The sequence below is a fragment of the Talpa occidentalis genome, unplaced genomic scaffold (assembly GCF_014898055.3).
Source record: "Talpa occidentalis isolate TD23 unplaced genomic scaffold, MPIMG_talOcc4v2.1 talOcc4.16, whole genome shotgun sequence".
NCBI lineage: Eukaryota > Metazoa > Chordata > Mammalia > Eulipotyphla > Talpidae > Talpa > Talpa occidentalis.
Window position 1 is genome coordinate 31,949,261 of NW_023601653.1, and position 288,358 is coordinate 32,237,618.

The 288,358-nt window shown below is 34.5% G+C and overlaps 1 protein-coding gene and 1 long non-coding RNA gene across 3 annotated transcripts; both read left to right on the top strand.

The window, feature by feature from the left end:
• The first annotated feature begins 25,186 nt into the window (after nt 1–25,186).
• LOC129146029 (uncharacterized) lies at nt 25,187–120,723 on the top strand. Of its 2 annotated transcripts, none has more exons than XR_008552338.1 (4): nt 25,187–25,238; nt 25,956–26,064; nt 106,712–106,820; nt 119,938–120,723. It is a non-coding gene; the product is annotated as an uncharacterized LOC129146029 (long non-coding RNA). The 2 variants fall into 2 exon arrangements; XR_008552337.1 differs by lacking the exons at nt 106,712–106,820; nt 119,938–120,723 and adding exons at nt 78,534–78,597; nt 79,578–79,704.
• A 46,894-nt stretch (nt 120,724–167,617) lies between these two features.
• Nucleotides 167,618–174,006, top strand: LOC129146044 (uncharacterized). Its single transcript, XM_054696842.1, has 3 exons — nt 167,618–167,768; nt 171,212–171,274; nt 173,257–174,006. Exons 1-3 carry the CDS (start codon nt 167,667–167,669, stop codon nt 174,004–174,006), a joined length of 915 nt encoding a protein of 304 aa, XP_054552817.1. The 5' UTR covers nt 167,618–167,666.
• Nucleotides 174,007–288,358: the final 114,352 nt, after the last annotated feature.

The window sequence follows — 288,358 nt, forward strand, 5'->3', positions numbered from 1 at the left end:
ACAATTTAGAATGGCTGGAGCCTAGCATATGAATTAGGCTGCAATGAATGGTGATACCTGAACTTTATCAGGCAATTTTTTATACACTATAAGGAGCTATGATTTTTCCTATGGTATAAAAAATACAATGAAGAATCCATGAGAAGGGAAGTGATAGAGTCAGATAGTTGTCCTACATAGATAATTGAAATGGAATAAATTTATTAAACACAAGGAATGTTTACTTCAGGAATCTAAGGCAGAGACTGCATGTCTCATTAGAATAAAAGAGGTCAAAGTATAGCACACATGCAAAAAAAAAGTGATTTGGTAAAGTTATCTAGTGGATGCAAAATAGAAAAAATGGAAAGGATACCTTGCTGTTGTAAAACTTAAATGACAAAAGTGATTGAAGTAGGCCTCACTGAATGATGAGAAAGGAGCCCATTTCTGACAGGTTTCATGTGCAATACAAAACATATAAGTGGTTATTAAATGATGTCACTGACTGTGATAGAAGGCAGGAAAAGGACACTTTTGTGGGAACAATTTTGCTGTTAGCAAGAGTAAATTAACAATTGTGAACTCATATTTTGAGCTTTTGATTACAATTTTTATGTAACAATAGTGTGGAGAATAGCTATGCACCAAAATTTAGGAAAAAATTAGAATTGGATATTCCAATTTTTTGAATTACAAGAACAAAAATCTAGTAAAAATCATTAGATTACCCACAGAAAATAAATACAAAGAGAAAATAATGGCACAAATGGAAACTCTAGAAATTTCCAGAGTTAACAGTCATTGGTGTACTACTGAAAAATGTGTAACAACAGATTTTCTAAAAATATTATTTGTTGACAAGCGTATGTTTGCTATAAATTTTACTGATATAAATTATTTGTCAAAAGTTTACAACATTAATAAATTATGCAATACTAATTATTGAGAATTATTTATAGTAAATCAATTTCCAGAGTATAATTTCTTTAATTTTTGCTCAACTGTTGTACTGTAGGTAAACCAGATAACTGATGAATAAGTGCAATTTCTACATGAATACTGGTATGTTCAAAAGATCAGAATTAAGACATAAAGCCAATGATCACTGAAGGAGTAATAATCTGTAAAAGTGTATTGTGTATACACAAAAAGAGTTTACAAACCAGAGCACTCAAACCAAAATGTACAATCAAACTCAAGGCTAGTGAGAAGGTAATGGTTGTTCTTCAGTTGGTTGGTTGTAATGCTAGAATTTTCTTAAATAATAGGACATTGATTTTTGGTTACCTTGTATCAATTTGACAAACAATTTAAGTTTTGCTTATTATTTCTAGAGGCATAGGCAAGAAATGACCCAGGTCAAGTTAGTCTTGCAAAATAAGCAAAATTAAGTTGGTTTTGTCCACTCAGGTAATTTTCAGGGCTGGTATTTATTTATTTTTGGTTTTTAAAAGTTGATATTCTCCTTAATTTAATAAGTTGAAAATGAAGCAGTGAAGATTTATCTTTAAACTTCACTCATCAATAATGTGAGACTTTGCTGAACAAGAAAACAGTTTTGAACATAGTGAGAATATTTTTTCTTTCTTCTTTTTTTTTTTTTTGCTATTTACAATGTAATGGCTATATAACTTTAAAGTTTAAGATGTATTATTGACATTTTTCCCAATATGTAAGTCTACACAATCAAAAAAGGCAAATAATCAAGACTAATTTGTAGTGTTTGCTGATTTCCATGGTGCAAATACTCTCATCACAGCAATTTCAAGCTCCCAACATATTGTCACCAAGTTTGGAGTTGTGAAGAGATGTGCAATAGCACATTTCAAACACAGAGATAAAATAAATGTAAATAATTCAAAAAGCAGAATGTGGTAACATAGTTAGGAAGCAATGAGTTGTATTTACTTCATTTGTTTTTATTGCTGGAATGGTCAGCCTACTATAAAGACTAAGCAGAGTCCACATAAAAACACCTTCACTTCTGACACTAATTGCAAGTTTGGCAGGCTCCCAAGATTGGTCTCAGGTTCAATAACTCACTAGATGGAATCACACAACTCATTGAAAGCTGTTATTCTCACAGTTATAGTTTATTACCGAGAAAGATAGCGATCGAATCAGCCAAGGACAGCAGTGCACTGGGTAGCGTCCCAAAGTGTGCCATACGAGGGGCTACCAGTTATCCTCTCCTCAGAGTGAGGACTGCCTTATTCTCTCAGTACTTACGTCAATCAGGGAAGATCTTCTGAGCCTTAGGGTTTTCAGATGAGGGCTCTATTTTATAGGAGTTGTTGACACCAGAAGGAACTGGTTGCAGTTTTCAGCCCCCAGGAGGTCAAGCTGGGTGACCCAAAGTCCCCACTCTAAATAACTTTATTTACTTATTTTTATTTTTTAAAGATTTTATTTATTTATACAAGAACTGGGGTACAGGTCAGAGGCATGGGACAGTGAGAGAATTCACCAGAGGTAGAGCGGGGAGAAGAAGAGGCAGATGGACCGAAGACACTGGTAAGGGGAGCAGCAGGCGAGGGTAGGAGAGGTCTGCCACGCCATGTGGGTTTCTCCCTGGCCGGGCTGGGAATCGAACAGCGCTGTTCTCAACCCGCTGCGCCACAGGGGAGGCCCTTTAAATCACTTTATTGATGTGACCCAGAGCTCACAAATTAAATCATATTGTTGGTGTGAATTAGAGCCCCCACCCTAAAACAGTTTTCCCAGGTAAAGATACCTCTATCAGGCATGACATTACAGATGCCAGTCAAAGACCAGACATCTTTTTGGACAAGATGAAACATTTTTAAAATCCTTTACTACACAAATAAAATTTAATTATAAGTATATAATTTAATGTTTGATAATAACTATGTTTAACATCTACCTTGAAAAATTCCTGAAAATTTTTACAGTCAGCTTGTGAGCTGGTATAAATTGTTTTCAACACAACAAATGGTCCAATGGTCAAAATGTAAACAGAAGAGAAATCCATGAAAGAAACAGATAATATGAAGTAATACAATTGGAGAACATATGCAGAAAAAACAAATTACGAGATTACATGTTTACTGAGAACAAAATGTTCAATGGTTAAGTTCAGTAAAATAAGCTCTAAAAACTCTTCTGTCTTGACAAATAGCAACTTTGCTTCCCAAAGTACAAAAACACCAGGAAGAGTGTTATGGCATGGCAATGGTAGGAATAATCACTTAAGGGTTTTGCTTTTTTTGGTCTAGTTTCTAGAAAACTTTAGCAATTTGAGCATCATCTATATGGGAAGATGTTCTTAGTTACATGTAAGGAGAGTTAATGAAAAACTGACTCATCAAATAAATATATTGTAACCTTGATTTTATAGAACTATCACAATGTACCTTATAAAGGTCATAAATAACCAACTACAGATAGTAACATTTAACTCATATGCTAGGATATATTAAGTGATACACTATTTAATATGTTCTCCAAGGTGAGAAAATATGCTATCAGGTGCTTATTTTTCTAGTATTCTTTTCTTTCAAAAGTAAATCCTTGTTATGGGAATAAACCTAATTTCATGATGGTGACCTACAGAAATAGAAACTATAGAAATGATGGTACTAATAGAAAGAAACAGAGTATCAGAAAGGAAAAAGAGAAAGGGATAGCAAATTCAAACTTTCCTGAACTTTCTGATAAAAGGTGATTAGAGTCTTCATTTGCATAATATTATTATTTTATTATAGCTAACGATATATGTGTTCGTACATAAGACTGCATTTTCCTCCACTGATTTTTGTAAAGTACTAATTAAATCACCCATCATATTTTCATGCTTTGGCCTTTTTGCACTTTCTATTTTTGACCAAAATAAGTTGTTAAATCCTGTGGCAATGAAACAGTATCATTTGTGTTATTTAGTTACACAAGTATGAACCATACAGTCACAAAGGATAAGGTTAAGAAAAGACTGAATTTGGGCCTCCCGTGGTGGAGCAGCGGTTGAGCGCTGGGTTGCGAAGCTGCCCACAGCCTCTGCAGCGCTGGTTTGATCCCCGGCCACCAGCAAGGGTCCCACCAAAAAAAAAAAAAAAAAAGACTGAATTGGTGAATGACAATTTGAAGTATTTGATACTTCACTCTACAATGAATATATTAAGATTTGCACGGTATCATTCAATATAATAATGCACATGAAAGCATTTTGACATTATTTTGATAGCTACATGGCAGGTATGTGGGTACATTAACATAGAACTCTATCAGGATTTTATATTATGTAATAGATCATTATGGCTTCTTGGTAATTTTTCCTTCTTTGCTGACAACTGAGGCACAGTTTTTGCCTACATAATTATAAAAAAATCTCTACATCTGTAGATACAAACTTAGCTAAAACCACATGTGACAGGTTTGGTAAAAACCCCTATCACAAAGCATAGTATAGGGCCTTGCAATTTGAATATGTTTAGAGGTTTTCTTTGTAGCAACTTTGCAGATTATCTCTATAGTGAATTGATATATACGGTGATAGTATTCACAGATAAAAAGGTGACAGTTGTATACCTTATTTATAGCCCCAGCACTGTTTGACATCTATTTAAGAATATAATTGCCAATCAAATTTGATATACTAAGATGATAAAGTATTTTATAATTAGGATTTGTGGCAAACAATGTATATGTGCTCTTATGCAAAACTGCATCATAAAATGTGGTATGATGAACCTTTAAAGCCGCAGTCCCCGCTTGGCCTTTATTACTAATATGACCTGATCCATTAAGTTGACTCTCAGGGTTACTGTTTCCTCATCTTTAAAACAGAAATAATATCTATTTTAAGCAGTTTGATACATTTAATAAGAAGCTGTGCATAAAATGCTTAACACAGCCGCTGACTTAGTTCTCAATAGATATTAATTATCTCCTGGTCCATCATTCTGATAGTTGAGTTATATGCACATATTATAGACAAAATGATTAATAGCTGATACTGCTAGCATCTTAAAGTGTTAGTTACAAGAACATCTTATATTCTATAAATGCCAGGGGATAACAACAGCCTCTTTAAGGCAAATGCACTCAAATAACTTGTGACAGCAATCTACTACTAGGAAATAAATTATAATAGTAGTAATTTCCCTATGAAATTGGAAACCTTTTCATAAAAGAACAGTTCTTTTATCTTTAACTTCATAAATCATAGTATATAATGTGCTCTCAACTTGAAAATAAAATGGTCTTTGGAAGATGTTGAAATTTATAATGTTATTTGCAGTACTAGAGAGAATGCCACTTTAAAGAAAACTGACTGCACTTTTTTTTTTTTTGCAATGGGAATAACTTTTGTCTACATAAAAGAGGATTATGAGAATTATATTATGGAATCCTTTATGGTATTTGCTTCTCTAGGATCTGTCTGACCTCAACTGATGTGTGATTATATCAATAGTGTTTTACTATCTGTGCTTTTCATGTTTCTAAATAAATGAATAACTCCCATGCTGCTTTAACTGCTATTCCGTCAAATAACTAAATTCCAAAGGTATCGCTGGTTCCAGAAATTTTGATGTCCTGGTAATAAAATGTGCCATTACATTTCAACAGAGCAAAAAGTTCTTCACTCTGGGTGGGACTGACAGTTTCTTATAATAACGCTCATGAAGAGGGATTTTTAAAAGGTGATTTGGAGAAATACATGCCACTTTGGTATTTTTTGGATTTCATTTTTTTATTTTCTATTTCTTGGATAACTTGAAAGTATTGCTATTTGTCTGAAAATGTATTCATGGTGTCTTTTTATTTGTTAATAATATCCTTCATGGGGCCTCCCCAGTGGCGCAGCGGTTGAGCGCTGGGTTGCGAAGCTGCCCGCAGCCTCTGCAGTGCCAGTTCGATCCCCGGCTGCTCCCCGGCCACCCGAGGAGGGTCCCACATGGCGTGCAGACCTCTCCTGCCGCCCGCTGCTCCCCTCAGCAGTGTTCTTCGGTCCTTCTGCCTGTTCTGCTCCCCACTCTAGCTCTGGTGAATTCTCTCACCCTCCCACACTTCTGACTGTATCCAGTGCATGTATAAACAAACAAACAAACAAACAAACAAATAAATAAAGTATGCCTCTATAAAAAAAAAAATAAAAAAAAAATAAAAAAAATAATATCCTTCATATTTTAGATTATTCTATATGCTTTTGTGCCCTCATCACTTTTGTGTTTGTAGAATTGCCTTGGAGATAGTATAACCCAATCTTCTATCTTCATAAGTGATTAAAGAAGGAGTGACATAGAATCAGAGGATTGATTAGTGTTTGGGATATGTTGGGCTCCCAGTTCAAATTTTCAAATATTGAGTTGAATATTCAAACAATAAATTTAACTCATTTCACTTCAAAGAATAAAACATATCTATCCTTACTAAACATAACCTGCAAAAAAGGTTGTTACTCATGTACAGGCAATACTGTAGAATCTATTTTTTTCTTAATCTAAATCCATGGCATTTAGTCAACTGTTCCAACCATCTTCCTTTGTATATTTTTCCCCTCAAAATACACTTCTGCTGGACAATTGGGAAACACTTAGTCATTTCAAATTCAGTTTAGTTCAGTTTCCCTGGGGGAGGGAAATAATTTCTGAATATATAAATAAAGGTTGTAACTGCTATGGCAATATATCACTCAGACCTCCTACAAGAGAAACTGTAACCATAGATTGAATTGCAGTCAGCTGCTGCCCCAAAATGTACTCTAGTGCATTTTCACTGAGACAATACTTCTCTAGGCTTCTCCCAGTCAGTACTGAGCATGGGCAGGGTACTGGTGTTGGCCATTCTTGACCAATACAGGAGCTCTCTAATGGTCATCTTTTACTTAGTGACTCTCATTGAGACATTTTTAAATAAAGTCTACTACAGGCTAAGGCTATTCCTAGTTTTACTCCCCTCTGAATTTTTACACATCTCTGACCTAAATTACAATCTAAAGACACTCCCTGCTTACTCCTGCTCCCACCCTTTAATCTTCACAGATGTCTCCCTCTAAACATTTGTTTATGTTAGCATTTCTTTTTCAGAGGAACCAAACAGAGACTGGCAATTTGGAGATTGGGATTTGGAGAGGGGATTTGGAGAATGGCAAAATGATCCTCAGTGAAACATGGCAACCAAATAGTTTTAGTACAAGGTGGTACTTAACCCAATAGCAGAGGATTTCACTAGTGGTAAAGATAGTAAAATGTCTGGTGGAGGGGAAAGCCTTGCTTATAATTCAGCATTTGAAGACTATGTGGGTGAACAATGCCTCCAAGGAGTTGGAAGATTATTTTTAAATTACATAGCTATTCTAAAGAGAGAATGAAAAACTAAGAATTGTTAAAAAAACAAGCAAGCAGTTTAAGTGTAAGTGTCAGAGCATCTCTGGGAGCTTAAAAAGTAGCACTTAACTCCTGAGAAAAAGCTTGGAACAATCACAGGATTTAATAATGGCACAAAATTCCAGAAATATTTAATTGCTCAGCCAAGGCAATTCAGTTTTTATAAAGTTAGGGCCCTAATTGGAAAAACCAGGACACTAAAAAATAAAGTGGATATTCCTCAGGGTGCATGCCTGCCAATTCCCTTGATCCTTCAGAGTTGGTGGAGGTAGACCACCTCTCCCTAATAAGAGGTATCACTTTACTATTCAGGAATATACTGCTGACAGCTCATGCCCTGCACCCTAAGGCAAAAGGTGTTCCTTTAGGAGTTACCTTTATCCTATCTTCTAGTACAATAGCTATTGTAAATTTCAGCTTAAACCAGATGGCAGACATGCTCATAAGGAGACAAAAGAAATTGCACATCAAGGTATGTACAAGAATTATTTAGCCTATAACATCAGGAGTCACAGGAATATTCTTGGAATTGGATTTTGAAGTTGTTTGATTAAAACATAAGATTTGATAAGCATGGATTTGTTCAATTATGGGTGCTTTCTTAAGACACAAGACTTAATGAGACTTAACCCTCCAGATGGCCACTGTTGAAAAGGGGAAGAGGCACTGACCATTTAAACAAAATGACTCAGAGTGTTGACTTTAGCCATTCTTTATAATATACCACTCTGAGCTCTTGAATGGACTGATCACTAATCACTGACATAATGACTATGCGTAGAATTAATGTAATGGGTTCCTACCAACCTGTCAATCAAGGCAGAACTGACTGATGATACAATCTTCTAGCAGCAGAAGTCAATGCTGAGCCTCAAATGGGTACTTTACAAGAGGTGAAATACCAATTCCTTAGTCACAATTCTGTTCCATCCGAGAATACCAGTGGTTTGTCCTTACAAGAACAGTTATTTATTCTGAGCATGAGTTTGACATTTTTGCCTATACAGCCTCAGTCAGCAACACAGACTAGGACTTGATGGAATAATTCATTCACAGACATAGAATCTCATTGTCTAGTATAGGATCAGGGCACTCACTTTGCAGTGGAAGTAGTATGGAGGTGTCATCTGTGACCCAGATAATGAGGTCCACTGATCTTGTCAGAAACCACACCATCCAGAAGCAATCAATCTTGAATCCTGGCATGGTTTACCTAGGACATACCTGAAACATCACCTTGGAAGCAATGCTCTGTTATAATGAGATACTGTCCTTAGGAGGAAGTACATGTACTAACCAAAGAGCTCTAAATATGCTTGGTATTCCTAATCAGAAGAATGTGTGGGCTCTGGAATCAAAGGATGTACTATGGCCTGAATCCATGTCCTTTTAAAATTCATTTGTTGAGGGACTCCCTGGTGGCGCAAGGGGTTAAGCACCGAACTATGAAGTGATCTGCGGCCTCTGCAGCACAAGTTCGATCCCCGACTAGCCAGGGAGCAACCCACATGGTGAAACAGATCTCTCCTGTCTTGCCTGCTGCTCCCCTCAGCAGTGTGTTTCATTCAGTCTGCCTGTTCTGTCCCCATTTTGTCTCCGGCGAACCCTCTCACCCCCCCCCATCTCTGCCCTGTACCCCAGCTCTTGTATACATAAATAAATATTTCAAAAATAAAATTCATATGTTGAAATCCTTATGCCTAATGTGTTGCTATTAGATGGTGAGACCTCTGGAAGGTAGTTAAGTCATAAAGGTGTAACCCTCATAATATCTTATGAGGTTAAGATTAATACCTTATAAAAGATGCTACAGAGAGATTCCTAGCCCCTTTCACCAGGTGAGGATAAAATGAGAAGTCTGCATCCTGGATGAGGGCCTTTATTTGACTGTTATCTGAAACTTTCAGCCTCCTAAACCATGAGCAATAAATTTCTGATAGGTATGAAGTATGCAGCCTGTGGTATTTTGCTATAGCCACCTGAATAGACTAAGACAGGATGGAAGGAAGAGAAGTTCTACTAATTATTACTCTCTGGAGGATATGATGTTCCCCAGCCTCAAAACTCCAAGTTCTGATGGTGGAAGTCCCAAATCCCAAAGAGGCCACAAAGAAAGACAGATGACTTCCTAAAGGGTCATCGAGTTTTAAGTTGGGACAGCTGTCAGACCCCTTTGGCTTTCTTCTGTTTAGGTAAATGGAGTCACCATGTTGGCAGGGATAACTCATCCCTATAAATAGGAGGAAGTGGGACTGTTTCCATAATGTGGAAAAGGAACAATGCATATGAAAACCAGGTGATCTACTTTGGCACCTGAAGTTACTCCCTTAATTAACAATGAATGCACATTCGTGCAATCTGTATTGAGAAATTTGTGATTTCCAAAGTTTCATATCTCTTATCAATGAAGGACTGTGTCAACATGAAACATCCATGAGGACAAATTGCTGTGTTGGCAGAGGGTGTGGGGATTTAGAATGATTAGTGGGTACAGAAAAATATGAGTGCAAGCTTCATTCCAAGTCCAACTGCAGTGACAGAGCTTGTACTTTATCTCACTAGCCTTCCTGTCTACCTCTTCTCTCAGGGTGAGAGGCCAGCAGAAACTCTGGAAGAATGGCCTTCCAACTCTGAAAGGAAAGGTAGGTTCCTAGAGTGGTGCCACTCAGATCTCTTTCTTTCTTTTTAAAGATTTATTTATTTATTTATACAAGCACTGGGTACAGTCAGAAGCGCGAGAGGGTGAGAGAATTCACCAGAGCCAGAGCGGGGAACAGAAGAGGCAGAGTGATGAAATACACTGCTGAGGGGAGCAGCGGGCGGCAGGAGAGGTCTGCGTGCCATGCAGGACCCTCCTCCAGTGGCCTGGGAGCAGCCGGGGATCGAACTGGCGCTGCAAAGGCTGCGGGCAGCTTCGCAACCCAGCGCCCAACCGCTGCGCCACCGGGGAGGCCCTCGGATCTCTTTCAATAGGATCTCCTGCTATGGCTTAGGTTGCCCAGCTCCCATTCTTTGACTCCTCACTGTATTTCTCCTGAAGCCACACTTTCTCAGGACTGAAACCATCCCCTGATGAAGCGTGGTCCTGTATTAATGCCAGCCCCTTTCCAATGTAGTTCTTATTAGTCATTAATTTACAAACATAAATAATAAAAACATTTTTAAAAAGAGATCTTTGGAAGCAGGCATATTTAGTAATACAGTATAGAAATCATGGAAGCATCAGATGCTATTGAACTACAGCTGCTCTTTACCTGGAGAGAGAAGTTCTCAGCTTCGGGTCTCTTGATATTTTCATCAACTCAGTTTAAGATCAATGTCTCTTCTTTGTGGAACATAATTTATGACCAGCCTCTTTGTTTCCATAATTTTCCTCCTCTACTACAATTTTCAACCATGTAATTAGAAGATGATTTTCTAAATCTGATTGTTATTCCTCCTTTTAAATGTGTTCAATGTCATCTTCCCTCTGACTTGATAGTAAAAAGTCCAAATTACTTTGTACAGAATTCAAGGGGTTTGAAAATGTTCAACGTTCATTTTCATCTTGACCACATAAGTCATATTTCTTTACTTGATGTGTTGGGCTTTCTTTTTCTCCCCATGTTCTCATTATTTTTTTCACCTTATTTAATCTCTCCCATCTATCTGAACTATTGTTCTTTATCTCTGTTGACTGCCATATCACCTTCCTTCAAAAACAATTAGAATGTAACTTCTTAGTCAAGTCTGTCTACAATTAATGCCACCAAATATAAACTGCACTCAAGTAACACAAGTACTGATTAACACACTCTGTACCCCCAGGAGGTAGTTACATCCTTGGGCAAATGACTGTATTTGAATCTCTTTTCCTACCTCAATACCTGACATAGAATAAGCAATCAATAAATATTATTAAATTTTATTGAATGGAGGAGGTTTTTTTTATAAATTGCTTGTGTTTTTCCACATTTGAAGATAGGATTAATAAATACATAGCTTGTTTTGTGAAACAGAAGCTGAAAATTGGGTTAAGGAATTGTTAGACTCACCAGGAAGGCCAGATCTTTCTGTGGAGAAAGGCAAACATATGATTGAGGCCTTCAGAACTGGATCTGGTAGAGGACAAAAAAGAACAGTCACATTAGATTCTGGAAAGTTTTAAAACAATTACGTATTTTTTTTTTTTTAAGATTTTTTATTTTATTTATTTATTTGTTTGTTTGTTTGTACAAGCACTGGGTACAGTCAGAAGCGCGGGAGGGTGAGAGAATTCACCAGAGCCAGAGCGGGGAGCAGAGCAGGCAGAAGGACCGAGGTACACTGCTGAGGGGAGCAGCGGGCGGCAGGAGAGGTCTGCGCGCCATGTGGGACCCTCCTCTGGTGGCCGGGGAGCAGCCGGGGATCGAACCGGCGCCGCAGAGGCCGCGGGCAGCTTGGCAACCCAGCGCTCAACCGCTGCGCCACCGGGGAGGCCCACAATTACGTATTTTTATGTGTACAAAAACAGTTGACCCAAACATGCAAAAGTGCCCACGGATATTTTACAAAAGAATGGGAATTATAGAAACACAAACACTATGATTTTCATAAGCTCATAAAAGGTGGCAATTTGAGATGTTGGAGTCAGTAAATACATTGGTGGGGGGGGGGTCCAGAAACAATGATTTTTAGACTTGAGTGAGCGATAAGTAAAATAAATGTCTTGGTATAAGCAAACAAAAACTGCTCTATCTTAAAATCAGACAGGATCCATTCAGAAAAAGAACTGTTTTAATTGCATCTGTTCTTCTTTCTCAGGGCTTCATGTGCCCTTCCTTCTATTTGGATTTTCTTAGGGGAGTCATGACAAGATCTGATGGCTCACCTAGAAAACTAAGAAAACATTCCATATATTTGAAATAAGAGGTTTCTTCCTCCTTACTGAATGCAAGCATTTAAAAAATTTAAAAGCTTATCTTTAGCAGGTTGAGGAATCTCCACACAGCTTTCCATAGTGGTTGGACCAGTTTGCAGTCCCACCAGCAGTGCAGGCAAGTTCCTTTTTCTCCACATCCTCGCCAACATTTGTTGTTGCTAGTTTTTTTTTTTTTTTTTTTTTATTATGTGCCATTCTCACTGGTGTAAGATGGTATCTCATTGTAGTTTTGATTTATATTTCTCTGATTACAGGTGATGCTGAACATTTTTTCATATGCCTGTTGGTCATTTGCATTTCCTCTTTGGAGAAGTTTCTTTTTTTCCTCTTCTGCCCATTTTTTTGACTGGGTTATTTACTTTTTTTGTTGTTGAGTCTCATCAGCTCTTTGTTGATTTTTGTGATCAGTCCTTTATCATTAGTGTTGTGTGCAAAAATTTTCTCCCAATTGGTGGGGTGTCTCTTTGTTTTGGTTACTGTCTCTTTTACTGTACAAAAGTTCTTTAATTTGATGTAGGAGCTTCCATATGATCCAGCAATTCAACTCCTAAGTATTTACCCAAAGGACACAGAAACATTAATTCAAAAGGACACCTGCACCCCTATGTTTATTGTAGCACTATTTACAATTGCTAAGCTATGGAAACAACCCAAATACCCAAAAATAGATAACTGGATCAAGAAGATGTGGTACATAGATACAATGGAATATTACTCAGCAATCAAAAAAGATAAACACATGCAGTTTGCAGCAACATGGATGGAGCTGGAAGGGATCATGCTCAGCAAAATAAGTGAGAAAGAAAAAGAAAAATACCGGATGGTGTCACTCATAGCAGGAATTTAGAAAACCTAAATAAGGGAACAGGAAAAAGACTAATTATAATAAAGAAAAAAATCAAAATCAACAGGCAACTATAAATCAGAGACACACTACAGGGAGAGAAGGAGGGAGTAGGATCAAAACAAGGGAGGGTGGGAATTGTATGGGCACTATAACCAAGATGAAAATGCATACATTGTGCAAAAATGAAAAATGATGTAAAAATATATAAAATTAAAAAATAATAGTAAAAGTATAAAAAATTAAAAGCTTAGCATGATTTTAGTCTTTGTAAAATTAATACTTGTTTTAATAGAAGAATAAAAAGTAAATGATCATAGAGTAAATTCATACAGTTTTAGAGGAGAGAGTACCCTTAGAAAAGACAAGTCTAACCCTCTCATTTTGCAGATGCTATAATTTTGTTAGCTAGGCAGATGTTTTTCCCACACAGTTAGTGTCAGAGATGGGTCTCGAACTCATGGCTTCTGTTCCTTCTTAAATATATAGTCATCAAACATTAGTAGTGGATTAGAGGTTGGCCAACTATGGCTCATAGACCAAGTCTGGCTTGCTGACTGTTTTGCTAAAATTTATTAGAACACAGCTACTTCATTTGTTTACATATCACCTATAAGAATATCAACACACCATTAGAATAAAGCAGAATAAAGTAGTTGCAACAGAAACAATATGGCCCTAAACCTAAAATATTCACTAATCTGGCTCTTTTTTTTTTTTTTTTTTAAGATTTATTTATTTATACAACACTCGGTACAGTCAGAAGTGCAGGAGGGTGAGAGAATTCACCCAAGCCAGAGCAGGGAGCAGAACAGGCAGAAGGACCGAAGTACACTGCTGAGGGGAGCAGTGGGCAGCAGGAGAGATCTGCGTGCCATGTGGGACCCTCACCCAGCGGCCTAGGATTGAACCGGCGCCGCAGAGGCTGGGGGCAGCTTCACAGCCCAGCGCTCAACTGCTGCGCCACCGGGGATGCCCAATCTGGCTCTTTATAGAAAAAGTTTTCCAGCTTCTGATCTGAGCCATCAGTCCTCTTGTGATAAACTTACAAACTTTCCTCAATCCTCTCTCACTTTATTTTCCTTGCTACTGCCTACATAGGCTTACAACCTCCTATAGAACATGTATGCACATGGGAAGTGATGTCAATACATTTTATCATACATGCTAATGCTTAAAACTGGGAAGCTAGGCAGATTCTACAACCTCTGATACCTATCTGAGCTACTCCCTGGAATCAGATAAAAGAAAACTTCCTAGTCAGAAAAGCAACATGTAAAAGAGGCCCAGGTGACTTTGAAGATCAGTCAGTTCCAGGAATCACTAAAAAGAGTTTAGTGAGCATAGAGTATCAGCAAAAGATTCCAGGTTTTAGAGCTTTCAAATATTCTACAACTTAATAAATATGTCAAATAAATTGCTTTTTATAATCCATCATATGCCAAAATAAAGCTCTATTTGAATTTGTTTGGAAGTAAGTTCTTTTCTAGACTCTATCTCCAACATTCATGAAATCTGGATTGGGTGCCAGAAACTCTGCATTAAGTTTCTTCTTTCTTCTTCACACACTGGAGACAAGCACATCTTGATTGCTTCATCCTTTCTGAAAGCATATCTTTTACTTTACTAAATATTAAATTAAAAATGTTTTCTAATTCATCCTCATGTGTCTCAAATACGATTAGCAGGTGCTTCTGATCCCTTTGTTTGGGTTCCTCAGCCAAGTTCATAAAGAGGTCTTTGTAAGGTCATTGTCCCCAGGTTTAATCTTTCCACTTAGTCTTAATTCAGCACAATTACTATAACATTTTAAATTAGATTAATGTGTTGACTTTAGTTCTAGTCACATTTGAATAATTTATAGGTCCATATATAACTTGTAATGAAGAAATTAAGGATAAAATAAGGCAGATGAGAAATAAAATAATACAAGGATTAATCTTCAAGTGTCTGAAATACAACTGCACATTTGCTTTAAAAAACAACTTTGTTACATTATCAATGGGAAATATATCTTATGTCTGATTAATAATATACAATGAAAAGATTATTGTACAAAACACAACAAAGCAAAAACAGACAATTATAAATCAGAGACATCCTGCAGGGGAGAAGGAGGGAGAGGGATCAGAGGGAGGGAGGGAGGAGCACAAGGGACTGAGGTGATGGTGCACGGGTGCATTGGGGAAGGAAACTCTACGGGGACTACACCTGAGGGAGTGGGGGGAAGCAAATATTGTTTAAAAATGAACAATGATGTAAAAAACAATGAGAGATTTAAAAAAAAGAACTCTAAATTCATAAAAATACTTTTATAGAATTTAGTATTCAATCCCCTGCTTTTTATTTATACAATGAAATGCTTTCATATTGACTTGATTTAACTCACATGTCCTTGCATGGAATTTAAGTTTTGTGGTTATTTATAACTGGTGATGTAGTGAACCTCCAGTTCCATAAGGTGGCATCAACCACCAGAGTGAGCAGGGACAACCCTGGTCATATTTCAGGTGACCTGGGACCTTCAGCTTTCATTATTCCTAAAGTTGTTTTAGGCAATGGAGAAATTCAAAGACATTCTAAGAAGTTTTTTCAGATCTAATATGTATTGACTTACAAAAAGAAAATCTCAAATGAATTCAAATTTGTGTTCTTCTAAAGAGCCTAAAGTTTTAGTGTGCAGCGGAAACTTACTGAATTCCAGTCTTCCCTGGCCTGGAGAATTGGACTTAAAAGCTTTACAGGGAGCTCTCTGCTTTCGGAATTTCTGACATTGCAACTTTTGGGTAAAGCAAACATAATTAAATGTACAGTGTAGACAGTAAATAGTCTTATTTTTCTTGTGCTACCAGGAATGGATGGAAATAGAGAAATAGCTAATATTTGATTTTTCAGTCTCTTCACACATTGAATTAAATTTTATTTTAAAATAAAAATATTAGAATAAAATGTTGGCTCTCATTGGATTGTTTTTAAAGGAATATAAAAAACTCAAATATGCATAATTAAAATAATCAGGTAAAAATGAGACTGAGCTGCATAATTCTTGTGTGACAAAGGGATAGATTAATTTATCGATAATTAAAATAGAAAAATGCGCTCTATTCCATATTCACATTATTAAATTAGTTAATAGTATCATTTATTAATGAATATTAACTAGCTTATGTAAGTAGAAAAACAAAAGTGATTTTATTCCATGTGTCATTAAAATATCATGTACTATGTCTTTTCAATATAACTGCATTTATATTCTGTTATTACTTCAAAGGATCATGTTAGAGAACATTGTTACAGTTAAATAAGAAACCTGTTTAGTTCTCAACTCCTACTACCAGTTATCTCTGAAGAGGTTCTTGTAATATGAGAAATAATGACCCAATATTGCACTAAAGGCAAGCCTTAAGCAGTTTTCTTAACTCTGCTTTTTACTGGCTTGGTGACATAATATAAGTCATTTAATCTCCCTACATGTAGATTGGGAATTTACTCCCCATTCTTACTTTACAGCAATGTTAGGAGGATTAATTGGATAATGAATCTAAAGGCTCTAGGCTCAGTAAAGAAAGACACACATGCAATGTGTTATTTGCCAGTGAGAGACGACAATGAGAAAGCACTTTCTCTACTAATCAAAATTATTCCTACCGAGAGAGTGAATGTTAGCAAGTAAATTAAGACTATTTTTGATAGAGTTTCCAGTCTCACATATCCTAGGGCAGCAAGCAAGGAGAGCAAACATGGCTTTCTGACAATTTAAATATATTTCCTCCATTAAGAAAATGGAGCCACTTCAAAGACATAATGGAAAAGATTTCATAAAGTCATTAAAGCACAAACTTTAAGATAGTTGGACCAGACTAAATGAAAGATACATGTTCAATAAATAAAATAGCAATTCAAATGAAGGCTTCTTCTTTCATTATTTTCCTCATTTTGTTAGAACAAAGACCACATCATGGTGAATGATTTTAATGGAAAAAAAAGGTAATGAAAAGCTTTATCTATAAGGTAGCAAGTACAGAACATTATTTCCAGAATTCATGATAAATATGAATACCTACAAGTGTCCATAGACTGTAAGCCTCAAGGAGTTGTTGAAATGAAAGTTGGGAAGATGATTACCTGAGTCTGTCTCCTTAGGAATTTTTGCTTTCAAATTAAATTTTTTGCAGTATAAGATATGCATTGTATTTTATTTGTTTTCTATTTGATAGATAAACAATGGCAATATCCATCTGAGTTTAAACCTCAGCAGGCATTATTTTCCTGACCAACAGGAAATGAAAGTAACTGTGACTTTGATCCAGATGTGGAAGCTCCCTTTGTAACAGATCTCCCTAAACTGAGGTTAATGAGTTGGGGTGAACGTAACTAGTGTTCAGGTGTAAAAACAGGTTCAGGCATGATTTCTGAATTTGTTTTGTAAAACCAGTAACTCACATCCTGTCAATGTTGTTAGTCCATGCACATGGTTAATATATTAAAAAGCAGAGTACTTAAGACCCAACACTGCCTAACTTTACCCTCAAGTGGATCAACTGGTTCGAGAATATGAAGCATAACAATCATTTGTCAACCTTCTGCCATCAGGAAGCCTGATGTCATATGGTCACAACCCTTGCTCCTTTTTCACTCTTTGTTAGTGAATTGTAGCAATTATCTTGGTCTTTTTATTATAAGTCCCAACTGAATGATTTCATTTCTTCTGAAGAAACTCACAGCTTTTTCTCAAGCAATACATAATTTGGTTATAGGACATATGAGATATATTCCCAAAGGCAGAGGACCCTTGTTCATCAACAACAGAAGAAATAAGAACATGCATATTTCAAATTCTCTAAGAAGTTACATTATTTATCAACTAATAATTTCTATTTTACTAATAACTTAAATCATTTAATAAACTAATCATATATCTTATATTTCATTATAATTGCATACTTTTAGTAGTTGATAGCAAATTGTATGTTTTCTTAAATTACATGAAAATTCATGTTAAATTGATGTTTTTTTAGTAGCTAAATCTAATGTTAATGTTTTCAGGAAGTAACTACTGAAACATAGATAATTTTTAGATTATTTCATTATATCCATTATATTTTATAGGGTCAAGGGCTAGTATTTTTCCCCAAATAGTCAAACTATTTGTTGAAATAATGGGGAAAACCCCCACAGACTTATTGTAAATGTTGACTTTAAGTAAGAAGTGATTTTTGAAATCATATTGACTTTATCACAAAATTAACTATTATTCATGTGTCAATTACTGACCTTTTGTTCTTTTTAAACAAGCTTGGCAACTTGTGTTTTTGACTGAATTTTGTTACTTTGAAAAATGTACCACAAGGTGGCAGCCAAGAAAAGTTTTTAAAATTTCATCTGAGACAATACCTACCAGGTGAGCAAGCCAAGTCAGGTTCATTTGGAGAATTGCCACATATTTGACATGTCAGTAGCCAAACCAGTACATAAAAGTTGATGTACACTTCAATTAAAAGTCATAATTATCCAGATAGGGAAGGCAGCAAGCTATGAGAATGAATGCTCTGAAATTGAGCCAGACATTTAGATGGACATTCTGGCTCTAGCAATATAAGCCTTAACATCACTTAACTCTTTGAGTCAGACATTTTAATTTCCTCATTCCAACCAACTAGTGATTTTATGTATAGTAATGAAGAATAGCTGTCGGAAGCATTTCAGTTCCAGCTACTTCTAGGAATCTATGGGAATAAGCAGAGCTGAGAGATGCTTTCAGTTTAAAGCAATTCAATTCAATTTATTTCATGTAAACTCCACTCAGTGATCAACCAGATAAAAGGTATTGTGCTGGACACACCAGGGTATACACAGTTAAACAAAATACAAATACAAATCATTAACTTCAAGGAAACAAAGAGACAAACACATGGACACAGGGGAAGAAATTTTCAGGAATTTCTTCACTAACAAAACCAAAGATGTGCACACCTGGCAAATGCATAGAAATAAACAATTTTTTTAGAGTAGCTAAAAGTTGTCTTTATCATTCGTATATTTTACATGAAGACTGAAGTAGTATCTAATTAGCTGGTCATAGTGTTAAGAAGTCCATAAAATTGACATACTGTATGTATATCATTTTTATTATAGGTCTCCCATTTACTGAAAACATGGCAGCATATTTTCTTTCCTTTTTTTTTTTTTAAAGATTTATTTATTTGTTTATACAAGCACTGGGTACAGTCAGAAGCGCGGGAGGGTGAGAGAATTCACCAGAGCCAGAGAGGGGAGCAGAGCAGGCAGAAGGACCGAAGTACACTGCTGAGGGGAGCAGCGGGCGGCAGAAGGGGCCTCCTCCGGTGGCCGGGGAGCAGCTGGGGATTGAACCGGCGCTGCAGAGGCTGCGGGCAGCTTTGCAACCCAGCGCTCAACCGCTGCACCACAGGGGAGGCCCTACAGCATATTTTCTTATTTTCACAGAATTAAGTTCTTTCAGAGCAAAGCTGACAGTATTGGTATTACTTTATAAAAAGAAAATCAATTACCATAACAATTTATTAGTCCTAGCAAAATGGCTGCTTATGCAATAAATATTACAATAAATATTAGTTCCTTTGCTGATTAAGATATATTTCAATATTTGTTATGTCTCTACCACATGATAGCATTTAATTGTCTGTTTTCTCTATTATACTAATGAGAAATCTGGGATGGAAAGAATATATCTGATTTTCCTGTTGCCATGTCATTAACAAGGGATTGGGGTAAGATTCCAAGCTAAGAGCATTTGACTTCAGTGTCTACAGTCCTGGCAGTCACATGAAGATGGTTCTTACATGGTTTGGTCAAACTATTTCACAGGGCTATTGTAATTCTTCTTTTCAATCGTCTGAACTAAACTATACTTAAGCTAAGTCAAGTCCTTTTCATTTAAAGAGAACTCACATAAATAAGATTTGCACCTCACAATTTTTGCTTAGAAAGTAAATTAATTTCTGAGTTGTATTCCATTATGTATATATACCACATCTTCTTGATCTGACTATAGAGCTGAGGCATAGAGCAGGGGAGGCAGTAAAAGAGGGGTCAAAACAAAGAAGGCAATTTCACAATGGACTATGGTGACCCATCACTGGGACTATGGGGGTGGAAGAACTATGTGAGGGGAAAAATCAAATACTGTGCAAAAATTACCAATGATGTAAGAAAACAAAATAATTTTTTTAAAAAGAAAATAAATTGATGTAGAACTGAACTTTAAATTCTGATTCTGAAAAATACGTGTCCAATGGTTTATCTGAAAACAAAGAACATATTTTCTCTTCACTTTCTGGGATACTGTGGTAGTTTGAAGGGTCCTACAAATAGCAAACACCTGCTGGATGTTGTTTTGCATATTTGTGGACTCAATAGGGATTTAACAACGGGGATCAATGACTCGGTAACTAATAAACAGCTTTCCGAGTCATGACTCTAATTTTATAGGCAATTTCTGCTACTAATTTAATGTCTCAGCGCAATTTCTCAAGAAATGATTTTAAAATCTACATTTGAAATTCTAATTTGTAAATTAAATGACAGGCTAGAAACAACAAATGTCAAATTTTTATATCAGATTAGCAACTAAGTATTTCTCTGAATTATTACTTCTATTGTGCATTTTAAAAAGCTGTAGTAGAGGTAGTTTAACATTTACTCAATGTCTGTTATATTTTATAAATGCTTTTTTATGCATAATCACCTTATGCTCTTATCATCTATTTCTCTCCTTGCTCATTTAACATTTATCAAAATGGAGCCCCAGTTAGTATTATATTGAATCACTTTTATATTAATGTAGTCTTTCTTAGTTGAGATCCAGTGAGCTTTAGTATTTCTGAGCCAGGGGAAATTTTGTTACCCAGGAGACATTTGACAATGTGTGGAGACATTTTTGTTGTAAGGTGCGGGCGGGCACTGCTCCTGGCATCTAGTCATAGAGACTGGGCATACTGCTAAACATCCTACAATGCCCTACACAGAATTTTTCATAGCAAAGAAATCTATAGTGCTGACATTGAGCGCGCCTAATTTTTTTTTTTTGCTCCTGATATTTTTAACTCTTCTATTCAAAGTTGGATAGTCACATGTATTTGCATTTTTTCCTGCTAAGAGTTTATGAGTTTCATCATATTCACAGAAGTTCCCTGCTATCAAAAACTATAGTAAAAATAAGTTACACATGATTGTACTACTTACTTCACAATGATTTAATTCAGTTTTTTAATTGGCATTATTGAATATCTTCACTTGGCAGTTTGTTTTTTTTTTTTTTTGCATTAAAGAGTTAATAAGAATTTTTTTTTAAAGACATTCATCTATGCATATAAGAGCTGGGGTACAGGCCAGAGACGCTGGGGGGCGGTGGTGAGGGGGTGTGAGAGGATTAACCAGAGACAGAGTGGGGAACAGAACAGGCAGACCGACTGAAATTCACTGCTGAGGGGAGCAGCGGGCGAGATAGGTGAGGTCTGCTCGCCATGTAGGTTTCTCTGGCCGGCCTGGGATCCAATTCATGCTGCAGAGGCTGCGGAATGCTCCATAGTGCGGTGCTTAACCCCTTGCACCATCAGGGAGGCCCAAAGAGTTAATAAGAATTTACGAAAAGTATTTCAAAGAAAAAAATGTCTCCATGATAGAGCAAGATAGTAACAAGAGAAACTGCTCTAGTTAAGAGCAGCCCCAGCTGAGCCGCGTCAGCCTGGCCTAGGCCACAGCTGCCTGCAGGGTTGACACAGACCCTGCGCCGCCATGTTTGTTTTTAGGAGAAAAAACAAAAAACAAAAAACAAAAAATACTTACGACAGTTTCGGAGACATGCAGGTGATGTTTGAACATGGCTAGCGCCATTCAGATACTGCAGAGCTTTCCTGCCTGGCTCCTGCAGATGGTGCTTCTGAATATAGAGCAGCTGCCCCAAGTCAGCAGCTGCTGCTCCTCCGCCCACTCTTGTGCCACTGGCTCCAGGCTCCCATGCCCGAGAACCATTTCGGTTCTGGCTGCTGGACACTGGGGACACTGAGGTAGGACAGAGGCCATTTGTGGCCTTAGGAACTCTCTCCTTATCCCAGTCAGCCTTTGTAAATAAATCCCGTGTTGCCCCCTGAGCTTGTGCTAGGTCATGCAATTGTGAACGTCTGGTGAGCACATGCGAACAGGGACCTGGCCTTGAAACGACCCCCACCGCCCCTCCCCCCCCAGCTCTGCACACTTTCAGAAGAGGGGACACTTGAGAACGCTATCTTTCGGCTCAGTTTTTCTGTAAAATGAAAACTACTTAAAAACAAAGCCAATTAATTTATTTTCTTTTTTAAAAAAAAAGATTTATTTATTTATGCATACAAGAAGTGGTGTACAGACCAGAATTGCGGGGTGGGGGTGGGGGTAAGGGTGGTGGTGAGCGGATTCACCAGAGACAAAGTGGGGAGCAGAACAGGAAGATTGACTGAAATACACTGCTGTGGGGAGCAGCGGGCAAGTCAGGAGAGGCCTGCTGCATCATATGGATTGTTCCCTGGCTGGCTGGGGATCGAGCTGGTGCTGCAGAGGCTGCAAATTACTTCACTGTGCGGTACTTAACCCCACGCACCACGAGGGAGGCCCGCCAATTAATTTTTTCTAAATGGAGTGTGTTGTGTGCAGCACTAGTAATGAGATTAGCAAGGACAAACAGGAGGTGATTGATACCTTAGCACTTGAACAGGCACAATATGAAGGGCAGGTATTTCCAGGCAGAGAATAAAAGCTCGGAGACATGTTCCACAATATGAATAATTCATTTAAAAGTGAATATTTTCTGCAGACTTTTCACTGGTATAATTAATAGATACTTTAAGTCAGGGACTTCCTGGCACTCAGATTCCCTGCCTTCCTTTCCAATTTCTGCAGCTAGATTGATCTCATATTCTTTTTCTATGCACATTTGTGGTTCATATACTGCCTTACAGCCATATATCTTCACTTCTTTGATAACTATCACCTCATTTTTTCAATTTTTGTTATTCTAGCAAGTTATTCCTTCTTATATTTTCCACTTCCCACCTCCATTTGTAATGTTGGTTTGGGATAATCTAATTCCAGAGATGGATGAAGGAGAATTTCAAAGGACTTGAAATCCAGTTATACTCTCTTCTCATTTTAAAAAATTAAGAAAATTGTCTTGGAATCCTTCTTGGACAAACTTCTTACTATACCACCTAAGACAGGCCCAGGGCAAGAAATTTAAATCTGCAAGAAATGTAAATGTAGCTTCTGAGGAATACCCTGTGGACCTGCATGTCTTCTTTTTACTGTGGCTGGTGTATTTAGTTTTGCCCTCTTCCATTCCTGGAGTACAAATATTTGTGATTTTGGGTTTGGTGCTTTCAGATGAAAAGTTTTATATGACAATGTTTGTTCTAGTCAATTCAGTCTTTTTTTTGTTTTTTGCCTCCCAGGGAAGCCTAGTCTTACTTCTATTTCAATCTCACTCCATAGAATTTTAAACCTGGAGTTTGGGGGGGAAAAGTCCCAGACAGTGGTACAAGCCATCCTTGCTTTACATTGCCTCCTTTAGGCATTGTTGGGAAAGGAAAATTGAAAGGAAAAACTCCTCACAATCCAGAAAACCTCTCCAAAAAGGAAGGAAAGGAAAAAACAAATATTACTGAACAAGCCTCAAAGCAGAATGCAATGCATATCACAGGCAATCTACTACAGAGATCACCCAGAAAGAAATCTCACCTCTTACTACATAGCCAAACAAATATAACTCATCACATACATATCCTCAAAATTAATTAGTCCTCAAGTAGGAGGACATGACATCACCATTTGTCATACATAGTTCATCCTAATCACTTTCAATTGAGATAGTCCCTGTGTTTGTTAGTTGTCTCTATTAGAAATAATCCTCACATCTTCATGATCAGAAGTAGGTTTGCAATTTGCATTGGGAACCAGCTGAAATAAGTCCCTATTGTCCCCAGGAAAGTGGATGATAAGTGTGCTAGTGTCCTTGATTGACTACTTTTCCAATCATTGGTTTTCAGGCCCTTGGGAAATGTTTTGACTTGTAAGACAGTCAAGGGGCCTATTTACTCTATAAACAAACACACGCGCGCACACACACACACACACACACTTATTTTTTCCACCCAAAGGTCTACACACTTGTAGATTATGGATGAATAAATTGGTGGTTACCGAAGAGGAAGAAGGCGTGGAAATAGGTAAATCCGATAAAGGGGATCAAATAGTGTAGTAGTGAAAGCAAAACAGGTTTTGGAGGTGACTACAATGTAAGATACACGAAGTCAAACCATGTGCTGTATATCTGAAACCTACATAATACTTTAAACCAGTATAACTTTAATTAAAGATAAAAGAACAGGGCTTCCCTGGTGGTGCAAGGGGTTAAGCACCGCACTATGAAGCAATCCACAGCCTCTGCTGCACGAGTTCCATCCCCTGCCAGGGAGCAGCCCACATGGCGCAGCAGACCTCTCCGATCTTACCCCACTGCTCCCCTCAGCAGTGTATTTCAGTCATTCTGCCTGTTCTGTTTCCCACTCTGTATCTGGTGAATCCTCTCACACCCTACCCACCCCGTGTCTCTGGCCTGTATCATGGCTCTTGTATGCATAAATAAATAAATCTTTAAGAAAATAAAAAATAAAAGAACAGGTACTGAGAATATACTACATTGTTTGTTCCTTTGAATATGCCCTTGGTTTCTTCAACCACAATATCTTTACAACTTTGGGTGGAATTTTAAACTCTGTCTGTCTTGTTTCCTCCTCTTTATAATAGGGACTATCATCATACTTACCTCATGAAATTGTGAAGAATAAACTATAGAGTCACGATGAACCCTGTAGATTGTCTTTCCTGAAAGGATATTTTTTTCATGGAACAGTCCCCAGTGGTAAGTGGTGACAGATAGGAAAGCTAGATAGTGACAGGCCACTCTGAATATCCTGGTAGGGGGTGGGGCAGGGAGGAAGTTGACAGTGGGAGGCAATTGTATTTAAAAAATTGCTGTTAGCATTTGGAGGGTTCCAAGAATAAATTCACAAGAAGGCTGATCAAAGGAGAAAGAGTGTGAGAGTGTGTCTGAAGCTTGGTAGGCACATAAATGTTTGCTCTCTGTTAGCTGAAGCAGGTAAGGAATGGCTGCTCTAATTTCAGTTCTCTGAATGTGCTGAGGATTTTTCAAAGAAGAAATGAGACCCACTGAGATGTAAGAAATGAGCCTTTTACTGCAGGGAATAATTTGTGGAAAACTACTATAGGCTTTTAGCCTAACAGCAGAAAGAACTTACATTGAAAGCTGTCATAGAGAACTACTCTCCTATCAGAATGGGAATTTAGGTATAAAACAAGGAAGAAAGGATCCATATGTAGAACTTTTTAATATATCCAGTGTCAATTAAATTGAAAAAATCACATTTGCCCACAGAAAACAAGGATGATGCTGGCTAGGTTGATAAAAAATATAAAAGATATTTGTGGAATTTTCATGTTTACTTTTTTTCTATGAGAGAAGAAACTTGATTAGGTACAGTATTTGGTTATTAGAAAAGAATACTGTTCCTAATTGGTCATGTTGAAAAGTAGTCTTGAGTCTTTAGAAACTATCTACTTACTTAAAAGTATGTGCTTTCTTTAATTTTTTTTTTTAATAAGCTCTACTTATTTTAAATTTAAAATTTAAGGGAAGAAAATGTTTTAATCACTAAGACAGTTTTGAAATTTTAGTTTTAAAATAATGATGTTCTCAAATAGATATAAAGAAGTCATAAAAAGTGATTAAAATTAAAAGATTGATTTTTATCTGATTATCTCTATTTTCTATGAAATGTTTGTTGTTGTGCCCAAGGTCAGCAGACTCGCGAGCATAGCCTCCAAGAACCCAAAGACATTTATAATTTTCCAAGGACAACTGGATAGTTCTTGAAAATACTGGTGGATATCTGACATGTTGAAAGGTATCAGGTCTATATTTGCTTTTCTTAGTCATTTAAAGGATGTTCTCATATAATGGATTTTTCGGTGTGACTTTGTGACCTGGCTCTCAGATCCTAGATAATACTCTGAAGGAAACATGAGCTTGAAGAAAACATTAAGCTTTAACTGCTTAGAATCTGTTAGGCCCAAATGCAATTATTTTAATTGTTTTTATTTTTTAACTTTAATTAATCTATTTCAAAAATTAAGTTTAGAAGTAGAATTGCTAATTAAATGGAAATTCTATCAGAAATTTGCTTGGGACATTCTTCATCTCTATAATTGGCTTTATCTAGGCTTCTTTATCATCTTATATAAACAAAAACTTTGTTTAGTATGAAGTTAACATGATTGAGGGCAAGCTTTTTGTACTAGAGACCTACAGGAAAAGAAAAACACTTTTTGCTTCAGGAAAAGGACCATAGCCGGAAATAGTCACAGTTAAATCCAGATTTGAAAAAGGAATTTTAAATGAGGCATGTTTAGAAGATGCGATGATAAATGGAAATGAGAAGAGGATAAATAGCAGGATTGCAATAGCAAAGTGGAGCATTTTGGCTTGGAAAGAGAAGTGCTGGAAAAAGATTTCCAGTATCCTAAAGCTATTATCTCTGCTTTCTATTTTTTCTTTTTAATTGATCTGTACAAAATATATGGGATCTTCAAGATATGGGGCTGGCTGCTTTGTACTTGTGTTCCATGGCATGGCATTCCTTCAGAGAAGAAAGATGATTGGTTTCTAGGTTAATTGTATTTTCCCTTAGGTTTTCAGTGTTTTTTTATTTGTTTGGAAAATGCTGTCAGTGGGATCACCAATCCTGAATATTATGCAGTCATTTTTTTTAATTATTTGTGCCAGGGTTAAAAGAGAAAAACAAGAGAATGTAAAATTATGATTCTGTCCCAGTGCTTTTGAAATACCATGTACTTTTAGGTAATTATGTACCATTTTAGTCTTCTCTGAAGTCTGCACTAGGCAGGTGAGAAACAGCCAGGCTGGAAATTTTCTTTTTTTCTATAGAGAGTGTTGGAAATATTTTCACATATGAAGCTGAAGTACTTAATCTCTTTCAATAACAGTCACCTAATTAATAGTGGCTCACTGAAAGAATGAATGAAGAATCAGAATGTATTATGGATTGTGAAGAATTAAGAGTTCCAAGAATATTAGGAAGATTTTAGGCATAGTTTTTTTCCCTCCTTTGGCATAGTTTTTGATTTTTTGTTGGCATAGATTTTGAAGTTTATATGATGTCAGAAAAGAGAGACAAATATGTATAGAGAAGAAAACATGTAAGTGCAGATGGACTTTCTCTAAGACATACATTATTGTGAAATCTGAGATAATTGTCTTGAAGTCATAACATTTATATTTGTTAAAGGAGAAAGACTGAGGAATTAAAAGTGGATGAATCAAACAAAAGAACATAATGGTCTTTTTTCAACATCTTGGAAAAATTGACTCTAATTTTTACCTAAGAGCAAAATGCTAAGTAATAATTTTTTTGTTACCAATTTTTAAAACTAATTTTAATTGCATTGCTTAGTTCTAACTTTTATGTGTGATATAAGATACTGGATAATGATGTTATTAAATTATGAATTTAACCAAAACAATCCTCTAATTAAATGGTTTAGGATTTTGACTTTCTTTTGTGTGTTTTCTATAATGCTACTCAGATGCTCTCTAATTTATCTAAAGTAATTTATCTAAAAAGTAACTCAGGTAACTTGATAAAAAATAGGATTATATGACTCCAAGACCAGTGCTCTTCCTACTCCACAAAGATCTCCTGAAGTTCAGCAAGGGAGGAATACAGCCCCAAATTATACTTCTGTCAATGAGAGTGTGGCAGGCAGGGAGTGATGAAAGTGATGTGGTTGACTGTCTCATGTAGGGTTAGTAGAGAGAACCCTGTTTTGATGAAGTGATAATGTAAGGAGGATGAAGCCAGGTAAGCAAACCTTCCTGGAATGTAAAGCAGGTAAAGAGGGGGGCATTCTTTATGGAGAATAAACACAAATGTCTGAGGTGAAGAAAGTTTTTGTGTTGTGCTCAAGTACTTGCAAGGAAATCAGTATGATTGGAGCTCAGTTATCACGTATCTGCCTGTTCATAATAAATCAAGTAGCGGTAGTAATTAGGGGAAGGTTGGAGCTAGGAAAATATTGCAAGGTCTATCAATATCATCAATATGTAATCATTGATATGTTGATGTTCAGACACACATAATCAAAGCCGTGAACAAGGATGAGTAGGTCACTAAATGGAGTAAGATATTTGACAAGTCCAAAGACTGAATTCTGGAGCACTTCAAACTTTAAAAGAAGTTAGATATACATACATACATATATATATATATATATATATATTATATACACATACACACATTTATGAGCTCATTAGTGATAGAATTTAATTTGAATGTAATAGTGGAAAAACAAATTGGGTTAGAATGGATTTAGAAGGAAAATGAGGCAGTGTCTATATAAGAAAAGGTGAATTTTTTAAAAAAGATTAATTTATTTATGCATACAGGAGTTGGGGTGCAGGCCAGAGATGTGGGGGATGAGAGGATTCACCAGAGACAGAGTGGGGAGCAGAACAGGCAGATGTACTGAAATACACTGGTGAGGGGAGCAGAGGGAGAGACAGGAGAGGTCTGCAGCACCATGTGGGTCAGCTCCCTGGTCCAGGATCCTTGCGACGCTGCAGATAGCATCATAGTGCTGTGTCTTAACCCCTTGTGCTACCAGGGAGACCCAAAGGTGAGTCTTTTTAGGTGCATAATAGAAAAAGAGAAGAAGGGAAAAGGTAATAGTTGGAGGGGATGTGCTTCCAAAGAAAATTTGTTTGCTATGATATAATATATTGTAGCATGTCCGTACAATAATTTGTAAAAATTATTCTCTTAATGTCTTCCATTAAGAGAAAATTTGTAATGAAATAAAAGTTCAGAGAGAGAAGGAATAGTCTGAGTGAAGTTCTTAGGCAGGAGAAAAGGATGCTATTCAATGTGTATAGGTCTTTTAGTTTGGTTTCTCCTAAAAGCAGAAAATGGGACAAAAACCTGGCTTACATAGTTTATTTAAAAGATGCTTCCTGTAAGCAGAAGTCAGTACGAAGAATAGAATGGGAGAAAGGAAAAGTCAGTAAAGGTTGCATTATTAAAGATATGCTCTCCAGAATGATCTCAGAAATCATTACCAATCCATCCAGAATTTTCTGTTCACTGACTTTATGCCATTGATTCTCACATCATACTCTTTGAGGTTGATCACCAGGGGCATTCATGCTGCTGCTGCTGGTGATGATAATTTTATGCACAAAATTGGACACAGCTTAGAGGCTCATAATTGATAAGTTAATTCAACTACTAATAAATGAATTTTCCTTCAAAAGTACTAAATACTTACCATGAAAATAGCACCTCCCTTTAATCCCTGGGAACACTATGCCACACAGATACAAGAGACATTTTGTTGGAATGGAGGTACCCTGAGGGGATCTATATATTTGTCCATTAAAAGAAACTTTTACTTCTGTGCACCTCTGTTGAAAATGACTTGGAAATAGCCTTGCTTTTCTCTGAATATACTTTACCAGGAAAATAAAACATAGATTTCTACATGTAATATGATTCATTTTAAATTGTTAGTATAAGAAGTGTATTTATGGCCTTGTGTGGGGACTCTTTAATAATACCTATTATCTTTGGTAGATGCACATGGATACTGACTCATTCTGAATTAGTTAGCACCATTAGTCATAGAAATTCACAATATGTCTGTGGATTTGCTTTCATCCTCACTTTTTACTGAAGTACAAGAGGTTAAGTGAGTTGCCAATGAACATCAAACATGTTGGTAAAGAAGCCAAGAATAGATCCTCAAGATCCTGACTCTGAGTTATTTATGTCACTGTATTTATCGACTTTACCTTCTGCTTAGTCATTTGTTGGGCACATTTACGATAAATAGAATGAAAAGCGACAGTCCAATGCTTTAAATAGAGGCTGTAGTTTACACTCCTGGCAGGATGGAAACAGAATAAGTATGTGAGGCATATGTGGTGGATTTTTGACTGAAGTCTCATAATAAACAATTGGACCATTTTTACTTAATTTCTTATGCTCTCAGTTTCCACTTCTGTAAACCTGATACAGTAGTTTCTGATTCCTTTTCAGTACCTCATTCTATTTTTTGAGGAAATGAAATTAAGAATTTTGGTCATTTTCAGTTCATCTATATGGTGAGTGACTTTACCACATGGGCTTCCTTAGTTATAAATGTTTTTTTTTAAAAAAAGATTTTATTTACTTATGTGTAGAAGAACTGGGGTGTAGGCCAGAGGTCGGGGGTGGGGTTGTGAGAGCATTCACCAGAGACAAGAGTGGAGAGCAGAACAGGTGGATCTACTGAATACACTGCCATGGGGAGCAGTGGGTGCAACAGAAGAGGTCTGCTGCACCATCTAATTTAGCTCTCTGGCCTGGGATCGAGCTCCATCTATCTTGGTGGTAATGATGAGACTTAACCCCTAGGCCACTAGGGAGGCCCCTATTTATGAGTCTTTTGTTATGAATCCTTTAAGTACAGATTCTTAGTGATTCTACTATAACAAAGCTTTAGTGGGAAGTCCATGGTGAACCATGTTTCTCTTTGCCAGTCTGACTTCCTTAACATAGAATCAAAATAGTAAACATAGAATCAAAATAGTAGCTTTCCATTACTTCTGAAAAAATGTATGTTTGCTAGTTGATATATACCTATGGAAATGGCACATGCTCTCTGAGAATTAAATCTCATGCTGGATCTTGTCTCATTTGTTCCTAAATTTGAGAATTTTGTCACATGAATGATCTTTTTCTATAGTTATTTCCTTGTGGTTTGTCTTGTTTTAGTATAAGAGAAATGTAGACCTCATAAATTGAGTCTTCTAGTTTATGAAAAAAATGCATAGAATTAGAAGTATATTTTAGTTGAACATGCCAGTAACTCCATTGAGACCTGGAATTTAATTTTTTGCAAAGGTTTTTATATAAAAATATAATTTCTTTAGTATTTTACTACTATTCATTCTTTCTATATTTTTCCTAAGGTAGTATTTGTAGTTTGTGTCCTTAAGGAATGCATATATATTTTTTGAAAATTGCCTTTTATTTTATTTTGATAATTTTTTTGAGATAACACTGCCTTGTAACATCATATAAGTTTCATATGTGTATATTGTAAATCAGGATGTGTATATATTACATTAAATTCACCACTAAAGGTCCAATATCTTTTATCACACAACTCACCCCTTTCAGCTGATCTGCCCACCTCCCTTTACCTCTTTCCTTCTGTTCACCACTAATTTTTTTTTCCTAGTCTAACAGTTTATTTCTGTTTTCTTTAATTCATTCCTTTTGTTTCTTTATGTACCACAGATGAATGACATAATAGGTATTTGTTTTTCTTGGTTTCTTGGTGTGACTTATTTCACTAAGCATAATACCCTCTGAGTCCATTTGTGTTATTGCAAATGACAGGATTTCATCTTTTTTTTTTTAATAGTCGAATAGTATTGCATTGTTTTTATGTATATATACATATATATATATATATATATAAAATCTTCTCTATTCACTTTTATGTTGATGGGTTGTTTCCAGCTTGGAAAAATGTTGATTTTTTTATTGAGGTAACATTAGTTTACAACACTATATATGATTCAGAGTTGTAAATTTTCTCCTCTTCAGATGTATGTTGTCATTGAATTCATTGTCATGGAGTTGTTTATAGTATACCCTTTTATGGACTATAGTATCTGTACTATCCTTTGCAAACTTATGAGATATACACACACACACATATATATATATATATACACACACACATACACATTGAAATATTGGTAATTTGGGGCCTTTCCGGTGGTACAGCTGGTAGAACGCCACACTGTGAAGCTGTCCACAGCCTCTGCAGTGCTGGTTTGATTCCTGACCCACCAGGGAGATGCCCACATGGCAGAGACAGACCTCTCCTGGCTCACCCACTGCTCCCCTCAGCAGTGCTTTCAGTCTGTCTGCCTGTTCTGTTCCCCACTCTGTTTCCCACTCTGCCTGTTCTGTCTCTGGTGAATCCTCTCACCCTCCCATGCCTCTGGCCCCCACCCTAGCTCTTGTGTAAATAAATAAATCTAAAAAAAAAGAAATATTGGTAATTTTTCTTTCATTTTAGATATTTTTATTCTGTCAAATTTTGGTTACTGATTTTTTTTTTCCTAAAGACACTTTTTAAAATGTAATTGGCATTCATTATTGAATTTTTGCTGTCAGGTGCATTCAGTTAATTTGCTGTCAGGTGCATTCAGTTAATTTTCACTTCAGAGATTTTAATTTTCATGTCTAAAAAGTCCATTTAAATCTTTTATACCTTCCATTTTTATCCTTAGTATGCTCATATTTTCTTTAAATACTTTCCTATAATGATAGATATTTTTATGTCTTTATCTATAAATTCCATTATCTCTCTGCTTTCTAGGTTTGTTTTTGTTGACAACTATTGACCTCATCACATTTTCTTCTTTCTATAGCTTTCATTCTTTCAAATTGTATGCTGAACATTATTGATTCTGTTTGTGGACTTTTTTTTCTTTTTGAAGAAGTTTGGACTTTGGTTCCCTAGGTAGTAAATTTATTAATGACTATTTGTTACTTTTAAAACATGTTTTAGTATGTATTTGCTATATCTTGGATAGCCTTTATTATATAAACAGTCTAGTCCCATTAGTAAGGTGTGATTTCTGTGGTCTTTACTGAATGTCCATAGTAGTCAATAAGGGCTCCCATCTCTGGTTGATTGGAATTTGAGTACTTCCTTATGTTGCCTCTTTTCTAGCTCATAGCTCTCCAGTTGCCCAGGCTTGTGGATTTCACTTTGTTCCTGTACATTTTGGTAGTCGTGATGATTGATTTTATATGTCAGTGTGGTTAGGTTATCATACCCAGCTATTTAATCAAACACTATAATTTGTTACTATAAAGCTATTTTGTAGATAATCATTAACTTCTACAACCTGTTGACTTTAGATAAAAGAGATTAATCTTGGTTATATGGCTGGGTTGCTTCCAGTCTGTTGGAGAACTTAAGAACACAATGTAAGATTTTCTAAAGAAGAAGAAATTCTGTTCTGGACCGTCCATCAACTCCTGTTTGAGTTTTTAGCCTGTGAACCTGCCCCACTTACCCACTTCCAGAATCAAATGAACTAATTCCTTAAATCCTCCAAATAACTATCTACTGTCTGTCTATCCATCTATCTATCTACCTACTTATCTACCTACCTTCCTACCTACCTATCTATCATCTATTTATCTATCCAATCTATTGTCATCTTTTTATCTATCATGTATTTCCTAATGGTTCCTTTCTGAAGACCCACTACCTTATACAATATCAGTAGACTCAAGGGGGCTGTGACATGGGAATTTCTGAAATGATTTTATATAAAGCTGTCACTTATCTGGTATTCTCGCAACTTGTAGCTGCCCAGCATCTAAGAAGTCCAATCACTGGCTTCTCAATTAAACAAGATAGAATGCTTTGCTTAGACTCTTCCTGCTCCTTGGTTTATCCAGGAAGAATTGTAGAGCACTTACTCTGTTCACTTTATTTTCTTTTTCTTTCGGTGATCACAGTCCTGCACTGCCAATTGTCTACTGACTGACTGGCAATATATTGTGTCCATTTTTTCTGGTTGTTTAAGATACAAGGTTAAATCTTATCCTTATTCCATGGGACCACAAGCTTGACTATTAATTCTCAATATTAGTGAGATAAGAACTCAATCAATTTGGAGCATCCCTTTAAAAATTGTATTGGAAAAGTTTACATTTCATAAGGAAATAGGCCTTCATTGTTCTTTTAGTAAACTAGAAACAGACAAATTTCGTATATATGCACTCTGATTATGTTTGCATTGCAATTTATTTTCACACTGAAATAGCCTTCCATTTTGACATCAGATAGTATAAAATCAATCATTCTCTGTTCACATACTATCTTAATAGGGAGTCTGAGTAAATCATGAGTCTACTGAAAGGTTACAATTGGTTATTTGTTTAATATTTTTCATTTGCTGAGAACCATGATCTTTGGGCTTTCTTGACAAGTGTAAATAATAGATCTCTCCTCTTTGTACTGTGGCTAGGACTGGTCAGCTGCCTCTTTTATGGATTTTTTTTTTATTGCTTTGGGGCATCAATTTGCCATAAGATAAAAAAAAATAATCCCTCTCTGAGCCTTATATTATAATGTTCATTCATTCCTCTTCTTACAACGTTTCTGGACTAATGAGTTTATTCAGAACTTTTCCTTCTGTGTTCACATACTGCTTCTCCTTTTCCTCTTTTATTGATTCATTTCAGGTCTGGTATAACGGGAAAGTTACTCCTTTCACAGCATAAAATTTTTGTATTATTTTTTCCATTTCAGTAAGTATATGACGGATATAAGACTTAGTTTCCTTTCTTATGTAATAATGATTGAGTTGCATATAATGGACAAATAGAAAATGCTTTATATAAAATGGCCTAATGGAAGCACTTTTCCTTGTTTAAAAAACACAGTATCTTCCATTTTTATGTCTATTTGATGCTATTTCTCAACTCTCAATTTAGCTTTCCCTGGTGGGAGTCATCATTACTTGTTCTTGGCAAGCAGAAAGATTGCAACAAAGTCATTTAGTTTCTCCCATTTTCTTTATCCCATATTTTTTTAAGTCACCCCTGTAATGAGATGCTTGTAAAGCTATTCTGTTTCCATCTCCCATGCCATATTTTTTTCTCTTTCTGAAGTATTATCCTATGTACCTTGTACATTTTGAATCTCAGGTTAAAATGTATTTGTGTATGTGTTAGTTATATGTATTCTCTCTGTCATGACAAAAGGAGCAATTTTTTTTTACCAATATTTGTGAATCTTGAAGAATGTAGTTATTTTATGATCCTCTTTGTGTGATATTAATTATGTTAATGTGTTGATAATTATATTGATATTTTTACAACGTACATTAATCTGTGAGATTTATGTCAACATTGCCTAATACATTCTTAACTTTTAGTTATGTGGCTGTCTTATCAGAAAACATAAATTAGCTGAGGACACTCAAAAAATGTATACTTTGTTTTGTTTTCTCTGCACCAAGGACAATAAAAGATGCAACTCAGTCATTGCAATCCATAAGTTCATTTAAAACAATTTTTAATAGTATGTTGGAAATAGTTTGTTGTGATTTTAGCATATTATAATATTAAGTAATAAATATATTGTTAGAATTGTGCATTCTTAATTTTTAAGACATACCATTTCACTTGGTTGGCATTCCTTTTTACATGAAATCTGGAACTGTTTCTCTCTGAAACTGTTAACATTAAATTACATAATTGCCTTAGATAAATACCTCACTATCCCAGGTGAGTGCATTTTGATTAGTCATTCTCTGACTACAGAAGTGACCAACAGCATTTTCCATTTTTCATTATCTGAGCTAAATTTTTGTGGTCAAGTAAAAAAATGTAAATTCACAATGATCAACATTATCATTTTTTTTAAGGAAAGAATACCTATTTTAGCTAATTTAAAATAAAATGATCTTTAAAGTTAAATAAGCATTTAAACATTATGGTCTCTTTCTTTGATACATTGAATTGGTAGGCTGAATTTTCTTCAAAATTGTCAGCTCTAAAATTTTTAAGAATCTAATATTCTATTTCATGTATCTAATTAGGTAGAAGTTGCACATAATTTTGGATAGATAAGAAAGGATTCAATTATGTGGGATGGGGGGGTCACTGAAAGAGGGGGATATTGGAGCTCAGTGGTATAAGTTAACAATACATGCACAGCTCTTCCATATTATTATTACTTTTTTCACATTTTTTTATTTTATATAATTCTTACATCATTTTTCATTTTTTGCACAATGTGTGCATTTTCATTTTGGTTATATTCCCCATACAATTCCATATTATTATTATACAAACTACATTAGTATTATATGAACTACCCATGATTATACTTCATCTCAACTCCAAGTTTGTCCAGTTTATTCCACATTAAAGACATTGTTCAAAACACTGGTATTTGGGAAATTTGATTCTGATAGATCTATCCTCCATTTCAACAACTTTTCCTGTTGTCATAGAAGCTTACCCAATATTTTGATACCGGTTTACTCTGAAATCATAACAAATATTGTGATCTCTCAACATCATTTCCAATGTTTTCCTTTCCTTCTCAGTGATTACAACAGCAACTGTTCTCTTTATAGCATGTTTCCTACCATATTGTCTCATCAGAACTTTTCTCTTCCAATCTGTAAGCCTCAATTCCTTAATGAAACACATAGCCTGGAAGAGTACAATGTTAGCTTTCTTCTTGCCTCCTCTGAGATTACTGAGCATTAATGGATAAGCATCATAATATTAAAACTAATCATTTACATTGTTCAGCATCAGTGACTCTTTGACCACCTGTGCAATCTATTATTTAGAACACATATTTTGGCTTCATGAAACTTCTTATTTATATTATCACACTCTGTCCTTAGTAAAATCTCAGACTTTATCTTCGGAGTAAAAAGAGGAGCTGTAATAAAGAATAATCTCAAATTTTCATTACCATTCTCTAAACCAGTATAAACGGTTACTCCTTCTCTATGTTTTCATTTCTGTCCCAATACTGGTACAGTCACTCTTCCTTGTAAAATCAATTTAAAAATTGTCCCTTAGGTTATTTCATTTCTCTTCCCTTTATGTCCAGCATCTTCAACTTGTCAGCTATTATAATCCTGACCATATGTATTTATGCATATTGAAAATACTCCAATATGAACAAATGTCTTTATTTGAAGGTACCTCCAACTTCAGCTTTAAGTCTATTTCCTACCTCTTATGGTGTAACACTTTAAAGAAGTTTCTAAAATTTCCATTTCATCATTTCTCATTTGTACAGCTATAAGTCATCTGAACCCACTTTGGTCAATGACAGAGTTCCATGTGACTCAAATCAGTGGTTACTTCTCAGTTATCTTGATAACCTTTCACTTTGCTTCAGAATAAATGACTGTCTCCTTAAAATACTGTATCTCTTCATATTTGACCCGTCTTCCTCCAAGTCTTTTTCCTACCTTTTCAATCCCTTTCAGGGGTTTACACCATCTTTGGATATTATAGTTACTTATGTCTTCTACCTCAATTCTATTTTTAATTTACTTTTCCCTCATATACTCCATTGCTTCCTAAAGGCTGCAGATTTTTTTTTTTAAGTTTCAGATAGTTTGTCCATCATATATCTATCTGCCTACAATTTAAACTAACAAAATGGCATGTTTATAAACTGGACCTACTATCCATGTCTCTCAAGCTCCCAGATGAATGAACTTCAGAAATAGAAATTTTATTTTCTCTCTAACCCTTCAATCACTACTTGACATAGAAGGAGTTTTCTGATTTTGAAACAAAACAAAGCAGAGCATCCTAGTTCAGTTCTTTTTCTCTTGTGGTTAGCCTATTATTTCAGTATATTATCTTTTATTTAGTCTCATGATATACTGCATTGCTCCAAGCAAAATGATAGAAGCTGATTGTCTTTTTTTTTTTTTTTCTCATGCTCTTCATCAACACATACCCAACTAACTCTCTACTCACTCAGACTCCACCATCATCTTCTGTTTCTGCCTTCCTAGCTCTCTTTTTCTGGGTACTGAAATGGTATTCCAACTGGCATTTCCTTATCACTTCTTGCATCACATACACTTCCAGTTAATCTCTTAAAGTGTATAGGTATTTATCTTACTGTGTCATTTTAAACATATTTTAAACATTTTTTTTCTGACTAAAATTGGTATATGATTGGTTTCCTATACTTACCTCTCATACCTGCTAACTTTTTCTTTGAGTTAGTAGCAATTCTTATCTGAATTCTTTGATGTGTTATGTGTTTATACCAGTCAGATTTAAAAAGAAAAAAATTGTGAGGTAACATTGGTTTGCGGCATTGTCTTCATCCTGCTTCTTCTCTTGAATGATATATTCTCCATTTGTTTCTGTTACCTTAGATAATATTGATTATTCTTTCAGATTTCACTTCCTATATTAACAGTCAATTTATGGTCAAGGAATTTCTTTATTGGTCACCAGAACAGATGACATAAACCTGTGGTATGCTCCAATGAATTCTGTATTTTTCATAACACCATAATGGAAATTCAAACTCTAAATTACTTATTTGTAATGAATTGTTAAATGCATATAAATGTCTTATTAAACCATCAACTCATAAGGGCAGGGTCATATTTGTTCAGTACCACTTCAGATTCTAACTAGTTGAGATACTTGCCTAAAAATAAATTGCCAAAAAGAAGTAGGGATTTCACCGGAAGCTATGGCTTGAGGAAGGTGAGGAAGAGGAATATGGAAATAGAGACAGTTATTTTGCTTTTGGTAAATATAAGTAAGAGAGCAATTATAATTACCAATCAGCTTGAAATAGCATAACATTTAAATTTCTGATTTTTATTTATTTTTTAAAGATTTATTTATTTAAGAATGGGGTGCAGGCCAGATTCGCGGGAGGGTGAGAGGATTCACCAAAGATACAGTGGGGAACAGAACAGGCAGACTGACGAAATACACCGCTGAGGGGAGCAGCAGGCATGACAGGAGAGGTCTGCCACACCATGTGGGACCCTCACCGGCCGGCGGGAATCGAACTGGTGCTGCAGAGGCTGTGGACAGCTTCATAGCGCGGCGCTCAACCGTCTGCATCACCAGGGAAGGCCCATAAATTTCTGACTTTTTAAGTATTTAAATTTTGTAAAATCATGTTACTTTTTTCCCCAAACTACTGAAATCATGGAATTGAATATAATAACATACTATTCTATTACGTAGTAAAATTACAATATGAAGTACTATCTTTGATTCAATAGAATAACTATTAAGTAAATTACATAAAAACTAATATTTGTAGGTGGCCTGAAAAATACTTGAGTCTAAGAAGGAGAACATGCAAATGGAGCTTTTGTATTTATTTTTGAAGTATTTTTTTTTTTTTTTAATAGAGGCATGTTTTATTTATTTATTTGTTTGTTTGTTTGTTTTGTTTATACATGCACTGGGTACAGTCAGAAGTGCGGGAGGGTGAGAGGATTCACCAGAGCCAGAGCGGGGAGCAGAGCAGGCAGAAGGACCGAAGTACACTGCTGAGGGGAGCAGCGGGCGGCAGGAGAGTCTGCGCGCCATGTGGGACCCTCCTCCGGTGACCGGGGAGCAGCCGGGGATTGAACCGGCGCTACAGAGGCTGCGGGCAGCTTCGCAACCCAGCGCTCAACCGCTGCGCCACCGGGGAGGCCCTATTTTTGAAGTATTTATAAAATCAGAGCAAATATCAATTTCTGCCTTAGTTTGTACTGACTGTATAAAAACATTGATATTTCTCACTGTTGTGAAAGGCAAAAGTAAAATTGCCTTTTCTATTACTTTGTTAATTCACTCAGGCAGAACATCTCAAAATAAAATGGATCAAAGTGGACTATTTTGACCATCTTTCCTACCCCATTTTATATTTATTTGTTTTTCCTTGTATGTTCCTGATGCTTTCTTGTCTTATGAATAATCATTACTCCTCCTCACCCCCATTTCCTCCTCCTGCTCTTGCTACTGCGGCTGCTGCTATTGCTGCTAATGTTACTAATAATACACATAATTATCCAACACTTACATTTCAGTGTGTTTTTATAGAAACCTTAGGAGGTGCTATTATTGGGGTACCTCCATTGTACATATGAGAGAAGTGAAACACAGAGGAGATTATGTGATTGAAGTGAGATCTCACAGCCAGTAGAGGTGGCACTGCCTTACAAACTCAGGAATCTGACTGATAGGTCATGAGCTTTAGACCACTTCATAGTTCTCAATTCACTATCGCCCGGACAGCACCATCATCAATCTGAGTCCTACTTTCAGGGTCAGTCCTGATGGAGGTACAGAAAGGCTATGCTCTGTGCAATAGAAAGAGCACTTTACTTGAAATCCAAAAGACCTAAGTGTGAAATACAAAGCCATCCTGTCGTCTGTCTTCTCAAGATCAGTGGGCTTCTCTGAATCAGTCTCCACCTCTGACAAGAGGGAATTGTAATAGCAAGTTGTCTAGACCACAGTTTGATCTTAAAGAAGGAATTACAGAATTAATATAAAAAATTTTGTAAGCCACTATACTAATTTAAGCAATAGTAAGTATCCCATTTGCACCCGCTAAGAGTTGAGTAAGAACTGTTGCTAAATACCTGCTTTGAAATGTAACTTACACACTTGTTACTATTACCCTCAAATTCAGTTGTACCACCTGTAAAGAGGAAATAAAATTATTAATTTTAAAATTAAGGTACAGTAGATTTTTGCAGGTGGCATATGTATGGTGTGAGGCATATGTTACTTCTTCAACAAATATGAGTTTCTCAAAGCCTTCCCTTACTGTGCTATATAGGATTCAGCACCTAAGACATGACTTTTGCTTCCTTTTTGTATTTAGTTTTTCCAACTCCTTTTATCCATCAGGGCTTGGGTCCTGAATTCTTTCTGTCAAATTAGTTTTCTCTTTTCCATTTTGGCATGTCAAACAGGATTGATCTTTTTACATGATTCTTACTGTTCTATTGTTCTGATTACATAGCCTTGCTTCATCAGTTCTCCTTTGGATTATCATTCAATGCTGAATCTCTGTCCACTTACTAAGGACTCTGCATTGCTCTTTGGTGTGTGTGAGTATGTATGCCAATTTTAAATAAATGTCTATTTTTTAGAACATCATTTTTACCTTACTTCTAACTTGTCTATAGTAGTGAGAGTACAGTGATATTGTTAACCTCCCCTAACATAATTTAAATACTTAGGGTGCCTTGAAATATCATTTTACAAAACTGTTACTGCCTTGACTTATCTACTTATTTAAGTCTTTCAAATATGATGAGATATGGGATGCTTTCTTTCAGTTTATTCCTCATTCTGCTGGCACTCTGGAAGAGGCAAACATCAAAGGAGAGGAGCCATTTCCTTGCTCCCATTGCTCTTTGCATGCCCTTTTCATTCTGATATAGATTTTTAATATTGGTGTTGCAGAGTTTTTCCAGCTCTTTTCACTGTTGAAAACATTTTTTTTTTCTTTTTCAGGAATGCAACTTATCATCTAATTCAATTAAAGATTTTGTTGAACTTTCAAAGAAATTCCTATTGTCATCTTAGTTGACCAGACTTAAAGTTTCTCATATTCCTTTGAGGACTTTATTATGCAGGCACATGGTTTTTAGGCAAAGTTGATTTGTCACTCAGGATCTGCCTTTATGTCCCTCCAATTTTGGGGACAGCAGTTTGCTCTGTGACCTGAATTTTCTGATGGAACTAAAAAGTAGTTGATTTTCATCATGTTCAACTTGAATCTTGCTGTGAGTATAAGAGTAGTAACTTTCAAGGTCCATTTGTGTCATCAGTACAGTTTGTTCTTTTCTATTGGTCAGCAGCATTTCATGGCATGGATATATCACGATTTCTCTAAGCATTCACCTGTTGCAGGACTTCTGGGCTGACTCTAATTTGGGGCCATTACAGGTCTGACTTCTGTTAACATTCTTGTATTGGTTTTGCATGAATGTTAAGTTTTCATTTCTCTGGATAAATGCCATGTAGTATAATTATTGAGTCTTATGATACAATAGTTACATGTTTAATATTAAAAACAACAATGATAACAAAAAAACTAAATAACTATTTTCAATCATAGTTATACCATTCTATGAATTACCATGGGCAATGCAATTGATCTAGTTTCTTCATGGCCTCACCAAAACTTGGTATTTTCACTATTTTTTCAGCCATTTCGGTGGCAATTAGTGACACTGCCATGTGGTTTGGACTTGCCATTCCCTAATAGCTAATGATATTAACAATGTTTTATATGTAACTTGCTACATGTATATCCCCTTCAATAAAATTGTTTAGCCCCTGACCTTAACACATTAAGTAATTGTGTCATTTGCTCTTTACTGTTGACTTTAGGAGTGCTTTATTTTTTTTTTTTTAATAAATTTTATTGTTATATTCCCCATACAATTGCAATCCCCCCATTCTGACCCCATCCCTCCCCTCCACCCCCGCCCCCTAAAAGTGTCTCTGGTTCATAGTTTTTTGTTGATTTTGATTTTCACTTTCTTATAGTTATTCATTTTCCTGGTCCCTTATTTAAGTTTTCTAGATTCCTGCTATGAGTGAGACCATCCGGTATTTTTCTTTTTCTTTTTGGCTTATTTCGCTGAGCATGATCCCTTCCAGCGCCATCCATGTTGCTGCAAATTGCATGTGTTTATCTTTTTTGAATGCTGAGTAATATTCCATGGTATATATGTACCACATCTTCTTGATCCAGTCATCTATTTTTGGGCATTTGGGTTGTTTCCAAAGCTTAGCTATTGTAAACAGTGCTGCTATAAACATAGGGGTGCAGGTGTTCTTTGGAATTGATGTTTCTGTGTCCTTTGGGTAAATACCTAGGAGTGGAATTGCTGGATCATATGGAAGCTCTATGTTTAGTAGGTCCAGAAATCTCCATACAGCTTTCCACAGTGGTTGGACCAGTTTGCACTCCCACCAACAGTGCAGAAGAGTTCCTTTTTCTCCACACCCTCGCCAACATTTGTTGTTGCTAGTTTTTTTAATATGTGCCATTCTCACTGGTGTAAGATGGTATCTCATGGTAGTTTTGATTTGCATTTCCCTGATGACAAGTGATGTTGAACATTTTTTCATATGCCTGTTGGCCATTTGCATTTCCTCTTCAGAGAAGTTTCTTTTAAGCTCTTCTGCCCATTTTTGACTGGATTATTTTCTTTGTTGTTGTTGAGTCTCATCAGCTCTTTGCAGATTTTTGTGATCAGTCCTTTATCATTAGTGTTGGGTGCAAAAATGTTCTCCCAGTTGGTGGGGTTTCTCTTTGTTTTTGTTATTGTCTCTTTTGCTGTGCAAAAGCTCTTTAATTTGATGTAGTCCCAGCTGTTTATCTTTGCCTTCACTATCACTGCTTTGGGTGATGTGTCTGTAAAGATGTCTTTGATGTGCAAATCACGTAGTGTTTCGCCTATATTTCCTTCTATATATTTTATGGTTTCAGGTCTTATGTCTAGTTCTTTAATCCATTTTGAGTTGATTTTTGTGTATGGTGTGAGGTGGTGGTCAAGCTTCATTCTTTTGCATGTAGCGACCCAGTTTTCCCAGCACCATTTATTGAACAAACTTTCTTTGCTCCAATGCATATTCTTTGCTCCTTTGTCAAAGATTAGTTGACCATAAATCTGTGGGTTTATTTCTGGATTTTCTATTCGATTCCATTGGTCTGTATGTCTGTTCTTGTTCCAATACCATGCAGTTTTGATGATTATGGCTTTGTAGTATAGTTTGAAGTCTGGGAGTCTGATGCCTCCATTCCCTTCTTTTTTTTCAGGAGAGCTTTGGCTATTCGGGGTTTTGGTGATTCCATATGAATTTCATCAATAATTGTTCTATTTCTTTGAAGAATGACATTGAAATTTTGATTGGAATAGCATTGAATCTGTATATTGCTTTTGGTAGGATGGCCATTTTAATAATGTTTATTCTTCCAATCCATGAGCAGGGGATGTCTCTCCATTTCTTTGTGTCTTCTTCTATTTCTTTTAACAGTGTTTTATAGTTTTCTTTGTATAGGTCCTTTACCTCTTTTGTTAGATTTATTCCCAAATATTTGATTTTTTTGTTTCAATAACAAAAGGGATGGTCTTTTTGATTTCTTCTTCTTCAGATTTATTGTTTGTGTATAGGAAGGCTACTGACTTTTGCGTGTTGATTTTGTATCCTGCCACTTTACTGAACTGATTGATGAGTTGAATTAGCTTTTCTGTGGAGATTTTGGGGTTCTCTATGTATAATATCATATCGTCTGCAAATAGTGATAGTTTGACTTCTTCTTTTCCTATTTGGATTCCTTGGATGTCTTTCTCTTGTCTTATTGCCCTGGCTAGGACTTCCAGTATTATATTGAAAAGCAATGGTGAGAGTGGACATCCTTGTCTTGTTCCAGATCTTAATGGAATTGCTTTCAGCTTTTCACCATTGAGAATGATACTGGCTGTTGGCTTGTCATAGATGGCCTTTATGATGTTGAGGTATGTTCCTTGTATCCCCAGAATTTCAAGGGCTTTTATCATGAATGGGTGTTGCACTTTGTCGAAAGCTTTCTCAGCATCTATTGATATTATCATATGGTTTTTATATTTCTTTTTGTTGATGTGTTGGATAACGTTGATTGATTTTCGGATGTTAAACCATCCTTGTGCCCCTGGAATGAATCCAACTTGGTCGTGGTGAATTATCTTATGGATACATTGTTGGATTCTGATAGCTAAAATTTTATTGAGGATTTTTGCATCAGTGTTCATTAGGGAGATTGGCCTGTAGTTTTCCTTTTTTGTGTTGTCCTTGTTCGGTTTTGGTATTAGTGTAATGTTGGCTTCATAAAACGTGTTTGGTATTGTCCCTTCCTTCTCAATTTTTTGGAAGAGTTTGTGAAGGATAGGCACTAATTTGTCTCTGAATGTTTGGTAGAATTCATTTGTAAATCCATCAGGTCCTGGGCTTTTGTTTTTGGGGAGGTTTTTGATTACCATTTCAATTTCGCTAATTGTAATTGGTCTGTTTAGGTGTTCTATTTCTTCTTTATCTAGCTTTGGGTGATTGTAGAGTTGTAGGAATTTGTCCATCTCCTCTAGATTGTTAAACTTGTTTCCATATAACTGTTCATAGTAGTTACTGATTATTCTTTTGATTTCTGCTGTGTCCGTTGTGATTTCTCCTCTTTCATTGATGATCCTGTTTATTTGTGCTTTCTCCCTTTTTTCCTTTGTGAGCCTGGCTAGGGGTTTGTCTATTTTATTGATTTTTTCAAAAAACCAGCTCTTGGTTTCATTGATCTTTTGGATTGTTTTTTTAGTTTCAATTTCATTTATTTCTGCTTTGGTTTTTATTATTTCTTTTCTTCTACTGGTTTTGGGGTTTTTTGTTGTTCTTTTTCTAGATCTTTGAGCTTCGAGATGAGGTTGTTTCTTTGCGTTCTTTCTTGTTTCTTGATGTGAGCTTCTATTGCTATATATTTTCCTCTTATTACTGCTTTTGCTGCATCCCATACATTTAGGATATTAGTGTCCTCCTTGTCGTTCAATTCAAAAAATTTTTTAATTTCTTCTTTGATCTCCTCATTAGTCCAATGGTCTTCCAGTAGTGTGGTTTTTAATCTCCATGAGGTAGGAAAGTTCCTTGCCTTCTTTTTATGGTTTATTTCTAGTTTGATGCCTTCATGGTCAGAAAAGATGGTTGATATGATTTCAATCTTGGTGTATCTGTTGATGTTTGTCTTGTGCCCCAGTATGTGATCGATCCTGGAGAATGATCCGTGTGCGCTTGAGAAAAATGTGTACTCCGTTTTTTTGGGGTTTAGTGTTCTATAGATGTCTGTTAAGCCTAATTGCTCTAGGTCCTTATTTAGAGCTTTGGTTTCTTTACTTATTTTTTGTCTTGTTGATCTATCCATTGTTGATAGTGGTGTGTTGAAGTCTCCCACTACGTATGTGTTTTCTCTGATGTCTGTTTTCAGAGAGGACAACAGTTGTCTGATATATTTTGGTGCTCCTTCGTTTGGTGAGTATATGTTAATGAGTGTTATTTCTTCTTGAAGTATTGTCCCCTTGATCATAATGTAGTGACCATTGGGGTCTCTTTTTATCTTTTTGAGTTTGAAATCTGTTTTATCTGATATAAGTATAGCTGTTCCTGCTTTCTTTTTTGGTCCATTTGCTTGTAGGATTGTTTTCCATCCTTTAACTTTGAGCCTATTTTTATCTTTTGTAGCTAAATGTGTTTCCTGGAGACAGCAAAAGGTTGGGTTTTGTTTCTTAATCCAGGCTGCAACTCTGTGTCTTTTTATTGAAGAGTTTAGTCCATTTACATTTAGAGTTAATATTGATATGTTAACATCTGTATTTGCCATTGTGTTTGTCTTTCCTTTGATTTTATTTATTTATTCTTTTAATAACTTTTTTTTTTTTTTTTGGCCTTCTTTCATTGTTATTCGTCCCTCTGAGGTTCTGGCTTTAGGACTCCTTGTAGTATTTTTGGAGTGGGGGTTTAGTTGCAATGAAATTCCGGAGTTTCTGTTTGTCTGGGAAGGTCCATATTCTTTCTTCAAAGAGGAAGGAGAGCTTTGCGGGATAGAGTATTCTTGGTTGGCATCTGTTTTCTTGGAGTCTGTTGACTATGTCCCTCCACTCTCTCCTTGCCCGTAGTGTTTCTTCGGAGAAGTCTGATGTCAGCCTGATTGGCTTTCCTTTGAATGTTATCTGTTTCTTCCCTCTTGCCAGCTTCATTATTTTTTCCTTGTCCTGGATTCTTGGGAGCTTTACTATTATGTGTCTTGCTGTATTTTTCCTTTCGTCGTGGAAGTTTGGTGTTCTTCTTGCTTCTTGTATATCAATTTTCAGCTCCTTCTTCACATTTGGGAAGTTCTCTTCAATTATCTCTTTGAATATTTTCTCTGTTCCTACATCTCTCTCCTCTCCTTCTGGTATTCCTATAACTCTTATATTTCCTTTCCTCATGGAGTCAGATAGTTCCCGAAGTCTTTCTTCGTTCTTTTTCCTTCGTACTTCTCTTTCCTTTTCTGTTTTGGTTCTTTTTATTTCTGTGTCTTCAAGATTACTTATTCGTTCTTCCATTTCATCTATTCTGCTTTCATTGCTTTTCCTAGAATTCTTTAGTTCTTCCATTAATTCTTTGATCTCCTGCATTTCTTTTACTTCCCTCTTTAGGGACTCAATTTCTTTCTTCTGACCATTGTTTTCCCTCTCTAGGGACTCAATTGCATTCTTCTGATTGTTGATTATTTTTCCCTTATCATTGTTTTCCTTTATGACTTCTGTCAGTTTTTTAATCACGGCAATTTTAAATTCTCTTTCTGGAAGGCTCAGAAATTCTTCCAAGTTATTGTCTTTGCAATCTGGGGGCTGGCTTTCTTTTTGTGGTGTGCTTTTTCTCTGGAGAGTTGCTAGGTTGCGTGTGGTTCTTCTCCTCCCTACTGTCTGTTTTCTAATTTGCCGTATGCGTTGGGACACTGTGTTGTTGGGACTGGCCGGCATCTTGGGTGGGCTTCTCTGTTCCCCTCTGGTTCTTCCAGGAGTCATCTGTCAGTTTCAAGCAGCCGGGTGGCCGGGGCTGTGTGCTGGTACTGGTCTCCTCCTGGGGGGCGGGGCTCTCTTTAATGGCGCCTGGAGCTCACCTCCGCGGTGGATCCTGCAGGGTTCGCCTCAGCTCCCGTTCACGGGGTGTGGTGGCTGCAATAGTTCCTTTCCACTCACAGTCCCGCTTGCTGTGTCCGTTTTTCTTGTTGGCCGTTTTGGTTTGTTGTTTCCCTCCTCTCTGCCAGTCGGAGAGTGCCGACTTTGTGGGCGGGGGAGGGGAGCAGGGTTCTGCGCTTCCCTCCCTTCTCGTCCTCTTTTATGGCAACTTTCTTCTTCGGGCAGTTTGCTGGAGTCGTCCGTTTATCTTCCGTGTCCCAGTTCTCACTGGGACCTGCCGCTTTTCCTCCCTATTCACTTTTTTTAATGGGAGATCTTACTCGCAGCGTCTCCTAGCCGCCATGTTGCGCCGCCATGTTCATCCTCTTGACAGAATTTTTGCAAAACCTTTTTAATTTTTAGAAAATTCAGCTTATCAATTTTCTTCTCATGAGAAGTGCTTTTCATATCAGGCCTAGAACTCTTTGCCTAGTTCTAGATGCCAGACGTTTTCTATTTTCTCTGAGACTCTGTCTGATCCACTGATACATGTATCCATCCCTCTACCATATTGCACTGTCTTAATTATTTTAACTGTTCAGTAAACCTGAGTGTGTCACAGAGTGTTTCCTTTCATTTTATTTTTCTTTGCCAGGTTTTCTACCATCAATTTAAAGTTACAAAAATAATATAGAAAAGCATACTTGCAAAATAGCTCAAATGATAGCAGATTCATTTCTCTCTTGGGAATATTTCATGATAACTTTTGGAGAAAAATCTCTCTTTTCAATCACAGTGGAGGGTGTATGTTGTTGCATCCTTCCTAAAGGGTTTAAGACTAATGCTTCAAGCTACACATAGTGACTCAAAGGCTTAATGCTTTCATCTCTTAACTGAGAAGGCTTGAAGAAAAATTTGGCCCTGGGTAGACTTCTTCCTGTATTGTTCTGGAAGATATTGACAAAATCAGGTTGTTCCACCACAGCAACTCAAGATGGCTAGAGGCCTAATCTTTTGTTTAGAGTGACTGTGGAGAAGCTTGGAGCAATTTTGATAAAGCAGCCTTTTGTGCAGTTATTCCCAGTTAGTTAGAGAGAGGATTAGCCTTATCCCCATATGTTTAATTTCCCTGATGTCAGAAAGACTCATGTTAGCTGATGTTGTCCACACAAATTTGGAGATAAAGTGATTAAACAGAAATGTCCATGAGCTATTACTTCCAGGACTGTATCAAATTATTCTAAACAGGAAATTCCTGCTGCTAGGAAATAAGACATCTATCTTCAGCTGATTTCAAGCTGGAAATGTATCTACTGCCTAAGGGGGATTAAAATGACCCTCTACTGATCCATATTCAGAAATCTTTGGCAGGAAGATTGCTTCATCAAGGCATGCTGCATCCTAGGGGAGGCAGTGTTTTGTTTAGTGATGTTAGAAGAAAGAAATACCTTCTTTCAGTAATTGGGGAGACAGTAATTTGGGGAGATTTTATGGAAAAATAATGGTTTCAATTAAAGTCTAAATATATTCCCTTTGCTGTATCATTTGGCTTGACAAGCAGATATAAAAACACAGGGACCTATGTGTTAAAACAGCAATTTACGTACAGGTGACATCAAGAAGCTTAAATCTTAGTTATTTCTGCTAAGTAATTTGTAAGCACATGGAGGCTTGTTTAAGTATTGGTTTGAACCACGTCATCTAAAGTGGATTAGTGAAAAAGGTACCACTAGAATAGAATGTCATTGACAGCACTTGCCATCCAGAATCCTCCCCTCTCATACGCACACACTTTTCTTGAGGGAGGTATTTATCCCCTCTTTCAAATCCCTGGGGATCTGTTAGAGACTGTTGATCAAAATGGTCTTTCTCCTTAACCACAAGGTAACTGTGTGATCCAATTAAGCCAACCTTAGACTCTCAGCTCTTAGTTGTGGCATTTTATTATGGACTAACATCCCAAGCGGGGTTGATCCAATGGATTTTCTAGGATTTCTAAATAGGAATGATAGTTAAGTACTTAAAATTTGTAGCTGCTTGAAGTTAGTATGCTAGACAATTAGGTACAGTAAGTCTTAAAAGAAATGGTAGACATAGGCAAAAATCTTTGCATCTGTTTCTTCCAGAGATCAGTGATATCCTACCTTTTCTGCATTTGGATAGTTGGATTAAGATTTTAAAGTTTGTTTGTGGCTTTTCTTATTTATTTATTTATATGAAGTAGTTTTAGAGCTGCAACAAAACTAAGCAGGAAATACAGAGGTTTTCCATATACCCCTTGTTATACATACATTCATAGACTTACCCATGTCAGTATCATTCACCAGAGTGGTACATTTGTTAGAATAATGAACGTACATCAACTCATCATAATTACCCCAAGTCCAGTTTATTTTAGGATTCACTCTTGGTGTTGCATGGCTTGGGAACTAATCTAGCCTTTAGGGCTTGGTGCAAACTATAAATACATATACTTACCAAAATAGAATATGTTTTCTCTACTCTAAAAATCCTCTGTGCTCTGCCTCTTCTTCCCTACCTCGACAACTCACCATCCACTGCAATCATTGATCTTATTGTCTGCACAGTTTTGCCATTTTCTATACTGTGTCAACATAATGTGTGCCAACAGGTACATTAACAGATGCTCATCATCACTTGTCATCAGGTACCATCACAGACCTGTGAGAATGACCCATATTAAAATGTCCAGGAACAATAAGTATTGGAAAGGGTATGGAGAGAAAGAAACCTTTACACACTGTTGGCAGGAATACAAACTGGTACAGCCCTTATGGTAAACAGATCTATTTTAAAATAGATCTACCATAGGACCAAGCAATTACACTAATAGGTATCTACCCAAATAATGCAAAAACTTGAATTTGAAGAGAAATATGCACTCCTATGTTCATTGCAGCACTATTTTTTAAAAGATTTATTTTATTTATGCATACAAGAGCTGGGGTGTAAGCCAGAGGTATGGGCGGTGAGAGGATTCATCAGAGACAGCATGGGGAGCAGAACAGGTGGATTGACTGAAATGCACTGCTGAGGGAAGCAACAGGAGAGACAGGAGGTCTGCTGTGATGTATGGGTTAGCTCCCTGGCTTGGCAGGGATCGAACTCATGCTGCATTGGCTGTGGATAGCTTCATAGTGCTGAGACTTAACCCCTTGAACCACCAGGGAGGCCCATTGTATCACTATTTACAATATTTGAGTTATGGAAGCAACCTAAGTGCCAAAGGACAGACAAGTGGATCAAGAAGATGTGGTATACACTACACACACACACATACACACACAAGCACACACACACTGTAATATTATTCAGCTATAAAAATGATAAACTCTTGGGGCCTACCTGGTGGTGCAGGGGTTGGGACGCAACCTATGAGGCAATTCACAGCCACTGCATCATGAATTCGATTCCCGGCCAGCCAGGGAGCAACCCACATGGCGCAGCAAACCTCTCCTCACTCGTCTGCTGCTCCCCTCAGCAGTGTACTTTGGTCAATCTGCCTGTTCTGTTCCCCACTGTGTCTCTTGTGAATCCTACCCCATCTCTTGTATGCATAAATAAATAAATCTTTAAAAAAAAAAGATGAACTCTTACCATTTGCAGCACCATGGATGGAACTGGAGGGGATACTGCACAATGAAATGAATCAGTTTGAGAAAGAAAAATATCACATGGTTTCACTAATATGTGGAATATAAAGAAGCAACAGGAAAACCAGTCTGATAATAAAAACTAGAAATATATCTATAGAACTAAGATACCAAAGGCGGGGGTGGGGTTGGGTGCTGGGTAGAGAAGTTGGAGATCAAAATGTGAAGGAGGACCAAAGGACTATGATGGAAGACTATGGCTGTCTTGGTGGTGGGTGTAGTGTGGTGACATGTATGAGGTGGTGTGATCCTATATCTCTGGATCACATATATTATTGTAAACCAGTTTTACCTCACTAAGATTGAAAAAAGCAAGATATCTTGCACACAAGTGTCCTAGCAATGAATTCTTTTTATTGTTTGTATGAAAATATCTTTACTCATTCTTCACTTTGTAATAAATATTTTGGTGGATATTTTAATTCTGGGTTGATTATTTTACCTGCCAGTGCTTTAAATACTTTACTGTCTTCTTATTTTCTCACAAGAAATTCCCTATACTTTTTTCAATTGTTCCTTTATAGGTAGTGGGTTTGTTTTACTTCTTTCAAGAGTTTGTCTTTATCTATGCTTACACATGATATACCTAGATATGTTTTGTTTTGTTTTATATTGTTTGGGTATTGCCCTACTTGCTGATATCTCTGCTTCCTGAATCTGTTTAATATCTACTAATAAGAAAGTACTCAAATGGATTATGGATGGTTGGTTGTTAGGTGTAGGACAGTGGTAACACCTGATAGGAGTATCCAAATATCACCTTCATTATAAATAAATAAATTAATTAATGAAATTTTTAAAGTGCTCAATTGTTATAACTTCATATATTTCCTCTGCTATGCTCTTCTTTTATCTTCTTCAAGTATTACAATTGTGTTAATTTACACTTAAAATTTAAAATTGCTCCACAGTTCTTGATTTTTCTGTTCTTATTTTTTTCCTTCCTCTTTGCCTAGTGTATAGCTTTGGGAAGTTTCTATCGATCTTTATTCAAGCTCAGTGATTCTTTTCTCACAGTGGTCAATCTATTAATAAGTCCATTCTTTATTTTAGTTAAAATGTTTTCCATTTCTAGCATTTCCGTTTGATATTTAGAGTTTCAATAATTGCATTTACATTGCCTATCTGTATCTAACATCTTATCTATTTTTCCATTAGAGCCCTTAATATATTGATCATACTTGTTTTAAATTCCCTGCATGAAAACTCCTGTATCTGTGATCTGTGCCATTATCTGATCTGGTTCTGATATTTGCTTTTTGTCTTCAGGTTTTTTTAAAAAAAAATTGGTTTTCATTTGCTCTATCATTTTTGTTTTACGATGTAATACAATTGAGGAAAATAAGTATTAATATGTGAGATTTTATGTTAATATGGCTAAGAGTTGGTCTATGTTTAATGTTTTCAAAAGCTATGCTAGAGGCTTTAAATTAATTTGGTGTCCTTGTTTTGTATTCGCCTGGATTTTGTGTTTTGTTAAGTACTCCTCCTCTTAGACATTGTGAATATTCTTAAGTCTTTCAGATATAATCCACTATTATTATAATGGAGCCCTGTTGGTGTGGTGGAAAGGTACTGGAAAGGGAAATATTCTATAATCTTTTGATTAAATCTCTGTATTTTTTTGTGAGCTTGTGCCTCTAGGTCATAAATGTTTCTCTTGCTGTATAGCTTTTTATCTCCCTCAGATGAGATAGGAAAGTTAGCGGATTCTGGAGTCTGAGTAAATCATTTCCCCCAGCTGGGATTAGGGTATACTAATTTTTTTTTCTACTTTGGAAAATAAGCAATACCTATAGAGGAAGTTCTGAGAATATCTGACAATAATTATCCTGCCTCTCTCCTGTCAGAATCATAAGGGGATCTTTCAAGGATATTCATCTTGAAAATATGGGGGCTTGTAAAATGTAAGGCTCTTCCGAAGACTGTGCCCCCTTAACTCCTCAGATTTCCTTATTGCCATTCTAGTTTACACTCAGCTTCTGGCAAATTTGTCAAAATCACTAAGTATTTCTTCACATTCGTGGTTCTGTGGCTCCTGATCCAAGCAAGCTGTTTTGGACTGTGATCTGGTGTTTATCTATTTCTGTACATTTCAGGTGGCAATATGCCCAGTAATCTCACTTATCTGATGGAGTCAATAAAGGCCAATTAATTTTCTTTTTGTTCTGTTTTTTGCTTTGTTTTGTTTTAGGGATGAGAGCCACAACTTCAAAGCTCTTCTTTACATATTGCAACTGAAACCAGATGTCAATGGCTGGGAATTTTGACTTCTAGAATATTACCTTGACTCCATTTAAGGATTTGAGGCTTATAATATTCTCCTTTTTTTTTTTGTTTTCTTTTTTTAAACATGTTATATATATATATATATATATATATATATATATAAAGTTATTGTCTGATAGTGTTGAGATCCAAATCATCTATTTTTTTCTCTTGTTTTATAGTCATTATTTGTGCTAAAGCATACCAAGTGATTTATATAATGGTGGGCATTATATATGAAAAGTCAGAGAACTACTCATGATGTTTTCTTTCTCAAAGGAGGTTAAACATTTTTCTGGAAGAAAAAGAGATTAGAGGTTGATTTTCTTGAATCTATGGAGAATTACTCTTCTTTTCTTCTTTCAAGAACATGTTCAACTTTTGCTTGTCTTCTAGGTTGTGTTCTTTGAGGTCCTAACTATAAGATAGGGTCATTTTCTATTATCTTCCACCTTGGCACGTTTCAGATTCCAACTTCTGGCTCTCCAGTATTGTATCACTGGTAAAATCTATGAGCTCTTTAGCTCCAGCTGCCAATTTCTGTTCAATTTGTTGTACTATCTCTCTGAGCATGTTCATCTTAGTAGTTAACAAATACCTCAGAGGAAATTACACACCTGTACTTGGGTTTTATTTCCTTCTTTTTATGAGAGTTTATCCTATGGGTCAAATCACTTTGAAATCTGCAGTTTCTCTGAATTGTTATAAATGTCAATTGCATTAACTGTAGTCTTAAGTGCCCCCATTAGCTTTAATTTCCCTGAACTATCAGTATATATCTACAAATGAAAATAGGTTCAACCAAATTGAATAATATTTTATGGTCTTAGAAAAACATCATATGCAAAATTTTGACAGTGTAAATCAGACTGCACAACCATATTTGACAGAAATTCTTGCAAATTCTACTTTTATTTTGAAATATTTAAAATAAATATTTTGCTAACATTTAAACGTAAGTGCAATTTCTTATGCTTATATTAATTAGAACCCATGCTATATTGGGAATTCCACTGTTTATAATATAGAATGAACTTATATACTTATAATGTATAATAACTTAATAAACTTAGAAATAGTTACCATCCCTATGTCATAGGTATAATGGCAATAAAATTTGGGCTGTGAATAGAGGATTAAACAACTATTTTTGTTTTAGAATTTTTACGTGAGTTTTTATAGTTAAGTGTAGTGTAGGGGCATGGTATATGAAGGTAGCTAAGAGAGGAGCCGTGCCAGCCCAGCACTACCAGTAACTGTGTAGTTGCTCACATATTAAAGCATTTTCCTATATATAATTCCCTCAAGAAAAAAAAAAAAACACTGAACACATGAATGTATTTGCTCTATATTTTGTTAGTATTATATATTAAACTTCACCTAGGACCCAATTTAGGAGATAGATATAAATAGGTAGGTAGGTAGGTAGATAGATAAAACAGATTTGAGAAAAAATACACTTATTATAATGGTCATATAGTTTATTGTAAATAATTATGTGGAGAAGTAGAGGGAGAGAGGAAATAAATAAGAAAATTTAGAGAATGTGATTTGGTCTCAACATGTCTAAAAATTGTTTTACTTCAAATGAAATTTATATTATGTCTCCACTATGAAAAATGTTCATTAAATCTTTTGGAATTCAGTGCTTGAAAGTCTAATTATAAGTTTTCCTTGATTTTAAAATTTTATCTGTGAAAGATATAATATTGTTTATATAAATTATCACCATGAAAGGAAATTAAATAACTTATTGAAAGTAATGGACTCTAATAATCACACACTAAAAAGGTGTTTACATGCTCTATGGTTAATGTGTCCAAATATTTATTTTAAGTAAGTGTTAGTCTGAATATCTCATTTCACAGGTCTGTATTCGTTAGCTATTCTCAAAACAACTATAATTTATTAATGTGTATTGTTTATGTTTACACATGCTCGCACACAGGCCACATATACACACAGACCTTTCTTTTGTAACTGGGACATTTTCTGAAACAAAGAACAGCATTTTGCCATCGACTTTGGGAAGAGCAATATTAGATGCTGGCAATTTTAGCAGGCATGGTTTTTTTCCCTAAACAGCTAATTGGAGATAAGTGAAGAGAACAAAGGAGTGTCCTTGATGGGTGTCAGTTGGGTCACTACTTAATGGAAGCAAATATATAACTAGGGCAACATGAAACTTGCAAAAGAACAATGTTAAAATATTAAAGAGTATTCCTTCCAAGTTTAAAGAGGAAACTAAAACGGTTAGGTAGTAACACTCTCTGCTTATGTCTTTCAGAAAATATTCCTATTCACTTTGTTAATAACAAATGCAAAATGAACCTCATTAAGGGTTTATCAGATCAATTCAAGAAGATGGAGGACAGACAGGATCCTTGAGGCATCACTTCTCTCAGGGAAACCCATTATTTGTGTCCAGAGGGAGCAACCACGTTAGGAATTTAGCTAGAGAAGTGAGGGTCAGTCTCTTAGCAAGTAGGAAAGTCAGAAACCATGAGAATATGCAGGAAAGACTGAGAAACAGTAAGCCAGGAATGGTGCAAGTTTACCAGGAGAGACACTGGCACTTTTCCCACTAATCATCTAGGCTATCCCATATTCCAAGCCTGGGAAGAATAAAGGATTCTCAGTGAGAATATAGCCTGTTCAACAGTTCAATGACGGAACCCAGGTGGCCTGGCTGAGGACTGGGTTCAGCTGGGGTAGAGTGACATGGTTTTCCATGGGGTAGTGCAGTCCAGCACTATCTGCACCTGCCTTGGGGAGCTGTGGAAGACACCTACCCCTCATCCACTGTGCAACCTCCTACTTACTCTTAGGGTACAACCTCCTGTCTGCGTCTAGAAAGAAACCTTAAGAGGCCATGGTGAAATCCCTCTATCCAGCAACTTTTTCTGTGGCTACCTTGGAAACACATACTAAGGGCTGACCTGGAAAAGGCGCTACTCCTGATGCTTGTGACATTTGGTAGCAAGGGAGGTCACAGGAGCTCTGAGCAATATCGTGCACATGTTCTTTTCAAATGGGGGCTACTAGGCTATGGTCTCTGGAAAGACTGAATATACGCCCACACTTCCCCCCATGCAATGTCTGGACCTGTGTCCAGAGTATAACAGTTAGAAACTGCATGTGACCACAGTGAACAGAGCCTGTGAATAAAGGTCTTCCTAGTTGCTGATATCCAATGCCAGGAGTCAGAAGTATCCATTTCCCCCCGACATAACAAATCCACAGTGATCGTTATAGTCAATGGTGAAAAACTACAGCTTTTCCACAAAGATCTGTCACCACTACTATTTGACATAGTATTGGAAGTCCTAGCTAGAGCAGTAAGGCAGGAGAAAAATAGAAAATTAATTCAAATTGGGAAAGAGGTAAAACTATCAATGTTTGCAAACAACATAATAATCTACTTAGGAAAGCCTGAAGACTCACTAAAAAATTGAAATAATGATGCACACAATAAAATGGAAGGTTACAAAATCAATTTACAAAAATCATTTCTTATATGTAAACAATAATTTAGAAGAGAATGAGGGTCAATAAAATCAATTCAATAACAACCCTAGAAATCTGATTATAGAATGCGGGGATCCAAGGCAGAGAAATGGAGGAGCAAAGAAGGCAGGGAGCACAATGGACTATTGTGGAGGTCCATGGGGAATCTTAGTGGTGGGTGAGGTGTCTTAACAACACCTAAAGGGGTGATCCCATTCATTAAATTACATACAATATTGCAACCCAATGTTACCTTAATAAAAAGGTATTTTACTGTGAAATTTACACAGCATAAAAATGTGAAAAGGAATTGAATAGGAAGGCCCATACTATAAAGCAAATATTTTGTATTTACTAAGTCTGGTATCTTAGAGTTATTTTCACAAAGAATAAAATAAAATCTGAGTGTTTTTGACAACTAGTTCTTGAATTAATAGGTTCATTTAAACCATGAAGACTCTTAAGTCTGCCTTATACATCCTTATACAGGGTACTTCCTTATACATCCCTGCCTTACACAGGGTCCTCCATATACATCATCTATCTTTTGAACCAAATGAAATATTGCCTTGCTCATATTTATGATGAGAGGAATTATAAGTTTATCATTATTAAGATATAGACGTGTAATCAGGGAAATGTGACACCCATTATAGCTGTTCATCAATTACATTTTAGTCAGTTTGCAAAATGTAAAATTTTATGTTATGCTATTTGTTCATCCCATTTCTTAATGCACCGTAAATAGTTAAGAAGGATAATTTTGTTAATTTTGTCCATTTAAGATCATACTGAAATTGGGACAAAAAATTTGCAACACATATTTATTGTTAATATATCTCACTTCGAACAGAACTTTTTTTATTTTCAAATTTTAGTTTCATGATTCATAGTAATGACCTTAAGGCACTGGTTCTGAGTGAACTATACATCATTTTTCTTTTGTAACAGTTGGGTAACTGGCAAGACTTACATATAAAAATAATCATGAGACATAATCCAGACATTAAGATTATAGAAATGAAACATTATATCTAAGACTTGTAAGATTTAGCACTTCTGAAGTATGTGGCTTTATAAAACAGTAATTTTATGAAATGAAGACTATATTTCCACTAACTTACATTAAATAAGTGAAAGGATACTAAATATATATTATTTTGAATTGCCTTAACTATTTAAGGACTGAATGAAAATGGCTAAACCAATCAAGGTAGTCAACAAATAATTTTAATGAACTAAGATATATGAGTTATGCAGTATTATTTTGGATAGTTTTAAAAGACATTCTTTTCCTCCATAAGATTAAATCTACTAGGGGAGAGCTCTCTGAGGAAATATTAATAAATACCTCATTTGAGTAAAAATAATTGCTAGGATATAATGAAGATAGGAGAAAACTAATAATGAGATGATATAGAAAGAACCATGTAGGGGCATATGGACTGAAGAAGTAAGAACAAAAGGGAAATAATTATAATTCAGAAAATGGGAATTGAAGCTAATAAATGGGGACAAGTAAGTATTGGAAAATTAATAATAATAATGAACAAAATGTGAGTGATGCTTCGGAAACAGTGATGTAGTCATTGAAATTTTAATTTTATTTATAATGTGAGGCTTTATTCTAATATGGGGATACTTTTAGCAAATTCAGAAGACCTGTTTTACCAGTATTTTACAGTGCAACACTATATTTAACATTGAGACTTTTTGTTGTACTAAACTCTTACAGATGTAAATGTCTTGTGAAATATAACCATTTCTTTTGTCTTTTATCAATACTTTCAATCTCAAATTGTAAATTTGTAATAGTATACATATCAAAGAAAACAATGCTTACATAAAAGCAGAAGTAAACAAAAAGTTAAATTATCTCAAGAATCTGATACAGATTTTTTTGTGTCCTGATAAATAATCATCACAGTTTTTGTTTCCCTTGATAAAATAATATAGAGGGATTCACTCAGTTCTCTCCCGGAGGACAATTATAAAAAAATAATGAACAGGTCAATGAAGTTCTTGGAAACATTACAAAGTAGCATTACAAACATTACAAACATTACCAAAATAGCACATTGGCATAGCTTAATTATGAAAAGATGTGAAGTACACAGAGAGGTAGACTTAGAATGTACAATGCCTTCTAACTGGCATCAAAAATTAATGTTTTTTATATACAATTAGCAACAAATAGTCAAAAATAAAAGTAAACAAAGGGCAGATTGAAAAAAAATACTCTGTATTTGGAAATATATCAACAATCACTTCTATTTTAGATTCATCAGTTGCATATGAAACACACATATTCTATATCTTACTATGCTTATGGAGCTAAAAGAAAAACCTAAAAATTTTAGCAGGAAATAAACTATAAATATGGTATAGTAGATATGTGTAAGAGCCAAATAAAAATTCTTGAAAAAATATAAGTATGAGAAATAGCAAAAAGAAGATACTATTTAATAGTTTTCAAAAGAAGATTTCATATCTAAGAGTAGGTTAGACATACCTGGAGAAAGAACCAGCCAAGTGGAAAATAGATCTGAAGAAGCACTCAAAATACAAAATTGAGAAATAAGACTTAGAGAAGAGGATAAGAAAATAGAAAATACAGTAAGACATTCTAAAATATAAGTCAAGGGAGTCTCAGAAGAAGCAGATAGAAAGAATAGTTCAAAGCAATGTTTAAACATAAAACAGTTAAGCATTTTCCAGAACTAATGAAGTCAATAGTCCACAGATTCAAGAAGCCCAGTAAGTCCTTTGGATAATATATAGGGTATTAAAATACTCTTGCAAAACTGCTTAGTTGTGTTTTCTTAAACTAAATATATGTATACCCCATGACCTAGTGATTTTGCCTTTTATATATGCTGCAAACATAAATGCATATCTACATTAAAATATATACAAAGATGCATGATATACTGGCATTGTGGTCAGTGGCATTTTGTATGAACAGCAGTGGTCCCATCGATTCGATGTGTAGCAGTCAGTATCATCTAGATTTGCGTAATTGTACTATAGGATGGTTAGACAATGACAAAATTACCTAATGGCACATTTTTCAGAATGTGCTTCTGTTGTTAAGTGACATATGACTGTACAAGAATGATCAGAACAGTTTTATTTATCTTAGCTCTAAATGGAAAGAATTGAATTTCTATCAAAGTACAAAACAAACTATTTATTTTTCAATAAATGAAAGTTAGAAAACTATACAATGATGAAAAAGAACAAACTACTACCTGTACCTGCAATAACAGAGGTATATCAGTCATATATAGTGTTGTGCAAAAAAGAACAGGTGTAAGGGAATATATATTGCATGATTCCATTAAAACAAATATTTTTCAAAAGGGAAAGATATGTTAAAAGTAAGAATAATAATTTCATTTAGGGGAATTTGACCAGGAGGGAGTTTCTAGTATGCTGTTACTGTTTCATGGTGTGATATTGGTAGTGATCAATTATTAAATAAGCTGGTTGCAAAACTTTGAAAAGCGATATATTAAAGATTTGTGCATTATTTTACCAGCATGTTATATCATAAAATAAATACTTGCCATCAAAACTTTAAATTGAGAAGAGAAAAAGAAAATAGATGGCATTTTTACCAATAACATGTTCAAGGAAAAGTTTTCATTAAAAAAAGAAACATTTATAATGGGGAAAATTATTAAATTTATTTGTTTATATCCATCAAGGGCTTCTTTCAAACAGTTGATGAGTAACTTGCATCCAGAATGTACAGAATTTATCTTTTATATAAGAAAAATATGACAACCCATTTTAAAAAACTGACGAACTTTAAAACAAGAAGATAAGTTTTTGATGTGAAAATAATAGTATCATGTGAAAAGTTTGGCAACATTTTAAATAATCATATAGAAAATCTGACTGTTCTGCATGTTAAAAAATTTTTTGGAGAAAAGGATATTTTCATATACTTTAGATTTGTTTATATATTTCCTATAATCACTTTGGAAAATTATTTTAAATTATCTGCTGAAGATGAGCATATGTGAATTCTTTGAACAAACAATCCTACTTTTGAATGAAGAGCAAGAAAATACACCAGAATCCATGCACACAGATGCTTGTTCCACACAGCAATTTCTCTAAACTAAAAATGACTGAATGTTCATTAGCATAGATAGAGTATGTTGTGTTTATAAAGTTATCTATCCAGGAAGTTAAACTAAAGCTAAATTCAACCCCATTGATGAATCTTAAAAAGACAATGTTGAGCAAAAGGACACTAAATAATATATTCTGTATGATTTTATTGATATATAGCGCACATAAACAGGACAAACTCTGCTCTATTGCATTGCACATGTAGGAGGTAAAGCTATAAAGAAAATCATGAACGTGATTATCATAAAAGCCAAGATAATATTAAACTCAAGGTGAGGGAGCAAGGTAAGGTGACTGAAGGGACACAAGTTCTTGAGGTGTTCTCTGGCTTAAATTGGATGCTGGATACATTGTTACTCTAGGATAACTCACTACCCTGTACATTTATGTTGTTACTATACCTGGCATGTGTCTTATTTTATCATAATTTTTCAAAAGATAACTAACCCATATACCTAATCAGTTGAACGCAAATAATACCTGATGTGCATTGGCACTGCCTACTTAATAAACTAAATGCAGTTTAGTTTAATACTCTACCTTCATAACAATTGCCCAAACTGAGTATAGTAGAGACTTAGATTTTGTTATAAACGAGACACATTCCAATGCTAAAATCAGTGTGACATAAACAAAAGTTCATTTACCTAGATTTTTAAGATCTCAGAGGGAAGGTATAGAAAGAGATTTTTCCTTTCAATGTAATTTGGTAAAGATTGTAGTTGTGCTAACATGGCACAGAAGTAAAATGTGTTCATAATATTTGAAAATGGCAAAGGCACATGAAGCAGAATTGATTCAAAGGGGAAGTATATTTTTACTCCCAAGTTTCACCTGAATTATTTATTTCTTTAAACTGGTTTCTAATTAAAAAAAAATATCCAAATGCCAAAACTATGGATACACTATAAACCAACACTGAATCTAGTAGATACTGAGAAAGTATTAGAATTATTTGTCATTTATTAAAATTTTCAAATGGTATTTATTTTGTATTAAATAAAGAATTCATCTTTTAAAATCTGCTATAGTGTTTAACTGTTATTTATAATTGTCGCTGCCTGGCATTTTCTTTATTTTTATTGTTTTATAGCCTACATTTTTATTTTATTTTTGAGTTCCATAAACAATGTTAGAACTGTTATCTTGAACTCCTGTCATCTTCTGAAGTTCTGCTGGGATAGGTTTCCTCTCAAGGAGTTTTTGCAGTAACATTTATGGAATGTTCTTCTGCCTTCTCATTTTAAATTTGTCATAGATTATAATAGAGATAGATTTTCATACTATTGTTTTTGCACCTGCTGAAGTAATCTGAGAACTGGTATGGTTGTGGGGTAGCAGGTATAGAAGACCAGGGCAGTAGGGCATCAAAGGACCACCTCCTGTAAATGCAGGGATTTGAACTTCCCTACTGTGCTGTGGGTTGGAGTTCTGTAATGGGGATCCACAGTGACCCCCTTTAGACCAGCTCATCAGGCTTAGTGCCTCTTACAGTCTTGTGTTATAGCCACACTATGCTCCTTTTGAGCAATAGATGCAGTGCTGGACATGAAATGTAGTTGAAACTGGGTCAAAGGCAAGGATTTTTCCCTTTTCCAGCACAGGGCCTTATCCTGGAGTGTTTGCACCTGTTATTGACAGGTGCTAGATTTCTAGTCTGTTCAAGCATTTTTTTTTTTTTTTTGAGATTTAAATTGTGAGTTTTATTTATTTTTTTTTATTTTCTATATTTTTTACATCATTTTTCATTTTTGCACAATGTATGCATTTTCATCTTGGTTATATTCCCCATAGAATTCCCACCACCCTTATTTTGACCCCAATTCCTCCACCCCTCCCTCCTCCTTCCCAGTGTGTCTCTGGTTTATAGTTGCTTGGGATCATGCTCAGCGAAATAAGCCAGAAAAAAAAAAAAGAAAAATATCGGGTGGTCTCACTCATAGCAGGAATTTAGAAAACCTAAATAAGGGACCAGGGAAAAAGACTAATTATAATCAAGTATTTGTTTTGGTTTAGCCCTGGGGTAGGGGTTGATGGGTGTTTTGGATTTGCCAGCCCTGGTTTTGAGTGGTAGTTTCTTCAACAAGGAGACCCAGGTGTTCTGGTCTCCCTGCCAATTCAGACTCCAGCTGTTCTGTATCAGGAGCCTCAAGCTTGAGTCAGTAATACTCTGCACCCCAACCCCAGCAGCTCTCCCACAGTGTACCCTCTGTCCTGGGTGCCAGCTGAGCACTCGCTTACCCAGTGCTGTGCCAGGTCTCAGGAATCCCTGGTGTTGGCATGTAACCAACTCAACCACTAGGGGGCTCCCTTCACTCTTATGGGCTATGTACTGTCATTATCACTATAAACAAAGTTCACTAAAATTTTTCCTATCTTTTTGCACTGGACAGTTTCTCCTAATGTCTGTGTGGTCATCTGTTTTTTTTTTTCCCTTGTGGGTTTTTGGTTTTTTGTTTTACTGCAATTTAGTTGTGGGTATCCAGAGGAGGTAAGTTGAACATCTTTACTTGGCTGCCATCTTGCAGAACTCTCAAGAATTTATTAGCTATGGTAAAAATTCAGTTGACCTTTAAGTCATTATTTATTAAAACACTGTCTATATAGTAGAAATTAAAACTAATCAGGACTATGTAATAGGAATATTTATAATAGCATGTCACTTGAGACACTTAAGCATCATAACATATCAATGACTAATTTTGCCATTCTGTGCATTGTATATAGGACAAAATCCCAAGGACTTTCAATTTTGAGAAATGAATAAGTAAAATTATTGTGGAAAACAATGTCAACCTCTGCAGTGGATATATTTCATTTTATATATTTTAAATGACCTTTTTTTAAAAACTGATGGCTAAATTGGAATTATTGATGAAGCAGTGGAAATACAGTTTTATTATTATTATAGCTATTGTCATTGAACTATAATTTTATGGCATATCTGCTACTACTTCTGCTAATATTATATCTGATAACATGATGATAAACAAATTCCCTTGCAAGTGTGGACTAAAAGAGTTCTTCTGAAAATCATGATAAGGCTTTGTTTGCAACTATGGATGATTTATATAGTACATGAGAAAATCAACTTCCACACAGTTTGGCTAATTTGAGACCTGGCATCACTTTCTCTCTGAACAATCTTGAAGCTCTTTTTATGGTAGTGAATTGCTCTTTGGGGCTGGGAGGATTGCAAGCAGGCAACTGTCTGGATCATTATGTGCTCAGCCGTGTCTTACATAGGTGTTTGGATTTGTTTAGCTCTGGTTAGTCTGTGATGTATTTTAATTTAGGGACAGAAATGCTGGCCAGAATTCTATGCTTTAATTGAATAGTGTCAAGGGATTGATTGCAGCATATTTATCGATCTGTAACACACAGTCTACCAAGCCACAGTTCCAATAAACTAGGCTGCATTTTTAGTTCCACTCTGATTTAGTCTGTATCAACACAATGTGCAAATTGCAATATTGTTATTTGAAAATAATAATACACAATCATTGATAGGACACATCTCTCTTCATTTCACTCTATTAAGCTACAAGTTTGGATAAACAAGGTAATTTAATTTTAGTTTTGTATGTTTTGTGGTGGTACTCAGGATAAAGAAAGAGCTGTGGTAAAACAATGGAATTACTTAAAAGAAATTTTTGGAAATTATTTTCTACAGAGCAGATAGATTTAACTAGAAAATAATGTCTCCATTCTTTTACAATGGCAATTATTTTTTTTTCCTTCCCTCAGTCATCTTGCTGTTTAAAATGTTACTAAACATTTAGGACTAACTTAAGAAAAAATTAGAGAATCCTGACTCAGCGCCTACAATATTTCAATAAGGATTGTTTTAAAATAAAAGAACTGCTTCTTTAAATGACAAAATAAAATGTCCGAAATCTCACATTTAAAGCTTACAACAATGAAGTCACATTCCCTAACCATTTGATTTTCATTAATCCAACTATAAGTAGTACCTGAACTCAACTAAAAATAAATGAAAAATAAGGAAGAAATAATCAATTTAAATGCCACCACTTTCTCTCAATGGGAATATTCTCTGGGGTAAGCATGAGATTGGACAAATGAATGAACTATTCTTTTCAGTCAACTAGGATATTAACATTATGCATCAAATTCATTCTAAATGTTTTAAGAAAAGTATTTCATAAACTTTTTGTCACTATTCAGCCCCTTTGCATTTTGAATTGAATTACATTTAAATTTCTGCATATATATGTCCAAGTCTTAATCCCCAGTACTCTGTGAAAATTATTTTATTTGGAAATAAGGTATTTGCAGATGTAATCAAGATGAAGTCATGCTGAATTAGGGTGTGCCTAAATCCAACAACTAGTGTACATATATGAAAAGAAAAATTTGAACACTGTGAAATAAACAAGAATGTTATCTAAATAGAGAATGTGTTGCCACAGTCCAAGAATGCAAAGGACTACTAGCAGCTAAATGATGTTAGTGATTATGAATATGAAAAATTAAATTATTTTGATTATTTCCATTGCTGCTTTTTAGTAAGTAAAATCATTTGAAGAGATAAATTGTTATAATATTGATTGGAGAGTTGAGATTTTTAAATACTTGCCATAGTTTTTGTTGAGAAATGGAGAAAGAAACAAGTAGAAATACTTAAGAGGAAAACCATATGGTAACTGAAATTCAACTAAAGTTGTATACCATAATTTTTCTCAGTGTCTATGAAAGTATATAAATAGACAAAATGACAAAGCTTTTATTCTAAAATTGATCCTTTTATTAATTATTAGAAACAATTTTAAGGTGTACAGTGGTCATTATGATGACTAACAATCATCTATTCTCCATGAAATACTTAGACCAGACCAATACTTACCAGTGCTTAGTCTAGAGATGGTCAAGTTTAATAATTTTGAGCCAATGAAATGCAACTAAAATTTGCTCTGAACTTTTAAGGAAGTGAATTTAGCTTTTGCCAGTGGATGTGAAAAGAGATGCTTGTTATACAAGTTTCTGCTAACAGACATCTTAGGTTCATGCAGAGAACTGTTCTCAAAATAATGTATTTTGTGGTGGCAGAGAAGAAACACAGAAATAACCTTGACTCTTCATAAAATTCCTTTGGAAACCAAATCAGGCATCCACTAGTCTGACCTAAACCTGGGCTGCCTATTATGTGAGTTCATATGTTTTCTTACTTTTAAATATAGTTTAACATTATGGCAGCTAGAAATTCAATCCAAATCAAAATAGGTATCTGCAAGTATTCTTTAGATAGCCATAAAATAAAAAGAACAAAGATAAGTACAAATTGAAGAAAAAGTTTTACTTAATTAAAATTGGGTTGACACTGTGTTTATATATGTAAATTGAATTTGCATTTAATCATCATTATATAGTCAGTCATTTATCTTGAAAATTATGGTCTCTTCCTAAACTGAAAATCTCAAGGAAACTACCAGGATGATTAATTTGATCTATTGAAGTCAAATCATTGAGAATAAAAAAGGAAAAAATCAATTGTACAAGTTTGCAATTGACTAAAAGTAGTACCTAGGATGCATGTAGATCATGAAAATGGTGTACTTGAAAACAAATCTTATAGATAACATAGTTTAAAAAAATTAGAAATTATATCTGATAATTTGGTAAGAGACTTGTATTTGCTTCTGCCCTATTTATAATATTGCTATATAGTAGAAGTTCACCAATAGTGCTTAATTTGACTATATTGGTTTGAATCATTGCAGTGGCTCTGGATTATAAATGACTTACAAATTAAGGAGAGGGCTTTCATTCTCCTAACTGCGTTTTACTTTTTTTTCTCTCTTATAAGCAGTCATCTTAGCATACTTCATTACATTATTCTCAGAGTACATTAATCTCACCACTTTTAAAAATAAACACTTGCCAGACTTCTGAAGTACCTGAAGCAACTCTTTTGAAATCATCCCTTGAAACATCTCTTATCACTGGATATGGTTAGAAAAAAAGGGAAAGTGAACATAAAGCTGAATTCAGTTATTATATTTTAATGCAACAATAATAGGCAAGTACTCTAACATGTGTCCTTTAATTCCTTCTTAAATAGCTGATAAAACAATATAGAGCTTGTCATTTTAAAACCAAATCCTTCATCCTTCCCTAAATATGTGCATGGGCGAGAAACAGAATAATTACATTCGAAAGTCATCATCGTCTTATTCCCATAGTGAAAGGAAAGGTGAAGTCTCACTCAGCACAGTTAAACGGAGAAAAAAAAAAATCAGCATGAATGCAATTTCTTCCAAAATCATATAATGTGCTTACATTCTAGGAAATCATTCAGGCTTGACAGAAAGAAAATACTTTTAAATTAGAAAGCCTTTAGTTTTCAAACCTTTCCCCCAGTTCCTATTTCCCTTTTACATTGAGGTCACAAAGGTTCCACTCAAGCACGTTCAGCTTTTCGCCCCATTCCCCACATGCTTATTTCCCACTTGAGTGCTATCAAGAGGAAACGTTAATCTACCTCTACTTTTAAAAAGTAATGAATTCTCCATGATTGATGGCATATTAAGTGGAGCTACATGGAGTTTTCAACATCCCCCATGTTATCTATAAAAACAATATTTTCAAATGATTAAAAATATTATGACATGTTTTGAGATTTTTTCTTACCAGAAAGTGTTGATCACTAACAACAATCAATAACAGAACTTAATTTTCTCCCTGATTTTGTATAGTTATTATTTATTTTTTTTTAAGCTTTATTTATTTATTTATACAAGCACTGAGTACAGTCAGAAGTGCAGGAGGGTGAGAGAATTCACCAGAGCCAGATTGGGGAGCAGAGCAGGCAGAAGGACCGAATTACACTGCTGAGGGGAGCAGCGGGCACGGTAGGAGAGGTCTTTCGTGCCATGTGGGACCCTTGCCTGTGGCCAGGGATCGAACCGGTGCTGCAGAGGCTGTGGGCAGCTTTGCAGCCCATAGCTCAATCGCTGCGCCGCCAGGGGAGGCCCATAGTCATTTGTTAAAAGATTTTATTTATTGATTTTTGCATGGAAGAGCTTGGATGTAGGCCAGAGGTGCAGAAGGTGGGGGCGGGGATTTGAGTGGATTCATCAGAGACAGAATGGGAGCAGAACATGTGGATTTACTGAAACACACTGCTAAGGGGAGCAGCAGTCGAGACAGGAGAGGTCTGCTGCACAATATATTCAGTAGCTCCCTGGCAGGGATCAAACTCAGACCGTAGTAGTGATAGCACTGAGACTTAACCCCTAGGCTACCAAGGACACCTATGCTCATTATTTTTGCCTAATGTTATTCCCCCTCACTTTGCTAATTTCAAGTACTATTTTAATCTGTGTTTGGTTAGGAAAACAGTTTTGCTGGAGAAAGGAATTTTAATATAGGAATATGAGTTTTATTTATTTTTACAGAAGCTAGAGAAGTAAAAAATAGGTAAATCTAGAGCTGGAACACTGGAAAAAGAGCTATTAATGATGTCAGCTGAGTAGGATGAGAGAGAAGCAACAACACACCAGAGGGGCTTTTGACAAGTGACCTTCTCTTTTCCCCAGAATTACAAATAAGAGAGGCTGCCAATACATCAATCTGACCGCATTACCTTAGCAGCTTATAACACTTCACTTCACCTTCATACTTTCACTCAAGTTCTTTTCAATGAGAAACTCTGACTTGTGCTAAGACAGAGAAGGGGGTTCTGTATGTCCCAGCCTTATAAGGAAGTGATGGTGGTTGCAAGTTGACTGTTGATAATTCACCAAAGATATAGAAGCTTGAGATTCACTTAAGTGATCATTTGAAGATTTTCATCTCCAAAGAATCATTGCTTTTTCCAGAAATCCAATAATGTAACCTTATCACTGAGATATATCATACACACACCCTCTCACACACACACCTCAAAAATCCTACCAATAATCTAAGTGGAAATGGTTTTCCTAGATCTTTATATATATATATATATATATATATATATATACACAAGGTAATTGACAGTAGTTAGAGTGTAAGTCAGGTCAAATAACAGAACATATCTCTTTATTTCTGATTGTTGGTCTATCTGATCAGTTTCTATATGAGTAATATAAGTAATAAATCTTTCATCTATTTACTTCTGAGTCCTTTTGTTCCTATTAGAGGATCAGATAACTACTTATGCATGCTTCATATGGTCACTCCCTTTAGATCTCCAAGTCACCTAAAAATCATTAATATAATTAACTACAAATGGCAAAAACATTTTTCCATGGAAAAGTTTTTTCCAAAGAGACAATCTCTTGCTTACCAAATGTCAGGGCATAATTATTGTGTCAATTTAGTCTTGTCATTTGAAGAAAGCTGCCTATTTGAGTAATACAAAAGAAGTATGCAAGAATTAGCTGTTCCTTATCATTATTTTACATATTTTTATTAATTGGTAATTCTAGGGCAGTATATACTGCAATAATATAGGGAGGAGAAAAGTTAAAATTGTCACTCAAAAATTTTTGTAATCTAGAAAAAAATATGTAGTGAAATAAATGGAAAATTAAATATATATATTTACATTTTAATATGACACAAATATCATGTCATATTAAAATACAGATAGAATCCAGAGGGCAGATTTTTAAACTTTTTGAAAACTCAATACATAATAATACATGTACTGTACAGTGTATCTCAGTATACATAGACACATAAAAATACTGAAAAAATATCAGTCTATTTTCTATTTGCAGTTTTAATAGATTGATATAATTCACTGTATATCACAAAATACTCAAGTAGATCCTTTTCTCTCCTTCATACTTTTGAGGATATTCTAGATCAAATATTTGGGAAAATGGGAGAAATTAGCAAAAATATTAGAAAGATGATATAATTTCTAATATGTAAAGTTCCTAAAGAATTTCTTTACATCTGCTCAAAACACAAAAGGCTAAATGAGAAGAAAATAAATACATGTTTTTGTGATTTTCATAATGGCCATTACAGTTAAATTAGGTGAATCACGAATAAAGTTAATTGCATGAATAAAGGTTGTGCAGTAAGTCAGTAGTAAAAGAGGAATAAAAGCCAAGCATCTGTCCCCTGCAGTCACTATCACATATGTCCTACAAATAGTTGATTTAGCAGTAAATTGCATTCTTTTTAATGCTTCTTATTATGTAAGTGTCCTTTTTTACTCTAAGAAAGAAAATGAGTAGAGATTTCAAAGTCATGTACAAATGATTTTGGTTTGCATTTTCATTTCTCTGTCGAATATGAAAAAATTGCAAGAATCATGTAAAAATGTCCTATTTCAAGTGACTTCAAGTCCCCAAGGCACATTCACACACTTGAGCTAAAAGGTAATATTACAGGGATCATTTCCAAATGGAGATGAAAATAAGAGAAGAATTCTTCATCCTGAGTACCATTAGCAAATGTGGCTCAGAAGCATGTTTTCTTATTATTTTGTCTGTTTGCTTAAATAGGTGAACTCACATTTAGGGAGCATTTTCAGAAAGGGCAAATGTGGCAGGGACATGCCAAGTGACTGGAATATGGTCTAGGCATGTAGGAATTCTAATCCAAATTTTGGAGAGTCTTATGAATGCAGGACCTGTTTAGGAGCCAAAACACTAGCTCATTAGTAACAATTTTAATGCCAGAGGAGAGATATGGGTTCAGTTCCCAGTGTCAGAGCTACTTCTTCAGGCTATTTGGCACACATTATGTAGTATAGGCTTCCTGAATAAAAAAAGACCTGGAGGCTAGGAAGTATGATCTATTGCTCATCAACAATTCTGCTAGCCAAGAAATGATCAGCATATTGATGGGTCCTCTGATTAGATATTCATGTTGAGATGTACTGTTCTGGTGCATGAGTCTGCATAAAGCAAGAAGAAATTAGGTTAAATTTAAGAAATTGTTGGGCATAACTGGTCAGTTTTAGGTAGACATGAGGGTGATGTATCTTGTGTAAATGCAGATAAAAAATTATTATAGCCATTTAAAGCCACTCTGTTATTCTTTATTTATACAAATAAAATAAAGTGTTAAGAAGCAACTTGGTTTTGTTGATTTTTGCTTGGCTAATTTTTAATAGGGTCCTTTGTTTTTATCACTATACATTGTTATTTTATATCTATAATGTCAGTAACTTTGTATGTGACTTAGTGCTTCTTATAATGGTAATAGCTTTTCAATTTCTTAAACTATCTCTTGATGAGACCATCTGGTATTTCTATTTTTCTTTCTGGCTTATTTTGCTGAGCATGATCCCTTCCAGCTCCATCAATGTTGCTGCAAATTGCATGAGTTTATCTTTTTTGATTGCTGAGTAATATTCCATTGTGTATATGTACCACATCTTCTTGATCCAGTCATCTATTTAGCAGGAATTTAGAAAACCTAAATAAGGGACCAGGAAAAAGACTAATTATAATAAAGTAAAAATCAAAATCAACAGGCAACTATAAATCAGAGATACACTACTGGGGGGAAGGAGGGAATAGGATCAAAACAAGGGGGGGTGGGAATTGTATGGGGACTATAACCAAGATGAAAATGCATACATTGTGCAAAAATGAAAAATGATGTAAAAATATATAAAATTAAAATAATAAAAAATCCATTAAAAACAAAAATAAAATCTCTTGATGGTACATTTCCCTTTACACAAACTTGCTTGAACAAGGAAATGGAATATTTAAATGAGCCTTTATTATTATATTTACAAACAACATAAGAGCAAGGGAGAAATGGAATAAAAAAATTGAAGGACAGGTTGAAGACCAGGTTGCTTTCTGACCCATGTCTAACACTGTGTTGAAGTCAGTGATTTATAATCTTGATTCAGTTAATCCTTAAGGAGACCTGAATATTGTACAAACTTTGAGTATATATAAATTTGTACATTTTTCCTAAAAACGAATCCAATTTTCATAACATTTTTAAATGTTTTGTGGATACATGACCAAAGATAGTCAAAATTCTACCCTTTCTAAGACATAAGGCTCATCTAAATTTTGCCAAATCTTCAAGAAATTAAATTATTTGTGTATTTTTCCCACAAATTTAATGAAGGAAATATGTCTTGTTTGTTTATTGTGTCAGTTGAAACTTGATATTATAATTAATATTGGTATCAGTATAAAATATAATTATAAACCAACATTTCTTAATATTTAATATATAAAATGAAAGATTTTCATATGGACTACAACAGTTTCGCAACATTATACTTAGAGTTTGCTTTGGGGATTTGATTCCAACATTCCAAGGAAACCAGAGCAAAGCTAAACAAATGGAATTACATCAAACTAACAGCTTTTGCACTGCAAAAGAAACTGTTATTAAAACAAAAATGGGAGAAGATATTTGCATATCATACATTCACTTAAGGGATAAATACCCAAATATATATAAAGAAACTCATTAAACTCAATGCATAAAACAACTTGATACAAGTGTCTGTAAAGACATTTTCTCCAAAGAAGACATATAAATGGCAGACAGACACAGGAAAAGATGTTCATTATCTCTTAGTATTAGGGAAATGCAAATCAGAACAACAATGAGCTATCACCTCACATCTGTGAGAATGACTAGCATGCAAAATACAAGAAACAAACAAGGGCTAAAGAGAATCTGAAGAAAAGGAAAAACTTGTACACTGTTGGTGGGATTGTAAATTGGTGCAACCAGTGTGGAAAGTAGTATAGTATATCCTAAAAAAAATTACAAACAGAAATTCCATATTATCCAGTTACTCTACTTCTGGCTATTTATCCAAAGTATATAGAAATACTAATTTGGAGAGATAGATATACACACCCATATTCATTGCAGCTTTATTTACAATGGCCAAGAGCTTGGAACAACGTAAGTACTCTTCAACTGACAAGTGAATAAAGAAGATGTGGTATACATACACAATGGAATCCTACTCAACCATAAAAAGAAAAGATGAGCTTCTCTCATTTGCAACAACATGGATGAACCTAAAAGATGTTATATTTAATGAAATAGGTCAGATGGGAAGACAAAAACTGGATGATTTCACTCATGTGGTGTATAGACAAAATAAATGAATCAACTAAATAAAACAAAAAAAAATAGCCTATAAGGCTAAATTAGCATAAGGAAAGAAGGCGAAGAAGTATGGTTATATTAGGTAAAAAGAGCCAATTGTATGGTGAAAGATAAAACTGGTCTTTTAGGGGTGAACTCTAAGTAATATTTATAAAAGTTGATTTTTAATGATGCACACCTGAACCACATAAGATGTTATAATGCAATCTTAGTTCAATAAAATTTTATAAAATCTCAATATAACAAGCTGCTGTGATAAATAAAACTCAAAACATCCGTGATTTATTAAACAGGTTTTCTTTTTTGCTCATATAAAGATAGTGGATCACAGAGGCCCAATTTAAAAAAAAAATTTTTTTCTGAGAGGAAAATCAAAGAATTTAGGACCTTGTTTGAAAACTGCTATAAATGGCTGCTGCTTTTCTGCCAAATTCTACTGTTAACAAAGTGGAGCAGTGCATCAAGGAGAGGAGAGAGTAGGAAGCAATGAGAGAATGAAGGCCAAGGTACAGTGAACACAATAAACAAACCTCATATCAAAATCTATTGTCATTTTGTTTCCATATTCCAACTTTGAGAAAGATCTGAAATATTGCTTAGATATTGAGCATAGTCACTGCAATTTGATAGCATTTTTTTAATAATAAATTTTATTTTTATATTCCCCATACAATTGCAACCCCTCCATTCTGACCCCAATCCCTCCCCTCCTGCCCCCCCCAAAAAAAAGTGTCTCTGGTTCATAGTTTTTTGTTGATTTTGATTTTCACTTTCTTATAGTTATTCATTTTCCTGGTCCCTTATTTAAGTTTTCTAGATTCCTGCTATGAGTGAGACCATCCGGTATTTTTCTTTTTCTTTTTGGCTTATTTCACTGAGCATGATCCCTTCCAGTGCCATCCATGTTGCTGCAAATTGCATGTGTTTATCTTTTTTGAATGATAGCATTTTTTTTTTTACTTCTGACTTTAAAGCATTATATTTTAAACAAGTTACTTTTGCAAGAATTCCAGCAGTCTGTATATACTCAGGACAATGTTTTTATTATGAATTAAAGAAACAGGTGCCATAAATAACTCAAATTATTTTATATTTCAATTTAAAGGAATAATGTTGATGTAGTGTTCTCACATTACTATTTTAATACCTAAAGTATATGAGGTGTCCACTTATGGTACTGTTTTTGATATTTTTTTTTAAAAAAAACCTGTATTTAAATATAAATGATAGACCAATAATTAAGGTAAGAGTAGGGAAAAGTTTCTTGAGTTTATATATATGTTTGATGCATAAGCATTTAATAAGACTATTGTAATAATATATAGTATATGCCATAATGAAAATAATGTCAGGAAAATAATGTATTCTAGACTTTAAATTTTATTTTAAATCAGGGTTCTTAGCACATTGAAACAGTACAGAAATTTCTAAGACCCTGGAAATCATGTCAAAGTTCCTCCCAAATAAGTTTATATATATATATATATATATATATATATATATATACCATATAATGTCTAATTTATTTTCTTTCTCACTATTATAACTAAATCTTCTATATAATTCATCTATGAAGATTTTTTTTAAGAAAGACTGTCTTCTGAGAAAAAAAAGAAGGAACTGTAAGCATAAGCCCATCTAGTTGTCAAATAGGGACTCATGATTTCATTTACCTCGCATGCAGTGATTAAGGCTGCAGAATGTATGATTATTTTACAGTATATTTACAAAAGAAATATTCAAGGTTTGAGATGTAGCAAAGCATTTGTAAAGTCTACCTCTTAGTTTGAGTTTTCTGATTTTCATTAGGTTAAATGTATATCAGAAATCCCTAAGTGCCATTTTTATTTTAGTTTTATTTTCTATTTTCATTTGAAAAAAAGGTAAAATCTTATAACACACTGTTTATTAATTAATATTACCATGGACTTACTATCTGCTCTGTGACTTTCCCTGCAACTGCATCTATAGAATGCATTGACATTTACAAATCCTAGTTATTTCCTCATCTTTGTAACAAATTCAGCAGCTTCTCTTCCCTGAGATAGCAACTTTTTCCTAATTAGTTTGTGTGTTGTGGCCACGTGATTTTCATCCATTTTTCTGTTTGGTTTGGTTGAGGTGCTTCCACAAAGGAATATAGAAAGTTTGCAGAGAGAAGAAAAGCTTTACAGAATTCTGGAGGGCCTCTCCCCCAGTGCAATAAAAAAAAAAAAGTTGTAGTGTGAAAGTTTCATATATATGAACATAATATATATTTGATTCAATATCAGATCTCTGAGTCACAAAGAAGACAGACTAGAGATAAGGGCTCTCTTTCAAGACTCAAAGACTCAAACAATATGTTGGGTTTGATGTAGGCTTATCTTAGTCCAATTCCGAATAATGTAGTCAGATAGAATTTCTCCAAGATTTGTTAATTCAGTTGTCTTCCTACCTTCTGCTTTATTTTATTCTATATTGTCTTAGAGAGATTTTCACTGTTAAATTTAATTCCAAAGGGTTAAAGGAGATTGCCTGTCAACTCTGGTCCATATGATACTTAAAGCAAAGTTTAAGCATTTTTTCCCAAAACTGGGAGTAAGAGGCACGATATGGTCTCTAGAGACTATGTGACAACAGACAGGTACGGGCTGGTGGTGGGTGTCAGGAGTCTCCAGGAGAACTATCAGCATATTACTGAGTAAGGCCAGTCGAGCATGGCCATGAACAATTTAGGAGCTGTCACTGTTCAGAGATCCAGATAGATACATTTTTTAAAAAAACTGCCTGAAATAGCAGGGTGACAGACATTAAAGGACTAATTGCAGTCTCTGGAAGGTAAGAGGATAGGGATTGCAGGACAGAAAAGCAGCAGTTCAAGCTTTGAACATAAAGAAGTTCTAAGATTTTAGCAATTTAAGGAGTGAACTTGGCACAGGAGTGTGGACTCCATCTCCTGTTACAGACCCATTCAAAGGAGCAAAGCAGAATCACAATTTCTGATTTGGCCTGTATGGTCAGAGACAGAATGGTAGCAACGACAATGTTTTGTGGATTATCTGGCAGTGAATTAAATCCTTGTTGACCAGGGAGAATTTGGAGTCTAGAAACAAGGACAAGTAGAACTTAATGGCAAAAGGGAAGTAGCCAGGTCCTGATGCTCTGTACACGTGGCACATTTCATATACATTTCTTTAAGTAGTCTGTAATATGTTCTTTATTTAGGGACATAAGGTCTTCCTAGTAACAGGTCCTCCTAATTATATGATTATTAGGGAGAACATATTATATGCAAACTTATCTCTTTCTCAGCTGAATAATTTAGCCAGATATTCTTCGTTCTTTAGTAAATATTAACAATATTTTAAACTTAAGACATTTTCAATATCCCAAAACTTAGAGTGTATACCTCAGAGGGAGTTACCTATTGAAATGTTTACCCCCACCATTTCAAATGATGGGTCACATCTAAATCAAGAAACATAGGATGTCCTTAAACCTGAAATATTGTCCTGTTACTCAAACTTTATGTATGAAACATCCCTTTTAAATAAAAAAAATCTGTCAGAATTTGTTAAATGATATTCTCAATAAATGCCCTATTTTTTCTCTCCTTATACAGAGACCCTATTATTAAATGAATCTGCCACAGAATATATTTGATCTAATTTCTTTGACTATTCTCATATTAGTTCAGATGTTAATGTACTACCTTCTAAAAAATGTTGGTAAATTATTTCATAAATACTAGTTTTAAAATCAAGTGTGCGCTATTTTTTTTGGAATAGAGAATGCAAATAAGAGTGTTATATGATGGGGGGAAACAATGATTAGATTATCACTTTTACTTTTCAAAACTCCTATTCTGAATAAGATGCTTCTAGTCCCGTTGGGTCTTTGTATCAGTCTGTTGACTTTGCAATCTGAAAGCTCTTGATCTTTAATGATCTGTAGCACATCTGTATGCATAATACTGTCTTCCAAATTCCTCAACAATACAAAAACATTAGGCACGTATCACAGAGCTCTTTTAATACATTTTCCATGCAACAGTGCTTTTCCTAAATGTAACCCATTTTTTGCATAAAAAATAAGAGTTTACTATGTGGGGATAATCAGGAAGTTATGCTGAACTAATGAGCTTTTTCTCTTTCTGACAGCCATCAGATACAGTAATTGGGGGATTTAGTCATTCCTTAGATCTAGAAATGATGAGTTGCTTACCTTTGGTCATTATGGAAGATTTCCTTATGTTGGAATACCTTGACCAGGCAAGCTCATTAACAGAGCGACACTCAAGTCCATTGATTACATTCTATGAAATAATAGGCTGTCTATGTCTATTCATTCGCACAAAACCATTCATTAAAACTCAGCTGCTTTGGCAACATGGATGGAGCTAGATGGAATTATGCTCAGTGAAATAAGCCAGAAGGAAAAAAAAAAATATTGGATGGTTTCACTTATAGAAAGACTATAGGGGAACCAAATAAGACATCAGTGTAAAAAGATAATAACAATACAAAACATAACAAAGCAAAAGCAGACAATTATAAATCAGAGATATCCTTCAGGGAAGGAGGAGGGAGAGGACTCATAGGGCGGGAGGGAGGAGCACAGGGGATTGAGGTGATGGTGCATGGGTGCATTGGTGAAGGAAACTCTATGGGGACTACACCTGAGGGGGTGGGAGGAAGCAAATATTGTTTAAAAATGAAAAATGATGTAACAAATAAAAAAAATAAAAAATACACTAGGTACTAATGAAGAAGAGAAAAAAAAACTCAGCTGCTTTGCATATAATATAAATTGATTGCACCCATTTGTCACTGTTATTTTTATTACTTAGATGAATCTGAAAAGATGTATTCTTGTTCTTCTTTACTATATAAAGCAAAATTTAAAAATCAGAAAAATGGTCACAAGGGAAATAATAATGCACTGTCTGGGATAATGCGGTTTTATTTCTTTGGAAATATTTTTCTCTAAAATTATTTTTCTATAACCCATAACCATGTTTTAAGAACTCTATTGTCACAATTTTTAGACATTCCACTTCCCTGTCTGTTTATCTTAGGTCTTGATTGTGTTCCAGAATTTAGTCTTGATGCCCATAATCATACAAATCCCCTTTCTGCATCCTGAAAGGAATTTTCAATTCAAAAGAGAGGAAGGGCCTATGAAATTCATTTAGACTAATAGCGTATTTATTTAGCACCAAAGGGCAACATTCTTATTATGAAAAGATGTTTTATTTTTTTCCTCAATATGACAAACAAGCTAGTAAGAAAGTGGCAAATCTTTTACCTTTGGCTATTTTTCTCTAAAGCTCTGGCCTATTTCTTGTAATGTTATGGAAAAAACCATTGGGTTCTTATTTATTTCCCTTTCTCGATTTTACTTCTGTCCATAGTTCTCTACTGTCATGATAAAAGGAATGAAAGCTTGGAGGTCTCCTGCGTGTGTATCCCAAATCAGTAAGTAAAGGACTACATTTTAGGTCAACATAAGTCCCACCTTCATATTTATGTTTAGAGATTTTAAAAATAGTTTGATGATATTGTAATATTTTTGATTCTAATAGAATCTATTTGAAAAAAAAGTTGTATTTTTTTTTCTTATTTTTTCATTTTATGTCTTTTGGGGGACACAGAAAATAAAAATAAGCTGACAAAAGGCTCAAGTATAGCCATGATTAAAGCCAAAAAATAAATAAATAAAAATTAACAAATGAATCAAGTCAACTGTTTGCTTAGCATCAGCCAACAGAAAAAATTCCACAATGGTCAGGGAAAAAAAAAAAAAAAAGAAAGGAAAAATGTGCACCTAAAATTAAAATGTGCTTTTTACAAGCTGAGTGAGCCTTCATCACAGCTATTGGATTCACTCTTTGCACCAAAGCATTACATCACCTCAGGCTTGTCTGTCCACTTATCAAGGAAGCTTTGCATTTTTGCTGGGTCTTTAGCACAGGGATCTAGTACTCATGGATTACTTTCTTGTAGCATGAAGTTTAATGCACTGTATAGCACATCACTGAAAATTGGCCAAGACTGACATGGACTTGGCAGGCACTTTCTGAAGCTCCTAGTGCCAACAAGATATCTTTGCTAGGTGAAAACAAATAAGAACCAAAATTCCTCCTAGCCTGCAGAGATAAAAGGTTCCTGAGAATTGCTGTGTGTTAGATTGCTGTCCTAAAACTCTTTATTCTGTACTCTTGTTCTGAGTTGTGTTTTTGTTGCAATTGGCCCCCTGCCTAGCAACTTGCTATGCCCTGCTGGGTTAACCATGATGGGCAGGTGGTATGAGAGACCACCAGTGGATCTGACAGTGGCCCAGCGTAGTTTAGGATTTCCTTTACCACAATAGATGGTATAAATCTTTGCAAGGCAAGGTGATATTTTTCTCCCCCCCCCCGCCCCCACTCGTCTTAAATCCGTTTCTGTCTTTTCAGATTTTCACTTCTCACCTCTTGCTGGAAACACACCCAACTTCCATTATGCATGCTTGCGTGGCAGCAGCACTGCTTTATCAGCTTCAAATATGTCAACAAAACAAAACAATCAATGCAACTTTCTTGAGTGAGGGGTGTTCAACAGATTTAAAGTCTATATTGATATTAGGTAAAATGTTCCCTTAAATCCCATAGATAAGACTATAATTATTTTATCAGCCTCCAAATGTCTATTTAATTGAAGGAAAAGGGGTTAGCTGAAGGTTACTTTTTTTTTTTTTTTAAGATTTATTTATTTATTTAGTTAGTTAGTTATATACACAGTCAGAAGTGCAGGAGGGTGAGAGAATTCACCAGAGCCAGAGCGGAGAGTAGAACAGAGAGAGTGACGAAGTACACTGCTGAGGGGAGCAGCGGGCGGCAGGAGAGGTCTGTGCGCCATGTGGGACCCTCGGCCAGTGGCCGGGTAGCAGCCGGGGACCGAACCGGCACAGCAGAGGCTGCGGGCAGCTCCGCAACCCAGCGCTTAACCGCTGGGGAGGCCCCTAGCTGAAGGTTACTCTTAATTCAGAATATGTATGCCAATAAAAATGGCAAGAATGCTATTATTTATACACATTTATACACATTTCTTTGAGAAGATTTTTTTTTGTATCTCTACTGTATTCCAAGGACACAACAGTGGACTTGAGACAAAGTCCTCTTCTCATGGAGCTTATAGTAAGTGAGAAAGACAAACATACAGTGAATTCACAAACAGATTCATATTTCAGGTGCTGGTAAATGTTAAGAAGGAATATATATAAGGTTAAAGAGCCATTCATAAAAAATTTTAGTTGTATTTAGGTAAGATGGTAAAGTAAGGCCTCTGAATGCAGTGTAGCAGTGATTGTGTAAATTGAATGGTAGTTACCCATTCATTGAACATATATTTATTGACTGCGTTTATATAACACAGAGCAGATACTTTATTTAACATTCATTAATGCTATGCTGACATAACACAGTGATTAAGATCTTGGTTTTTATATATACCTGTGTTTGGATCTTACTGTTGCATGATATATAATGTATAAAGTCTCCGTTTTATAGCATATAAAATAATATCTGCCCATAGCTTTGCTATATAATATGTATTAATGAATTAACAAAGGAGAAGCACCTAGCATAATTTTGAAAAAATTCATACTTAGTGTCAGTTATTGAAATTGTTAAAAATCAATTCATGGCCTGGTTTTTCAAATAAAAATAAAACAGTTGCACAATTGCAGGAATACTTTTAGTTCACTTTTTAATTTTAAATTAAAGTCTTCTGGTTATTTTAGTGTTTGCATTTTAAAAATAAATTGCTCTAGACTATGATATTAGTATATTTTTATATATTTATATGTGTATATATAGATATATGATATTACTTTCTGATGAAAAAAATTAACTATAAGGTCCCATATTCCTGATATTATTAGTTTAAGGTAACTCAATGACTTTGAGAATTAGTTTGCTTTACCTTGTTCTCCGGGTGACCTATATTTAGGAGTAGGGGCTGAATGCTATGGCTTATCCTGCCCTAAGGAAAGAGAGGAATATCTATATTTGTTGCTAAAAGATCTGACTATAGTTGTTGGTCACCAAGATCCTCAGACTCTGAATCCTCTTGTCTCAACTTTGGATCCTCTCAAAATTTCAGACTCCATTTGAGGGTAGACAGGAGCCCCCATCTGCTTTTCTTATTCTACACAGAACTCTGAAGGTACTGTTAGGATCCACTTCATGTTGGACAGGACATGGGTGAAAGGTTTACATTCTTCCTGGAGTCTTCTATGATCAAAAGGAAGGCTGAAGAGAATCCCTTTGGCATTCTCAGTGCATTTAGATTGAGTAACCTGAACCATCCAGGGCTTTGGTCTCTATATAGACAGGAATGATGACTCCTTTTCAAACAATTATCTCTAAATCATTCCTATAAAATCTCTTTTAACTTAGACCAATGGTTCTCAAATGTGCGTTAGAATCACCTAAATGTGATTATTATGGTCACCTTATGATTCTTTTTTTTTTTTTAAGATTTATTTATGCATACAAGAACTGGGGTACAAGCCAGAGGTGTGGAGGGTGAGAGGATTCACCAGAGACAGAGTGGGAAGCAGAACAGGCAGATTGACTAAAAGACACTGCTGAGGGGAACATGGGCGAGTCAGGAGAGGTCTGCTGCACCATGTGGATAGCTCCCTGGTCGGGAATTGAACTTGTGCTGCAGTGACTGGGGAGAGCTTCGTAGGTTGTGTCTTAACCCCTTGTGCCACCAGGGAGGCTCCACCTTATCATTCTTAAATCATAGATGGCAAGCTCCACCCTGTGTTTCTGATTCAGTAGATGGAACCTGATAACTCGCATTTCCAGGTGTTGCTGATTCAGGTGATGCTGTTGCTTCTGGTCCGGGGGCAATACTTGGGGAACCACTGACTTAGATGAATCCTTATTTCCTTATTAACAGGAAGGTCATCTTGCTGGATATTTCTTCTGTTTCTATGCTACAATATAAACAGTATTTCTGAATCTTCAAAATTGGCTGTTAATTTAAAGTCAAATTTTTGGAATTCTAGAAAAGACCTCTCTCAAGAAAGCCTGGTTCCTACAAATCAAAAATGCTTTGTCTTTTGTACCAGTAGTTGTTCCTTTTCTCCTTATAAATATTGTATCTGTTTCAAACTAAGATTACCAAAATGAAATACCAGGAAAAACTAGATTTTTTTCATATGGACTTCTCAATTTGGGAAAGCAATACACCTGCATCTATTTGAAGAGTATCTCCTGTTCAAGTATTCTCTATTTTAGCTTTCTGATTGCTAAATATGATTGAGGCACATAATAGTCTTCCAAATTCTGGAGGTATCATACTGTTTTGCAATTATGTTCTGTTAAATAACGCTTAGCCAGATTACAAGTACTTAGCTAAGTTAATATGAGCAACCATTTACAATCTGTTATATTTTGCTTACGGTAATTTTTAAGAGATTATGTTGGATGCACAAATAAGCTAGCTGAACCTGCTAAATGAAAGTACAGGGTCTTAATCTTTCTTCTCTTAGTGCATTTAAATTGGACAATAATAGTTGCTCTTTTCATAGAATGCCCCTAAGGAACATCTTGATCCCTGAGAAGAGTTATCATAAATGAATACAGACATAGAAAGAAACACACAGTGATGTACATACACCCACACTTTTTCACCAACTGTCATGAGACAAAACCAGATACAACGTGCATAAATAAGTACTTGCTAATATATGTGGATAAACCAATATATCATTCAAACCTTCAAATTTCCTGGTTTCAATGTCTAGACAATGTGCTTGTTCTAAATTTTTAATTATTCTTTTTTCAGGTAGCCTCAAAATTAACTGGAGTTTGATTATAAGTTTTCTATATTGATAACTAGGATTTAGGAGTAAAATTTTATTTGGCAGCTTTTTGTTTTTCTGATTGGTTATTTTTCAATAGGCTACTATATTGCATAAATCTGTAGTGACCTTGACTGGCAGTAGCCTTGGGTTTTTGTAAGGCATTTATATGTATATATTATTAAACATAGTTAGCATACTTTAATATTTGAAACTAACTTGTATAGTGAAAGAGGAGGCTGCAAAGGCCAGAATGTATTTTTAGGCAGATAATTATGAGCGGTCCTTTGCTTTGTATTTGAAGGTCTGCTACTTGTCTATCAGTCTCTGTAAGCTAGATCTTGGGAACATTTATGGTTTTTTCAAAATGATTCAACCCCATCTCTGATTTCTCCCACTAGCTACCTGTTCCTCTTTTTGTTTAGTTCAAGTAATCAACAACTTTTTTATATTTCTAGGGGCTGAATTTCTGTGGTCCAGTCTTTCATTTGAGAAAATGAAAATATATTGACTTAATTTAAAACCAGGTCTAGTAAGGCATGGTACAATATGAACTGATGCATTTGGTCCAAGATCTTGATAATTTCAATTCGGTTTTGCTAATTAGAGACAGCATTAACTGAGTGCTTGCCAATAAATCCCATCCAAATGCTGAATGAAGGAGTGATGTTATTCAGATTCTAAGTTCTGAGCATGCATTATTATTCTTAGACTGTCCATTGCCTCCCAAGGGTGCCATTTTATTTAGAGAACTACTGTTTTGCCTCCCTATATTGTTTAACAGACAAAATTATAAATCTTCAGTGTAAATATGAACCACATATAACCCAGATATGGTCATTTAGGGCATTTCAGTGTCCTCCCTAAACTCATGAATTCAGTTGGAATAATGATATCCTTACATTTGGATTTTAATATCAATAGAAAAAAGGAAATTATGACACTTTGATTTACACAAAATAAATGTTTGGTCATTCAATCGACAATATATATTTCTCCTATAAAATTGTATAAAATTGGTCTTCATCCAATTACATTCTGGCCAACAGCTCCCAAAATCTTAAGTGTTGAGAATGTTAAAAGTGTTTTTGTTATGTGACTGAGTTTTCTTTTGAAGACACCAAGAGATAGGGGGTGGTTGCTTGGTGAACCAACTATATGATAAGAGGGTTAGAATATACAGTTCTTCCTCCAGACCTTCAGGGAGGAAAGATGGGCTGGAGGTTGAGTACAATCACAATGCCTGAGGGGTTATAAATCAAGCCTATGTAATGGATTCTCCATTAAAACCCAAAAGGAGATGCTTTCAAGAACTTCTGAGTTGGTGACCATGTGGATGTTTGGGGAGAACGGGGGCACCTGGAGAAGGCTTGGAATCTCTGCACTCTTTCTCCTGACCTTTCCCTTCATATCTCTTTCATCTGGCTGTTCCTCAATATCCTTTGTAATAAGTCAGTGACCTAATGAGTAAATAGGCTTCCTGAGTTCTGTGAACCACTATGGCAAATTAAGCAAATCTGAGCCAGGAGTTGTGGGACCATCAAAGCTACAGTGGGTTAGTCAGTAGCACATGTATCAGCATAGACTTGTGACTGGTATCTGAAATAGAGGGACATGGAACGCTTACCCTGTGGGATATAATACTATCTCAGATAGTGTCAGAATTGAATTATTGGATACCTGCTGCTTCGTAACCGTGTTCTTGTAGGGCAGCCTCCACACATACCCATGTTGCAATTCCATCTGGGAACCCTTTTCAAATGTGTTCTGTTTGTTTGTTTGCTTATTTATTATTCCTAAAGGATATCTAAACTTACACAAAATCATCTTGTTGTCACTGATTATCATTTGACACTACTTGTGATTGACGTAAAAATAAAGCCATCAAAAATAAGAAAGCAAAGCAGTGGTGAAAAAGTGGTTACCTTTAGAGAGTTGTTCTTGAATTTGAACACCTATACAAACTCATACATAAAACACGTCTTAGATTTCTCTGTTATATCAGCCGAACAATCCATTTTTGCTCGCCTCAATTAAGTTGGGTTTCTTCTACTCAACCTGTAAAGTACAGTGAATTAATTGATTAAAAGAGTGCCCCTAGTTCTAAGAACTGGTACTGATAACAATTAAAACAACAAAAGCATGATGGTACTATAAACTTTGGGATAATGTCAGTGATTTATTCTATGCTAACCTAGTAGACACTGTTTTACTGGCATTAAAACACAACATTTCACCTGCAAGATCACTAGAAACCATTTGATGTGTGTGATAATACATGTACACTTAAATTTAAAAGTTGCTTCCTTTCCTTTCTTTTCATATTTGGTCTTCTCCTCAGTTTACCCAAGTATCATGCAGCTACTTTGGTTTCATAATATTTAGTGATATTTCCTCTCTTATTAAGCCAGCCTTCCTTAACAGAAAGCTGTGTATAAATATAACAGTGTCATGGAGAGTGATGATGAGCAATGGAGGGAACACAATATAATGACAGCTCTGTGCCCTTTCAGGTCAGGAGAGAGTTTCTGCCAAGTGTAGGATTTGTCCAACAAGACCTTGGTTTTCAGAATGATTGTCATTTCATTGTATTGCACTGAGCCTTAAACAATCCATAATTTATTGCATGTCTTCTTGAATGAGTATTTCAGGGCAAAGTGAGCAATACAGAGACTTACCCAGATAACTTTATCAAGGTCTTCGATGTATGCCTCTGGACTGCAAAAGTGTTTCCCATATTGCCCAAACTTAGATCCCAGACTTTTTGTTTGATAACTGATCAGTGTGGAATATGAGGGCTGGAGTCATTTCTACCCCTATGCTTTTGGCTTTATTAATTCTCTCAGGGAGTGATACTTTCCCTGGCTGGAATATATTCCCACTAAGGAAGCACAGTTTTTAAGATCTCAGGGTTCTCTGAATTATAATAACCACATATCTTATAACCTTGGCTGTCCTGCTTCCTTTATATGTTCTTAGAACTTAGTTTCTTCCCTTCTAGGCGCAGATAATCTTAATAGACTATTTTATTGGTTGGTAGTTATTATTAAATGAGATAATTTGAATTCATCCACAAAATGTAATTTATTAATGTTAGTTTGAGTATTATAGTCCAATGTAAAAGTAATCATCAAAAATGAGTCCAGTTTTCAAGCAAAGAATTTTTTTTGGTAATAATTTCTGTAATGAGTGATTTATTCAAAAAGCATTCTTTGACTTATACAGGCAATATCATGACATTATTTGCCTGGTTTACTACTTGATTTATATGATCTACCTGACCTCTCCCACTCTTTTTTTCTATGTGAATATATCATATGCATATTATTGGCCATATGTTTCTACTTGTATTCAGTGCCCAGGGTGTGCATATACATAAAATGTGTCCCATGAGGTAAGAGAAACACAGACCCTTGAGATGAATGAATCTCCCAGAGCAAAGGAAAGATGCTCTTCTCTGGAATTCAACATAGTCATGGAATCAGAGCACAAAAGAAGTGATCTATCAGCACAGCCTCAAGGTCACAATTTTCAATTCAGAGAATCACCCAAGAGAGGGTTTCAGAATTAGTAAGTGCTTCTGGGACTGCAGCAGAATGCAGTGCAGGAGGAAATACCATTTATAAAAGTGAAGAAACTACAGTGAATACTAAATTTTTTTCTCCTTTCTGCATAAATGAAAGAATAGGCTATCATATAAAATGAGAAGTGATTACAATTATGACTTATTGGAGGTGTTTAAAATCATTACCATTGGTGGTGATGATAAACAGATTTATTCAGGACAGGAGGAATAGTTAAAAAAAGCAAAAACTTTAAAAGAAAGAAATCTAAGACAAAGGAATTCCTTTCTTAAAACAAAGAAAAATAGGAAAGTGGAGAAAATGTAATCAGGCCTGAGTAAGATAAAATCCTTAAATTTTAGTATTCTTGAATTTGGAGGATCAAACTAGTTAAGTATAATGAAAACATATATTCTCACTAAGGCAAATATTTCTATTTTATTTATACAGAATTTTTAAAATAAATACTATTGAAACTAATATTAATAATGTTGATAATGATATATTATCTTTATATAGGGCTTCATTTTTTATAAGCTCTTAATACCATGATTTTAATCAGGCCCAGAGAGAACAAAAGGTTTGTCAAGATCAAACAAATGAGTCAAAATCAGGATAAGAACTGATTATTTTAGTGAAAATCAAAATCAACAAAAAACTATGAACCAGAGACACTTTTAGGGGGGCGGGGGTGGGAGGGGAGGGATTGGGGTCAGAATGGGGGGCTGCAATTGTATGGGGAATATAACAATAAAATTTATTAAAAAAAAAAAAAAAAGAACTGATTATTTTCTTAATACTCAACCAAAATTTCTTGTATCAGATTGTGCCTTTCAAATATTGCTTTCCCAATGTCATCACCATTTAACATGAAAGCTACCATTTCAGAAGGCCTTATTATTATATATAGTTCAATCAATTTCCTAAAATTAAGGGTGTTTTTCCAGTGGTTATAAAATGGATCAGTATTTGCCTCCTTTGGGACAAACTGATACTGAGTTTGCTGAATGTAATCTAATAATTATTTCTTACTCTGGTAATGCAAAAATTTATAAAATGGGAAATGGCATGACTTAATATATATTATAAGTGTGTGGTATATCTGAGGGATTAGAATTCTGCTTCATTAGTCAAAACAGTTGTGAGTCTTTAGTCTTGTAAGTTTTACAAATCATAAACATAAAGCAAGAGTTTCTATGCAACTTTGAGGTTAAGAGACTTAAAAGAAATGTCACAAGAATGTGGTCAGGTAAGAAACTTTGAAAGACAAAGTTGAGATGAAATCTATATGATGTCAGGGAATTAAATGTTTTCAACACAAAACTACCCCAACAGCTATATTTCCATGCTACTTATAAAATTGCCAGTTTTTATTACAATCGCTATTTTTCCCTGAAAGTGGTTAACATTATAAAATCTCCTTTAAGCTTATAGACAGAATTTTGTGTCTAGCTAAGTGGTATTATAATTTTCTCTTCTTTTCCAGTTGTTCAACTTAGAAAATTTAAAATAGAATTCTCTTTCATTGTCATGACATTGCATTTTGTAGTTTATCAACAAATACACTAAAAGAGTGATCTCCGTAATTACTTCATATATATCTTAACTTCTTAGTTTAATTTTTTTATTTTTAGTTTAATTTTTTAAGTTATCTTAACTTCTTAGTTTTAAATTTTTCTGCTGTGTATTATTCTTCAAATGTGTTATAGTACTATTCTTTCCATTAAAACTCATCTCATTCTTATCTGAATAATATCCTTAGATGTCCAGATCCATCTGTATTTTTGATCAAGCTGATTTACTAACTCTAGATTCTAGCATTTTATTACAAACTTGAATGTGCGCTCATTTATATTCTCCACTGACTGTTGAATGAATTATGTTGAATAATACCAGTGCACATCCTGATCCCCTGAGACCTTCCTTGATACTTCTATCTTCCAAGGAGGCATGAAATAATTGAAGTTTTCTATTTGCTATGTTAATTTGTATTTTCTTATTGTCTCTTTATTAGTATGCAAGAGAGCCTTAAGTATTGAAACCCTCAATTAGCTAGTTACTTTTTAGCTATCAATTTCAAGAAAAAGAAGAAATTAATGGCATAAAAGTATCTAGCTGATAGTGTGTTTAAAAACTACTACCTTGCAGAGTCCAGGCTCAATTTTGCTTTAGCTGAGTCTCCTCTATCTTCCATAGTGACAATGCCAAAGTTTTAAATGGCAAGACATGGTAAAACAATATCCCCAGGCACTCTGTTAGGAAAATATGTCACACACCAAACAGTAAACTGAAGAGAACTGGGTCTGCTGACTTCATGTGAAGGACATTATCTCAGGAAATATTCCATCCTCTGCCTCTAGACGTGCACAAACATACCATATACCCCAGGAGAATAATCAGAATAATCAGTAAATCCTTTAGACAAACAAAGAATTGTGGAGATCTTGATCCTTACTCTTCATTAGCAGTTAAGATGAACTTGCTTGCTTCATTTAAAATAAGCTGACTAATCTCTGGTTCATTAGTTGCAGGTTTGGAATACAAAAATTTTCGACACATTTCTGCTGCTATTTGAGCACATAATTCCTCCAATCTTCTATTTTAATAGTTCTACCTAAATCAACTCCATTGCAGTGTGGATGTGTATACTATAAAGCTACTTTTTCTCAAAACAGAGAACAGTTCATACTGAGTCTTTGACTTTATCATGGTGAAGCTCTATATTAATCTAGGTCTGTTATTTAATGCAAACATTCTTTTCTACATTTCCATTGCTGATGGCTGCTTCCTATGCACTACTTCACTTCTCTAAAAAAGCATTAATACCATATGCCAAATTTGCAGTCTTTAACTGTGGTCCTTCATTTTTATTGCCTATTCCCATATAGTCTTTAAATACTAGTTATGATCAAGAAACTTGATCTATCCAATTCTTTATCTAACAGAACTTGTTTGGAAAGAACATATAACCAGTAAGGCAGGTATATATTTAAAACCTGAAATAAAACATCAAATGTGTTTTGCATTTCAGTAAGCATAAACCTGATGGGGAAATGATAAAAGAAATTTTTCTAAATGAAGAAAATAGCCTAAAAAAAATAGGAAGATGAATACTCTTTGATCAACTCGTAGAATAAGAAGGGGCGATGTTAAATTTTCAATTATAACAAAAACACAGAACTATAAATATCTTGGATAAATCATACAATCAATTCAATTCCCTGTTACATTGTTTTAGAAATGGTAATTGCAAATCTTGAATTGATCCTGAGTTTAAACTCAAAAGTTAATACAAAGCCCCAATGAGAATGGCTTCTTGGTAGTAGCTAAGCACCTGTAAATATTAACTACATACTCCCTTCAATTTCAGGGCAGTTTTGGCGGATATTTCTCCAACTATTTAAATAAATTAAAATGTAGTATGCTAAAGGCATGATGAGGAGAACAAATTATTGCAGATTAAATTCCAAAGAACTAGGAACGCATGGTTATGTCTAAAATTTCCAGAGAGGAGAATCTATAACATTAATTCATTGAATCAGTGAGACTTACATTAGTGTATTAAACCATGGCAACAGAGTATCAATAAAATTATTGTGCTCTGCATGACACACTGTTTTTATAGCAACAGGGTTTTGTAGGATGACTTGAGAAAAAATTATGTTTTTTTGTTGTTACCTAAAGATATGATGTCCATGATCCCATGATTCTGAATCCTCTGGAAAGCTCAAGAGAGTAACAAAATTAAGACTAAATGGACTTGTGACTTGGAAAAATACCTTTGAGACAAAAGTAGAGAATTCATTAAAGAAATTGTGCATCATTTTGTCACTAGTATGTTTGATATCACAGGGGATGTTATTATGAGGTAAAATACAGAAACTGACCATTCTGTGATTCAAAAGATCTAGATTCTAATTGTAAAAATATGAATAAATTGATCAGATTTTTTTTTCTCTTAGCTTGTCTTTTTAATGTATGTATGAGTCTGAACAAAAGTCAAAATTGAATCTAAAAGATATCTTTCCATCAGGATAAAATAAAAAAAAGTACTGAGATAAGATTAACTGACATTATTCCCTGGGTATTCTTTCTGAATGGTAATTCACATTATAGTATACCCATTTCTTTAATGAAATACAGTGACATTCAGATGCCATACAATAGTGACCTAGAATAGGCATTTTATGGATATTTTAGAGATTGTATGGTCTTTTCTCACTAGTAAGGTATGTCAGTCAATAGAAATGCCACTATATATAGATGCTGCACAAAGTTGCAAGTTTTACATATTGAACATTACAGTACAGGAGAGTGAACAGAGGACACATCTATTTAAGAATTAAGAGGAAGAAACTGTAAAGGGATCTGTTGCTTAAAACCAATCAAGAGCAACTGTGGAATTTTATAAGATACACTTGCTCATAGATTTTGGATATTTTCTGGCCACATCCCATAAAGTAGTGTGTTCACTGTAAATTATGACTTATTCTTATTTGTGAAAATAAAAAAAAAGTGCAAGCATTATTTCTTTGTAGTGTTGGAAATGTACAATAACATAGGAACTGAGGATTATTTTATTCTAAAAAAATATAACAGCAATTTCACTGTTCAAAACTTTTAAAGTAATACAAAATAACTCTGCTTGGAAAAGGAAAAAAAATGTAGAAAAAATCAGAAGCAAATGATTTACATGGCCAAGCATATAGATTAAATGAAAGCACAGAGATACTTAAGTCCAAATTTGCTCAATTGTGGTTTCCATTTTGCACCTGCAGTGTGTGGGCACAATTCAAATGAGATAACATCTGGCATATTGTAAGTGTGGTAATCAACAATTGAAGAAGCATTTAAATTGTAGCTGCACTTATGGGGAAAGAGAGAAAAAGCAATTAACAAGATTGAGTCTAAGATAGGTTTAAACTCACAATTCCATATAACTCATTCTTCAGACTTGAGAGACCAGAGCCAACGCTGACAGAACTAAGTAGGATCCCAACATTTTGAGCTACAAGTAGTTCCATCATGAGTGGTGAAAGGAGGGTGAGCTTTGGAGATGGTAAGATCTGTTATACAGCCTATTTTGCCCTACCACTTCCTAGATATAAGGAGTTGAAACACTTTCTTAAACTCTTTATATCACAAGTTTCTCAATTTTGAAAGGAGAACCTAATCAAAAAAGATATGCCTTTGTTCTAATAATTAATTCTAGATTGCTCTAAGGTAGGAGGCACTAGGAATGATAGTTTCCTTTCCTAACCTTTTTTTTCTTCTATTTCTCTTCCTACATGTATGTATATTTGTGTAATTTTTATTTATTTAATATGACTATGTTTCAATTTAACATATTAAATTTACCTTCTTTATGCCCTGGGGACTTGAGAATAATCTATTCATTCTAAAGCATGTAAAAAGTCTTTAATGTGCAAATTAATATGTTAGAGGCTAAAAGTGCAACTGCATAAGTACACAGAGACAAGGACCCTTCTTCATAGAATATCCTGTGTCCCACTGACATTAATTGACTGTATGTAAAAAATAAAGTGACATTGCAAATTGGGTAAGCACCATGGATCAGGAATATACATTGTAACATGAAAAGACACAGAAGTCAAGGAAGTCAGGAAACAGTTAGTGAACTGAGGAGGAAGACAAAATATCTAGAAAAAAGGCAAGGGAAGAAATAAAAGGCAAATACAAAATTAACAAGTCTTTTTTAGACAGACAGGAGCACTATACATGAAATCAAATGAACATGTTTGGTATTATTAACATGTTAGGTTTTTATGAAGTTATGATCAGGAAAATATAGAATTATATTTATGGGATTAAGGCATGAGTTAGTATGTTCAAAATGTACAAATAACGGACAGTTTAAGGGCAAACAGGTTAATTTAATTCACAGTGACATCTCTTTGAAGTCTAAGGTCCCCAGAGCTTTACATATTAAGAAGCTGGGTGTATCTTTAAAGCAATAATTGGCATTGTAATCAAGGAAGTGGCCAAGCAAAGGTACATCATGAACAGACTTGCATTTTTAATTGTTTTAAAGATCCTTTTACAGAAATTTTATATAGACTAAATTGGGGGGAGGTTGGAGGAATACAATTGAGGTAGTGATATCAGTTGGTTTAGTGGTATTGGAGACACTAAAACTAGGAGATACATTTAAGACATTTTCTGCAAAGCATTGTAATTGATTTACTATAGGGTTGGAAAAGATTACTTTAGGGTTTTTGACTGCAATAACCGAGGATGTTGTAATTCCAGTTTCAGAGAATTTGGATGACTATGGAAAAGAGATTTAGGAGAAAGCATAAGCTTTGCTTATGTTGAATTTGAGGTATATATATCAGGTATCAAGTGGAAATTTCTAGTGAATATTTAAATATAAAGCTCTAGGATTGAGGGAAAAAACTGGTATGGAGATGAAGTATTTGAGAAAAAAATTAATATTCCAAATATTCACAGCTTTTTATGATGAGGCTATGAGGTGGCTTCCAAATTCTGAATCCCAAAATTATTTTAGTCCTCTTTATGGCAAATATCGGAGGTTAGATTTATCAGTCTTTCTTCATGTAAACTAGAGGATGGAAAGGTAAAATCTCACTTCTCGATTGCTTAAATCTAAGTTTCCAAAAGTGACAATCATCTATCTAACAAGCATGTTCTCATGTAAGACATGCAGGACAGAACTAGAATTAGAGGACAGAGTCAATGATGCTTCTTGTCACGTGAAGACAGAAAACAGTTCCTTTTATTTATTATTATTTTTTAATAGCAACAACATAATGATCTCTGTTTTCCAGTCTTTGGTATTTTGCAACATTTGAAGTGGAATATTTCTGTGTCTATGGTTTGATTGGATAGTTCTCATAAGTATGTTACTTCTAGAAGTTCAGTATGTAAGTTTAGTATATAAATAATAGTGTCTCTAAGTAACTTATTATTTTTCTTTTATCTCAGGTAGAGTAGAATTCAGTGTCAGCTGTTGAAAATCTTCTACAAGTTAGAACTTATTAGATTTGGCTGGAGTCATTACCAGTCATTACTGGAGTAATTTACAGACCCAGTGCAAAATAAAAATGTGAAACCCCATTGTTCATAAAATATTCAGCATTCCAAGATGGGAACCACGGAACATTGAATCAAACACTGGAGAATTCTAAGCCCAGGACCCTAAACACCTGCACAGATCACACTTAAAAGTCAATCCCAACTGGAGTATAAAACAACCAGATGGGCTAGTGTGGGCAGAGAGTTGGTTCTGAAAGCAGGCATTTTTAAATTTTACCATCTTGTACCCATACCCTTCCCTTCTGCAATAGCTCCTGGTTGCTGGATCAACAAAAGAGAGATACCTTGATCATTCATGAGTTTATCATTGTCACATCTAGAAGGATCATATGCTGTTTCACTTACAGGGCTTTGTTCCAAATTAGCCACAGTACCCTGCTAACTGAAAAAGTATTGGAAAAGATTTGGAAATAACTGTGGTGAACTTAGAACATTAGCTACAATCCAATGCACACCTGCATAAGTCCCAGGAAGTCCAGGAAATTCACAGACCTTCTAATACCAGACTACAGAATTTATTACAAAACTTATCACAAGGACTCACAATGATGTGAACTCTATCTCTGTCAACAGCAAGCCCAACTACAAGGTTCACCTAGTGCTGTGGGAAAAAGCATTGCTGACACAAGCCACCACTGCTGTCTGACTTTGGGTACTAGGTTTACCACTCAGTAGGGTGTCTTTTTACTTTAATGTATTTTCTTTCATTGTGCAGAAGACTTTAAATTGATGTTGTTTAATCTACTTAATTTTTTATCCTGAGATTCTTTCATGCAATAACCAAAGATACAGAAAAAATGGTCTCACCAACCCCTCCACCCCCCCTAAAAAAAAGAGGGAGAGAGAAGGTAGTCAGTACTTTGTTACAGGTAGCAATGTTACAGGGATAGTGTAGAAATATATGAAAATCCCCAAAGAAAATTTCCTATGTCATATCAATTTATGCACAGATAATTAGCTGTGCAATAATTGCCAATATATCATTAAAACTTTAATTATTGGGATACCCAAGAGTATGCAGAAAATGCCATTCTATTCTTCCCATCCTGTAGTAGTGACAATGGGCTCTTTCTTTATCACTTTTTTTGGGAGAAGTTGTACTAAAAATCAGTAGTATATTTTATTTTAATCCTATAATTTAATTTATAAGATCAAGCATATTTTAAGACAAACTATCATTGAGTTACAAATATTTTATAATGTGACAACTTTTTGGATGTATATTCTTACAAACTATCATTAAAAGCTGGCTGATAGTTTGCATTTATAAAATAGTATTTTTTTTAATCTGCTATCACTGCAGTGTCAATGAACTGTCATGCCTCTTCAACTTAAGAACAAATATTTTGATGTTTTGTCAATTGTTGTCACCTAGAAAGAATTTATGTTGACTGAATTTTTGAGATAATTTGTACTTATAATGACACCCCTAAATAGTGTTTGTGATATGTATAAATATCAAGAAAATTAAAAACACAAGTAAGTTACAAAATACATTTTGTGTATGAGCAGGAACATATAGTTGGACTGGTTAAAATCATTTATATCAGAAAAGACAAGATGATAGAATCTTTAAACTGGCGTCATTTATAACCATAATGAACATCTACTAAATGCCCAAATTAGTGTTTTTATTTTTGGTTTTATGTTTCTATTTTATTTGTTTTACTGATTATGAAAGGAGTGTAGAATTAGGAGTGGAGAAAATAATAAAATACTAGGGGAGAAATTTCATAATAATATGCAACTACCACTAAAGTTTCTTTAATTTTTTTCCCTAAGCATTGATAAAACATCTAGTTTTATAAAATATGTGTCTATCTTCTGTGCTTAGGAGAACATTTTTAATGGGAATCCATTTTCAAGAGATAATATAAATCTTTAAATTTGATGCATTTATAGTATGATTTGTATTGACATCCTTATAACAAAATTTAAAGTCCAGAAATTGTCAGACAAAGTCAAATATTTAAACATTTATTTCTTAAACTTCTTCTTACATAGAGATTTTTTTTCAGTCATCCTCAAAGCTTTAGATGTCTACCAGTTGATTAAAGACCAAATTGTGATGTATCTTAGAGCCACGGTTTCCAATCACATACCCTTCCCTTTTGTTTAAGAGTATTTGCAAAGCTCACTAACTTCTCAGAGAAAGGCAAGTGCCACTGATCCTCAGCACCACTCACAGTGAGAGTTCCTGACAAGTCTTAAAAAAGGATTTACTGACAGTTTACTCCTCCTCATCCCAGTTGTATAATTCAGGTCAATTGCACAGCTTCTGAAGAGGAGTCTTTCTTTCTAGAAACAGATAATGATAACATCATTAGAGCAGAAAATTACATGTGCATATGTGTATTTAAAATAATATTTTGTCTTTACATATTTTAAAACAAAAAGTAAGCAATAAGAAAGTTAATTAAATCATATATTCTCAAATAACATTTTCTGCTGCCTTTATGCATGATCAGTTTGGGGCTTATACTTTCATTTGAGAAATACTGATTTATTTGATACGCTTATTTTTAGAACCAACTTAGAAAAATGTATAGCAACATTAGTGAAGTCACTCTTCAAAAAGCTGCTTTCCTTATCTAGGTAATGTGTTATGACATTTCCTTCTGGCCAGTAAACTTATCTACAACTGGAATAGATGTTTACTCAGTGACAGCTTCCTTTCAAGTAGGGTCAATTATTTTTTTAAAGATTTATTTATGCATACAAGAACTGGAGTACAAGCCAGAGGTGCAGGGGGTGAGAGTATTCACCAGAGACAGAGTGGGGAGCAGAACAGGCAGATTGACTGAAACACACTGCTGAGGGGAGCAGCAGGCGAGTCAGGTGAGGTCTGCTGCACCATTTGGGTAGCTCCCTGGCCGCCGGGGATCGAACTCCTGCTATAGAGGCTGCATATAGCTTCATAGTGCTGTGCTTAACCCCTTGCATCACCAGGGAGGCCAATCATACCCTTAATAGTTCTGAAATATATGAACTTAGTAAGATGATAGATCTCTAGTCTAAGTAGATTGCTGTTTAATAAGGAATAGTCATGTTCTTTAACATAAGCACAGAAAATATTTGCATTTATTAGACAAAAATACCTACTGTGTGTTTTCTGAGATACTCATTTAAAACACTTAGCAGCTGTTTGAGACGCATTATCAGTTTCATTTCACAGATGTGAACACTGAAGGGGGAGGTTGAGAAATTCATTGACTGTCAAAGAACAGCCAGTAATTAAGTTCCCATCTGTCTGATTCTAGGTCAAACCCAAGGGCGATGGGATGACAAAGTCTCTTAAATAAGCAGTGGGAGGAGAGAGAGAAAAATAGCGTGTCTTCACATCTTCAGGCAATAAACTCAATTCTTTCTCAACTAGTTCTCAGTATTTTAGTGAAAAGATTTACTCATGATTTCCAAGCAATTTCATGAATTCCCAACTGGTTCGAAAATTTTTATCTCAGTACTAAATAATAAAAGTGCTAAAAAGCAATTTCAGAGTCACATTGATATAGTAATGGCATCGTTATATTTACGGGCTCATAGGGTCAGAAGCTAGGTATGTTTTATGACTAGTAATACTTTTCATTAATCGCATGGAACTAATCATCAGGTGTTAAGTTAAGCTGACTTATGGCGAAACTCATCCAGACTTCTGCTATGTAAAAAGGAAAAAAGGCACAAATCAACTGAAAATTGGGAATGAGTTAGAAACAGCCTTATCTTTGAATTGTCTAATTTGGGTGAGTTATTCCATTACCATACTTTTTGGCAATATAGCTTTTTGAAATAAATTTCCTTTTTGGTCAAGAAGAAATAAAAGAGTAGTTGAATAAAGGAAAAAATGAGTTACTGGAGAAAGGTGAAGACTTTCTAATATATCTTCCACCTATCAGGTACATGCTACTTATGTAGTTAGCTGTATTAATCCTTGCCGCCATAGAAAGATTAATTGTTGAATACTGAAGATGAAATAAAACTTGAAGTTACATAAAATATCATATATTGCTGGTATCAAATTACTGTCATTTAAATAAATTGTAAATCAACTTTCTTGTTCCTGAGACAGATATTTAGCTGCAGTATATCACTAGTATCTTCCTGCTTTTCCATTGAACTGTTACTCACTTTTATATTCTAACAACTATCAGGTGACTCCAAAATAATAAAGAACACAAAATCAAATCACTGCTGCTGAAAAAATTCTTTGGGGATTTCTCACAAGCAAGTTCTTTCTTTCTTTTTTTCTTTCTCAGACCATATCATGATTTCTTCTATCAGGAGTCAGCAAACTTTCCTTGAAGGGAATAGTGAATGTTTAGTATTTTTCAATCACAGGACCTCTGTTACAAATATGAAATTCTACTGTTGTAGCAGGAGAGCAGATGTAAACAATAAATTAACAAATGATGTGACTGAGATCCAGTAAAATTTATTTACGAAAACAGAACAAAATTGTTCCATTGATTCTCACTTTTTGATTTTTGCCATATGGGGTAGCTTTAACATACTTTCCATTTGGTTAGAATTATCCTATTAGGGTTTTTTTTTTTTAATTTCTTTTCAATATGAAATTCCATTCATGTTTAAATCCTAGCCATCCTTAAATCCCCCTTACCAGGGAATTCTAGTGAGCATATTTTGTGCATATTAGACTATCCTAAACTATTTCATCCACTAAGCAGTGTTTTCTCTTCTTGACTTATAACAGTTTTTATTGTATTTCTTGCACATGGAGCCCTTTTTTAAAATTAAAGAAAAAACAACCAACCCTATTTAAAAATGGGCAGAGGACTTGATGAGATTGTTCCAAGAATACATACATATAGGGCCTCCCTGGTGGCGCAAGGGGATAAGACGCAACCTATGAAGATATCCGCAGCCACTGCAGCACAAGTTCGATCCCTTGTGGCCAGGGAGCTACACACATGATGCAGCAGACCTCTCCTGACTTGCCCGCTGCTTCCCTCAGCAGTGTATTTCGGTCAGTCTGCCTGTTGTGGTCCCCACTCTGTCTCTGGTAAATCCTCTCACCCACCGCACTTCTGGCCTGTATCCCAGTTCTTGTATACATAAATAAATAAATCTTAAAAAAATGCATACATACAAATGGACAGCAGGTACATGAAGAGATGCTCAAACAGCACTAATCATTCGGGAAATGTAAATCAAAACTACCATAAACTAGCACTTCATAATTTTTTGCATGGTTATTATCAAAGAGACAAGGAAAAAAAGTGTTGTCAAGACTGGAGCAAAGGGAATCCTTGAGCACTGTTAGTGGAAATGTAAATTGGTATAGCCACTATAGAAAATGATATTAAAATACCTCAAAAAATTAAAAATAGAGCTACCAGATAATCTAGTGATCAAAAAGGAAGGTATAAATCAAAAGGGAAGGAAATCACTGTTTCAAAATGATATGCATTCCTATATATTCATTGTAGCATCAATCACAATAATTAGGAGGTACACACACACACACACACACACACACAGGATCAGCCTTTAAAAAAAACAAGGAACTTCTGATCTTTTATGACAACATGGATAGACCTTGAGGGAATTATATTCAGTGAAATAAGCCAGACAGAAAAAGACCAATACCATAAGCCAGACAGAAAAAGACCAATACCATATGTTCTCACTTATATATGAAATTTAAAAAAAAAAAGGTTGAACTCATATAAATAAAGAGTATAATGGTTATTACTAGAGGGTGATAGTAAAAGAATACAAACTTCCAGTTATAAAGCAAATAATTTCTGGCCATTTAATATACAAAATTGAGACTAATTAATTGAGCTGTATTATATACTTAAAAATTGTTAATGAAGTAGATCTTAAATATTATTGCCACAGCACACACACAACCGATAATTATGTTAGGAAATAGAAGTGTTACATATATTGTGTATTTGTTTTGCAGTATATATATCTGTCATCACATTGTACACCTTAAAGTCATATATATTATATAGCAGTAATAGCTCAATAAAGCTGAGCGGGGCAGAATTAATGGAATTTTAACTATCATATGGTATAATCCTTTCATTTGGGGAATAAGAAAACCAGTAAGTTTAAATAGTTTTCCATGATCACTGGGGAAAAGGCAATAGTAAAGCACAATTCTTTTAAATCCTATTTTAGTGATCTTTATTAAGATTGTAAAAATCTTAACATTACATAAGAATCCCTAAGAAGATATAACTCAACATTCCATCAAATACCAACCAAAAGCTCCTCTCTCAGTTCACTAGCAATTGATATCCAGCTTCAGTATTTTTAATGATAGAGCAATAGCTACTTAACATATTTCTACTTACAAACTTATTTTCTAAAAGGCCCTTTATGAGTCCATTCCATATTAACCCAAAACTACACTATTAAATTCTTTGCTAATATATGCAGAATTGATGAAATGGTGATCTGGTGTGAATCTTTGTTCTTATTAATAAAAATTGTGAGTAGAAAGTAAAATGAGAAGCATCATTACCTCCTATAGAGATATAACCATGGTTCGATAGGTCTAATTGCTATTTCTTATATGGAGCAAAACCACCCTTGCTGTAATATTTACTCTATAGAATTACTTCCACGGTGTCTTGTCTTTCTTCCCTGTGACAAATCATATATTTGAGAAATGTTGTCATCCATCCTCTAAGAAATGATTTTCAGATGAAACAGCACCAACATCACCATTATTTATAAATAGTAGTTGATACCAAGGTCACTTCCCATAAGTCACATGGGTTTATGTCACTTTTAAATATGGCAGTTTCCACACTGCCAAGTGTTGTGACCAGCACAAAACACAAAGTGCCTCCTGCCTTCATGTCTTGTAAGCTGGTATTCTTTTAATGCAGAATGATTTCACTTGATTTAGCTCTCCTGGCTAAACCTGTGAGTAGTTTGCATATATTTCTTGCCCTTCCAGTAGTTCGTTGAAATCAGAAATAGCTCAGTTATGTTTCACTAAATTTCCACGAAAACTATTTCCTCTTCTTTCCTGGTTAGTTGAACATTCAATAGATGCTTGAAATTCATAGTGCAATGTGAAAGTCTAAGTTATGTGATTTAACCTCCCATGTTGTCAGGGGTAATGCTACATGGTTGGAGGTCTAGGCTTAATTTCCTAAATCAGTAGACCACTCTGAACCAAAGAGAAGATTATTCTATGAGTATTAAAGTCCTTGGAAAAGAAAGTTGAAAACAAATGTTTTATTTTGAAGGCTTACCAGTATCATCAAAGCCATGACAGGACACTGTGCATTTAGATCTATATTTCATGTGTTTTTGCTAGAATAAGCACTCTGTTGGAAGACTGTCTCAGAATGCTGAAGATTGCAACTGTTCTGAATTTGTTTTTCACTTGTAGTAATTGGCTGGATCTCACCATTTGTGATCTAAGATTCTCAGAACACACTCTCCAAATGTGGTGATCAGTAGGGAGGGAGCGACAGTGTATCAATGTCTCTACCTGATACTCAGTTTAATTTCTTCCACAATGAAGTCAGCAATTTGCTGAGTTAATTTCCTCGAATCTTTTTCATCTATTTTCATTAGATTCCCCTTTAGAATTATTAAAGATATAATTTTGAGAGAACCAAAGAGGAAAATTAATTCCGACAGATACTTTAGGCAAAACAAAACTAACAATGCAAAAGTAAATACAGTAAATCATGGGGAAAGTATCAGATTCTATAGATGCCACAAGATTTTCTAATCAAGCTATTTAGCTGGTGATCTGAAAATGAGCATGGGGGTTTGAAGCCTTCTAAATTAGTGTGAGGCAGCCTGGGGCTGCCACATCAAAGTCCTCATCTATAGGACAAGCTGATTAAACTCATTTGCAAGTGTCAAGTCTCCCTTTCTAGTCTCATCTTGAGTGGCTTCTTAACTTGTTAGAGAAGTAGAACTCATGTATCAACCAGCCGGTTAAATATCTCAGCATGAACTGAGATCTCACAATGGATGTGACTGAAGCAGTGACTGTCGTTTTCACACAGCAACCATTCTGTGGAGTTTGATTACCTCCAGATTCATCTGTCTCTTTAAAATAGAGATTGTATGGTGACCTGTCTGTTCACATTGTAATGCTTGTGAAAGGGGGAGAAGAATAAGAATTTATGAGAAAGGACAGGTGTAGATATGTCAGGGCACTCTTTCTCTATTGTGGCTTACTATTTGAAAGTATTTTATTTCTATGGACAACTATTTGGAATACAAAAAGATGTTAATATTCTTTTAAACTTAAAGATATAATTTATCATCTATATCATTATGAGTGTGTATATCTATATCTATATATAATCATTCTAAAATTATAGAAACTATAGAAGTTATACAATTATACCCTATATAAGATATATGTATGTATGTGTGTGTGTGGGGGTGTGTGTGTGTGTATATATAGATATATATATGCACCTTAATGTAACTGAATTTTTCTATTGTCTTTTCAGATTAAAAAATTGTATTGAAACCCAGCTTGTTGCTTAACTAACTCCCACATTTATGTAAAGCTGAATCCCCACAACAAATTTATTTCATCTCTCATAACTGTTTGGCTTTTCTGATCAGATAACAACTGAAACAAGGATCCATATCTGAAATGTATGTCCTGTCTCAGGTTGTCTGTTTTCAATGATTCCCACTCTCACTCTTGACTCTGTTTTCTAAATTCATTCTTTTCTTGATTAAACTGGCTTGTGAAGGTGCTCTAAACAGACCACCCCAAAATTCTTAGCACTGATGTCCCTTGCTGGCATGCGGGTTATCTTGAGTTAAGAACAGTGAAAGCGGAGAGACTGAAGAGCTATGGTCCTTGCCTGAGTCTTTTTTTTTTTTTTAAAGATTTATTTATTTATATATACAAGAACCGGGGTACAGGACAGATGTGCAGGAGGGTGAGAGGGACAGAGCAGGGAACAAAACAGGCAGACTGATGAAATACACTGCTGAGGGGAGCAGCGGGTGAGACAGGAGAGGTCTGCTGCTCCATGTGGGACCCTTGCTGGCTGGCCGGGCGGGATGGAACCAGTGCTACAGAGGCTGTGGACAGCTTCACAGCGCTGCATTCAACTGCCTAAGCCACCAGGGGAGGCCCCTTGCCTGAGTCTTTTGCCTTTTTCTACTCTAAGAAGAGATCATCACTCCCTAAGCTTATACCTTTTCTGTAGTCAAAGAAGCACTGCTCTACTTTTAATGAACTAGAAGATCACAGTGGGAATAGGGAGGAATATCATCCAAACCTAGATTCATATCTGATAATATGTCCTCTCTATCTGAGGATCTCATCTTTATTCTCAGAGGAAGGATGAAGACATCCCCTTCTTATCACCTGAAATTTCCCCTTCCCCTCTCTTTGGCACCTCAGATGCCCTAACTCCACATCTGCATACTTATTATAGGACTCCCTCAAACATTACTATTTTTTCCTTTATTCACCCATCTGATATTTTGATTCTTCCACTGAATCTGAGAAGAACACAGAGAGGTACATTATTTTGCACTGTGCCTGACACTAGAGGCTTACCTATTTTATTCTTTCGAAGAACCATCTATTTTGTTGATTATTTTGCCTATTGATTTTCTATACTTTAATTTTTTTGATTTCTGCATTTTTATTTCTTCAGCCTCTTTTAGGTTTAAAATACTCTTTCTCTGGCTTTGTAAGATAGAAGCTTAGGTTACTAAGTTAGAAAGATTTTAGACTTTCCTTCTTTATATACATATATATGTTATAACGTTGCCTCTAAGCACTGTGATCACTGCACCTTACAAATTTTAAGTTTTATTTTCATTTTCATGTACTTTGATGTATTTAAAAATATCTCGAGGTATTTTTTTTAACCACATGTCCTTAAAAGTGTTCCCTAATCCTCACATAGTTCTGAAATTTCCAGTTATTTCTAACCTGTTGTTTCTAGTTTAATTCTGTTGTAGCCTGAGACCATACTTTGTATAATTTCTGTTTGTTAACATTTACTTAAGTGTTTTTATCTTGTTGAATAGTTTGTAAATGCTCAAGAATAAAGCGTATTTTGCTATGCTAAGATGAAGTATTCTGTTAATGTCAATGAGAAAATAAATGATTAATAATTGTGTTCAGTTCAACTCTATCCTTTTTAATTTTCTACATGCTGAACCTATCTATGACCAAAAGAGGTTTGTTGAAGTCTCCAAATGTAACAGTCACATAATGTGACTTTGCTAGGAGTTGGCTATGCTTAATGTTTACTACAAATGTAGTTGCAAGGCTTAAAATTGAACAATTATCTTTTAATCTCCATTTTCCTCCTTAAATGGCATCCTTTTCTTTCAGCAGGTCCAGCTATAATCACTATTGATGAAGTGCTAAGGTGTCAATAATACTGTTACTATTTATCAGTCTTTTAGAGGACCCGTGTCCTTGGATTTTGACCCCCATAAATGTTTCCTACCTCCTTTTCCCCTCTACTTGGTTATGACAACAAAGGCTATAGGGGTCAGAGAAGCTGGAGATAGCTAAATACCTTTCTCCATGTCATAATGACCTGGTGAATCCTTTCCCCTAAGAGTATGCCTTTATTATGGAAAAAAAAACATCAGAGGATTTCATGGTTACTTTTTCTCCCTTCTGCCAAGGACACAGAAGATCTTTATTATCTTCTCACTGTTAGAAACTGGTGGGGTTCCTGGAGGTAAAATCCACAAAAATGTACCATCCTGATGCTGCAGCTCTCAAGAGTCTTGCCTCATGCTAGACTGTGAAAATCTATGACTTTCTGTTTGTTCAACCTTTTTTATTTATTTTTTCTTTTTTTAAAGGTTTATTTATTTATGCATGTAAGAACTGGGGTATAGCCCAGAGGTGTGGTGGGTGAGAGGGTTTACCAGAGCCAGAATGGGAAACAGAACAGGCAAATTGATGGAAATACACTGCTGAGAAGAGCAGCGGGTGAGTCAGGAGAGATCTGCTGCACCATGTGGATTAGCTCCCTGGCCAGGGATCCAACTTGTGCAGCAGTAGCTGTGGGATAGCTTCATAGTGCTGCGACTTAATGTCTTGTGCCACCAGGGAGGCCCCCTTATTTATTGTTGTTAAGGGTGAATATGACAATGATCATGTTCTTTACATGTTGGAGGAAAACTGGAGGTTTCCAATCATGTGCTACAATCATGTGACTATCACTGGAGGATGGTGGCACAGTATTCTGGAAAACATGACCATGAAAGTAGTAAGCATACATTTATTGTATTACTCGCTATTAGACATAAGAATTACGGTGAAAATATAATAAGTAAGATGTGTATAAATGTCTTGATTAGTTTTCTACTATTTTTAGAGCATTTTTAGAGCTTATAGATTATATATGTTTGCTTATACAGAAACAGAAATGGGTGTTTCTTGCTACTTCTCCCTAGACTTTGTACTATCACTAGGAGATGCAAAGGCACTGTGAGACTTAATCAGAATTTTTGCAAGGTGCTTCATGTATTCTTAGAGTCAGATAACAGGATGAATGCCTGACATGAACACCACAGTGAGTGACTGAGAATCCCATTCTGTGTCTGTGCTTCTGTTCTTACCAATGTAGAAAAAGGATTATAAGCCAATAAATGACAAAGAGCCAGTGTAATTGCAGCTAACTTTCATTATGTATCATATGGATATATATATTTTTTTTCCTGAAAGACCTTTCCTTCCTTCTTACACTCATTGCTGTGCAGTCTCAAAAAATATATATAGTTGAATTGCTTCAGACATCTGTTTGAAAGTCAGGGCTAAAAGTAGAGTGTGTCTTTTCTTGACAATAACAATTAGAGTTTTCTTTGTCAGATAACCTCACAAACAGGATGGTTCACAACTGGCATGCTGTGACCTAGTTTTGGTTGATTTTATGAGGTTATTCACTATAATAATGTAGTCACCAGAACTCAGCATGATGAACAGCTAGATATCAGTCCCTGGGTCTTCTGCAAACCCATCTATTCATTTTAGAGGATTGTTGATCTCCAGGTACTCAACTACATTTAGATATTCTTAAACTCTATTCTAATTTTTTGTTTTCATTGCTCCCTGTTCCTTATAAAAAGGGATTTCCAAGGTTAAATTTGCTGTAAAATTCAAGTACTTATTAGCAGAGAATATACCTCCTAACTCATTTCTTCTAAAGACATGAACAAAATGTCCTAAAGAAATGACAATTTATTTTTCATGTACTTTCAACTCATTAATAAGTAAAATTCTTTGGTTCTCTAAAGGATGGATAAGTACAAAGGCCACTTCTCAAGAAAATTAGAGACTGTGTATCATAAAATCACTACAGTCCTAGCTTTGTACTAAAAATGTTTTCCCAGTTTATGCTTTTATAATTTGTTTTAAAAATAAATGATGTAAATATTTTTGGATTAGACAATTAAATATAGGAATTAGACACAACATTTCAATATTCTTGTTCCATTGTTTCCCTGTTCTAAAATTACATTAAATTACACATGTATGTCCCCCTCACAGGTGCCTATATGCTCAAACCCTGTTTGATTTGGCTTTGTTTTTTCCACTTCTATAATTACAAAATGAGTTACTCTTTACCTAACTGAATGCCAAAATGTCTAAATTTCTGCTGATGTTTTAGTAATACAGAACTTTAAGTTAGAAGTCATGACCTTTTCAACTATCACCCTAAAAAATGAAAATGCTTTTTTCTCTAAACTGAGATATTCCTCAGAACTAATATAGACAACATGCAACCAAGAATTACTTTTGAACAGAAGAAAAAATATTGATGCCTACTGTTCCACAGGAATTATGAGCATCAAGAAATAATGAGGGTTGTTATTTTAACAAATGTTCTGGAATATTTTATTACATAGATCTTTTTATTTCAGGATATTACAGAAATATTTATTCTGAAAGTGCTTTTCTCAATGAAAAAGTGTTGGAATACTTACCTTGATGTTTTCTTTACAATGTTCTTATCATCAATGCTATGGATTTGTTCAGTGCTAAGCACCAGAGTAACTCTAAAAATATATGCAACTTAAATTTTCATCTTCTTTGCCTTTGAATATGTGTGAGTTGTGACCTAAATGACATGTCTTCTTTTAGTGTCTCATATGAAAATTGTCCTAAGAACCCATAACATAAAACTATGGAGAGAATTAAAGTTATGAGAGTCTTCTGCTGAAGCAGTTGAACTTTTCTGATGTCAAAACAGGTATGTATTTATTCCTCTCACTTTTTTAAAAACTCCTTTATTAATGATCTGATTCCACTCTAGACCAGCTGAATACATGCTAGAAATTTCTAAAAAAAACAAAAGACAACATATATTTCAATGCAGATGTTAAGACTTTGTTAGTTTTAGCTAATATGCAATAAATGGAAAATTTGTTTTACAGTTGTTTGCTTGTTTAAAAATAATCAATGAGAGCCTACAATGTATTAGATACTGAACCTTAGGTTAGATTATCCAGAGTAAGTAGACATATCAGGTGTTTCTATAAGGGTACCTTTCTTCTTTTGTGGTCTATATTGTATTTATAGAAACTATAACATTTCTTTCTCTGTTTCCAGTAAAAAAGGGTCAAAATAGATAGTTGCAGAAAATAAAGTCATTTTCATAAGAATAGAAATATAATATAATATAATATGGGTAAATATATTATATAATATAAGTTATATATATAATTAAATTATATATAATTAAATTATATAATTTAATATATACATAAAATATGGGTAGGATCAGGTGGGAAGAATGTCTAACTGCATTTCCAGATCATGTAGTGATCATAATCCTATAATTGAATTAACATCCTAGACTTGTCTTGGGAATGATCAGTGTGAAATTAAAATAAGTTTAATATGATGCAGTAAATATTATCAGGTGAAATTAATTATAAAAATTGAGATTATGACCTGGACTTTATACACATGCAAAAGATAAGATAGGTAATTGGGAGGAATTAGTAATAAAGAAGATAAAAGATAGAGTCATTTATGCCAAATATGCCCTGGAATCTTTCTTTCATTGCCAACCAGAATAAGAATAACCTTGAAAGATAAGGATAGAATGTTTTCTGAATTGCTAGTGAAGACTGTTTCATATCCCTTCCTCACTTCATTTCTTCCTTTACATATATTGAGTACCTGCAATATGGCAAGATCATTATGTGTTCTGGGGTACAGTAGACAAAACTAACATCCTCAAGGAGCTTATAATCTAATGGCTGAATTTATTAAACACTAGTGATTTTGAAAGTTACTGCTATATACTATTTGCTTTGTTCTTATGGGCTCAAGATTAAGGTCTATTAATTAACTATTCTAAAACTGAAATAATTTATTTTTAAAACTTTGGTGTACAGTACCAGCAACATATCAAAACAAGTTAAATAATTTAATGATCATGTACAATTAGAACATGATTTTAACAGGTTTACCAGCAAGTTTTTTACTCAAAAATGATCATTTTCTCTTTTTGCATGAGTCAATATATAATTATACTGAAAATTATTCCTTGACATATACAATTATTTTTATCTATATAGGATAGCGCTTTGTTGCCTTAATTTTATGTATATTTAAAATTATATAATATACATATTACTTTAGTACAGTCACATATATATGAATGTAATAAAATGTGGTATAACTTAATATATTATAAAATGCCAGTATATCTTCATATCATAATATCAAGTTCATAAAATTGTAGAAAAATATGTACATAAAATAGATAAAAGATTTAGGATACCTAGATCAAATATTTTTTAAAAAACTATTTTAGGGCCTCCCTGGTGGCGCAGCGGTTGAGCGTTGGGTTGCGAAGCTGCCCGCAGCTTTTGCAACGACGGTTCAATCCCCGGCCACCGGGCGAGGGTCCCACATGACGCAGAATTCTCCCGCAGCCCGCTGCTCCCTGCAGCAGTGTACTTTGGTCCTTCTGCCTGCTCTGCTCCCCGCTCTGACTCTGGTGAATTTTCTCACTCTCCCGCTCTTCTGGCTGTACCCAGTGCTTGTATAAATAAGTAAAATAAATTAAAAAAAAACCCTATTTAAAAAAATCATTGTTCTGTGAATCCAGCTGAAGTATTGACATGATCTTTCCCTCCCACTATTTGTGTACAAAATTTAGACTAACATGTGATATAAATATGAGTTTTGTTTTTTTCTAAGATTTATTTATTTATGATTACAAGAACTGAGGTACAGCCCAGAGGTGCGAGAGGTAACAGGATTCACCAGAGACAGAGTAGGGAACAGAACAGGCAGATCCACTGAAATACACTGCTGAGGGGAGCAGCGGGCGAGACAGGAGAGGTCTGCTGCGCCCTGTGGGTTTCTCCCTGGCCGGGGATTGAACTCACGCTGCAGAGGCTGCGGACAGCTTTTCAGCGCTGAGCTCAACCCCTTGTGCCACCAGGGAGGCCCTATGAGTGGGTTTAAAATTAGCTAAGTAGATCTGACACTAACAGTGTATTTAATATTGATGAGAAAATGCCGCTGGTGAACTTGACATCGCATGTAAGGTGATGTCTTTTGCTCAGCTGGAAAAAAAAACATGAAAATTTAAAATAAGGTGATGCAATGGTCTAATTTTCCACTCTGTGCTACACATTGATAAACCCTCATAATTCATACCTTGGGGGAGTACAAGCAAGACAGGAGAAGTCTGAAATCAGATAAGCCTTACTGTATTAGGGAAAGTGTCAATTAAAGAACATGTTGTATAATCAACAAGAAATCAAGAGTGCATTAGTGCATAGTTGAGAAGAAAATAATTTGGCTTAAGAGGATTAGAACTCCCTAGTTCCTAGTTAAAAATAATTCAACCACATAGAAAAATAAACAAATTCAATAATATTTGAAGTTTATGAACAAAGATAATCAAGAAGGGATAATGTGATGACACATGCAAAGCTTTTTGTACTTACAGCTTCTGAAAAATCTGTTTCAGAAAAGTCTCACAGAGAGGAGAAAAACAAAGCTTTCTATCGAACTCTTGTGGCTAAGCCATTGTTCTGTATTGATTTCTGCATCTCTTTTCTCTAAGAATGTCACATTATTTATTAAAATTGTGACATCACAATAATTGATACACAGTTAAAATGTTCTAAAAAATAAACTTTGCAAGAATTGTGATTCATTTGTCTTTGATTCCACTGGTTTTGTGCAGGTTATTTATGCACCAATGTTCAATACAGTTTCATTTACTTTATGACCATGTGTTATTTGTAAAGTCTGTTGATGTTTCACCAATAGAAACAAATCAATACAGACAAAAATAAGGAAGAAAGAAATTATACTTCATTCCCTTTGGTGATACGGCCTTTCCCTAATTTTCCCTGTGTAAACATAAAGATCACCATTTATCTATATCTCAAAGAATTGTTCTGAAAATTGCCTAATGTGAAAATAATTTAAAGTCTTATGTTAATGGAAACATCAATTACTTTTTTATTGAAATAATAATTATCATTAATAAACATGCCTTTTTGGTTATGTAAAAATGAAAGAACAGGACAATTACAAAATTACCTGAGAAATAATGGAAAAAACACTGAAGCACTCCTGCAATTGTAGATAACGTCACTAATTTTCAGTCTCAAAAAAAAATACAAAGAAACTATCAGATTTAGCCCCAGATAATTACTAGGGTTCAACACACACCAAATGGTAAAAACATGAAGATATTCTCAAAGTCAGCCTGTTTCCCTCCTCCTCACAGCTCCTTTCCTTTCCCAGGGCTATGAAATGTGAATTTGTCTCAGATACTGTAATTGATGTTGCTGCAGTAATGTTCAGAATAAAGAATTAGTTGAACTTCATAGTAATAAAGGGTGTTCTTATGTTCGTTCTAAGTATAGCCCACAGAAACTGAATACTGTTTGGATGGGACAAACAGACCAAAATTTCATCATTTGGAAAGGGTGTGATATGACAAGTTTCTCAGACTTTCTCAAAAGGTGCAAATAGGCCAGGGCCTTTGAATGTTGTAGATAGATATAAAGCTGATATCTGGTAATGGTAGTAGGAGTTATGATGATGAAGATAAATGATGATGATGATGGTGGTGGTGATGATGTTGTCAAATCCATCCCTTCAAATCACAGGATATTTATAACATTGTCTTCCCCCAATGGAATTGTTATTTGATAGGCTATACTTTTTTCCATTCTGAAAAGCTTGGAGTTTATTGGAGTGAAAGTCTTATGGTAGACTTGTTGAGAATAAACAAAATGAACTAAGTGTCATATTCAAACCAAGATTTAATAGATCGAACTATTTTCTTTCTTTTATGAATTATTCAATATTTGTAATACTGCATGTTTGTCAGTCTGAATATCAGCTATTCACATGAAATACATTAGAGATAATGAACATAATTAAATTATGTCAGTTAAATTTGTGTGAAACCCAAGTTAGTCTTGGTAGTTTAAAAACAAGTTACCAATATTAGTTTAATTTTACTATTCATAAATGAACCATAAAGTAAAAATGTAGGAAAATTGTGAATATAATTGATTATTCTGACCATTACCTGCTCATCACTTCATTAATGTGATAATAATTATCATCAATAATGCTTTTGTCTCAGCATTTTGCTTTTCTATAGTTATTTATTAAATCTTAATAAATGGTGACATGTAGGTATTTTTCTGTTAGTTTTTGAAAAGTAAAAGAAACATCATTAAAAATAATTGTGTATTTTTAAATCTTTTTATATTTGTGTATTCTTTTGGTCTATTAAAGTATATACATTTAATGGTTTTCAATAGATGTGGCTGAGCTGGATTAAGAAAAAAAATAGTTTTTAATAAGTCACAAAGGAAACCTCTATTTCTGAGTATTATCTCTGATGGTATTATAGCTAATAAAATACTAATCTTTTAATAGATGTATATAGTCATATATCTTTCTAGTTAATAAAGAATGTGATGAATTTTATGACTAACACTACAAAGCAATGACTTTGTGAAAGTCAGAAATGTGAATATATCATAATGTTTTTGTATGTTGTAATAAGACTGGCAAGACATAAATCTTGGGGTGTCTCTGGAATGTAGGTCAATTTGTTTAATTCAATCAGGCATATAAATCATTGAGCAGAGTTCCTGACAACATTTGTAATGCTCAACAAATATGATTACCCATTCTATCTCTGTCCTAGGCTGCCTTGCTTGGAATTTCACTTTTTAAAATTTTTTAAAGATTTATTTATTTGTGCATACAAGATCTGGGATGCAGGGCCTCCCCGGTGGCGCAGCAGTTGAGCACTGGGTTGCAAAGCTGCCCGCAGCCTCTGCAGCACCAGTTCGATCCCCGGCTGCTCCCCAGGCACTGGAGGAGGGTCCCGCATGGCACACAGACCTCTCCTGCCGCTGTGTACTTTGGTCCTTCTGCCTATTCTGCTCCCCGTTCTGGCTCTGGTGAATTCCCTCACACTCCTGTGCTTTTGACTGTACCCAGTGCTTGTATAAATAAATAATCTTTAAAAAAAAAAGGAAGAATCTTTAAAAAAAAAGATCTGGGGTGCAGGCCAGAGGTGCCAGGTGGGGGTAAGAGGATTCACAAGAGACAGAGTGGGGAGCAGAACAGGCAGATTGACCAAAGTACATGGCTGAGGGGAGCAGCAGGCTAGACAGGAGAGGTCTGCTGTGCCATGTGGGTTGTCCCTGGCCAGGGATGGAACTTGTGCTGCAGTGGCTACGACTTAGGCTGCAACTTAACCCCTTGCACCACCAGGGAGGTCCTTGCTCTGACTTTTAGACCCTTTCCTCCAATTAGACATGCTCTTTGTCTCACGTTGAAAACCATGCTCACACTAGTCTTGAACATACTCCTCTAATTCAGTCCTTGTCTAATCCTAATTCAACTAATCTTGTTTGAATTTTTACTTTTTTTTGTGATTCACCCAGGTCTATGTGTTTAATGTATAGTTAAAATTGCTTCAAAAATTGTACTTTTAGTGGTGAACTTAATGTAGTATATACACGTATGGATTCTCAATGATGCACACCTGAAAGTTATACAATGTTATAGTGCAATAGCACCTCAATAAAAAAATGGTTTCACTAGTTCATATATTCTTCTATAGCTTGATACACTTCATTTTGCTTTATTTGTTCCACTTGTGATATTCTATTATTCAAATACCCTAAAGGTAAAAATGCAGTGCAATACTATAAATACTGCTCATATATTAGTTTAATAGCTGAAATGCATCTTTAATGTATATTTATATTGTAAGCAATAAACTTGACTTGTCATTATGTCATTTGTAGTAATATGTTAACCAGTCATTTAAGCTAAAATTAAGTCTTCAGATTAACGAAAGGTAATGATATGCTACTTTAGATTGTTTGCAATTATAAATCTGATACTTTGACATAATTATTCCATTCTGATGATGAATAAAATCAGATAAGCACTTAAGCTCTATGAGTTAATTCATCTATGCAAATTTATATAAACCAAAGGACTCAGAATTGAAACTACTTAAAGAGCTAAAACTTCTGATAAAGAAAAGGGAAAAAAAGTTATTTTCCATGCTGCCAATATGGTCATTACCAATTTGTACTCACTCTCTCCATGTATCTATGATCTGCAAAAGGCCATTCCTTTGCTGTGCCCCTCACGAGTAATCTGAGATGTACTTCGGTCTTTCTCATTTTATAAGTGGACAAATGGGATGAGAAGAAGGAAAAGTGTAATTACTAAGGGCCTGATTTACAGAAAAGATGTTAAAGTCATTGATGGCTCTCAAAAACCAGCTTCTTTGAGTAATAAAGAATAAAATAAACAACCAAGGAGAGGATCTTAAGAATAATGGATTTTTAATGTATCAATTAACTACATAAAATAGTCTTGTTAATATCAGATCACTGTTTCATTTCATATTAGTTAATTATTGCCCAGCAAATCACATACATTTTATGTCACCTTGAAAATGATGTGAGAGTACAGATTGCTTTTTGTCTGACTTCAAATTTTCTTTGGTGATGTCTCTCACCCAGAATATAGGGATCATCGACTCACATGTCTTTATTCTTCAAGAATTAGTTGAGACACATTTAAAATGGTGTTATAACTCCTTCTGTTTTCCACATCTCCTAAAACCTTAACTGACATTCAAGGTCCAGTGTGAGTTCCATTTTCATCATTAATATATATCTGAGCATTTCAACTATATAACCTAGTTCTTCCAATTTATATGACATTTATTTTTTGTACTAAAAACTTTGGTATTATTCACTACTTCATGATGTTTAAACAATGTGTTTAGACAAGGTTTTAGACATTATTTATATTTCCTCCTCACAATCCCTCAAAATAGTATACTTTCTTACAGTTCAAAGATAGTTATTCACACTTCACTTAGGTGCCTGGGTGCGCATATAACTGTGAACACTTTTTGAGCTGTGACTTTGGTGTCAGAAACTTGACTTTTTCACTTACTAGCTTCATGAGTTGGGGCAAATAAATTGATATTTCTATATATTTTATCATATGAAAGATATTACAGTATTGAATTAATTAGGGTTTAATAATAAAATGAAATATTCAATGAAAAATAGTGTTGAAACATAAAGTACTAGAAAAGTAGGTTATAACAAAAATTATGCCTCTTTTTGATGAGTGCTCAGCTTTGAGGTGACTAACTTAGAAATTAATATGAGAAATTCTGAAAAGCAGATATAGTGTATTTTAATCAATATCCATCTCATTTTTTTTAAAACATCAATTCTGCAGCAGTCAATACTTTTCTTGTTGGAAGATGTTTTGGTTCTTTTTCCCAGAGAGACATGACAGTTTACTAATTTCTCTAATTCTTTAGAACAGGTATAAAATCAGGATGCCACATTTAACCTGGCATGAGTATGACCCAAGTTCTTACAATTATAGGCATTAGTCTTCATGTCCCACAATACAGATTCCAAGTTTTTTAGTATTATTTAATTAAGGAATCTAGTGAACTGCAATTTTTATATTATATTAATTAACTTGTATTATTTTAGATATAATATATGCAATATTTAAGTAATAATTAGCTTCACTGATATGTATGTTGATGTGTTATAAACTTAACATCACTGGAGAAAGACACATCTGCATCTCAGGTTCATGGCAATCTGTTAGGGAAGGGAAGGAATTGTTAGAGAAAATCACAAAATATTCTTTAATTAAGAGGCTTCTGCTCCTCTCTTTCTTCCCCTCTCCAGTCAACACTAGATTCAACATTTTGATTAACAGTGCACCACTGAGGGCTTTTTGACCCTTGTACTATAAAAATATTTCTTCAAATTTCAGCTACTAGTTTTTCACAAGGGGTTTAGAAGACTGAGATAAGATGCAACTCTTTGTTTCTCTGGAGGTAACTTTCAATTTCATTGTTGTAAAAATTTAGGTGAATTTTTGTCCACATTTTGCCATATCTCATGGACCTTTCCTTGCATGTAATATGATAGGCATGTTCAATAATTATCTCCTTCTTTATTGATACAAAATGTTTGATATTTTGAGGGACATGATTTTCTATTTCCTCAACTGAACTATATCTCATTCACTTCTACTATAGTTTCAAAGTTTTTGTCATAATCAAAAAGCTTCTAAACAAGGTGAAGCGGGAAAGAAGAACAAGGGCAACCTGTAAGTAGAAAGAAATAGGTAGAAATCAGTCAGTTCTGCCTTCTATTTTTGGGTCTTTGGTTATTGCATTGAAAAATTCTAGCTAAGAAAGCTGATTGTGGAGTTGAGCCTACAAGTTGGGGAGGTGGAGGGTGAAGACAAGCAGGGGAGGGACACAATGGACTGTGGTGGAGGATGTTGGTATTTAATATTGATATTAAAGTTCAATTTCTTCCAATATTGCTTTAGTCTAGAATTAACTGCCTGATGGGGTCTTCATTGTTGTTGACATCTTGACATACCATTCATCAAAGTCTAGGGGAAACAGACATCCTGCTTTCGAGTAGGAGCCTTATGCCTTACTTAGCAGCCTGATCCCCAGTTCCACTGCCTGCTCTGTATTCTGGGGAGCAGAATCCTGTATATTAGCTATCCCTGCCTTTGGTGGCATTGTAAGGATTATTTATTTATTTATTTATTTTTTAAATAATAAATTTTATTTTTATATTCCCCATACAATTGCAACCCCCTCATTCTGACCACAATCCCTCCCCTCCCCCCCCCAAAAGTGTCTCTGGTTCATAGTTTTTTGTTGATTTTGATTTTCACTTTCTTATAGTTATTCATTTTCCTGGTCCCTTATTTAAGTTTTCTAGATTCCTGCTATGAGTAAGACCATCCGGTATTTTTCTTTTTCTTTCTGGCTTATTTCGCTGAGCATGATCCCTTCCAGCGCCATCCATGTTGCTGCAAATTGCATGTGTTTATCTTTTTTGAATGCTGAGTAATATTCCATGGTGTATATGTACCACATCTTCTTGATCCAGTCATCTATTTTTGGGCATTTGGGCTGTTTCCAAAGCTTAGCTATTGTAAATAGTGCTGCTATAAACATAGGGGTGCAGGTGTTCTTTGGAATTGATATTTCTGCGTCCTTTGGGTAAATACCTAGGAGTGGAATTGCTGGATCATATGGAAGCTCTATGTTTAGTAGGTCCAGAAATCTCCATACAGCTCTCCATAGTGGTTGGACCAGTTTGCACTCCCACCAACAGTGCAGAAGAGTTCCTTTTTCTCCACACCCTCGCCAACATTTGTTGTTGCTAGTTTTTTTAATATGTGCCATTCTCACTGGTGTAAGATGGTATCTCATGGTAGTTTTGATGTGCATTTCCCTGATTACAAGTGATATTGAACATTTTTTCATATGCCTGTTGGCCATTTGCATTTCCTCTTCAGAGAAGTTTCTTTTTAGCTCTTCTGCCCATTTTTTGACAGGATTATTTTCTTTGTTGTTGTTGAGTCTCATCAGCTCTTTGCAGATTTTTGTGATCAGTCCTTTATCATTAGTGTTGGGTGCAAAAATGTTCTCCCAGTTGGTGGGGTTTCTCTTTGTTTTTGTTATTGTCTCTTTTGCTGTGCAGAAGCTCTTTAATTTGATGTAGTCCCAGCTGTTTGTCTTTGCCTTCACTATCACTGCTTTGGGTGATGTGTCTGTAAAGATGTCTTTGATGTGAATATCACATAGTGTTTCGCCTATATTTCCTTCTATGGATTTTTTTTTTTTCTGGATCAATGCTACTCTGGTGATGATTATAGAGGGATAGGGTCTCTTTGAGGGTCAGCTAAGTTTCCATATTTAAACAGAAGCACACATTGACTTAACCATAGACAATAGTGCAAAAACAAGGATATATCTGGAGCACAGACATTTGGGATAGAAACCTAACAAACTCCCTGGTTGTCTGGCTCTGGTAAGGACCAGAGTTGGAATGCTAGGAGTACAATTTTATTGTTTCAACAAAACAGGATACCCCATTTCATGTATTTTACAAAATTCTGGTCAATGAAATATAATAATTCATAAAAAGAGTTCCATATTTTTAAAAGAAAACATTTTTTGTATTTGTTAGTTAAAATAATGTATGTGAATTTATGAAGATTGCGGTTCTTACATTATTCTTGTGCACTTTAAACATTTTAATTTATTAATTATTAATGTTTACTATAGCCAGTAAATACTATAAAAATTATGTATAAGGCAAGAAAATTTATTTCCAGGTGCTGAAGATAGATGTCTTTAGTATTCCATATTAATTAATAAAATTTACTGAAGTCAGTGAAGTAATCAACAGTTACTATAAACTTCTATTAAGTATAAAATTTTTTTAAAGCTGTAGAGTTATCACTTAATATCTTCTTTTCTGAAGAGCATGGACATCCTAATATATAGACCAAGTGCAAAGAGGGAAAATACAGTGAATTATTAAAATTTAATTTAAATATTTAAAGTAAAATTACTTAACAAACAAAATATTCATAAACTAATTTATCTAGCACATTGTTTTCGTGGCCTTTTCTCTCCTTTGTAATAGTGCAATATTTTAAAACACAAAAATCACTTCGTGAGTTTTCATTCATCAACAGATGTAGTTGAAGCAGCTGAACTAAGAATTTTTCAAAATGTCTTAAACTCACAAGTTCCATCATGAATAAAATTATAAGTCTCTATTGCCTTCATTAGTTTTCTTCTCCCCAAATCTTGAGAATTTGCTTTTGGTATCATTCATCAGAATCATTTGTGGAAGAAAGGTCACAGATCTCATTCTTCATTCTGGCACTGAGGACATTAACATCTAATATACAATGTGAGATATCATATATAATAATTAGGATGTAATTAGATTCATATATTTCTTCATACATGTCTTTAGGCACTAGTTTTTCTTCCACTTCAAGAAATCACTGTGGACGCTGTTCCTATGGTTACCAGTGAGGTGCCTATATGAGATCTTTAGTAAGATGACAAAGGAGTAAGAAACTAAGCCAGAATTGCCAGTCAGCCTGACAAAGTCATTCAGCCCATTCAGTCATTCAGGATAAATTTCCCATTTATCCTGATGCTAAGATTGCGTTCCTTATTAGGAAGAAAGCAATTAATGGAACATTTTATATGACTGAATAAATTTTATTTTCTGTCTGCTTTAACCCATTTATTGCTACAATTACAGATTCCTGATAAAATTTATTAAAAAAAAAGATTTTGGGAAAAGAAAGCAAATCTTTTATTTTAAAGGGACAACTATTATTTAAAAATATAATTCATTGGGAAAATCCATGGGAAATAGCCATTCTCCACAAAAACATAAGTTTAAGTAACTGTGGGCCTAATCTTTCTTTTTCTATTTTTATAATGATTAGTCTGAAATAAAACCTTCCTATTTTGACAATGTGTTTGCTAATGAAAGATAAGAAAATTACAGAATCATGCTCTGAAAGGAAGCAAACATTCAATTAGAGAATGAAATAAGGATCATAGGAAATTCTTAATCTTCTTTAAAGGAGATAATATGTTTTCTTGAGAAATCACTGAATTTTCCCTTTTCCTGAACATTCATTTGCATAACAAAGATACTATTGGCTTAAACATCTAAATATTCTTGCTAATTTTGAGATGAAAATCAGTAATCTCTACATGGTAAAGTTTGCAGAATACATATGGTTATACCTATGTATACATACTTTTAAAAACTTACCATAATATTCTCTTTTCTGATAAAAGGCAAAACATTTATTCATTTTATTTACTTCATGATATTAGTTGTTTTTAAAAATCCAGGTTGAAGCTTATGAAAGTACCAGAGATTTTCCCAGCTATATTTTTGCATGTTTCTGACATTAAATATCTTAGAGAAAATCAGTATTCTTCAGTCCACTAAGTTTTCTCACTCTGACAGCCAGAGCTAAGAAAAATGGCAATTTATGCAAATTTTCTAATTAAGCAAAGGGGAGCCAAAGTTATTTATTTAAACCCACCATCAAATATCCTGACATATTTTTAAACGACATAGGATATACTTACTTGTGTATGTCAGCAAATACGCAGTGACACTTCTGAAAGCAACATCTATTAAAGACAAGGCACCCCCGTTTTCCTGGGAAGATTCTGCAATAATTAAGTTACTAAATCATCACCTAGTCAGGACATCAGGCTCCCGCAGCTACTCTCCTTGATCTTCACCTTAATTATGTACTTGTCTTGATCCCTGACTGTAAGATGTACTGACAGACTTGCCTTTGACTGCTGTATTCTGGAGAAAGTTCACAAGCATTATGATTTGATGCTTTTATTCTAACTCCTTATGTTTCTTTGACATAAGTACCCAGAAAGAAGTGTCTGCCATAGCCTGCAAACTCCTAGGGGGTGAGATACTTATAATCAATTCTCATCCTTTAGTAGCCATCAGAGTGGCATTTGAAATCAAGAAGTTAATCAATGTTTAATGTCATAATGTAAATTATTATGAGAAGTCGATATTTTGGTTGACATATAAGAATATTTTTATATATATAATATATTATATATATGACAGGAATAACACCATACAATTAAATACACACAGACACACACACACACACACACACACACACAAAAGGAGGTCTTTAATAATACATTTTACCTTATCTTTGGGACCTATCAAGACCACAACTATTCTTCGTATAATTTAAAAAAAATAACAAATCAATAACAACAGCAAGAACAAAAAAGGAATATAATAGTTATGATTACCCATTACAGTAGTATAGTAGTATAACTGCATTTTGGAAAAAATAGCTTAGTTTAATTCATTTTATATGTTCTTTTGATTTTTCAATATTATTAATATATGTGTATGTATATATGTTTGGTTTTTTCTTAGGAAATGAAGACAAAATATTTGTGCATTATAAAACTAGATGACATAAGATGAAATTTTAGAATTCAGTCTTCAATCAGATAAGTGCTACTTATATTCTCTGTGGGGCAACTCCAATATTCTCCTATGAAAGTGAGACTGGCTATTGGAAAACCAAGAAAGGATAAGTTACTGATAAAATAATGTTACTAGTGTCCTTCCTATTGGATTTGATTAAAGAATAATTAGAGGAAGAGAGCATAATACTACATCATCCAAGTCTGTAAAGTGAGTGGGTGGGAACATTATGCAAATAAGAAATATATGACATTCCTAATCCATGTACCATAATCATCCTTGAGAGAAGGGGCCTGTGTTCTCAAGGCTTGCCTTAGGAAGATATCAACATCTGGAAAATGTAGAGACAAAAGATAGCAATAAAAAATAAGCCTCAAAGCTTGATTAGTGATTGAATTTTTCACCTGCTCTTTGTTACTATTTAATCTATCCATAGGAAGAAAATCAGCTGAGCTGTCCAGAAACATCTGGATGTTATAGTATCCAACAAATATAATAGCCATAGCTAATGAGCCTAAATATAGGGAGAGCATTACCTGGTTGCTGTTTCAGCCTTCAGCCAATGAATATAAATAGGCTTTCGTTGATCTTTTGTCCTACTAAAATGTAATCCAGTTTATTGAACTGGTGAATTACATTAACCATTTTGACATTATTTCTTTATAAATCTAACATGGTGTCCTTGTTTTGTTCTTCCTTTCTCTGTATTAGAGAAGCCATAATACAACAATATAATAGTTATTCTAATGATTGATAAAATAATTTGTATAGGAATGTGTGTATATATATAATTATGCAACATGAAAAGAAAAAGTAGGAATTCCAACTTCATGTCTATAATCATTTCTTTTTATGAAATGGTCTCCTTCAATTTTGTCCCCCTGTATAAGGAGAATGGCGTTGGGATTTTCCCAACAGGGTTTTGTAAAGAAGAAATTAAATAATATATATAAAGAGCTCAACACACAGCAAGTACTGAAGGAATGTGTTCATTGCTATTATTATTGTAGCTATTAGCATATCATCAAAATATCAAATCTACAGTTCAGCTTTATGCTGAAAGTTCATCAACAATTAAGAGAGAAAGACTACACTGAGATTGGGAATTGTGTTCAGGCTGGACAATGGGCTCAAAGGGTAAATGTGAAAAGCTGGCTCCAGTTGTCTGTCACTGAAGGCTGAACCTTTTTCTAAGGAGAAGTGTCTCCAATTATCACCCTGATTACTCTCTTACCTCAACTGGAGGTTATTATATTATCACATTTATTATATATTAAATGGTTACATTTTCCATTGGGCATATGGTAACAGGAAATTATATCACTGTATACTTAACTAGGGGTGAAAACTCCTGTTACCTTGAATGCTGTTCTTCCATTGGGATAGGGAAAAGAATACTGAAGGGACAGTTTTGATCTATATAGAAATATACAAAATTCATATATGGAGGGATTTATATCAGTAAGCTTTGATCAGATAAGCCAAACTACTCATAGAACTAATTTATTCTACTTGTGGGAGCGCAGTATCTTGTAGCAGGGCAATCAGTTTTTAAGTGAAGATAAAGGTGAAATGGGAAAACAAGAAAAAAAATCTAGAATATCCAAGAATGAATGGATGGAACTAAGATTGCTTTCCCATTACCTCCATGCCTCAATGTCAATGATTAGGCTGTCCTACAAAAATAGCTGGAACCTTTGGTCAATGAACTAAGACTACAAAGGCTAGAGAGTCCAAGATCCTTATGGAGGAGGTGGAGCAGCAGCTCATGCTACCCAGGTGAGTCACTAGATAAATGACAATCTACCTGAGCTGCAGCAGCAACTCATCCCCAGTCCTTCCCAGAGTTAGAAGAAACAGGACTTCACGTCCACCATTTAAAATTTGCTCACAATATCTCTAGTCACTCATTCACACCATAACTATACAGGGAAGCGAACTCAGGGAAATTAATTCCAGTTTAGATAGCTTGACACAGTGCATATTCTTCAGGGGTTTGAAGAGTGAAAGGGAGGTAAGTAGACACATAGCTCTTTCAAGGGTTTTGCTGAAAGAGAAATAAAATATCAATGTTTTTGTTTTTTATACATTTTTGTTCTACAATTGGTAGCTAATGGAGCTATTTGGTTCTATAAGATGATAGATAATGGAGAATGAATAGTGGGAATGGAGAGATTAATGCTTAAGGGGAGAGAGGATAAGGACAAAACTAAAAAGGCCCTTGAGAAGGCGAGATGAGTAATTGCTGTTAACACTCCAGGTCAGGATATTTCTTTTCAGTTTTTCCTTTCAGTATGTATTTCTAATGGAATTTAGTGGTTCACAGCACAGACTCTGGGACAGATTGTCTGGCTTTAAATCTTGATCCTATTACTTAACAATTGTGTGACAAAAAGCAAGAATCTCTGCCTCCAATTCTTCTTTTAAAAATAGCAGCAAATTATAGGGTCACTGGGTGATAAAATAATAATGGTACCCATTCACAGGTCATTGTAAAGATTAAATAAGTTAATATTTCAAATACACATAGAACATAGTGGGTACTTAGTAAGTGCTCTGTTTTAAATATTTAAGTTACTAAAGAATATAAAATTAAAGCAAATTCTTCTTGGTTAACATTCTAATGTTAAGATTTCTATTATTTAAATTTCTTTACAAGCATTGTTCTATTAATTTCATAATAGTCCAGCATATAGAGTGTAATAAAATGTATATAACTTTTGTATTTCCATTACGGACATACCTTCTGTATTGGGAATACAGAAAACTTCTAATTATAAAGATATGTCTGTGGTTTTTTTTGTTTATTTTTACATAGTGCAGTAATGAATGTATTTGAACATAAGGATGTACCTATTTGGACTATTAAAACTACTAGAAGTGGAATTAATGTCAGTAAGTACTAATATTTTTAAGATTTCATTTTCTAAGTAACAAAGAAAAGTAAGTTCAAACTCGTTATAATTTTGTTCCTTTAAAATCCTATCTTGAGTTAATAAAATTTCAGGTAGCTAGTTCATTAAATGACTAAGTGGTAGAGTGTATTAAAGAGTAATAAAATTAAATATTTTAGTAACATGTAGCTATCATTCTAAATTCATGCTATATTCAACTAAACATTAGAAAATTTTTCTTTGGCTGCATATGTTAAAATGAACAGCAACTTTCCATAGAAAGAAAATGTTGTCCTTAGACATTATAATAATGTTAAATTATAGTAATAGTTAAATTATAATAACTACAGTAATTCTTTAGATTTTCTTATTATTTGTTCTTTTTTTAGATTTTTATCATGAAACTTAAAAATGTGCTAAAGTAAGAAAATACATATAGTTTCTGCACTTTATTGGTTGTTAATTGCCATTTTGAATGTGTCACTTGTTACATTTCACAATTAAAACATATGGATAATTTCTTTGTACAGTAATTATATTTGCTATCATAATAACTAGTGGCAGACCTGTCAAGGTAATATTCCTACTTGGCTGTGGAAATATAGCCATCTCTTTTGCATTATTAATTTGACTGAAGTTGATCTCCAGTGTGTTCTATCTACTATTGGAATATTTATTGACCATAACTGTGCCTTTAAGTGTTAATCAGGATTTTATTATGCATAGTTTGACAAGTAGCCTTAAACATTGTCTGGCCAAATGCTCACAATCTACAAATATTCATTTGGTTATTGATAAAATACATTGTGAATATGGTAGAGAAATATGTACCAACAAATGGAATGAAAGACTTTTGTCCTATGCAAGTATTCTCACTAATAATACTATAATCACTTGTTATTAGAAGCTGCTCATTTTCTTTGTAATCTTGTGTCCTTAGTGGAAAGTTAGGCTGAGAGACAAAAACTCAAGAAATTCATTCCATTTTTTCTTTCCACTGCAACCTGTTGTTGAGAACCATAGCTAGAAAAGTTCATTTTTAAGATTTTTTTTTTGAATAGCATATTTTTATGGTTACCTTGAAACCCTGCTCTCCTTGGTCCTTTCTAATCTCTTCTTTTTATATTATAGTATCTTAGTTACTACCAATTAAGTACCTACGGTTTTAGAATACTCTAGTGGCTGTTCCAATTGCATTTTCTCCTTTAATTTTCTGAATAACATTATTGGATGAGTATTTTATTATACAAGGAAATAATTTGCCACTAAATAATGTTAGTAAGTAACAAAGATGCAAATTCATTTGTGTGAATTCTCAACTCAAGCAGTTAACTCTGTTGTCTTGTCACCGTCCTAGTACACCAGCACCTCTTATTACTTATTTTTTTCTTCTTGTGTCTTTTTTTTAGGTGTTAAATTTTATTATACATATGAATCTATCATTTGCCACATAAAGTCTCTTAAAAGCTACATCCTGTACTGTATGTTTTATAAATATACTTTGTTACAGTTGAATTCTAATAAAAATGTTTCTGTGACATTATTTCATTATCGTTATACTTTTTTATCCGCTGCTTTCTACAAACACGAGTTTCTTGGATTAGACTGATGGTTGATGCAATTTCAGTCTTTTTACTAACATCACCAGTCTCTTTTCATCCATATAATCTGATAAAGGGAAGTAAGTCCTAAGTTTCTCTCTTGTCATTTACTCTTATGACTGCACACTTGCTTTCAATGATTTCTTTCCCGTGGTTTCAGGTGCTATTGTACTTTGGCAGGTTCTCTGATTTTTCATTAGCCTAGAATCTGATTCTCAGCTAAGAGTTCTTAGTTTAATCTACCTGGTAGACACCTGAACTAGTGTGTTCCACAAGAATCTCGGTGTCACTGCACCCATAATTGATTACATAATTTCCAAGCTCCATTCTTTCTTTGCCAAATTGGTCTTAATCTTGCATTTTCTATCTCTGATTTCTTCAATAGTTAGAAGATCCTTAAGTCCCCCTAACGGATTCAGGAGATCCTAATGTGTTTTCAAGGAGAACCTTTCCCATTCACATTCCAATCCTTCAACCAATGCATAGTCATCCCAACTCTGTTCATGCATAGTGAAAAAAAGGAGTAGTGTATACACCGCCCTACTGCCCTATTTTATTTTTTATTTTTTTAAAGATTTATTTATTTATGCACATAAGAACTGGAATACAGGCCAGAGGTGTGTGTGGGGGGATTGAGAGGATTCACCAGAGACAGAGTGGGGAACAGAACAGGCAGATTGACCGAAATACACTATTGAGGGGAGCAGTGGGCCAGTCAGGAGAGGTCTGCTGTGCCATGTGGGATGCTCCCTGGCCGGCCGGGGATTGAACTCGTGCTGCAGAGGCTGTAGATTGCTTCATAGTACAGTGCTTAACCCCTTGTGCCATCAGGGAGGCCCAGATCCAGTCAATTGCAATCACTGTCTAACATCCCTGTACTGCTCACTTTGAGATTTCACAATAAAGGGATATTTATGTGATAGCTTATTTCATGGGAATGGGTCTTATGGTACACAAAGCCCTTGTTTTGGGGAGCTCATTTTTCCTTTTAGTTTTCATTTGTGATCTCAGTAAATGAAAGTAGGCAGATGTAAGGATTACTCTCCTATCTCATTTTGAAGTTTATATTTTATAACTCATCATGGCATCTCAAAGATATCTTCTAGATTTTTTTTTCTTTTTTTATATTCTTTTATATATTTTTACACCATTTTTCATTTTTGCACAATGCATGCATTCTCATCTTGGTTATAGTCCCCATTCAATTCCCCCCCTTATTTATTTTGACCCTAATCCCACCTTTCCTCCCCCCCCCGTAGTGTGTCTCTGGTTTATAATTGCTTGTTGATTTTGATTTTTACTTTCTTATAATTAGTCTTTTTCCTGGTCTTCTAAATTCCTGCTATGAGTGAGACCATCCGGTATTTTTTTTTTTCTTTCTGGCTTATTTTGCTGAGCATTTTCCCTTCCAGCTCCATCTATGTTGCTGCAAATTGCATGAGTTTATCTTTTTTGATTGCTGAGTAATATTCCATGGTGTATGTACCACATCTTCTTGATCCAGTCATCTATTTTGGGACATTTGGGTTATTTCCATAACTTAGCTATTATAAATAGTGCTGCTATAAACTTAGGGGTGCAGGTGCCCTTTTGAATTAATGTTTCTGTGTCCTTTGAGTAAATGCCTAGGAGTGGAATTGCTGGATCATATGGAAGATCCATCTTTAGCAGGTTGAGGAATCTTCACACAGCTTTCTGGATAGATCCTCTTGCAAATCTTGGAAAGAAAGTTGGCAGTCATTTCACAATCTCTGGTTTACATTATAGTGCTCCAGGGAATACAGACATACTAGCTACGACAATATCTGGTGCTTTTGATAATGACATGTACAGGTTAATGCCTCAGCTCTTTGCTACATACATTGAAAGATTCACACAGAATGAACAAGAACAATTTTTATTTTTTCACTTACATTTTAAAAGCTAACACAGAATGACCTTGTCCTTATTTTTATCCCAACTAAGTCCAAAAGTTAATTCTTCTTTATTTATAACTAGTAGCTTGACTACATAGTGCTTAAACTACCCATATATCTTATTTCAGTTTACTCCTATGACATCATCACGGTGAGTTTTAATTATCTTCTTGGTTTTCTCCTGTTAAGATGAAACCATAATTCCCCATTCCTAAAACTTACTTTATTCCATTAGTAAAGATAACTGGATAATTCAGAAATTGCTATTTAACGTAGTAAAGTACTTTTGCTTCATTAAAAATACCCTTTTGTGGAATTTCTAACATTTTTCACATTTTATAATTACATAGACTGCCCTATTCAGCATTACATCACAAACTTATTAGGAAAATGTGCTGTAAGTTCATCCCAAACATTCAAAAATATAGTATCTGTTAAATGTAACCATAGTTTACTTAATAGAGGAGATGATATAAATTGATCTCTATGTTTAATGATGTAATTTATGAATAATATATTGTACTATATAACATCTTAACAAAGTAAGAATTAAAACAGTTATATTAAGTGCTATCATCTGAGTATTTGTTTCCCTCAAATTCACATGGAATTGGAACACCCGATATGATAGTTTTAGGAGGTGTTTTTTTTTTTTTTTTTTTTGTGGGACCCTCGCCGGTGGCCGGGGATCGAACTGGTGCTGCAGAGGCTGCGGGCAGCCTCGCAACCCAGCGCTCAACCACTGAGCCACCAGGGGAGGCCCTAGGAGGTGAGGTTTTTTTAAATATGGGTGGGGCTCTTATGATTTGGACTAGTACCCTTATACTAGAGAGCTCTGGATCTCCATCCACCATGTGAGGATACAGAGAGAAGTCTTTGACTGGGAGGAGTTCCCCTACCCAGCTATATGGCACCCCGATATCAGGCTTTCAGTGTCCAGCACCATAAGAAATAAATGTTTGATATTTACAAGTCATGGGCAATCAGAGCCCAAGGAATTAAGTTAACCTTTTTAATTATAAATTTGTTCAAAATGTTTTACCTGGCACTATACAGATTATTTCCTTCTTATCTCCTAGCAAGTATGAGATATGTACTGATACTTTTTTATTATAAAACAGGGAAGCTGAGGCTCATAGGGTTAGTTGTCTTCACCAAGGTCAAGGTATTGCAGTTGAATTTTAAACTTCAGAGGTGTGGTATTAAGAATCACTTCTTGCCTGTTAACACAAAATATTGTTACACACTAAGTAACAATGTATGTGAAAATACTGGCCAATATCATTGTGGGATATCTTTAGTTTTTAGACATTCTTCAGATATCTCCTAGAAGACATATGTAACGTGAAAATTCCAAAGGACAATCTACATCTAAAATGTATGACTCTTGCTATCAGCAGTTTACTAGCATTGTATCAGTAAATCATCTGGGAAACATGTGTATCAATAGTCATTTAATGTGTGTCACTCTCATGATTCATTTTAATGCTGAAAGATGTGAGTTTTAATTTATAATGATGGTTACATGATCTACCACAGGGTAATGGTCAAAAGAAAAAAAGAAACCCTAGAAATAAAGGTAAAAGTATGATCTATACTAACATGAGTTGTGTATAAGATCTGTATCTTTCGCAAAAGAAAACTCTTGTTTTTCAGACTATAATGTTTTTCTCCTGCAACTCATTTGACATTCTTTATGGCCCTGTATGTTTTAAAAGACTTGCTAACTAATGTGACATAAAATCATTCACTTTGACTTTGAATGGAAATTTTGAAATATTGATTTTTCAAGCTCTGGTAACTGATGCTTTTATCAACACCAAATAGCTTAGCTTCTTGTAATTTTCTTGAATGACAGCACTGATTTTTGGAGACTTTGGGAAATTTCAATTCCATTTTTGCTTTCTTGCTCTTAGAAATGAAAAAAATTAATACATAAAAATGTGATGAAGTCACAAAATCCCACCTAAAATCAAAATAAGTAAAATAAAATAATAAAAATCTTTAAACTGCTTTTAGTTTCGACAAATGCCTTTATCAATTGCTGCCTTTATTTGCCAATGATTTGAGGATAGGAAATTTAAAAAAATCATTAAAAATGTACATGGAATACATCTGTTATGCTTGAAACCAAATAATTAACGAGTGACTTGTTATTCAAACCTCTACTTAATGCCATTTTTGTAGCACATAAGTGAATTTATGCAGTTGGATACATATGTAACAACAATGATAATGCTACTAACAAAAATTCAATAAATTACCTTTTTAAGAAAGTGTGTAATAGTTGAGGACTATTAGAAGATTATTCCCCTTCAAATTTTATAATCTATTGCTGAGATTCAAGGAAGGAGAAAATAAATCACCAGAACACTTACTATGTAACTTGGAATTTAGTGGAATGAACACTTTGTTGAATTAACTGGGGAAATGGTCAAAGTCAAGAATAATTTTTTCATATCTGTACATATAAAATGCAAATCATAATCAAATTCAACATAATTTGTCTCTCCATCTGTATTAATGCACATATGAGTGCATGTGTATACTAAATATGTCTAATTTGAGCTTTAACCACAAAAATCTAAAACTTCAGAACTAGAGAAATGTGTGTGACATTTAATTACCCTCCTAATTAAAGCCTCTAATATGCACTTTCTTTCTCCTTATTTCACAGATGATTAACTGAGATTCACAAAATCTATTTGGCCAATCATTTATATTTATTAAGTCACAGAAATCTTTTCTCTAGTGTTCTAGCCTTCTTTCCCCAAATATAAAACAACATTAGATACAAATGCTGAAGAAATTTGACAAGATAACAATAATACAATGTATATAGTTAAGTTAGTAGCATTATGGTAGGAAGTAGAAACAACCTAAGTGCCAACTGATAGAGGTTTAGATGAAGAAGATGTGGTATATCCAGACAACTGAATACTATTTAATCATAATGAGATTAAATGTTGCCATTTACAGCAAAATGGAAGCCATCTAGGGAATTTTGTGTAATAAAGTAAGTCAGAATGACAAAGACAAGTATTGGACATTTACAGTTCATATCAGAGAGAGATGATCAACAAAGCAAAATACTTATAAAAACTAGAGGACACAAAGTATGATTTTTGAGGTTAAGATGGTGGGAAGAGGGAGAAAGTATCAAAGGGATATATAAAAATGGTGATAGGAAAAGTTTTCATTATAGTAATACACGCTATAGTGGCTTTTAATATCATCTAAGTTGTGCCTACTTAGGTTTTGATTTGGTGGTCAAATAGTCTGAATTTTTTCTTTTAGTTTATTTTCTTTAAGTCCCCAAGATATTTATTCTGTGAACTTAACCTTGTATTTTGTGAGTTCCCAAGTGACTGCCATCCGGTGGTGCAGATATTGGAATTCCTTCTTCTTGGGTTCCTTAGTGAAAGTCGTCTGTTTCCAGCACCAAATATAGCTATCCTGAAACATTTCTAGGTCCTAGACATTTCAATGAACCTTAAAAAAATCCAGAAACATTCCAGGACCCAGAACCTTTCTGGGAATTTTTAACAGCTTGGTTTGGAAGGGATCACTAAATGTAGATATTTTAATACAAGCCCGAAAATAAGGATAAAGTAAGTGATTCCTGTGTGATAACTCCAGGTTAAATAAACAGGAAGCATGTATTGAGGAATCTTGTCTGCAGGGTTAAAGATTAATATGGAGGCCAGTGTCACTAGATAAAGCCCAGGAGAAGACAACTGAAAGGTCAGGTGAGAGACTTGTTGAAAGCAGGCATGTATACAGCAATGTGGGGGCACTGTGAATAATTTTGATTTTACTCTGTATTAAATAGAAAATCTCTGGAAAGTTTTAGGCAAAAAAGTGACAGGACATGATTTATATTTTAAAAGGATCAAACTGGTTGATGTTTTAATATAGGACCTTTGTGGGATGAAGCAAAGAACAAAGGCAATGAACCATTTGGGTGGCCAATGGGTGTGAAGGATGCAACAGAAAGCAATTGTGAAAAAAGAAGGGTAACAAAGGCAATAGTGAAATGTGACCATATTTGGAGTATAGTTTGAATGTAAAAACAGTGGGTTTACTGTGAGAAAAAGCAAGTACTTGTGAACAACTTCAAAGTTTTGACCTGAGCAACTGAAGGGATGATGATATAATTTATTGAGTTTGAGAAGATTAGGAAGGGGAAGTTGAAACGAAAGAATGGATGAATTTTACTTTTCAATTATAGCTAAATAATTCATAGATGATATATAGTATTCAAAAATATTTGATATTTGTAATATATTTTAAAATTAATGTGTATCACACGTATTTTTCTTTCTAAATATTGCCTTTTATATTTCTGTATTTTTACAATCTATATACATTACATTTTGTCACTTCTGAACATATTTTATATGCAAATATAGACTTTTGGGCTTCCATCATGTTAGAGTGACAAAAATTCAGTTATCACAGTATTGTCATCTTTCTCTATATAGCAGTGATTATGATTTGTAAAATTAGTTAGATATTTTATTGAATTTTCACTTCTTTTTTATAAATTACTGGCAATGGAAAAACAAAAGTACTGATACTTGTCATGAAATAATGTCCTAATAAGCATAATGCAATTGTGACAAGGATGGAATTCATTAGGAAAGCTGTATGAATCAACCCCTTTGTCTCAGTGCTCTGATCGTTAACTTAATCTGATTGTCTTCATATGAAATGTCAAGGGGAAAAGAACAAAATTAAAGAACATGTGTCGGTTACTGGACTACATTGTCATACTTTAAGACTATACTTGAAGAACTCTATAACAGAGCACAATGATTGCAATGTCAATATATTGTTCAACTTTAAAATATTTCATGTTTTCATTTAATAGCTTATAGTTATGAAACCACTTTATTTCATAATTATGAACATTTAATATATGTGCAGAACTACGTGTGATGATGTCTGATTCAAATGTCATGCCTTATAATCTGTAGAATTTTATTAATTAATTTAAACATTATACTATCTATTATGTACAAATCTCAGGTGATTGCTACCAGCATGTATATAGATTGTGTCTGTACCCAAAAATAAGTTAGTTTAACCAGCAAGTCAAATAACAGATATGAACAGAAAATATATTAACCAATTATTCAGAGAATTTATAGGCAGACTTAAGATGATCAAGTTGCTTACACATATATTAAGTGTATACTTGCAAAATTATAAAACTATTCTTTCATTAATACAAAAGAGATATTAAAATTATCATCTATCATTAATTAATAATTAATTGACAGAAGACCAAGTTATTAATGTCATGGCAGAAAAACCACTTTATCTTCAGTAGTCCTCACTGAATTCTTGGTTGTTCTACAATTAAAACATTTCTATGTTTAAGTGCTTTTAATTTCACTTTTTTTTTTTACAAGTGAGTTTATTTTTATTACTTTTTTAAAGATCTATTTATTTATGTATACAAGAACTGGGGTACAGGCCAGAGGTGCAGGGGGTGAGCGATTCACCAGAGACAGAGTAGGGAACAGAACAGGCAGACTGACTGAAATACACAGCAGGAGGGGAGCAGTGGGCAAGACAGGAGAGGTCTGCTGTGCCATGTGGGTAGCTCCCTGGCCTGCTAGGGATCAGACTGGTGCTGTAGAGGCTGTGGGTAGCTTCACAGTGCTGTGCTAACCCCTTGCGCCACCAGGGAGGCCCTTATTTCACTATTAATGTTTAAAAATTCCTAAATCAAGTATTCAAACTTTATTTCATAAATAACTTGAAATTTAGAAGAATTTGACTTTCACTTGCATACATTTTCTTATTTCACAACATGATTGCAAACAAATTATCTAGTTCTTTGATCTTTGAATATAGAAACAAAAACAATTAAATTCCCAGTAGTGGATAAAAGGGAAAACCAGAATACCCAATGAAGCAGCATGAGTCTGTGTTGACGAGAAAACTGACACATAGACACTGACTATAAAAGAAGAAAAATTAATTATTCCAACCATTTGAAAGTTCTACAAAACAAATAAAGGATCTATACACTAAATGTGTAAGGATTATTTGTTTTTTGGCTTTTGAGTTGTGTGAGTTCTGTCAAAGGAAATCATTCCTTTTTACTCAAATTATTTTTAGAACAACATACATATATATATATATATATATATAGACAGATGTTTTCCAAATTTTAGCTATGGCCGTTAAAGCACAGTTCACAATATTACAAAAAAGAGAATAATTTGTCTAAAAATACTGAATGTTTTAAACTACTGTAAGCCTCATTCACATTTTTCCAGGGACTCCACCCCTACAAGGCAGACAAATTAACTAGCCATCTTTAAAGGCCCCATCTTTTATGCAAGATTCTGTTGCCTGAGGTGTAAGTCAGTCTTTTCAGATAAAAAAGATTTTACAATGGAATCCAGCCTTTGCATCTCTGCAAGGCATTCTTTAGAAAGGTTAAGATTAAACATGCTGCATTGCTTTGTTCTAACATCTGTATATCTTTAGATCTGGACAATTTAGAACCAGAAACCCCTCCTATCAATAATAATTATATTCTTAATATCAAGGACTCACTGTTACCTAGTTGTATAAACTAAATTCGAACTTACATTTGGTGAAACAGTTCTCATAGAGTAAAATAAAATCTTTTGGGCTGCCTCTCAGGTTTGAATCCAGCTTTGATTAGCCAGTAAACTCTTTCTCTAACTATTCTTGAGATTTTATTTTCCATTCACCACTACAATAAAATAATTGTTATAGCCTTTTTTTTTTTAATAGAGGCATGTTTGTTTGTTTATTTGTTTGTTTGTTTTGTTTATACATGCACTGGGTACAGTCAGAAGCGCAGGAGGGTGAGAGAATTCACCAGAGCCAGATCGGGGAGCAGAGCAGGCAGAAGGATCGAAGTACACTGCTGAGGGGAGCAGCGGGCGGCAGGAGAGGTGTGCGTGCCACATGGACCCTCCTCTGGTGGCCGGGGAGTAGCCGGGGATCGAACCGGCGCCGCAGAGACTGCGGGCAGCTTCGCAACCCAGCGCTCAACCGCTGCGCCACCGGGGAGGCCCTGTTATAGCCTTTTAATAGATTACTATGTCTATTAGAAATAGACATCCTTGTTGATATAAAAACGGTTTGATATAATGTTAAATAAAAGGGACCAGGAAAATGAATCACTGTAAGAAAGTGAAAATCAAAATCAACAAAAAACTATGAACCAGAGACACTCTATGGGGGGTAGGGGGAGGAGGGGAGGGATTGGGGTCAAAATAAGGGGGTTGCAATTGTATGGGGAATATAAAAATAAAATTTATTTAAAAAAAATTCATGCCATGTACTAAAGGTAAAATGTCATGTTATTGTATAAAATTATAGATATGCAGATGTTTACAATAATTAAAGATATATAATTATATTAATTAGCTAAATAAGACATCTATAGAATTATAGATACCTTTAGATTGAAAGTCTAGAGTCCTGCCATTTGCCAGATTTCTATCAAACTTAATAAAGAAATACAATCTTGTCTTTTATGCAATCATTTTTTCATATTTTTCTGATTATTTAAATATACATCCCTAGACACCATAGTTTAGTTTTACCTATTTTCTTAAAAATTGGGATGGTTAAGTGTCCTAATTTACAGAAGCAAATTCATTTCCTTTTCCTTACAACATATCAATTTGATAAACCCAAGTCATTTACATTGCAGATTTCCTCTTGCCTGGATTTGCTGCTTATATGTGCATTTACAATTTATAGGTTCATTGCCCTCTGTATTTTCTGCAACTTGCAAAAAAAATGACTTCAGTTATTTTTTTTTAGTGGGGGTCAAGATTACACATGATATCGGTTTTCTAGCTTGTCTTTCTTTTAAGACTTACTGTCTAGATGCATTAATTCATTGAGAGTTGAAGCCTGTCATTTCTCTTTCAGTTATTAATAGGGGGTATGACCAGAAAATGCTGGGGTTGAGCTGCCGGTTGCTGCCAGTAAGCAACTGAACAGGGATAGGAATTGAATCTATAACACATACTTTAAAATTGTCAAAAAACTAGTGGTCTGAGAGAAAGGAAGTGCTTTACCTCAAAAACCCATTCTGACATCTCATTTTAAACTGGACTTTTTCTAGTGAACTAAACAAAGACATTCAACCATAAGCAAACCTCCGGCCACACCAGCCTGTGCCCTGATCTTCCTCATGTACCCAGAGTTTGTTGTTACCTCCTTGGTCATCTTGAACCAGGTAGAGCCTGTTTTTGTGGGCCTGGGAAAAACATCCAGTTTTCCTGATGGTGTCAATGTCAGGCATCACTGGTGTAGGACTCTCAGTTCAAAATAAGAGTTTTAGTTTGAAGAAAACAGATTATTTATTAATCACATAGTGTTTGCATGAAGCCTATGCTTTGTGTGTGTATGTGCTGATTCTTTTTTAATTTATTTTATTTATACAAAAACTGGGGTACAGGCCAGAGGCATGGGAGGGTAAGAGGATTCACCAAAGACAGAGCGGGGAACATAACAGGCAGACTGACTGAAATACATTGCTGAGGTGAGCAGCGGGCGCGACAGGAGAGGTCTTCCGCACCATGTGGGTCTCTCCCTGGCCAGCTGGGAATCGAACCTGTGCTGCAGAGGCTGTGGGCAGCTTCACAGTGCGGCGCTCCACCCACTGTGCCACCAGGGATGCCCTATGTGCTGATACTTATACTAGGTATGGTGCCCATCCCTTCCTCCCTACCACCTTAGAGGGTTACTTTTATAAAATTCTACTTCCCCTTATCTACTAACAGTCTTTGCTGTTTGTTATAGTAATCAAGTATTAATATTTATTTACATATGGCTTAGTAATAACATTAATAAAAATTAACATTTATATGGGTAAAACAATATAAATGGGGATTTTTCTCCTTTATTTTAGAGATTCCCAGATGATAAATTTGTTCTCTCTCATATCTGAAAGTAAATAATTATTTCACCAAGTACCATTAGGAAATCATGTATTTGAACGTATTTGATAGGTATCAAATCCTTTCGTATAAATTCAATCCATTTTGAAGCTCAAATTATCCTATCTTTAGTTAAAGCACATTTTTACATTGAATCCTGTCTCCTTTTGATGTGATCCTAATGGTTTTGCAGTGACAAGATAGTCCGAGCTCATTTCCATTCTCAGAACTAGAATCAGTCCTTTCTCCAAGAAGCCTCATTATTTGCAGAGGGAAAGTATTTTAAGTACATTCTGTATCCTAGGAATACTTACTTTTACTCTTTTTTTAATGCAAATTGTGAACAGAACTTAGGGAAAATAAACATTGATAGAACAATTAATTGATCAATAAATGGATAAAATGCTTAATGAGTTTATCCTGATTTCCAATTCAAATTCAGAATTGTAGGACTGGTGCTATTCTATTTTACCTCTTTCCTTTCACCTTCAGAATTGTTTTTAGGTACACAGCAAAGGGTAATAAAATTACGGTATCTACTGTTTACTCATTTTCCTATTCCTCTTCATTCACCATAGTTTTCCTTATTCCTCTTCATTCACCTAGTCAGAGAACAATACAAATACTTTCAAATTGAAAATGAGTTTGCTGAAGACAAACGATTTACAAATATATGCTATTTTGTCCTCAGTTATTTCTAATTTTACTAAATCTACAATACTTTGACCTAGCATATAGTAGTTATACTCTATATATCCAAGGCTGATTTTCATCCTGAAATTTTAAAGGGAAATTTGTTTCAGATTAGCTTTTATGATGTCACATAACTTTCTCATCAGTTTTTTAATTTTTTTTTAAAGTATGAGATTCTTTTGAGTTAGTTCCACTCAGTATTTTATCCAGACTTCTTTTTCTTGATTTCTTATTGTACTTGTTCTGACAAATTGGAAATCAGAAATTCTGTGCTTTAGTGGTTTCAGATAAATAACAATTTTCTCATTTAGTTTCTTTAAAAATATCACTGCAATTTAATGGGGATTGTGTTATATTTGTTTATCATTTTAGGTAAAATATTCATTTTAATTATATTGATTCTCCCCATTCATGAGCAGATGGACAGAATTCCATGTCCCTATGTAGCTATCTAAGTCCTTTAATAATAGCTTATAGTTATTTCTTATATTTTTAAATCAATTTGTGCAAGGTGGACATTAATTTTTCTCAAAGAGCTTCTACTGAAGTTAGTGTTTGATGTACTTTTTTTTTAAGATTTATTTTTTTTATGCATACAAGAACCGGGGTACAGGCCAGAGGTGTGGGGGATGAGAGGATTCTCCAGAGGCAGAGTGGGGAGCAGAACAGTCACATCAGTGAAATACACTGCTGAGCAAGGCAGCAGAGGCAAGGCAGCCATGTGGGTAGCTCCTGGCTGGCCAGAGATTGAACTCGTGCTGCAGTGACTGTAGACAGCCTTATAGGTTGTGTCTTAACCCCTTGCACTTCTTGTGTGACCCATTGGACATTATAATCTCTGGTTCTAATACTTCACATTATCACTTTCCTCTTCCTCCTCCTCCAGTTAAGTAATTTAGACATCTGTTGCCTCCACATTCATTATCCCACTGCTTTACAATAACCCCTTTAGGATTTCTTTTATAAACTGCTTGGTATTGATAAATTCCTTTAGTTTTTCTTTTCAGTGGCTTATTCTTCCTCCTATGTTGATTTTTAATCTTGTTAGGTAAAGCATTCTGGGTGGAAGTCTTTTCATTACATTTAAATACCTGAATATCTCTTTCTAATCCCTTCTTGCTTGTGATGTTTCACTTGAAAAATCTGCTGAGTGTCTGATAGTTGGTTTCTTACAGGTTACCCTGCTTTCTCTTGATATTTTTAACATCTTATCCTTATTATTGTTTCTTTACTGCTTTATTATTATGTTTCTTGATGTATGTCTATCTGATATTATTTTGTTTGAAACTCTTTGGGGCTCTTTGATCATGACTTCTGGTTCATTTCTCAGAGTGAGATTGTTTTCAGTGATTATTTCTTTGTATGCCTTTCTCTTTTCCTTATTTTTCTGGGATTCCCATGATATGGATGTAATTTCTCTTTTAATTGTCCCAGAGAGCTCTTACACTGTTTTTGTTTTTTTCATTTCACCTTGTTCTATTCTTGTGTTCTCCAGCATTGTGTTTTCAAGTTCATTAGTCCTCTAAATTGCCTCAATTGTATGCTTTATGGCCCTCAATTGTATCTTTTAAATCAGCTATAGAGCTTCTTAACTCCATTATTTCTGAATGTAGCTGTGTCATTTTTATTATCTTTTTTTTTTTCTGTTGTTGCTTTATATCTTCTGTTGTTTTTTTAAAGTTCCATCAGTGTTGTCAGGATTGTAGCCTGAGTGCCCCTTCTGTCATACTCAGCAAATACACTGAGTAGGGCTTCTTCCAAGAATTTTATATTCTGGCATTTGTAATGTGTACTTCTGTCTTCTTATTTTCAATTTTGATGTGTTTTAGTAAGGATAAATTCCAGTGGTTGCTTTTGTAGTTATTAGAATAATTGGGGGGACTTGTCCCAATATAAATAGTGGGTTTAAAAGAAGACCAGGACAATAGGCATCAAAGGATCACCTACAGTGAATACAGGTATTTGAAATTCCTGCTGTAAAACTGTGTTTTTTAAATTAATTAATTAATTAATTTTTGTGAACAGTGCAAGAGTTTTAGATATCTCAGCAGAGGATAGGGATGACAGTTATTTTTGATATCTCAGCCTGGTGTGGTGGGTAGCAGACTTTTCAGATATCTCTTCCTCCATCTGGGTAGCAGCCCCTTCTGTAAGGAGTGCTCTCTTTAGATTAGCAGTTCTGTGTTATGAGCCTAAGGGTCAAGTTAGTCATCCTTGCTCTGTGTTATCACCTCTGTAGCTCTCCCAAAACACACACTCCATCCTGGGTGCCTGCACATGTATCCCCACATCCAGGGCAGTGCTGGGTCTTAGGAGGCTGGATATTGGCATGAACAATAACTCTAGGGCACTCCACACAGTCTCCTTTCCCTCTTATAAGTAGTTCTACTCCATTATTACTTTAAACATTGCTCACTTAGAGATTTTCCTCCCTCTTTTAGTGAGACCGATGATCCTATTGTGTGTGCTGATAATCAGTTTTTCCCTCTGGGACTTTGGTTTCCTTTTGCATCAGTTTTGTTGTCCGTCTAGATTGGCGTCTTTACTCTGCCTCCATCTTGCTGGGCTTCCCTACATGTCATAGTTTTGATTTACTTTTTAACTACTGTATCTGATTTTTCAGGGTGTCTGAGGAGATTAAATATTATGTTGCTGTCATTATTTTCAAAAGATTCCTAGATCTACACCGAAAATCATTTTTCATGATGGGAGCATGTGTCTTTAAAAAGGAATGACTTTCTTCTTTTAATACAACCTCTTTCAAGGTGTTAGAAATACTGTAACTATATTTTGAGTAAAAATAGAACATATTTTAGCAGCTCTTATGCCAACCAACCAAATCAAATAAATGCGTAAGCCAGAGTTAAACACAATGTATCAGAAATTGTGTTAACAACAGGAAGTATCTCTTGGCTCTTTCCACAAAAATCTGCACTGTAGACAAATTGCAGTAAACAAGACAGTTATTTTGCATTGGTCTGTTTAACTTTATTTGAAAAGCCAAGACCTATGATTTCTCTTCAGCAACAAAATTAGTTGGAATAATCAAATCTTTTTCGTTTAATTCAATTTTTTTTAATAAATTACTAAATGTTAGCTGAGAAAACAGTCTGCAATTATTCCTGCCACCCACCCTTTTGGCTTAACTGCTTTTATCAGAGAGCTTTGCCTTTGGGAATATAAGCATATGGTGTGTTTTGTACAAATTTATTGCAATACTTATAAAATCATATTAGACTGTATGATTACATTTATTTAGCACTGGGCTTTTGAATAAGAATACTAAATCATATATAACTGTATGGTCTACATTTTTATAATAATAATTAGTTGGAGCATGTATTTCAGAAGTTGCTTGATTTATAACATAGAAGAGGGAAAAGTATTCTACTTTCAATTCTTTAGTTTGAAAGCTTCAACTTCTGCAACAATTTATTTAAAAACTCAAAAAATGGAGATAGAAGGAATACATGTCAACATAATAAAGGCCACCTATGACTAACACACAGGTAAAAATCATATTCAATGATAAAAAACTGAACTCCTCTAAGATAAGATATACAGGCAAGGATGACCACTTTCACCATCAGTATACAACATAGCATTGGTGGTCATAGCTGGAGCAATTAGAGAAGAGAAATGTATCAAGGGAATCCACATGGGAAAGGACTAAAACGATTACTAATTGCAGAAGACATGCTATTACAAATAAAAAATGCTAAAGACTTCTATAAAATTATTAGAAATACTAAATTGATACTGCAAAATGGCCGATTACGAAATCAGAATGCAAAAATTGATTGTGTTTCTATATGTAAACTACAAACAAGGAGAGAAGGAAAACAAGAAAACAATCCTATTTATAAGAGCATCAAAAAGAATTAAGTACATGTGTATAAGCTTAGCAAAAAGGTGAAAGACCTGTACAATGTAAACTATAAGACCTTAGTAAGAGAACTAGAAGACATAAAGAAATGGAAAGATATTCTTTGTTTTCTGTTTTTTTTTTTTTTTTAAGATTTATTTATTTATTTATTTATACAAGCACTAGGTACAGTCAGAACTGCGGGAGGGTGAGAGAATTCACCAGAGCCAGAGCAGGGAGCAGAACAGGCAGAGTGATGAAATACACTGCTGAGGGGAGCAGCGGGTGAGACAGGAGAGGTCTGCGCGCCATGTGGGACCCTCCTCTGGTGGCCGGGGAGCAGCTGGGGATCGAACCGGCGCTGCAGAGGCCGCGGGCAGCCTCGCAACCCAGCGCTCAACTGCTGCGCCACCAGAGAGACCCGGAAAGATATTCCTTGATTATGGATTGAAAGAATTAACTTTGTTACAATGGCCATCTCACTCATAGCAACAGATACATACATGCAATCCCCAGCAAACTTTTAATGTCATTTTTCAAAGAAATAGTACAAATACTACTGAAATTAATATGAAATGACAAGATTGTGAATAGCCAAAACAATTCTAACAAAAACAACAAAAAAACAGGGGCCTCTCTGGTGGTGCAAGGGGTTAAGATGCAACCTAGGACACTCTCTGCAGCCACTGCAGCACGAGTTTGATCCCGGGCCAGGGGAGTGACCTGTGTGGCGCAGCAGACCTCTCCTGGCTCGCCGGCTGCTCTGCTCAGCGGTGTATTTCGGTTGGTCTTGCCTGTTCTGCTCCCAATTCTGTCTCTGGTGAATCCTCTCACCCACCACACTGCTGGCCTGTACCCAAGTTCTTGTATGCATAAATAAATAAATCTTAAAAACAAAACAGGGCACAGCAGTTGAGCGCTGGGTTGCAAAGCTGCCCGCAGCCTCTGCAGCGCCGGTTCCATCCCCGGCTGCCTGCGAGGGTCCCGCAGGGCACGCAGACCTCTCCTGCCACCCGCTGCTCTCCTCAACAGTGTATTTCGTCAGTCTGCCGGTTTTGCTCCCCGCTCTGGCTCTGGTGAATTCTCTCACCCTCCTGCTCTTCTGACTGTACCCAGTGCTTGTATAAATAAATAAATAAATCTTAAAAAAAAGAAAACAAAATGTAACTACCAAAAAAAACCAAAAAAAAAAAAAAAAACCAAAATGACTCAGACTCCCAGACTTCAACCTATACTACATTCAACCTATATAGTAATTACTACTATAATTATCAAAAGTGTATGCTGTTGGATTAGTATCCTCACTTATAAAATTAGGATTGTAGACTAACATGTACAAAATATATGGAAAGACTACCTATACAAAAAAGTGTAATATGACTAGAAGAAAGGACATAAAGAAGTTAATTTATCAAGAATAAGATACTAAAGTCATAGAAGTATAAAATTTAGGCACAAATGAAAATTTTGTTTTATTTAACCAGTGTCAGTAGAAAACAACCCGAAGATGTCCTAATTTATAGCATTCATAAAACAATATATCCAAAATAAATTGCATAACACCCATCTTGTTTGGGAGACACGTCAGTAAGATGTTTAAGTTTCTTTGATCCAAATTTTACATACATCTAATTTATTTTAATATTGCCAGTAAATGCTTTCTCATGCCATGTATCACAAAGATTTTATTCCTCTTTAGATGTACATATTTGATCATAACATTTATAAATCATTTTCCTAAATACAACCCAAAAAATCCCTGGTGAGGAAAACCATTTTCAAGCTCTTTCAGCTTGACAAATAAGTTTTGGTCTATTTACTGCTCTTCAAGAACAACATTTAATTTAAACAATTTATTCAACAGTAAATGCCAAATCTAAGATTTTCTGCTAGAAAATCTCATCCCATGTCCCTCCTGTAGTTTAACTCAATAACCTCTAAAAATAAAATTTCAAGTAATAATAGTTATACATTGAGTCACTCCTAAATAATACTTCGGAACTCAACAGGCTTTATAGTAAATCTGAATGTAGGAATAAATCCCCACAGATACCAGAGACACACCATAGCCATTTTATTATTACTTACACCAGGAAGCCTTGTCAAAGTGTATGACTGTTGAACCAGGAAATATTCTAAAATGTCACAAACCAAATTTGTAGAATCTACAGAGGCCTGCAAAGATATTTTAAGTTGAACTGACATTTCTGCTTCCTGAAAAACTTCAGCTTTTAAGAACTAATAGTCTCTGGGGATTTGCTTTCTTTCTTCTTATGTTATATGAATAGGATCTATTTGTGATACTCTTAAATTGCCTCTGTAAATTAATTCAAAGAGTTTGTTTTAGGAAAACAGGGCCCCAAACTATGTAGCCGTGGAATATATAAGAAAACATTACTATTTGGTTAAAACATTCACAGATCCTAAACTTAAGACAAAATTAAATTATTTATATCATAAAATTGGTGTTTATATAGATAATGAAAAATTCATTAAAGTGCAAAACTATAGGATTATTACTAGCAATGTAAACAAACTAAATTTATAGATTCATCAGCATTGTTATTCAGAAAAAATATAAAATTAAATCTAATTAAAAAGAAAATTAGGTCTATGCTTTAAACATCAAAAATTAGAATTTAATCCATCACCAGTCCCTTGTGCTCGTCCTTCCTGTGTTTTGACCCTTTTCCCTCCCCCTCCTTTGCTGGATGCCTCAGATCTATGGTCAGCTTGCAAGTTTTGTCTTTTTCCTGATCCTTTGTTCTGTTTCTCTAATATCACATCAAATACTGCACAAAAATTAACAATGACATAAGAAAATAAATAAATTCAATTTTAAAAAATGAATTTGCAAATGTAGGCAGCAATCTAGATAACTGATATGAAACCCAAAGTCTTCCATGCTTATTTCCAAATTTTTAAGTATTTTGAATGATGAACATTTTTGCCTCATTACTGGAAACAATTGCATAAATTTGCCAAAAAATCATGGATAGACATAACCTTAAAATCAGTAAGAAATTGGGAAAAAACAAATATTATCCATGAAATAGTAATCTTTAAAATTATTGATTTAAAGCTTCCTTTTGTTTCCAAATTTTCCACATTATTCTAATATGAAACTAATTTTTATGTAAACAGATTTTTCATCTAGACCAAATACATTTAGAAAAACATCTATTTAATTAGATTCCAAAAATGTTTGGCATGTTATAGATCCTTGCTATTTATTATGAATATTAAATACTAGTCAAAATGGAGAGAACATGCTAATGAACAATTAGTAGCATTGTGCCTTTGCTCCCACCAAAAGGATCTTATCAGAGTGGCTATGGCTCCCATGAAATTGTTTTATAATGTAGTATAAATTGAAAGACAATAAAATAGCAAGAATCTTATGGGTTCTATCAGTGAGATTTTTTATCTTTTTTTTAGTAACCTTTTTTTGTATTTATTTTTTACATCATTATTCATTTTTAAACAATGTTTGCCTCACCCCCAACCCAGGTGTAGTCTTTCCTTCACCAATGCACCTGTGCACCATCACCACAGTCCCCTGTGTTCCTCCCTCTCTCCCTCTGATCCCTCTCCCTCCTCCTCTCCATAGGATATCTCTGGCTTATAATTGTCTGTTTGTTTTTGTTTAGTTTTGTTGTGTTTTGTATTGTTATTTTTTCCCTCTAATATCTTATTTGAAGTCACCTCAGTCTGTCTCTTGACTTGACACAGGAAGTGCCACTTTCTGCAACATCTACTACCAGGGTCTGCTTCTCTACTTGTTCTCCTTGCCATACTGCTCACAGTTTATTCCAGTAAACCATCAGTCTTCAAAATTCCTCATAAAAGAAATAGCACCAAACTCTATGTGCATATATGTGTATGAACTACTGAGCACAAATGTCAATTTCTCTAGAATGTTCTTGCCAAACTGCCTTTCAGTGGTAATTCTCAGATGGACCTAAGAATTTCTGCAATTTTTGAAACACACAACCTGAATTGACCAATGTCTACTGTCCCTTTGGTAAACATTCCCAATGATTTTGAGACTGAGCTCCCTTCACTTATCCTAGTGAGCAACAGCCAGGTGCTCCAAACTCCTTTTCTTCCTCCAGAGGTCGCTGCATTCTGCTGTGTGACTGGACTGGTGGAGTGAATGTTGAAAAGTGAGTTTGGTTACATACAGTCCTTCTTAACTAGAGGTCATGGGGAGAGCTCTGGCAGTCTCATCATTGTTTTATAATGTGGATAGATTTGTTGTCTGTCATCTTCAAATTTTCCAAAAGAAAAGAAAAAGATCTATATAGTGTGATGTTATAGTGTAATATATCTCAGTTAATCTATTTATCTGACTAGAACTTTTCTATAATACATGTTGTTAGGAGATGGGCTTGCAAAGAGCCACCACTACAAAAATTGCAAAAGAAAAATTGTTTCTCTAATGTGTAGAAAAAAATTCAATTCTGTGGGTATAAATAACCATGAAGTGGCATGTTAATGTAAATACATAATTGGGGGTCAATGTTCCGTGACTGTGTGGATAAAGACTAAGTTTTGATGGTCTTTATATTAGTTCTGAATATATAAAGTTACTGCTCATTGTCTTTTATGAATACCTCGCTTCATTATTCTATGGTACACATGGGAATGCCTATTGTTATATATTTCATTGAACAAGACACAATTTATCTTCCGTTTTCCCTGCCCTATGCCCTTCACCAAGTACATACCTGATATGCATTCAATGGACAGTAAAAGTAAAACGTTATTAATGTGATAGAGTGATTTACTAATAATTAAACTTGGAGAATAACCTATTGAGCAACCACGGTCTAGATTTTCTCCTACCCTACCACAATAAAATAGATGAAATGGTCTCTTCCTTTAATTTGTAGCAAGTAGCTCTGATCCTTGCTTGAATTCTGGCCTTACTTATTTCCTGGGTAGAGAATTTTGCAGAGGGCAATGGAGAAGTGATGTAAATGGAAAAAAATGGTCTGGATGTAAAAGCAAAATCCCCTATGTCTCCCTCACCCTCTCCAATAATTTGAATATACTTAATCCACTTGAATGATAGGGATTTGAATCACATTTGTGCGCTGGCACTCAATGTTCTGTGATTTTCCAAAGGACTCTTTGAAACTCTCATGTCCCTCTGATGGCTCTGGTAGGTTATGACAATTCCAAACTTCCTAGACATTTGCACGACTTCACTTTTGCTGACACAGTCCCAAAATATCAGGATGTGCTCTGAATACTAATTCTGTTAGATGCCAAAAGAATATATATGCAAATTTTATTTTTATCACTTTTCTCTTTTTTTATTGTTTTAATTAAATTATGAAAATGATTCTGCATAGTCCAGCATGGTAGTCACAAGTGTGATGTGGATATGGAGCATTTAAAATGTGCTTAGTGCAACTGAGGATCAAAATTGTAATTTTAATTTTAACTAACTTGAAATTGAATTTAGATTGTTAATGTAGCTTGTGAATATCCTACTGGACAGTGGGGTTCTATAGAAAAAGTATTTTCTATTTTATTAATTGTTATTTGAAGAAACATCTCAGCAGCAAAGACAGTCAGAGACATGGTGGGGGGAATAGCATAAGAGGCATTTAAAGATATGTGTAAAAATCTGCTTTGTTTATAAGGTCATATGAACAAATTAAATATGGGAAATGACAATAGCTCAAACTAAAAATATATAAAGTTCACCATTAAAACTCCAGACTTAATGTAGTACTTCAGTATGTTGATTAATAATGATGCACATCTGAAACTTCCATAATGTTATAATGCAAAGATACTTCAATAAAATAAATAAATAAAAATATGTATTGATTACTTAGAAAATTGGAAACAGTAGGCCACATAATTTCCACATAATTTCTTAGAATCTGAAAATTCATATGGTCTAAGTACACAAAAGGTGAGATTTTCAATTACTCACAAAATACAAGGCAGTATGTTCTCTCTTTGAGTTGTTTATGAAAATGCTGCTTGTTATACAAGTCAGGTAGAAAGTGTAAGTCATGGAAAGGGGAATACTGTTTTCAATTAGCACTTAAATTTGAAGCCAATATTCATAGTTCAGTACATTTATTGAGATTAGTTTTTTCAAAGCATTATAAATATTACAAAGGACTTAGGGTAGTAAGAAAAATCACAATATAACCATTAAATTATTGTTTTCTTAAAGGCTTCCTGAAAAATTAAGTTGAAATGAATAAATATAACATTCCTTAATTATGCTAAAATATGTGTAGAACACTGTTTAAAGTTCTTGTCCATCTAGTGAGAAGTTAAACTTCTTTAATATAAACATTTATAAAATTATTTTTGTTTCATTTCACATTTAAATAATTACCAGTTTGTTTTAGGATTTATAAAATGTCTGTGTTTTGTGTTTAAAATTATAGACATTAATATCTGAGATGAATCTACCTAATAGTGAAATCTAAGGACTTTTTTTCATCTTCTAGAAATTATCCTCGAATGTCGCACTTATATTAAATATAAGTCAATAAAGTCTCTAGTCCTGAGCTTTGAGAGTTCGCTAAAAGCCATTGAAGATGAGAGCTAAATGTTTTATCATACTTAAATGTTTATGTAAGTAATCCATTTGGGAAAGGAATTTCCTATAGATCAATATTGTGTATTTTAGTACATACTGTATTTGTTTCCAGAACTAGTTAAAAAGAATTATGTAGTAAGCCCATTCAGTACTTTTCTTTATGCACCAATATTACCTTTTGTTCTGTGTTAAGACAGTCCTGTTGTGTGTGTGTGTGTATGTGTCTGTGTACCGACTGACAAAATAATCCATTTTAATGCTTGTGAAGTGAATATTAGTGGCCTTTTCTGTTGTCAATTTAATGAAAATTTCATAACTATGTCCTTAAGCAGGAAGTAAGTAATATAAGCAAGTTATAAGCAAGTCTTATTTTGCATTGTGTATGATAAGAATAAAAAGCAAATCCTGGCTCAAATCACATATTTTCAAAAAGTAACTGAAACAAACAAATATCACATATTACTCTTAGGTTTGCTCATTGTGAAATAATTATTCCAATAAAGTCAGAAATAAGTTTGACTAAACCAACTTTTGAAAAGAACATTACTTATATGGCTTCTAAAGACAGACAATTTTGAATACAAACTTCTGGGTCATTCCAATAAGTACCCATGCATTTTGTGGTATTTTTAAATTAAGAAAATTTTGTAGAAACATTTAAAATCATTTTATTTATTATTATTTGCAATATATATGGATAATATATCATATATTGACAACATATGAATTTATCACCCAAATTAAGAAACCAAACATTGCACATATTAACTTTGTGCTACCATTCTCTCTTCTGCCCTCCCTTAAATAACTACTATCCTGAATTATAAGATTATTCTTTGCTTTTTAAAATTATAATTTTAATACATGTGTCAAAAAAAAGCAAAATGTTTATTAAAGTGATAAATATCATATAGCATAGTAAAATCATACAGAATAGGATTCATATCCTGGCCTTGCCATATATCATATCTTTGCATCTTTAGACATATTTAGTCTGAAATTTTTTTAAAAAAATCTAAGTAAAAGAATACGGGAGATATTGCTAGGATCTTCTTTATGGAGCTTTTGTGAGATGAAATAAGATAATGTATTTAAAACAGTCAGGCAACATTCTTGGTGCATATTGGAAGTTGTTTATTACTATTGTTACTACTACCAAATCATAATTTTATGCTGATATATATATGGTAATTCTTATTTATAATTTAATAACAGCTTATTCAGTCAACATGGCTTAGTCCTAAGTCTTGCTTTAGTTCCTAGATAATAATAAATAATATTTTTACTTTCAAACATGTCACTCTTTTAGTTAAATTGTTTCTTCAATGGTTAGTGAGAGGAAAATTTTGAAGCTCATTATTCTATATTCACATGAATAGCCAGTACCCTCATGCTCCTGTAAATAGTTAAAATAAACAGAATCCCATGAACAGTTGTGTCAGGACACACTCAAGTATCTCTCTAAAGAGCAACATGCTGTTCTAACCCTTTCATGATTTTAAATACTTTTTATAATTTGTAGACTACTCCAGCCTCCCTATTACTTCTTTCCTTCCGTGAGGAAATTGGAATAAAGCCTCCTATTATTCTTAAAGTACTCCCAAAGATAATATTTATAGTTTATAAATTATAAATATTTTGAGATTTACCTGTACACATTTCATACACACATGGAAGTAGTTTTCGATTATATAATGGAATATAGCATCGTTTAACAAGTATGCTATAGTGCTAAAAAGACTTGTAGATTTTCTTTGGCATTATATATCCTGTAATGCATATATATATATATATATATATATATATATACAGAGAGAGAGAGAGAGAGAGAGAAAAGAAAAATGATATAATTTTGACAATTTTCTATTCTTAGGTTGTGGCTTAGCAGTGCAGTTGCAGCATTTTTCTATTCTTTCTGTCACCTGCCTAATTTTAAAAGATACAGTGGTGGAAATGACTGAAGAAATCACTACCTTAAGAATTATACTATATTATTAATGTGTTACTCAAAACTCTTTTTCATACATTTTTGTGAAAATTGGTGAAACTCTTTCCTCTATCATTTTCCTTGATCCCTTAGTATTTGGTTGATAAGAAAATCAGAGTAGGTAAACTACTTTATAAATCAAGATAGTTTTCAAATTAAGACAGAAACAAAAATAAATAAACTAAAATGATGTCTTGATAATACCATATGAGGCATTAATATTAACTGTGTGATGTATTTTAAAATTATTGTAAGATAAAATATTTAGGGCAGATTAATTTTTTGAATTTTAAAGCAGTGAAAGAACTCTCAAAGAACTTCAGTAGGTTTTCACCATAAAAATATCATCTTATATATGTAAGTACCATAATTAAAAGGAAAATCTATGAATTGAAATACTAAAAGTAAATTGTGTTTATATTTTTGAAGCTTAAATACCTCAGATAAATGGATACATAAAATTAACCTGTGAATAGATGAGTACACTGTAAATTGACAATTCACAGAAAAGAAAACCATTAGGATACTTTTATCAAAATCCATCTGAACTTGAGCAATTGATAATTTTTTTAAGATTTATTTATTTATACAAGAACGGGGGTACAGGCCAGAGGCCCGAGATGGTGAGAGAATTCACCAGAGACAGAGCAGGGAGCAGAACAGGCAGATGACTGAAACACTGCTGAGGGGAGCAGCGGGTGAGACAGGAGAGGTCTGAGGCAACATTGTGGGTATCTCCCTGCATGGCTGGGAATCTAACCAGCTCCGCAGAAGCTGCGGACAGCTTCGCAGCGCTGCTCTCCACCCTTTGCGCCACCGGGGAGGCCCTGCAATTGATAAAATTTTAATGCATACTTGTCATTTCTAATTTACTAATACAACCCTATGGAAGATATGAACTCAGGGGCTAGAAATACCTGTGTATATTTTTGTGGTTCGTCTCAGTAGTTCTTTAATGATTTAGACTATGACATAACAAAATCTCTTCTCTCTACTATGTGTGCCTAATGCCCTTTATAATCCTTTTATACTTTGCTTTTCAGTGGTATCCTTAAGAAGATCTTTTTCTCGGATTTCACTGTGACCTTACCATCTTTGCTATTAATTAACCTTTCTTCCTCTGAACTGGTTACTCATTTGATATACATGCTTGTCTTTTTCTGTTCTGTTTGAGCTGTTATGAAATATAACAAAGGAACCAAGTTTCTCTCAGCAAAAAGAGCACCTGCACTTTTGCAGCCTACTCCTTGGCTCAGGGATATCAGTGGTACTTTTGAGGCCATAATTGTGCCCATGCGTCCCTAAAGACTATTCTAATGGGCCTGCCCTCAGTTCTTTATTCCTTTATAGAATCCTAAATATCGTTTCCAGTCCCATTATAATATGAGCTTTCAACTAAACAACTTGAAGACACAATTCTCAGAGGAGAGCTGAGGTTGGGGTGCTAGGGGAGAGGCTGGGAGATGTGTACTTGAAAACTAGCTTGTAAGTGTATAGATTCAGATAACAAGCAACCAAACTGCAGAGTTCCCTGTCACAACATAACATATTGCAGAAATAAGGGAAAGGTGGGAAACATAACTGTCAAAGCCAACAAGTCTCGTTTGTATAGATATTAGAGGATTTGGGTCCTATATTTCAATCAGAGCAACTACAGTGTGGTGTTTGATTATTCATTGCATACTGAGGAAAACAGCATTCTTCAGAAAAACATTGCTGTTACCCTTTGTCTAAAAACTGATACTTTGTTCTGGTTACTTCAGTCATGATATTTTTTTGAACAGATAACGATTCCATTAAGGATTCCTGGATGGGATGGGAGGGGGTTATACTAAGCAAAATAAAGAGAAGAAAAGGCAAATACCAGATGATTTCCATCACATGTGGAATTAAAAGAAAGCAAGTGAACAGACAAAACTAAACTGTAACCAAAATCTGACTGTAGAACTGAAACTACTAGAGAAGATGGTAGAAGATAGAGAACAGAGGAGAGGAGAGGGCCCAGTAGACTATGGTGGAAAATTTTTGGTGTTTCTGTAGTGGGTGTGGTGTGGTGCTAAACAACTGAAGAAGTGTGAACCTATACACATAAATTATATAGATATAGAGTATTGTGAACCAGTGTTCCTGCAGCAAAAATAATATAATTAAAATAATTAGATATAAACTTCTTAAAAATTGATTCTATCAGTGAAATGATATAGGTTGTTTTCTTCCAAAAATAATTTGCATAACAGTAGGAAACCCACTGTGTAATTATTTCACATGACTTTGGTTCATGCAAACTATATAACAATTACTGAGAGGAATGATCAACTTGACTTGACCAGGCAAACCTGATTTTAAGAACAGATGAGACAACTTTGTTAGATGTAGCTTAACCATCAGTGAAACTCTGGGAGTCATGGAAATTATGTGTATGCTGCAAAGAAAAGCAGACAATGAATGAGAAATAGGGTCTAAAGGCTCATCACAGATGAAGACTCTTCATAACGTTTGGTGAAATGCAATGCAGCAGCTATCAGCAGGTATAGTATTAACTTTCTGTATCGAATTCTGATGCTCATAGATATTGTCTGATATGACATCTTAAAGGCAGTATCCAAGTTCCTTGGAGGCAAAGTAGCTTGGCCTCCTACCCCAGAGGGTTTGCAGAAACTCTTTGACCACTGTTTAGTCTTCCACTGAAAACTGAGATACTAAACAAGAATTAGGGAAATTTCAGCTCTTATAGGGCAGACCATGCTTGAGTTAATGTTCTTGGCCTGAGTGAATTTGAGAGGTCATTTAATCAGAGACTGAGAGGCCATAATTTTCAAAACAACATTGTCAATAATAAAAGAAATAAGTAATCCAGCTTGACCTTTATTCTCAAAGAAAATTCATAATCATTAGAAATGCAGTGTAGACACTTTTTTCATTTGTATATAAATATATTATTAATTTCACTGTATCTTTTTTTTTGAGTCATGATTATTTCCTACATAAACATGGTGGATTTTTTCATATCACTGATTGCTATTTTTCAATCACTTCTAAAATATGGCTCAAATTCTTTAACACTTAGACACTTTCTTTGATTTTGTGCACCTCTTTTCATTTATCTATTTGCATTTTAATTATGCATTTAATTTGTCTTTTCTGTTATACTGTAGGGTAAATAAAGTTATCAGGCTTTTTTTTTTGTTATCAGGCTTTTTACTCCCTCCCACCATCAGCATTTATTACCTGCACCAATGGTCTGTAATTATGGACATCTGGTCCAGAGAGCACAGGGCATGCGCATATGTAAATGAGGACACCTGTGGTGAGGGGATGTAAGGGCAGCTCATGCTGGGCAGGAGAACAAAAGAGAGGAGAGAGCCAAGGAATACTGAAAGAGAAAGCTGGTCTGTCCTCTGGTTCAGCATTAAAGGCCTGTAAAAATCTACCCAAGGATCCAAAATTATTTTATGGTCTGTGAGAACTTAAGATGAACCACCCAGCTTGAGATGGCTGCAGAAAAGATTGTAATTTTATCAGGTATTACTCATCTAGTCTTGCTATCACAACAATCCCATAAATGGAGGCACTCAAAAGATGGTATTAATAGCCCTTTTGTACTTGCATTATTCATCAACATCAACCTACCCCTGTCTGAGAACAGAGCACATAGTTGAATTAAGAATGAACAAATTACATCTACAAAAATTGAGACTTTTTAGAAATTATGCTGTTACTTTTTTTTATTTCTACTCAAAGAATTGAAGGGATACACTTTAATTTTTTTCTTATTCCAAATAAGATCTGAAGTTTATGACTTGAGGTCATACTGCTTCACAGTTTCTCCCCTGAAAAATTAATAGGATTGTCGAAACATTTCCTTACACTATTGATAAAGTTGACTGGTTAAATTCACAGATATTTAGCTTTTGCAGTGAAAAGTCCTTTTTTTCCCTTCATTTTCTAGGTGAACCATGCTTCCTTCTCTTAATACAAGAGCTATAGGACACATGAAGAAGGTACGAGCAGTGGATAAAAGCTGTATTCTATCTAACTGTATTTGGTACAGAAAAAGGAAAGAGTGTCAATCAGTGCCCTGAAATTGTGTTTAAATTTTGATCCAAGTGAAGAAACTACTATTTAACTCAGAGAGGGGCAGGAGTTCCAGTTTTACTAACATGATCGCATAGGTATTTGTTCACGAAAATATTTGAAATAAAGAACATGCGTGGGAAAAACAAATATAAAAGTATACCTTTTAACCATATTTAACCCTTTCAATTTTCAATCTGAAAGTGAACAATCAGCACTTCACTTCTCAACTCAAACCATGTTTTCCAAAGTGTGACTTGCAGGACTATGATCTGAGAAGCTGGATAATAGGAATCAAATGATACAAAGATTTCTATATTTAAACACATTGGGAATCTCCATAGTTAAGCAAAATTAAATAAGTTTCTTCCCTTCATTTGTATTAGATGTACAAATATGTCTAGAATCTGTTAGCCTATGAAGATTTTCCACACTTCTTTGAACATGGCATCTTTTCATGCTTTGTAGCAAGATTAAAGTATTTTATAGAATTTATGTTACGTGAAACATGCATGGCAAAGTGCTACCTTCAACTATATCTATTTTTCCATTTCTTCCAAATATGTCTACTTTCTTTTATAAAAGTTCTCCCTTTTCATTCTTTTGTTCTTGTTTGTTTAGTTTTTTTGGACTTTCTCAGCACCCACAGAGAATGGCATAGCTAGAGATAGAAACTGTTTATTGCAATGACAAGCTGAGAAACCTGAGAGGTTAAGGGCATAAGAAGAGATAAAAGGATGTTATTACTAAAAAAAAGAAAAAAAAATCAATTTTTTTTCTGGTCTGTTACATACTTTGTGGACTATTTTATTAGAATATAAATGACTACATAAAATGTCAACCTAAAGTACATCTTGGCCCCAAAGCCCTTTTGGGTAACCATATAAACTATTCAGGGATTTCATAAGCCTCTAAAAAGTCATAATCCACATACTAGCATTTAGGTACTGGAGTTTAAGTAAATTATAAAATCTTCCAGAAGAGATCACAAAAGAGGTTAAAAGTACCATGAAACTTCACTATATTTAATGGCAAATGAATTCTTTCTTGTCAATATCTTTCTATCTTACCTATTGTGTGATTATTATGTTGGATTATGAATTTAATTATCATGTCTCCAGTTAGATTTCTTTCATAATAAGAAAGTTCACCAGTTAGTCATAATGGATAATCATCCTGAAATGATTTGTTTAAATATCAGCCTGATATTCCATATGACTCATTTATATCATAGAATTAGTAAGTGGCATTTCCAAGATTCAGTATTTAGAATAAATGAGATTGTTCTGGTATGAAACAATTTCCCATAAGTAGGTTAATGGTTTAAACTGAAGCCCAGCATCCTACAATGACCTTTTCCTCTCTAAATTTCTATGGTTGTAAATCAGGTTAAATCATACTATGCTATTTTTATATGTACCTTCAGAGACCTAATAGGATCTTGAGTCCTTAAAGAAATGTCTGCCCTACCAAAGCTCATTCAGTAAATATGCAGAGGGCACAGGGCAAGTAATTACTGCAAAATTTTGCCTTTAAACTCGTATAGTCATGATGATTTGGTCTAGGATGATCTATGAGTAAAATTACTCCTTTGGCACTTGTGGTTCTATGCCTTGACAATGAGGAAAAATCACTCCTTGCTCTCTTTACTTATGCCTATCTTTGTATGTATCCTTTTACATTTTCTTCCCAAATATTTAACATCAGTTTGGGGTATTTTTTTACTTTAACTATTTGATTTTTTTTTTAATGGAGGTTGGTGTTCATCTAGTTGATTTGATGATTTTACCAGGTAAATACACCATTTTCTTATTGTCAAAGCATACTACATTTAAAAAAATATCCAATTATGTCTTTTCTGTAAACTAACTTTTCTGTAATCATTCCAATATTTTTCTTTCTCCTTCTATAGGACTAATTTTTGCAAAATAAAAATTATTTGTGATAGATTTAAAATAAGACTTTTATTATGCTTTACATAGAAACAAGTCACCATTATTTTATACATTAAATAACTGAAATTTGGGAAAATGAAATTTTTTCAAAGATATTTCTCAAGTTCATGATAAAGGCAAAATGATGTTAAGGCTAGACTCTATGTTAGTCATAAAGTTGAATGCTGATATATTTAAGGCAAATATATGCTCCTTGGTCTCGAGAGAAGTGCCAATCCCTAGTACCACCAAAGGACTGTATCATTCATTCTGGTATAAATTACAGTTTGAAGCTCTGCTTGTTTGTGCTCTGATTGTGAAATCTGGATTTTTTTTCCAAGTACATCTGAACATTTTCATAGCTGAGTTTCCAAGTAGCTATCTGCTCAGGACCAATCAGATAGCAAACATTCAGCAGCTGTGAATTAAGCTGGCCTTCAGGTTAAAATCAGATTTCCCTAGTATTCTCATGCTTGCCAGATGGTTGTTAGCAAACTGGGACATTTCTTAGTCCCTAGGAAATGCAAGAATGTTTCTGTCATCAAACTGATTTTGGAAATGGGATCTCTTGATAAAGTTTCATTTTGACACTTGGCACTATTACTTAAGATAACAGTTTTCAGTCTTCAGTTACAAGAGAGGTCTTTGTTGATAGAATAAAGAGGGTGGGTTTTGTTTAAATTCTGTGCTTAATTGTCAGTCAGTGTTCACACAGGACTGTGAATCTGAAAAAGAAATTAGACTTTAAATTCAAAGAAAGTATGTGACTGAATTGTAGTTAAATGCTTGATGATACCCACTAGACATGTATCTGAGAAAGAAAGAACTAAGAGATTAAAGTGCAATATGTCATAAATTTAAATTTTCTTTTTAAATAAACATCACTGTATAACAATAATGAAATGGCCTTTAATTAACAATTCTAACAAATACTGTGACCCTTTTAAATGCTGGCCTTTTCTTTTTTTTAACCCCTTGGAAATGTCATTGAACATGGAGCCTATTGTTACCTTAAAAGTTTGTCTTTACTTTTTAGTTTTAATGTCCAAGCAATCTCCTTTCTCACACCCTTGTTTCTCAGAAAGATTTTATATATATATATATATATATATATAAATGTACTTCACATGAATGACATAGGCTTGATTATTTCTTATCAGTCAGAAAATGCCCAGGCAGCAATCCTTAAGAATGTTGCAGTTATCTACATAAATGGCAATGGTGGCCCTGGAACCTCTGACACACATGGAGAAGGATCAAATTTGAGCTTACTTGAAAGAGTTAACGAGATTTAGTACTATAAACAAATAAAAAATGGATTTTTAGAAAGAAATATATATGAAATATAACCAAGATTTTTAGACATGGACTCTAGAAAGTCATCTGGAAAAACCTCATTGACAGAATTGGGTTAGCTGAAAAACAAAAGTAAATTGGAGAATGATATGGAAGAATTGAATTTTGCATATAGCATTTGAGATGACAATCAAGTCTCTAAAAGGCAAAGCTTTTGCATATACAAGCAATAACTTAGTGGTCAGAGCTGTAGATGTAAATATGTGTTATTTTTAGAGAAATAGATGACTATATTTTAAAACTAAATAAGAATTCTGGAACATTAATGAAGAAAATAAATGAGATTTCAAAGATTAGGTAATTTTCTCCATTTACAGTCACTTGCAATTTTGCCACTAGTACTAAGGATTTACTGAAAGAATGGATAATGTTGTATGATATAGATTCAGAATATCTTTGTTGTAGATTAATCTAAGTAAGTTATTCTTTACAAATGAAAAGGTTGCTGCCAGCATATCATATGAACGCCCAGTTCCATTACATTTTAACCTCTCAGCATACAATAAAGTTATCATGGGATAAATTGTACGAGTGTGTATATTGGGGAAGAGGGGATGCATCCAAGTATGAAAAGCAGTATATCTTTGTATCTAGAACTAAAGTACCAACTCTCTTCCTCTATTGCAGCACTGTCTATTTTATAAGAAAAAGTAAGAAAACAGCCTAAGGCTGTGTCAACCCAATGTCAAAACAAATTGATAAATTCAGTATGAGTACAGCAAAGTTAAAAAATAATTATAGAAGACTTTTAATATTTTCTCCAATTGTTGGGTGGATATCTAATGAGCCAGAATGCTTAAATTAATAGTACAAATTTTACCTTAGTAATATCTCCAAATGTCAAACATTATAGTATTTGGAGAGATTGTGTTTGGTGGGTACCATGTTCAAAATTTTTGATTACTTGAAATAGTCAGACAGACATATTATATGACAGCCTATATTTTGAATCTGTGAGTAACTGAATTTTAGTTATGACAATATTATCACCAGTTGGAATATTTCTATTTTTAAAAAAGTGAATAATTTTACTTAAAGATATGACCAGAAATTGCAAAATCCTACTCTAAAGTAGTCCATAAAATATAGAATCTCCTCTTCCACAGTCAAAGTGAAACAGTATTTCAATTACTATTGAATTTTTTTCAGAATAGCATGTAAATAACAATATATCAGATTAAATTGGGGAAAGAAGGGAGAGAAAATCAAATTAAATGTTTATGGGATTGATCATATTTAATATTTAATATCTTAATATCAGATCTCAGTGGTTTAAATTTATTGTTATTTAGTATACTACATAAATCAAAATTTCACTAATTAAGATATCAGAAAGACATGAGCTAACCTTTGTCTAATAACAGGAAATGTGAGCAAAGTTAGTTATCAGCTTCCTTCTAGTAAATATAACATGGTTTGGATATTCAATAATAGAACATACAGAAAAAAATCAGATATTTAAATATTTATCACTGTAATAAGATCTAATTAATGATCAATATATTTATTTGCAGTTTTTATTTTTCAGTGTAATTTACATATGATAAAATTATATGAATTGAGTATACAGTTCTGATTATTTAAAAAAAACTTATGTTCCTATATAACCTAGCACTTATTAAAATAAACAGTATTTCCATTAACCCAGAATGTTCCCTAGGATCCTGAACTTTCAATACCAAAAGGCAACATCTATTGTATAGATGGAAAAGGAGAAGACTAGAATTGAGCACGTTAAGTCCAGACTTCAGTTTCTAAATACCATTCTCCACTGACAGCACTAGAGTACCTTGGAGGAATGGTTTATTCCTACTTTTAGGTGGGAAAATGCAAGTTGATCCAGAACTTAATGTGTAAAAAAGGGAAGAAATTTAAAGATTCATAGAGATTTGTCAGAAAGTCTCAGAAATCAGTGCAGCAGAATTCATGCTGGCCAAATCTGGAATGACTTGACCATCAAAATATATATTTACTCATCATATCTCATGAAATAATATCAGTAAGAGCACACTGATATGAATAAATACATCAATACAGAAATAAAGAAAAGGGAAAGCACCTGTTCCTGAAACAATAACAGCAAAGAATGAAGGAATAGAAGAAATAAAGGAGTTAGAAAATTATTATAGGTACTAAAAATAAAGTAGTATTTATTGTTAGGATAATATGTGATGATATAACACATTATATATTATTAAATTAAACTTAGCCTAGGATACTTCTATCTTTATTTCCAATATACACAAAAGCAGGAAGTGATCATTTTCATCTTTATAACAAGAAAGAACTGGAGAAATTGAAAATCAATAGTTTTTTTGGACCCATCAGAATACCATTATGGCAGGACTCATTGATAGCCCCCAATCCCGTGACAGTTAATTTAAAAGAGAAAGAGCCAGTATCTGCTTAAGATAAGCAGAAGTCATAAACTGATAGGACCTCAGAAGCCATAAACTGGTAAAAAATGATACTTTCAGTAAAGTGCTAGAAGTTCAGTGTGGTTGACGTGAGGTGAGAGATTCCTGGAGGCTGGAGTTTTAAGGGAACCCCATCATAGTCACTGGATTTACCAATAGGAACCTCGCTGGATTCCTACAGAGATTCCAAGAAAAATCCCCTCTTGACTGTGGCAGGGCTAGGGAAAGTGTACTCATTGAAATAAGACCAGAAATTTCTCCACAACTAAATTAACTATATGAAGGAAAAGGTTCCCTAGAGCATTGTTCCCCATGAAGAAATGGGAATGTTTCTGACTCCAGATCTGGACCTTCCCACTCTCGTTCTCAACAAAGATAGAGAAAACAGTGAACAGCCTTCAAGGCTTGAGGGAAATAAGTACAAACATGCAGCCAGGGCAAAAAGTAGGTGGCAGTGGGGAAAACAGCTACATTATTTAAGAAACAATTGTGAAGGTTAGAGACACAGGACATCTAAAAGATGAGGACTCAATAGAAGATTATAATAGGCCCTCTTACCCTTCTTAATCAACATCTCAAAAGGACTCCAGTATAATGCAATGTATTACAGGTATAAAGGTAGCAAGCCATTGACTCTCTCTGATGAAAAGTAGGCATGTTCAAAGTCAAAACATGGACAATTAAATAAAAACATGGATAAAAACATGGACAATTAAATAATTTGAAGTCTCTGCAAATTATAGGTACAGCAAGTATTAATGAAGCCTACTCCTAACCAGATTAACATGCATCTTTACATGAAAGCAAATCTGTCTCAATTCCTGTCAACTGACACGTCTGCCTTTCCATAAAAAATTTCAAGGTATTCCAAAACACAAGATCAAACAACAACAACAATAACAAAACAAAACAAAACAAAACAAAACAAAAACCAAATACAACTGAACTATGAAGAGAGAAATCAGGCATTAGAAGCAGGTACAGATTTGGGAGTTATTTGAGAACAATTACAATGATAAATATGTTAAGCGTTTTAATGTGAAAAGTAGGCATACAAGAGTAGTTCAGTAAAGTAAGCAGAGATGAAAAATATGAGAGGGATCAAAATAAAATACTAGAATTCAAAAACAAAATAACAAGGTAAAACTCTTGATGTATGAGGTGTTTCAGTAAAGTTGACAAGGCAAAGAAAACTGGTAAACTGTAGAAAGGAAAATGGAAACTATTCAAACTGAAATGCAAAAAAAAAAAAAACACAATGAAAAAAATGCTGTCTAATAACTTTAACACTCTACATATAGAATATATATACTATTATGTGTATATATGTATATATATACACACACGTATACACATGTACACACACACACACACACACACACACATATGGTTTGCCAGAAAGAGAGGAAACAGTATAGGAAAAAATTGGATGTCATAATGTCCAAGAACCTTCCCAAATTAATGACAAACCACAAAGCCAGGAGACACAAAGGACACAAAGAAGGTTAAATATCCCTCAAACCCTTCCCGAAATTTTGGTTTATCTTTTTCAACCTGAAGAAAACCAAAGATAAATAAAATCTTGAATGAAACCAGATGTAGGAGGAACTTTAGATAACAAGGAAGACAAAAGTCAGAAACCAGACAAGAGAGAGAGTGGAATGAAATATTTAAAGTATTGAAAGAAAAAAAAAATAAACACCAACATAGAATATTTTATTTACCATTAAAGCCAATGGGGAAAAATGTAAACAAGTAAAGGATCTGAATGATGAGTATATGGGAGTTCTTTGTAATTTGTGTTTTGGGGAAGCTTTAAGTTGAATTGAGTTTAAAAGCTAAATGATATAATCATATAAAGGATTACTATGAAATAAAGCTCTCTTTCCAAATCATAACACTGTAGGATTAGACAGAAAGGAATGTAGAGACATTTTTTTTTTTTTTCAGATTCCCTGAAATAAGGACTGATGAAAATGCAAGTTAAATAATGCAGCAGTTACTGCTGAGGTGCTGCACCTCGACTGGTATTATGGCAAAGTGGAAGAGAGGTCTTCTGGCTTTTTTTTTTTTTTTTAACAATTTGTACCTATCTTTTTCTGGCAACCGACAGTCCTAATGTTATAGGTATATACAGAATATTGTAGGCGCCAAATGAGAAGTGGTGCTTCATTTAAAATTCGGATTATTCTACTCTGACATAGGAAGGAAAAGTGAAAAAAATGAGAAACATGCATAAGGAAGTTGGGAAGTCTTACTGATTACTGGGTTGCTCAGCATAACAATAGATACTATTACAGGATGAATCATATTTGAGCAAAAGGTGCTAGTATGTTTATATTCATCAAAAATAAGAGATTAATGTACCTATTTCATAAAAGTACATACTAAGGAATAATATTGAACTTAAAAATAAAATATAAATAATATTAACATATTACTTTTAGATAACTATTTTAATACATAATCAAAATTCTAGTAATAAGAATATTTTTCAGTCAAAAAAGAAGTTTTGACCATTTGCATAAGGAAAAATTCCTGTAAGTGACAATTCCTGTTTTCAACTCATTTTGTATCTAGTTATATAATCATAAAACCTATTGATGTGATAGAGAGGAACAGTTTATTCATGCAATATAAATTATTTCTGAGTCACTCCATGCTTCTTCCTCCGCCACCCCTATTAGAGATAATTGGTATAATTCATGTATTACTGGGAATACTATGAGCATACAAATAACATTGCAATTACTACTTCAATTTAAAAAAAAAAACAACTTTATCAGATCATGCCACTTCCCACAATTTTTTATTTGATTCTAACTGTGGGTTGATTGTCTTTATAGTGATCTCAAAGGAGAAGACAACAATTAATTGAAGGTACATACTTAATGTCTGTTAATGAATATTTTTCTCAATTTAATGGCTTTCACAGATAGTCAATTAGGAATATTAATTGAAGATCACAAAATCCAGACTCGATATCAATAATCACCTCTGTCAAGAAAGCTGGGTTGCTGTTTATTTCTTTTTTTTTTTTTTAAGATTTTTAATTTATTATACAAGAGCTGGGATATAGGCCAGTGGCACAGGAGGGTGAGAAAATTTGCCAGAGACAGAGCAGGGAGCAGAACAGGCAGATCTACTGAAATACACTGCTGAGGTGAGCTGTGGGCGAGAGAGAAGTCTGCCACACCATGTGGTATCTCTGTGGCCGGCCAGGAGTCGAACCCGTGCTGCAGAGGCTGCAGACAGCTTCCCTGCACTGTGCTCAATCTGCTGCACCACTGGAGAGGCCCTGCTGTTTATTTCTGAAGGAGTAGTACATTGATTCAAATGAATTAATGCATTTTTTTCTTCAAGAAATCTCTATCTTGGACTATAAACTTATCTAAATATGGGACATTTTCTATGCACCCTTGTATTTATTATGTATCCAAAGATTTTTTTTTCTAAATTTATTAGTCTATTCAAGTGTAATTATTGTCTCCTGTTTTCAGTAGTTGACAAATACCAAACATCAAAATATACCTATGGGCCTCCCCTGGTAGTATAGCAATTGAACACTGGGCTGCAAAACTGCCCCCAGCCTCTGCAGCACCAGTTCGATCCCTGGCCACCAGCGAGGGTCCCACAGGGCACACAGACCTCTCCTGCCGTGCCCGCTGCTCCCCTCAGCAGTGTATTTCATCGGTCGGTCTGCCTGTTCTGTTCCCCGCTCTGGATCTGGTGAGTTTTCTCACCCTCCTGCACTTCTGACTGTACCCAGTGCTTCTATAAATAAATAAATAAATAAATAAATAAATCTTAAAATATATATATATATATATATATATATATACCTATGTGGAAAATAAGCTGCAGTAACTTAGGTACTACTTGTTTTTAATTAAAAAGATTAATCCTTCAATTCTTTTCAGTTTGACAGTGAATGACAAGCTATTGAAAGTCTAACATTTAAGTGTAACTGATCTAAATTTAAATAAATTCAACACAACCCAGGTAGAGCATAGTTTCAATGAGGATTACTTGTCTCAGGATTGAAATGTGAGTGGTATGAGTTAACAGCTCTGTACCTCTAATCCCTGAATATTGTTCTGGTTTGTAAAGCATGAAGAGGAAAGATTTGTAGAGATATAATTTATATTTTTCAAAATATGTCATGTATTATGTTAATATTCAAGATATTTTTCAAATGATTTGTATTAGTCCTTCAACAAAATTTAATAAACTGCCTGATATAAGCAAAGTATACTCTAAATTATGAGGATACCATATGAATAAAATTTTGGCCTACATTCCCAAGGACCTAAGAGAATAGTAGTAGGAATGACTAATCACAATCCTATTTGGTAAATATCGAAAAATTAAGACTACAAAATGACGGAGGGGAAAAAGTGATCAAGTTGACCTGGGTATGGTGTGAGTTGAAGAAAAGAAAATGTCAGCAGTGATCAAAACTGAATTTGTGATATAGCATATACCACTGAGAAGTACAATTGTTTGTTTTGAGAAATTTACATATTTTATAGCTAAAAAATTAAGTAAATTCTTTGTTACTCTATTTGATTTTGTGTGTTCTGTCTCTAATGCTTTTAGGGATACAGAAATTATGCTAATAGTTATACAAGACCCAAAAATAGTACATAAAATGTACCCCCATTCTTTCTTTTGCAGAGAAACTTATTCAGTAGTTGTCATGCTAATATTTGGAAAACCGGATAGCATTAAAACATCCCTCAAATGAGATAGGCTGATTGGTTATACTTTGTTTTCCCATTCACTGACATAGAAAGTTAAGAATAAACATTACACATCTGTTTACTGTGCTACGTTCTCTTTTGGTGGTGTATACAGCAGAGATATTATACTCATCAATAATTGATTAATAAAGTAACAGATATCTGAAAATTTTAAAGGTAGATTCTAATCATGCATGTCAATATTTGTTAATGAATCTCAGACTGTTTTTTCAACTGATTTGTTTATAATTCTATGTTCTGTTTTGCTGAATAATATTTTTTCAGTAAATTAACTCCTTGGGGGTCTCCCTGGTGGCGCAAGGGGTTAAGCACCGCACTATGAAGCAATCCACAGCCTCTGCAGCACAAGTTCGATCCCTGGCCGGACAGGAGAAACCCACACGGCAAGGCAGACCTCTCCGGTCTTTCCCTCTGCTCCCCTCAGCAGTGTATTTCAGTCAGTCTGCCTGTTCTGTTCCCCACTCTGTCTCTGGTGGATCCTCTCACCCCCTGCATCTCTGGCCTGTGCCCCAGCTCTTATATGCATAAATAAATAAATCTTTAAAAGAAAAAATAACTCCTAGGAACTATGGATGAAATGGAGATAGTTTGAGTGGCATCTACTTCTTTGATTACATACACTTTTAAATAAGTATATTTCTTATTTAGTAATAACTATTTCAAGGTTAAAAAACAAGATTATTGATAAAATATTAGTCTATATCTGACTTTTTCAAACTAAACCAATAAAAGCTGATGAACTAATGCATTCCATACAATGTGTGCAATTCTCCCTTTGAAGACTAAGTATTGTCTTTTGGCTAATACATGTTCCTAAACTAAAAGGTGATTGCTTTTCTGAGATACTTTGTACAGTTGTGATGACCTATAATTTGAAGATTAGGAAAATGGAACTCCATGTTGATGTGGATTCTGAGGAAAGTGTTGGGTTGAGGCCACATGGAGTCAGTATTGGGATAGCTGTAATTAAAGAGCAATACCATTGTTTCAATCAAAAGGAAAGGCACTTATTGTGCCATGTATTTGCATCTGTGTGTGAAGTAATAATGCACATTTAGAGTTCCCTAACCATGTCTCAGGGTTTCAGCAAGACTCTTAATGATCTTTTCTATTAGGTATATTTGTCATCTCGTTCTATATCCAAAGAATGTAGCAATTACTGATTATCTCCAAATGCTTGGTTCAAGTGTTGTGTCCCTATAAGAAGGAACATCAATTTCTGCTATTCAAATAATAACTAAACCTTTTTCAGATAATTATCCTTTTTTAAAAAGATTTATTTATTTATGCATACAAGAGCTGGGGTGCAGGCCAGAGATGCAGGGGTGTGGGGTGAGAGGATTTACCAGAGACTGAGTGGAGAGCAGAACAGGCAGATGTACTGAAATACATTGCTGAGGGGAGCAGTGTGCAAGACAGGAAAGGTCTGCTGTGCCATGTGGGTGACCTCTCTGGCCAGGGATCAAACTCGTTGCTGCAGTGGCTGCGGATAGCTTCATAGTGCTGTGTCTAAACCCCATGTGCCACCAGCAAGGCCCCCAGATTATTATTCTCTACCCATTTTTTATTTGCCTATATAATTTAATTTGCTAATTTTTCTCACATTAGGTTTAACTAATATTAGTTTAAAATTGATAAACTTTAAACTGAGAGTGCCTTTGAATCCCTGTTCTCTTATCAAGAACAGGAATTATGTATTGGTAGTTTTTATGTCTTATTGTGCTTACAAATCACATGTGTGACTAAATCTTGTGCCTCTTTTATAATTACTGATTTGAATCAATGTGTATTGTCTAGAAATCTGCTTTGCAATAAGTTCCATAAGCTATCCAGTTCAGATTATTGGGAGATCATAACCAGGTTAGTTACTAAATTTGCCCCATTTTGTCTTTTTAATTAAAAATTTATCCATTAAGAAATTTTACATTGACACAGAATTATCTTCAGCATGAATCATCTTGTGAATTAGTTTAAAGGTTTTAAATTTAAATCTTTGTCCTTTCTAATTGTGTTCCCAGTATGCTACAGTCACTTCCCTCCACATTATTTCTTAGCTAACATCTGTGTGAGAAGCTCTCCCCACTCTAGCAGTCTGTATGCTCGTCAGTCATAGAACTACCAAGTTTGGAATGCTATTCTTATATAATTGCTGCCTGTGGAAGATATTACTGCTGTGCAAGAAGCTACTTCATTAGCTATGTGTTAGAGTGGAACTTGAGGATTAAAACTAGAAACTGTTCATTTCCTTCAGTTTAGCCAGAGCCTCCACTGCTCTCCTTATATTGGAGGCTCATTTTAATCACAAAATCAGGTGAGCACACCCACCCAGAGCACATTAATTCACTAACAGCAGGCCATTTCTTTTTCTCCCTCCAACTTAGCTCCATGGTACTGCCAGCTGCAGAGCAAATGTAGTGCAGCCCCCTTGCCTAGAAGAACTGTTTTCTACCGAGTGGGAAATTGATAAGGATTGTGTGATTCTAGTCAATTTCACTCACAATGGGTAAGAAGCCCTGTGCACAAGCTGGTGTGGCACTTCCAGAGCAGATGCTGCCCTTTACCTGAGTTTAGTAAAGATATACAAAGGAAATTGGGTGCATGAATAACAGGAAGATCCATGTGCAAACCTATCTTATCTTCAAATGTCACACTAAGAATCACTCTATTTTTGTATTGATTAAGTTATAAAAAGATTCATATGTGGGTATAATTTGCCTAGTAATGTTACTTCAAAATGGTTCATAAAGTTTCAAAAAATATGGGATTTATTTTTGGTATAATGCATGAAAGGACACAATCTTATTTCTTAATGTTTTAAATTTGTTTGATTTTAGAATAACAGACCACCGACAAACTGAGGTTTTGTAACAATTATAGATAAACATTTACTTTTTGGTGCAAACACTTTGAAACTGGCACGCTAAATGCCTAGCTTGATGATGTTACTTCAGATTTATAACAAATAGGGTGATGAACTTATGAAGTATGGTTTCTGCAATTCTGTCAGTTCATTATCTATTAAATATTTCTCAGTCCCCTACAAAATTTCACTGTGTCAAGTTGTTAACATCCCTTATAACTCACATGGAATTACCAGTTACTATTTGTTCCTATCTTTTACATTCTAGAGCAAATTGTTTTTAGTCATTCACTGAGAGTTGGCAATCATTATATGAAGGTTGAATATCTTGACAAACAAAAACTTGACCATTTCACACAGTGCCTATAAGTTTATCATTATAGGTTATATTTTATGATGGTATTTTGCATTGCTCCAAATATCTTATTTAATGTTTATTCATTGATTGATATTTTATATTTTCATATGCTAGACCATGCCTGTTAGTAAACATTATTATGTATTCATTTTTAACAGTGTATTATCATCAGTATAAATTATATATATTTTTTTTTTTTTTTAGAGGCATGCATTTTATTCATTTATTTGTTTTGTTTGTTTGTTTGTTTGTTTACACATGCACTGGGTACAGTCAGAAGCGCGGGAGGGCGAGAGAATTCACCAGAGCCAGAGAGGGGAGCAGAGCAGGCAGAAGAACCGAAGTACACTGCTGAGGGGAGCAGCGGGCGGCAGGAGAGGTCTGCGCGCCATGCGGGACCCTCCTCCGGTGGCCGGGGAGCAACCGGGGATCGAACTGGCGCCGCAGAGGCCGCGGGCAGCTTCGCAACCCAGCGCTCAACCGCTGCGCCACCGGGGAGGCCCTATAAATTATATTTTATTGAGAGCTTTTGGATGCATTATAAATGAAATAAAGGACATGAAGTTAGGACAGTTGTTATTGTCTAGTAAGCTTTTGATAAACACAGGATTAAAGAGTCCACAGTGAGCTGCCAAAAGTTCTTTCCTAAATTAAAGAAAAATGTCTGGCTCTGCCCTCTTACCACTTATAATGAAAATATCAACTAAATTTAAAATGAGTCTGATTTTCTAGAAAGTTGTCTGTAGGATTTCATTCATCATTAACTAACCCTCCTGCACTACAAAAATTTGATTACAAAGTATTTATGAAATTGCAGGTAAAGCTCACCATAAGGATTTAAACATCATGAGTATAAGTACCCCATGAATCATGTCTGTACTTAGCAAGCTGTTACCTGGTGTTTCAGTCTACATAGACGTTTCCACATTATTTTCTAAGCCCTTTGTGATGCCAAGATGTTTAGATATTGGGGATGAAACCAAAGAGATCAAATGTAAACATGTAAACATTCTACCTGTAAACATTTCTGAACTAATAAAATAGTAGGAAATTATTTAAAATATTAAACAAACATAATATTTTGTTAGTAACCTTTGGCAATACCGCCTTGGCAATGCTGCTTTCTGGCCAACAGAGGGACCTGAGGTAGTGTTTGCTTCCGCCAACCGAAAGAACTACAAATCTGATGCAATCTTAACAGGAAGTTTTAAGGTCCATGGAAAGCGCATGCACAAGACAAAAGCTACGAAAAGCGCATGTGCAAGCCACGTAAAGCGCATGCGCAGACCAAAGCATATGCGCAAGCCAAGAAAAGTGCATGCGCAGACTTATATATATATATATATATATCCCTGCCCCCTTGGTAATAAAGTGTGTGTTCCTGCCTCCAGCCAAGTGAGTAGACGCATTTTTCATTCCCAGCCCCTCTACCATGTTCCTGAACCCCGTCGGCCTGCGGGACGGACCGACAAGTGGCACCCAACATCGGGACAGGAGTACGAGGGATCCTCTGAGGGACCGATCAATCAGTAAGGTAAGGATTAGGTAAGTGATCTGCATCATGGGCAATACCATGTCCAAGGGCCAACTTGTTAGAGCCCTACAACTTCTCCTTAAACATTATGGAACTCCCGTTAAGGTTCAGACCCTTCATAATCTAGTCTCAGTCCTCGTAAATACCAGCAAATGGTTCCTTCAGCAGGACACCGTCTCAGTACGAAACTGGGAAAAGGTCAAAGCAGACTTCCTTCTTCACAGGGACCTTTACGGACCCCAAACTGTCCCCCCCCCCCCCCGTAGTGACAGAGGAGCAGCTGCTTGTGAACTAGTGACTGAGGCATTGCGCTCCATGGCTCAGTCCGAAAGTAAACAACCGCCACATACTCAGCCGCGGCAAGCTCAGCCACGGAAACCACCCCCCCCTCAATCCTCAAATACGGGGGGAGATTCCTCTTCAGACGAGGGGGATGTGGAGGACAGACTATCCACCTCCCAATGATAGACCACCCCCATCAACCAAAAATCGGTGGTATCCCTCCCTTCCCACTCTCCTCTCTACCCCTCCACTCAACTCCCATGGCTCTGACCCAGACTTTCCTGGGCTTATACAGTCCCTAACTTCTGTTCTTTCGAGATTTGTACCCTCCAACTCTGAAAAATCTCGGGAATCCCTTCTGGCCTGCCCGGTCTCGGTTACTCAAAATGCTCAAGGACAGGCGGTTTGGCAACATTCGGCACTGCCTTTCCGAGACCTCAAGCTCTTAAAAGAATCTATCAAAGACTACAGACTTCAGAGCCCTTTTGTTCACCAAATGTTAGACACCTTTGAAACCTTTATTATGACACCCAATGACTGGAAGGACACTTTCCGCGCGGTTTTGAGCCCGGGGGATTATCTTTTGTGGAAGGGCCAGTTTACGGAACTCTGACCAGTATGCTCAAACCAATCTTCAAAGAGGTTTTCCCCAACAAACTAAAGAAATATTAACCGGGGAGGGTCCCAGTTATAGTACTAACCAGCAACAATGTTTGTATAATCCTGCCGTTTTTGCGCAAGTGGCCTTGGCAGCCAAATCGGCTTGGAAGGCACTGGGATCCAGGGGACAGCCTCACCAATCCCTTACAAAAATCCTCCAGGGCCCCTCAGAGCCATTTGCTGACTTTGTAGCTCGCCTTCTAACAGCCGCCTCTCGAATTATGGGTGAGGGAGAGCCTACCTCTATACTAGTCAAAAAATTGGCATTTGAAAATGCTAACAAATGGTGCCAGGAGGCCATTCGCCCATGGAAGGATAAACAGGATATTTCTGGGTACATACGCTTGTGTAAGGATATTGACGGTGCTACCGTTACAGGCACCATCACAGCGGCGGCTCTGCTGCCGTCAGCCCAGCACCCCACACGAGGCGGTACCTGTCTTGGGTGGTCAAACGGGCCATTTCCGCAATGAATGCCCCTCCCGCCCTAATACTTCCACTTCCCGGCCACAGGGGGGTGCCCTTACACGTCCGCCACCTCCCGGTCCCTGTCCTCGTTGCCAAAAGGGCCTCCATTGGGCTAATGAATGCCATTCAAAATTTGATGTAACTGGCTCGCCCATAACTCCTTTTCATCAGTCAAACTCGAGGGGGACTCCAAGGTTCCAGGCCCCCCTCTCTCAGGGGCCGTACAATCAAGTTCCACCTCCAGCCTCTTATCACCCTCCTCAGACTTACATGGTGAGCCAAACCCACCTTCCTCACAGCCTCTTTCCCTCTTCAGCCAGCTCCAATGAGCTGGGCCCTCCAGCCCCGGGTTCGACCTCCTGGTAAAATCCCCCTCCCTTTTAACACCCGCTATGGGAGTCCAACCTATTTCCATGGGAATTCATGGCTCCATGCCTCCTGACCATTTTGCCCTTGTTTTAGGACACAAGCACTCTGCTATAAGGGGATTGTCCATCATTCCAGGCATCATTGAACCTTCCTTCTCAGGAGAAATTCAAATTTTAGCCACGGCCACACATGGAGTGGTCTCTATCTCCCCCAGACAATCCATGGCTCAATTAATCCCTTTTCCTTTTCATTCTCACATCAAGACTTGTCAGTCTCAACCTTTGAAAAGCCTAGCTAAAAACTCTCCTCCGGTTTGTGTCAACCTTTCTCTCCAATTAGACAGTCGACCAATGATCTCCCTTCTTGTAGAGGGCAAACACTTCATGGGTCTTTCGGATAATGGGGCTGATGTTTCCGTCATTGCTCAAAATCATTGGCCATCCGCATGGAAACTCACTCAATCTAACACTTCCATTCAGGGGGTGGGATCAGCCTCCCATCCATCCCGCAGTTCTCGTCATTTACACTGCACTTCAGAGGAAGGTCACAATGGGTATTTTAAGCCCTATGTCTTCCCTCATATTCCCGTGAATCTGTGGGGAAGGGATGTTATGTCCGCTATGGATATAATCATTACCACAAACTCCCCAGCGACTTGTTCCATGGTCAAAAGTGGTTATTCACCTGGCAAAGGGCTGGGAAAAAACCTTCAAGGTGATCCCTTGCCCCTTTCCATACCATCCTCCCAAATCCGTCAGGGAAAAGACAAGTCTGGGCTGGGATTTACCCCCCCCCCCTTTTTAGGAGGGGCCACTGAACTTCCGCCTTCCACTCTGGCTCCTCTGAAAATCACCTGGAAAAAACATGACCCGGTGTGGATCCCTCAGTGGCCCCTATCTAGAGAAAAACTACAGGCGGCTCATTCTCTTGTTAAGAATCAACTAACGGCCAGACACCTTGTTCCCTCCACCTCCCCATGGAACCTCCCTATTTTTGTCATGAAAAAATCCTCTGGCATCTGGCGACTGTTACATGATCTCTGGGAAGTTAACAAAATCATGGTCCCTTTTGGCCTGGTACAGCGAAGCCTTCCCGACCCCTCAGGAATCCCCATGGACTTCCCCATGGCCGTCATTGACATTAAGGATTGTTTTTTCTCCATTCCTCTTCACCCTGAGGATTCCCCTCGATTTGCTTTCACCCTTCCATTTGTCAATAATATCAGTCTGGCCGACCGTTACCAGTGGGTATGTCTTCCTCAAGGAATGACTAATAGCCCAGTCATGTGCCAGGTCTTTGTCGCTACGGTCTTGATACCACTGCGACAAAATTTTCCACAACTTTATCTTGACCACTACATGGATGACATTCTGTTGGCTGCTCCCACCGAGGCATTGCTCCAAGAGGCCCTTCATAAAATCTTCCACCTCCTCCGACAGGCTAATCTCATAATAGCCCCAGAAAAAATTCAATTGCAGCCTCCCTTCAAATTCCTGGGTTTCTCTCTCACCCCGGAGACCTTCCGGCCCCTTAAAGGACAGTTGATCACTCAGGACATTCATACACTCCATCAGCTCCAACAGTTCTGTGGAGACTTGGCCTGGCTTCGGCCAACTTTGGGAATTCCCATGGGCATGCTCAAACCGTTGTTTTATTGCTTACAGGGTGACTCCTCTCCCACAGCGCCTCGCCAACTTACCCCTGAGGCCCGCACAGCCATTCAACAGGTTAACTCTTGTTTACAGTCCACCATTCTTTGACGTATTGACCCCTCCAAACCCTTTACCTTTCTCGTCTTTGCAAGCGCCCTCACTCCCACTGGACTGTTTTGGCAGGAGGGTCCACTCCAATGGTCCCATTTATCCGTCTCTCCTAAACAGGTTGTGTCCCCCTACCACACTTTGGTAATTCAACTGATCCGGGCCTCTCTTTTTGAATCATTGACCATTTACAGTCATTTGCCTTCAACCATTTCTGTGCCATACATAAAGCCACAAATACAAGACCTTTGTTCTTCTGATACGGATTGGATTCTCTGCGCTACTCAATTCCCGGGGGAATTCATCTCACACTACCCACGATCCCCCTTGGTCACCTTTCTCCAACATCATCCCTTTTGCTTCCCTAAGGTCACCAGCACCAATCCAATCCCAAAGGCACTCACTGTCTTCACCAACGGGTCTTCCAATGGCACGGCCGCAGTGGTTTCTTCTAGGGGCCAACACTCTTTTGCGGTCCCAAGTACCTCTGCCCAAATCGTTGAGGCTACGGCCATTATGGTGACTTTCCAAATTTTCCATGACACTCCCATTAATTTATATACGGATAGTCAATACCTGGCCTGGACCATCCCACTACTGGAGACGGCCCCCTATGTCTCGGCCTCTAGCTCGGCGGTGACCATTTAAAAAAAAAAAAATCTACAAACTGTTATTCAGTCCCGTTCCCACCCATTCTTTATTGCACATATTCGAGGCCACTTACCTCTCCCTGGACCATTATCTCTTGGTAACACAATGGCAGACCTTCTTACTAGAACTCCCCCCCGAGCCCAAACTCTGCCTTCCAGCTATTCATGGAGCTCAACAAGAACATGCCAATCTTCATACCAATGCCTCCTCCCTGGCTATTAAATTTGGACTCTCCCAGCTTCAGGCTCAAGAAATTGTCCTGTCCTGCCCAGAATGCGCACCTTTCCGTCCTATACCGCCATCTTACCAGGGTGCTAACCCACGAGGTCTTATTCCTAATCACATTTGGCAAATGGATGTCACTCACATTCCTCATTTTGGACGCCAATCCTTTGTCCATGTCTCCATTGATACTCACTCACACCTCCTCTTTGCATCCCCTCATTCGGGGGAGGTGACCAAGGATGTTATCTCACATTTGTGGCAGGCCCTTGCGTACATGGGACAGCCTCGTGTTATAAAAACGGACAACAGCCTGGCTTATGCTAGCCGATCCTTTGCCTCCTTTTGCTCTGACCATTATATCACTCACATTACAGGTATTCCTTATAATCCTCAGGTACAAGCTCTCGTAGAATGTGCCCGTCAACACTTAAAAAATCAAATACAAAAGCAGTCTAATTCCACCCCACCAGACCCTCGCATTCGCCTGTCCAAGGCTCTGTTTACTATTAATTTTGCCTCCTTGGACACCCAAACTAAATTAACAAGAGCGGAGGTCCATTGGCAAACAAAGGCCAATCATTCTATCTGCTCAGTTGTTTGGAAAGAGCCCCACTCCCTACAATGGCAACCACCAGCTCCGGTCCTCGCCGAGGCACCCGGATCCCTTTGTATCTTTCCTCCCGGTCAACCTCAGCCTTGTTGGATCCCTCTTCGGCTGACTCGCTTACTTCATAGTCTGCCCTCCGATCCGCCCAACAAAGAGGCGCTCTCCAAACCTTCTGAAAATGATCCTCCACCTGCTACTCTTCCACCTCCAACTGCAAGTACCCCCTCTCCTTTGCAACACTATTCATTGGACAATAGTTAATAATCTCCCTTTCTTTCTGCTGGTTTCCAGAAAGGGGGGTATTCTCCCATCATTCTTGTCTACCAATTCCACCACTGGACTCCTTTCTATAGTGTCTTTCAATCTATCGTTCGACAATCAATCCTCCCTCAATTGTAGCTGTCACCTTTCCTCTTGTTGGTCTAGAACCCTCAGCAATTCCTTTGTTGTCATGCGTTTCCCTAAGGTCGTTATTATGCCTGTCAATGTATCTGAGTCTACTTCTCCGGTAATCATCCGAAATCAACAAGCAGGTCCGGCATTGGTTGTTGGCGCCTTGATCTCCGTCTTCTCGACGCTGGCAGCTGCGGCCGCGGTGGTCGGTGGCCTAGATCTATCCAACTCCGTACTCAATGCAGATATCATCAACCTTCTCTCAGAAAGAGCCTCCAGCGCCTTTCTCACACAAAATTCCATCAACAACCATCTCGCAGTAGGACTACTCCAGTTGAATCAACAAGTTTCCTTAATACAGGAAGAAATCGACTTATTGCCTTTAACTGCTCATATCCCCTGTATGCCTACCTATGCCTTCACCTGCGTTACCCCTGCTGTTGTATCCAACTACTCCTCTCAAGTTCATTCCCTTAATGACTACCTGCGCGGCCCATGGAACCAAACCTTTCTCAATTTTACTGTCCAATTGGCTAATCAAATTCTCACTATTAATAATACTCGGGCTTCCATATATAATCCCGATGAAGCCCTCTCCTGGCTCTCCAAAGCTTGGGGATTGGTCAAATCCTTAGGTGGAGCGGTCTCACTCCTCAGTCTAATTTTCCTCTGTTTAAGGGTCATTTTTGTCATCTTGTGGCATCAATGGAATAGACGCAAAAACTTACGAGTAGCACTTACATGTGCGCTATTCCCCATTACAATCTTCTCAGGACCCCAATGTCTGGATAAGTATTGCCCTAGACCACTTGTAGGCCAATGACGGGTAAGATGGTGGTGTGCCCCATAGCAACCTAAGACAGCACTGTCACTTTATCTGGAATCCAGGTAGTGGACAGCCATGACGGGTAAGCATGGGTGCATACCTGCCACAACCTAAGACAGGCCCTTGTGAGTCCCTCCCTACACCATAAAGTAAAAACGGGGGAGCTATTAGTAACCTTTGGCAATACCGCCTTGGCAATGCTGCTTTCTGGCCAACAGAGGGACCTGAGGTAGTGTTCGCTTCCGCCAACCGAAAGAACTACAAATCTGATGCAATCTTAACAGGAAGTTGCAAGGTCCATGGAAAGCGCATGCACAAGGCAAAAGCTACGAAAAGCGCATGTGCAAGCCACGTAAAGCGCATGCGCAGACCAAAGCACATGTGCAAGCTAAGAAAAGCGCATGTGCAGACTTTCATATATATATATATATATATATATATATATATATATATATATATATATATATATATATATATCCCTGCCCCCTAGGTAATAAAGTGTGTGTTCCTGCCTCCAGCCAAGTGAGTAGAAGCATTTTTCATCCCCAGCCCCTCCGCCGTGTTCCTGAACCCCGTCGGCCTGCGGCACGGACCAACAATATTTGGTTTGTAGTTCATTATTTTTCTTACTTGAACACATGAATTGATACACTCTTCACAATTTTTCGAAAAAGCATTAACTTATTAATTAAAATATTTATTGTGCTATTATGCTCAGAATTAAATGCACACCATAAAAGTTTACTACAAGAATGGAAAAGTCATCTGAACGTGTGTCTAGGCCCATAGTAACTCTTAAATGAGCATGTAAGCATGATTACAGGCAGGAATAGTAGCCATAGCTATGCCATGTACTCAAGAAACCTTAAATATCTGATTCCAAATATTTATATGGCTGAGACATGAACAGATATCTGCCAGAATAATATCTTGTGGATGGATTTGGTTGCTCCTGCAAAAAGGCTTCACAGCTTTCATCCTCTCTTTTTATATAAATACTACTTGGAAGGAGGGAACTGAATATGGTTTCCAAACTGGATTTTGTTGTACCTACAACACTTACTAAACTTTTATAAGTGTGTTATACCTTACCATCCAATTATTAGTCCCTTTTTGTTGCATGAGAGTTAAGACCATTCCTCTGTTCAGAGGTTTGATTCTCTTAACATTTAACTCCCCTGACTACCCTCACAGTGATTTTTGACACTTCCTTTCAGCAGACATGTCAGTGCTAACTATGTGTACTTACTGGACCAAGGTCTGTGTGATGGGTTATGGTAAATTATTCCCAATTATGATTTTGCTCCCCCAAGACAGGTCTACTGTAAAGAATTTCTTGATTCACTATAATCTAATTTCCTTAATGGAGAATTCCTAGTCTATTTAATAGTTATAACTTGGAAATGCATACATGTGTTTTCTAGAGTATTTTTTCTCTAACACAGGTCATTGTTTTAGGTATGAGCTATACCTGGCAACTCAAAAAAGAGTATTTCAGCTCAGTCTTCAAAATAGAAAGTCCAATACAGTCTTCTCTTAGGGTGATACACTATCTTTCCAGCTTTTAAAAGTGATAGTATTTCTGTTTTTTGTTTGTTTTTCATTTCCTATATTTTCACACTTACTTAAGTGGTTATGAGAAAGAACATTGTTTTAAATGGTCTGCAGAGTCAAGACATGGAATAAATTGACTTTTCTAAACAACCTAGCTATCTGTAACTGGGATAGGGGCACTGCCTTTTTCCCCTCTGGACTTTATCAGCTCTAACAAGTGCTTTCTGGGATCATGGGCATAGTTGGTTATTTAATTTTCTTTATATATTGTTCTTCTTGCCCTAAATGTCTAACACAATGACGAATAATTACAAATTGTTTATGTAGGTATAGTGTTCTCCGAAAAGGGCCATATTTCAGTCAGCCTTGTGCATAATGAAGTCTTTTAGAGAATACAGTATGGGAAGTTGGGGTAAAGAGAGAGAACAATAAATAAATATTGTTTATAAACAATAAATAAATATTGTTCATAGTATGTGACCTTAGTAAGAATGTGACAAAAGTAATATCTCATTTCTGCAATCTTCCTTCCAAAGACCCATAGTCATAGTATGTTTATGAGAAGAGGAAAAAAAAAAGACAGAGGGCATCCTACAATGTTTCTTATTATTGCTCCTCAAAACTGTCATCATCAAAAATAAGAAAGTCTGATAAATTGTACAGACAAGAGGAGTTATATTAGTTTGCTATATCTGTCATAACACAGTACCACAAATTGAGTGGTGCAAACAACAGAATTTATTGTCTCACAGATCACAGAATTCCTCAATCAAGTTGTCAGCAGGGTTGGTTCTTTCTGGAGAGCTCTAAGGGTAAATCTCCTCCATGCTTCTCCCCTATCTTCTATTGATCTCCTTGAAATCTTTACCATTTATTGGCTTATAGAAGTATGACCCCAATGTCACCCTGTTATAAAGACACCGGTCCTATTAGATTAAGTTCAACTATAATGACTCTATTTTAACTTGATCACCTCTGAAAAACTCATCGCCATACAAGGTCACATTTTCAAGTACTAGATGTTAAGACTTCAGCGAATTTTTTTTTTGAAAGGATATTGTTTCAGCTGATTTCAGGAGCCTAGGAAAAAAATGACAACAGAATTAATACATCTTCTATGTGATCTTGGGTCATAAAAATAGACCTTAAGTAAAAGCTAAAGAAATCATTATCAGGGCCTCCCCCGTGGTGCAGCAGTTGAGCGCTGGGCTGCTAAGCTGCCTGCAGCCTCTGCAGCGACGGTTTGATCCCCGACCACCTGCGAGGGTCCCACATGGCACAACAGACCTCTCCTGCCGCCCGCTGCTCCCCTCAGCAGTGTACTTCATCAGTTTGCCTGCTCTGCTCTCCCCTCTGTCTCTGTTGAATTCTCTCACCCTCCCGTGTTTCTGACTGTATCCAGTGCTTGTATAAATAAATCAATCAATCAATCAATCTTTAAAAAAAAAAAAAGAAATCTCTATCAAGTATGAACTTTCGTAAGTAAGAATATGGAGATATTGGTTCATTAATTTTAACTAACTTACTAATGTGATATGTTGTGTTAATTATAGGGTAATGTAAGGTGTTAATGATAGTGTTAAATCCATATGGTATAAATGAAACTTTTCTCTTTTGGAAACCTAATGTCTTCCAAACATAAAATACACTTTAAAAGTGTGTGGCTGAGATATATAAAACCTAAATGATAGCAACTGTACTTTTTATGTCAGATATCGTATTATAAATCTGATATTAGGTATTCAGAAACAAAAGGCAAACAACATATTGTCAAATACAGTAGGACTGACTGAACTTTAATTTTATATGCCTAGGCCTCCCCAGTGGTGCAGTGGGTTGAGCACAGTGCTGTGAAGCTGACTGCAGCCTCTGCAGCGCATGTTCGATTCCCAACCGGCCAGGGAGATTCCCACATGGTGCGGCAGACCTCTCCTGGCGTGTCTGATGCTCCCCTCAGCAGTGCATTTGGTTGTCTGCCTGTTCTGCTCCCCGCTCTGTCTCTCGTGAATTCTCTCACCCCCCTGCACCTCTGACTGGTACCCCAGCTCTTGTATAAAAATAAATCTTAAAAAAACAATAATAATTTTGTATGCCTGAACTTTGTCATTGGTAACAAAATCAGTGCAAGAGGGTTTCTCTGCCATTACTTCAATTATGGAGAGATTCATTTACACTCCTAATTTAGTCATTTCTGAAAACTTTTGTAAAATCTAAGAGTGGGAGATTTTAGTGGTGCCTACCATTTAGATGGTCTAATTCCAGAAAAGCCATGTTGGTCTTCAAAAGTCAATTATTATTTATTTTTGATGAACTGAAATTAAAAATTGTAACTTAGGTAAAAAAGATATTTCTTGCATTTTTTTTTCAGACAAAACATATTCCCGCTAATGAAATAAAATAACAGCAAAGCTGCAAGATAAATTAAGGCATGTCTTTTTAAACACATTAGAAGCATATGATGATTTTTTTCCATTTTTTCATTTTATATTTTTTTAATATCACTTTACATTTTTTGAACAATGTATGCATTTTCATGTTGGTCTTGCATATTTTTTTTTTAAGAAGTTCCCACAGTCTTTTTTGTTTTTTTTTAAGTTTTATTTATTTATTTATACAAGCACTGGGTACAGTCAGAAGTGCGGGAGGGTGAGAGAATTCATCAGAGCCAGAGGGGAGAGCAGAGCAGGCAGACTGATGAAGTACACTGCTGAAGGGAGCAGTGGGCAGCAGGAGAGGTCTGCGCGCCATGTGGGACCCTCGCCCGAGGGCCTGGAACCGAACCCGCGCTGCAGAGGCTGCGGGCAGCCTCACAACCCAGCGCTCAACCGCTGCACCACCAGGGAGGCCCGGTCTTGCATATATTTTAAATGAAGAATGGAGAAGAATATTATACTATTGGGCTTTGAAATTTTATTTTATTTTTTTTAAAGATTTATTTATTTTATACAAGTACTAGGGTATAGGCCAGATGCTTGGGAGGGTGAGATGATTCACCAGACAGAGCAGGGAATAAAACAGGCAGACTGACGAAGTACACTGCTGAGGGGAGCGGCAGATGAGACAGGAGAGGTCTGCGCGCCATGTGGGACCCTTGCTGGCCGGCCGGGATCTAATTGGAACTGCAGAGGCTGTGGACAGCTTCACTGCGCAGCCAAATTCCAGTGGATTCTTCAAATCATGCTTAAATTCCAAAATAATTATGTCAAGCATCAGAGGACATATTTAAGAAATAGAGTTATCTGTATCTCACTTTCACAAAATAAAATTGAGGAGCAATGCTGTGCCATTTGTACGAACCTCTATGGAATAAAGATTCATAGTGTTTTAAATATTTGTATATAAGTAATTAAGGTGTGTAAGTATATTTGTGTAGTTTGATCACTTTAAATTTTTATACTTCAGGTAAAATGTACATATAACTCCTTTCCCTTGGTTATAATATTGTATTCTTTGAGAAAACACTCCCAATGTCTTAGCTACTTCACAAAAGATTCTTTTTTTATTTTATTTATTTTTAATTATATATATATTTACACCATTTTTCATTATTGTACAATGTATGCATTTTCATTTTGGTAATAGTCTTTAAGTACTATATTCACTGCTTCAGGTAACCAGGTCTAATTTAAGAAAACAAAATAGTGATCTGATAAGGTTGAAGTAACTTCTTAGTAGAAAACAACTACATCTAAGTGGATCAGTAGCTTTCAACAATAACAGGAGAGACAAAAATTTAATGGAGTGCTTGAACACAATTTATGTATTTGAGACATGACTTAAGTTGCCTAATTTGCTATTATGAGGGTATTCTTAGAAGAAAATACCAAATTTGCAAATTTCTTCTACATTTTCTTTTGCCTACCTGGGTAACAATATATGCTAAAACAGTCATTGTTTTACCATATGTTAGTGATAAGTAGTAAACAGATAGATGATAACTACTAAACTACTTAATATTTTGCTTAAATGTTGCTGATTACTAAACCAGTTTAAAGTAGGATCTATAAATTGTGGTAAAGAACTTATATTTAATTTTTACATATTAGAGTGAAGTATATTTCAGAATTTTTCACTCATGGTATTTGCTTTTGTATTAAGTGGAAATTTGAAAAACTTGGTTTCATATTCAACAAGTTACAATTTATGTGCTTAATACCTACTATGTGCCAGTAGTACATAAAACCATTTATATTCCTTTAAAAAAATCTTATACTATTCACTTATTTAGATATTTATTTAGATAAGATCTTATATTGCTATGAGTCAAGACAGAAAAACAAGCAAATATAAACACAAATTTAAACTATTCAAGATAGTAATAATTACTAAGAAGAAAATTCGCAAAGGATAATGTGCAGATTAATGATAGGAAGTGGTGTGTAGTAATACAGATCAATTTTTAAAAAAGATTTATTTATTTATGCATGCAAGAGCTGGGGTACAGGCCAGAGATGTGAGGGTGGGGGTCAGAGGATCCACCAGTGACAGAGCGGGGGAACAGAACAGGCAGACTGACTGAAATACACTGCTGAGGGGAGCAGCGGGCGAGGCAGGAGAGGTCTGTTGCACCATGTGGGTTTCTCGCTGGCCAGCTGGGGATCAAACTCCTGCTGTCGAGGCTGAGGATTGCTTCATAGTGCGGTGCTTAACCCCTTGCGCCACCAGGGAGGCCCCCACAAATTTTTAATTTTATTTGAATCTACTTTATTCTTTTTTTTTCATTGCTTTGCCTTTGACATTTAGGCACATGATTCATTTTGAGTTACTTATTGTTAAGGGTGTAAGTTCTATATCTTCATTTTTTTGGCGTGTGACTGTCTAGTTATTTGAGCACAATTTGTTCAAGACTATTTTTGCTCCATTGCATTGCCTTTGCTGCTTCATTAATAGCAATTGAGTTGACTACATGTAAGTCTATTCCTTGGCTCTATTTTCTCTTTTATTAATCTAGTTGTATATTCCTTGACCAAAATCGTGCTGTCTTGATCATGTAGTTTTATAGTAAATCTTGATCTCTGGTAGTGTCAAAATTTCAACTCTATTTTTCATCTTCAATATTGTTTTGAAGATGTTTTGTTTTTGGGTACTTTGTCTCTTCATATAAACTGTAGAATCAGTTTGTCCATATCATAAAATAACTTGCTAGAATTTTACTATAGGAGCATTAAATCTACAAACTAAGTTAGGAAACACAGATTTTTGATTCTATTGTGCCTTCCTAATTATAAAAAATGAATTTTCCTGTTTATTTAGTAATTCATTGATTTTTTTATCAGTTATATTATTTTCACATATATATGTTATACATATTTTGTTACATTTATACCCAAGTATTTCCTTTTTTTGATGTGCTAATATAGATGGTATTGTGTCTTTAATTTAAAATCCTGGGCTTCCCCTGGTGGCACAGCAATTGAGCACTGGGCTGCAAAGCTGCCCGCAGCCTCTGCAGCGTCGGTTCGACCCCTGACTGCTGGTGAGGGTCCCACATGGTGCAAAGACCTCTCCTACTGCGCCCGCTGCTCCCCTCAGCAGTGTACTTCATCCTTCTGCCTGTTCTGCTCCCTGCTCTGGCTCTGGTGAATTCTCTCACCCTCCCGCACTTCTGGCTGTACCCAGTGCTTGTAGAAATAAATAAATAAATAAATAAATAAATAAATAAATAAATAAATAATCTTTTTAAAAAAATCCCACGTGTTCATGTTGATATGTTGGAAATCAATTGAAATTGATCCATTGACTTTTGAGTAGTATCTTTTTATCCTTCAATTCTCCTGTATTTTCTTATTTGTTCCAGGATTTATTTTATTAATTAATTTGTATTTTTTACAATACAATCATGAAATCTATGAACAAAGACAGTTTTATTTCTTCCTTCCTAACATACATGTATTTTATTTTATTGTTTTAAATCATTAGCTAGTACTTCCAGTATAATGTTGGAAAAAAAGAAACAATGAGAAGAAATAGCATTGCCTTTTACCTGATGAGAATGGGAAATCTGCCAATATCTCACTATTTAGTATATTAGCTATAGGTTTTCTAGTATATGTCATTTGTCAACTTGAAGAAATTCTCTATTCCTAGTTTACTGAAAGTTTTTATCATGAAGGGATTTTGTATTTCATATTTTTTCCTGTAATTATTGATATACTTTTGTATTGATATACTTTTGTACTTTTTGTATTGTTAGCCCGTTGTTGAGATGAATTACATTTAATGATTTTCAAGTGTTGAAATAGACTTCCATACCTGGTATCAATCCTGCTTGGTCATAATGTATAATGTATAATTATTTTTATCCATTGTTAATATGAATTGCTAATATTTCTATTGAGATATTTTGCACCCATGATTATGGATGATTTGACTGGTTTTTGGACTTAGAGTAATGTTGGTCTAATAGAATCAGATTTGTACTATTTCCATTGGTTTTATAAAAGAAACTGTTGAGAACTGGAGTAATTTCTTTCTTATATTTTTGGAAGACTTCACCAGTAAGTGAACCCATCTGGGCCTGGCATTTCTGTTTTGAAAGGTTATTTATTATTGATTTAATACACATGGGCCCATTCATATTGCAGATTATGTCTTTCAAAGGTTTGACCCATTCTTTTTATTTATTAAACTCGGGGATAGAGAGTGTTTGTAGCATTCCTTTATTATCCTTTTAAGATCTACGGGCTCTACAGTCATGCCCTCTCTTTTATTAAATAACTGATGTCCACTCTGTCCTTTATATATATATTTTCTAGTTAGCCTGAGTAGAGGTAACCAGTTTTCTTATCTTTTCAAAGAACCAGCTTCTGTTTTCCTTGTGTTTTTTTTTTTCCTTACTGAACTTTTAATTTCAATTTCACTGATTTCTGGTCTAATTTTTATTCACTATAGTTTTACTTACTGAGAATTTAATTTGTCGTTTTTTCAGTTTTATTAGCTGGGAGCTTAGATGATTAATTTTAGATCTTTTTTAATACATGTATTTAACAGTATACATTTCCCTCTAAAATGCTTCCACTGTATCCCATAAGTTTTTGTAAATTGTGTTTTCATTTCTTTTAATTCAAAATATTTAAATATTTTTCTTCAAATGTTTTTCTATGATTCATTTGTGTTTAGATGTATGTTGTTTAATAATGTATGCGTGTATTTTCTAACTCTATTGATTTCTAGTTTATTTCCATGATCTGGGATAAGCTGTTATATGAATTCTATCCTTTTAAATTTGTAATGTTGTGTTCTATGTCCCTGAAAGTAGTCACCCTTGGTGAATGTTCAATGGGTGCTTGAGAAGAATGTGTGCTATGATGCTGTTAGATGAGACTGTTGATAGATGTTCATTATATCCAGCTGATTTTTGTTGCTATTGAGTTGAACTATGTCCTTACTGATTTTCTGCCTGCTGGATCTGCCCTTTTCTGAGAGAAGGATTTTGAAGTCTTCAAGTATACTGGTAGATTCATCTATTTCTACTAGCATGTCTCAGTTTGTGCTTTACATATTTTTTGCTGTGGTGGTAGACACATTAAGATTGTTACGTCTTCTCAGAAAATTGATTCCTTTATTCCTTTAACATTATATAATGCCCCTTTTTATCTGTAATAACTTCTCTTGCTATGAAGTCAGCACTGTCTGAAATTAACATACTCTTGCTTTCTTTTAGTTAGTGTTAAGATTATATATCTTTCTCCATCCCTTTTCATTTACACTTATTTGTTGTATATTTTAAATGGGTTTCTTGTAGGTAACATAATACTTTCCAGAGTTGTATTATACCTGGCAATAGAAAATCCAAGAAAATTCAGCCTTAATTCAGCCTTTAATAATATACAGATATGAACATATGTTAAAATGAATGAACAATCCAAAACTGAAAATTGAAAAAAAGAAAATCATAACCAGGTTAGCAAAAACATCAATTAGAGAGTCAGACCTTAGTGGTCATATATGGAAATACTAAATTTGTAACATGAGCAGTCTATTTCCAATGTTTTAAGTAATAAAAAGTGAATTGATAACACACAATTATAAAAATGACCAAGTACATTTAGTATAAAAAATTAACAATTGGGCCTCCCCTGGTGGCACAGGCGGTTGAGCGCAGCACTGTGAGGCTGTCTGCAGCCTCTGCAGCACCAGTTCAATCTCGGCTGGCTCATGAGGGTCCCTCATGGCAAGCAGACCTCTCCTGTCTTGCCCGCTGCTCCCCTCAGCAGTGTATTTCCTAGGTCTGCCTGTTCTATTCCCCACTCTGTCTCTGCTGAATCCTTCACTCTCCTGCACATCTGACCTGTACCCCAGTTCTTGTATAAATACATAAATAAATCTTTAAAAAAATTAACAATCTATACATTAATATATAATAAATTTAAAATGAATGAGTTAAATTGCATATATAGTCTAATTAAAAAGAATTAGTGATAAAGTTGTACTTGTAGAAATTATTTATAATTTAGTAAAATGAGGCAAATTGCTGGGGGAAGGTACAAAGATAGAGTGTGATGATTAAAATAGTTTTAACATAAAAGAAACTAAATGATTTAATTAAATATAAAAGCATATATACCAAAGTAAATGGAGAAGAAATAATACAACAGAAACTAACAGCTTAGATGTAATACAATTAATGACAAACATAAAATCTCACATAGCAAAAAGTGTAAGCTAAGCTATAGGCAAGCTAAAAATTTGACAAGACATTTTCAAACTTGATAAAAGAAGAAACTGAGACAAAGGATTAGGGAAAGATAGTTTACTACTGACAGAAAGACAAACAACAGGAGTTTTTAGGATTGTACTAATTCTCTGACTCCAAGTACTAGTTGGAGACTATGCAGTCATTAGGTTTCAACCAGAGTTGAAAACATAAAAAAGATACAGAACCTGTTGCAATAGACAAAATGAGAAGCCAGTTCCCCTTTCTTGGGAGCAACAAGTTACATAACAGTTATTCCTGGTGGTCTTGTCCTAGTTATTTATCTATTTGAACAGTTGTAGAAATAATTCAATGTCAAGAGATAGGTAAGTTTTGCAATTTGGAACACTCAGCACAGACATGCAGAATGTTTAGGACCCATGAAGAATCGCTCCTCCCGGTATGGGCCAAACAAGTGAATTAACACAAATTTATACGCAGCAAATAATGTCATGTGTATGACAATGGAAGATCTCATTGATATACTAAGGTTGGGGTTAGGGGATCTATCAGCCTAGAATTCTAAATCCGGTAGAACATTATGCCATTTGCAAAAATGTGGATGGACCTAGAGGGTATTATGATTACATAAACAAAAAGGAGAAAGGCTGTACAATTTTATGCAAATGAAGTACTTAGAGGAAAAAAAAAAAGAGAGAGAAATGTGCTAAATAAAACAAAAACAAACCTTTCAGACTAATTAGTGGTTACCAGAAGAGAAACGGGAAGTGAGGTGGATAAATTGGGTAAAAGGGCACAATGGCATAGTGAAGGATAAAACTAGACTTTTAATAGTAAACTTAATGTAGCATATACACATGTTCATTCTCTGTGATGCACACCTGAAACATGTTAAATATAGTTACTTCAATAAAAAAAGAAAAAATGGAATATTTGAACAATATAGCTGTTATCTGATTGTATAAACAGAAAATATATATCAAATATTGGTTTATAATATTATATAAGCTGCAGTGTACATTATTATAAATCAACATCTGTATATATTCAACATTATGTTGAACACTAAAAGTCTATTTTCCATCCTTCAAAATGTACTTTAAGCACACAGAAAAGGTAGATATTTTGATGAAATGCTGGAGTTGTTGGAAGAAAATTTGTTTTTTATATATGCTTTAAGAAAATAAGAATTAAAAGAAAACTTATTTGAACAGAAATAGGTGATTAAAATGTAACAGTTACATGAAATGCTGAATTAGAAAACACCACTAGCCAGAGACTAAGCAAAAGAAAAAAGGGGAAAATACACAATCAATGTTTTGTTTCTTTGTTTTTTAAAGATTTATTTTATTTATTTATGCATACAAGAGCTATGGTATAGGCCAGAGGTATGGGGGAGGGTGGGAGGATTCACCAGAGACAGAGCAGGAAACAGAAAAGGCAGATTTGTACTGCTGAGGACAGCAGCAGGCTAGACAGGAGAGGTCTGCTGTACCATGTGGGTCAGGTCCCTTGCAGCAATGGAACTTGTGCTGCAGTGGCTGCCCAGAGCTTCATAGAGCTGAGACTTAACCCCTTGCACCACCAGGAAGGTCTACAATCAATTTTTATAATGTAAAATGAAATATTGTTAAAGATACTACGCATATTAATAAGGTATCATAAAGAAGGTAGAAAAAACTTTATCAAATGAATTAGGCTAGATACTAAGGTGTTCAAAAGTCAAGAAAATACACTTTATAGAAAAATTTTAAAGTTAAATATTCTATAAAATGTCAGATTTTACTTCAAAAATATTACATAACAAATAACTACTTTATAGCAATGATATGAACAATAAATAATTTTTCATTCCCAGATGTACAGGTTAGTTTTGGCTTTGTTGCATCATTTTAATTGGCTAGGTCTTACTCCACACTGTGCAGTAGGTGTGCAGCTGTGCAGTAGGTGTGCACACTGTGCAGTAGGTGTGCACACTGTGCAGCTGTTCTACAGGTAGAACAGCAACAATTTATTGTAGAACACCACTGATCCTCATTTCAGGATCAGTGGTTGCCTGTGACCTGTTATAGATGATGCATGTACAGGATACTAGTCAAAACAATGGTAGCATGTTTAAGTCTCTTTGTCTACTGAATTTTCATTGTATAATTCCACCATAATATATCCATTCTTCACCCTTTGTGTTGATTCCAGATTTAAGCTATTATGAATAAAACTATGCTGAATATTCATATACTTGTCTTAAGTCCATATAAATTTTTCTATGTACACAAGAAATTTCCTTTGTCTTCTACAAAACTCATTTTAATCTCTCACACACATGCACTCACAGACACATGCACACACACACACATACTGCATATACTCCCAGATTATGGAATTGATTTAAAATGCATAGGAGCAGCATATGTCTATGTAAATGCAAAATAGGTGTTTATAGGTTAGCATTTGCTCTTGTCATCTTGAATCATTTCAATAAGCTTTGACTTAACGCTTTGTTTTATTACTCAAGATTCTAATATAATGTTCTCAACTGAGCTCGGACATTCAGTTGTTCACATTATATTGGTAAACTAGTGCAGTCTGTCACCTGTCTACAGCTAAGTGACTCAGAAAGATTAAATTATTGTGCTTCAGAAAGGGGATAAAAATAGAACAGAACTATTTGTTCCCTTTCAATTAAATAGATTAAAGAGTTTGCAGAGGTGAAAGAAACTCTCAGCCGTTTAAAAAAAAAAAAAAAGACTGCAGTACTGACAAATTAATAGAATGTCAACATCTCCTTTTTCCAGTGTCTAAAGAATACTTGAAATCTCTCTTGGAATAGAAGAAATATTTTCAAAAATAGGGTAATTATATATATGGTCTTTTAAATAAAACTACTGAAAATCTGTATTTAGTTATTCCAAGTCTGTAACCTTGAAAGGACTGAATATTTCTTTCTCTATCAGTCCAAGACCATGTGTGCTTTCAGAGGACGGGGGGCTTAATTCATGAGGTCACCCAGGAATGCAGATTTCCTTAGATTTTGTACTTGCTTTCCCAGATTAAGTTTGTCTATACAAAACCACCTTCAGGATATAGTCCATTTGAAGCCAGGTATTCATTAAAGACTGTAAGGTTCCTTTAAGGACATTACTCAGAGATTGCAATACATCACTTCCTCATTATGTTGAACTTAATAATCTAGTCATAAGAAGTTACAAAAGAACCTGGGACACGTGGTCCCTAGTTGTGTTATGTACATAGAGGATTTTATTACTGAAATGATGAAAATAAAATTTGCACAAAATATAATCCATGTCACATGTGAACTTTTTAATGATTCTAAACATAATTTGAATTTTTTGTTTTGATCCATAAAGGAAATAAGGGCATTATTTTCTTCATGTTCATTAATTTTCACTGTATATTACTTTAAATTTTCTTTGAACTTTCTATACTTTTAATTCCTAGGGAATTTTATATTTAGTGGGTTTTGACAACAGGGTAATAAAGCATTCTTTAAAATATGCTAATGTTTCTCATAAAACTTCAATCCTTATGCAACAGACTTTTAAGACCATAGACCAGGTCCAGTAAAAAAATGATGAAATTTGCTGTGATGAACTCATTGCAGAGGTGTGAGGTGATGAAAGCTAACTGGTGAGCTGAAGGACTTCACATAGCTGTGAACCTAAAGCAAGTATTGGGCAACAGAGGGCCTGAGGCTAAACAGGATATTTCAAATAGTAAAGGAGTCTTGCAATATGTATTATTATATCCTAGTATTTTTTCTTATTATCTTACAGTCTTAGTTATACAAATAAATAGTAGAAAGAGTGCTAACATTTATCTGTTCTTTCCCCTGGGTTGTATGAAAACTTATTTGGAAATGACGGCTCTAAGCAAAAGTTGTTGCCTGTTTATTAAACATTCAAGTTTGTATGAGAATCTATCTGATTGATTAGCCCAGATATTAAGAATATTAACATAAGCTACAATAGTTGTACAAAGTATCTGACTTTAAAGGATAGTGTGTGTACTGTATCTCTATTTAATTCTTTAACGCTGAAAGTTAATCTAATATTTGCCTTCATCTGGAAATAAATCAAAATGCTAGCTGAAATAAAATCCTAGATTAAAAGCAAGTTTTAACACTGATATTGTGTATATAGATCTAAATCAACAGCTGATTATATTTTATAAAGCAGTAGTTGTTTATATTATTTGGTAAGTTTACATTTTACTGCCTCATGATAACTACTTAATGTAATGCCAGGTGAGAAGGTAATTTCAATAGTTATAACAAGGAGAATTTCAGTGTTCTCAAATACTTATGACATTCTTGCTCTATGTATTTGTTGGATTGTTTTGTGATAGACTGTTCATGCAGTGAGTAATCCTCAGCTAAGCCACTCACTGGTCCTTGTTTCTTGGCTACATCAGCCTCTGATCAACCATCAGAACAGAGCAATTTTAGTCACTTCTGTCCCCCTGCATCTGTTCCAAGGGATATCATGCACAGCAAATTAGTGATCTCAAATACCAAACTGGCACAGGTGTTTGGGTCACACACTTTCATTTTAAACAAGTAATTGAAAAATAGTCTTTACCTGGCCAGAAAAGAAATGAACTAAAGTTCTGTGCCATATTTGTTTATTTTCAGGGAGAATTCTATTGTCATTTAGGTTATTTCCCTTATAATCTTTGCTTATAGGATAATTATGTTTTATTTCGCCCCTAACCTGTACACTTAGGGAGAAAATAGGAGAACAGATGCAGACTTTATCAAGAGGCCTATTGTAGTCCAAAAGTTGTAAATCATTCTTTTTTGCTGTTATGGAAAGAGAATGGGAATGGAATGCAAAAATAAGTAGTCATGCCAAGTCATGCTAGAAATTCTATTCACCATCAAATTAAAAAAAAATCAAATTAAAAACCTTCAAATCTTAGTCATAGTCACAGATACTCTGTTTTTAATGATTGCACACAGATGTAAAAAGTATATCAGTGAAAAAAAATCATAGACCAACTTTTCTTTTGGGTAGATGAACTTTTCAGGATTCATTTCTATACCAAGCATCACTTTAATATCATATCTTTTACTCTTTCAGACAGGTTATTGATTTTTCATGGTTTCATCTCTCAATCAAAGCCAAACATAAAAACTTGTTTGTTGAGTTGAGCCTTGATGTAAAATTTAGTTTAACTCTTTTTCTAGTAATATGTTTGTCAGTGACATAGCAATTTTCCTGTCACTGAAACTAGTGGACTCTCTAAATGCTTTGCTTACCAGAGTATAAAATTATTGTTTTCTTCATCTTGATTGTTCAAGTCAACAAATGCTAATTTTAAAAAAATTAACTGTTTGAGACAAATGCATTACATTCTATACAGTTGAAACTGATTCCTCTTCCCCTGCCTTTCTAGTTCTTTAACATATTGTATGTCCTAGGAGAGACATGATGGTCTGAACTATTGTCTGGAATGTTATGTGTTTCTCTGCCAGTTTTTATGCATCTAATAGAGAAACTGAAGTAATGTCTGGAATCAGGAAACCACAATTTTTATCCATGATTTAGTTAAATGTATATTTCCATCACTTGAATTATGACTCAATCTCTACACTTCACATGGCACTGTTAAGTACAGGAAAGCACTCAAGATTGAACAAATCTATTTCTGGAATAAGCAAAATGAATACATATTTTATTCACTAAAGTCATGAACTTCTCTACAAGCATAACTATTTTATTAAATGACACTTCGTAAGACATACACATAATATTTTCTAAATTGTTTATACGGATGCTTTCTAAATTTTAACACAATCACTGAGAGTATGTAAAATATCAAGTTTCATTTGATATGTGATTATTCATTTATTGTATCTTTTAATACTTACTGTTACAATAACATGAAAATTAGAGGTTAACTGTTCGGAAACAGAAAAGCAGATCTCTTTTCTCTCATTTGTTTTTAATTTTCCCTGTTTTCTGCAATATGATAGTATGAACATTTTCTTATATCACACCTGTTATCTTATTTTGCCAAAAAATGTTTTGATGCTATATACTGTTCTCATTGGGAAAGTCACATGTTCTTTCTCATTTCGTTCTCAGATTCTTAGTTATAGGAGGGAATTTTCTTCATAGTTGCAGTTCTACTAGTCGGTATGTTTAAATGACTGTTAACACACTTTGACTGGGCTACCAAAATTTAACAGTTGGTAATCCCACTCATTTCTAGCCAGAGGGAGCCATTAGCTTTAATGAAGCAGCTATCCTCAGATACTTGAATCAGACTGGCAATCAGCTTCCTGGTAATTGGATTAGTAGAATACTGTGAGTTTCAAGTTTCATGCAATTTGCATATTCATAGGAATCCTATTTCACTCTGATTTACAACTCTTTTATATATATTTACAAGACAGTCTTTCAATTTACAAGTGAATGACCATCCAAAAAAGTATTTGATTGATTGGACCCAGTTCATATTTACATGAATGTTTAAAATTCGTAGTTGGTAAATGTGATTTCTTATTTTCATATGTTCATGAAAATAATGTATATTTTGTATGCAAGCACAACTCTTAGTTACATACCTTTACTTCCATAGTAAATCATATTTCCTGCAATCTATTTTTTAAACATATATTCTATAAAATTATGTCTCAGTATATCGTTCATAGAATTTTAAAAGCAGCTTCTCAGATTTTATGTAGTAAATTATCAATTTATTGTTTTTTTCAAAGCTTGCTATCCATTACTTATGGTGGAAACTTCTATATTCTGTGACATTCCTCCATATTCCTGTTTTTTTTAAATTTTCTGAGCTGCTCTTCTAAATTAATACTATTTTTTTTATTGAGGTGATATTGGTTTACAGTACTGTATATGGTTCAAAGATATGGTTCATACCTCTTCAGGTGTATGTTAACACACCACACCCATAACCAAGGTATCCATAATCCTCTGCCATAGTCCATTGGAACCCTTTCCTACTTGCTCTCAGACTCCTACCCATCCCATTTGGTAGTCCCAATTTTGCAGTCAGATTTCTAGGGTTTTTTGGGGGTTTGGATTTGTCTGTTATTTTGTTTGTTTCCCTATTCCCCATGTGAGTGAAGTCATCCTGCATTTGCCTCTCTCCTGATTTTGTTTGACACAGTTATTCAGTTTCATCCATGATGTCAAAAATGGCAAGAGTTCATCTTTTTTCATAGCTGAATAGTATTCTAGTAGGTATATTTGCCACTTTTTAACACACTCATCTATCCTTTGGCTTATGTTGTTTCATAAATGGTTATTGTAAATAGTGTTGCAATGAACAGAGCAGTACATATATCCCTTCAAATTAGTGTTTTTAAGTTTTTGAGTAGATACCTAATTGTAGAATTGCTGAGTAATATGGTAGACTATTTTTATATTTTAGGAAACCTGTCTGCCATTTTCCATAGGGTCTGGAGATGAGAAACAAAATATTTTGGTGAGGAAATGGAGAAAAGGGAATCCTCCTGCCCTGTTGGAAATAAATTTTGTTTAATAGCTTGTAGGAGAGGCAACTATAATATAGTTAAAGCATTCTAGAAAGGGTATTATTTTTTAATTGTTTTTATTATTATTTTCTCACTTCAGTGTTAATTTTTGAACAGTATTTGATTTCTCACCTTAGGTGTAGTCTATAGCTCTTCTATCACCATTGCCCTCGCTGATCTACCAACATAGTCCCTTGTGATCTTCCCTTCCCTGTTTTGATCCTTCTCCCTGCCCTTCCCTATCCCTTGCTATATGCCTCAGATCTATGGTCAGCTTACAAGTTTTGTTTTTTCCTAACCCTTTGTTTGGTTTCTCTATATTCTGCAAATAAGTTAAAACATCCAATATTTTTTTTTCTTTTGGCTTACTTTGCTTATTATAATCCTGTCCATGTCTATCCTTGTTGATGCAAATGGCATAAGTTTATCTTTTTTGGTCACTGAGTAGTAGTCCATCGTGTATCTATATCAGATCTTCTTGATCCATAGAATGGGTATCATTTAACCTTCACTATGAGTTTCACATTCTTTTTCAGAAAAAGAATATTCCAACAGATCATCAAAAATATTAAATGAATTAATACATTGATATGTTATACTACATATGAGTAATGCATTTGTTACTGTTACATATTAAATTATCCAAAAACTTAGCTCTTTAATAATAAAATTATTAGCTCACAAAACTTATTAGGAGCAGGGATATGAAATTATATTAACTGGTAGGCTTGGTGTAGGGTCTTTCCTGAGGTTGCTTTAAAAATGTTTATAGGGACTATTATCATTTGAAAGCTGTACTGGGCTGGGTAATCTATTTCCAAGCTAACTTGGATGGCTTAAGTTCATCACATGGGTTTCTCAAGAGAATTTATGATGATATGAAGAGAAAGTGACCTGAGAGAAAGTGACCTTAGAGTGCATACAACACCAAACTGTTCAGTATGATTAGTCTCCCAGGCACACATTAACATTTCTGATTTACTTCATTCTTAGAAGTTAGTCAGTCCAGTCCACATATAATGGGAGAGAATTAAACAAGTATATGAATAGAAGGAGGGAAGATCATTGGGAGTTATCTTTGAGTCTGGCTACCATAAGGTATTATCGCATTTCTTCATTGTGAAACTGAAAGTTTTGTTGGATTATAGAACAGAACATCCTATGCTTTGGATGGGATAAGAAAATATTTACAGACATAGAAAATTATGGAATATATCTACAATTTTATTTTAGCTGAAGAAAAATATTTGAAGGTCTTAGGGCTAAATAGTGTAAACAATAGGTTGAATAAATATAAAGCTAGAGGCAAAGAGATGAATCATCAGATTATGTTAATTACCTACATGTTTTTGCATAAAAACTTAGCCTGAAATACCTCAGAATATTGAGTATTAAAATCAGAAAACAAATGCAATAAATGTTAAGAGAAAGATTTTCAATTCTGATTGTGATAGAATAATGATACCAGACAAATCTTCCCTCAAAAAACAGCTAAGAAAACTTGATGCAATTAAAAATTGATCTGAGGAAGCAACCACTAGAAGGACCAAGATCATAAAGAGAAGTGAAAGGATGGATTTGAGATCAATATTGTACATGTCTTGTCTTTTCAAGGTACTGGGCAATTCTTAAACAACAAGAAATCAATACTGAGAGGATCGGGAAAAGAGGCATCAAACAGATTAAGGTAAGCTGAACTTTGAGCACAACCCTAGGATTGGAGAGACAAAAGTTGGAGATTTTATGGATCTGTCAAAAGGAGTAGTTCTGATAAATTCCCATGAATCTCAGTTTAAAATCATGTAGTTGTAAAGAATGCACACACACACACCCCTTAATAATACTAATGTAGACCAAAAATATCCTCAATATTACTATTTTCCTGATTTGATCAGCTTGAACTATTTCTATACTAATATACCTTCCAAATAAAGTATAGACATTCTGCAAGAAAAATGAAAATCATCATCCAAAGCATCTACAATTTATATATACAGTGCAAGACATTCGGTCAGTAATTACTCGGTATATCTGACCAGAAGAAGAGAAGAGACTGGATTTAATTTCTTACATAGACAGTTGAGGAAAAATAAGAAATGTTTTTTTTAAGATACAGGACATTCGGTAGTAAAAGTTAGTTTGATGAGGTAGCAGTGAGGTGAACTTTAAGATTGGCTCCAGTTTAATGCTCTGAGAGAGTACACATCTAGAGTTGAAGAGACAGAGAAATGAGAAGAGAAACAAATGAAAGCCATCTAGAGTTTGTAGGACAAAATAATGAAGACAAAAGACCTGCAGAAAGAAAGAATCCAGGAGACCAGGATGTCTCCTTGAGTTATCATCAAAGAACTAGTCAATATATACATGAGAACTAAGGCCAAGGGTAGAACATAAAAAAAAAAGACAAAAACAAAACAAAAAAGGAATAGGATCTAGTAATAACACAGGGAAATATATATAGAATTTAAAATGTCAAAATTCAATGTTTGGGATGTAATCAAAATAGTAACTCATGCAAAAGGAACAGGACTATGTTGTCCAGAGTAAGGAGAAACATTAATACATAAAAACCATCAAAGAACACAAATGTTGGAGTTAGCAGATGAGAACATTAAAACAACTATGTTCCAAATTTTCAAAATATTATATAGTGAGAAGGATATATAAAATACTGAACTGAATCTATTGAGAAGAATACAAAATTGTCTGAAATAAAAATAAAATGGAATATTTAAAGTCTGATCAAATCACAGAGAAAATATTAGTAAAATTGAAAATATCACAATTGAAACTTCCAAAATTAAATACATGGTGAGAAAGTTATTACTAATAATACAAACATATATGAAAGGAAATGGACATGTTGAACTGTGGGATAATTTTTGTGACCCATTATATATATTTTGGAATTCCCAAAAGAGCAAAGAGAGAAGAGGGATAGAACAATTATTTACACAGTTAATGACAAAAGTTTTACTTCACTAGAAAAATATAACAATTCTAAAATTTTATCTGTGAAATAACATAGCATCATAATACATGTAGAATGAGGACTACATAAATTCAAAATGATAGAGGGATATTTATGATATATGTTTCATATTATAGAAGTAATTAATAAACTTTTAGCAAAATTAATATTATGTAATAGCAGTTCTTCCCAAGATGTGGATTAATTTTAATTAATATAATGTATTTTATGAGTATTAGATTTACAGAGCATTAGACCACATATTACAGAAAATCCCCATAAAACTCCAGACCTTTATTATCTCCTCCACAATTTCCTCTATGAACATTTTTCTATTAGTGTGCTTTATTTATTACAATTAATAAATAATACCAATAAATTATTATTAACTAAATGTCATAGCTTACATTAAGATTTACTTTATGTACTATGTAGTTCTATGGGTTTAGACACAAGAAGACAGAAAATTTAAATGCTTACAATATGAAATAATTTGATCTGTAATTAAAAACCTTTCTGCAAAGAAAATATCAGGCTCCATTTGTAAAATAGCCCAAGAACTGTAAACAACTTTATTGACATATAATTTACATATAATAAATTACATAAAATGTATATTTATGACATAAATATGTAAAAACAAATTCTTCCATATAAAAAGAGGAGAACTCTTTTTGTAAGGTTTTGTAAAGGACAAAAGAGCAAATACCAAAAAGGTCATAAGGCAAAACCAAGGAGATTTTGTACTTATGTAAGTTACAAGAAAACAATTTTCAAAAAAAAAATTAATAAAATTCAAATTACAATGATAGTGGAGTACAATGTTTTTTACTAGGGCCTTTTAATGAGAAGAATGGAAATCTTTCTGAGGAAGAACATCATTTAATTGAATTCTAAAATTATTGTTGCCATTTATCAAAAACAATTGCAAATGCTTATGTGTTAATACCAGTCTCTCGTGGGATTTTATGTATTTCACCTCTAACAATGTCTTTTATATACATTAGCGCTGCCACATACTGGTATCAATCCATTAGCATATATTTTAATTGGACATATTCATCACTTCAAAAGCATTTATAGTACTGCACTAGATCCTCTTTTTCTATTTTCCTTTTATGATGTCATTACATTGCAGATGAATCACTTTCAAATGAAGGATAGATAGAAGCTCTTCATTTATACAGTTAAGTGGATTTTTGAAACATGAATACTTCCTTTCTACTTGCATCAAGCCCAAAAAACACCATTAAGGTTATTGTTTGAACTCAGAAGATATCTCTCCTTCAAATTGTTGTAGCAATAAAGACTTCATTTCTTAATTTAATATTTGATACAATGGGAAATATGTAAACATTTGGCATTACTTAGAATATAAACAAAATCAGTCATTATGTCATATGTTGAAACGAGTTAAAACTTTTACCAGTATAATTTTTGCATAAGGACGTTATTTTACTTTTTAATCTTAGTTTAATTGATAAAGACACATTATGAAGTATGCAAAAAAGCTAATTTTGAAAGTCATTTATTCCAAAATTTCCCTAAAAATTATGATTTTTTTTAACTCAAATTTTTTCTAGCCCATAGAAATTCTGTGTAATAAATCATGTTAATATGCCACAAAACCATTGCTTAATTCTGAGAGTAAGTGAAGTTCACTGAGTACATTACTGGTTCAAAAACATAACAGAATTAAATATTATCATCAAAGTTCCTAATAATGAGTAATATAATTAATAATCATATATATTTCATGTGTTTTGTAATTTTGTCCAAACAAAAATTTTCCTGTTTCGCACAGTTTTAATCATCATCTTCTGTAACACATCGTAGCAGATTCCACCTCAAGTTGTACTCAGAGAGTTTTCTCAAATTCTTGGGGACTAATATCCCTTGTAGTTATTCAAAACAGACTACTGATAGAGATTAATACATCAGTCATTTCACACTCATCATCAATTCTTTGAATAAACAACTGAAGCTTGATAATAATTGACTCATTAAGACCAACATAAACCATTCCTAATCATTTGCCTTTATTTGACAATATATGTTGTTCCCAATGTTCTCAAATCTTTCCTCATTTATTATTCCCCTAAAGCTATCTTAAATCATTTATTTTCTTTGAACACATTTCTTCAACTCTTATATAAAACAAGTTTTAATTAACTCACCACTGATAAATGACTTTTCTTGCTTGGAAAATAAATGAGCTAATTAGAAATAGATGTCAATTGCATTCTTATTTTTATTTACTTTTGTGAAGAAATTGTTTTATTTTATAAATTATGTAGGAGATTTTTTCTTCTCAAATTTTATTGATTTGCCAAGCATTTACATAATTATATAATTTTAGAGTGTAACTTCACACCTCCTATGTACACATGATTTGCTCATCCCCACCAAAGCTCCTGTGCCACAAGCTTATCTCCTTCCCACCATCTCCTCTGGTAACATCTTTATTTTTCACGTTTAAGAGTGATTTTGTTGTGTATTGCAGTTATATTCTGCAAATGAATGAAAATGACTTTCATCTTACAACTGACTTTCACTTTTTTGACTTTACACTTACTATAGTCAGTGAGTAAATTGATTTAAATTTCTTATTTTTTTTCTGTCTTTGTTTTCCTGTGAGTCTGGGATACTGTGATGGGTGCTTAGCTTGGTAGTGTCTACATATATTGTACTCTTTTGGCATAGCTACAATTTCATGGCATAATAAGCACCATGCCCAAATCCATTGTATCTGAGATAGGCAATATCTGAAGCCCATTTTTCCCTCTCATATTCATAATCAGTATGCCCTAGCAACACAAAATAAATGAAATTCTGTGTTTCAGCATTGAGTGTGACTGAGAACACTGCCCAGGTGTAACTGAATCACTAAGATATGTAATGAAATATAACAAGACCATATATAGTCTCTGTCATGGTTACTCAAGTCTGTGTAGTAACACAAAAGCTGACACATAAAATAAATAAATGAGCATTTTTTGTGTTTTAATATTTTAGTCACAAACACTGAAATTTAATTTCAAGTAATTTTCACATTTATTGAAATATATCATACTTTTGATTTTTTTCAACCACTTAAAAAGGTCAAAAACATTATGTGCCATAAAGTCAAACTGAGGTTTTATTAATATAGTAATGGCTAAGCAATAAGAAAAGTAAAATATGCCTAAAAGCTGATGAAGATATGTAACAATTAGCACAACTATTGTAGTCTGACTTAGAACAAACAATTTAGAAGACTATAATTATTTAATCTGAGCACATGCAGACACTGTGAAATTCCTTTATTAACAATTTTGAGTGATACGATCAAGATTGTTGTTTTCTTGAGGGAGGGGAACAATGAGTGAAATAAAATGCAAAGGAGGCTTATGAAGAGGCAATGCTAACCTACTCCTTGATCTGGGAAGTGGTTACATAGATTTGACTACTTTGTAAAACTTTAAAGTAATGCACACACCTAAGATACATATATGCATACATATATACATATATACAAACATATATTTTGTATATGGGTTTGTGTAATAAAATCACTACACAATAAATTTTAAGGCATTGTAGTGATTAATGAAATAGGGATAAGGGTAGGGAGGTGTCTAGCAGATTTTTCAGTTGTCTAATTTTATCAGTTAGTGGAGATAGACAACAATCACTCATTTAATAATAGAGAAGAATAGAAAGCCCTTACTTTTGGAATTGTTGAATTTGAGGTGCTTATGGAATTTGCAGGTGGAGATATTGACATCACAAATTTATGTACTTTCTGGAACTTATGTACGAGTGGGTCTAAATTATATTTAAAGCTTGGTGGGTCATCATAAAAAAAAACAATGCCTGGAAATTGATGACATGACTCAGAAAGAATATAACCAAGTAGACAACCAAGGATAGAACTTTGATCATATCAAGATTTAATGGTAGATATATCAATTAGTGAAAATAGATAGTTTTCTTATCTGAGGCCAAAATGGAGATCTAAATACAACTATAGCAAAATTACCTTTTTTCAAATTAACTTTAAAAGTAAATAGGGCCTCCCCGGTGGCGCAGCGGTTGAGCGCTGGGTTGCGAAGCTGCCCGCAGCCTATGTGGCGCCGGTTCGATCCCCGGCTGCTCCCCGGCCACTGGAGGAGGGTCCCACATGGCGCGCAGACCTCTCCTGCCGCCCGCTGCTCCCCTCAGCAGTGTACTTCGGTCCTTCTGCCTGCTCTGCTCCCTGCTCTGGCTCTGGTGAGTTCTCTCACCCTCCCGCGCTTCTGACTGTACCCAGTGCATGTATAAACAAAAAAACAAAACAAAACAAATAAATAAATAAATAAAGCATGCCTCTATAAAAAAAAAAAAATAAAAAATAAAAGTAAACAGACTTAAGATAGCTTAGTGAAGAATGTACTTTTTCACTATACTTTATTCTAAATTCAGAACAACTATATATTTTTATTTCTGTTTTTCTTAAAACCAAGATAACATTGGATAACGGTATTCATTAAAATGTGGTAACATTTGATACTATCCTGGACCACAATGGTCAAAAAAAGTGCTAAGTAATAGTCTATAATTAAACAGGAATAGATACAGATATGTAAAATGCACTTATAGAAATATTTCTATATTTCATATTGTAAGAATCTATTTGTAAGTTAATGAGCCACCATGCAAAAATAATATTTATAAAATATATTATAAAATATATTATAAATACATTATAAAATAGCTAATAGCTATGATGAAGTTCTTCAAAATTATCTTATCTTCCTTGATGCAATATTCTTTTATGTCTCAGAATCCAGTTAGGAAAAATCAATCATCAAATGTTCTTGAAAATTTGCATAGCATCAAATTGCTCACTATATAACAGTGCCTTTTTGCAATTTTTGGTGTCAGTTTGTGTTAACCAGCTGTATTCCAAAAATAGTATTTGTGATGAATAAGTGATATTCTAATGAATTCATCAATGTAAGTCAACCCTGTAAATATTCACAGATTCACTTGTTTGAATAAAAAAAGATATGAAGACAGGCAGATACTGAACTGTCTATGTCCTAGAAATCCTTTCACTTGTTCCAAAACTACAGAATAGTTATTTCTCGGTCTGTAGTAACTTTACCTGCTAGCTGTTACTCTCAGCAATTTTCTCTAATATAAAGTGAAAAATGTTGATTAACCCTAATATGCACCAAATGACTTAAGCTTATCAACTATATGATTCAAACGATATTTGAAGTATTCCTAGTCAGTTCATAGCATAATATGCACTTATTTTAAATATCAAGATGTAAAATTACCTTGATGGCTTGTATTAATGTAACATTGGTAAGGAGGAGAGAAGGAAATAGACAGACATTTGTGTCTGTATTGTGTACCTTCAAAATATTTGATTAACAATTAACACAAACATTTCACAGGCTTTAACAATCCTTAAAAATCAAGTTCATATTTCACTCAATTAAAAGTGCGTATTTAATCATGACCATGTTTTTGCCAGCTGTGTAGTGAATATTTCTTCAGTCAGTTCCTGCTTTCCGTGAAGCCACTTGATGCCTTAAGCATTTAATTTTATTAGGAACAAAGAGGAATCCTTTAAGAAAAATGTGCATTGCACACATGTACACAATTACAAATACATATTCTTTTCCAATTTCTTACACTTAAGAGAAAATAAGTCAAAAGAGGGAAAATTGACAAACATCTTAAAAAGAATTAAAATATACTACTTTGATAATTTCAAATTTCCTTCATTATCTGTATATCTGTATCAGTCTTCTGAGCTTTATTTTTTTAAAGATGTATTTATTTATGCATACAAGAACTGGGGTATATACCAGAGATGTAAGGGTGAGAGGATTCACCAGAAAGAGTGGGGAACATTAAAGGCAGATCTACTGAAATCCACTGCTGAGGGGAGCAGCAGGTGAGACAGGAGAGGTCTGCTGCACCACGTGTCATGTGGGTTGCTCCCTGGCTGGCTGGGGATCGAACTCATGCTGCAGTGGGTGATGATAAATTGATAATACTGTCTTTAACCCCTGCACTACCAATCTTCTGAGCTTTAGAAATTTTCTAAAATATGAAAGATTTTCCTATTTTCGAAGTCTTTAATCTTATGTCAGTTTTTTTTTTTTTAATATTTTCTTCTCAAGTAAGAAGCCGACTACCCCAGATTTAAAAAATGAGAGGAAAACATTGGGACTTGAAATTATTGAGGTTGATAGAAAGGTAGCATATGATATTATGTGTAAAAGCAAAGACCCAGTTCCTGATTTCCTTTACCACCAGCAATATACAGTCCCATATATACAGTTCCCCAGTTTATAAAACCTACAACAGTTTCAAAATAAATTTTAAAATGCCTATTGGCTTTCTTTAAACTCAACAATACCCAAGAGAATCAAATCATTTTTCAGTTTATATATGAGTAAAGCGATCTGAGAAATTAATTTGCTTCCCAAAACAACTGCATGACTATTGGTATTCATATCTAAAATTTTGATACACTTTATTAAAAGCATGCATTTTTGGAAAGTAAATTTAATTTGTTATTTTCTTATGTGAATGTACTCTAACGTATACGTTACCTATACACACATTTATCAGGCAAGTATATTAAAGAGCTCTTTGTGTATCTTTAAAATTTAATTTATATGCATATGATTCTATCTGTAAGTTTTATTTTTCTATATAAATCATGCATTATGAATAACAACACATGCTTTATGTGGAATTTGGAAATGGTACAAGCAGAATAATATTCCATGTTATTAAAATATATTAAAACCAAAACAACTAAAAAGATGCTATGCAAATTGCAATTTTGGTGCAATTATACCGTTCATTTTAAAGACGGACACATACATGCTTTTGAAATAGGCAAATTTTTACCCATAATACAAAGTAGGAAAAAATAAAGGAGACTGCAAAGTGAAACCATTTTCTGTAATTCTGAAACTCAATGTACTTTGAACTTCTCATTCTGGCTGTAAAAGTCACTACTTGTTTTCCCTAGAAAAACTTTGATTTGACAAAAGGTGAAAACTATCATAGAGTAATTTAACTATGATTCTGTAAGTCAAGGAATACTTAATTTACTGAGTTTAACTATAAGGACTATGCAATGTTCAGAAAGAGAGAGTGAGAGACATGGATGGAGCTGGAAAGGATCATGCTCAGCGAAATAAGCCAGAAAGAAAAAGAAAAATACTGGATGGTCTCACTCATAGCAGGAATCTAGAAAACTTAAATAAGGGGCCAGGAAAAAGAATAACTATAAGAAAGTAAAAATCAAAATTAACAAACAACTATGAACCAGAGACACTCTTTGGAGGGTGGGGGGCGGGGAAAGGAGGGATTGGGGTCAAAATAAGGGGGTTGTAATTGTATGGGGAATATAAAAAATAAAATTTAAATAAAATGTGGAAAAAAAAAGAAAGAGTGAGAGAAACAGGAACCAAATTAATCTAAGAGAGAGTGATTAAAATGACAATTTATCAAGTTTTTTCCATATTGGTAATTCACTTATTTATTGTTTCTTAATTTTTTGTTATTTCCTTACTATTTTTGGCTATTATGAACATAGAAATGAATATGTTTCTTCATATTCTGCTTTATATTCATTGTGTAAACACCTAAGAGTGGAATCACTGGATCGTATGGTATTTCCATTTCTAGTTCTTTAAAAAATCTTCCAACCAGTTCAGTATATATTATAGCTATATCGTATATAGTACATTCCCACCAACAGTGAATGGGTGTTCCTTTTTCTCACCTCCTTGCCAGTACCAGCTCTTTCCAGTCTTCTTTAGATAGATTATTCTCACAGTGGAGAGAGGACAACTCGTGATTTTTAACTTGTATTTTTCTTATGATAAGTGATATCTGTGCTAATTTACCACTTGTTTAGCCTTTTGTAAGTTTTTTTTATAAGCCTCACCTAAATATGAAAAATAGGAGGTGTCTTTGTGATATAGCCAATATACCTAATGCCTAGAAGACATTCAGTGCTAGAAAATTTAGTATTGTTCAGAATTGCAGGATCTACTCAGATACAAAATTAATAGAAAGAATTATAAAAATATTAATGTTCAGATTTTCTGTAAACTACAAATCAAAAATGTCCTCAATTATATATACCAGTGGGCCTCCCCTGGTGGCGCAGCGGTTGAGCACTGGGCTGCGAGGCTGCCTGCAGCCTCTGCAGCACCGGTTAGTTCCCTGGCCGCTGGTGAGGGTCCCACAAAATATCCTGAAGAAGTCATGGCAGGAATAATTCACATTTTTTATTTTTATTTGTTGAAGTATATTAGGCAAAAAATAACAATGAATGCACAAATAAGCATGGATTCTGCTTGCTGAACACATAACTAATATAAAGCCGAAGATTGGCTCATGAAAATGAATAATAAATAAGAAATTCTATAGTGAAAATTGGTTCTCTGGCAGTCTAATTAAAATCCTGAATTTCTCTGAAACTTACATAATGTCATAATGCAAAATTACTTCATTTTAAAAAAAGCACTTAAACAAAATAAAGCAAAGCAAAACCCTGAATTTCTGAGAGATTTATATGAACTGGCACAGATAATATTGTCTTTATATCTCCGATCAATGGGTTGGAATCATACTTAAAATGTTTCTTATAGAATTCAAAATATTATCCTTATCCATTTTGTTGAAAGGTGATTTATTTCTGTCTGGTATAGCAGACTCAGATGGGAGCTATCCACATAAAGTGTATAGGTTTGTGCTTTTTCATTAGCTTAACATTAACATTAATAGCTAACTCTTGCAGCCAGCTGCTTTTTAATCTGGCTTGCCCCATTTACCTTTTTACAATGAGATACACACATGGTAGGATCAAAGTAGAAAATTAAGCAGCATGACTCTGAAGAAAACACATTATAAGCATTATCTAGTTTCTAATTAGACTCTAGCACAACCCTCATCTGCAATGATTAATGCACTCTCAACAAAAGAAAAAAAAATGAGTCATCCTGTATATGAAAGATATTTGGTTAACACTGCAATTAATCTTTCCATTTATGGGAGAAAATTGTTTATTACAAAGTTTGCTTACCTAACAAACATAGATAAATGATTCTAGATGCCAGTCAAAATAATTTCAAGTATGGTCTCACTGTGTTTCAGTATTGATTAATTTGATCTAATATTTTCTTGATGTGCTGGCTTCTTTATGCTAAATTACCTCAGATAGTTGGAGTCTTAATCATACATCACTAACATAAGCAGAAAAATCTCATAAATACTGCTTATTTTAAACAGTTACACAGTCTTGAAAATAGTTCATTTTCACAACTATAGCAAATTCTAAAATGACATAACTGAACCAAGACAAAGAGAATGAATGATGCTGATATTGAATGTGAAGACCATTTAATAAATAAGGTTAGATTGAAATAATCATTATTTACAATATCATTCCATCACTTTAATTATCAATAGTTTCCAATTCAAATGGTACCATATATCACAACAGAAATAATATTCTGGAGATACAATGACACACTGAAATTATTTATGAAAACTCCATATAGCTCATGATTAATGAATGGTTTGTAACAGATTTTTTTTAACTGGTTGATCGCACTTCCCTTTATTAATGATACAGATTTCCTTAAATGATATCCATCTTTGGCATTGAGTGCCATTCTGTGGAACTTTTTTTTTTTAAATGACTCAATAAGAGTTACTTTCTTTGTATAAATATTTTATTGAGTTACTATTGGTTTACATCATTGTTTCCATGATATAAGTATAAGATCTCCCCTTTGGGCATTGTTGCCACATTGTGGCCACCATCATAAACCCTGAAAGTTGTTTTCAAGCAGAGTTAATACATTGCATATTTTCAAAATGTGTTTTACATGCATTGCTCAGTAGAAAGCAATAATATAAATTTAAATATATATATTTAAAATATATATATTTAAATATATATATTTAAATATATATATTTAAAATATCCAAAATGATGTCCTATGGTCCTAGGACTATTGATGTAGCACAGGAACAATTGTTTTCCTGTGTAACATGATGAAAACCTTTATCTCTAAGACTGTAAATCCTCATTCTGGTGAGCCCACTTATGTTAGTAAGATAATACTATAGTATTAGAAAGTTATCAGTTTAGTTTATTCTCTTTTCTTTCTTCATTTGTATTTTAATAGATAATATGTCCATGTGATTAAAAACTAGAAGTAAGAAAAATCTTTATATTAAGAAATTCTTATTGAGAAATATCTGTTGATTTGCTAATACTTCACCCATACTTCACCTTTTCACAGATCACAAATCAGTGATTAACAACTTGTTTTATAGCTGAACTTTTAAACTCTTCTATCCACTTTTCTTACCTTCACCACCTTTACTATATAATTTTTCTCTTCTTGAAGATAAAAGTACTGTGTGTTCTCCAAATGGTAGCTATTTTTCTTTTAATTTGATTTGTAACTTCTATGCACTTCTAATTTTGCTTTCTTGTGAATCTCATAAATATTAGGAGTATGGTTCCATGGGGGGAAAAGATGATCTTGGGACCCAATCTATGCAGTAATAACTGGTTCTTCTGTGGTTTATTATTAAATCATTGAATGGGTGTGCCCACAAGTTCTACTTAAAGGATTAGACTCAAGCAATATGTGTAATATATTTAATGCTAAACATTACATTGCATATACACATGTCACATTTGATTTCTTTTGTATCTGATAGGTTATAATTTCATAAGCTGATTAGGACTCATGTGGCATTACAGCTTCACTCTGAATTGACACTGGAGACAAAAAATCCTCTTATAGTTGGTAAAATTTAAGAAGGATATTTTATTACCTATTTTTCCTGGTTGGAGATCTGTCAAAGTTAAAATCCACACTGATGCACAGTGGCTAATATTGACCAGGGATATGAGAACTTGGGAGAATTAAGATTATACTATTGATGAAGAAGTTTGGGAATGAAGTATAAAGATGAAGAACTATCCATTATAGACTCAAACTGAAAATGTGTTTGTTCTAAGTGAATGTTCAATCAAATGATAGCCAGGAGAAAAAAATAATGTAGTCATCAGTTGACAAAATGATTTACCTTGTAAAAGTTAGTAAACATTTTCTTCAATTTCCATTCTTCTTGTTAAATGACTAATGAAAAATTTTGATGTAGCAAGAATGGGCACAATACATGGTCCAACGTCTTCTTTTTTTCCTTTTTGGCTCACCAAGGCTTAATGGGTTAACGTTACAGTTTGATGTTCAATAGGCACTAGCTATCGTTAACCCAAAGACTTTTTACCTGGTACCATTCATTGTGGGTTGATTATATTGAATATCTTCCATCTTGGAAGGAGACCTATTTGCCCTTATTATTACAGTGGGCTTTCCTTTCTTGTCTGTCACCATTTGTGCATTCTGTCACTATTTGCATTCTTACTGAATCCACATTCACTTAGATATTTCTGTGATCTGGAAGCTATCCTTGTAGCAAGAGAAGAAAGAAATTGCACTCATTCTTATAAGGTTATAAATTTTACCATATTTATCATGACTGAAAAACAGTTGATTATAAAAAAATCCTGTAGAATGTTCAGTTAAGATGCCATAAAGATGACAATACTTTTGGGCAATATAGTGCTGTTTATCCCAGAGTTAAAAATGTGGTCCCAAGGACCCCAAAATTAGAAACTAGTGCGGTAGCTTCCAATCAGAATACTTGGCTCTCTTTCAAAATGCTGATTTACTTACATATAGAGTTCCACTATTTTAGATCTCTCACAATAGTAGGACAAATAAACATATTTATGTTGAGTATATAACTGCTAAATGGTATATTAATTAGGATTCTACACAATAGAATCAATAGAAGCTGTAGATATAGGTTAACTATAGTTAAAGATATAGGTATGGCATAGATATAGCTCTTGACATATAGAAGAGGAGGTTTATTTTAGAAATTGACTCCTATAGTATGAAGGCCAAGAAATTCATAATTTGACATATGCAAGATGGAGAAGCAAAAAATTACGTAGTATAATTCAGTTCAAATCCAAAGACTTCAGGACCAGAGGAGCTTTAGTCCTGTAAGGAAGGCTACAATGTGCCTTCAGTGCCCAAGGGCAAGAATACACTGATGTTACAACTAAAGAGATGATTTGCCTTTCCTTTTTCTTTTACTCTATAATGAAAAACAGTTGACTATAAAGTGGAAAATCTTTTAGAATACTCAGTTAAAATGCCATAAAGATGATAATACTGTTGATTAATATAGTGCTGTTTGTCCCAGAGTTAAAAATGTGGACCCAAGGACCATAAAGAACCTCAAAGATTAGATGATGTGCACTCACATTGGTGAAGGAGAAACATCTGTACTCAGTCTACTGCATCAAATGCTAATCTTCTCCAGAAATACCCTCAACACATATAAACTAAAATTATATTTGACCTAATAGTGGGGCCTCCCTTAGCCCAGTCAAGTTGATACATAAAATTAACCATTATAATAACCATTTCAGTTGTTCCATATCTTTTGGACAATAAGGAAAATAAAAATTTGTCATGTTGTCTGGAAGGACTCTTCCTAATTAATGAAGAATAACACTGTTTTCTGTTTAAAAATGTAAGCATAGAAGATCTCAGTTACCTCCAAGAAATTCCATATCCAGAGGTTAAAGTTAATGGATGGTTACAATACCACATAATAATATTAGGAGAGGTTCATAGTCTTCAGGCAATTTTAGACATGCAACTAATTACATATTCATCATCAACTGAAGTACTAACTGAAAGCAAAGGGAATGTAAAACCAAAAATCAAAAGAAAAAAATTAGTGCCAATGCAATCTTGGCCTTGTGAACAACTGAAGAAAAGATAGTCATAGAAATAGCCCGTGGTTTAGTTATATTAACTAATTTTTCCAACATGCCTTTCTTTTTATTCATATAGTATTTACTGATTAGGTTTAATTTTATTATTAACTACAGAATTATAGATTATTAAGATAGGTCTGTATATTTTAGAGGAGAAAGCCATTTAATTAGAAATCCTAGACTCGGAACTATATGCAATAATTAATGATGTAGCAGAGAGGGGTGAATGTAATTTTGGAGAGATGAGTGTAATTTTATTTATGTGTAGGAAGTTGTAATGTATCATGTTCAAAGATGCTATTTTTGTTGTTTTGATATTGGGTAGTCAAGGGTGGGAGTTGTGATGGAGCTATGTTTTGATGACCATCTAATTTGAGAAGATTATAATTGCCCATATATCTTGATCCCTCCCCCTACACCCCTTGTTTGTGTCCATAGAATAAATTGCCTTCCCAATATAGAATTAACCCTCAGTAAGTCCCCTACATTCACTCATTTCCTTCTCACTACTGAAGCTCAGCCATGAAATTTAGATTCCACTATTTATATGCACCCATGGGGAATTTTCATTAGAAACATGGAAAAAGAACTAAGGTAAAGTGTGTATCTAGTGTCAGTGCCAATATTTTTTTTCAAATATCTGAAACTGCTGGAGTGGAATGACTTTCTAATTGGTAGCTTTCTGTTCATGGTAGAGACAATAGCTCTTTTAATTAGCCATTTCTACAGTGTGGGGTGGAAAGTCATTACTAGAATCTTAATCTAGAATGTGTTTTCTCACACTAAAATTTCTGTGGCATAACTGCAATTTCAACAACTCCATTCTGAGAGATCTGTGGGAGTATATCTTTGTAATATGAATTTTGACTAATAATATTACTATATACTTATGTTTCAATTTTTTTAGAAAACCCAGAGAATAATTTTATGTAAAACCAGAAAATTATGGTGATTAAAGTAGGAGTGAAGTATGAACCTACTAAGAAAATAATCTAGGTAGCAGACAACCTGGAAAATAATTTATTTAAGCTTACCTGTTAGTAAAGCTTTATGAATATGCAGGAATTCTCACCTTTACTTGATTGTCAGGCAGATACCTAAGAAAGCTTTCTACAATAATTAGGACTCAATGGAAGGTTAGAAACCTTAGGAGTACAACAAAGAGAGTTCTTTGAAGAACCTGATGAAATCCTTATCCTGTAATTTAGTGTCATTAGTAACAGGTTATAAAAGTCTGAATGATAGGGAAATTTGCCTACTGAATTAGGATTTCTTTTTGTCTCATGTTCTTTGTAGTCTTTTTTATGTGGCAAAATTGAAGGGTAGTGATGCTTTTTACAGTGTCACTTAGTGTCATTTTTCAAACACCATTTCCATTTTAATAAGTGCCCATATTGAGGCAGACATGGCATTGACCTGTTAAGAGTTTAAATGATTATTGTGATGACATTAGAATGTTAGAGGGAAGTAAGATTATTCCAGATTACCAGACCACTTTTCCAGGTGATCCCTGGTATGTTAAATGTTTTAATGTTTTGGAGGTTGGAAATGGATTTTTTTTTTCCCAGTAGAGTCTGCCAGGAGGTAACTATACTGCAAATGGAGAGGAAAACAAAAATCCCAATTACATTCCTATGATTATTTATATTCATTTTTGCTAAAATCTTAAGAATAAATAAGTCATTAACAGAATCAGAAGTCAGAAAAATAAATAAGAGGGATTTCTAACAGATAGGTAAACAGAGATGATACCCTGCATTCCAACACTTCAGGTAGTCTCAACTGGAGTAATAACATTGAGAATGGCAGAGATGCTGAGAACCCCTACCCCTTTCACCCCCTGAATTGTGGTCATTAACTTTTCAGGCAGAAATTGCATGACAGCTGATTATTTATGTGAATGATTAGAACTGAGAAATTCTTTTTGATTCTCATGCAGATATTCTCTTCTTAGAAGAGGCCAAAAAATATTATCGCCAAATTTTTAGATGCGGTATTAAGCAATGCAAGTAATAGTCTAAAGAAATTACTCTTTTTTTACTCATTTTGAAAAAAAACATAGGTTAAGTGATTTAACTTTCAGCAGTCATGATCCACAAAGTGTGCATTAAAACTTTCTTTTAGGCAGTTATAACTGCAGGTTAAAAATAATGTTACATGACAGGGCTTCAGGAATTATTGTCTACTTAGACTAGGAAATTCCAAGTTGAAAAATAAAAGAACTAAATTGAAGCTTGAAATTTTCAGCAGGGTGTTCAATAAGCAATTTATTGCTTAGTTTAAACTATTTGTGGACTGAGAAAATATATTTAATAACATAATGCACAACTTTTGTATCACTACCAAGTTTTAAGAAATAAAATAGAATTGAAGCCTTTAGTTTATGCCTCCCAGGTCTCATCTCCAATATTCCTACTTACAGGTAACTTTTATCCCACATTTAGCATTTAAATTCTTATGTAAATTTTAACATCTTATATGGAAACATATCTATAAACAGTATAAAATTTATTTTGATCCAAAAATATTTTGAATGTATTATTTATAATCATCTGAAACTTACATTTGTAGTCAATATTTTAAATAAATTATCCACATTATTATAAGAAACTCATCTCTTCATTTTAGTGACTATGTTGTGCTGTGCTGTGTGAATAATGAAACTTCTTGATTTATTCTCCAGAATGCAAATTAAGATTGTTTTCAATTTTTCAATATTACAAACTATGCTGTAATGAACATTCTTGTACTTGTCTCCCAGGGCCCATGTGACCATTTCTTGGGGAAATGTAATTGCTAAGTTATAATATATGTGCATCTTCCACTTCACTAGAGAGTATGAAATTGCTCTCCGGAGGGGTCTGTACCAATTTATGAATCTGCCAGCAGTGAGTGAGAGTTCCCTTTGCCCCAGACCTTATCATTAGTTATTGCTATTTTTAAATTTTTTTTGCCAATTTAATGGTGGTGAAAATTGTAGGTAATTATTGCTTTAGTATGTATTTTCCTAATTACTAATGAAATTGAGCATTTTTCGTCTTATTATTGGCTTTATGGGTCTCCTCTTGTGTCATGTGCCTTACTTCATTGTGAATTCAGCAAAATCTTTTAAGAATATTTGATTATTTTATTCAGAATTTTATGTGATTGTCAACAGAAGCTTTGTAACAGGTTTTTCAATATTTCATTTGAAATGTTGCTCTCAAATACCAATATCTTGTTCTTACCCCTAACCCCTGAGATGTTCAAATTTAGTTGCTATCTGGTACAACCTGGGTTTAATACTCATTAGGGCATTTATAATATCCCTAGGTATTTCTGATGTAGAAACATTTGGGAACTTTTTGTTTCAGTTTATCCTGGATTACTCATGTCGCAGAATAAACAAATCAATTGTTCTATTTTTCATTTCAATAAGGAGGACTCATTGAGAGAAGAAGGAACAGAAACCGTTCAGTTGGCAAACAGAGATAAAATATGTTGATTTATTTTATTTGATAAAATATACTGTCAACTTTGGGTGGATAAATGATTTATTGTAATAAAACTAAGGGACATTTATTTTTCTACCTAAGATGGAAGAGATGTTTAGGTAAGAAGTGAAGAATAGGCAGCCAAGCTGTTACAAAAATATTGAGTATTAAGGTTGGGTGATCACATGTATAGACTTCAATTTGTTCTAAAGTTTGGACCTTCTATAGGAAAATCTCTTCTGATAAATAGAACTTTCCTTCATCCAGTCTGACCAATAAAATAAACATAAGTCTATTTCTGTAATGCAAATACTGGTGACCAGCAGAAATGCCTAAAATTCAAGTCTCCAGAAAAGTTCTGGAGAGAAATAAATATCCAAGCAATAATGACAGAGAATCTTCTGGAAGAATCAATGGATCCTCCCTACTGTGCACCTCACCTTTAACTTCTCAGTCAGTTTCAACGGCAGCAGGCTACTTCCCTGTGTTTTTGAAAGTTATGAAAAGTCCTTCAGATTGAAATTGTTGCTGTACATGTTACTCAGTGTAGAGACATGTTTAATAAATTGTGTCCATTGCCTACTTAATATTTTTAAATTTTTATTTATATATTTTTACATCATTGTTCATTTTTTACAATGTTCCCCACCCCCCATCCCACTCAGGTGTAGTCTCCATAGAATTTCTTTCACCAGTGCACCTGTGCAACATCACCACAGTGCCCTGTGCTCCTCCCTCTCTCTCTCTGGTTCCTCTCCCTCCTCCTCCCCTGCAGGATATCTCTGGTTTATAATCGTCTGTCTGTTTTTGTTTTGTTTTGTATTGTTATTATTTTTCCCCCGATGTTTTATTTGGTTCCCCTATATTCCTCCTGTAAGTGAATATAAAAAAAATGTTCAACATCCCTTATAATCAGGGAAATACAAATCAAAGCCACAATGAGATACCACCTTACACCAGTAATAATGACACCTACCATTACCTATTTTAAAGGAACACATGCTTTGCCTGTGTCAGCTTGAGGTACTACTACCTGGAGTAAGAATGAAGAAGGTAAAATAAAATAAATAGTTGTTACTGGCCTATATAGGTTATGCTAGTATGGTAGAGAAGAAGCTGACCACTCACAATTATTGACTCTGAGAGAGGTGTTTATCTTCTTGATGTTTTTCATTTATTTTTTTCTTTTTATTTAAGAAGTTATAAATATGTTGTACTTTATCTCTCACTATTAAACACCCCATAAGATTTTTTAAAAAAAATGAAAAAATCTGGTCTGCATGGTTTATGTAACCATTGCTGGATACTTTGAAGTATAATACATTAAACACTACATTATTTTAAAATGTTTTATTTGGGGCTAATTATAGACTGATAGAAAATTTGCAGCAATAATACAGACATCTCATATTACTCATCATGTTTCCCTTAATATTCACAACTGTCATGACTATAATAAAATGATCTAGACCAAAAAATTGACATGGTTATAATATTATTAACCAAACAGTAAACCTTTTTCAAATTGCACCAATTTTTCCACTAACGTCCTTTTTCTATTCTAGGATCCTATTCAGAATTTCACATTTCATTTTGTTACCATATTCTCTTCCAATACACAGCAGTTCCTCAGCCTTTCCTTGTCTTTCCTTCCCTTAGGAAGATTTATGAAGATTTTTGATCAATAATTTTGTAGAGCATCATTCGGGATTACCTAATATTTTCTGATAACTGGAATTAGGTTATGCATTTTGGGAAAGAAATTCTACAAAATTATGTTATGGCCTTCTTAGTGCATCATCCCAAGATTTTATCATATCACTATGCCTAGGGTTTTTAATTCTAAATATAATAATATGTGAGGTAATAGGTGAAAACTAGGGAAGTGTGCAAGAGAAGAATTTAGTTCTATACCATCTAAAAGAACAAGAACTATGACTGACATCCTGTTTATATCTTCACAGTGAACCTATAGTGAGTAATATATTAAGATCATGTCACTCATAAACAGTGTACCAGTCAACAGTAGTGTCTCTCAAAAGAAAATAAAGGATAATAAACTGGTCCCTTAGTTTATTGTGGAAATAAGAAATAGATTAATTTCCCTCATGCAAAGAAGTTCCTCGTACTATCTATATGAAACTATCATTTTTGAAGCATTACTATAAAAATAATCATGTAAGTTGTGAAAGAAAATCTTGGCAGGGAACAGTAGAATGAAAAGTACAATACAACAAACTAGCAGATTGCCAAAGTTAACTTTCAGATTTGTTTCAGAATTGCACTAGAACGTAAAGTTCATATAATTGGAAAAATGCAGTGACATTCTTATTTTATGTATTAATTTTTATTATTCTTACTGAAGTAACATTGGGTTACAATACTGTATGTTTGAGCAATAAGTTTTCTCCTCCACAAATGTTTATCACCCCATAGCTGCAACCAGAGTTCCAATAGTTCTCCACTGTAGAATATTGAACCTCCTCTTCCTTCTGTGACATTCTGTATTATAGTTAAAATGAATAGATTTTAGGCTTAAACTCAGTATACACAATAACAACACTTTTAGATGGGCAATTTCACTATTCTTAAACGCATACTTTTTATTCATTTAAGCTTAGAGACTGAAACTAACTTGTCTTCTCCATTTTCTTGTTTGCTTTTTTCATCTTAACTATGAAGTTATGCAAATAAAGAGTTTTGTGATTTTACTGCCCTTTTAAAGCTATATATGCACTAATTCTCATTCTAATTTGTAATCGGATCCAAACTTCTCTAGCAGGTAAAAATTTCTGAGTCCATTAATTCTCAATATTATTAATATAAAATGTTAGTATTTCTTATAACTTAAAAGTAACCTCAAGAGTTAGCTTAAAATGTAAATATATAGTTATTTTATTCAGAATAATTGTAAATTATAAAAATTTATTATTGCTATGTATACCCTTTTAGCAGCTATACTCTTTCATTCATCATTTTGCTGTTCTTCATAGAGGTACATATTAGCATGAAGTACTAGTAAAACAAAACAATTTGAGAAAGAGTTTTACAAAACCAATAATTGTAAAAGTGTGTTAAAATAACATGAAAGACTAATTATAATAAAGTAAAAATCAAAATCAACAAGCAACTATAAAATAGAGACACACTATAAGGGTGGATGAGGAGGGATTAGGGTCAAAATAAGGGAGGTGGGAATTGTATGGGGAATATAACTAAGATGAAAATGCATACATTGTGCAAAAATGAAAAATGACGTAAAAGATATATAAAAAAACTGCAGAACAGAAAAACAAAAAAAAAATAACAGGAAAGTACACAAAAAATCAAAAGCATTCAGAAATAACTTCTACTGATTCTAAGCAGATTATGAATATTTTGATCATATAAATTTTAAAATTTATGTCCATGTTAGATATGAAAGTGATTTGTAATATGAGGATTATAATATGTTTTCTCAGCTTTATTGAGGTATATTTGACAATCAAAGTGGTAAGATATTTAAAGTATTCGGTATTGTGATTTCATACACATATACATTTTGAAAATATCCCCCCAGCAAGTTAATACATCCACCACTTCATATAATCAATCTCTCTTTCTCTCTTTTTTTTTTGTGAAAACACTTAAGCACTAATTTCTTAGAAAATTTCAATTACACAATATAATATTATCAATGTTGTCACCACATTCTGCATTACATTTATTAGACAGTGTTCTTTTGGCTTGGCATCCAGGTGATGCTGGACTGGTAAAATGGTTTTGGAAATATTTCCTTCTCTCAAGTTTTTGGAAGAGTTTGAGAAGGATTGGTTTTAATTCTTTAAATGTTTGGTAGAAATCAGAGTGAAGCTTCTGGACTTTGTTGGGAAGTTTTTCACTACTGGCTCACCTAGTAATTTGGTTCTTTTTCTTTTTTTTAAGATTTATTTATTTATTTTATACAAGAACTGGGGTACAGGTCAGAAGTGTGGGAGGGTGAGAGAATTCACCAGAGCCAGAGCAGGGAGCAGAACAGGCAGACGGAGCAAAGACATTGCTGAGGGGAGCAGCGGTAGAGGCAGGAGAGGTCTGCTGCGCCATGTGGGGTTCTCCCTGGCTGACAGGGGAATCGAACCAGCGCTGCAGAGGCTGACGACAGCTTCACAGAGCGGCGCGCAACTTCTGCGCCACCGGGGAGGGCCCTGGTTCTTTTTCTTTATGATTCAGTCTTGTCAGGTTGTATATTTATAGGAATTTATCCATTTCTTCTAGGTTGTCTCTTTATTGACATCTAATTGTTCTGCATCTTACGATCTTAAGATGCATCTTAAGATTCATTAAGATACATTAGGTAAAACAATCACCTGTCCCAGTCTTGAAAGAGAGGTCTTGTGTAGACATCAGTTAGCTTGACCAGACTTCTTGGTCTTATCTCAAGCTTTTGTAATTGTCCAAGTTGCTTTCTTGGTGACTCCAGGTATTTGATATGCCAATATCTTTCCTTGTCCCAAAGGGAGGGGTCTCAGTCACCATCTAGATTATTCTGATTAGAATCCAGACTCTCAGGCAGCAATTGGGAGAGTATGTAGTTAATCACTTTCCAGGCAAAAATCAGGACCTTTTCACCAGTTCCCTCTTTGCTGAGACTAGTGTGAAACTAGGAGAGAAAGAAGGAGAAGTGCTTTCTGCATCTGGAAACTGGTTGCTGTAGTCCCATTGAACTCATATGTCCCTTTGGCTATTAGAGTCAGGCAATTTGGAGGTCTATCCCTTGGGTGGTAGCCACAAAAGCTGAAGTTCCAGATGTATGTACAAGCTCCTTTGGAAGGTACTGATGAATTACTTTTATTGTTGAAGTGAAAAAGAGGGAAAGGATGCAAGAAGTGTCTGTACTTCTGCAATCTTGAGGAAGATCATAGCCTCTAGATGTGTGTTAATATTAGAAACTGGTCCCTCAGGCAGCAGATGTAAGCAATACAGTTCAGACATTCTCAGGGGAAGCCTGGGTGATGGCTGGTTTTGCTAGATCCCTATGCACTTTGCCCTGTAACAGAGTCATGGTAATTGCACAGCTTTCACTCCTGAAAAGCTGGGTTTGTGTTTTCCTCCTGACTGTATGGCGCTAAGGCTGGAGCTGATGACAATAGTGTATCTTAGTCTTTCTTAACCTGTATCACTGTGGACATTTTCTCTTTGCTTCATATTTCTGTATATCTTTCAGTAGGAATTGCTCCCTGTGATCCATATATTCAAATGGAGGAAACAAGTTCAGGTGCCTACTGTGCATGTATCCAGATTGGTCAACTCCCCTGTTCAGCGATTAAAGTAAACTTAATATAGAGTTCCTAAATTTCTCTTCCCATTTCCTCTCTCCTTTCCCAGTTTCCTCTGTCCTCAGCTTTTTGCCTTCCCCTTCCTATACACTTCCCTCTGGGTTTATACAACTTCCAAATACTTTTAGAAAATTCTGATTACTTATTACTATTATTGGGGCAGGCATCTTGTCTTGTTCATCGCTGTATCCCTGTAACTAGAATAACAAAATCCCTGTAACTAGAGTACCAAAATCACAGGAGTGATTTGGTAGGAGGTACATTGGAGATTCTGAAGTTTCAGATATGTTATGAAATTTCAAATATTTAAGCCATGTATAATCAGATTTTTTTTTTTGGTCAGGAGCAGATTTGATATGTTCTGTACTTTTCATTACTCTCTCATATATTTGATTTTTTTAATATAAAAACGGACAATGATGAACCTTAGTCATATGATTTAGCAGGGATAAGTTTTATTTCCCTTCACAAATGGAAGACAATATTTTATCTATCGTTCTATTAGATGATTTCTGTTATTTTGTCTTCAAGGTCACAGATTTTTTTCTTGGTCCTCCCTTGTCTGTTGTTTAGCCAATTCATTGAGTTGTCTTTTTATGATTGCATTTTTCTGTTATACAATTTCCCTTTGACTCTTTGTTATAATTTTTCTTCTAAGACTTTCAATATTTTTGTCTCAAGCATGTTTGTAAGAGCTTACTAAAGCAATTTTTAAATGACTGCTTTTAGATGACTGTCAAATAATGCTAAGATCTCTGTCTCCTTCATGTTGTTGTCTGGTGACTATCATTTTTTTGCTGACATGAGTGATAGTGGAACAATGATTTTTTTCTGTAGTGCTTGCCTGGAGTGGAGTGGTTATTATCTAAAGTTTTCAGTCTTGTCAGTTTGGACCTTTCTTTGTCTGAGAGCTTATTTTCTTCACCTACATGCTATTGGGTTTCTGACTTCTTTAGCCTTAAATCTAGCATATATTAGACGAAAAAGAAAATCCTTAGAGCTCAGCACTGTATTGTTCCTTGGCTCTGAGGTCCCTACCTTGTTGCATTCTTTGCTTATCAGAGTGTTCTTATATTTCCTTTATCTGTAAGCTCCATGGTTTTTATTTGCATTTGTGGAAATAATAGGAAAATGTGCATGTATTCTATCTTTCTGGAAGCACACAATTCAGGTTAAATTTAGGCTATATATTTCAAATATAACAACTATTTTAAGTATATTCACATGAGATAAGCAATAAGCCTCTGAATGGTAAATAATTAAACAGAGAAAAACAATTTTCTTGGTAACATTTTATTTCATTATTAACTATTTTAAAGATTTTAGTGAGATCATTCATATCTTCACTTAGCTATAAAATGCAGTAACACATAATATGCCAAAAGCAACACATGAATAAGAGTGTCATTTTCTCTTCCTTCTCCTTCTAACAAATCCTATGGCTGCCTCATGTATTTTCCAAATTACAAATAAAAACTGACAATCTTATAAAGGTCAAATGTTAGAATCAATCCATGTTTAAAATATTAGTAAAATTTTGCTTCTTTCTAAATTTTAATAAAATTGTAAATATATTTTCTTCAACAAGTGATTGAATCGGATGCTCCCTGTTGGGTGTGAATTCCTTTTATTTTGAGGCTATGTTGATATAATGCAATGTTACTTCAATTAAAGAAAAATAAAAACAGGTTTAAGATCAAAAGCTAAAATGAGTTAAATTTTAAAAATCTGAGATTGGTGTTCTTGTGAAGGGGGAATGCTGTCCACTTTTGGGGTGTTTCGTCAGAACATGATTGAAGTTTTAGTGATAGATATTTTCAGTTCTGCAGAGAAAAGCAGACAAAATGCTGCTCAATAACCTGCCAGAAGTTGAGAAGAGCAAAGAACAATTTTCACACCTCTTTCTGATAAGACACTAGGTTAATTAAAGGCAATCAATCTACTGGCAAATAAAATAGAATTGCAAAGATTGTTTTAGCACAAGAGCTTTTCAGCACTGAAATTGAAGAAAATAAAGAAAGCAAAGGAGTCAGTTTGAATCATGGAACGCGAGGATTAGCGGATAAACTTGTTTTTACCTTGAGTATGACATTTTAGTGTCTTGTTTTGTTTTGACCATAATTTCTTCATCTCTAAAATGAACGCCTCCTACAATGTAATTATCCCCTAGTGTCTCTTTCTTTTGTGCACATAGACTCAAAGTTTTTGAATAAGCTCAATACTGGAAATTTTGAAATGCTTTTTATATTTTACCCAGGTAATTGTCTTAGCCAATAAATCCTGTAAAATGGTTATGAGCTAGTATCAGAAATGCCTGGATTTTAATAATAACAGCTTGAGGTATTATGTTTATATAACGTCTTTCATTTCTGAATCTCAAATGATTTCAATATACTTCATTAATCACCAAAGCATTCCTGGACATATGTAGGTGGGTGTTTTCAACATTATTATCGACAATTAAATAATACCACCGAGATCAATCTTATCTTTACAACATAAAGGAAGTATAATTTTTTACCTTCAAAAAGACTCATAATGAATAAAAGAAAAAGACATTTAAGTATAAATATGCCCCTAAATACACTGTCAAATATCAGTGGGATAATTATACAAAATGAATTTGAGATTCATAGTGAAGAAGCTACTCTCTTTAGAATATATTAAATTTTTGTGAAAACAGCATCAGTAGTTTTCAGCCTCTAAGATATGATTAGGTGCATTAAAACAGTAATTTCATTTACTATCGATTCAGGTATACTTCCCATTTTCCAGTGGTTCTAGTTTTGAAAAAAAATTTCTATGAATTAGATTTTTTTTTAAAAAATTGAAAGGTGCTATTAACTGAATAATCCTTTTTAAAATAACTACAATTTATACTTAATCATATTTAATATTTTAAATTTATTTGGAAGATTTTTACATATTTGGAGTTCTTACAAGTGTACTACACCTGTTATTTAATGGCATTAAAGTGAAATTTAATTTGCTACAATATCCCTAGAGAATAGGTTTTATACAGGAATAATTTTGATTGGCAAAACATTGTTATTAGTAAAACCAGTAAGGAAATATGCACCTGTAATAAAATTAAAAATAACCAGAAATTTCTCAGGACATTAAGCATATTTGCATGGTTTTGATATGAATTCTATCATTATTAGACTTAAAGGTTAAAGTATTTCTTTTCTTTTTTTAATTAAAGATTTGTTTATTTATGCATAAAAGAACTGGGGTACAGGCCAGAAATGTAGGGGGGTGAGAGGATTCACCAGAGACAGAGTGGGGTACAGAACAGGCAGATTGACTGAAATATACTGCTGAGGGGAGCAGTGGGCGAGTCAGAGGATGTCTGCTGTGCCATGTGTGTATCTCCCTGGCCAGGGATTGAATTTGGGATGCAGTGGCTGTGGACAGTTTCATAGGCTGTGTCTTAACCCCTTGCGCCACCAGGGAGGTCCCTAAAGTATTTCTTTTCTATAGTGCACCATTGCATGCTTTATAAGAATATAGTTGGATGTATAAAAAATACTATCAGAAAATAGTAGGGAAATTTTCAGTTTTATTGTAGAAGTTTGTTTTTTTTTTAACTAGCTTATTTAAATAGATAATGGACATAGTTACCCTACTTTATTTCCCTAGACTCACCTGAGATTTGAAGATGATTCATATATAATGCTAATAACAATTAGGTGAAAAATAGTATCTTTTAGAAATTTAATTTAAAAATGTTAACAATTAAAAAAAAAAAAAAAATGTTAACAATTTGGGCCTCCCTGGTGGCGCAGAGGGTTAAGACGCAATCTATGAAGCAATCCACAGCCACTGCAGCATGAGTTCGATCCCAGGCCAGGGAGGAACCCACATGGGACAGCAGACCTCTCCTGACTCCCCCGCTGTTCCTCTCAGCAGTGTATTTCATTCAATCTGCATGTTCTGTTCCCCACTCTGTCTCTGGTGGATCCTCCCACCCCCGACGCCTCTGGCCTGTACCCCAGTTCTTGTATGAATAAATAAATAAATCTTTAAAAAATAAAATAAAAGGGTCTCCCCTGGTGGTGGCTCAGGCGGTTGAGCGTTGTGCTATGAAGCTGTCTGCAGCCTCTGCAGCACTGGTTCGTTCCTGGTAGACCTGTGAGGGTCCCACATGCAGACCTCTCCTGCCGCGCCTGCTGCTTCCCTCAGCAGTGTATTTCATCAGTCTGCCTATTCTGCTCCCCACTCTGTCTCTGGTGAATCCTCTCACCCTCCCATGCATCTGTCCTGTACCCCGGTTCCTGTATAAATAAATAAATAAATAAATCTTTAAAAAAAGTTAACTATTCATAAAATCTACCTTTTTGGGCCACAGTTAAAAATCTTTTTGGGCCACCGTTAAAAATCACAGTTAAACAAAACAAAATCTTTAAAACAGTGGCATTCAATATTAAGTGTTGTTGAGAAATATAAATGTAGAAGCACAAATGTATGGTACAATATTTTTTTGGATATAATTCAAAAGACTCGTTTATTACTAAAGTGTCTTAGAAAAGCCAAAGGATTTTTCCAAAGTAAACTACATAAAATATGACTCTGTAATACAATTTTTCTCTAAAATATACAGTGGGATTTTTTTTTTGTGATTCTTTTTCACAAAAATTTAGCTCATAAAATGTACTATATATAAAAATGGACTTTGCAGTTTACAATGTGGATATTTATTGAGTATTTGTAGGATAGTCATTGCTTTTTATGAAATAAGCTTTCATATATATATATATATAGTATATACTAACACATAAATTTTGCATGAAGTAAGCAAAAATCACATTTTTATGGAAAGCATGTTAAATGGAAACAGCTATAGAAATATATTTTATTTCAGTGGGCATACCAAGTCACTCATGCTTTTTGCTTTTTCCTACTACAAAATAGAAAAGCTATTTATTGTTCATGTCAAGTTGACAGACATCTTAAGAACAATTTAGGATTTTTAGTGGTGGTTAAGGATTTCCTTTTTTTTTTTTTTAAAGATTTATTTATTTATACAAGAACCGGGGTACAGGCCAGATGTGCGGGAGGGTGAGAGGATTCACCAGAGACAGAGTGGGGAATGGAAGAGGCAGACTGATGAAATACACTGCTGAGGGGAGCAGCAGGCAAGACCAGAGAGGTCTGCTTCACTATGTGGGATTCTCACCAGTAGGCTGGAATCGAACCCATGCTGCAGAGGCTACGGACAGCTTCACAGTGCGGCGCTCAACTGCCTGCTTTACCATGGAAGCATCAGATTTCCTTTTTGGTGCATAATGTTTTTCAACCAGTTGTTATATTTTCCTTTCATACGCTACTTAAAGCAGTAGTAATTAATAGTGATAATAAAACTAAGCAATCTTCCTAACACATGCATGTTATTTACTTATCAATTTTATATTTATATGACTACACTAATACGCAATACTCAAAACAGACATTTTTTGTAGAGATATCATATATATGATAAAATCCTAAAAGCATACATCTTAGACTACATTTTCTTTACACAGTGAAATAAGAATGGCATCCAATTTGAATCAGGTTGTGGGTTAGAAATTTTGAAAACTTCCCAGTGATTTCAGTAGTTCATATCCAGTTCTAGTCATTTAATTTTTGATTTTTCTTTCTTAATAATCCTTCATTTGAATTCCTAGAAAAGGTCAAAATTGAACCTTTATGGAAGCTAACCCTAACATACATCGTATTTACATTTTAGAACAACACCTAAAATTCCATAGAGGAGAATGATCAAGTAAAGTTGAATTAGAAAACTTAAATGACTTATATTAACTGAGTCTTTTGAATGAAGTTGTTAGCAGAGGAAGCCAAATACCTTATATAGAATAGAAACGTCAACGTTGTATCACTCCAAGTATTATAGACATAAATCTGTGGCGGCCCGATACCTTGTATCCAATGCAAAAATGCAATAAGATTTTAGGGAAAAGAAAATGATTTGGGTAATACATAGCTTAATAGAAACTTGTCTTCATCTACTTATTGTGTGAGTTTAAGAAAGTTATGTAAGATAATTATTGCTAAGAAGTAAAAGAAAAATAATGCAAAAAATAAGCACCGTAGAACTAGGTAGATGCTTATATAAATACATGAAGTTCAACTATGACTTTAAAAAGCAGTTAATACATAATTGGAAGAGTAGACTCCAGGTCAAAAGATCAGGAAACTCTAGCAGGTCATAATTAATATTTAAATTTAGAACTTTAACTTTTGCTGCATCAGAGCTTTGGGAAGTTATGGGGAATTTGAGGACTAAGAATATGGTAGCTTTGGGCCTCCCCTGGTGGCGCAGGTAGTTGAGCGCAGCGCTGTGAAGCTATCCACAGCCTCTGCAGCGCAGGTTCGATCCCGACCCATCGGCAAGGGTCCTACATGGTGCAGCAGACCTCTCCTGTCTTGCCCGCTGCTCCCCTCAGCAGTGTATTTCCTCAGTCTGCCTGCTCTGTTCCCTGCTCTGTCTCTGGTGAATCCTCTCACCCTCCTGTGCATCTGGCCTGTACCCCGGCTCTTGTATAAAATAAATAAATAAATCTTTAAAAAAATCTTATAAAAAAAAAAGAATATGGTAGCTTGGTGACTGCATAAGAAGAGCTTCCCATTTGTGAGTCAGAGACAAAGTTAAGTCAGATGTTAGGTAAATCCCTTGCTCCAGCAAGAGGCCCTTCTTGACTCATCTACTTAAGTGATTATCCTTAATCTCTTTGTGGGTCTAGCAACCATTGTGCTGCTTTTCTTGGGTGTTTGATTTTACAATTTTCTGTTTACTGCCTCATCCTATTTTCAGCTGAAACTTCAGGAATGCTGTGTGCTTTATAATGTGCTCCACACAGTGATTAGCTTTTGATGAGGTGTTCAACAGATATTTGTGAAATGAAGATATCAAATTATAGTGCAAAGGTAACTGAAGGTTTGTGTGCCTTATTTATCATGACAGTATGCCTCATAGAGGTCAAGGACAAAAAGACATAAATATAACATGACTGGAAAGCATAAAAATCAATTTGAGGCTCTTTCAGTGCTTAGTTGTGTCATTCATCTGCTTATTCTGGGCATAGCAATCAGAGCAGAATCACATGTTGCAGTCCTCTGCTGAAGCCAGCCATGCTGCACTCAAGTCAACTCCTCCATCATTGAAGTAGGTGATCTTGGTTGGTCCTGTCACCTAGTATAATTTTGTTTCTCAGAGGTGATTATAAGTAGCATTACTCTCATATAGTTGCTAGGCAAATTAAAAAAAAAAGTCAGATTAACACTTAGAACCTAAGTACAAAGCAGGCACTTAATACATAATAAATACTTTTATCTGAGCTACTATCAGTGATAAATTTCTCTGTACTTCAGTGCTTAGTGTCTTACTCACTCAGGTATTTCATCATTCAGAGCCATCCCCACTTTGATTGTGTAGCAGTCCTAGGTACCTGCAGTAGCATTTTTATGTCAGTGGAGCTGCAGTGAAAGCATCTTGTGGGTCCAAAATAGGGAGATATGTGTTTCTAATTCTTAAGAAAACTGTGATGAGAAACCATAAAATCCTATTCAGAGACATGGCATTTTCTGTGACTAATGCAGTATGAATCACAAGAAACTGTTTTCTGAAAAGTCCTGTCTTTGATCAAATTCACAAGAAAAAAAAAACCCTATCTACCATAGTACCTTTAAGATATATGCTTCACTCTGACTCCCATGTGCATTGCCTAATGTTTCTGCAATTACTTTAAACATATGGTACATCAGTATAGTATGTTTCATAGTTTAGAATCTTGCCTCATTAACTGTAGTCCCATATATATTCTTACAAGGATAGAAAATTAAAAATGAAGTAGTAGCTCTGTCTTTTAATTTTTATAACCAATATTTTTAGCTAGTGAACTATTAGTCTTAATTCTACTTTTCTCTTGGTGTTGAATCATTTTAGTTGGGAAAATTAGAGTTGCAAGGAAAAAAAAACAATTGCAATTAGTTCTACCAAAAGAGCAATTATAATAATTGTTGTCTTAAAGATTCTTACATAGGAACATGGCCAAGTCTTAGGAATTACTGAAAACCATAAACAGAAGTGGGAAATGTAATTTTATTTCCTTCTGCACATGTACTTTATATACTTTTTGGACTGACAGACTTTCTCTGCTAGATAGTACACATAGAAATAAGGATTCTAACTTCAATTATATAAAGCCATTATACAGTCTTTAAAAACTTTTTTTTTCACTCATATGTGCTGCATTAATATATGTGGTCTTTTACCTTCATGGCACTGAAAAAATTAAGGAAAGATGTTAGTACATTAAATATTTACTTTCTAATTACAAATAACTAAAACTTAATTTTATTAAAAGTTAGAATAAGGATTGCTAAATCACAAATAACTTGCAGAGATGCATGTATGTATATGTGTGTACATATGCATACATATACCTATATAAACAGGAACATATATATTTTGAACATTACAATTTAGGAAATTATAAGTATAATCTCTCCAACTTAAAGTGAGAAAGTTCTAAACAGAGTGAGACTATTGATCAGATAATTTCACCTAGCAAATAACACTCTTAAAATAATGACTATAAGAAAAATGAAAGAAGAGTTCATATATTACTTGTTCCAGAGTAGAGTAAAAAGTCTATCATAAATAATACTAGCTTATCATATAAACTCTAGTTTTGTTAAATTTATGATAGGCAAAAAAAATGACAGAAGCAATAATATTAGAAAAGCAAAATATATCTAACTTTAAATATGAAATAGAATTAAGATAGAGACATGACTGTCTCTAAGTAACACTTCATAAACTGTCTTAATGTGTCCATTTTTCAAACTCTAACTTACAACCAAAGTGTTTCAAAAGAACTTTATGTTCACAATCAAAAGTCCTCCTTGTTGTCAATTGCTCATTGTCCAGTACAAGTTTTAATAAAAAACTCTTCAATCACCATCCAAAAACAAAAAACCGGAGATGGGGCCTAAGAATTAAGGATGAATTTTTTGTCAAATAGACTTTAGGGATCACAGAGATTCTGAAATAATCATTGCAAGTGCAAAGCAACACCATATCAACAATGACATGATTGAAAGTAGAGGCATCATCAGAGACATAGGTGAAAGAAATATATGGACAATTTAATGTCAATGAATAGTTTAAAAATAGAGATTTTAGAAATGGCAAAGAAATATGAAAATCTAAATGGTCAGTATTCACTAATTTAATTAGTAGAACCAGTGTTTAACTTTTACCTGACAAATAGAAATCAGGAACACATAATTTTTGTCAATTCCTATGGAAGATCTGAAGCACTTTTTTTCACAACTACTTAAATTAGAAATGTATACTTTTAATTCTGAAGTGATCCAAGATAGTACAAAAAATAAAATTACAAATAGTTCTTGTTCATGAACATATTTTAACAGTGTCTTAAATATTGAATAATACCTAGCTCTACAGATAAGGTATTATTAGTGATATAGGAACAAATATGAATAGATAATTAAAAAAACCAAAAATCTAAATGATTAAGAATGTTCAATGTAATGTTAAAAATAGAAATATTATTTTATGTTCATCAACTTTGAACCAACTTAAGGCAAAAATTTAGAATATCTTAAATTGAGTTGACTATATATGCATATGTAATTTTTTATATTTGATGTCATCATGGCTAAAGAAAAAAAATTAAAAATTATGTAACTAAGAATGCATTTATATACCTTACTTTAGCAAAATAATAAATGTTATCTTGGAAAACACTTGGAAAAGTTAGTCTGTTTAATGTCAAAATTTCATAGGCTTTCACATAATAATTCATTGTTGGAGATCCAAAAAAATAATTGCAAGTGGTGAAAATGTTGTAAGCAGTAAGATTTTTATCAATGTGCTATATATAAAAAATCTGAGGTAAAACATTCACTGTTGAAAGAAGGCTATTCACAAACTGACCCAGGCTCATTATTCAGAAATATTGTTTAAAAATTAAATGTAAAAATAAGTTACCACATTGAAAGAATACTAAATATCTTATTAAACATCAAACATGGATACACAATGTTTAAATCATTTTCAGAAACCTTTTAGGGTTAATTTTATAAGTTTAAGTAAAAAATACTATTTTTCCTTAGTGTTTTTTTTTTAAGATTTATTTGTTTATTTATTGATACAAGCACTGGGTACAGTCTGAAGCGCAGGAGGGTGAGAGAATTCACCAGAGCCAGAGCGGGGAGCAGAGCAGGCAGAAAGATCGAAGTACACTGCTGAGGGGAGCAGTGGGCGCCAGGAGAGCTCTGCGCCCCATGTGGGACCCTCCTCCGGTGGCCAGGGAGCAGCCTGGCAGCTTCGCAAGCCAGCGCTCAACCGCTGCGCCACCGGGGAAGCCCTTTCCTTAGTGTTTTTGATTGAAGTAGCATGGCTCTCTTCTTACTAGGGTTAAACTGGCTTTGTGCACCTAACATGTTTTTAATAATCACCTGTTTTTCACTTTATACTGTCACCAAAAATTATGTCTTTCTCACTAGTGTCTTTTAAAAGTAAGAAAGATTGAATTAGCTAATACTACTCCCTTAAGTAGTTAGATTATTTAGTGGTAATACAGTCAAACGATATGAAATCCTAGGGGGGATTCTTTTAATAAAATATTTACCTATAGTTATTCTTTTATTTGATTATTATTTAAGCAATATTGGGAGGCTGGGCATATATATCTTAATTTATTTTATTTTACTTTTTTGATTAACATAGTCCATGTGTTTACAGTCAAATGCTCCAGCCTGAGCTATACCTATGCCATGGGTTTTCTTTATCTTTTATTTTAGTCTTAATTGATTTCAGCAGAATTAGGAGAAAGTTATTAATAAAATTAGGAGAAAATAATAAAATTATTAATTATAGAATTGTAGTGGAACAAATATACTGACATATTTCAAAATGCAGATGACACATTCACAAATTTGGACCTTATTTGTCCTTGTGCCATGACCAGAGGGAAAACACGAGCACAACCTTGCTGCGCCATTTATATCTATGAGGAACTGCTGACCTTCGGTTAATGCTATTAAAAATTTTAAGATAATAATTTTATTCAACTGAATGGCTCTGAAAAGTATCTGTTTTAAAAGGTCGATATTATCTTAATTAAAAGTGCATATATGTGTGAAAACATAAGGTCAAATGCATTTCTGCTTTGCCTATTATCTAGAAGCATGAACAAAAAGTTGTAAGTTATTAAATCATACTTATTATACATTTTAAATTGTTATTTAACTTTATGTGTGTGAGCCTTTAACTCCTCTTTCGAAATTAATGAAGACCATACTGCCTAAGGATTTTTAATTTGTCTAAGCAAATAAAAACTCAGATTTAAAAAATTTCATATACACTTAAAATTTGTTTAATTTATAGAATATATGGAAGAACATTACATACAAAGATTTCAGAATGAAGATAGTTGTGTAAGTGATTTACAAGAAATCCTTGGTTCATTTCCTATCAAATTCTCATTAACAACTGCAACATCCTTAAGTCCAAGAAGTGTATTGTTTTTTAATTAATTAATTATGAAGTAAAAGAGTTCAGTTAGCCAATTACTAACTAGCTTATGTACAGAGTTCCTTGCATTGCATAGAATATATTAAAAACATAAAATATAAGATCTGTATTGATATAACATAAAATTTACACAAAAATTCAATGGAAAAAAAAAGTGCTTTGGTCAGGTAATTTATATTACATCATTATAAAGTTATCTGTTAATGCTATAGGGAGCTTTTTTGTGTACAGAAATTGTTCTGTAATTATCTCTATTGCACTTAATTCCTTGTTGATCATGCCATCTCTTCTCCTGATCAAAAGTACTTTAAATAAGACTAGAAGATTAAAGACACTCAGTGATGTTAACCAATCTGATAATTTCTCTTATATGTCTGACTGGTGTGAGTCACAGATGGTGTACTGTCTCTGCCCAGCATAGGGTAAAAAGCAGAAGAGAGGGTAGGAAGGGATCTCTAGAAATAATTATTTCATTTGTTTATTCTTTATCTAGCCATTCATTCAGCCAGTCAGTCATCATGAAATAATTTCATGTTTAATATATAAAGTTGAGGGCCTCCCTGGTGGTGCAAGGGGTTAATAAGCACAGCACTGTGAAGCTATCCACAGCCTCTGCAGCACAAGTTCAATCCATGGCCAGCCAGGAAGCTACCCATATGGTGCAGCAGACCTCTCCTGTCTTTCCCGCTGCACCCCTCAGCAGTGTATTTCAATCAGTTTGCCTGTTCTGTTCCCCACTCTAAATATGGTTGATCCTCTCACCCCCCACAACTCTGACTCATACCCCAGTTCTTGTATGCATAAATAAATAAATCTTTAAGAAAAAGAAAGAGAAATCTTTAAAATATGTGTGTGCATGTGTATAAAGTTGAATAATATTAGTCCTGAATATCTAGTACCTGTAAACCAAGCAAACATATAGTCAAACAGAAAGTTAGAATGATATTCTGTAAGTAAGTTTCAGTGTTAACAAGAACAAAGAAGAGGATACAATTAACACCTAAAACTGATTCGAGGTTTGTATATTAAAGAAGGGACCTGGGCTTTAGAAAATATGTGTAATACAAAAAGAGGTAAGAAAACAAGTCTACAGAGAAAAAAAGAGAAATTTACAATTTTTGTCTTCATTAGTTGTTCAAATAAATGTAAACTACTAGAAATTCAGATAAAATTATAGTTTGCATATGTACTCATTCAAATCATATTTGTTATTTAGGAACTGTGCTAAAAAATTTTGTATCATAATCATTTAAGAGTCGAATGTTATTTCAAAATAATCAAGCTATTATTTTAAATAATTTTGACCAACATTTCTACCTTTGGTCTATGAATAAGGAAATGCATGTGTATAAAGTACACATACATGTTTGTTTTAAAATAAAATTGTTATGGGCCTCCACGGTGGCGCAGCGGTTGAGCGCTGGGTTGCGAAGCTGCCTGAAGCCTCTACAGCGCCGGTTCGATCCCCGGCAGCTCCCCGGCCACTGAAGGAGGGTCCCACATGGCGCGCAGACCTCTCCTGCCGCCCGCTGCTCCCCTCAGCAGTGTACTTCGGTCCTTCTGCCTGTTCTTCTCCCAGCTCTCACTCTGGTGAATTCTCTCACCCTCCCGCGCTTCTGACTGTACCCAGTGCTTGCATAAATAAATAAATCTTTAAAAAAAAAAAAAAATAAATAAATAAAATAAAATAAAATTGTTATAAGATTTGGTCCACAGGATTATGGTTAATAAGATTATAGAGGCTGAGAAATCCCATAATCTCCTATCAGCAAGCAGAACTAGGAAAACTAGTATAGTAGAGTTCGAAGACCAAAAACCAAGAGAAACAATGGTTGAAGTTCTAGTTCAAGCCCAAATTCAAGTTGAAAAGCTTGAAAACTGAGAATACTGAGGGTAAGAAGGATATCAATGTCCCTACTTAAATAGGCAGAATGAGAAAGAATTCTCTTCCACTGCATTTCTGTTCTACTCAGGCCCTCAACAGATTGGATGTTTTCCACCACCAACAACATTAGGAAGGGCATCTACTTTACTCAGGGTATTGATTCAAATGCTAACCTCTTCCCAAAACACCTTCACATATATAAATATATAAATAAATAAATTATGTAATTGGGAAAAACAAAAAACACCTTCAAGACTAACCCAGAAATAATGTTTAAACAAATAAATATCTGGGCACCTCTTAGCCAAGTGAAATAACAAGACCTATCATTCCATAATCCACTTTTTGCAAAAACAAACAAACAAACAAACAAACAAACAAAAAAAAACAAAAAAAACTAATAGTTATGTTTGTGATGAAAGCTATTAGCAAATTTTTTGAATGTTTTTTTAATTTTTTAACATTAAAATCATACAAATGATTTCAGTATTTTGAACTAAATTAAGCAAATGCCTGTCTGAACTGCTAAATCAATGCAACTCATCTCTCCATCAAAAAAAGTTGTGCTCAAAAAAATCTGATGAGTTTCATTCAATCTCCAAAAGTATCAAAATGAATGATTTTTTAAAAAGATTTATTTGTATTTATGCATACAAGATGGGGTATAGGCCAGAGGTGAGGGGGTTTAAGAGGATTCACCAGAGACAGAGTGAGGCGCAGAAGAGGAGGATGTACTGAAATACACTGCTGAGGGAGCTGTGGACAAGGCAGGAGAGGTCTGCTGTGCCATATAGATTAACTGCCTGGCATGGTGTTGAAGTCATGCCTCAGTGGCTGGCAATAGCTTGGTAACGCTAAACTTAACCACTGAACCACCAAGGAGGCCAAAATTGATCATTTTTAAAAATTTATTAAATGTGTGTATGAAGAAAAAATATGAAAGTAAAGAATGACTACAACTAAGAATTAAGCAGAATGGAAAAGAATGAACAGTTGTAAAATCCAGGATCAGAGGAAGCAATTCACAGATTCTTTTTTGTTATTTATAAACGTTAATCCTAATGGTAGCGGGCCTCCCTGGTGGCGCAGCGGTTGAGCGCTGGGTTGCTAAGCTGCCCGCAGCCTCTGCGGTGCCGGTTTGATCCCCGGCTGCTCCCCGGCCACCGGAGGAGGGTCCCACATGGCGCGCAGACCTCTCCTGCCGCCCGCTGCTCCCCTCAGTTGTGTACTTTGGTCCTTCTGCCTGCTCTGCTCCCCGCTCTGGCTCTGGTGAATTCTCTCACCCTCCCATGCTTCTGACTGTACCCAGTGCATGTATAAACAAAACAAATAAATAAATAAATAAATAAAAAACCATGCCTCCATTAAAAAAAATTAAAAAAATTAATCCTAATGGTAGAATTATTAGTAGGCATTCAAAAAAAACCAAACCCTGTATGAAAATTCTAATGGGCATACAATATACACAATATTAAATGTAGTTCAGTGTGAGTGAGAGAATTTTTTTTTGCCTTATTTAAGTGATATTTTTAAATTTAAATTTTATTTTTATATTCCCCATACAATTACAACCCCCTTATTTTGATCCCAATCCCTCCTTTCCCCCGACCCCACCCCTCATAGAGTGTCTCTGGTTCATAGTCGTTTGTTGATTTTGGTGTTTTCTTTCTTATAGTTATTCTTTTTCCTGGTCCCTTATTTAAGTTTTCTAGATTCCTGCTATGAGTGAGACCAGTGATAGTGAAGGCAAAGATAAACAGCTGGGACTACATCAAATTAAAGAGCTTCTGCACAGCAAAAGAGACAATAACAAAAACAAAGAGAAACCCCACCGACTGGGAGGAGATTTTTGCACACAACACTAATGATAAAGGACTGATCACAAAAATCTGCAAAGAGCTGATGAGACTCAACAACAACAAAGAAAATAATCCAGTCGAAAAATGGGCAGAAGAGCTAAAAATGAAACTTCTCTGAAGAGAGAAAAATGTTTATTTCTTAAATATTGCTAGGAGAAAATTGATTCACAAAAACTGTTTCACAGTATATTTTTTAAACTTCAAAAAATTCAGATTTTTTTTAGTGGTTATTGGTAATTTATATTCTGAAGGCATATATGTAATCTGAGTATTTTGAAAATAATGCCATGAAATTTCTTTATGAAACAATTCATGCTTCTGTGTCATTGCCTGTTCTAGAGATCTGATAAGTAAATACCATTTGTAAAAGCTTTGTCTATGCTGTTTCAACTGACTAAAATTTTGATGACTATATGCAACTACATATATTCCCTTAACAATGGTATATATAGAGGAATTCATTTTAGAAAAGTGAAGATTATAACTTGCCACAAATTATACCAATTTTTTATTGTTTTAAACATATTTTCATAATTTATTTTATGGTATAAGCTGTAACAGGTGCTAGAGATCATGTATCTTACCCCCTCTCAAGGCCTTCTGTTTCTACTGACAGATGTATGACATTTGGTAGATATTAATAAAAAATTTCATGCATCATAAAGGGATGAATATCATCCAAGTTTAGCACTGTTCATGGAAGACTATTAGTTTGCACAAAATTTGTCCTAAAAATCATGTATTTATAGAATTATGAAACCTAAATGTATCTTTTATTTTAGTCCTCCTGTCATATATTCTTACAATATATAGTTCAAGATTACCTCTTTATTATTTGCTTTAGAGTGTGTCTAAGGATAGTAATATCTCTGTGTTGGTGATTTCTTTATTTTTGATTGTATGATACTTTCACCTTTACATTTGGTAATTTTTGAGTCCTTATTATAATATGTATTCCTTAAAATATAATTTCTCTTCTGTTAAATTTTCCACTGATAATCTGAAATTACTTTAAAATCCATTTTTGGAATGGTCTTCAGACCAGAGAAGTAGTATGGATTGAGAGTGTGTGATTAGAGATTCTCTGCAGCAGCTTTTTAATTTTTTTCCACTTCTCCCCTCCAGCTAAGGCTGAGATACATAGGGATCCCCACTGTCACCCTGCCTTTAAAACTTTGGTCGGTCCTTATTCACCTACGGAGGAAGCTGGATTTTTCTGAGAAATCTGTTAACCTTCTTCCTGTAGTACTCCTAAAAATTGCTTCCTGTCTCCCTGTTATCAAGGCTACCTGGCCCAAAGTTAGATCAGGTCTTAGTGTTCATTGTCTTCCCTGAATTCTATCTCTTTGTAAAGTATCCTCTGAGAATTTCTCTTCACTTTCTAAAAAGTCAGTCAGGCATTAAAAAATAAAATAAAATAACTTTTCTTTTTCCACTAAAATAACCTCATACCCAAGATTCTTGGATATGTTTAACTGGGGGATTATTTTTGATCATCTTATTTAAAAATGCATCTAAAACTGATAGTACCCCAGGACCTACAAACTTGCATCCAGTGAAGAGGTCTGGCCATCCGTACTCACAAAGACAAAAGGCCGTTAGTGTGAAAGAACTTTGATGGTATTAGTGTGCCTAGAGAGAGAAGAGAAGAAAGGATAACAGTTATCCAAGTCCCCAAGTTATCCAGTCCCTCATGATGACCCAAATAGGGTCAGTTCAAAGCAGGGATGCTGAGGCCTGAAAGCTTGTTACAAGTCTAGTGCACTTTCTGGCAGACAACTCCAGGAAAGGGGTTCTGAAGCAGGTCCCAGGAAGCTGGGGAAACAAGAGCAGAATCAAAATACAAGTCAATGTAATGGTACCATTTTCAGCCTCCCCATATAGCTCTCACCCACATGTCTCTTACAGCATTTTTAAATGTCTCTGCCCTGTGCATATCCTCCCATGTCTGCTAAGTCCTTGGTGCAATCCAGAGCAAAGCAAGCATACCCTTCTTTTTCATATGCCTGTCTAAAGACTGCCTTCCATGTTATATCGCTTCATCCGGGCAATCAGTTCTGTCCCTCATCAGGTAGGGGCAGGGGACATTGTTCTTCCCCCTTTTATGGAGAGATCTCTGTAAGACATTCTTTCTTGTCTTTGTTCACTCAGAGAGAAATGAGGAAAGGCAACGGTGGGGCAGAGGCCAGTAATACTTTGTAACCTGCAGAAAGAGCAAATTAAGTAATTCACCATAGGTTAGCTTAGAAATTATTTCCCCTTGGCACCAGTGTTGGGGTTTTAATTCTGGATTCTTCAATAGGTAAACACATCTGAAAACTAGGCTTTGGGTTAGAAAATTCCAGTGGAGATCAAGAGAGCTGTCCAGATGAATATGACATAGAAGTGAGAACAACACAAAGAACAAAACACAGCCATCCACTTTTTAGCTGTAGATTTTGGAAGGGAAATCAAACATTACCCAAGTTGATGTTAAATTGTAAAGGCAAGAAGATTCCAAACATAAGACTCTAACTAGGATGGAAAAAGAAGACAGCTTATAAAATATTAAAGAAAAAATAAAATATGAATATTCTCCAGATCAGAGGACTTGAATACCTATGAAAATCATCTATTGTAAAATACTGAAAACAGTTTCTTAAAAGTGGAATGCAGAGTAAAGTCTACAAAAGCATATTCCCATTCACCACACTCATGAAAGTAAACTTAGCTAGAAATTAATTACTTAGATTAGTATAAACTATAACTATGGAAAGTACATATATGTGAACAATGATATGAAAATATTTCTCTCTTTCACGTGTAAAATAATATAGCAATAAAGGTTAAAAAATGTATTCAACTGGGCAAAATAATGTTAAATTCATACAGAAGAATAAACAGAAATAGATAACCAAGACATTAAAGTATATACTGATGTTCTATTAAACATCAAAACATAAAGTTAAAATGACTAAGTTTTTGGTGTGATATAAAAATCATCAGTGGAGTAGATTAATGAAATATAATGAAAATTACAGTAATATAGTTATTATTAAACTAGATTTGTTATTATATTTCTATCATTTCTAAGATTTTTGAAACTTTTTTTTATAGTGTGGTTTCACAAATGATATAATTGGACTATTTGGCATAAAATCATAAAAATGATTTCCATATTATTCTATGGTTCATGGAATAATTATTTAATACAAAATTTTATGTATATTCCCTTTGAACTAAAGACTAAATATTTAGATAATATATTTATTTATTTATTTATTTATTTATTTATACAAGCACTGGGTACAGACAGAAGCGTGAGAGGGTGAGCGAATTCACCAGAGCGAGAGCAGAGAGCAGAGCAGGCAGACTGACAAAGTACACTGCTGAGGGGAGCAGTGGGCAGCAGGAGAGGTCTGCGCGCCATGTGGGACCCTCGCCCGGTGGCCAGGGATCGAACCGGTGCTGCAGAGGCTGTGGGCAGCTTCACAACCCAGCGCTCAACCGCTGCGCCACCGGGGAGGCCCTAGATAACATATTTAGCTGAATTATTATCAACTTTTAAGATTTATTATTTGGAATAAGATTTTTCCATAATAAACAAAGGATGAGGTTTGTGTACATAAAACAGGTCAATGGGTAGAGATCCAGAGAGAATGCAATGTTGGGGAAGGGTATGATAAAAATATTTCTAAGTGCCTATGCATATATGACTCCAGATTATAGTTCAAATACATATTTATTACTGCTCCCATTTCTCTTGTATGTAACATGCCTGAGTGCTTGATAGAGTATTTAATAAAATTGACATTTATTCTTTCTCTATTTCTCTCCATCTTACATAGCTCATCACCCTTTACAATACTCAGAAAACTTTGTGCAATCACCATATTTTAAATTCATATTTTTGTATTTGCAAGTTTACATTCTCAAGTTCATTTTCCAGCAAGAGTCTATATGAAAATCAGAATGCAAAATAGCTAATATACAGTGAACTTTCCACAAAATAATAGTGAGCTTCCCCAAAAAATGTGATTCTTAAATCTTCTGTTGTGATATCATGCACTTTGAAAATATTTTTCCTACTCCTTCTAATAAAAAAACAAAACAATAATAATAGTAAACAATAATTCAGAAGGTCTAAGCAGATCCTGTTTCTTTCTACTGCATAAGAGTATTTACTTGTTAGAGAAAATAAGAACTTCTGCATAGAGTCTTGATTAAATAAGTGTCAGTTTCACCCATCACACCTGAGAAAGCCCCAGGCTTAGTTTTTAGGTATTGGTACTGGTGTCATCACTTATAGCAAATAATCATAACATTTCTATTTGCACATTGTTGATTGGATCAATTAGTGTTACCTTCTTCTGCAGAACAGAGAAACTAAAATAGCAGTGACATAAATGAAATTTTTTTATTATCTAAGTATCCAAGTCTGAAACTGGCCTTGTTCTCTAATGTCTCAGGCATCTAGACTCCTTTGTGTTTGATCTGCCATATGTCTTCTTTTCCTAAGTCTGCATGTATTTCCTTCTGTACACTATGTAGCAGAAGGAAGAAGGCAGAACCATAGAGGGGGGCAAGAAATACAGTCCAATATGTTAAAAATTTCCTAGATTTAATCACATGACACTGCTTATAATTTGTGACAAAACTTGGGTACATGGCTGTAACTATCTCAAAATAATTCTGAGTAATAGTCATTTTGTTGTGTGCCCAAGTAAATATTATGAGTTTCTATTACCATAGAATGAAGGTATGGATATTAGGGATAAACCTACTTGGCCACATTCTGATTGGTGTACGCTTGCTATTTGGTATATGTGCTGCTACTGTTTTGTCTTATTTTTCTATAAGCATAAGCGTGTTTTAAAAAATGTGCTGTTACATGCCTAGCATCTATTAGTATGGAAGTGGAGATCCTTTCACATTATTTATGTAGAGGGGAACCGAAAACAAAATTTTTCCTTTCTGAGTGTTCAATTTTTATTGATTAGGGCATGGATTTCACTCACATTCAGTCAAATTGTAGCTATAAGTTTCGACTTTTTGTGTTGAAGAAAAAAATAAAAACAAAATGAACAGTCCTATAATGATTGTTAGATCATGTTTTCTTGTGAAACAATAAAATAATGTTAGACTGAGCAATTCTGAGACCAAGATGGAACCAAACCGTAACAAGTGTACTCCACAATCATGTTTCAACAAAGAACAAAAAGAGAACATTTTCTAAACAACAATAATGTATGAGTAGTCTCCTTTCCCAGCTAACATAAATGACTGGTGCTTTTACAGGAATTACAATTTTAGTTCCTTACCAACTTCTAAATAATATTAAGATACCTAATCATATAATCACCTCTCCTTTTTCTGACAACATACAATCCAGAACCAAACTAGCTTTGTTATATACTCTCCACATCATTGATCAAAAGTTCAAACTCCATAAGGGTCTTACAACTAATACTGTCTTATTTAGACTTCACATGGCAACTTGAGACTTCATGGGAGTAGAACACTGCCATCCCATACTCACTCCCTGTTTCAGAGAGCCAATAAACTCACCTTTTTTCAACTTCAGGAAAGTCCTCTTCTCTTTGTTTATTTTAAATATTTATTTATACAAGAGCTGGGGTACAGGCCACATGTGCAGGAGGGTGAGAGGGTTCACCAAAGACAGAGTGGGGAACAGACAGGCAGACTGATGAAATACACCGCTGAGGGGAGCAGCGGGCGAGACAGGAGAGGTCTGCCACACCATGTGGGTTATCTCCCTGGCAGGCCAGAATCGAACCCGTGCTGCAGAGGCTGCAGACAGCTTCAGAGTGCGGCACTCAACCGCCTGTGCCACCAGGGAGGCCCAAGTCCTCCTCTCTTTGACTGAAAGGGATCAACATAAAATTTTGGAGACACTTAGTCCATGAAATTTATTTCAATAGCTCCTATGCTGTATTCTAAGTGGGTTGTGTCATTTTGTCTTATACAAGGAATCGATATTTAGTATTCAAGAATTCTGAGCACAAACTGCATATGTCCGTAAACCCATTTTGAGATTTATTTATTTATTTATTTATTTATTTATTTATTTATTTATTTATTTATTTATGCAAGCACTGGGTACAGTCAGAAGCGCGGGAGGATGAGAGAATTCACCAGAGCCAGAGCAGGGAACAGAACAGACAGAAGGACCAAAGTACACTGCTGAGGGGAGCAGCGGGCGGCAGGAGAGGTCTGCGTGCCATGTGGGACCCTCTCCTGGCGGCTGGGGATTGAACCGGTGCTGCAGAGGATGCGGGCAGCCTCGCAACCCAGCGCTCAACTGCTGCGCCACCAGGGAGGCCCCGTAAACCCATTTTGTAGTAGCTTTCTGTGGACATTATTCCATGCAATTTTTTCTAAAATAAATATTACTATTTGATATTATTATAACTTAGAATTCAAGTCCATGTAAAAGAAAAATAGTTGAAGCCAAAAGGCAGGATTTTTATAGGCATACCAATGTATCTACAGGCTACCGTATTTTATACCCTAGTTGGTTCTCAGAAAAAGACTGGATTTAGGGGCCTCCCCTGGTGGCACAGCAGTTGAGCGCTGGGCTGCAAAGCTGCCCACAGCCTCTGCAGCGCCGGTTTGATCCCCTGTCACTGGGGAGGGTCCCGCATGGTGTGCAGACCTCTTCTGACACACCCACTGCTCCCCTCAGCAATGTATTTCGTCAGTCTGCCTGTTCTGTTCCCCGCTCTGGCTCTGGTGAATTCTCTCACCCTCCCGTGCTTCTGGCTGTACCCAGTGCTTGCATAAATAAATAAATAAATCTTTAAATAAAAAAAAAAGATTTAGATATTATCTCTGCTTATCTTTTTCTTTTCTATATGACTACCTCTCCGCTCCCCCACTCTCTTGAAAACGGATTTCTCTATTCCTCCTTTTAAGTGACAAGGTAGTCATAGCCATTCTGTACCTTCCCATGATTACAACTCAGTCAAGACAATAATCCAGGGTGAATTAGAATTACTTGAATCTAGTCAAGAAATCAAGGGAGAGTTTCTGTATTCCCCAGTTTGAGTCCAACCAATGTTGGCAGGATGAGTGGGCTCATATGATAGAAAACAGATGTGTTGGTCTGCTCCTTCAGAAAGTTGTTACTATTTATGCAGGAGTCACTGAATAAAAAATCAATTGCCAATAATTTTATTTTTGTGGGATTTTTAAATATTTATTTAAAATTAATTGAATAAAATTTGAAAAACTTCACTTGTTACTTTGTTTTCCAGGATATAGTTATCCCTCAATCTCCTTTATTTAAAAATGCTTCAATAAGCTATGGGCTGAAGGATTAAAAATTAAAAAATACAGACATTGCATTCATCTATATTTTGCTTGTTTTGGAAAGCCCTACACAGATGTAAGGAAGAGAATGTGATAATAATGGTTTAAACGGGGTAAGTCACTTCACTCAGAAGAGAAAAAGGAGAGAAAATGGCAGAATGTGACAGGAAAGAAAATGAGGTTTATGCCTGATTTATGGAGAGGAATCTAGAAAGATTATGGCTCTCAGTTGCCACAGGGATTTCATGCTAAATGATGAGGCTCTTAAAGCAAAGATGAGAGAAAAGAGAACCTTTTATGAGTCATTCTGATTAGTGACCAACAGATAACAGAATAAAAGGCAGGAGCCACACGATTTACAGATGGAGAAGAGAGTTAATAAAACTGTTGTCTCCCTTGCTTTTACACTTCAGACTCAGACTAGAACTATGCTATGACTCACCTGGGTCCCCTCTTTACTTACTGAAAATCTGAGACTTCTTAGTATTCATAACTCTGTGAGTCAATTCTTCATAATAAGTATGATAAATAACTTACTTTCTCTATAAAGATTTGACTTTTGCTTCTGGGAGGTTGGCCACAAAGTTACTACAAGATATGATTGATATTTTAGAAATTGAAAATACAGACATTGCATTCAGAAATCTGAAGCAAATAGCAAACAAAGTAAAATTAATGTCATCACTTTTATTTATGAAGGAATATCTATTGATACATGTAGATAAGGTTTGTCCTTTAAAAATAGAGGATTATGTCAAATCATAAATTATATATAAAACAATAGTAAAAGCATAAAACATTGTACCTTTCCCAAAAGCATTTTGAAGAATTTTTGGAGATGTTTCCAATTGATGTAGGTTAAGAATATTGTACTTACTAAATGTGTGGTGTGTAGAGACAGGAGGTCAAAACCAGGAAAATTGAAGCAAAATATGCCATTACAATTCTGTTGGGGTAAATAAGATCAAGAGATCAAGAGGAAGGGCTAACAAAGCCACAAAATAGTCTCTATAAAAAACACATTAAAAAGGTCTTTGTAAAGACATTCCTCATAACAATGAAAAAAGAAGTCTAGCTGTGGACAAAGTGAATGCAGGGGTTCAAAGAAAATTACCAAACACCTAAACTAGTCATTGAAAGGTCTGGGAAGAACAATTGGAAGTGGATGATTGCCAAAAAAAATAGTAATTTTGTGGTTTTTGATGGCAGTGAATAGCTGATAACTGCAATTCTATGAAGACTTTGTTGAGCCGTCCCACACCACAGACACAATCAAGGGCTGTGGAGGAAGTGACATGATAAATTTCATCTCAACAATGCAAGCAGGTACTAAGTATAGGGTTTGTTGTTTGCCACAGCAGGGAATGGAGTTGAAGATAGTTTGCAAACCTCGCTCATTATAGTGATGGTCACTCTGTTGAGATTAATCTAAAAGTCATTTTTAAGGGATTCTATTCTTATAGTAAAAGGAATTTTCTTTCTGTTTCCTGAAACCAAGAAAATTTTTGTTGACTTCTTTCCATATACTTTTTCTAACTGTTTTCAGTTGACAATCCTGAGTCAAACAAGTAAATGAAATAACATTTTAAGAGTGTGTATGTATATAAATGAGTGTGTATATTGCATATGTATGTATGCAATATACACATGTATATAAATATGCCATGTGGCTATCAATTCCTGGTTTTATGCATGGAAATAAATATGAATATATAAAAAATGTACAGATTACATGTATATATACATGGAATATATTAATATATATGAAATATTTCCATAACATTGAAATGTATGTGATGCTAAAAATTATACAATGTTTATGATAGCTCCCCTCCCAACAAGGAATTATTCCTAATATTTGAGATTGGGAAACTGTGCATAGATAATCCACTTCTCATAGAAATTGTAATTGGATTGTAACTTTCTTGCTGTAATTTTATCAAGTGTGTCAGGCAACAAATGTGAATTGAATGCCTATTGTTTAATGTATCTATCCTTGAGAATTAAATAGAACCAGCACTATCACTGATCAAACACTAACTCCTTGCAGATTATGCCAAATTGCTGCTATTTCTCCAAATATGTTGGTAATAGTAAATACACTAAAATTTGATGTTAATAGTATTCCTTGAAAGAGTGAATTGCATAAATTTTTAAAATTTGTATGCCAGGACACTTGAGGATGAAAAACTCATTCCCACATGAACAAGATGTTGGGAAGGGTGGCAAACAAAATAAATAAAGCTCATGTTTTCAAAGATCTTTCATTTAACTTTTCAAAAATAGTAAAATATAAATAAATACATAAAACATCCTTCCAAGGGCCTCCCCTGGTGGTACAGCGGTTGAGTGCAGAGGCTGCGAAGCTGCCCACAGCCTCTGCAGCGCCGGTTCGATCCCTGGCTGCAGGCGAGGTTCCCACATGGCGTGCCAGACCTCTCCTGCCATGCCTGCTGCTCCCCTCAGCAGTGTATTTCGTCAGTCTGCCTGTTCTGTTCCCTGCTGTCTCTGGTGAATTCTCTCACCCTTCCGTGCTTCAGACTGTACCCAGTGCTTGTATAAATAAATAAATAAATCTTAAAAAAAAAAAAATCCTTCCAAGTACCGATTAGCAATCTATGAAGTGAAAAATAAATAGCATTCAAGATTACTGAGGATTTTAGTCATAGCAACTAGGAGCGTAACTGGTTGAAATTAAAGGAGAAAAAGTATTTCAATATTAATTGAATGCTTAAAATTGAGTTCCTTCCAATCAGCTTTGTTGAAGAATAGAGCATATCTGAATTGTATTCAAAATACCTGCATTCTATCTACAGAATGTCCATAATGAGCTTTTGGCCCTAAATAAACCATTTAATTTTCTGAGCCTGAATTTCTTTACCTACAAGTTATGGAAGATGGGCTATTTAATCTTCTGTGATTCCTTGCAGGTTTAAAATTCTAGAATAGAAACTTTCCAAAACAGATTTATATTTATCTTACATTGTCCTAAGATTTAATAGACAACATGACTGTCTGGTTGCTACTCAACAGTTAAGGAGTATAAAATAATTGGCCTTTTGCCTTTTGAACAGTGTTATTTATTGTTTCATTGTTGTGTTACATTTTACCTGCTGGAAAGGGATAGCAGCTAATAATGTAACTGTTTACAGAAAAATGCATTTATATAAAAGAGTTTGCCTTCTGAATGAAACTGATGAAGGATTTTGAGTTAGTTCATTTCCTCCTCATGACTTCTTAAAAAATACTTTCTACTTGCTGGGCAATCATTTAAAAGGCAAAGTGAAGTTGATAGCTTTTTATCCCTTGTGGCATATATAAAGGAGACATAGAGTTTCTCAATGATGGGGTATTTAAAACCATTTTAGATTGTAGTCATCATAAGCAATTATCTCCCCAGTGACTGTTCTTCCAGGGCTCTTTTCACTATACAGACTTATTAAGCCCATGAACCTATGAATCCAATGATCTGGTTTGGAAACCAGCTCAGTTATTTACTTGTTTTGACACTGTGGACAGGATAATTACCCCCTTTTTCAAAACAGAGATAATTTTCCCATATCATAGAGTGGTTCGATGCTTACGTGTGATAATACAAAATTTTGAGTATAGTACTTGGAAAAATATTAATTCCCCAATAAATGTTCACTAGAACAATGATTTATTTTAAAATCCAAAATCAGTCCTGTTGGGACAGGTTAATAAAAAAAAAGCTGCTCACCATTTGGCACTATTGAGAAATCTTTTATGTACTATGCCAGGATATGTAAGTGTGATAATTTTCACAATAGATTTCAGTTATTTGAGATCAGAGCTATCCCTTCTGAGTGTGGAATAGATGCACATAATGAAGGAACTCTTTCTAGCTGGGAGTAAGTGTATATCAGCAAACATTGAAGTGAACATGAGGGTCATGATATATATTAACATAACACATGTGTTTAACATAAACAGTTGGCATGGCATATAAAAATCTGGTTTTGTCACTTTTAGAAAAAAGTTATCACAGAATAGAAGTAAAATCAATTATTTTTCTATTGTTTTAATTGTGAAAAGGAGGAATTAGCCCTGCTTTTCTTGAAGAAAATTACTTTACTCAAAAAAAAAAAAAAAAAAAGCAGGCTATTTGAAACAGGAGATAGTTTTCAAAATCCAACCCAAAAGATCAATGCCTTGAAATATATAAGAACTTTCCTTTTCTGAGGTTGATATTTATGTCTTATAGGCACAAATAAGAACTTAATAAGCATGGATAAAATGACTTTCCAGAAGTTCTTTTTGTGGCACAGAGTGGAATGTATTCAAACTGCTTTATATTTTGTTGTTTCAAGATATTGGATAGAAAAGAAGGTGTAAATTTAAAGTATTAAATACCAATCTTGCTATTAAAAAGTTTGTATCTCTGTGTACAATACCCAGGATCCAATGGCATCAGCAAAATTTTCAACCCATCACTAACCTCTACTATTTCAATACAAGAATAAGAGGGTTCATGTAATTTTCCTATTCTAAGAAGCAAAGTATTCTTTGATCACACAAATGCTTCATTTTAGGAAATATCTAGAGTAGAATATTTTTAAAAAATAGATCTCTATAGGTCTCAGTAGACTAATGAATTGGACAAGGTAATGTAATAAAGGCTACCTAGAAAAATGCAAAGCAAAACAAAAACTTCCTGTGGTAAAGCTTTTAAATTTTGCATATTATTAAATTTTTAAAAATATGCTAATACTAGTAGAAGAGTCTATCCCCCCCTTTATTTCTGATCCTAGCAAATCTCCAGCTTTCTGCACTCCCTCTACTGAAAGCACATATTAAATAATATTTCCATCATTTAAAAATGAGTATATTGCCTTTTGGAAAATTGTCACTAAAAGGAGATTTTCACTGTGTATGAAGGAAATTAACACTGTTGTTTAGAAGTATTATTCCTCTTGTGGTTGAAATGCCAGCAAGATTTAGTGGATTAGCATTACCTCTCAATAAAATCTGTTTAGACAAAATTCATCTCTGTGCACATTTGAATATCTCCTTGTGATTATTCTTGTGATTTCTTGGCATCCTTTACATATGTGTTGGGAGCAGTTAAATTTTTTTTAAAATTGTAATTTAGTTTTACCAAAAGTATTATAAAACATAGAATCCAATTAAGTAATCAAATGAGTCAGCAAAGTAAAAATTATATATGGAAGTATAAATAATCTTCTGGTGATAAGTGATGGTTCCACAATAAGATGATGTTGATAGCCCATGTCACTCATTTTATCAATTTACTTACCTAACCAAAAGAAATCAAGAAGAGGGAAATATCTCTGTCTTCAAAAGTATCTCAGCTTGAAAAATATTTTCTTAACTCCTAGAGCAAACACATGTTATCAATAAGATTCACCTATCTTTAATATATCTCATATATATCCCTTTTATATGTATTATGTATTGAAATATATTTTTAGTTTTTATATTTCCTTAAGAAATATATAAAATTCACATTATATTCAATATATATTAACATATATGATTTTTATTCATACCTGGATAATATTATGAAGTACATTGATATCCTCATATTTTACATTATTTTTTCTTTATTGAAATGTCACTGGTATCCAACACTGTATAAGATTTAAGGGAATAGGTTCATACCTCCTCACCACCCCCACATTCAAAGCACCATAGTTCTTTACCCTAGGCCATTGCGCCCCCTGCAGTCATATTGTTAGGGTTTCTTTTGTTTTGTCAGTTCTATTTCCTCTCTCTATTCCACATATGAGTGAAAACCTCTACTGTTTTGCTTTCATCTTCTGAGTTATTTAACATAATTCCATCCTGTGCTATCCATACTGTTGCAAATGATTCAGCAAGAACACAAAGAGTGGTAGTGGGCAAAATAATCTGGGTCAATAAAAATTCTAAAGTACATGGAATGAGGGCCTAACAATTTCCATAGTGATGATGCAGATTCAGGTTATTTTTCAGGTGCAATGATTGAGTTTCTACCCCCAAGCCATGTGCACACTGTGAGTGTAGACTGCTGAGGGTTGCCTTACAGCCATGGTACACTAATAGACTACAGAATTTTCAGTTTAAGAACAGAACAAAATCCTCTTCTGCGAAAAAATTAGTAAGATCAGGTTTAGAGACACAAATCAGAAATGAGCTGAACTGGTCATGGATTAGAAATAGGGTCAAGAAGGGCAAAAGTCTAATTCAAGACATGGCTGAGTGAGAAAGAGAATGAAGTTCTATACATGATTGTCTGAAAATATAACTGGGGATAAAGACGATTTTGAGATTGTCAGGATTGCAAACTCAGCTTTTTCTGATAGGAAAAGAGGAACAGCCTGCACTTCTGAGGAGTACACTGAGATCTTGCAATGACAAGCCATAATTTTTTGCAACTTCACTCTGCTGACAGCTGAATTGGAAGGCTCGTTAGTGTCCAATAACAGGCCATCGTTACTATACAATTTTAGTGAAAACAAATATTAAAAGCCTCTGGCTTAGATAACCAGGAAGAAATAGCTTGCATCTAATTACACATTATTTGTGTCTATTAAATATTTATATCTATAGTGCTAGGAATTTTTAAAGATAGAAAAAAAATCTTGGAAATCATCAACAGGTTCATTATACAGTGCTGCAATCAGTTGCCAACTGGTTAGTGAGCATTGAATATGAACTATCCAAATTGTATTAGTATATATTTCTGTAAAATATATACCAGATTACCTAGACTTAGCATAAAAAGAAAGAAAATACTTCATTTTTAGCTGTTTCAATTTTTGAGCATGTGTCAAATTATTAATACTGGATTTTTTTAGTAGAATTATGCATATAAACATGGAGAAGGTAGTTTCTTCTTTGTATCATTACTTATATTTCTTATATCAACATTTTGTTTTAGATGATTACTATTTGAATGAAATAAATCACATATTTGAGAATGTATTAAGTGAAAGTTCCCAAAATTTCAAAGTTGAGACTGAGGCAGAATCATCCAGAAATTAAGATATTAACAAAAAGACTCCTATTTCTCAGAATCTAGTATATTATTGATGGGTAATATTGAGACTTAATTAGTAAAATGGCAATCTTGCTAATTTACTTAATTAGTAAAATGGCAATCTTTCTTAGTATTATGTATCAAATCCAACATATATATGTCTTAAATTTCTTCTTATAATATGTTGTTTATTTTCACAACTACTTCTTTATTATGGAGCTTTTTTTTTTTATTATGTAGTCTAAGAAACTTCTGGCTTAGGCTTCTGAATATATTTATACCCCGTAACAATCTATATATTAGTCCGATCATAACCTTTAGAAATTATAAATTTATCATGTTATCCTCTGGATTTAAATATTTGAACACATTTCTCTTACTACATAGCAAATAAAATCTTCTCATGTAGAAATAAAATGCAATTATAGATTAATACTAGTGCTGCTTCTTTTTATTTTTTTTTAAAGATTTATTTATTTATACAAGAACCGTGATACAGGCCAGATGCGTGAGAGGTTGAGAGGATTCACCAGAGACAGAGCGGGAAGCAGAACTGGCAGACTGATGAAATACATTACTGAGGGGAGCAGCGGGCATGACAGGAGAGGCTTGCCGAGCCATTTGGGACCCTCACCATCCTGGCCAGGACACTGGAGAGGCTACAGACAGCTAGGGAGGCCCACCAGTGCTTCTAAACACTCTAATTCTATATTAATTCCAAGTAGCTCCCTCAGCTTGCCCCCTCTGCACACATTCATCAAATTCTACATGACTGGGATACAATGCAGGGAGGAGGTCATAGTAAACCCAGTCAAAACAAGTGATCTTAGCAAATTGTAGCAAACTGAGTATAGTCAAAGAGACTGTGCTAACTCCTGCAAAGAAAAATCACAATGGACACATTTTTAGTAGAATGGACAGAATATTTGAGTTAGGTATTTTTGATGATTTACATTGCCATTCTCAAAGTTTTTCTCTTTCCAAAAGTATTTTTTATAGTTCTGTGTTTATCATGGTTCCTTACAGGCAAGATGGCCACATTATGATCTTAGGAGGGTGATTTCAACACAAATGTAGCTTTACTTTGATGTTAAATAGTCCTTGAATTTCTTTACCTCTGGATTTTTATACTAATGACTTTCTCAAGTTTCAATTTATTAGCAAACATTTTTTCCTTGACATTTTTCATAATGTTGGTTTTAATTTTGTTTGCTTTAATTTTAACTGTTATTAAGTTAATAATAAGTTAATTTTCAAAGTCGCAATTACAGTAGTCCTGATGACTTTGTTCTCATTTTTATTCACTTTTCTAATGCATGCATTTTAGCAGAATACATAGTTACTATGTCACATAATCTCTCTGGTCATTGTATCAAAATTAGTAGGAAAAAATTATAAATTTCCAAACCTTTAAAAGTATTAAGCCTTTGCTCTTTGTTTTGGTTTGTCTCTTTATTTTTTGAGGGCTTCCTATTATGTTTTATGTTTCATCTCTATTTTCTGTGTTACTTCTTTTATTTTTTGTTTGCTTGTCTGAGGTTTTGCTGGATTAGTATATGATGGGCTGTTTCTGTGATCTATTGGATGATCTGGCTCTAGCTGTTTCTAATGATTGAAATTGTCACTTTCCTCTTCCCCTCCATGTTAAGTAATTTAGGCATTTTTTGCCTCATTATTCATTATTATGTTGCTTCCTGGTAATCATTTTAGGATTTATCTCATATGCTGCTTAGTGTTGATAAAATGTTTTAATTTTTGTTTTTCAAGGAAATACCTCATTCCTTCTTCTACCTTCAGTGTTCATCTTCCTGGGGAGTAGATTCTGGGCTGGAAGTCTTGAAATGCTTTGAGTATCTGTTTCCAGTCCATTCGTGTTGCAATGTTTCTATTGAAAAATGAATTTATAGTCTGGTTGTTGTTCCCTTATAGGTAACTTTTTTTTTTTTTCACTTGATGTTTTTAATATCCTGTCCTTATTGTTTGCCTTGACAGCTTCTTTATTATGTTTGTAGCAACTCCTCCAATGAATTTCCTTTCAGGTATTTTTTGTTGTTGCTCTGGCATTTGTACTGTGTCCTTTTGTCGCCTCATTTCCCCCTTTGTATGTGTTTTAGTAAGAATACACTTTCAACTGTTGTTTTTATAGTTGCTGGAATAGTCAGGGCACTGGTACTGGTAAAGGGTATAGGTTTAAAATAGGACCTGGGCAATAGGAATCGAAGGATCCTGTCTAGTAGATTCAAGAATTTGACACTCTTGTTAAAATGTTTCTTTGTGGGAGGTGGCAAGTGATTTAGATATCTCACCCTGGGATAGTGGGTGACAGTTTGGTGTCTCAGTCTGGGGTAAAGGTGGCAAGTGTTTCAAATGTCTTAGTCTGGGACTTCAGAAGTAGCCTCTTCTATAAAAAAGAGCAGGTGCTCAGTCTACATCTGTTCTTTGTTATGAGACTCAGCTTCAAGCCAGTAGTCCTCACTCTCTGTCCTCACTCTTGTAGCTCTCCCCAATGGCACCCTCTGTCATGTTTGTGCTACCTCTAGTCTAGTTCTGTGACAGGTGTTAGGAGCTCCAATGTTGATGTTGGTGTGTACCCAAGTTAAGAGTTGTAGGGTCTCTACACTACTGCAATGCCTCTCTCTTGTGGATCGGGCCATTTTTACTTTAAGCAAATTTCACTTAAAATTTTCTCTATCAGGCCTCCCCTGGTGGCGCAGCGGTTGACTGCTGGACTGCGAAGGTGCCTGCAGCCTCTGCAGCGCCGGTTCGATCCCCGGCTGCTGGCGAGGGTCCCACATGGCGCACAGACCTCTCCTGCCATGCCCGCTGCTCCCCTCAGCAGTGTATTTCCTCAGTCTGCCTGTTCTATTCCCCACTCTGGCTCTGGTGAATTCTCTCACCCTCCCGTGCTTCCGACTGTACCCCAGTGCTTGTATAAATAACTAAATAATAAATCTTTATTTTTTTTTTCTCTATCTTGTCAGTGGAGCTATTGCTCCTATTATGTATTGCTGATTATACTTTCTCTTAGGGGTTTTTGGCTTTGCTGAACATCATTTTGTTTCGCATATCTGGGGGAGTAGAGCCCAGAAACTTCGCTCTGCTGCCATTTGTGGTACTCATAAAGTCATTTTTTAATAGCATTTATGAAATTCATCCTTTCAGTGAATATTATTTATCTTTGACCTTAATAAAGACAGCTGTTGAGTAGATAATGAATAGTATAAGATTCCATAAAATAGTATAAGATTTAATTAAATTTCTATTGTTCTTAAAGGAACATGCTCATTTTCTTGATGTTTCTTTAAAAATTTAGAATTAAATAGGAATTTTGATGACTATAGCATGTCTCACCACTGGGAAATCCAAGTTAAGTTATAGTTTTTATGTGGATGATAATTTTACTTCATAATTTTTGTCGATTGATGATTTTGATTTTCATTCTACTATAAAATTGACTTCTTATTGTAGATAAGAGTAAAGAAAACACATAGAGAATAGTATATTCACTTAACAGAAATATATTTTTAAGGCATGTTTGTTTACATTTGAGTCTGTTACCCAGAGAAACAAAGATTTTTTTCTATTATAGGGCATTTCTAGGTAAAGAGTCTTTCCTTTCATGTAGTACAAAAAATCTGTAGTTTCATTAAACCATTTCAACTGATTCATCTCAACTGATAATGAAATTGAAAATTGTTAAATTCCACGATACAGGAGATATTGCACTATTTTTTTTCATTTATTGTCCCTTTTGTGAGCATCATAATTTCTCAAATATTAACACTATTTCAGTCTTTCTTACAAGGAAATAATAATGGAAATTTACATGTTATTAAGAATAATTTATTAAGATGATGTTTCTGTAAGTATGTCAAGATATAACTCCTTATATTTGTATTGTCCTTTTTTTTAAAAAAAGATGCATTTATTTATACAAGAATTGGGGTACAGAGCAGAGGTGTGGGAGTGTGAGAGAATTCACCAGAGACAGAGTGGGGAGCAGAATAGGCAGGTAGCCCAAAGACACTGCTGAGGGGAGCAGCGAGCGAGGCAGGAGAGAGAGGTCTGCCATGCCATGTGGATTTCTCCCTGGCTGGGCCGGGAATCGAACCTGTGCTGCAGAGGCTGTGGACAGCTTCACAGCGCTGCGCTCAACCTGCTGCTTTATAGTTATAAAAATAAGAACTAGGGCCTCCCCTGGTGGCGCAGGCAGTTGAGCGCTATGCTGTGAAGCTGTCCGCAGCCTCTTCAGCACTGGTTTGATCCCGGCGTGCTGGTGAGGGTTCCACAGGGTGCGCCCGCTGCTCCCCTCAGCAGTGTATTTCATCGGTCTGCCTGTTCTGTTCCCCACTCTGTCTCTGATTAATCCTCTCACCCTCCCACACATCTGGCCTATACCCCGGTTCTTGTATAAATAAATAAATCTTTAAAAAAAATAACAAATAAACAATTATTTATAAATAGCACAATTCAACCTAAAAATGATTAATCATATTACTATCCTAAAACCACCAATTACATTCTACATTTATATTTTCTTGTATTTTTGAGTCAGTAATATCAAAGAAGAAAATGTATGTGAAAGAGAATGGTGTATAACATGGTATTAATATCAAATCATTATTATTAGTTTAGCATAACCACACCAAATATACAACCAAAGAACCTCTACAAATGGCAATTTTAATTGTGTATCATACTACTAACTTTCTTGTTCATATAAAGATATTTAATAGAACAGCATTATGAAAGATGCAATAGGATATTTATCTAATGATAGAGATGGAAAAGATAATACAATTTTTGAAAGTTTAGACTTGAAAATATATTTTTGAATCTTTAACATTTTTTATATTCAGTTTTGTGGGTTCTTTTGAATTAAGAATGCCTAGATACCATGCACCATGTCATGTAATGATTCAAATCTTTCTTTTTCCTTTATTTGAATTTCTAAAATACATTGCTTATAGAGCACATTGTGATGTCCTTTGGGCAAACACAAAAGAGTACATTGCAATTAGATATGTTAGAACTTACTTTCTGTTGGATTCTAATCATAAAGAAAGATTATGGAATATGCTATTTTTCTGAGGGTGTTTGTAGATATTATAAGTCTAAGTTTGAGGAAACTTATATGTCACCATGAAGCCTCAAGAATACTAAAAAAATGATTACTAAATGTAAAAAGACACATTAGAAAAATTTATGTGCTACCTAAAGAATAAAAATTTCTTTATTTTTACTCTTTAAAATACTGATTTTTTCATCAGTCTTCACAATAGTCAGCATTTTGTAATGCTATAATATTATTTGCTGCATAAATATCATATGTATTATCCTTTGAATTCTATTCCAAAAGTAACCTACAGCTAAATAATGTCTTTGTGTTGGTCCTTAAATAGGTAGTAAGAATGCTTGGCATAGTCCTGATGGTGGTGAGGCCATCTTATATAATGTGTTAGGAACTAAATATATGGAAAATAATAGAGAAATGAGAAATGGCAGTGTTGCCTTTGCAGTTAATTAGTATTATATCTTTTTAAAATTTATTTATTTTTATACAAGAACTGGGGTACAGGCCAGATGCACGAGAGGGTGAGAGGATTCACCAGAGACAGAGTGGGGAACAGAACAGGCAGACTGATGAAATACATTGCTGAGGGCGAGGGGACGAGACAGGAGAGGTCTGCGTTGCCATGTGGGATTCTTGCCAGTCGGCCGAGATCGAACCCGCGCTGCAGAGGCTGAGGACCGCTTCACAGTGTGGCACTCAACTGCCTGTGCCATCAGGGAGGCCCTCATTAGTATCATCTTGAAGTTTGTAGCCTAGTGGTGCATATGTTCAAGTAATTCCAGGTTGAAATTTCAGTTATGTTAATTAGAGAGAGTGAAACTTTGAGGGATTTCCTTGAGGAATGGAGCCTTCGTTTCTTTACACACATGCACATACACACATGTGTGATGCCTTCTTAATATGATTATTTTGAAAATTAACATAGTTTATAATATATTGTACTTAGTACAGAGTAGTGCCTCACCCCGATTAGGCATACATTAAAAGAGTGTTACTGATATTATTAAAACAGAATCTGTGTCTGGTTTCCTGGTACAAATTAGCATTCAGTTTTTTTTTTTTTTCCTTTAGTTAGTGAGGAGGAGAAGATGAAAGTGGGGAAGAGAAAACTGCTTTATCACATTTATAAATAGCTTTTATACAGAAAGTTTTGTGTGGTTAGTTGTTTAGACCTAGGAAGTAATTTTCCCATGGAAATAATGCTATAAATGGTAGTTAGGTTCTAAGACAAGCCCAAAGAACTCTATTTAGGCCATAATGTAGTTGAAATAATGTGTAATTGCAATGGAAAATAGTAAGAAAATAATACTGTTGTAATACTACTAATTAAACAAAACAGAGAAAGAATAGAATAAAAATTAGTTCCTTTTACTGAATTCTTGGACTGACTAAAAACATTTAATTACATGATGAGGGAATGACCATCCAAGATTTCTGTAGAAATTCTAAGGTCATTTTATTATGGCAATTTCAGTAGCATTAGAGGATGTTTATACTAGTCATTAAAGCTAATTTTACTTCATTCCATTATGTTTTTTTTCTTTCTTTGCATTCAAATACAAAAAAGAAATATTTAAAAGGAAATAGGAAAATTAATATAGGAGAAATATTCTTATGATTTGGGAAGAGAGATGGAGTTCAGAAATGATGAATAAAGGAAAGACAGGTTATAGAAAAGGAGAGTGGAAGTTTATTGAGAAAGGGGAGGAGATAGACTGAATGGAAATAAGAAAGAGAAATACAGGAACAACAAAGAAAGAGAGTTGTATGCAGTGTGATTTACATAAAAAGTACAGAGAATTAATCTGTAGCATTAGAATCTGATTTAATATGAAAAGCCTACGAAGGTGTGAAATTCCATTAATATCTTGTTTTCTTTTTTTAAATTTTTCAATAATCTTTCATTCTATGAGAGAAAAAGGTGAATGCACTGGAAATTAATGCCTTTTCTAAGACCCATCAAAAAACTGAGGTCATGGGACAAGCTGTCTCCCAGAAATTAGGAACATAGGGGGATATTGAGGATCAATTTTGCACACTTGGTGCACAAGCTAGTAGAGTCATATACTCTTAGGAACACATACAGTCAATTTGACAGATTGACTGGAGTCAAAGTGAGAAACTCTGGAGAACCCAGTTTTAGGGTACCCCTAATGTTTGTGGATTTACTAACAGGAACATCATTGGGTCATCAATATGACTATCCTAGAAAAATTCCTTTATATTTTCTGTTTGGACAGGTATGTATGGGAAATGTAAGCTTTTAAAGTCTATTAAAATATGCAAGAGTCCTAGTCTAAAAAGAAATCTAATTTGTCAAAGACTTATTTAATTGGAAAAAGTACACTCTAGCCCTTCTAAGTTTCCTGTCTTACCTCAGATAAGGGGAGAAAAAAGCCATGAACACATCTGTACATCACAGTTTCATACACTTAGATTCTTAAAAGAATGAAATTTAATTGTAAAATTATAGATCATTTCCTCTTCCTCATACCTTACCACCTCATCAGGGATAGATCTGCTATAAGATCCCACAATTCCATTCCTAAATTCAATCCAAAGAATGCAAAAACACTAATCCAAAGGTATATATATACACTCCTATGTTCATTGAGAATAACTGAGAACTTCCAAAGTTAATGACAGACAACAAACTACAGATGCAGGGAGATCAGAGGAGAACCTGCAGGATAAATGTCAAAAAACCGAGGCCATGGGACATGCATGACATATTCAAACTGCAATAAACTAAAACTGGAGAAAATTGTGAAAGAAGTCCTCGATAAGGACTTCAGGATATTACAAAACCCTCACCATAGCTTGAAAAAAGTAAATACTTTTTTTTTTAAATCCCTTGTCACATAATTATTCATGTGTATATTTTAGTGTGTAACACTATTCAGTGGTTATTCATTAATTCATTTTACTTTACTAAATGTTGAACTCCTCTGTAGTTATTCTATGGATTTTCTTGTTGCTTGAGGTTATCAAAGTTTCTGTGAATCTTTGTTTCTCTTCTATTCTCACTATGCTTTAGCTGCTTAGACTCTTGACAATGTCCAGATCATACTAGACAGTCTCCTGAAATACACTATATTTAGTCTTGTTTTTCCCTCTGACTGGACTATTTCTCCTCAAATGTTGCCTTGCTTGCTTCATTTCTTCTTCATGCAAATGTCAACTTCTCAGTAAATCCTTCTGATAAATCCTACATCAAACTACAATTATTTTTCCTCTTAAATTTTTCTTTTATTATCTTTATCATTTTCAAAAATCATTTATATTCCTCTATTCATCTTTTTTTACCAGCAGTAGGAAGAATGCTCTGTCAGGATTGCATTGAATTTGCTGTCCCAAGACGATTCCCTGCAAATCACAAAAAAATTATTTGCTGAATGAAATCATAAAAGAATCATTGAAGATAATTTCTGGAGTTAATTTAAAACAGAGTAAATCTGATGCTTTAACATATCTTGTCTCCGTTAATGTGACCCATTAAACTATTGCACTAGCTTAGTCACTGTAATAAAATCCTTTCATGTTAATTATGTAAATTGAATATTTGTCTGGAGAAAAACTTTTGTTATAAAAAAGTTTCTGCTCTAAACTAAGTAGCTTCAGGTTTCAAAATGATGGGATGTGTTTTATTTTATTTATTTATTTTTTTTTGTTTTCTGAACAAGAATACTTTACTGAAATAGATCACAGCATGAGGATGGATTAGTGTGTTTAAAGGGAAAAAGGAAAAGCTGCAAGAGATACATTCACTTATTTCTGTTTTATTGTTGACTCCAACATAGCAGACTCATTTTTTCTCATTTCCCTTCCTTTCTAGCTTACCTAATTTGCTGAACTCTCTCCACTTAATGATGCTTTCTTGCCAATCTGAGAAGCTGAACCCCTGCCTAGAAAATCCCCATTCTTCACAATCCATTTTTCCTTTTCCTATAGTGACCTGATTTTTCCTTTATTCATACTTCCCTCCATCAAGTTTCAAAACACTTAATACATTCTTTGCCATAATTCTCTTCACCATACAATCCACACTACTTCAGTGTAATCTTTCTAAAATTTGTATGTGTTAAAAAATTCAACTGTTTTAAACTTAAGGATCTTATCAATTTTATTCATCGATTTTATTCAGGCAACATTCAATCTAGCAGATAGAAAGGAACTCCAAGGATCTATATAAAATGAAAGAAATTTTATAGCAGAAGGAAGTGCAGAACAAGGAAGTGAGGCCAGCAAAAAATGGATTGGTTAAAATAAGGTCACTTTCCTTTAGGGATTAAAAGGGTCTATCAGGCAGATTACCTCATTAGTGCTGATCAGGTGATTCCTCACTGACAAGATTCTAAGATGCCATTTTTGGGAGAGCTGAAACTGTAATTAATATTGGTTTGGTGAGATGGGGCGTAGCATAAGTGACTTCATTTGGGTCCTGCTGTCTTGTTCTGAACATATGTAATAAGACTACTGATCTCTATGAAAAAAAGTCTTTCTCTCCTTTGAAAATAAAATACTGAGCTTCTTTACCTTTGAAAGTTTATATCATGTATCTAATCCTCTCTGCTTTTCCCTGACCAACCTCACCATAATTCTCCATCCCCATTTTTTCCTTACCCATACTCCTGTCATAGTTCATCGATACCTCAGTTCTAACAGCTCTTTTATTGTATTTCTGATTCTGTTATCTTAGTAATATGAATTAATCTTTGAAAGAATAATTTGAAACATTTTTACTTTTGCATTATGGCATTATGCTTTCTGGAACAGGTATCTAATAAAAAAGAAAAAAAATATTTTTCTGGTAGGTGCTTTCAGTTTACAAAAAGATTATAGTTAAGAATTATGTTAAAGCAAAAACATATTATACAAGTTAAATCTTAGCTAACGCTAATCTAAAAGGTAATTTGGAAACTAGGCATATGCTGGCATTTTCATAGTATGACATCCTGAACCTAATTTCACTACATGCATATAAGGAAAAGAAGGTGGGGGGAGAGAAAGGCAGGGAGAGAGAAGAGAATGAGAGAGAGAGAGAGAGCAGCAAGCATGGGCATGAGAAAGAAGGAAAGAAAGAAGGGATCCAGAGAGAGAAAGAAGGAAGGGTAGGAAGGAGGGAAAATGGAATTGAATGGGATAGAGGGAACACAAGATAATTAACAAAGAGTACATGAAAACATACTTTAATATTTTATTTTACCTTTAAGCCATATCACTCTAAACTTTTCTGGCTATTTATTTTTGTTTCTTTAGATATTTACTCTAATTCCCAAATTTTATACAATGAAACAGTCCTTTATGTTTAATCATGTCTTAGCTACCACATTTTTTTTTTAAGATTCATTCATTTATTTATTTATTTATTTATTTATTATTTATTTATTATTTATTTATACCAGCACTGGGTACAGTCAGAAGCATGGGAGGGTGAGAGAATTCACCAGAACGGAGAGCAGAACAGGCAGACTGAAGAAGTACACTGCTGAGGGGAGCAGTGGGGGGCAGGAGAGGACTGTGCGCCATGTGGGCACCCAGTGGCCAGGGATTGAACCGGCGCTGCAGAAGCTGCAGGCAGCTTCGCAACCCAACACTCAACCGCTACGCCACCAGGGAAGCCCAGCTACCACATTTAACCTCTTCTCAATGTGGTAAAATTAGATGATGATGATGATGGTAGTTTTCCCCCGGGACTCTTTTCCCATATTCTTTGCTCAGGAAGAAGAGGAGCAAACTGCAGACTACTACTCTCACATAGAATGCAAATACCAGAAACAAAACCCTATAATAATGTTACACATCAGCATTGTTGCTGCAACAGTCATGCACTTGAGAAACAACTTGAGAATACAATTCTGGCGGCATCTACCAGAATTACCAAAGTATTTGTTGTTATTCCCAGAAGTTCCACATATGTGGTCTGTCTTATAGATTTATCTGAGTATTTTTGTGAGGATATAAATAAAGGAAAACATGCACATTGTGGACATTGCAACATTTTGGTAATAGTAACATATTAGAATTATTCCAAGTGCTCATTAGTAGAGGAGGAGAAACTAAATTAACTATAATTTTGTCTTCACAATGAAAATGCAGCTGGAAGGAAGAAGAAAGTTCTCCATGTTCTAAAATGTGAAGATATTCAGAATACATGTTGTGTACAATAATTTGATTAAAAAAGGCACAAAAACAATGTGTTCAAATTTTCTTAATTTATGACACATTTTTATCATAAATGTATCTTGACCATAATTATGTTCTAGAGGGAAATAAACTAATCTGATTACTCATGTGAAAAAAATTATCAGCCCCATGATAAGAGTTTAATAGAAAGAGCAAGAATGCAGTTTATCACCTCGAATCGAATAAAACCCTGTGTTTAAATATGTATTAGATTCACAGAAGTGAATAGGAATTATTTTTTTCTTAAAAGCATTTACAGAGTTTACAAAGTCAAGTAGAACTTCTATATGACTACCTTGGCAAACGTGGGGCATTAAATTGTTCTTTCCTAGAATGCTTAGATAAAACCTAGGTTGTTTTCTTAATCTTTAAATTATCTAAATAATGACATTAATCTTCTACAGTAAATTTCTGTAGAAATTTGGCTTTGAGAAGATATTGTACACAACCAGATTTCAAACCACAGATTAAGTATTCTGTAACTCTTCATCACTTTTAATATGTCTAAACACCTCATATTAACAATAACAAAAACCCACTGACATCCCTTTGGTTCAACTCCAATTTTTCCCATCTTCAGCTGTGAGCCAAGCCGCCAAGGGGAAGCTGTGACCCATGTCCAGCTGCTGATTGATATGAGCCTCATAGCCTCAGTGAAGCTCCTTTTCCTGAGAAATTGGAAAGATTTCTCGGGCTGCTGAGAATCTTAAATGGAAAGGAGGTAAGTGGACAGATTGTCCTTCAGACTGGCCAAGTTTCAGTTTCAATATTGAAATGAACAGACTTAAAGAAAAGATTTTTTTCCCCTTCTTTTGTACTTTAATGTTTTCTTCTCGCAACCAAAAAAAAAAAAAAAAAAATCCAGACTCTCTTCTGGTTATTGTGGATCTAACTGTTATTCTAGTTCAATAGGTATAACCTTATTAGCATAATACCGCCTGGCTATTTGTTTAATCTGCATTTGGATAGCCCTTCTCTCCCACAAGGTATCAAATAATTCCCAGCAATGGGCTGTGTCTAGTCTGTTTCAGTAAGACTGGTCAGTTTGTATTCTGGGGGTAGTCCTGTCTTTTGATTAGGTTGTTTGCTGAGAAGAAAAAGTAGAGGTAACAGCGTGGTTTAACTTGCATATGTTTGCGCAACATTATGAAATGAAGCAAGCACTATATAATGAAGCAAGCAAGTCAGAAAATTTGTAGTGTGTTCTTCCGTCTGCCTCTCTCTGGGTGGAGAGTCATCTTTTCTTTCTGGGAACCAGTTGTCTCTCTGATAAAGTGGAGTAATGATACTATCTATCTGCCTTGATGCAGGACCTGAGATAATTAATATATGAGGTGCTTTGCCAATCTTGGTTTCATCACAGCTACTAGCTGTTGTAATTGATTAGAATTCCATGTGCTTTGTCAATTTTATGCTTGAGAATTCTCATCGGTTAACAAATATTTGTTCTATCAACGATATCAGAATAAATTAAAGTTGTTACTGAAATACTCCTACTTTCCCAGAATTGAAATCAAGAATTTTATCTAAGGATAAGGAGGTTTGAGAACTCTACTTACATCTTAAGTTGAAAGAAATTGGTTATTCTTCCAAGCTGAGAGACATAAAAGAGAAGGAGCATGCAACTCCATCCATCTCACATGAGAAGCAGTTCAAATCCTGGGAGGACACTATGCTTGGAAGAGTAACTGCTCCTTATTCCACTGAAAGAACTTCAGTAATATCTTCCATTGGGGAGGCTGGAGATGCTTGGCTGGTATTTTTATACCAGAGGGCAATGTGAAGTGCTCTATGATGCTGTCAGGTGAGTTTCTTAGCCTCTGCTCTCTCACCTCATGGAGGACACGTTGCAGATATCCTCACACTCTCAAAATCTCCTCACTGTACTAGCACCACAGCCACTACTCCTACTATACCCTGAGGATGAAAAAGGTCAGGAATCTTCTTGTGCTTCTAACCCTCTGCCTTTCTATCCCAGGCATTCACACAATTTTTAAACAAGTGAAAATGACTGATCTGTTTCCTATTCTCTCCCTTCCTCCTAGAAACAAAATGCCTTCTCCCTCCTTAGTATACAACCATCTCTTTTGTATATTTGTCATTTTGGTAAGCAGAATTCTAAAGATGAATTCCCCAGATTCCTGACCCCTGGTAATTCAATCAAACAGTAATATAGATACTGCTATGAAAGGCAGCTGCTGGTGGAATTAAGCTGCTAATCAGCAGGCATTAATATAAAGATTATCCTGGATTATCCAGGTGAGCCCAGTGTAATCATATGAGTCATTAAAAGCAAAATAGGAGGGTACAAGTTAGTAAAAGACTTGTAGTAGCATGGGAAGCAGCATAAGAGGAATGTGGGAAATTGGGGAAAAATGGGAATCTCACACAATCACATGGAATTACACTTTTCCTGAATATGTCTGGAACTAGATCATATCCAGGGCCTCTAGTAAAGAATGTAGCCTCGCCAACATCTTGATTTTTGTACTGCAAGGTCAGTGTTGGATCTGATCTACAAAACTGTAAGATAATAAATGTGCATTGTTTTAAGAAGCAAAATTTGTGGTAACGTGTGGCAACAATAAAATCAAATATATTCATATCCTCCTCCTAATAAGGTGCATTGCCTTCCTGTTACTGAGGGAAAATTCTAGGAGGTATGTAGAAAGGAGAAGAGTCAATCCCTTTACATAGTAAGCTTGACTAGTTAAGAAGAATTGTATGTTTTAACTTATCTAGTAAAGCTAATTGAATTAAATGTTAATTGAATATTAATTTACAGTGAATTTGGTAGTCAAATTGGAGATGTTTTTTGATGTTTACATCAGTTTTATTCATAATTACCAGAAATTGAAAGCAACCAAGATAACCTTTAATAGGTGAATAAATAAACAAAATTGTGGTACATCTAGGTACATCTAGTGGAATATTATTCAGTGCTAAACAATGAGCTGTGAGTGGAGGTGGAGGAAGCTTAAACAAAGCTTTTAATGATATAAATCAGTCTGAAACAGTTACTTACTTTTTGATTCCAGCTGAAGTTCATTTGGAAAAGGAAAGTGTATGGGGAAAATAAAATGATCAATGGTTGTCAGAGAGGTATGGTGAAAGGAGAACAGAACAGGTGTAGCACAAGAGATTTTTAGGGCAGTGAAACACTTTTATATGATACTCTAATGGCAGATATATGTAATTATATAGTTGTCAAAAGCCATACAATGTATAACACAAAGAGTAAACCCTAATGTAAACTATGGACTTTGGGGAATAATAATGAGTCACTGTAGATTCAACAAAGTGTACTGTTGTAGGGTATTGATAGCAGGAATGATGGGGAGAGGCAGGGGATATGGAAACTCTGTACTTTCTGCCTAATATTTCTGAAACTATAACACAGTTAAAAATAGCCTATTAATTAAAACAAAATCAAATTGTATCCTATATAACTCTAAACTTGAAGCAGCTTTAGTAGTCACTTTTTGGCAAACATCAGGTACAGAATCCAGACATTCATATCAGTAATACAAGGTGTCAGGAAACAATTAAGATGGCTAGACACAGCACTATAATCATTGGGATGTAAATTTAATGAGAAGAATTGCCAAGCAACTCATTGGTGGCATGTTTTAATATCTTAACCTGTTTGGCTTAATGTTACTTGAATTTGAAAACAATAAATGCTTATTGCCACATATTCCTAGTATGGTATTTGGAGTAAAGTACAAAATAAACAAGTTTATTGAATATTGATTAATAGTAAGTTTAGACAGTTTTCCTTTATTATCACAAGTTCTTTGCATGTTCTTTAATTTTTCACATCTCCTCATTTATTATTTAATAAATATATGATGGTCAAGAGCATTCCATAAAATTGCATCTAGTTTCATCAATGATTCAAATGGCTCATTATTATTTCAGTACTAGTGATAGTATTTGAGAAATGAAAGTGAAGAAATACAGTGTGTATAAGAACTCATATTACATATGTAAAGTGATTATAAAGATATAAAAAATCTCAAGCATAAAATGACTCAAACATTAAAGTATTCAAAATGTCAGATAAGGTTAATGAAATATCAGATAAGGAAAGATTCAAATATCAAAATCTTTGGTGCTTTAATTATTTCCATGTAATTATCTAACCCAGAAGAGTTTGGACTTAGGCTTTTTATTGATATTGTTAATACAAATACAGTATTTACCCTTTGATATTCCCCTACTTGTGGTGAGCAACATATCTGTTAGTAACTTAATCATTTCTTGTTTGTTTTGATAAGTTTATTGCATAATGGAAATCCTACAGTCTGTTCTTGAATAGAAGGCAATTATCATAAAGTTAAAAATTACTATAACAAGGATATACAATTAATCAGTTCCATGTATCATACTAACATGTGCATGCCCTAATACATTGCTTTCAGCAATACAACAGCTGTTCTTTAATGCATTTTTTATGTCTCCAAGTAATTCTTTCATGATAAATTATGGGACATTGAGCCAGAATTAATAATGCACCAAAAGCATGTGTGAAAAATTAAGTAAAATCTTTGCAGAAGAGCTAAATTTGATTTGGGATTTAAAATTAAAATAATTAAATAATAAGTATACTTTTTGACTAATCAAAATTCTACCTTGTAAATATCTTCAGTGGCTAGGAATGAATGAGAATTAATGAATAAAAAGTAAATGCTGAGCTAGGAAAGAAAAAGGAATTATCTACTTATGGTCACAAGTCAAAATAATGATCTTTAAAATTATTATCCAAGTAAATACTGTTCTATTTGTTGTTTTCACTTTGATAGACCTTTATGTCTTACATAATCTGTTATTTATGTACTGACTTCTCAAACCTTATCAACAGTGGAAAATATCCAGTGATTTGATTGTTCTCAACTAAGTGAACCCTACAGAAAGTATCATGAGATAAATGTAGTATGAATTAAGTTAAATTTTTAAGTTACCATGTGTTTTGGTATACTAATGACTAAGGGAAAATTGGTGGTCTGAAACCAAGTAGGAGAAAGAATCTACACAGTTATTTGAACAAAGAAAATTTAATGTGCAGAAATACTAGCTATAACAAGGAAACATATGGCATGACTTGTAAAAAGAAAAGAAATGTTAAAGAACACAGATATATATAAGCAGATAATAATAAAAAAAAAAAAACACTTACTCCCTATAGTTGAGATAGAGCAACCCAGGAAAGCCCCACAACCCCCAGGGAAGGGATTCAGAAACTGGGAGGACAAATCACATCTAACTGGACTTCTCTTTATGGCAAAAAAGTCACTCTGGTGCAACACAAGCAGCACTTGCTGGGAACCTACCCTGTAGCATTTGTTGATATCCATTCACTAGGATTATGTGGAAAGTTCTTTACTGGAAAATACTTCATTGGAGACGCTCTACTCCAAAACCACTCAAGGGAGAAGTGTAGTGGAAGCTGCAAGCCAATGAATACTGCTGGCTTCTGTGCACTGCAAAAGTCAGTAACTGAGAAGCTGTAGGCACTATAGCAGCCAAATGCTGGACAAGATTTACACCCTTCAGGAGCTGGCAATGAAGACTCATGGGAATCAAGAAGCAAAACCCTTACCTCCTGCAATGTCTCTCTAGCACTCTCAACTAATAAGGCTGAACATCAAAAATATTTAAAAAGCTCAGATCTTTTTTTACAGAGTAAGAAAATATTTTAAATTTGGAGGTGAGAGTCATAAGTCAATAACTAGCACAGTGACATAAATGCACAAGTGCAATTATTATCCCAAGGCAGTTAAGTTTGAAAATGTAATATTCATTACATTAGGTGATAAGACTACAAAAAACCTATAAGATCAGAGTGACATGGGTGGTTGGAGGGAAATGATTGCAAGGTCCCGATAAGCTATTATGTAGCTACTTACTTTTGATGGCCTCTAAATCAAGTGATAGATCTTAATAGAAAAGTGGGACAATAAAGGTTTTGGGCTATGGAATTCAAAATGTTCTCTAGGAGCATTATTTCTATACATTAAACAAGATAAATAAAGCCTTAAAAACGTCCTTAGGTGTTATCTCTTATCATGAAATAAATAGTTTTATGTCTAACTAAATAAAAGTGTGCATAGAAGAGCAAATGGAGAAGATGAACTGGAGCTTGGGAATACATTGATTCGTTAAATCAGCCTCTAAGTTTGTAGCCCTTTTTCTGCCTTCTGCTTAAAATCTGACTGTGCTGTAGTTGATACAACATACAGATATGTTCGTTAAAGAGGAGTTCACAAGCAGTTATAATGAAGAAAACTCTCCTTGATGACTCTATATCCTTACATAATAAAATATATATATATATATATATATATGTTCATTTCTCAATTCCAAATATTTTGCATGTTTAATGGTTTCCTCTGATAATTTGAAGTTAATTTGTGCTGAAATTTTTAACTAAAACAGTACAAAGTAAGCTGAATCAAAAGATATGGGTTCGGGCCACCCCGGTGGCGCAGCAGTTGAGCGCTGGGTTGCGAAGCTGCCCGCGGCCTCTGCGGCGCCAGTTCGATCCCCGGCTGCTCCCCGGCCACCAGAGGAGGGTCCCACATGGCGCGCAGACCTCTCCTGCCGCCCGCTGCTCCCCTCAGCAGTGTACTTCGGTCCTTCTGCCTGCTCTGCTCCCTGCTCTGGCTCTGGTGAATTCTCTCACCCTCCCGCGCTTCTGACTGTACCCAGTGCATGTATAAACCTTTCGTTTTATACATGTACTGTTTTAAAAATTTCAGGACAAATTAACTTCAAATTATCAGAGGAAACCATTGAACATGCAAAATATTTGGAATTGAGAAATGAACATATATATATATATATTTTATTATGTAAGGATATAGAGTCATCAAGGAGAGTTTTCTTCATTATAACTGCTTGTGAACTCCTTTTTAACGAACATATCTGTATGTTGTATCAACTACAGCAAACAAATAAATAAATAAATAAATAAATAAAACATGCCTCTATTAAAAAAAAAAAAGATATGGGTTCAAGTCTCCACTTTGATCTCTATTGTCCTTGTAATGGTATACAATAAAAGTGACCTATAAAACAGCTGCTAATTTAGCACATGATGCCATAGAGATAACATGAAACATTTTTATTAATTGGAAAACACCCTATAAATATAAGGCATTTATTCTGATTTAACTAAACTGTTGAGGAGTACTAATATTCTAAATAATAAAGAGTTAACTCAATTAATTTTTCAAAATTTATCCAGGGTATCTTTTATGAAGTATATCTTCTCATAGGTATCTATGAAGAAATCCATTCCACCCCCACTCAGTCTTAATAAAGAACATAGTACTAATGTTCAGGTGTGAGAGAGGTATTTGGCAGTCTTTTGGAATTACTGTGCATGTACCATATTTGATCTTATAATTACTCTAATTTTATACTTTTCAAATAAGTATAATTCAAATTGTTTATATCATTTATTAAACATCTGCATCCATTCTTCCTTTTTTATTGATCTATTCATTAAAGTGATATTATAAGCCCATTCTTCACATTCCAAGATTCATAATTCTGTCTTTTTTGATGTATTTTAATTGTTAAACCATATGAATTTAATATATTTTAAAATACTTATTTTTTAAAGTTTAAATAGATTTATAGTTTCCCTGCTGAAAAACTTAGAAAATAAATTAAAGCTCAAAAAATAAGTATACTCTTTGGAGATAATTGTTTTAAATGGGTTTCATATCTCATTAAATTTTAACTAAATTATTTTTATTTTCATTAATTAAAGGATAAATTTAGCATTCAATTTGTTTTTTGCTAAAATACTTCAGTAATCATTGTTGTTTGGGATTATGCTATGCCAAAAGGATAATAACCTCATAATGTGACCCCAAAATGTCATTTATCACAGAAGTTGAATGAGGATTTTTGCCACTATAAGAACAAGACAATATTTGAAACTTATCTGCCTTTATATAGTGACTCTCTGCAGAATAAACAAATACAAAACTGAACTGTCCAGCAGTATGAGTCTCTAAGCAAATATGTAAATTAGAGGCAGAAAGGCAAAAATAATCAAAAGAATAGATTCTATATTTACAAAGAATAAGCAATTCATGCCACAGTATTTCTTATTTTATTTATAAAGATAAGTGTTGCAGGTGGAAGATGATCCTGAAATAGAAAAACCTAGCAAAATATTATGAAAAAGCAAAAGGAACTACAACATAATGGAGGTAAGAAAAATAAAAACACCATTGCTAGATGCCATTTAAAAATATTTAATCACATCAAGACAGTAATTAGCTTAATAATGAACTTAGGTCACTGAAACCATTGAACTGGTAAATAGATTTAGAAATTTTAAAAGGTATTGATTTATTCAGGTGGTGTGTATCTTTTCCTCATTAGATACTATAATGACTTTACCTACACAGCAAAACATGAGCCTTATTGTTAATTGCAAAAACGACATGTGTCACGAAAGATTGTATTTTCATTTATCAGTATAAAATATCTAGTTTTATATAACATAATCTTGAAATTGTTTTTCTTAAATTGAGTGTTATTATTGATTATTCCCATTCATTTTTAAAAGTTAGATTGGAATGTAACTTTGGGAATTTCATCTTCTGGTTATAGTTGAATAGCTTGTATCAGAAAAAAAAAATCTCTCAAGAAAAATATACATAAAGCCTGGGTTAAAAATGAACAGTGCTGTTTGAAGATTGTGAAAATCAATTCCTATAGAGCTAAGTTCAACGTTCCCAAGAGAAGAAAAACAAAATGAAAGGACTCATTACTATTTGTCTGATACTTTTCTTCTTAAGTCTTTTTCAAACTTGTCTACATCATGAGGTCCAAAGGCCAAGTAAAAATTGGAGACTTGGCACTTTTTGAAGTAACACAGAAATGTGAAGACAAAAATTTAGGATTCTGGGCTGTCATCAAAGCTTGGCATTAAAAGACCAAGATCTCAGTACAAAGACAGCAGTGGAGAGTTGAAAATGGTATTCTATGATTCTTTGCCTCTGTAGTTCTTCTTAACTCGTAATATTCAGGTATGCTAAGCTGCCTGCTGGGAGCAAGAGTTAAGAAACTAAAGGATAGTAGGCAATTTCAGTACTGAAAGGGAAAGCAATGCTGTTCTGATCCTGACAAGAAGGAAGAGCCCAGGAAAATACTCCAGGTTTTCAACTGAGTTTCATCCAAGGTGGCTACTAGATACAGCTGAATAAAGTATCAGTGGAATGGAAGATAAGTTAGTAGAGAATATAGACATACTGAAGTGAACATAAATAAAGAAAATAATGTAAAATATATATGAGGCAAAATGAAGAAGAATTGTAGCCTTGCAGTTGGAGCCATAGAAGCAGAAGAGAAGAAAAAGGAGATAGGAAGGATTTCCAGAGAGATATTGTTGTGAATCTTATAAAATTGACAAAAATACATCAAGTGACAGGGACAGGAATGGGAAACATAAAACTCGAACTTGGGCTAAACCACTGAAATTCAGAAATAGAAAAAAAATGTTACAAGCAATCAGAGAAAAATAAATTACCTTCAAATAAACAGCAAAAAGGGCATCCAAATTTTAAGAAGAAATTATAAAAATCACAGGACAATGGTCAATATATTTTAAGTATTTAAAAAGAAATACATGTTAATCAATAATTTGATATCCACCCAAAATATATTTTAAAATTAATATCAATGATAGTTAAGTCAACTCCACTGCCAATAATTTATAAGTGGAAACCGTCATGAACAGAAAACTAAAGGAAGTTCTTAAGGTAAAAGATGAAGTGTTTCAGTTGGATTTTCACTAAATAAGGCAGGATTAAAGAACACTGGAAAGGTAAATGTGTGTTAAATTTAAATAATGTAAAGAGTAATCTGAATGACTTATTAATAATGAAAATACCTGAGAAAGGATGCACAGAATGTAGAAAAGGATAAAAATGCCAAACATTTAGTGGGAACGCCACACACAAATGGAAAAGAATAAATAACAGCAGTGTTGGTCTCAAACAATAACACTTCTTCCACATTTTATGTGCCATGACCAATAGCAGACCTTGAAAATATGACATATTCTCTGTCAAGTGCATTAAATTTAGTAAATAATGTCTATTGGTAAATAATGTCTATTTAGTAAATAATGTCTAAGATTCAGCATTGATTTAGTTAATATAAGAATCATGTAAACACTGCCAATATACATAGTTTTAAAAAAAACTTACTGAAAACAAAATCTTATCTATTAAAATTTTGTAATTATACTACTTTTATTCTGTATCCAAACAAACAAAATTTGAATCAATAATTTATGCATATTTGGAATCTTAATTTTCTGAATTTCTTCAGTTATTGATGAGATTTTTATGGTATCATTATTACACTCTTAGTAAAAATTTTTTTAAAAGATTTGTATTTATTTATACAAGAGCTGGGGTACAGGTCAGAGGTGCGGGAGGGTGAGAGAATTCACCAGAGAGAGTAGGGAGCAGAACAGGCAGATGGACGAAGACGCTGCTGAGGGGAGCAGCGGGCAAGGCAGGAGAGGTCTGCCATGCCATGTGGGTTTCTCCCTGGCTGACCGGGAATCGAACCCGCGCTGCAGAGGCTGCGGACAGCTTCACAGTGTGGTGCTCAACCTGCTGCACCACCAGGAAGCCCCTATTAGTAAAATATTTTACTTGACTCATTTTTAACTTTTGGGATTTTTAATATCATATCTCAATTTTTATTGTATTTCTTATTTGGCTAAACTTTTAGCTATGTTCACATATTTGTGAAGTAGCATCTTTCAAAAGCATTTTATTTTGGTGCTTTAGTGATGTTATTTCTTGATTCATGAACTAGTTATACATATATGTCTTAACTGAAAATTATATTACTTATTTAAGGAGATTTGGCATTCTATTTGACATAAAGTACACTGATGACATTCTGAACACATGCAAATAAAGGAAAGAACCTTTCAGTAGAAGAATTAATTGAGCCCACAAAATACAACCTCAAGTAGAAAATACAGCCCCAAACATTGGCAAGGAATCTACTTGGGTGGGTGAAAATAATGGAAAATAAGTCATCAATGGTGAATGGTGAATGAAAAAAATAGTAATATAAATACAGTGATGTACTGCCTAAAGAAATCTTATATGTTGACTGTGCCATCTAGGTTTGTGTAAGCACATCTTCAAGTGACTCATGACTGTATCTCCAATAATAAGTCCTATGAAAGCAGAGATTAGATTTAATTTTAAATTAATAGCTTTCTGTATATTTGAATGCCTTTGAGTATTATGTGAAGTGAACCTGTTGACATGGTAAGAGTTAGCCTTCAGAGGAGCTTTTTTTAATATTTTATTTTATATAATTCTTACATAATTTTTCATTTTTGCACAATGTATGCATTTTCATTTTGGTTATATTCCCCATACAATTGTACCCCCCCTTATTTTGACCCTAATCTTTCCTCTCCCCGCCCCTCCCCACCATAGTGTGTCTCTGGTTTATAGTTGCTTGCTGATTTTGATTTTTACTTTGTATTAATTAGTCTTTTTCCTGGTCCCTTATTTAGGTTTCCTAAATTCCTGCTATAAGTGAGACCATCCAGGATTTTTCTTTTTCTTTCTGACTTATTTTGCTGAGCATGATCCCTTCTAGCATCAGAGGAGCTTTTAACCAGCGCAGTGGCATGTTACTAAACATATGAGATAGGGAGAATACTAAAAACAGGGACAGCAGAAATAGAGACAAGCGTAATGATCTAATTATTGTGATGAAGGCCTGACTGAGCAATGTAAAAGAGGATAGCTCACATTTCAGAAATGCCTAGAGAAGTAAATCAGAGGATAGAAAGTAAATTGTTGGATAAATTAATGAATAGAAGTCAGGGAGGACTCTGATTCTTAGCCCCAGGAGAGGAGAAACTGAAAATAAGGAGAGAAATAATGATTATTTACTCAGTAATAAAAATGTGTGTAATATTTCATAAAAGGACTAAAATTTCTATCTCTTCTACTCTGTTATGTTTCAAAAATTGCCTAAAAACTATGATTTCATTATTGTAAATTAATTTTGTTTCCAAAGATTTCTGCTTCAGTGCTTTCAACTTTTACCATCCATGTATGTAAAAGTGTGACCACTCAAACAAGTGCTTATGGGCAGTTTAGTTTAATGAAAACAGTATTCTATTAAGACTCATGGATAGTGTATTTAAGCTCTGTCAATGCTACTATACTAGTTATGACTATACCTGTTAAACAAATATGATGGCATGGAATTGAAGCTGATTACAGTGATATTCAACTTAGGGTTTTATGCCTAGATACAAATGATCCAAGTTACACCTGCACAAAATCATTAAGTATTTTTATAATTCAGCATCTTTAGTATGTAGATTTCCCAGTTGCAAGAGAGCTGTTAAAACTCTTGATATCTCATATATTATTTGAGTAAGAAGATAAAGGCCAATGTGAATCTGTAGACTCTCTGCTTTCTATGAAGAAAATAACCTAAAAAATTCTATTGGTAGACATCTCTTCACATGCCATTAGCAATAATGGTGATATCCATGTCAACAACATAGGATAAATATGTAGATATTTATGATGACTCACATGGGCAACCAAGTAAAATTTATGTTATACTAGTAAGAAATAAAGAGTGATTGTTGAATAAGCATCTAAGAGTGTCTGTCCAGTATTCTTATTTTTCTCACTTGAAAAATTAAGGAATTGTGAGTCTGAGATTAAATATCAACTAAAAAGAATTTGCTAATATATTCAGATGTCAGCTATATTTCATATCATCATCTTAATACAACAAGTAATTGTCCTGTCTATAAATGGAACAACTTGTAGAATTGTACTTGTGCTCATGATAATAAAATGCTTCATTATAACTTCAAGTTCCTCTTTCATCAGAATAAGCAATATTTGAACACTGAGTAAGCTAATGTTAGAAATGAGTTAATTAGACATTTTACATTTTATATTGTTTACATCAGATCTAAAGGACACTTGCATTTCAAAGTATCAGAAATGCAATTTCATGGTATTCTGCTTAAGTGACTTAGAGATATAAAATAACTGCCTAAAGTTTGATTATTTTAATGATTTTAAGTCTTCCAAAACTCAAATACAGATTTGTGATTTTTCTAACCAATATACTTGTTCCAGACTGAAAACCCTAATCTGAACATTAAATTATAAATTTGTTCATCAAAACTAATGTGCAGACCACATAGAAAACAATTTTAATGAAAGGAACTAAAAGACTATAAAAGTTTTATACATAATTTATGACTAGTAAGTCAGGCACAGAATGAACTATCACAGAATCCAAACGTAATACTAAGTAACCTGAGGTTATTGGTAAAGCTGATCTAGTCTTTTAATCAAATATTCACAAAAATACACTTAAATCACTGGCAGAATAGTTAGTCGATTGAAATTTCTTTTTTAAATTTTTGTTATATAAAATCTCTTGAGATATTGATAGATATTCTATTTGAGTAAGATATTTGAAGCTATATACTATTTGCATTAAATAAATAGAATGATGCAATAACTTTGAGTAATTTAAAGACTTATGTGGACAAATATCCACTACTTTGAATTCACCTATCCATTTATCCATCAGGAATGATAAGTATTTTGTACATTATGACCGATAAGCAATAAGACCACTTATTTTGCAAAAGTGAAAATAATGCCATATATTTTATAAATAGTATAAAGGAACGATATTCTTATTTGAATAGTTAATATACCTATTTTATATCTATAAGTTACAAGTTATTTTAGATATGATAATGATGATGCATTCATACCTTGATTGAGGTAACACAATCCTTTAAATTTGACTTTCAAATTGGTGACTGGTTACTGACAACTTTCTAGTAGAAAATGCATAACAAATTCATTTGCATACCCTAAAACATACATATATTCATCAGCATATAGGTAAATACCTGTATGCCCAGATTTATATTTTAAAAGTACAAAAGGAAAAAGCTATTAAAACTAAAAATATGTAGATGTTCAAATACTGCCTGAGCTCTCACTCCTGATAATGAAAATCAAGTAATTCAGACATTTTCCCATTGAGAATAACTACAAAGGCTGGAAAAGTGTAATGCATTAGGATGTCTAGGAAAAAAAGTAAAGAATTTTTACAATAATATTTGGAAAAGATCCATATAAACATGAGATTTTGAACTTTTTACTGTTGTGTTTTATGATACTGATTAGGGTGGCTGATAAGCCAAGATGCAGGTCTGAGTTATTTTCAAATGATTTTTCATGAAAATTTCAAAGGTGGTACAAAATAGCTAGTAATACAGTCTGACACCACATAGTATAGGTTAAACTGATTTCTTATTTACTAGATTTATTTTCTCAGAAAAAATCTTTTGTGCTTTCCTTTTCCTTCTTTGATATTTTAATATATGAAGTAATATATAAAGTTTATGACTGTCTACTAACAGAAATTGTGCTAAATGATAGCATAATGGGAGAGAGAAAGGAAAGAAAATGTTAGGCCATCATACTGGATGAGTCTCCTGTCTTCCAGTACACCATGCAGATGTTGGATTTGCCAGTTTCCACAATCCCTTGGCAGTCTTACCAAAGAGAGTGGCAGGATGGTGGGAGAGTGAAGATGCTTGCTTACCTCCTCCAGCTAGTTTATAGCAACAGAAAGTAATTTCAGAGCAAAAAGCAGACAATCGTAGTGTACAATAAGAGCGACTTCCAGAGGAAGGGGAGCCCAGTGGGAGAAGAATGGGTGAAGCAGGTGGCCAGGCTGGCAAGGTGAGACCCAGCAGCCTGGCACCTGTAAGCAACAGAGTGGAACTGGCAAGCATCCTTGATGTGGCAGTTCCTAGCAGATCCCAATGAGCCCCATAATGGGAGTTGGATGCAGCCCACCTAGCCATAAGCCCCAGCAGTCTTCAGTGAACCCCAGGAAGGACCAGGAAGCAACCCTGCCACAGTAGTGTCCCACAGACACCAGCAAACACATAGTAAGCACCTGGGGAAGGCCTAGGGAAATAATGGTAGTCCCTGGTAGACTCTGGTAAGCCCTGGGACAGAACCTAGAAGCAACCAAGACCTGGGAGGCTCTGGCAGCAGTAGATAGATATGTCCCAGCGAAGGCAACAGCAGGGCCTGGTACTCACTGGCTGTGGCTCTTGGAGCAGAAAGTCAGAGGAGCACTGTTAGGAGAGAGAGTCAGATGGGAAGGTATGGGGATTGATCATCACTTGGACAGTGGAGACCAGAGCAGACTTGAACAGGGTTGACACTGAGGGGATCCATGCTACATTGAAAAGGGGGCGGGTGGAGAGAAAAAGTGGGGGTTGTGGTCTGGAGTAGGGGACACTGATATCAGGACTGTCAGCTCAGCCAGGGGTTCTAGGCATGGGAGGTAGTGGTTGTGTGGAGATGCAGCCCATGAAAGAGGAGAAAACCTTGCAGAGGAATGCATTGTTCTACACAGCCGGACCCCAGTTAAGATAACAGCAGAGCCAGCATTCTTTTCGGCTTCCCTCCTACTCTGATATCTGCCGAGACTGCTGCTAACATTGTGAGGTGTGCTGAGAGTACTGGGATATCCAAGTCTCTCATCCCAAACCCAGAGAGGAGGGATATCAGGGGTGTCATAAACATGCTCCAGCCCCACCCCATCTCATCCTTACCGACATTTGGTTCCCTGCAATTCCCTTCCCAGACAAACAAAAGCTGAAGGAGTTTGTAAACACTAGACCCTCTTACAATAATTGTTGAAAGAAAATTTGTAAACAGATACATAAATATGTTCCTTTTAGGCTAAGGGGATAATACACATAATATTTACAGTGCTCACTTGGCCAATGATCCTGGAATTGAAACTGGTATTTGTATCTACCATTAGCTTCCTATAGGTGATGGAAAGATTAACATGGAAATGACACAATGACAAATTTTGCTTTGTTTTTTGGTTCCTCGTTACACCCCCAGTTCATTCAAAGGAATTTCTCACAAATGGAAGTTCTCAAAAAAGTTTTCTGAATGCATGAATGATGTTTTCACTTTCTTAATCTATATAAAAAATTAGTTCATGCAGTAATTTTTTTTTTTAAGATTTATCTATCCATGCATACAGGAGCTGGGGTACAGGACAGAGTTGCAGGGTGGGGGCGGTGAGAGGATTCACTAGAGACAGAGTGGGGAACAGAACAGGCAGATTGACTGAAACACACTGCTGAGGGGAGCAGCGGGCGAGACAGGAGAGGTCTGCTTGCCATGTGGGTCTCTTCCTGGCAGGCTGGGGACCGAACCCGTGCTGCAGAGAATGCGGACCGCCTCATAGCACGGTGCTCAACCCCCTGCGCCACCAGGGAAGCCCTCATGCAGTAATTTTAATTTAAAGAAAAAATTATTCATCTTATCAAAGAAGCATTACTCACTCTTAAAACAGAGATAAATAAGCTTTACATAATTGAGAATAATTTGACACATTATATATAAAATAAAAACAATGTCATCACAGTTTTATGCCCCCAAAGTTTTTGAATCAAAGGTCTCTAGTTATTTACATAATAATCTTCTACCTAATAAACATGATTGACATAATTACAGATGTACTTGGAAGAAATACCAAAGATGACTAATATTAGGAATTGTCTGAAGCATCAGCTAACCAAAATAATTCTTTAAATATTGGAATAGAAAAATCTTCTCTTACTCAGCATCAATTTGTTTTGATCCAGTATTTTACAAATGCTAATGATATCAAGGTACAAACTCTGTGTCTTGTAGGCCAATTAATTTGCACTGTACCTTGACCACTGCTGCTGGGTGGAGGATCTTGCCCAAAAACCTATACAAAATAGGAAAAAAAATTGAAAATATTTGAATACACCTTTTTCCTGTTTTTAAAAGCAGATTGTTACTAGACTGTTAGAAGCTAGAGGAAATTCTAAAATTTAAAGAGCAAAGATAAAGTTATTCATGTTTCAGTCAAGAGTTAGAAATGAAAAATCTAAAGCCATTCCCGGATCATGTTTTTAATTATGGTAGGTAAGGTTATCTTGCCTTCTGTGATAACACACAGTGCCAATAGTTGAAAGTATAGTAAAATATATAAATAACTCATAAATTCCAGTTAATGCTAATCCTTATTCTTTAAGCTTTAGACTTTGTTCAAAACAAAACTCTTATTGCATTATCTAAGTCCACCTATTGCACTAAATCCAAATACAACTATATCCATATCTATCTATCTATCTATCTATCTATCTATCTATCTATCTATCTATCTATCTGAATATATCTATATATCTAGTGTCCTCTTTGTATAAGGGATTGTGGGTTTTATAGTTAACAAAAATTTTCAAATTCTAGCATACAATGAGGAAATCCAATTATGTAGCCACTAGTCTATAATTCCTCATTTAATGTGGTCACTGCTTTGGTGATAAAATGTTATATAATACTGCTTAGATATATTAGACTGTAGAATTACTCTATATTACATTTTGAAGTATAGTGATAATATGTTATTAATTTCTCTACCCCTAGCATTCAATATAGTTAATATTTTTGTTGCTACAATAAAAATAAATATCATTGAGTGTTTATTTTGAGATAGTAATGAAAAGAGGTACTATGTAATGTTTTATTATCATATTTAAACCACATATCAACAGTACAATATGGCATTATTAGGTTCATCTTATGAAGAGAAGATTAGGCATTAGAAAGATAAAGAAATTTTAAATGATTTTGTCCTAGGAATATACACCAGATTGGCAATTGCTTGAGTGAGTTTATGTCAGTTTGTGGAAGCCAATTGTTAAATTTTGTGAGAAGGTTGTTAAACTGTTGGTAGCTCTTAAATGACCATTGTGGGAGTATTTACACCACAGAAATTGGCAAATGCTACAAATCAGAGCGCTCTCTTTTCAGAAAGCTGCTTTACCAGTAGTGACAACTAAATACCACTTAGCTAGTTTCTGTAAAGCTAGGATTTGTATTCATCTGTATTTTAAAGAATCCAATGCCTTTTAGACTCTGTGTAGTATCGCTTTCATGTGGTGCTTCAATTCTTCAAAAATGTATTATTATGTAATAGCACATCATTAGTAAGGTTAATAAATCTTAAGTTATTTTATAGTGGTTTATAGCAAATCATGCCTATATCAATTAAATTTGTCACCTTTGAATGTCAAACTAGAAAATAAGTCCTTTATTTAATGGCTAATGGGAAATGGGAAGTTTTCATACAGGGCAGAGACATCACCAAAATGATGATAAACTTCTTAATACATTCACCATCAGAATGGTAAAAAGTTTTTTTTTTTTTTGAAGAGACTACAGATAAGCAATTACAAAACTATAAAATAGTCTCTGAGAGGTAACAAGGTCTACACTAATATAGTAGTGGCAGTGTGACTCTTGAATTTTATTTTTACTACCACTGGACATCTGCATACTATTGTAAAATGCCATATGGGAACTTAGCTCTGGTGGATGAGTACAAAATTTTGCTCCCATAAAATATTCATTTTCTATGAATCAATACATTTGTACATGTCTTCCTTTTTTAAAAAAAATTAGTTGTCTCCTAGAGTACACTGTACCATTTCTAATTATTTGATGAGAGTAATGAAGTGAATTCATCTTCAAATTTTTAGAGGCTTTTGAATTTATGACCAATTTAAAGCCTTGTTGTCCTAGGAATAACAACTCTTCTCATGTTAATTTTTACTCCATCTGTCCAAATATTCAGAATGTGAAGAATATATTTGATCATATCCAAATTGTTTTTTTCCTTTTGCTGAAAGCATTCCTCTGAAGGAAGCTCCTTCTCCTGCTTATCAGATTTTAAATCTGTCTTGGAAACATCCTAACAAAAAAGGGTTAAAACACATGACTCCCTTTTTGGTTTACAGTTTTTAGAATGCTATTATTTATAAACAACAAAGAATTGATAATCTCTAAGTAGAAAGAGAAAGAAATCAGTGTTTAAGGGGTTTTACTAGTATGTATTTACATGAAATTTCTACAGTTAACATTTTGTAATTTAATAAAGTAAATATAAGGTCCATGATCAAATCTAACATACAAGCATACACAATAGGTGTAGATCTCAGGCAGTAAGTTCTGTTGTCAACAAAGTGTCATTTATTTTTCTATAAACCTTTGTTAAGTTTTTACATTAAACTCTACTTTTTTTGGAACTGCTTTTCAGGTGAGCTCAGTAATTGTGTAGATAACTTTCTTTAGCCTTGGTTCCAAGACCCCAGCCATATTGCTTACTGGCCAGGGATAAGTAGTAGTTGCTCATTTAACAGGTGTGGGCAAAAGCTGAGCTCAGGTGCCTGCTTTGATGAATTTAGGGGTGGGACAGGTTGGGCAATTATCAAGTCTTCACTTAGCTTTTGCATTCTTGGTCCCTTTCTGTCTCCTCTGTGCACACCCAGGTTTTCTAGTCAGCCAAGTTTGAGAGGTGAGCTTACCTACTGCTTCCAGGACTCTTTAATTTCTAGGCTCTCCCTTTTAAAAATAATGACTTTTCTGCCACTTTTCCCAATTTCACCTTAGGTTTCCACCCTAGCTTCCTATTTTGTTTGTTCCTTTTATTGTCTACGCTGCAGGGTGTAGTTTCTCACACTCTAAAAGAAGCAAGCTGTCTGTTTAAGAAAATTAGGTGTTCTTCTTGTCCAGCCAAACTCTAGATAAACATATTGCTGATAGCCTGGGGTCAGGGCGCAGGCTGTGAAAATTGGAGCAACCCCACCCAAGAAGGCCAAAGAGTCTTCTTGTTTTTAAATGAATTTCTAGCAGCTTTCCATAAATGAATGCTTGCTAATTTGCTTTTACCTCTGATATCTTTTCAGAGTTATGAGGTACTTTATTCAACAATGTTGCATAGTTTTATGGTTCTTTTGGTAGGAAATTTGCCCACATCTATTATTACTAGAAATTCTGCATTTATTTCTTATATCGCTAATTCATTCCAATTATATCTATTATAATTTCATAGAAGCTGAAAGACAAAACAAAATCATCATGGTTCACGTAAAGACATACACACACATAATGTCCTTCACTTTCATAACTGAAAATAAAATAATCCCCTTCCATTAGCCATATTCCACTTTTCATCTCATACAATATAAAAATCTTAGTATTTTAATATACCAATTGCTTTTATTAAGTATAATGAATACATCTGAAATTAGGAGCATGTTTAGATTCCAAAGAAAAACAACAGCATTTATTTATACAACATGTAACAAAAACACAATTCCATTAGGAATAACACTTAGCAATAGCATAGCAAAAAGGTGGTAAATTATTTTAGCATCTAACAATGATTTTTAATTGTATTTTCTAATTCTATCACTGAGGTAGCAAACATATTTTCATAAATGCTTCCCCTATGTACATTCAGCTTTTTTTTTATTTTTACAAAAGTACTTAGTCTTATAATGGGAACATTTTTTGTTAATGTGGAAATTCAGTGTAGTCCAAAGAGTAAGATTTGCAAATTCTGACAGGAAAGTTTAAAGCTATCATGCAATAATATCAAACAGTTTTAAATTCTGATTCCCTATTTCCATTTTGTTACAAAGATAAATGCAATGCCTCAATTTTAACTTGTATTTAATGTTTAATTTTATTGAATATAATATACAATATTACAGCTCAAAGTAGCTTAGGATGCTATAAAAAATACCATAGACTGAGTGACTTCAATGACAAAAACTTATTTCTCATCGTCTGGAGACTGGAAAGTCCCAGATCAAGGTGCTGGTAAGATAGTTTTCATTCTAAAGTCTCTTCTCTTGGTCTGTCGGCAGCAGCCATATCCCTGTGTTCACATAACCTCTTCTTTGCACACTCTCAGAGGGGTGCATGTGGGGAGTGAGGGAGCTGAGCTCCCTAGTGTCTTCGTGTAAGGGCATTATTTCTGTTACACCTGGGTGGGCCCTCATGATTTCATCTAACCCTAATTCCCTCCCAAAAGCCCCATCTCCAAATACTACCACTTTAGATGTTACAGCTCCAAATACAAATTTGGGGTGGAAAAATAACTAGTTCATAACAAAGGTCTACATAAATTCATTAATTTATGCATTCAAAGGTTCTTTGCCTTGAGTGCCTGGTACTAGAATGAATAAAATAGACATTGTACTTGTCCTAATGGAGTTGAAATATCATTTCTTTCTTTTAGCTCACGTCTACCTTAGATAGAAATTTTCAAAGTAATTCCCAGAATCCAGGGAAGCTATATTTAGATTTGAAGAAAGAATTGTCATGGTTACTTGTTGTCCTGATGAAATGTTTAATATCTAATATAAACAATTTACATGGAGGTTAAAAAAAGCCAATTTCATATCCAGTCATGGGTACTCTATGCAAACATTAACCCCTAGGATATTAGTAGTAGTTGCTCAAATAAGAGGTATGGTACATAGGAAAACCACAGACCCAAGAAATGCCAAAGTTAACTTGATTCTTGGTGAAACTAAATCCTAGGCATGAAAGTGTTTGTAGATTGTGATCCATGGTTGAAATTTAAAGTCCTTTTTGAAAGAAAAGAAGAGATATAGCAAAATATTTTGGCAAAGTAGAATCTATAAGACATTCTGCCTGATGATAAGTAAAGAAACTATAGGAATAAGACTGGCAGAATTGATGCAGGAACCTAGGTCATGGTCATCTGGCTGCCTATGCAGCCAAATACAGCATTCATTCTTTCTTTCAGCAAATGTATACTCAGAGTTTGTTTTGAAGGGAGCAATGTTCAGCTGTTGGGGTATTGATGAGAACAAGATGAATATCCTACTTTCATAAGACTTATATTCCTGTATAAGGTCACAGACAATAAACCATAATACTAATATCATGTCAGGGACTGATAACAATCAAGAAGATAAATACAACAGAATAATGGAAAAGGAACATTAAATTTCATGGGGTGAATTGTGAAGACCTTTCAAATTAGTTGAAATATGACCAAAGATGTGTGTATCAAGCAATATTTCTGAGTAATGTACTTCTCATGCAGAAAAAAAGAAAATGACATGTGTCTAGATAAGAACATACTGAGAGGAGCAGCAAGAATGTAAGGATGTTTGAGACAAATTGACTAAAGGAACAGTGACCTAGATGAGATTTTAAAAATACTTTTTGTGAACATTAGTAACATACATTGTAGTTTTATATGCATTTCTAAAAATATAGTTCAAATTTAATAACAAAATAGTAGAATTTAAACAAATTTCATGCTGATTTAATCAAGAAAGATTGTTTTATATTTACTTATATGTCCATGCAGTCACCAGCATCAAACTTGGAGTGGATAAGAACTATTCTGTACATATTTATTGATATTTTGCAAAATGTAAGTTTACATATAGTACCCAACTATTTATTAATTGTATACTGACAAGTATAAAAATTCTAAAGGAAATTTATAGCCCTATTTATTTATTTGTTTGTTTGTTTGTTTATTTATTTATTTATTTTGTGGGACCCTCGCCAATGGTCAGGGATTGAACTGGCACTGCAGAGGCTGCGGGCAGCCTCGCAAACCAGCGCTCAACTGCTGCACCACCAGGGGAGGCCCTATGGCCCCTTTTTTTTAATACACAGTCTGGGTGTTGTCTCAGTATAGGAGAAATCATCTTATATGTTCCTTCCTGAGAACATTTCTTATCTGGCAAGTTTTGTTATTTAGTTTCATTTGTAGGTTATTGCTCTGAGGACTTTTGCTATTAGGTAACAATGCTAAGGTAAAAATATGTCCTTACAACATAAAGAGATATGCAATTTATTAAAACTAGTGGGGAAAGCATGGTTATTTTTTGAGAAATGAAATGTTTTTCAGGCAAATGGCTTGCTTTTCTCTATAGCTTTTAATTTTGATGTATATACATCAAAATTTCCTTTATTTTCAATGATTTTTGTGTAGCATTTAATAGATTGCTCAATACAACAAAATCATGAACATATTTTTTTCCTATAGTACATTCCAGATACTTTATGTGTGTATCCTGTATGAAGTTATATTGGCTTTTATAGTTACATCTGTAATGTATTTGGTGTTTATATGTGTTGTTTAGCAATAGCCACATTTCATATTTTCTACACAGATAATAGAACACTTCTCAATGGATTCCAGTAATTATTCCTAAACTGACAACAACAAAAAGGGAGTTTGATTCTAAGAAATGTATCATATAATTCTATTTATATAATGAAATGAACATATGTTTTTAAAACAAACCAGGAAAGAAGTGTTACTGTCCATTTAATTAGTCCATTGATATTTGTGCATGTAAACAACAATGATTCCATAAAAATTGTTAGAGGGATAGCTTTAAAGATTCCTGACAAAAGTAATAATGGTTAAGATTATAGGGTGCTTTTTAAATTGCAACTTCAAAAGAAATAGAATAACTTTTAGTCATGTACTTATCATGTTTCCTACAGAGAACATCAAGGAAAGACTATTAAAGTGGATTTTTGCCTTGAAATGCACATAATAAACTATAGAACTGGTGACAATTTAAATAAGGGGCTTTGATAGAGATTTAGGGATATTCCCTGTGACAAGGAAGCCCATGAATACTGAATGCTTTTGACCTGATTTTTCAGTGCTCTTGTCTTTAACATGGAGGAGATCAATTAATATCTTTTCAACTTTAAAATCTTTTTGTCTTCTTGAAGTTGGATAGTAATGGAGACTTTTTAAAAAGTGTTCTCACGTAAATCCATTTCTTTTTTTAAAAAAACTTGTTTACTTCATGATTTAGGGTGAGGTTTAATGTGTGCCATCAAACATCAAAACCATTTCAGAAATAGGAAGTCCTAAATAGAGTTGTGAATTCCCTCAACATCCACAATTGAGGGATTTGGCTGTTCCAAATGTAAATGGCCGATGCCTGCATCACCAGACACCTGAGGGGTCCTTGGAGGACTGGTTTAATTAACTGTCTGTCTTAAACTTTACATTGTTGTAGGGTACCCAGTCCAAAATCAGTCTTCAGTCAGTGGCCCACAGCAACCCCGTCGTGCCCCCGGCATCCCACATAACTGCCATGGGAATCCAGTTCTTGACCCTCTGGCCAGAGTGCAGACTTTGGAAACTGGTCAGCATCACTGCACCATCTACAGCTCATTTTAAAGTTTACATTTAAAATATGCATTTTAGAATGTGCTTTTTCATCTATTAATCCAGACCTAACAAATAAAGGTGACAAGGATTAATTAGTTTATCTATAAAGTAGCTTATTCAATCACTGTCACATTAAACTGGTAAGTTTATAGCAAGAGCTTCATTGTCAATATTTGACACTTTCCTTGAATGATTTCCAGTATCAAGTATAGTATATTACTGTTTCTATAAAATAAAAATAAAAAGATGATGTGTTCCAAAATGCTAATTTAAAATTATACTCCCTAAGCTTTTAAAATGCATAATGAACATATTATATATGTAATGAATTTCATATTAGTAGTATATGTATAATACATATAAAATAAAATAAATTTGTATGCTGCAATGCTTCCTTTGAACTGATAGAAGAAAGGCATAATACTGAAGCACAAAAAAATCAATAAAATGCATTTTAATAAGGTTCAGCACAATTTAAATAGATTATATGATGTCATATAAATATAAAACTTATTCTGAAGAATAATTGGCTCAGTTAACCTTCACAATTGAGCCTCTATATGATATATGAATAGCAGAAAACATCGCTGTATGCAAGAATGTTTCCCTTTAGCTCCATAATGCGTATGGTTGGGTTCATTTTATCATTCCATGTAGTCATTCACTTTTGACCTGAGTCCCAGTATTTTCCTTTTTGACTCGTTCATCAGCTGGCTCCTGACTCATGCCAGCTACCCAACTTATAATCAAATTTTGTCTCACATTCTTTCTACCTAACTCTTAGGTGAGTTCTTCTTAAATTTGAATTGTGTACAAATCACCTAGAGGGCCTTTTAAAGCACTGATTCCTCAGTCCTAATCCCAGACATTCCTATTCAACAGGTCTGGAGCAGGACCAGAAATGTTCACTTCTAACACTCTCCCAAGTGACGCTGACCCTGCAGCTCTCTGAATTACATTTTCAGAGGCTCCATCTTAGGTGATATAGATGGTCACCCTAAATCTATCAGAAATTCAAAATTTAGCCAAGTCTGCTTTTCTCTACTTGCAGTATATTAGCTATTCACTGCATGCAATCAATCATTTGGGTCTAATTTTTGATAGTCATAAATTAATTTGCATAACTGATGATTTTCACTAGGAAGGTGCAATGTGTTTTGGGAAAATCAAGCAACTTAACAATGTTCTATCTTTCTATGAGTTCCAGTCAACAGAAATTTCAATAGAAAAAGAATGATAAATTTTAGTATCCAAGAGTTTTTAATTCTTATTGGCCCTCCGACTTTTAGAAGTTGAATATTATAATGACCTTTTGTCTTTCTCTATAATTTGTGCAGGTGAGTTTGCTTTTATTTTAAGCAAACCATCAAGAGCAAGGACTTTCTTTGACATAAACAATTTCTCTATAATGTTTATAAGCACAATTAAGGTGATAATGTGGTGGATCCTTTTCTTCCCCCATCTTCCTCCTGACCTCTGTCACTCCAGCTGAAATCTTCCTTTCTAAAATGAGAGGCTGATCTAGGTTTCCTTCCAGTATAGAGGAAAAGAATGTATACTCTGAAGTCCATGAATTTAAATCTTTAACTTTGGAAAGTGAAGTTTCCAGTTTAAAACACAAGTTTTCTTTGCTAGATAACTACATTCATCACATTTAAGAATACAACTTGGGGAAGATATACAAGGGCTGGTATCATAGCCTGGATTACATTGAAACTTGTCAAACAAACCCTCTCTGGACAGTACTTCTCAGAAACTAGAATGTTTCCATGTAACAGCAGCCATGAAGAAGATTCATGAGTTTGCATTCCAGGGATAATAGACTATAGGTGACATTTGTCAAAATGATGACATTACATTATATCAGTGGCAAAGAGAGAACTAAATAAAGCCTATATGGGGGAAAAAAGGAAGACAATACTGTTAGCTACCATCAAATGTTACTGTTAAACAGAGAAAGGTGAATTATACACAAAAGTAGCTTGTTTTACAAAAAATACTGTCTGCAGGATAAAATCTGCTAGGCCATTAAATAATAATGCCATTGATATATGATCCAAATATATATGATATATGATCCATATATATATATAAAGAAATAAAGCATTATTAGTGATCTTGATACTGTTATTTTGTAATTGTTTGACTTCGTCAATGACATAAAACATTGGCAGCCAGTTTTCTGATTCTATATCAAATCGATGATTTATTAATTGATCTTACTAAAGCAAATACCTATAGAGCATTTTATGTATCTAGATATTACATGGGTCTTATAATAGATAGGTTACTATTTTTTAATTCATGTAGTTTTATTGTGTGAAATTGCTTAAGTTTTATTTTACTTTGTAAAATAGCATTGGACATACATGTATTATTTCAACATCTATAAGCCATTATTAGACTGTATTACTATTAAGAAAATTAAGGGGGGGAGATTGTATGAAGGAAGGAATAATTGAAAAGAAAGAAAAAGAATCCTTCAAATCCATCCTATACTTGTAAGCTAAAACTGTATGCAGAGATGTCCACTAATGCAGTACTTGAAAATTCTCTCCTAGGCAAATTCTTAGTGTGTTCAAGTTAACCACTGACATGATCCTTGAAAGACAGTCATTTCTAATCTTAACTTGGCTGTACCCCTCAGAAAGGACAATGATGGAAAAAGGATTTTGAATATGGAAACCATACGCTAGATATAATTCCCAAATTGACATTGCCAACTGTAACTTGAAGACTATTCAACTTCTTGAATCTTTAGTTTCCATCTCATCAGGCATTTATGCTTTCCTACACTTTTTCTCTTCTTTATGCCACAATAGTTCATGTAGCAGCAGTAAAATTATATTTTTAGTGTGCCAAGTTCTAGGCTTCAAAATGTTATAAGAAGTTACTGATTGAAGCTATATGGGAAAATTATTTAAGAGTTTAAACCTTAAAGTATTAGCTTAAAAAGAAGAATGCATACAATTTCTTCTCTTTTAATTTTAAGAGTTTCTTGTGAAGTGTTTCTATGGATCAATCTTCCAATTATCAAGAAATCCATCTAAATTACACAGAACTTAGAGCACTAGAAAACTTAGCACACTAGAAATCAATACATAAGGGAATACTTCCTTATTTGTTTTACATTAGCAGTATTTAGAAGTTTTAGAAACTGTAAAAATATATTTCTATATGATCAAATGAGTAGATGTCTTATGGAAAGAACTAGAAAATAGACATCAAATCAAATCTACCATGAAGCAAATGCCTTGGAAAGGAAATTATACTTAGGTGGGTAATCAAGGAGGGTTATTGATTTACTTAGATTGCTGGGATTTCTTAGAAAAATAAAGTATCTTATATTATCCATATAATTTAAAGTCACTGTTAATTAAAAGATAATGTAATTTTATTGAGGGATGAATGAAAGCAAAGTCTACTAAATTTGCACATCACTAAAGGCATTCTTGAGATGACTCCATAATTTCTGTCTTCAGTTTTGGCTCAAATGCTACTTCTCATTGAAATGATGAGCTTTGAACAAAGACTTAAGGTAAATGGTGTAGTCATACAGATTTCTGCATCCATTCCAGGAGAAATAAATAGCTACTACACAAATTTATTGTGGAACCAAACAGGCCCACGTATCTGGAATGTCTTGTAAGAGCGGGGGTAGGAATAGGAAATGAAATCCCAATTAAGGGAGTGTTGCAGGGTAAACGTTACTTAGGGTTTTTTAAAGGCTATGGTTTTTACCAAGCATGAAATGAGGAGTCACTGTAGGGTTTGAGGTTAGGAGTGACATATTAGGCAGATTTAGGAGCCCTCTTCCTCCAGACTCTATATGTGAATTATTAGATTGTGCCTGCAGGAGAAGCAGTAACCGCAGTGAAAAAAAAATGATGGGATTTGTTTGAGGGAGATAATGGCAGAACTAGTGAGATGTTGCGAGATTCTGGAAGAATAAAAATGTCAGAGTGTGGGATAGAGGAGTCAAGAATGACTCCAAGAATGTTTGGGTTAAGCAAATGAAAGGGTGCATTTGGGAATAACCAGATTTGGGAAGGCGGAAAGCAAGACTTAATTTTGTACATATTCTGTTTGAGCATCTTAATAGCCATTCAAGTAAAATATTGGTAAGAAATTGATAAGGAGTTTGAAATTCATTAAGAAGTTTAAATTAAAGTTATAGTACATATTAAGGAACATTAGAATGCAAGATAATTTAAAGTCATGACAGTACATGAACTCACCCAAGAAGGGAAACTGGTTCAAAATGAGAAATGACAGAATTCTGAACCTTGAGACTTTCTAGCAGTTAGAGATTGACAATATAGGGTAAAACAGCTATGATGCAGAAGGAAAACGTGTGAACAAGAGAAAAAAACAGGAAATAGTGGTAGCTTGGAGAAGAAATTAAAAAATACATCAAAGAAGATAGTCTGAGCTTCTATGTGAAGTGCTGCTATTAGATTTAGCATACTGAGGACTGAGCCAATCACAGGATTTAACAATGTGGAGATTTCACTGGTGAGCTGTAAAAGAACAGCAAGATAGGAGGTGTAGAAATAATAGTAAGAGAGATATGAGAGAATAATAGAAAGCAAGAAATTGGAGAAATTGAATTTTTCCAAGGAGTTTCAATGCAAAGGTTAATAAAGTTTCAAGGTAAGAGTCATTATCATTTTACAGATTAAAGAGATATAACAGAATAAAGTATCTGAAGTCACATAGCTTGTAAAGGATACAAACATGATTCTTTCTGTTGTACTTACTTGGCTTTTTTCCAAGGAGCCTAAGAGGTTGGATAGTGATCAACTAATTCTTATTTTATGTGGTTTTGTGAGAATTACATGATTTATTCACACAAATTGTGTAGCACAAAATCTAACACATTATAGGTAAAAAATACATTGGCTCTCTTCTCTCTACTTACATACTGTCTGAAATGTATAGGATCATTAGTAAATGTAAAGCAAGTATTTACTACACATGAAACATGATGGCATCAAAGATTATATATCCTATTGAAAGAATATATTCAGCATATAACTTACATTTCTTCTTGTAACAGAGGACTGCAGTAAATGTAGGTCTTACTCTATTTTTTTGCTCACATCTTGTTAACAGATAAAAAGGAATATTTTATCCTATGCAATGGACTGATAATAAAAGATATATGTATATAATTCTTAAGCTTTCATTAGTCTTAAAATATCTATTCATTTACATGAATAAGAAAGTTAAAATGTATGAATTTTCCTCTACTAGTCTTTTAAGACAAACATTCTTTGATAAACTTTTTAACTTAATGGCAGCAAATTTCTGAAAATGAACAGCATGTGGTATAGAAATATTCACATTATTTGGATAATTATTTCAACTACTGAACAGAAGAAGCAAAATGAATCTATGTTCTTGTAAAATGATATTTAGGGATTAGTGATCACACAGAGATATTTAAACCGATTCCCTTTTTTTGTATAAAAATTACTTTGAAAATTCATTCATGGGATCAAAGTTTTTAGTGATTTAGGGAAGTAGTAACTGATCTCATTTTCCTGGAACTTTGACAAATAAATGAATTACATAGGCAGATATAAGTGGGTGTGTGTATATATATATATAATATATATATATATATATATATATCAGAACATTTTTATATTGGAAAAAGACATTAAGAATTTCAATTTACATATTCTTTCAACCAGATTAGCAAAATGGTCAAAAGTCATCCCTTTAAATGTGCATACTACTTTGGGTGTTACAGAGAAGTAGTGATTTGATAGTAAGTAAATTTTGGATTTGGGGATTTGTTAAGGTGCCTTGAGCTGCCATTATCAGGAGATAACTTTTTGCAGGAATTCTGTTTGACCTGAGAGCAAACTGACAAGAAGTGACAAAATAATGGGAAAGAATGTTGAGAGGTTAGCCAGGCATATTATTTTTTTTTAAATAATAAATTTTATTTTTATATTCCCCCATACAACTGCACATGCCCCATTCTGACCCCAATCCCTCCCCTCCCGGCCCCCACCCCCAAAAAGTGTCTGTGGTTCATAGTTTTTTGTTGATTTTGATTTTCACTTTCTTATAGTTATTCATTTTCCTGATCCCTTATTTAAGTTTTCTAGATTCCTGCTATGAGTGAGACCATCCAGTATTTTTCTTTTTCTTTTTGGCTTATTTCGCTGAACATGATCCCTTTCAGCGCCATCCATGTTGCTGCAAATTGCATGTGTTTATCTTTTTTGAATGCTGAGTAATATTCCATGGTATATATGTACCACATCTTCTTGATCCAGTCATCTATTTTTGGGCATTTGGGCTGTTTCCAAAGCTTAGCTATTGTAAACAGTGCTGCTATAAACATAGGGGTGCAGGTGTTCTTTGGAATTGATGTTTCTGTGTCCTTTGGGTAAATACCTAGGAGTGGAATTGCTGGATCATATGGAAGCTCTATGTTTAGTAGGTCCAGAAATCTCCACACAGCTCTCCATAGTGGTTGGACCAGTTTGCATTCCCACCAACAGTGCAGGAGAGTTCCTTTTTCTCCACAACCTCGCCAACATTTGTTGTTGCTAGTTTTTTAATATGTGCCATTGTCACTGGTGTAAGATGGTATCTCATGGTAGTTTTGATTTGCATTTCCCTGATTATAAGTGATGTTGAACATTTTTTCATATGTCTGTTGGCCATTTGCATTTCCTCTTCAGAGAAGTTTCTCTTTAGCTCTTCTGCCCATTTTTTGACTGGGTTATTTTCTTTGTTGTTGTTGAGTCTCATCAGCTCTTTGCAGATTTTTGTGATCAGTCCTTTATCATTAGTGTTGGGTGCAAAAATGTTCTCCCAGTTGGTGGGGTTTCTCTTTGTTTTTGTTATTGTCTCTTTTGCTGTGCAGAAGCTCTTTAATT

Coding starts and splice junctions, on each gene's coding strand:
- LOC129146044 (XM_054696842.1), top strand. CDS start 167,667: ATGTTCCTGAACCCCGTCGGCCTGCGGGACGGACCGACAAGTGGCACC. Junction 167,769..171,211: donor GGGACCGATCAATCAGTAAG/GTAAGGATTAGG, acceptor TATTGCTTACAG/GGTGACTCCTCTCCCACAGC. Junction 171,275..173,256: donor CCCGCACAGCCATTCAACAG/GTTAACTCTTGT, acceptor CGTTTCCCTAAG/GTCGTTATTATGCCTGTCAA.